At 39.1% G+C, this 278,860-nt stretch overlaps 4 protein-coding genes across 14 annotated transcripts; 2 read left to right on the forward strand and 2 right to left on the reverse strand.

Annotated features, from left to right (window-relative positions):
* Nucleotides 1–83,327: 83,327 nt before the first annotated feature.
* On the reverse strand, nucleotides 83,328–116,123 carry ARMC1 (armadillo repeat containing 1). Of its 2 annotated transcripts, none has more exons than XM_083870057.1 (7): nucleotides 115,619–116,123; nucleotides 113,015–113,218; nucleotides 108,897–108,988; nucleotides 89,686–89,875; nucleotides 86,296–86,412; nucleotides 86,138–86,212; nucleotides 83,328–85,608 (listed from the first exon to the last, which is right to left on the reverse strand). In XM_083870057.1, exons 1-7 carry the CDS (start codon nucleotides 115,958–115,960, stop codon nucleotides 85,417–85,419), a joined length of 1,212 nt encoding a protein of 403 aa, XP_083726183.1. In that variant the 5' UTR covers nucleotides 115,961–116,123; the 3' UTR covers nucleotides 83,328–85,416. The 2 variants fall into 2 exon arrangements, with proteins under 2 accessions (XP_083726183.1, XP_083726184.1); XM_083870058.1 differs by having other exon boundaries at nucleotides 113,015–113,215; nucleotides 115,619–116,122.
* A 978-nt stretch (nucleotides 116,124–117,101) lies between these two features.
* On the forward strand, nucleotides 117,102–142,911 carry MTFR1 (mitochondrial fission regulator 1). Of its 4 annotated transcripts, none has more exons than XM_083858664.1 (8): nucleotides 117,102–117,144; nucleotides 123,231–123,373; nucleotides 126,574–126,672; nucleotides 131,886–132,004; nucleotides 135,100–135,341; nucleotides 137,081–137,333; nucleotides 137,435–137,603; nucleotides 139,192–142,911. In XM_083858664.1, exons 2-8 carry the CDS (start codon nucleotides 123,308–123,310, stop codon nucleotides 139,249–139,251), a joined length of 1,008 nt encoding a protein of 335 aa, XP_083714790.1. In that variant the 5' UTR covers nucleotides 117,102–117,144; nucleotides 123,231–123,307; the 3' UTR covers nucleotides 139,252–142,911. The 4 variants fall into 4 exon arrangements, with proteins under 4 accessions (XP_083714790.1, XP_083714789.1, XP_083714791.1 ...); XM_083858663.1 differs by having other exon boundaries at nucleotides 117,133–117,176; XM_083858665.1 differs by lacking the exon at nucleotides 117,102–117,144 and adding an exon at nucleotides 117,266–117,479.
* A 59-nt stretch (nucleotides 142,912–142,970) lies between these two features.
* Nucleotides 142,971–214,732, reverse strand: PDE7A (phosphodiesterase 7A; the record flags this gene model as incomplete). 2 transcript variants are annotated; one of them, XM_083858640.1, is made up of 13 exons in its annotated part: nucleotides 142,971–144,341; nucleotides 145,467–145,547; nucleotides 146,519–146,615; nucleotides 147,460–147,604; nucleotides 148,229–148,320; nucleotides 148,645–148,776; nucleotides 150,934–151,034; nucleotides 154,022–154,117; nucleotides 154,904–154,967; nucleotides 156,570–156,721; nucleotides 169,287–169,370; nucleotides 176,509–176,569; nucleotides 214,595–214,732. In XM_083858640.1, 13 exons carry the CDS (start codon nucleotides 214,730–214,732, stop codon nucleotides 144,130–144,132), a joined length of 1,455 nt encoding a protein of 484 aa, XP_083714766.1. In that variant the 3' UTR covers nucleotides 142,971–144,129. The 2 variants fall into 2 exon arrangements, with proteins under 2 accessions (XP_083714766.1, XP_083714767.1); XM_083858641.1 differs by lacking the exon at nucleotides 169,287–169,370.
* Nucleotides 214,733–227,929: 13,197 nt separating this feature from the next.
* Nucleotides 227,930–272,877, forward strand: DNAJC5B (DnaJ heat shock protein family (Hsp40) member C5 beta). Of its 6 annotated transcripts, none has more exons than XM_083854712.1 (6): nucleotides 227,930–228,049; nucleotides 233,221–233,461; nucleotides 236,837–236,967; nucleotides 259,441–259,654; nucleotides 263,894–264,068; nucleotides 269,730–272,877. In XM_083854712.1, the coding sequence occupies exons 3-6, from the start codon at nucleotides 236,861–236,863 to the stop codon at nucleotides 269,822–269,824; spliced, it is 591 nt and encodes a 196-aa protein (XP_083710838.1). In that variant the 5' UTR covers nucleotides 227,930–228,049; nucleotides 233,221–233,461; nucleotides 236,837–236,860; the 3' UTR covers nucleotides 269,825–272,877. The 6 variants fall into 6 exon arrangements, with proteins under 6 accessions (XP_083710838.1, XP_083710839.1, XP_083710840.1 ...); XM_083854713.1 differs by having other exon boundaries at nucleotides 236,840–236,967; XM_083854714.1 differs by having other exon boundaries at nucleotides 233,221–233,264.
* The last annotated feature ends 5,983 nt before the right edge of the window (nucleotides 272,878–278,860 follow it).

A 278,860-nucleotide genomic window follows, 5' to 3' on the forward strand; every position in this document is an offset into this window, starting at 1 on the left:
AAGATCGAGCCCAGGAAATGGCAAGGACCCAGCCCCACCATTTGAGAACATTGCTTTGAGATTTAGCCCAGCAGCTCACATGGGGAGCTATGAAGCTGAACCTAATGTTTTAAAAATTAAAGTTTTGGGGAGAAACTGAGAGACCAAAAAAAACCTACAAAAAAAAATTACTTCATAGAGCATTGTAGCTCATGAAGTACCTGAAAAAGGAGAAAATTCTGCCAGTGCAGGATTGAAAAAAAAGAAATCCTGAAAACCCAAACCAAATGAGAAGCCTCAAACAATTAACAAAAATTAAAAGCAAAATACTTTTGTGGATTTCTTTTTTATAGCATATGTAGCATTTGTAAATGTTCTTGTTCAGCATGTGCAAACAATGCATTGCTGTGTGTTAGCTCATGTACTAAGCTGCAGTAAGGCTCTTCATCAGGTAGGAGCAGCCAGCTGAGTTACGAAAGAAGTTGTGTCATCTTCAGAGCTTCACCTTTCCAGCCATAGCCAGGGTCTGCTGCTGCCATGAACAGGTCAGACTCGCCAGTCGAAGCCAGGAAATCCTTTTTCCTTGGAAAGCAGAGGTGGTTTGCAGCAGGTAATCTCCAGGATGGGTGGAAGGCAGGCAGGGCTCCCCAGCACCGAGGCGGGGTGGCCGCTGGCACTCTGCCCGTGGCCAGCCGGGACCATCCGTCTGGCAGTTGCTAAGAGACAGCACATGCCAACGTGGCTTGAACGGGAGCCAGCTAAAACGACAGGGCTGCAGGATGGAATGGCTCACACACGGAATACCAACTCCTGGCATCCTTTTGCTGAGCTCCCCACTGGCTCCTTAGCGTGGTGGGAGCTGGTTTTGATCGGGGAGGCCTTTCTGTGAGCAGCAACAACTTTGCCAATTCTCCCCAGTCCTGCTTCATAGCATTTATTGATAATGGCAATGTGTTAATTATAGGAGACTCGTTCATGGACTGTGAATCCAGCAGGAAGGAACACATTGTGGTACAAAATGTTCCTCTCTCACCAACATGCATGCACCCACCCACCCACCTATTTTCCTTCCGTTTGAATTACTTTCCACTTTTCCCTCAGTGTTTCCACTTCTCCTTTATGTTTGCCAAGGAACCAGGGCAGTCGGATGGCAGGACAAGGCCTCCAGACGAAAACATCACATTCAGCTCCCCAAGAGCTCTCCAAGAGAGTGCTGGGAAACAATCAGGCAGCTCAGAAAGACTCCACAAAACTCAAGAGCTCCTCAGACTTCAGTCTCAAGGCTGGTCCTCAAAGATAAACCACAAACAGTTGATTTCAAAAATTTCAGGCATGCCTACAGGACGTCCACTTGTCCACTCTGCCCAGCAGACACATTGATATAAACCACCACAACTACTGGCAGAATAAGCATCAATATCATTCTCTTACAAAGATCTTTCCAACTGCTGCAGATTTTAGCCAAGAGCATTTCTGAGTTTTTAAAGTCATTCAAAAACCTGTGTTGGTGCCTGCTGCAAAATATCTGTTTGGAAGACAAATTGAAACAGTGGAAAAGGATGTCAATAAAGGGAAAAAAGTATTTTAAAATTTCTGTGTACTATTCAATACATAGTTTACTGCTGATCAAAGTAACATCTTTGGGATATTTCCCTACCATTAAATTTTATACAACTACTACTTTTTTCCAAGATGCTATGTGCCCTACTGCAGCAAAAACTTAAAATACATGACACCTAAATTACAGAGCCTTAAAACAGATATAATAGACATTCCATTAACAAACTTCTGTTAATGTATCTGTATAATCACACATAATTCACATGAGACTATGCAAAAATAAGGCTTCCTAGGAGCTAATCTCTCACTCACATACTCAATCACTTTTTAGACTGTTTAAAAGCCTACAAGATAGAAGTTTTAAGAGCTTTAATAGGCACTATTGCCAGTGTAATAAAACACCATTTCCGGATTGCACATCACCTTATAAAATCAAACTTTAAAAATACCAGCTAAATGTCCAGGCCTGCAATTCTTTATCACAGCAGACCCACTGAGATAAATTAAATGTTGCAGTGGCAATGAGATAGTGGAATGGATTGTTCAAATCTTATGAAGGCTTGCCCTGAAAACACATTATTTTCCAACATTATAGAGACACAATCTTTAATTCACCCTTGGTTTGGCAACTTCCCCCAGTGGGGAGAGTTATAGAAAAATGACAGTGCAATAAGGACACAGTGGCAGCTTTATTTCTGATTTCACTGGTTTTTGTCAGTTTTTGTTACAATATTAAAATTATTTAAATCTGGGCTTAGTTTTTTCGTGAAGCAGACAGGCTATTGACATTGTGTGACATGGGTGACTGGGGGAGATTTTGCATGTCACAATATATTTGTGCTTTGACTGTTCTACCTATAGATAGATCTGGTTTTAAAAGCTTCAGCTTATGCTATGTTCCTGCAGGCCATTTCTTTGAGTTGGTGAAGCAAATAACGGGGTTTTTTGGCTTTTTTAACACAGCTTTTAAGGAGTTGTCAGAGAAAGGCTGATGAGGGGTTAAGAATTTCTATTTGAAGTTGTACAGAATTACTAATGAGTTGATTTCTTTGATGGGCCTTTTATATTTGGCTGCAGCTGTACAAGAATCAACCACAAAGGGATCTTGATTTTGTTCATCGTTAATTCCAACTCAACAGATGAAGTCTGGCTATCATTGTCACCTTCTCAGTTTGCCTTTAAATTATGTGAAGCTCATGTACTCAATTAACAATCTGATTAGCAAGTTCTTACATTCTTCAAGTAGCTTTCTTTATTACTGCCAACATGCAGGATTTAAACTCACAATACCTTTTTTGGCTATGACATAATTTTTAATGCTACTTTTGAGACACTGAAGCACACAGGCCAGCAGGGGAACACAGCAATGAACTTACTAAAGATATTAAGAATCATGAAGATTTAGAGAGAGTTATTTTACTATAAGCTATAGTAAATCAATCTTTTTTTCCCTCCTTTGTACAGAGGCAATGCCTAATGAAGTTTTTAGTTTTACCACTTCTTAAAGAAGGGTCTTACAGAACCAAAACAGAAGAAGAAAGATGTGATTTTCTGGACTCTGGTGCAAGCTTAAAGCCTGCTCAGGACTGGAAACAGGTACTGATGAGTGCTTCACTACAAAAAGATGACACAATCTTTTTGGCCCCTCTTTTCCCACCTGAAGCCTGGAATCATTGTTTTAGGAAGTCAAACCAAATGGAAACAATGAGGCAATGGCTAAACTTCACATGGTGTAGAGCTTTACTTAAAATTTGCCTGTTCTAGAAATAAGAGTAAATATCAGAATATTGAATAAGTTTTGTTGATATTTAAAACTTATTCAGACTTGTACCTGAAGGAGGTACACTTGGCCAGAGAGAATATGCATGAAAATATTTGGATTCCTTTTATAATCCCATTTAGCCACGGAGAATCATAAGCAAATGCACAAAATATGCTTATGATTTTTTAAACCAAGTTATCTTATTGCAAACAAACAAACAAACAAACAAACAAAAAATAAAAACTAAAGCACGAGAGTGAAATTCATTGCATTTACAACTTAATTTACAATGATGTGTTAACATTTATGTTTTTCTATATTATATCTAGCAGGTACAAATAGAACCAATTCAATTTCTTTTCTCTGATTAGCTGAAATTTTTGGATCTGCTTAATTCCACAAATATTCAGAAGCTGCTGTTGGTTTGATCACTCCTGCAAAATAACACAGAATAAGTATGAAATTTCTCTCTATTCCCTTCGTAACATCACATCACGTTCCTATAGCACATGATGAAGCTCCCCTGCTACAGAAATGTCTACGAGTTTAAATTCACAAAATTTTAATTACAGGACAGTGAAAGCAGTCTCTTCCTTCATCCTGTCCTCTGGCATAGGCCATTGATGGTAGGCTGGACCCTGCATGCTTCAGAGGATGCTGTATTCCTCGGAGAAACATGAAATGACAAGTCTTTCTCGAAATATAAAGGTGAAAAGAAATCATAGTTTTTCAAGGAAACACTAGCACTTTTATTACTGCTTCTAAAGGTTTATGTAATACTTTGCACTTGAATAGCACTCTCTACTCAGTGATCCCAAAATCCTTTGTCGTAGTGTATTTCACTTTGTGACAGCCCAACGAGACAGGCAAATAACACCATCTCCTTTATATAAATTGGTCAGTGAGTCTGAGAAAGTTAAGCACCTAATTCAAAGCCCATTAAGGTAAATGAAAAGACTCCCAACAGGCTTTTGGTCAGTTGTTAACGAGACATCTCAGGTCATACAAAAAATTTGTGACAGAGAGCAGAACTCAAGTGTCCTTATTCCAATTCATGTGTCTTAGGTAGATATCATCCACCTTCCATATAAAAAAGATTTTTCAAAGGGCAGATTTGTGGCTGTCATAGCTGAGTGTCAAACCTGTAAGGTGATATTATACCTATTAAAAAAATAGCTACACAGCAGAAGGTCCCAGGTGGGAAAAGAGGGGTCTCTCAATGAACAGCTATCCAAATCACAGTTCCAGGAAATTAAGGCCATATTTCAGACCAAAGTGACCCAAGTGTGTGCTGACCATTTTTATAATACAGGAAATCTTCACCAACTGAAGCATGGAGAAATAAGAGGAGAATAATAATCTGATGGGAAGGGGTAAAGGCAGCATAGCCAGACACTTCTTAGAGATTTCCAGTGACAGAACAAGAGGCAATGAACACAGATTGAAATGCAATAAATTCTGCTTAAACACATGAATTTATTTTTTTTTTTACTGCCAGAGTAGTTGAACACTGGCTCAAGTTGCCCAGAGAGACTCTGGAGTCTCCATCCTTTGAGTTAATTAAAAAAAAACCTGCACAGAGTCCTGAACACAATTCAGTGGCCAGAGTCACTTGTTCAGATGTGTTGGACAAAATAACCTCCAGAACTAACATTATGATCAAAAAATTCAATGGTACCTAAGGCAGAAGAAATCATCCCAGGCTGTTCAAAGTTCAAGCATGGTGTGCAGTAGCAGAAATCCTTGCAGCCAGTTTACAACCACAATAAGTAGTTTCAAAGAAGATGCTTCCTCCTCTGCTGACCTCTGAGCTCTCCGTGCACCTTGCACTGGACCTGCAGGTCTCACACCAGTGGCCATGACACTGCTGGGGAGCAGGGGCCATCCAGGGGTACTGCAGTGCTGTAATTGAGAGATGCTGTAATTTAGAGATCCACCACACCTGGAGTGACAAATGTATTGCTCATATCCAGCTACAGTGAAATAACTCTCTACTCAACCCTTTTTCATTACGTTCAAAATGGAAAACACTTTTTCAAATAACCATTTAAGAGACAGGTGAAGAAATGGTGGGGGATTAGGAGTAGGAAATACCTTAAATTTAATCTGCCTTCATTTAACTGGAAAGGTTTGTCTTTCCCTTTACAAATGCTGAAAGACCTGCTTTTTGACAGCTTTTATCTTCCTGTATATCTTGCTTCTTAGGTTACATATTTCAGAAAAAAAAATCTTTCCTCCTAGCATGCGTTCCCTTTATTGAAACTTAACTGGGTACCAGGAACCTAGGCAAGTTTATACTTTATTTCTGAAACTTGTTTAGTTCTTTCCCTTTGGGAGACAGAATCAGTTCATTCCTTTGAGGTTTCAAATATATTTCGTGAAACTATGAAGCTCCTGTAGTGACAAAGCAGTTTGTAGTCACTGCAATGATTCTTAAGTCCTTTTCTTAGATGTATCCTAATCCTTTCCCTCCTGAATCAAACATATTTGTTCAGTAGAAGCAGAATCTTTCTTTTCCTGAAGTGCCTGGTCTATGTTTATTTTCATCAGCATACAGCTTGAAAAAAGTGGTCTTTACTCCTAAATGAGCATATCCTATATGATACTGCATAAACCCATCAATTTTGTATTTTTATTTTGAAGACTTTTGAAATATATAGTTATAAGGAACATATTCCTTAGAAAAGAACTCTGCTGACAGTGTATCTCTGCAGATATTAGGCATATTATTAAGTTAAGGAGAAAAACATAAGTGATTGATATGCTTGCATCTACTTAAAGCTAACTACAACTACACTACAAAACCCAGCTTTTTGAAAGTCATGCCCCCACCTCTCATGCATGTTTTAGTCACCACAATCCCCTACTGAGTGCTAAAGGTAGAGTTAAGCAACACATTTCCCTGAAATGGCAATGAAGTGCAGCCAAAATAGAGATAATTATTTTAATTAATGGTAATGATTTTAACGGTTGAACATTTTAACTAATTAATTATGATTGATTGCTTGTTACTAATCAGGAATGTGATTCAAAGTTCTAATTGAAAACCTGAGAGCAACATGCACTAAAATATGATATACTTCTGCAGAGAGAACAGACATTTATTTTTTATAGGAAACACTTCAAAGTAAAATTCATTTTGACATTTAAGATGGCCAGAAAATAACATACATCTCCTTCACAGGAGGCTTTTTACCCTTAGACACAGGAATTTGAAAATACCTTGATAACCAACTTGAAAAAAATGGGGTAATCTCTGATCTTGTTTGAAATCTGTTTAACCCTCCTGTGTTACATCCCATGTTGTTCCCTGTCAACATGGCATCACACTGTTGTACTTTAATACGCGGGGGAGAAGCTAACTGCATAATATTTATTCAGGATATGAACTCACTGAAGTGGCTTCATAGATCTGAAGCTGCTCTAAGGATCTCAGTGAGGCATTTATTGAATTAAGTAGCCCTGCAATCTATTCTCACAGACACATCTCTCACCAATGCCCTACTCCTGGTTTCCTCAAGCCTGCATTGAGGACCACACAAGTAGACCAGCATCTCTCCTGCCAAAAATCTTCCCATTGCATCTGTACACCTGGTGGCACAGGCAGCACTCTGCCATGTGAAGGGGTGCTATTCCCCAGAGCCATAGGGATGTGTGCCATGAACCAGGGGCTACAGTTCACCTTTCCACCAGTGGCTTGGACTCTGGGACAGTGGTAGAGTCTACGAGTGGCCACTGTCTGCCACACCACTGCTAACTAGAAGGCTGGGCTGTTCCCAGAGCAGCAGCTGGACCAGCACAAATGACAGCAGAGACAGTTTTCCAGAGATACCAGGGCTGGCACAGCTGAGCCATTAGTCCTGCAGGCTGGGCACCACCATGAGGATGGCTGCACAAGGACTGAAAGCCCTCGATCTAAATTCTTAGACTGCAAGGAGAGGTAATCTAGCCCCACTGGGAACAGTTTGACATTGTGTAAAGGCAGCCTACCTCTGAAAGGGGCAGCCCTGCTCACACAGTTGTCCTGGCCTCTTTTTCTCTTCACTTTTCATGGGATCTAAACATCCCATGGCAGCAGGCCTAGTGATTTCAGCAAGCTGATCTGGAAGATAATTTATCTTTCAGGGGAAAAAGAGGAAAAAGCCTCTGTCAGCAGCTGCCCATAGTCAATGGCTTAGGTTGAACAGCCAAAAGTCAGTGCAGAGAGGGATTCACAAGAGGCAACAGCCCCAGGAACAAACACCTCAAGCTGTGAGCAAGAAACATTGCAGATGGGGGAGGTCAAAATCAGCCCCCTTTCCAGAAGTGGGACATCAAGTGCTGGGCTGAAAGCTGATCCTCTCTCAAAAAAACAGTCAGAAAAGTTTCCCTGCTACCAATGATTCCCTGAAATGTAAATCTTAAGAAAGAAAGAAATGGTCTGGCCTGGGCAGAAGGGAGTTGTAGTGCCACCAAAATGTTTATAGAAGAACCATGAAGCTGTTTCACAGTTTTGAGAGAGGATTTGTTCCCTTGATAACTGATTTTTTCAAAGGAAATTTCCCAAAGTACTACTTGTCAGCTACAATAAATAAATGTTGCAGACATAATACTACTTTCTTTTTCCAAAAAAAAAAAAGTATTAATTCACTATACATGTATGGGTTAGAGATATGTGGATCTGGATTAAGAGAATGTGACATTTTAAACACAGGCTTGATACTGCTGGTACCAGTGAGATGGCCCGAGGTAGGCAGTGCCTGGTCTGAGCTGGTGGTGGTTGTAGCAAGGCAAGATCCAGTCTCACACCAAGTGGGCAATGCCACAGGAGTGCACAGCACTGCTTATGAGAATGCTGACAACTGCACCAAGCCTCACACAGAGAATGGAAACAGAAGAACTCTGGCCACCTCCATCCTGTAGCCCAGCTTTGAGTCTGTGTTGCCTGTTTGTCTGGTTCAGGGTTCTAGGGATGCCTACCTCCAAGGTCAGACAAACCACTGCAGTGATTTACCCTGGGAACATGATTTTAATACTGTTCTGACAATCTGAAGATTGTTTTAATCTAAACAGATATTTTCATCATAGACCTTTCATGTATGTTGTGATGATCAAGCTGGAGCAATATGCCCAAAACTCTAGATGTTTTAAGTCATCAGGCACTTCAATGCAGAGCCTGAGAATCCTTGGGCACTTAAATCTAATCCAACACACATGACCAAAACCCAGGTATCTCATAATGATCCAGGCTTAAGCTGTCATTCCACCTGAGCTCCACCTAAACCTTCCCAAAGTGGAAACACTGTCAGATTTATGCTTAATTATGACAGTAATTACTCTGTGCTTTAGAGGCTTGACTGCTCACATGTGCAGGTGCCCCATGCCCATCATGCTGTGCCACCTGGGAACACTGCACTTGAACCCCAAACCCAGCCAGGAGTGGCAGCTCAGGAACTGATTCATGGGTGTTCCAGACATCCTTGATTTAGCCATAGCAATTTCCATTAACAGAGCACAGGCAGGAACAAACTCATTCACCTCAATTTCCCATCAGAGACATACCAGTACCCCAAATTCAGCCCTTGAAGTTGAGAGGCTGAATTCAAATCCAGACACTACACATTTACCTGCTGTGTTAAACCATTAAGTTAATCTTCTAACAAAACAAACAAACAAACTAAAAAAAAAAAGCCCCACCAAAATAAAAGGTTTGCTGATCTAAAGAAGAAAAGAAGGGAGTCAGCATCAAAGATAAAACTTCCACCTATCTCTATTTACCTCACAGACAGAGCAACTTGACCATGCAAAAATCTTTAAAGATTTTAGCACATTTCTTCCTTAACTAATTGCATAGTAGAGGTAAGATTTTTTTTCCACACCGCTCCTATAGCATAAACTCATTGGCAGAGCTGACTAGCAGACACTAATACACAATCAAGCACTTACAATTTTATCTTCAGGAAGAGACAAACCAGAATGGATTCTTTCCTGACATTATCCCACTCCACCTCCAAGCAGCAAGCTGAGAGAACCAGAATTCCAAGGAGAATGGCTGCCAGCTTAAAAAGAGGGGAGAAATGGGAGTACAATGTAGAAAGGACTGTGCCCTTCAGTTTACTACTTGCATGTTGAGCTATTTAGCTGGGAGGGAAAAAAAAGTCGTATTTGCTGATTGCATAAATAAGCCCCAAAGCTGCAGCTCTATGCATTCTGCTCCTTTGAAGGACTGCCTTATCATATTAGCAGTCATCAGAGGAAACCATGCCTAGAAACTTCTCTGAAAGCTGCAGCACTTCAAGAAGGATCAGAAAGAAATGTCACGAGGCAATACTCTCTCTTGCCCCTTTAGCATAATGGCTCAGGAGAGGGAGATTACAACAGGTTTTCATCATGAATATTGTGTGTTTGAGCAAGGAGCAATTTCCTGACAGCTTTGATTCCAAATTTCAACATTATGTCACTTGCTGAAGTATCAGACACATCATTAACCAGCTCTAGCAGGTTTTGTTATGATATGATGAGTCAATATCTGCCTAGAAAATTTAACCCGTTTTTCTCTCACACACACATTTTGAACAAGCTCCTGGAAATGCCTTTCTGAACAGCATTTCATCTGAGTCATAAAATACTCTTTGATGCCTTATTATTTACACAGCACTTGCTCATGCTTGTGCCTTCACTCTCTATCCTTTCCATGAAGTAGCTCTACACAGGATTCAAGGTACTTTCTAGACTTAGCTTTAATTGTATTCTTTATTTTAGGCAACTAAGCATTATCCTCCCATGCCTGATTTCAGAAAAAGGGAGAGAGCTGTGATATCTCACTGACTTCTGCTGGATGGCTGTGAGTTGAGGCACTCTGAACAGACAGTGCTGGCACACACAGCCAGGCCAGATCCCTCTTTTCTATGCTCCTGTTCCTGGACCACCTTTTCTTTCTCATTCCACAGTTTCTATGCACTATCCCAAATTAAAGGAGTTGACTTGCTGGATGATTCAGTTAATCTAGCAACTGGTATGTATTGTTATGTGCAGTGCTTTGCAAGACTAGGACCTAGGGCAGGTGTTTTTTGAAACTCCTCTGTTTTAAGTATGAAAAGGGCTAGCTGAAGACAATGACTACTACTCATACCAGAAAAAGATACATAGCACTAAATCTCCCTAAACAATATTCAGTTTCAGCCAGGCTTGATTACAAACCTCTGCTGATCTAGGAGGAGGGAGGCTGTCTGAAACCAGGGGCTCTAAATTATATTTTCCTCACTACTGTGTTCATTTAGTGCATATTTCCTGTTTCTTTAAAGCTTCTACATGAAACATTTTCATCAAAATATGTTCATCTGCCTAAATGCTCTGTGCTTAAAGCAATACACTTGGGTTTGTGAAGCTGTCAGCTCAATTTTATTTTCAGCAGGTTGGGATTATTTAGAGAACTGCTTTCCCCTTTCAGGGAGGGTTTGGGGAAGGAAAGCCTGGGAGGATCTTCTCCTGGGAATCTCACACACCATCTTGTAAACCATCATAGCCTGGGTATATGTTGAGATAACATTGTAGGTTATACTCAGAGAGCAGGGTCAGTTCTAGACCATTAGTCATGAGCTCTAATGCTAAATACTTTGGTATAAGAACATACATATTTTTAAATTAAGCTGCCCAAAATCTGAATTGGATATGAATTTAGTTTCAACTTCTCCCTGCTCTTTCTTATGCTGTTTCTGAATAACATGGTTATTCACAAAACATACCCCAAAATATTTCTTAGCTAGTAGACTGAAATGTCAAGGCAAAAAAGCAGGTCTTGGGCAAATATTTTTCATGGCTTTCACATGTTTTCTGGCTCCAAATAAAGCTCATTTTCATCAACACTGTATCTGCTATATTTATGAACTTGTTTGACCTTTCTTCAAAATACAAATTGGAAAAATAGAGCCAGAGGTAGTAAAAACACAAAGCTAGTTGTAAGTTGAAACATCAACTTTACCAATATCAGCTGCTCTTCTAGAAGGTGTTCCAAGCATGTCACCCCTTAATTGACTAGTGAGTAGGAAGTTAGAGGTATAAGGAAAGCTCTAGTTCAAAATTTATTCCTGTTAGGTTACACCTACATCTGCTATGTCTGTTATTCATTAATTAATATCTTTAAAAGTAGTTACCTAAATTAGTTTTATTTGCAAAGAGAAATATAATTGCATAGACTTTTCTTTTTTTTTTTTTTTTTCAAAGTTGGCATTCAATATGTCAAGATGTTACCAAAGAATGAAAAATAGATTAAGATTCAACCTGGTGCCCTTTCTCTCTTACAAAGCTGCCTTGAAATGGGCTTGTTCAATGCAGCAGCAGCCTTGATCTCAAGTTTCTACTGAAAACTGCTTTGGAAATGAGGGTCATACTGCAAAACTCTTGGAGAAAAGGTGGAATAGAGATGAAAAGCCCTGCATTCCCTTAAGCAGCAAAGAGATACAAAGTCCTCAGGAAGAAGCATTATTATTTCACCAAATGACTGGCAAATGAAACAGAAAACAACAACAGCTTACTACTAGCCTCAGTAAAAACACTGATAATTCAGCATATTAAAGCTGCATTTCAGCCTTACTGGTGACTCATTGGTGGGGAAACTGAGGCACAAGGCAGTATTTGTAATCAGCACCCAGGCCAGGAGGAAAAAAACCCTTCCCAGGCTGCTGGCCTGACTCCTTCCAACACAACATTGAATATTCCCATCCTTTTTGTAGGTCCCTGCCCCCACAGGACTGGAAATTGTTCCAGCTGGTACCCAGAGTTTCACCAGCTAACTGAAACTGGGTCCCAAAGGTGCAGCAGCAGGAGTCCATGACTGTCAATAGAAAGTCATTTACATTTTGTTAAACCTAACTGTGAACTAATTCTGATTTATTTGGATTTTGTTTGGTTTTCCTCACAGAATAAAACAATAATGAGGGCCTTCAAAATTTCTGTATAATTTGGAATATCACCTATATTAGCCAATTTTCTGATAACTGTATTATTAAGTCACTAGGATGTCACCTGCTTAGATCATCTCCTCTAAAATATTCCAGTAAGAAAGAGAGGAAAGCAATGAAAAGAAGGTGAGTTGGAAGGAGAGAGAACTTACTGTGAAGAATGCAGAAGTCTCTTTGACTGTTTAATAGATAGGAATGAATGCTGCTGTTTAACTAGATCCAGCCACTGAAATATCTAATTAAAACTGATGTGCTTATTTAGTTTCCAATTCATCACAGGTGGGCCCACATTAATGTGAAAATGAAAGTAAATTACCAGCATTTGGCAATCTCATTGAATGTCATTCACATTATTAGCTCAAATCTCAGAATGCATTTTAAAATATGGTTCATAGGTAATAATGTGCCTGAGAACCAGTGAAACCCACAAGTGTGAATTCAAACTATACCGGGGGAGCTGGCGAATAATGCATGTGATGTTCTCTACATAAGTGCCTTTAGGCAGAATGTTCTGGGGGAGTTTCACCCACTTTCCTACCACTAATATCACTTGGGAATGGTTGTTTATATTGGCCCCACTCCTACCAGTCCCCCTCCAGCTAGAAGCTCATAATAATTTCAAGCCGTTTAATTGTAACCAGATTTCAGGCTCACACTCAGATCACAGAGACCCTGCATGCTTCGACTGCAGTGTATTCAACTTCATAAATGCAAAAAAAAAAAAAAAAGGAGAAGATAGGCTTGTAAATAACATGTATTTCTAAACTTTTGTTTTGTTTTGTTTTGTGTTTTTTTTTTTTTTTTTTTTTTTTTTGTTTTGTTTTGTTTTGTTTTGTTTTTTGTTTTTTTTGTTGTAAATACATTTATAAGTTTGACCTGTTATATGAGCTTCAGCTGGTTGGAAAAAAGGAAACTAAGATACATTTACGCCACAGGTCTTGATAAACCAAATGTTTACCCAGAGCTCAAAGGAGGACTATCCAGAAATATATATTTATCCCTTCAAATCCAGTTAGTAGGATTCTACTAAACTGAAACCATTATCTACTTTTGTTTTGGTTTGGGTCAATGTAAACAACATCTCTTAAAATGAAGTGCTGTAATCAGGGACTTACCTCAGGTGCTCAAAGTCAATGAAATACAGTGGTGCCAAGCTCTAGATCACATTTCTCAAGTTCAGAGAACTTTATTTTCTTTAACGTTTAATCTCAGCATTGTCTTGAGTATTATCAGCAGCTTAGAACTCTAACACATGGTTACTATAGTGAAAAGGGCAAATTCTATTTCAGGACTTCAAAATAGTTTTTCCTCTGCTGCTTTCAAAAACACCACTTTTCATTTTAGAAAATAATTGTAAAAATATTTTATGGAATTTGAAAAATACTTTTGCAATCTTTTCCTGTTTTAATAGTCTTCCCCACTACTCCTTTGCCACTAAAAAGAGGAACTTAAAGGAATTTATAAAAATGTGGAGGGAGACATACAGACAAATTTCTTCACTAACCAATTGTTAATTGCAGCTTGTGGTTTTTTTCTAGTAAAATTCTTTCCTTGGCCAAACTCCTATGTCAAGGCACTGCAGCCTATTGCAAGTGCCACTTTAAAAACTGTCTCCCATTATCAACCACAACAAAACATTCCCAAGACTTGTATTGCAAAGCCAACCAGGCTGCTAAATCTCTATTTTTTTTAGACAGAGAAAGTGATGAAAGGTGTAGGATGACCCAGAGCACACAAAAGAAGATAAAGGAATGGGAAGAGAGAGGAAAGGGCTAAGAAGATAAATAGTGTGCCAAGGACAAATCAGCAGAAACTTAGTTTAAGAAATGAAAGAAAAAATATACAAGTAGGGATGTTACATCACCTAAAAAGTCTGGCACAAAAACACTATTTGGTTTTAAAAGCAAAGAAATGAACGAAAGACATAAGATCAGCAGATTATCCAAGGGATGTGGTGGACCACCATTCTGTGTTTGACAATATAACACTCATTTCAAGCTGATGAGTTGCCAGCCAAACCTTTCAGAGTGTGCAGTGAGAACATCCTCCAGCCCCATCAGGAAGTGCAGTCACGGTGCTGTCAGTCTTCCCGCAGGGTGAGGAGAGGACCTAACATCCCTAGGAATGCTGACTAGACAGCAGCTGGGGATCAGGATTTCTGCCTCCACCCCACCACAGACCATGCTTTCAAAGATTCATTTGCAGTACACATAAGGAGAGGAGGGGTAAGGCCAAGAAACTGGTGGGAAATAATAGGAAAGAAGTGATGTAGTTTGATGAGGATAATAACCTTTTTAACTGGTGTCCTATCATATTAGTTTCCCCATGAAATTATTTAAAACAGCAGGGAATCAAACATCCCTACATTATTAACCTCTAGCTCATGCTTACTGAAGAAAATCAGGCAGATATTTTATGGGTGGCTTCCCAGATGATGCCACACAGCAGGTGAGGACCATGGGGTGAGGCGCTCACGCTGATGAGGACATCCCTCTGTGTCCCAGCTCTGGTGGGCTGGTTGCCACCCTATGCAAGCCCAGTGGCCACCATCACTGATTACTCCCTGTCCCTTTCTGACCAGCTGCTCAGGGCACAAGGTTTCCCCATCAGCTCTCGGAAGGTAAATACCCACAAGCAAGTGAAAGCCTCAAAGCAAAGTGTACACTCTGAATCACAACACAACACCAGGATGACACCACACCTGGCTGTCAGTCCCCACTGCTCAATTAACTCAGCTCTTAACAAGGCATTTGAATATGGCTCTTTAGATGAAAGCTAGTCTTGTGTTAAACATTTCAGGGGAAATATTTTTAAAAGCAAATGAAGACCGTTCATGAAAAAATGCAAAAGTTTAAATTCAGAAACTGATGAAGCTGGAAAACCAAAGCATTGCATCATTTTTCTTACATCACCTATGTATCTTCCAATGAATGACAAAAGAAATAAAGAAGCAGCCACCTTCAAAAGCAGCTATTAGATAAGTCTGTGAATTTATATCATCTAAAAACAGAGATGAATCATCTAAATGATAGGCTCTTCCTACTTATTCACAAATTGTGTTGGGAAAGTGGTACTTTTTTTTTGTAGTTGTCCCTCAGAGCAGTACTGGCTGGAAATCCGCTGCTGTTTTTTGTGTTTAAACATTCTATATTACTTAAATGCTTTGTAGGAAATAATTTTTTTTTCTGTTGCCAAAAATTCTTTTATTTATTCCCAGAAAAACTCATATGATGTCTATTTTTCAAATGCTTATGCTTATTGACTAAACCTGCACTTTTGTAAAATATTAAAGAATCTAGTACAACAGAAAGTCATTGAAATGCTACTTTGAAATATTTAAACCTTCAGAGGGCAGGTTCAGTTTTTAAAGGTTTATTTTTGACATTTGTGAAGATATACATACATAAATTATTGGTAGCACTGAATTCCACCACTGGAAATGCAGCAAAGGACCTTGGTGGCACCACCACGAACAGCTGCTTATGACGAGCCTGCCTTCCCAAACACCCAGAGGAAGGTGGGGAGCACTGAAGTGCTGGCTGAATATTCAAAAAAATTGCAAAGAATAAACTTCACCATAAAGAAAAATGTGAGGAACATACTTCTGTTCCTAACACCCCTTGGGCAACACTGCAGGAGGGACCTGGCTGTACATTTTACACCTCTGCTATGTGCTCATGCAAACACGCTCTTCTGAAAAACAAACAAAAAGAGCCTTATTACTATTTCAGTGTCTCTGAAATAGCACTGGTGCCCCATAGAAAATAAGTATTTTCCATGTACAGCATGGTATAATCACCTCACTGAGTGGCAGGAGGTATTTGCCATCTCCTGAAGTGTCACCTATTAGCCCTGGCAGGGCTACAACTGGGAAAACAACAGGATGGCTCCTGGATGATCAGCCGGGTGGTTCGAAGGTGCTGGGGCAAGATGAGTGAGCAACTTCTGAGAGCAAATGCAGTTTGGCATTTGAAGGAGAAGGGCAGGAGGGCTTTGTGGTGGTGTAGGGCAATTTCTGAGAGGTACTTCATTGATCACCTTGGAGCAAAGAGATACCTATCAAGAACAGGGACTGTCGCTACATCTGGGGCGGTGCGCACATGCCATAATAAAGAGATTCCTCCACAGAGATTTTACAAGCCAGGTTTATGACCAGACAACATACAGATGTAATACACAAACACAGAGGAAGAGAGGAAAGGAGATAGCAGTAAAACGAGCATGCATTTTTCATAATAGGCAGTAATTTCATGGCTTAATTTAATCAATGGTCTAACATAGTGCGGTACCTTGCTCTTCTCCTTTACTCATAAGTTTTAAGGCCTCATTAACATAGGATGTGTATGGAATATTTTATGGGATCTTATTCCATTTTAAGAAGTGGCCCCAACAGAAAGTATTTACCAACCATCATTTCAAGAGGTAGGTGAGGTGTTCTGCTATAATTTATATTTTCTGTAGTAAGAACAGTGTATGAGTGCTGAATTTTGGACTCTGGTATGTGGCAAGTGCAAGCCAAGGCTTTTAAGAATGGCCACAGCATTGTATTGTCTGACTTCCACTTACCCCTGTCTTAGATCTGGAAAGGGCTGTGGGAACTGCTGGCAAAAGAAGATGTTTCAGCACCATTAAGTACTGTTGTGATGAAACCTTTTCCACAGAGAGGAGGAAAGCGCTATGTCAGTTTAAAAGGTGAAGTTAAGCTCTAGTCCTGAGGATGCAATTTTTGTTAGGGAAGAGTGCTCACCATGTGCCATTGTTTCCTGTAGAACACCAGGCTGTGTGTGACTTGGCAATAAGTCATTAACAAGAACATATGTGTTAGGTGAGAGGCAATAGCCTTTTATGTTTATATGCTATTGTTATTCCTATTCTTCCTTCCATGCAAAAATGACCTCTCATTTTAGGCTTGCCTGCACAGGCCTGGCCAAGAGGCTGACTTTGGATATATATGACCACATATTTTAATTTCATTTCAGTAGATTACCTAACACATAAGTATTTTTTTAGTAACTATCTTGATAGGCCCACAAGGCTCTTAAATATCAGAGGAGCAACAATTATCCTCCTACCTGTGTTGAGATCAAAATATACATTTGTGCTACCATAATTAATATAATTGAAATTCATCATGCACATTCAAGATTTAAAGAAATTGGCGCAAACTTAAATCTGGTGCCAGCTGAATAGGGCAGCAGAGTTAAAGGAGACACTAATTTGGCCCAATTGATTTTAATGTGAATTTACTGCTCCTGAAAGACACTGCATTTATGATAGCTCTCTATTTATCCTAAGGAGTACAACATGAGTGACACAGAGGCTCCAGGGAAAGTGTTTACATCCCCTTCATCATGTCCACTGTGTCTTTGAGCTTCCAGGTCTCACCAAAAAGCCATCATCATTTTATCAGCATTTTTCACACAGTGAGGAGTTAGGCTCACAGAAAAAAAATGAGATAAACTGGTTTTTTCAAGGGCTACTGAAACACAGCTAGATGATAAAGTCTCATAAGATATCACAAAATCTCAGAGCTGAACTAAATCATGGGCACAGTAGAGGCACATTTCCCTACAGGTTACCATTTTCAACTGTATATATGGCTCTACTCAATTCATCTTGCCATTAGTGAGAGCAACAACGTAGCTGCAAGTTTCTGAAGAGTATCCCAAACTTCTAGAAACTTGGATGGAACCAGGTGTCCTCTTCAAGCAGAATGTACTGGCTGGTCCTTTAACAATATTAACAATTAGGTTTTAATTAATATCACATTATAGCAGAAATTTCATTTCCAATTACATTCATTCAGTCTTCAGTGCAACTTTTGGAAGAAACCTATTGAACTCTTTAGATTTATTTTTAAGATATATCTTTTTAAGGAAATATGGCTGAGCAATTGCCACACACTTTGTCACAGACAAGTCTATAGAGTTGACACTGAGTGTGTTTGGTGTCTACACCCATGATACAGTGCAGCAGAAAAATGTGCATCTGTTTGGCTTAGTGCTAATTCATCCAAGATCAGGCAGACAAATCAAAAGCTAGTAGCAGGAAGTCAAACACCCTGCCATGACATTTGGGTATGAAGTTCAGCAAACTTTTTTGCACTCAGAACAGAGGGAAAGAAACTCCCATGTGCCAGATAAGTCTTCCAGCCACTCATTTTTCTACCCTGGGGAAAAATTCTTCTTCACTCAAGGCCCAAAATTTCTGTTTCCATGGGAATTTCTGGTTTCTGTGTACTGTTTTGCTCAGTATTCAGGTCCAGGAGTAGTGAAATTCCTCCAGATAAGTGCTGAAAAGTACAAGCCATTTTTTCTTTGTGTTTTCAATTTTTCAGAAAGAACAAGAGCACTAAAGAGACACAGAAGTGTCAGTCATACACTAACTTTCATGATGTTTAGTAATATCCATCCAGAGGATAAAGTCCATTATGTAAATTTTAAGTTTTCCTACAGATTGAAAACATGAGCTAGGATATAATGCCTTAGGATCATTAGGAAAATTAAGTACTCAGTCTGACATTATTACAACATTGGCAGAGAATTCCAGACTTAGGATTTCTAGAGGATCCTATATATCCTTGGTCTATGCTCTCACTTCAGTTACAGAGAGAGCATTTGCAAGTATCTAAACTGGTATTTCAGCCCTATTCAGCATCTTTGATATCCATCACTGGTGAGCTGTAATAATTGGATGGCTGAGTACTCATATCCAGCACTCATAGTACTCACTGGATAGTGCAATTGGCTTCAGAGCACAGTTTATCTCTGGGATTTTAACCACTTTTAAACCAAACTTTGAATTTCATGCCCACCTTTTCAAACAGAAAGGTGTTACATACTTAGATTATGTGCTAGATGAGGTAGATGTAGCAGAATAATACACATGAAATGTTTGGCTTCCTTACTTCCACACATTTCCTCCTCATTTTAGTGTTAATCATTCAGCACCGTAGACTTTAGCCCAGAATAATATCTTTTCAATTAAAACAAACAAACAAAAGCATCATCAATAGCATCATCATTAGCAATCTGCAATTACTGTCTAGTTACAGCACTTGTTCTGGCTTTGGGGCGGCGTGCCTCCCCACGCTGATGACGGCGATGATTGCAGTAGCAAAGGTCAGGCTCGCAGACTCTCCGAAGCCAGTCATCCAGACGATTACCATCATTGACAGCTTTTGCCAGAAGCACACTTATTGAAAGCAATGTGAATGCCACAAGGACTGTGTATAAAAATAGAGGAAAATTGTCTGCAGTCTTCCCTCATCTCCTGGTTGCCAATTGTAATTAGATCTTCAGGCTGCTTTGTAATCAGCCATCAATTCTGCAGTATAAAGACCTCCGCAGCAGAATATGCATTCTATGTCTTTATCACCAGAGTCCTCCAGTCATCCAAATGGTTTACAGTATAAATATCTTTTCCATATAACTTAGGACATCCAGGGAAAAACAGGAAACTGAGTATACCAGAGCTGCTTCTAACAGAAACTACAAAAGAATATCAATTGCAATTACTGTGTAGCATTTCCTAATACAACCTTACACTTAGCAGAGGTACCAAAATAAGGTCAGAAAGAATCTTCATTTATACAGATAGTATTCCACTCCCTTTTGCCTTTTTCAATACATGGGATTCTGTCCCCTCATGCAACATATTTAATCTTTTGTTTATCACTAATTTAATATTCTTAATTTCAGTGTTTTGAGGGATCTAATTTGGTTCTACCGATACAAACAAAAAAAAAATATATAAGTGACCTCTAAGATTGTATTCACCTACACGTTACATGATGGTTCTGTATAATTTTCTCTCAGGCAATAAAGGTTTTTCTTACCTCTAGGCTGTTGTTTAAATAAGCTGAATTACAATTGTATTGATTTATAAACAGATATGTTCATAATAAATTTCCACTGTGTTTAGATGTTAGATGCACGCATAGAACAGTGTTCATCTTACTGACCTATAATCTATGCTCTTTGTATTTATTGCTCTTAAAGAAATCCATATGGACAAAGACTCAGATTCACACGTTTGCACCAGTGTCCTGATTTTCATCATAAAGAATATTGAATAAATACTTTTTTTACGTCCCTCTCAGCTAGTTATTTTTTTAAATGTATTTCATATGGCAAAAATCTCTCTCAGCAATGCATCTTCTACTAAGCAATATCAGAAATTACAATAGGACATCATTCTTTTGTCTCTGAAAATGGTGCTCCATGCTTCTTTTTGGAGAAACTCCATGTGAATGGTGCAAGAATAACTCCTGTTATATCTCATAAAGCCATAGACACTACCAGCATAATCCCCCAAGGTGAGTTTCAACCACTCTATTGCTGCAGAGGATTTTCACCAGCAGAAGACTTACGGGTATAAAAAAATTGTCTATATCTGCGGGGCCTGGTTGATGGAGCTGGCAAGTCCCATCTCCATCTTCTCAGATGCTCATCCATTGAGTAAAAGAGAGATTCCATAGCAAGAACAGTTCTGGTCAACCTAGACATAGGTGCCCACTGCAGTTTTGAATGCTGTTTCTTTACTAAATAGGAATAATAATGACTCTACAATGTAGAGTCAATATAATAATAATTATTTCTGCAATAAAAGTTCCTTGTCTCTCTAGATGAAGATGATATTTCAGTTGGAGAGATTGGGACAAAACTTAAGAGTAAGACATTTAAGTAATGTTTCATGAACTTTGGAAAACGTCATACTGAGCTTCTCAGGTGAAAATTCAGTTTCCATGCATTCCAATCTTCTTTCACTATGCCCATCTGACTCTCCAGATTCATTAACTGAGCAGCCACATTTTCTAGCAGGTTTCCTACAGTGATTGAAGTTTGCAACACATCTATTTCTGCATATAGCAATTCCAACACTTCTCAAAATGATCCCTTAAAGTCCAGACTTGTGGCAGATTGTCTTTCCAGCAGGACAGCACAAGATGGGCTCTGGTATGTGTCTTGAGATGTAGTGGTAATGCACGTTGAAATAAATTAACTATTTATACAGAGCATTTCATCTTAAGAATTGTATGAGCTATCTATTTCACAAACCATGCATAAAAGTAGCAGCCTCCAGAATGAGACAAGGGGATTTATGCAGATCAGGATCTTAGGTACTAGCCACCATTGCTGAGGAGACCTGATTAACTTGAGTGGTCCTGAATATAACAGTGATGTTATTTGGATCACTAAACGTTGTGCAAAAAAGTTTTGAGGATCAGGGATTAATGGTTCAATTTAGGCAATGAAAAGGAACTTTATACTTTATACCTTTATACCTTAGCAGAATGACCTTTGAGCATGACTGGAATGTTCTGCTTTGGTTTGTTAAGAACCAACATTTTTAGCCAACCTTTATATCAACAGTCATTTATAGAATTAATTAGAAAGAGAAAAGTTCTCAAAGTTCTCCTAAGTCATTTCTTTCCCTCCATCAGTCTTACTGTCTACTATGGCAAAGTTATGACAAACAGCTGGCTAGCCATTCTATAGAATCACATCAAGTGAAAATATTTTAATAGTTTTGTTATATTGTGACATTTACAACCTATGCTTAGTGGTTAATAGACATAATTTGGAGTTTTTTTTCACCTTCCTTCTATCACACTTAATAACTAACAGTAGGATAAAATCAGACTTGTTTCTTGTAAAACTCTAGCTAGCTGAACCCAAGTGACCTTTACAGAAATGCAAGTCAGGGAAATAACACAAGAAATTTCTTTTTAATTCCTGTGTTTCCAATATAAGAAAAACAAAACAAAACAAAAACAGGCTAAGATACAGACTTAGTGCTGAGCAGTCAGGATTTGTACTCTGAGAGAACATCCTAGACAATAAACATGTAGTTCCATGTCTTCCTTGGTTTTTTTGTTAGTATTAATCATAAAATTGTATACAAGGCTGGAGAAGACCTCATAGATCACTGAGTCCTGCTGCTAACCTTATACTGCCAACCGAATCTACCACTTAACCATGTCCCTGTGAGTCACACCTACACTTCTCTGAAATAGCTTCAGGGATGGTGACTTAACCACTTCCCTGGGCAGCCATGATGGACATCCTTTATATGAAAAAAATTTTCCTAATATCCAGTCTAAACCTCTCCTGGTATGACTTGAGGCCATTTCCTCTTGTTCTATCACTTGTTACCTGTGACAAGAGAATCCCACCTTACTACAACCTCTTTTCAGGCTGTTGTAAAGGGAAATAAGGTCCCCCCTGAGTTTTCTTTTCTCCAGGCTGAACAACCCCAATTCCCTCAGCTGCTCCTCATGAGAGTTGTGCTCCAGACGCTTCACCAGCTCTGTTGCCATTCTCTAGACTCCCTCCAGCCCCTCAGTGTTTTTCTTGCCATGAGGGACCCAGAACTGAACACAGGATGCAGGTGCAGCCTCACTGGTTCTGAGTACAGGGAGACAATCACTGCCCTGGTCCTGCTGACCACACTATTCTTCATACAAGCCAGGATACCATTGGCCTTCTTGGCCACCTGGGCACACTGGTGGCTCACATCTACCTAGTTGTCGACTAGCAAGCCCAAGTCCTTTCCACCAAGAAATTTTACAGCCAGTCTGCCCCAAGATCTCATGGGATTGTTGACACCACAGTGCAGGACCTAGCACTTGGCCCTGTTGAAGGTCATACTGTTGGCCTTGGCCAATGGATCCAGCTTGTCCAGATCCCTTTGTAGATCCTTCCTGCCCTCTAGCAGATCATCACTCTTGACCAGCTTTGTGTTGCCTCCAAAGTGAATATGCTCTTGGTCCCCTCATCCAGATTATAGATAGAGATACTAAACAGGACTGGCCCCATTGCTGAGCCTTGGAGAGCACCATTTGTGACTGGCCAGCAAATGACTATAACCCCACTTGTCACCACTCTCTGGCCTGGCCGTCCAGCAAGTTTCTTGCCCAGTGAACAGTGTACCCATCCAAGCCATGATCAGCCAGTTTCTCCCAGAGAATACTGTGGGAAATGATGTCAAAGGTTTTCCTGAAGTCTAGGTGGAAAATGTCTACAGCTCTTTCCCCATTCACAGAATGGGGCACCTTGTAATAGACAGAGATCAGGTTAGTCAACATCATGAATTAAGGCTATCATTGGTACTGCAGTCCATAAAACACAGTGCCAAACTTACCAGGGTTTTTTATGGGAAATGACATTAAAACACCAGCTTCTGTATCTCTGGTAAGCTCCACATATTGTACAGACAGCTCTGAAGTTGCCTTTAGATCTGTCATATGGTGCAAACAGCTGTCGATGAGCATGTGAACTGCTTTGACCTCCTGCATGCCATTTTCCTCTGGCTTCCCTTTGACTTTGAGCATGCGGCCTCTTTTACACAGCTCACAGGACTACAAGGCAAAAGATTTTTTTTCCCATGTGTAATACAAATACAAATCAATAGTTTCTCATTTTGACATAAGGGAAATGTGGTTTTTTTCAATGAACTCTGTTTTCACCCCTGAGACTAGTACAAAGCAACAAGAAGAGGCTCCATTAGAGATGCACAGGGGATTTTAAGACTCTGCTTCACTTGCCCCCACTTCACATTGTCAAAACATGTAAAAACAAAGGATTTCATTTCAATTGCAAAAGACATGTCAGTAAGTGTACAGCTTCAGAAGTTAAATTACATGGTGAATTCACCGGTGTCAAGGTGCTAGCATTTGTATATATAAAAACTGCCTGACTTTGTATATGTGGAACCACCAAGTTTTCAGAAGGGTTTTTCCTTCAACACAAGGAAATTAGGTCTACTATGTCTCACATTTATTTAAGGTCCAGAACTCCAGTCAGATGAGCACATAGGACCCTGGGTTGACTGAACCAGCAGCTGAATAAATCCAGAATGTGTCCCTTGAACTTTCTATGTTCCCTTTCTCCTTCTGGACACCACAATGCTGGGTTTTTGACATGTATCTTTCTTTTTTAGGTTCATTTTATCTATTTAATATCTGACTGATTTAGGTAGGAAGTAAAGTCATCTTTACACAAGTAAAGTAAAGTAAAGTAAAGTAAAGCTAGGAAATAAAGCCATCTTTACACATCTTTACACCTCAAACACCAAGTGGTACACTAGGCAGAAATTTAATCAGAAACTTCTGCCCTTTAAATTAAAAAGAAAGAGGCAGCATGAAGCCATAGGAATAGAGCAGAGAGCTGTTCTGGGAAACATTACCAAGCCATGACCCTGGGTACAGCTGGAATTAGGAGCAATGGATTTCCTTGTGGGCACTTGATGCCCGTTCAGAGAAAACACCGCACGTTCCTGCTCTACCTCGCCCTCTGCCATGGGGGAAAATGCCCCAGGAGGTTTCAGTGCCAAAGTGCTCAAGTGACATGTCCTATGCTTGGGGCATTACTGAACAGGATATGATATCAGATGCAGGTCTGGAACCCAAATTTTGCTCCAGTAACCTGTGTGGCTTGTTGAAATCCTGCAAGTCTTGCACAGGACTGAGCTGTTTAAGACCAAAGACAAAATTTGTTTTCCTTTGTTTAGACTTAACAGAGCTACATTTCATTTCACATTCCTTATTTGTACAGCAAAGAAGCAGATTGATATTTCAAAACCTTTTCCAAATGTTTATTTTAAGCAGTGATACAGGAACTCTGTATTTTTACATATGGTTAGTGGTGCTGTTTGCAAGTTATCAGTCATCAGTTTAACTTTTAATCAAAGGGTTTAAAACATTTGTGTATCTTTGAAAGTTTCACACATATTTAAGTGATGAGTAGCAAAGTTTTAATTGAGCAGGTGTTCAGGGATGGATGCACACTTCCTCATAGCCCTCCTTGGGGCTATCCCTGGGCAGCAAGACACTGGGTAGCTGATAGTACAGGAAACTGAGAGTAGGTGTGCTGACAATGCACCTTATTTAGCACAAAATCTCCAAAGCAAAAAAACCAAATAAGAAACATGACCAGGCTTTGATGATTATAAAAGTTACAAAGGTAATTCTACAGCTACTATTACATATTACACAAACTGCACAAATTATTTTCTATTCTATTATAGAAATCTTCATACATTCAAGTTTCCTTGTTTTTTTGTTTTGCTACTGCCACTTTCTGATGATTGTCTTTGATTGTATTATTTCATTTGAGTTGACTGTTTATTCCTCTTCTGCTAGAAACAACAGAGAAGGATATAAATAGTGCAGGGAAATAATGCAAGCCTAGGGGTCTAAGGACCAGCATTTCTGATTCCTGTTTCTTCTCTCCATTTTGGATCACATATATAATATACATGCCATACACAGCCTTAGAGACTTTATTCTTATTAGTTAAAGTGTTGTAGATTTCGATGCATGCACATTATACAGATAGGGAGACAAGAGCAGGTACCAAACATTCACAACCAGATATGAAAATTTAATTATACAAACAGTTTTGAAGGCTTTGAATCAATGTATACATGCATACAGAGACATATACACAAAATCGTATATACACTTAAGTGCAAATTGATATTAATACTGGATATTGTTTTCTAAGTGACAGTAAAAAAATAAGTATATGTCTGTCACATTCAAAAGACAGAATTCCATTCCTCTAATGAGTTAAAATGTAAATACATCAAAAAGTAAAGATGAACAACAGATTTAGCACAGGAAGAATTAAAAAAAAAAACAACTTCACAAAAATAAAATATATAAAAGTGGATCCAATTATTTGAAAGTTTCTTGATGCATATAAAATTCTAAACTATTAATAAATATGTCTGATAAATAATGGTGATAGTCTCCATATTTCTTTGTTTAATTCTCAGTTTTCTTGCAAGATCTTCTTGAAGTTTGGTGGTAATGGATCATTACGTCCATAATGTGCTCAATGTTGGAGTGAATTTTGAACAGTTTTTCGGCTGCATACTGTTTTCTTCCAGATAATTTACTGGATTAAAATTAGCAGTGTGAAAAGCTGTAGAGAAATCTAAATGCCTGCCAAATCAAAGAAATAATCACATTTTTATGAATATTTAATATCATAGTCATGGCAAATAAGGCAAGTAATTAGTACTTACCATAAATTTGCAAAGTATTATTTTATGTAAATGTTACATTCTACTAGTTTGATATGAATTATTCATTGTATTACCAGACAGTGACACAAACCAGCAAACACTAAAATCTATGTGTTATTAGTTTACTTACCTTTAATGATATTGTTTAGAGGGTATTTTTCTGAGATTACTGTTTTTTCCCAAATGGGATGGAAACAACAAGAAAGTCATTTAAAGTCACCTACTGCACATTCCAATATTGGAGAAACTCAAGATGCAAATCAACAGAATGCAAGTTCTTTCATGTGTACAGATGAAGAGCTCTCAGCTATGTCTCCAATTGCAAAGACTGCACAGGTGATTACTATTAATGAAGTATGGTAAAAGCTGTTTATAAAAATAATGGATGTGGGAGAAAACCACACATCTTTACAGATAACCTCCAAAGCCCCTCACAGTCAAAGGGCAGTCCTTGGCTCAGGTAACTAAACGATTAAAAATCAATCTAGCCCTGACTATAACATACAATATCCAAATAGCACTTCAGGATAAAAAGACCCCCCTTCCCACCCCAGCTTTTCTACAGGTGTGGGTTGTCACCTGTCTTTCGAGGCTTGACCACTAACTTTCCTTGATTCCTACAAAAATCAGTTCCTTTTCCAGCTTTGTTATTAACACCAAATGATCCCTGAAAACATCAATCCTCGTTGTGCTTCCAGCGTTACCATATATCAAATGGCCAAAGCCATTTAAAACCCTTGCTCCATCTTAAATATAATCTCCATCTCCTTCTGGTGTTAGTAAAACCTTTCATTTTATTGTAACTGGCAAATTTTCACTGATACTCCTTTAAAATCACCAATATAGAGAGCTACTCAACACTAATTTCTAAAACATGCATCCCATTGCAATTACCTTATGATGTGAAAAATAACCAATAACTTCCTCATCTATCTTTCACCTACCAAACTATTTGATTGAATCCTAATGGGCAGCATCTGACTATTTTTCTCATACAAAGTAAGTCTTCTACAAACAGTAAATCTTCCAGTCTAAGCAAATTACTTCCACTGCTTGTCAGCTTGCTCTGCAACAAACTTACTAAAATTAAAATCAGCTTACACCATACATCCTCTCCTTTGGTAAAACCATACACATTTTCTGCAGACAATTTTGATCTACTCTAGTATTCATCTCTCCTAGTAAAAACCAATTAATTGCTCATGAGACTTTTAGACTAATTGGTTCTAGAGCCAAATTCTCACACACACAAAAAAATAAATTGGTGTTTCCTGTACAATAAAAGACATATATTGATCTTTTGGATCACAATTCAACTTAGACCTACCACAATACACTTGGGATCTACCAAGATCGGATATTATAACTTTTGGTGTCTGCTTCACTCCTCACCTCTCTGGCAGTGCCTATGGGCAATAGGCTTCACAGTACACAGACAAAAAACAAATGTTCTATTTTTTTTCAAAATTCATCAGAGCATCAAAGAGTTTTCTTGTTCTAATAGAACTCTGAATAATGAAAATGTGAACTACCTACACACAATAAAAAGCAATATTACCATCTTTGGACAGAGGTTGGAGCAACTGGAATAGTTGTTTTACTCGTGGTAAGTAAAGGCTGGTAGAGGTAGCTCTTTCTGATCCTTTGGCACACCTGAATCAGGAATTTGCAATTATAAGCAACACTGGTCTACATTTTGTTTATCTTATTTATATACAGCTTTCCTTATGCAATCTTAACTCTGGGTTACTTGTGCCTTTCACTGATCGCTCTCTGGAATTTTGTTCAGCAAAGGCAAGATTTAGCCTTTCATGCCATCACTATAATTGTTGCTGTGGTTTTGAATAATGTCATGCTAAGGCGTGCACCAACCATAACACCTTTACAGCTTCTAGTGCATTTCACAAAATTAAAAACCTCCCATTTCCAGAGAACTGAAATACAAGGCTTTTAGCTAGGAGAGAAGATGAATATCAGATGTGGCTTCATAAAATGAACTATTTCAAAGTACAGAGGAAAAGGTGCTGTTACAATAGCTCCTCACTATGAGATCATGGTTTCACACTGTACTTGGAAAAGTGCATCAAGGAACTGGCAGCTAAGCTTCCAGTCTTAGAAGCAGTTTTAGAAACCACAGCTCTGTATCCCCCATTTTAAATAAAAGCTTGCCAGCTGGCAAGTGGGAGAGAAGGAAATTTCTTGTCCTTGTGGGTGGTTTGGACTGTGCACCAGTAAACCATCAGTCTTTACCCCAACAAAACTCTCATCAGTCTTTGGAAGTTGCATGTTTTCCCTTGAAATCATCCTTGTGAAACCTATTTTATTTAGGTTCAAATTTATTTCCACCTCCAAGTAAGCAAGTTAGCAGGGTCTGTAGAAAGCACAGAGAAACAGATGCAATGATCAAAAGCTCACACTGAAGAATCCTTCAATCCCTGACTCTTTTACCCTTTGGTATGGACTCCCTGTACCCCACTCTGGCATTGTCTCCCCCAGTCATAATGATGAGCAATATGTGCAAAACATCCAATTAAAAGCAAAATTTAAAGTGATGATAGAGAAGAACACAGCACAATGGACAGCAAAAATGTGGTTTGCATAAATGTTTGGTTTTAGCTTTAATATTTTAAACAAACATTTCCTTCCACTTAGACTCATCCTAATCTGCAATCTCCACCTGGTGTTTTTCAAACCAGATGGAAATGTAAATTATTTAAAATCATGAAATTCCATTAGCAGTTGGGCTTAAGTGCTTAAAAAAAAAAAAAAAAAAAAGGAAGAAAGATAACTTTTCAGGGTTCCAGAAGGCGACTGCGCCACCCATTGTGTGTGGCTGCGGCCACAGAGCAGGGTGCAGGAGTGCTCTGTATGGTGCTCTGCTCCATACATGCCCTGGCTGAGCTCTGAGGACTGGTGGAGAAACCCTAGATCCAAGTCGTGGCTGAGATTTGCACAGCAGCAACACCTGCAGCTCACTTGTTCCCACAGCAGAAAGAGTGTGACCCCTGGAGAGCCTGCAAAGCAGACATCCATTTCACCTCCCAAACTGCTTCAAGCAATTCTACCTACTTTGCTTCTGTTCCATGGGGAGAAAGAAATTTCCAAATATGTTGGTTTTGGTTTTTTTCCAAAGTGCAACCAATGCCCATGATGATGCCTGTTCATTCCTGTTTGTAGCATAAAAGCCTGTGAAGAAATCTTATATAAAGAACGTGCCTGCATGAACAAATACTACAGTGAAATGAGAAGGATCACAAGGAAGAGAATACAAACCAACTTCATCTTCCGATATGCATGATTTTTGTCCATGACAATTGATAACAAAAATTACATTTGGGGGCATGGTAATCTTTTATTTCTCCTCTTTGTTGAGGCCTTGTACAAAAGAAGACTAAAAAGAGGCAAATGCTGTTGTTGTTGAGGTGACTCACAGCTCTCAGGTGCATCACAACACAGGATGTTGTGTCCAGCCACTAACATCAAGAGGCTGAATCACAACATCTTCCCAGCTCTCCTCTCCCTTCCTTTAAGTTGATTGAGTTCTGTCAACCAACATCACCCTCTGCTGAGCTCCCTATTGCCCTGTACAGCAAGAAACCAAACTGAAACCTCTTCACCATTGGCTGAAGGACTTTCTTCTTACACTTTCAATGTCAGTGTTTGTAAGACAGGAGTTCTCTGTCTGATTATTGTTGGCTCGGATTTTCTAGTATTTGGCCACATCATACTGTAAAAAAAAATCTCTAAATCTCAATTATATTAATTAATGTACAAGAACTTCAAAGTATATACAAAATGTGTAAGAAAGTATGCATACAGGAGTATATCCAGTGGCATGGATATATTCTATTCACACTCAGTGGTATCCTATATACAAGTACCATTTACAAAATCCACATCAGAAAAACCAATTCTGGCCCTGTTATTGAACCCCAGTTATTAACAAGCATACTATTCTTAATAACCCCCCAACTTCAGCTAGATGGTAACCACCATCTAGACCTCTGTCTTTAATCCCACTTTCAATGACTACAGGAAAAATGGCTGGATTTATTAATTGATTATGGACCAAATTCACTGAAGGAGACTTAGGCACTGTAACATTATACTGTCTTATTATGAACCCAGAACTCTGTGAGAGAAGGTTACGGCCCCCTTGGAAGGCAGGAGAAGAATTTGATGCTTGTGAAGGGAGTCCACAAGAACCAGCACACTGAATGACTGTTAATGCACCTCTTACACCTCAGATCTCTCACAGTACTGACCTGGTGCAAGCATTACCCTGAGGTGGCACAGACCTCTCTGCTTGGTTTGGACCACAGATCTGAATCCAGGTCTAGTCTAACAGAAAATGACTACATAAGAAATCTTAATCCATACAATCAGAGGATACAGCAGATTGTAAAGGCTATTGGATATATGGGTGGCAAGTGAGCAAGGAGCTGGAGTCCCAGGTTTGATTTTAAGCTCTTTGTTTGAAGATTATGCCAACCCTGTGAGTTTGGCCTTCTGTTTTCACATTGCCTAGTCCAATATGAATCCTGTCTGCTGCAAGTTTATATGTTCTGTGAAACTCAGAGAAAATGTGTTTAATAATGATCCTATTTACTGTGCAAACAATCACTTTGGATTTTTTCTTGCTTTGTTCCTTCACACCAACACTTCTGCAAATCTGTTATGCCTTTGGTGCTTGGGCCAATATAATAGAAAATTACATTGTACCTAGAAGATCTTGTACCTTCCTCTTATCTCTAAAATACTGGCATACTGGCTAAGAAAATAACTCCTGAGTCACAGATATGACCCTCTACAGGGCACTATCTACCTACAATTCCTGGTATTTCATACCATTGGAAAAGAAAAATCTCTTTCATAGGGGAAAAACATATTAAATGTTGTAGCACTAAAAGCGCCCCGAAGTGGCAATGTAATCAACACTCCAGATTTCAGCATCTCCAAACAAATTTCAGATTACTTGTCTTATGGAACACAGGGCTGGTTGCTTCGTACAGCTCTGCTCTTCTCTGCTCCCCTCCTTTTTCTTATTACATCATTTAAATTCTGGAGACGTCCTTGTCATGGCTTTTTCTCTCTCTGATTTCAAGGAATGAACCCAGGGCTTCTGATCAGGATGGAGAAGCAAAGAGAAAAAAAACATTCTTATAACAAAGAGAATCTTGTTAAAACACATTTTAAAATAAGGAGTATTTTATAGGTATACCTACATTGTATTTGTTGCAGTTTGGGCAAAGATAACTATATTACTGTATGGATCCTTGGGGTGATAATTCTTGTTGCACAGAAATTGGTGGAACTAAATGTCTCCATGTTGAGTTCCTCAGAAGGGCTTTGCAGACTGCATGGAGCTCTCTTTTATGCCACCAGGAGCATCCAGGCAAGACAGTTCAAATATAGCCAGGATTTCTGTACTGCAGTCGGCTCAGCTGCAGAGTAACTGCAGTGTAGTGTCTCCTCCCACCCAAAAGAAATGACTCTATGTTTTTAATTTTCTATGAACTTGCATAGCCCACAGGTAGTACAAAATTATCCTACTTCATAGAAAGAAGTCATCAGGCATCTGCGCCAGAGTGAATGGCACTCCGCATGAGAAAGGTCCCAGCTGGGAGCAAGTCTTCCTCTCATTCTCATCTGAGACTTTCCCTCTTCCCTTAACAAAACCCAGAGAAGCCATCAAAAAGTACTCTGAAATTTCCATAGCTTTATATTAATATAAAGCTTCTTTTGTACTCTCTGTGTAGAACAGCTTGCAATATTTGGGAGTATTTCCCTTTTGGGGGTAGAGCCTCCAGAAATTCAGTCAGTTTGGCCACAGTCCCCAGGGACAAACTGTGCTGTGGTTCCTTCATCATCCTGCAGATGATGCCAAAAGTAGAAAGGCAAAAGATCCAACTGGAGTTATACTGTCTATCACCTTGGACTCAGAGCTGCAGAAAGAGAAAACTTTTCTCCACTGCTTTAGAGAGATCAGAATTAGGCAGGGATTCTCCTCCATCCCTTGTGAATCAGAGGGCAATACAGCTTGGACAGGTCATCCTTCTTAAAGCAACCACAGCTATGAGATCAGGTGATGTTCCTCATCACACACAAATTCTAACAAATTCTGTAAACATGGGAGTGAGCAGGTAGAGCACCTGCTTCCATGGCTTCACTGTTCCCAAGGTGAAAGAGTTTTTCCACCAGGATGCAATTTTCCTTGTTTCAGTTTCTCTCCTTCCAATGTCTCTTGTTCTTTCAGCACAGATTGCTGTAAATTCCTGTCTCCATCTTCTTGATAAGCTCTTCCTTGATTCTGGTGCTCTTTTGATAGGGCCCCCTGAAGCTGTGTCCTCTCAAGGCTGAACGAACCCAGTCTCCTCAGCCTCTCTTCACAGGACAGGTGCTCCAGCCCAACAACCTCAATGGCTGCCTGCAGAATTCACTGTAGTTTATTGGTGTCTTACTTATGTTGACATGCCCAAAACTGGATTCATTAATTAAGCCATTAGGAAGATTAGAAGGAGCCAAAGCAGGAGAACTTTCTACGGTTTTGACTGGGCATTTCCCCACCATGTTTGATATGTTTCAGTATGAAACTGTAAATGCTCACACACTCTGGATGCAACAAGTTATATCCTTCTGGCTAACAGGAAACCAGGAACCAATGGAATGTACACATCTTTTTCCAGTGTTGCCTAGTTGTGGCCTGCACACAGCAGGTCTGACCAGTTAGCTGATGGATAAAGCCCACTAACCTTCAAGTTTAGTTTATCTGCTCAGTCTGGTTTATCTGATCAATGAATGGGAATTAATTTCAATATTGTCTCCCTGTCTCCTTTCCTGCATTGCCTTTCAGTTCGTCATCTCTCTAAGATAGCCAAACCTTTTCTTCCTACTTCCTCTGCCATCTTACATTCTGAAACTCAGTGGCAATTCCTGCAGCAATTGTCAGTGTCTCTCTACCACCAAAATGCAGTTTAAATCTAATCCATTTCAGTGATAATCTTAGTGGGTCTGGGACCACTAGCCACTTCAGTTTGGACCAATGACTAGTGTTAGGAGGCTTCTTGGTTTTCTCCATAGGAAACACAGAAGAGATGTCACAAATTAAAGGTATGTATTATTGTGGTTGTATCTTTAAGATAGGTCCAGTACAAGGATGTTAAGTATGGGTTCCTATTCAGATGAGGGACCTGAAGTTGGGTGTTTACAGCTGCAGCACTGACCTAAGCTCTCATTACAAAAAGTGGATAGTTGAAATAGTTAAGGTTGTCAGCTTCCCACATACATCTGCAGGTTGGTTTTCCTACATACCCTGCAGGCTATTTTTATCTCAAATCAAATCCTACCTGAAGAATTAAAAATGGCTTTATATAACTTTAGAATTTTCTTTTCCTGCTACAGACACAGGAAAGAAGGGCCAGTGTTAAGTAATTACACTTTTTGTGCTAGTCAAGGTCTCCCAGTGGCTTGCTCCATATACCAAACCTTGCTCCCTTAAGATGTTGAGCAGCAGATCAGCTCCATTTAACAATATTTCTCAGAGCTTTTCATTTTGCCACAGGCCAACTGTGGCACAGGGATGCAAAACCTCCAGAGGCCTCCAGCACACCAGGTTCCCCAGTCCTGAGGACACACCAGTGAACACAAAGTGCACCTGAGGAGTCAGTCCCCACCTAGGGCAGAAAGTGAGGATCCCTTCCACCAGCAGGTCCCAAGGAGAACTTTACCAACAACTGGAGGCAGAAAAGAGCTCTCGGGTGAAGGGGTGTGGCTGAAGCAGTTGGCTGGGGCACAATATCGAGGGGGAAAGGATGCATCCTCTCCACTAGTCACTGTGCCTTTTTTTGCTTTGTTATTTGTTTAGATCCAGGGCAATTTGGGTCCAGATGAGACCACATTCAGAGCCAGGGGACTGAAGCAGTTTCCAGTTAAACAAAAACCATTCAAAGTTAATAAACAAGACTCTGCAAATGGGAAGAAATAGATTCATGCATTAAAGCTGCATTAAGAGAGCAAAGAGAAAACAAATAATTCTCTGTCTGCCACAACCTTCACTTTAACTGAACACTATTGGAAAAGAAATGCTGTTGATCCCCAGTGCAAAAGTGGAAGGGGTGGGAAGGTTACGTGGGGAGAAGAAGAAATCACTTTATTTCTATCACGATGCACTAAGATATAAATACAATCAAAAGGGGTTAATCTAATCCTTTTGTGAAGCACTGAGTCAGAGAACAAGACAAAAACAAATCTGTGATCTGGAACTTCCTGAGCACCCACTCAGGGTGGATTAATGAGGAGTACACGGCTGTGAAATTACGTGCCCTCTGAGTCAGGAAAATGGTCCTAGTGGTGCATGACCTTGAAATGAGGGGAAGCAAACTTCACCTGATCCACAATTATAAAGACCTAAAAGGAGGGGGACTAAGGAGGAGAGGGAACACATTAAGAGCCGAGAAAATGTTTCTGAATATGAAACCAACAAAATATTAAACAAATCCAAGGCTGAAAGATGAATTAAATGTAGCATAAAAAAATCCAGAGGCTTTAAAGGATACTGGCATTAGTGTTTGAGCATTATAAGGAAAGCTTGTCCTCTTTATTTACATGAAGTGGATATTTTGTTGCTGTTGTTATGGACTTAGCGATATTTGTCTGCCTTCAATTTTCTTTTTGCAATGAAAAATTGTTGTGAGATGATTTCTAGTCTTAGCTGCTTTACATGACAGTATTATCAAGGATTCATCAAGAGGCCATCTGTCGATTTTATGAAAAAAAATGCAAAAACAAAACAGATGAAAAGGAAAGAGCAAGACAGACTAGTCCAGGGGACGATAGATGTGGCAGCATGTGCCTCAGTGTGAAAATTACAACATTTAAATACTGTAGAATAAATTACTGTGCCGAAAAATTAGTGATGCTCTCCCACTTCAGTTTCTCTCCTTATGATGAGAACATAATGAAATAGATCACAGACCAAATCATTTTTTCCTGTGGCTATTATTATATTCTAATGAAAAATTAAAATGGAGTAAAGACATAAAACCTGTAAGGGAATCAAATAAGCTTAGCTACTGAGTCATTTCGTAGGTATCTCCAAAATGTACAGCTGATGTGGAAACAATAAATTCATAGCTTTTTATGTCTGTAATCAACTGATCTCCCCCTGTTTTTCATATCTTCTTGCATCTTTATTGTTGGTACGTGTAGACTCAAATACATGCCGGTGACATAGAAAAGATAATAGAAGGGCAAAAAAAATTATTTGTCTTCATTACAACTGGTTGAATTGCATAGTAAAGTAAGTAAAATATAAACATCTATTCCCAAACAATATATATTGCATATAAAATTCAATATCTAATGTTTTCTAACTACATTGATACCTATGTTTACATACTGTATAAGAAATACATTTGAATCAAATATGTGCATATTGAAATCAGGCTGTTTGGATTTAATCAGTATTTAAGAGTTTAAATCCAGCTTGTTGGCATTTAAAAAAATCCCACGTCTTTCCTGGTCTTACCTTTCACCTGTCTTCCATAAGGAATGCACCCAAACTTCTGTGAAAATTTGTGATAAGAGGAAAAATATCTCACTGATTATTGCACAAATTCAAAGATTTTCTCTAGATGCAATTTGTGTTTTACTGATTATGTTTAAAGTTATGGAAAGTCAGGCACCAGACTATATCCATAAAAATGTAAAAAATCAGAATTTGTCATACCATATATTTTAAACATAACTGTAATACATAATAAAAAATTTGAATTCTCCATGTCCATACAGGGAGAAAAACTAAGAGTACAAAAAGGCTGATACTCTGTTATACCACACTTAGAAAGACACTCAAAAGAGTTAACTCTGACTTTCTCTACCAAAACCTCCTCCAAAAGTAGATGGCCTACCAATGATCACCCATCCAATGATGATTTTCTACATGAGAGAAAAAGCAGATGAAATTGCCCTCAAGCTTTATTAAAGACCTTCCTCAACTATTCTAGTTTATGTGCCAGAAATCAACTTCTGCACTAATCTCCATGAGTTCCAATTTTTAACTAACAAGAAAGGCTACATCTGGAAGTCCATCCTCAAGCACACAATCATTCAATTTAGATGATGAACATTCTTGGTGCATGGAGAAGGCAACATCCCAAAATCTTTAGTTGACTTGAAAAAAAAACCCACCAAGATAATCATTAATTTTAGCATAATTGAATTCGGAAGATCATCTTGATGCATCAGTAATTAAATGACAGCAAACACCATAAAAGCAAACTGTGCATATATCTTAATGGCACAGAGCAAAGCAAAACTACTTACAAGGTCTAAACTCTGTGTCCTTTCAAAACTACAGTACAGTTTATGGCTAAAGAACATTGTATCATCCACTGTAGCCTGCATTGGGGAGAATCTGTAGGTTTGGCCCTGGAAATAAAAGCTTACTTATTTAACTTTACTCGTGAGGGTAAGCTCACAAATTTCAGTTGTACTTGACCTAACTGTAAGGGCAAGCATATACAAATCCCTCTGAAAGATGGGCTATAAAATTTACATTCTGGAAACTTTTTTTAATACAATTATGCAAATATTACTATCCCATTATTATGCTTTAAGGATCAATTCTTTAATTATATAAGCATCAATATTCACTTGACAAATGTGATGTAATTACAAGCAAAAGAAGAGATAGTTATGTTCGGTGGGAGCTAATTAAGTAAAAGTCTTATATAGAGTATTTTCTTTTTAATCTACTCAAATATATGAACATTTGAGTAGATGTTACAAAATATTGTCTGCAGGACTTGTCTTCTGATTTAAAAGAAGATTGGTGTTTGAATACTAGACTTGGTACCATTTTTGAGGAAGGACCTGTCATGCAAATGCAGTGAACCCAGAGTTACTTAGGGATCAGTAAATTTGCTTGTGAAAATTAACAGAGAAGGAACCCTAAACAATCAAGTATTTTCTATCACAAAATATATATTTTGTGAAATATATTTATATTATATATTTTGATAGATATATATTCTATCACATATACTCTATTAACGTTTATGATACAACCAAGCATTTAGATAAAGATTATTCCATAGTAAAAGGGAAATTAAAAAACTTGTTGACAATGATTTTTGATCCTCACTTCACTGCATCTCTGAGAACAGTTCAGAAGCAAAAAATGGCATCAACAAAGCATCAGTGTCCTTTGTGACTGATTTTTAAGAACCCAGCTGCCTTGTTTAGAACTGGCTGTTTCTTTTTCTCTGCATTCTCCAAGAAAAAAAAATAAATAAAACCTTTGCCTGCACCAATGTGAGGACCAGCTCATGCTGAAATAGCACCAGACTCCTTCAAGTTTCAAGGGAGTGGTGTTTTCCACAGAGATGAAGAATTCTGAAGAAGTCCAGCCCAATTCCTGCTATTGATGGATCATTTCAGCACTTCACCCATGCCAAACCATTATCTCTGTACTGTGCAACAAAACCCAATGGTCACATACAATTACAATCAGCAACAACAAAAAAAATTGTCATGCAAGCACTGGAGGTCCAGTTTCATCAGGAGCAGAGAATTCCTGGTAACTCTAATTAATTTTCTGGGCTCAGACACAGTTGTTTCACTGGCAGCAGATTTACCACAGAAGCTGTGGTCGCATTTTTGGGAAATCAAGAGCTTTTGTGCCACTCCTTACCTGTCCCGAATTGCTGGCACCCCCAAGAGGAGAATTGTGCTGGGGCAGAGCTGTGTGGGAGAACATGAAAACACATTCCATTAAATTAGTTACTCAAGTGTGTAACACTGCCATGCACAGGAGTCAATTACCCTGATAGCCCTGCTCTGCCCCACTCCCTATCACCATATGACTGAAGATCCATTGTATAATAATATCCTGCAATAAGGTGTCAAGAAAGGACATTAGGGGTCTCTGAAGCAATGAGCATTAACTGGGTACAATATTTTCCTGGGTCCATTTTATTGGGATAATCCCTGAACTATTCAAATACATGAACTCCCATATGAAACGGGTATCTCTCCATCTGCACAAGCCCTGTTACTGATGAACAGGCTGGAAATATATGGGAAGCTACTATATTTTAAATAACTGTTCCATAAAATAAATAGTAAGCACACAGCTCAGCATTTCAAGAGCCATAAAATAAACCATCATCAAAAAAGCGTATTTTATGAACCCATAAATCACCTGAGAATAAACGTTTTCTTCATCTTCCTGTGTTTTAATAAAAAATTCCTTTTTTTACTCACTCAATTACAATATCACTATCAGTTCAAATTACAGGTCAATGATATGGGGCTTAATGTATGTACAGCCAGTTCTCTTCTCCTAATAACCTGTCATTCCCAGGATTTGAATGTCAGAACAGAGCCTGCCGTGGTAATGCTACCCGGCAGCACGGTGATGAAAACTTTGGACAAATCATGAAGAACATTCCAGATCCAAATCATCAGAAGGTTACTGGGGAGAGCCTTTCATCCCGCTCTGACCCCTTGATCTGACAAGTGACACCTACAAAATGAACAGCTCTCCAGCTTAAATTGTTTAACTGTAGCCTGATCAGTTTTATTATCTTGCTAATCCGGATATCAGCCATTTCATCAGAATGGAAGATATGCATATCATGAATTATTTTGACACCAAGACCTTTTAATTTTTGCCAGCAATATTTCACTACACCAATCAGGGCCTGCAGTCAGTGATGCTGTTCGCCTCCTGGGATGTCAGAGGACAGTGCACTCCTGACAGCACCAAATCATCTGGGAGCTGTAACGAGCTATTGCTGCAATTATTATTATCTCTTGTAGTCATGCATTTCATTACAGTGCAGGCAGACAGAGGTTTCAGTTTCGGGCCGCTCTTATTTAGAAATCTCTGCCATTTTATGGGCTGTAGGGCTCTGTAGTGTAATTTCTTTTCTCCTCGGTAGACAAGGATAGGTGAATTTCTAATAAAAACAAAACACTAGCGAGGTACTGTAGAAAGAGGGAGCACAATACAGTACATTAACCAGCAGTGAAACAGCTTAAATGGCCCACTTGTAGTTTATGAAAGCAGTGGTTAATCAGCAATATGGTTTGCTGCAGAGAGAAATAAAGAACGGTTTCTCTTTAAATACATTTATATTATCCTTTTCCAAACTACCCACTGCTAAACTTTTTTGAAGGCAAACACTATATCTTGAAGGGACAGATCTATGGCTTTTAGTGACTTTTTTCTGCCGCTTCATAAAAAAAACACTAAAATAGTTTAGCGCATATGTCTGGCTTTTTTGTCTAAGCAGCTTAGTGGCCATTATTGCAAAGTACAGGTATGCAAACAAGCATGTTGGAGAGAACAGGGAGAGCAATAATCTCATCTAAAAATTTATTAAAATTATGAAAATTTTAAAATGGATATTCACAGGTAGAACACACTGTCCTATGAGGAACAGCTGAAGGATCTGGGTTTGTTTATTCTTGAGAAGAGGAGGCTCAGTGGGGACTTCATGACTCTCAACAACTCCCTGCTGGAGGTTGTGGTGAAGTGGGGGTCTCTCCCTTCCACCATGCCTGCACTGAGGGGACCAGAGGAAATGGCCTTAAACTGAGACACAAGAGGTCCAGATGAGATATAAGAAAAACTTTTTCATTGTTCAGGTCATCAGGCATTGGAATAGGTTACCCATGGAAGTGGTAGACCCGCCATCCCTGGAGATGTTCAAGAGCTGTGTGAATCTGGGTGATGGTTTAGTGGTGTAGGGGTTACAGTGGTAGTGCTGGGCTGATCATTGGACTTGATGATCTTAGAGGTCTCTTTCACCTTTGATGACTCTCTTATTCTACAACCAGGGGACCTTCCCAGAGAAGGCACCAACAATCACCATTTTACTTCTTTCTTACATCTAAGGATAAATGGTGGCCCAAAAGACCTTGTCCTGTTGACCACGTGTTGAATGTCCTTTGGAGGTTATCACCAGCTTCCATGAGCATTATACAACTAAAGAAGATGACAAAATGTGAGATGATTCTCTTTCTCTTCAGGAATTCCTTTTCCTCGGTTTCCTTTCTCCTTTTCAAACCCACTCCTTCTCAAAGTTTAAACAACAGATTACTTAATTTCATAATAGAAAAAGAAACACCAGCAAAAACAGGGATAGAATTCACCGAATTCCATGGTTTTTAGTAATGGTATGTAGTATAGTGAATAAAAAAACAAATAGGAAGCTTTCTATTAAATGTGAAGAGCACAGCCAAGCTCCTGGCTATGTACACATGATAAAACACTGGAAAGCCAACCATATATTCAGAGAATCTAAAACTAATTTACTACTGATACAGACAGAAATTGCTGCTACATTAAATAAAATAATAATTTGAAAAGACAAATTTAAGTGTAAACAATAAAAAAACTACTTCACTTTTCCCCATGAAAACTATGAAGTCTTCTTCTGTGCTGAGGTATTTAATTATGCACTTTCTGTATTCAGCCATCTCCTCCACATGTATAGTTTTTTTGACAGCAAGAGAGACAAAGTTCTGAATATTAAACTTAAAGTAACATATTCTGCCTCATCACTTGTGTAAAGACAGCTGATATTGCCTGAGAGTTTGGCACCAGGGGCCAGGCACCATATTTTCAGCCACCCACACATAAACCCTTTCAATACAATCACTAGCAACTTGACTGTGAAATTTCCAGACATTGATGGCTAGCAAAGACTAATAGCAATGCTCCTGTGATGGACTCCCGTCAGGAAAATGCAGCTCTTCAGCTTTTTGATCCCATCTGTGTGATGCGAAGAGAGCAGGGAATACTTTGCCTCAGCAAAGATAGGATGGTGTGTCCAAAAAGGAGCAGAGCAGCACACCAGGGTCTGTAGTGTTGTGTTTATTTACAGATGCCATGCAGTTCTACATAGCTCCCTTGTTAGTTAAGGGTTGCTGATCCTACAGACTCTTACACATGTGAGCAGTTCCATCACAGTCACTGGGATGTGACTTAAGATTCCTCCTTCAATAAAGGCTTAGCAGGATCAAGGCTGGTCCTCGTGGCTGTTGAAATCTTTTAGATTGACTAGAAGGAGAAGCTAAATCCACTCATCCCTAAACAAACTTTCTCATGACCCATCTAAGTCTCTCTTTGTCTAGTAAGACAGGCATTCACCCCTCTGAGTGTCTGGCTCTGCCAGTCAGTGCTCGTGGTGTGCAGCTATGGAGTGAGAGAGCTGGACCACACCCCCAGAACAGGTAACTGAGGTTAGCACTGAAGAGCATCAGCTCCAGGCACTGACATGGACAGCAAAGGCTGCCTTATTGCCTGAGGGCCATGATGCCCCCTGCTCTGCAATAGCTGGCCCACGGGTGACTTGGAGCTAGAGTTTTCAATTCACCCATGAGTGACTTGCTTAAAAAGGCAAGAATCATCCTCCTCTCTTTGCTGACAAGACTTCAGAAAACAGCTTTTTAAAGTCACTTCACTCTGCAGGTCCTTTAACACGAGCTTTACATTGGCTGTGGCTATCATAAGTCAATCACAAGTGAAAACATTTAGCATGAAACCAAAGCAAGACAGCTCAGTCACGAGGATCTAAAAGCATCTCAAACCCAGGCTGGAATTTTCTGGACATTTGCAGTTTTTTTCTCTACTTTGAATACAAACTCTATGCTTTGCTTCATCACAGCTAATAATGAGAGAGCAACTGAACCAAAGTCAGAAGTGTGCTGCCTGTGCCAGGTGGCTTCTTTTTGAGAACAGGTAGGAAGGCACAAAATTTCCTTCCAATTACTGCAAAATTTTAGTGTAAAGGAAATCTTTAAAAATTAGAAGAATTGCCAATTAATTAGAAAAGCTTAATAGGGAACCCAGGCAGAGGAGCTCTCCCACTCCCACTCTACAACCTGTCACTACCTTCAATGTCCCTTATTTTATAATCATTTTTATTCCCTTTAAGACAAATGTTTTCCTAAATGACTGTCAAATTTCTTCTTAAAATCAACTTAAAACTCCAGTCACCTCTTTATCATCAGTTTCTTTAGACAGACTTGATGAAAAATCTTTTTACCTCTTGAAAAGTTGTAAATCTTTCATGTGCACCAGTAAGAAATTAAAAATGCAATGCAACAAAAAAAGAAACATTAAAGTTGCCATTCTTCAGGTCAGTGAGAAGCTCTTCAAGCACATTCATGCAAACAAACAAGGGTACAGACTTCATAAGTTATCTTCTTTTAAGATAGTTTTGAATTCCACATTATTGTGAATGAAAATTCATAGGAAAATATGCTAATAATGCCAAAACCATGTCCATTTCAAGCATCTTTTGGTGTGTAAGTGTGTTTTTTGTTTAACAGAACACGAGTACCTGACTATGAGGAAGTTATACAACAAATATAATTACTTAATTGGATCCTCATAATATTTTCAGACAATCAGTTCCAGAATTTTCAGAATCATTGGGGGTCAAATTCCACAACATCCACTAAAGTGAAACAATGTTGTCAATTGATCTGATTCAAATGAGACTATATATTTTTCAGGGATTTCAGCATATCTTGGCACGTTGCTTAAATCTTGCAGTGATTATTACTTTTTGTTTACTATATATGATTTTGCCTCAGTAACATCTTAGCTTGTTTATTTACCTTTAGAGCCAGGTCCCTTGTATTACACTTCAAAGAGTGTTCTAGCTTATAACATCAGAATTTTAGTTATCTTTAAAGGCAACACTGCAGATATATACTCAAATAAATATTAAGTTCTTCATTAACTTTAGAATGTGTACAGACTCAGTCTTTTAGTTTTTACAAAACCAAGCATGACAGATTCTTCAGAACAATTCTTAAGACAGAACTTGACTTCCATCTGAATCCTGATAAGGAGCATTGCAGCAGCATTGCAGCCACCAAATACAGTGCATCAGCATTTACCATCTCAGCTTATAGATGCATTTAGTCATCTAAATGATCTGACAATAATTAAGCAAAAAAGCTGCATGAATTTTTAAAAATCTGCCTCTCAGCAACCTGCCAAAAGCTTTATCCTTAAATTCAAGGTAAGAGTTCAATACTTCATAGGTATCATGACTGAGCTTCAGCCATCAATGTGTTCCTCATTGTAACGCATGGAAAAATTTTCCTTCCCCCTTTGCCCTCCTGTAATGTCTTGTGTCTTTCATTCTTGCCATGCTAAAAGGTTAAGGATGCAGGGTGTACAGCAGTAAGAGCACTTATCACTTTTGCACTGGTAACCTCATATCCAAGTAGGGAATGTAACACAACCTGCTTAAATTCCAACCACTCCTACCGCTGGTGAATTTAATTCATTAAATCTCTTGCAGTTTATGCCATACTTCCAAGTAAAAAAACAATTTAGAGAAAACTTTCATGGTTTATGTATCACACAGACACAAATACTCATTTTAAAAGGAGAAACAGAAATCTGCAACCCAATAATGACTCGATAAAGGTTGGACCAAAGTTTCCAAACACAATTCCTGATGGCAGGCTTCCAAGTCCATGTTAGGCTCCCAAGCCCACATTAATCTTCCAGATTCCATCCAAAAAAAAGGGGGTTAAGCCCTGCATGAAGGAACCTTACAGCATATCAGAGGCACATGCTGCTTTCATGGAGAGGGAGCCAAACAGTGCCACAAACAAGTCTTGGTGGATTTGTGTTGTGCCAAGGTACGGGCTGGGAATGGAGCAGCTCTACTGGCTGTGCCAGGAGGGAGATCACTCTCAGCATCCAGGAAAGACCTGCAGGCTTTAGGGAGTCAGTAAACCCTAAAAGCTAAGTGCTCTGGAATAATATTCACAGCAGAGATCTTTAGCAGTATAATGTTGGACATTTAAAGCAAACCTCAGAAATAATTAAGTGATCAGACTCACATTTGGTTTGACTTAAAACCACTGAGTGCCCGTATGTCCCACTAATGACAAAAACTACTGTGGCTTTTTTATGGAAGAGACAAATCTGGAATGTAAAATTAAGCAAAATATTTGAAAACTTTGGCCTATAAACCTCATGCATATAGCCAGTTTAAACTAAACTCCTAAATATTTAAAATCTTGTTTGCTTTTTATTAGACATAATTTTGGTTTTAGGAAAAAGAAGAATGGAAATAAAACCTCTTATTTTTACTCACAGGATTCATTTAGATAACTCCATGAGATCACAGTCAGATACATAAATTAAATTAAACTACACAAATAAGTCTTCTTAGGCTTGGAAAGAAAGTTAGAGAAGAACAAATGACCATTTTCCCCTTCTGCCTGATTCACTTCTAACCATTCTTCCTTGTGCAGCCATCACTACCATTCATGGTGAAGTTTAAGAGAATTAAGAAAAAGAATGTATAGCACAATTGCTTACCTAATTTTAAATATTGCATGTAAAATATTACAATGCTAAATCTAAAAGACTACTGTTGAAAACTTCCTAGGAATCCTGACCAGTGGAGTGACTCCACCACTCTTATTTTCTAGTGGAACAAAGAGAATGGCCCCAAGCTGTAAGTCAGTGTAGGGTAATGGCATATGTGACTTTCCTCAGAAAACCCACTCTTGGCTGGAAGTTTGACAAGTTTAGAATCAACCACTCTGTTGATGTTTACATGCTGCAGAGAACCTGACATTTTCCAACAAAGCCTGTGTGAAACTTTCAGAATATTTGCTTCCGATATACTGGGTGTGTTCACACTTTTCTTTTAAACCTAAGGCAATAATAGTACACCTAACTGTGCTGTCAGCTTGTTCTTAAGCCACCACACTGGAGAGAGAAGCCACTGGCTTTTGGAAGGGGCTTGATCACTACAGCTGCTGTCTACTTTATGGAAAGTAGAACTTTAGGATTTCTTAAGACTTTCTTTAGGCTTTCTTAATTTCAAAAGAAAGCCTGAAGTAGTACTTTAGGCTTTCTTTTGCCTTTCTCATTCACACAAGGAAGTTTTCATTTCCAAATCATTCTGAATTAACACATATACTGCCACACAGACATATTTATAATTTTGTTTTACTTTGAACAATGTTTATTTTTAATAATCAAAAAACACTTGGGCTAGTATAAATCAGTAGTTCAGATTTGCTGTTATCATTCTATAAGTAATCTTCTGAATTACTTGTAAAAGGAATTGACTCTTAAAAAGGGGAGAAAATATCTTCAATTAAATCATAAACATTTTATAGCCTATATTGTCATCCTCAGATAAAAAAATTATCAATTTTTGTAAAACCATGCTATCAAAGTTGGGAAAAAAGGATAATGCAACTCAAATCTTATGAAAGCATTTTAAATAATGCATTTTACTTTGTAAGCAGTGGGCAAATAGAGATCTTGCACACTATCTATTACAATCTGCAGAAGATGGGCCATTTCTTGCAGAGGTGTTGAAACTCGATGGTGAGTTCAAATGCGTGTTCAAATGCGTGTTCAAATGCATGTTCATGTTGAAGTGTTTGTGACCAGTTTCGTTCAGGAACAGACAAAGCTACTTCTAATTACAGTCTTCATATTAAAAGCTGAGCACGTCCCTGTCTTTGCAGAACTGTGGCCAAAATGACTCTACAATTCAAAAGATGAGGCAGGTCACTCATTTCTCTGGTGAATACTTATGTGCTCCTGGGTTAGGTAGACAAAACAGTACTTCACTGTCAAGTTTACATCAATCATAGTTTGCTTTATTTGCAATCATTCTGCCACAGGAGCCTTGCAGTTCAGTCTTCATTATTTGTGGGTTTGGAAAGCAAAATTAAAATGTGAAACCCTATCAACATGTGAACTCTGCACCCTCTGACATATGGGGCATGCCCCTCATCCAACACAGTCTTTGGTTAACAGCTGTGAGGAGTTTTACCAGGCTAAACAGCTTTTTAGTCCAACCCAGAGGAACTGGCATGTGTTAGCACAGCTACAGAAGGTCTCTACAGTCCCTAAATGCAAAAACATATTGAGGATTGCAAAGAAAAAGTTACAAGGGGGACAGAGTTCACATAAAATTTGTTCTCTGCTTCATGGCAAGATCAATCTCTGCTCACAACCACATTCAAGACAGGCTCATTTGCCACAGGTTTGCATTTGTGAAGAGTTCTCATTGACACCCCCAGAAACATCCCTCCTCTGTGGAGTGCTGACAATTTGCACCACCTGAGGATTCAATTCAAAGTACTTACAAGATGAGATTAGAGGGCTGTGTTCCATTATAAGCAAAATAAGAGGCAGTATCACTTTTCTTTCATTTTGTGGAGGGGGGGGCGGGGGGGGGGAATATTCTTGCCAGTGGAATATCCTTAAAATTCATCCTGGTGTGCAACAATCCATGGGCACAGCAAGACCTGAATGTGGCAAAGCAAAAAGATTTACCTTGGCAATTTTTGGTGTGGCCACTGTCTGAAGGTAATACTAGGGGCAACACACATTGATGTTTTTCCATTTACAGTAGCAATGGAATATTAACTGCATGCAAACTGGTGTCTGTCTAGGGCTGCCATACTTCTGTGCCTGATTCTTCTGTAACTGAGATGATGCACACGGATCTTAACAAATCTGTGATGCAAATATAGGCAGACCAATATATCCTGGAACTTGAGGCTTACTGTACCTTTAGAACTCATCTGTCATGCCCAGCTGCCCCTCAGTGCATGCAGAGCCTGCTCAGACCCAGTAGCCTGAGCAGGCATCAGACAGCCTGAAACACTGAGCAAATGGCAAAATGTCCTTTTCTTGCCAAACAAAGAGGAAAAAAATAAATTATTTTCAAGGAAAAATGGATATATGGTAGTGAAGTCCACATAATAAAGAATTCAGATGAGTTTAAGTAAGTCTGACAGCAGGACAGTCTGTTCAGGCCAGTGTAGCCTGTAAATAGCCCATTGACCACTTCATATCCCCACCGTGCTACATGAGAGGGGACATGAACACTTATGTGCCACAGACACATGAGAGTCAGAGAGAGAGGGGGGTTTACTCCCTTGTCAGTGTGAAGAGTTTGTTTCATTATTCTGGCTTTGACTGAGTTCCTCTGCCTCTTGCCAAGTTAAACTTCCATTATCACAATAATTCTAGGTGCTGCTAAAGGCATTTGGCGAAGCATGAGGAAAGCTAATTGACATGGAAAAGGAAAATTTGCAGGCCATGTTTTCTCCTGTGGAAATTATGTTAAATTGTTGCTGCTGCATTACACAAATAATTTTGATACATTAACTTGTCTTTTGCTTGTCTTTACCTAAATCTCACCCAAATACTATGTTTTTTAATGTACCCTTTTTAGTTCTTAGTTGACTGGTTTCTGGAGAACTCACAAAGGCATCCTAGAGAGCAGCTTCCTTTGCATTGCTTCAAAAGCTGATATGGAACAGCAGATATTAGAAACAGAATAGAAATAATACAATTATTTCCTTAACAAGGAGCAATACTTAATCCATCCAGCCAGCATTTCCCTGAAGGATTGACAATACTGACTGCAGTCAGGCTCTGCTGTGCCTTGTGCCATGGCATGAGCTGGAGCTCTGCAGTGCAGCAGGGCTCTGCCAGGTGAAGGTTAAGTCCTTTGTGGCAGCTCTGCCATGCCCTGCTGAACTATTTTTGCCTGTCATTCTCGTCCTCATGCACCACCTCAGGTAAAACCTCAACCTAGCCCATGCTGCTTGAAAGTCATATTCACTGCTCCTGTGGTGACAACTTCGTCTGACAATGGGGTTGCCATCCTTCCCCATCAAAGGTACAAAAAGCAGTACTGCCAGAAAACAACATTTCTGAAATGTTTAGCTGTGTTTTATCTCTGTCTTTGTTCAGTGCTCACCCACACTGCTTCTGTCATTAGTTTCTAACAATTTAAGGCATTCCTGTTTTCAGCTTTTTCCAAAGCAGCATGTAAACCTCTGACAGTCATATCTCTGATACTTTTCTGTAATTTAGCAAATCTAAATATAGATCAGAATCTGACTCAAAAAAATTAAATTGACATATGCTTTATAAATTTTACACTATTTTCACCTACTTATTGCAATGACAAAAGCAAAGACTGATAGATTTTTATAGTGTTAAAACTATGCAACATTTATAATTCATATTTATTTTATAAATACATAAAAGCTTAAGCAAATTACTTCACTGCAAAATGCTGAAATACATGCCCACTAAACTGTGGTCAAATCTGAAGATGGCAATGAATGAATCCCTTAGAATTATTATTATTATTATTATTATTATTATTATTATTATTATTTTAAAATATTAATGTTAAAATATTTTTATTATTTACATCTCTGTTGTTTCATTGTGTCTTAGATGCCATTTTAAAAATGAAGTGATATTTTATTTTGATTAATAACAAATATGTTATCAATATTTTGCTATGGACATCACAATGCTATCTGTCTTGCTAATAAATATTTAGTGAAAATGAGAATAATTCTGTTTTATTTAGAGAACAATAATATTCCTGAATGTTCATCCTCACTGTTCTGGAAGAACAATGAAACAGCACTTACATGAAGGATTTACTGGTTTGCATGCCAGGACAAAAACAGATGGACAAAACAAGTTTAGACAACTGAATCTGAAAAATTGGATGACCTTTATTTCACAAACAAAGTTACAGAAATTCAGAAAAAGCCAAACACTATTTTATTGCCTTCAATGGAGAATTTCCAGTATTTGTCCTAGAGCCAACCACTTTAATTTAAACCTGATAATGTAAGTTAGTAGGTAGCCCTTATGGCCAATACAACATCATTCCTAAAGCACAAATATCTCAAATGCTTTTTAAAAGCCCCACTCCATTCCCCAAAATACTTATTATTATCTTAGCTAAGGGTAAGATTAGATCTAATGAAGGAGATATATGGATTTGTTTTTTTGGTTGTTTTTTTGTACTTGGTAGCATTGACTCACAGCCAAGATCAAGTGATTTGCAGTGACAATGTCAAGCTTAGATGAGAGATCCTGACTCTGGCAGCTCGGGGGTGAGGATAAGGCAGAAATACACCAGGCAGACAAAACAAAAGGTCTGGAAGGCTGCTAAAGAGTTAAGGAGGAAAGAGAAAAACACACCCTTGTTAACAACAAAGCACAAGGTTCAGATCACTGGTTTTAAGGCATGCAAAAGGAAATTACACAAAGGAGGACTTCCATTGATGTTTCTAAAATATCCAATATTGCTCTTTGCTGAAACCATAAGAATGAAGCAATCCAGGCAGAGAGCAAAGATATGGCAAACCCATTGCAACAAGTAAGTTTTGTAACTGTGCCCATATATATTATAGATTTGGAAGGGGTATTTAAACTCTGTAAAATCTATTGAATACAAATATTGAATTAAAAACATTAAAAATATTCCCACATGTATTCTTCACACCCAAATGGGTGCAAATTTGAGAGCACAAATGCAAACTGAAATTATCATGAAAAGCTGATCAGTATCCTTTCAGCTTTAAATACAATGTGTTCTAAGAATCTAAGAGATTCAAACTAAACCAAAGAAAAATTAAAACCTACACAGGAGAATTGCCTTATACAGAAGCAAATAGAAAACTTTCCAAAATATGGAATAGCAAATTTGGGAATGACAGTTCATTCAACAATCAAGCCCCAGAAACAGCTAGGTATTTGGTACATTTGCAGGTAGATATAGAAAATTGCTTCCTTTTCATTTACCCACTTTCAAGAGATCAATATATTATTGACACAACACACAACATATTATTGGCACAATCAGCTGGGAACTTATGTTCACAAACAGCAAGGGATGAGCACAGGCTCATATGAATGGGTAGGTCCTTCCTCCATACAGCTCTTATGCAAAAATCAACTTAATATATAATGGAAAGGGTAGCCCTCATGAGAATGCATCAGGCAATGTAGCAGAGGGACAGCCTTGCCCTGTGATTTTTAAATGAATACTTACAATCCTACTGTGGGAATACAGGTTTGTTACATTCTATGTGGTTTTGCATGAATTCCATATCTGGAAAATTCATTTAGTACCGTGGTTTTTCTAAAAACAAAACACTTACAAGAGCATAAGGATGTTTAGCCTTCATTTTGTTGCCTGTTCCAGCAGTGTCTCCTCTACAGTCATGTCACACACAGAACACAGACCTATGCACCTGCTTGACGTTGCTGGTATTCTAAACAGGACACTGCTGTGTCAGAATGTCATTTTTAAGAGACCCCTCTGCCTGAATTGCTGGAAGTTATGGCTCTGGTCTTTTCTTAATCCATGTACATCCTGATGCCCAAGTAATTCTCTATTAACTTTATTGAGACTCTGCTCTGGCTCAGAAGAGATGTGATCAGGCTCCAGGTACAATCTGTGAGTGCAATAGAATCGAGCACTTTTGCTTTTGAGTGAAAGAGCTTCTCTGCAATCATTCTCCTGACAGGAAAGAGGCTGAGGCAGACCACAAAATATTATGACTCTAAGGATTTTTATTTTCTTTTTGTGGCAGGGGTAAAGTGCTCCCTCTTCTGCATCTCTCAGCTCTATCAGCCTTTGTTTCTCAGAGCTGTTCAAAGATCCAAAAAGACAGAATCCTCCTGTTCTGCCTTTTGCAAAACAAGCTGCTGTATTGAGAACAAAAATGTTCTGCAAAGATACAGCTTTTTATTCTCAGTAATTCCGTTTTTCTTTTTTAGCAGAATATGGTTTAATTCTGTCTAACAAGCAATTAATATGTTCTTCCAAACAAATCAGAATTGGAGAACCAAATTAACACCCTTCAAGACTGATACATCAGCGCCGGATTTCACAGAATGCTTTATGACCCTTCCACCTAATCTAATGGATGGATTTGAAACATAAGAAAGCCTTAACATGGCTTGAATTTGAACACTTCGACTTCTTCCAAGTGTGTGTCACTAATTACAGTGAAACTTTATCAAACCAAGTAGACACCTATGTGTTTCAAAGACAAGAAAAGCTTTTTAAAAATCAGCAACAACTAAACACTACATTCACTGTTATTTTTATTGAGAAATACCCAGTGAAGGAATATTTACCATTTCAGTACTGCATACATATCAAGATTATTTGTAAATCTAAAATCAACTAAATATTAAACACATAGCAGTATCTAGTCAGAACCAGAGATATCAGCTGCTAATTTTTTCCACTTGTCTTTCACTTCCTTCAGCTCATAAACAGATTTAATAAAAAAAGAATCATGGAATCAAAACAACATATTCATGGGGAGGTATGTTCATTTAAGCAACAGGCTGTTCCAATGTAGCTCTTAATAAGATAGATGAAATTGAGTAAGTGATAATTTAACCAATGACAGAAATGGTTTTGCATACATTGCAATAATGCCAAGCTTTGAATTCTAATGAATCCTCTGTTTTTCTCATAAAACCTCAGCTCTCATAGTCAGTTAATTAGGCAGTAATTTCATTTTTTTATTTGGGGGAGTACACAAAAAGGTACAATTCAAGGAACTGTATTTAACAAAAAAAAATTGATGAGAAGGAAACACCTTAGAAAACAGACAGTAAATTAAAAAAGAAAACAATGTTCAAAATTATGCAGGTTTTGTGTTGTATGATAGGCAGACCTCCTGATTATACATATATTCAAAGTATCCATATCAGGATGTAGATGCTGGGAGTCCAGGTGGTACCATTGCTGCAACACCTGCAAAAAATATGAGGCAGACTGGGAATATCATTTGTGCTACTGAGCTCTCCATGGACTAACATCCAGGATAATATCCAGCATCAGGGTATATAGCCCCCATGAGAGTGCTCAAGTGTATACAGAGTTAAATAGCCTAAATAAATGGGCAACAACAGGGCAAGAGTCTAGTGATGCCTCACCCACACAGGGTAACTTTGAACTGAAGAAGTGCCTCTGAAAACAAGACTAAATCAGCCTGCATGCCTGTACAGCTTCTGCACTGCCAAATCTGGCAGCAGAGGTTTCTGCCAATTATTTTTTGTTAAGGGAATTGGACTGCAGCCTGTGATTCATTTTACATATAGTAGAGCAAGAGTTGGCCTACATATAAAAATTCACACTGGTAAAACTGTGTCAGTTTGGGGTGTGATATTTTGCTGACAGTTTTACCTTTTAAAGACCTAAAGTAGATGTGGTGAAATCTGTGCCCAAATACCTTATACTCAGTGAGGCTCTTTGTTGGGTTGGTATTTTATCCTGGTTCTCAGCTAGAAAAAACTATACAACTACAGCATCTTACAGCATATTCATCCATTCTTTTCAAAATTATACAGAAGACAAGTAAGTTCAGACATGTAGCAGAAGCTTCCCTCCAAAACAAGGGAGGATCATTAATAGGCCCTTTGCACCAGTCATCTCTTTACAGAAACACAGAACTGCTAAGGCTGGAAGGCATCTCCACAGGTCATCTGGTCCAATGGCCCTGCTCAAGCAGGACCACCCAAAGCTGGTTGAACAGGACCATGCCCAAACAGCTTTTGAATGTCGACAAAGATGGAAAATCCTGGGCAGCCAGTGCTCAGTCAACCTCATAATGAAAAAGTGTTTCCCAATATTCAGAATTTTTACAAGAAGAATAAACTTGTTGCATACAGGTATTTTTAAAAATCTACCAAATATACCAGAATTTTAGAGAGGCTATATAATATTTATAACACTCAATTTTACCAGAAATGAGTCTATGTCTTTGTTCTAAAAATGTTACCAATGCAATGGCCTCATTATTCACACTTTCCAGAAATCAGTGTTTATATTGAACAGGGCAATTCACCATATTTAATTGAAAGGTAAGGAGGTCTGAAACTAAATCCCCTCCTTGGATATCAGCAAACTGAGGCTTGTCAGAAAGGCACAATCAAAAATGAGCCTAATTTTTACCAGTTTATTTCTCACGTTAGTTGTAGATAGGAAGAGATCATAATGTAATACAAATGTTTTAAGAGTCAAGATTTACATGGGGAAAATTTAATTTGTTAACATCTTGTTTTATTAGAATCATTATTTCAAAGGAGATTGAGCAACCAAATAAGAATTGGCCTTAATTTTTAACATTTCCTTTCTGCATTAATACTCTTATTCAATTGCAGTAATCAATTTCAGTTTGACCCACAGAGATTGCAAATGGTAGGGTCTGGAGGGGGTAGATGGCTTTTGCATCTTTTCCATATACTATTTTCTCCGACAAAACAAGTTTGGCAGCAACATGTCAGGCTCTTGGCAAAGGATCTGACCTGACCATTTTAAGCACTGTTTTCTTAATATAATGTTGACATATGGCTATTGTGCTCTTAATGTAGTTATTTTGTGTCTGCTGTGTTGTTGCTATCTCATCTTCTGAATTTTCTTCAGGCAATTACTGTCAGAGGTATTTAATTTCTTCTGCTACATATTAACCAGTTGCCAACATTCCCCTCTTTTTGGTGTGAAGGGGGTATTTATGAAGCCAAAGCAATACTATTGCAAGGTGTCCTAGGTATATCTGTATACTGGCAAGGCCATCTAAAAATATCCTGACCACACACCAAAGAAAGGTAGAGGATTAAACTGTTCTTTTGGCCTTCACATGTCATGAAGCGAGAAAAAAAAAAACACACTATGTTGCTTTCATGTCTAATATGTTGAATAGTTGCCTGTGGTTAATTACACTGCATCGTGGAAGGTGCCACAATCAGGCAGTAGGTTTAAGCCAGTTGAAAGTGATGTGAGGAAACAGATGGAAAATAACTCAGGTAACCATAGAAAACAAGTACAAGAGCTTTAGTTGTAAGTAGGCAAAATACCACATTTAACCATTTTAGGCAGTGAAAAAAGGAAACCCCCCTGTAAGAAAAAAACCAGTACAAGCTAACACACATTGTTCACTACCACATGTTGAAAATATTTTAACCTTGAGCATGGAAGACCAAAGGTACATATGATAAACTGAGAAATTAAATGACTGCCAGGCACAGATTTAACCCAGCACAGGGGAGGGAACGTCCTTCACATTAGCTCCTGCTCGTTCACAACACACTCCACATCCTGTGATGGGGAGCAGCTGCCCTGCTGCAATACTGTCCAACACCCATCAGGGCTGCATCCTTCCTGACCACCCTGTAGTATTTATTAAAATGTATGGCTTCTGTCTTCTTCTAATGTCCTTTAACTCTAAACTATGAAAAAGCTGCCAACAGAGTACGAGATCAGGAAGGTTTTATTCTACCAGGCTTCACAGGGCTAAGTCTGAATGGTCCTCTGTGGAGCTTCTCTCTCTTTCCATTTAATTCACCTCACAGGCACCTAAACTGGGCAGTGTGAGGACCTGCCCATCATCATTGTGTTACAGGGCTTTGTTCACACTCCCGTGCATGGCACACCTTCATTTTCCTGTGTGTCTACCGACAGAATGGGGTGACAAGGCCTGCTTCACCAGCTGCAAGTATTCTAGCATGTTATCAGGTAATCAGCTTTGCCTTTACAGGGAGGACTTGTGGTCATAATGTTTGCTTTCATAGAACAAATTGCAGATCTCTAGAAAATCAGCATCTAAATTTGTTGTAGAAACTCATTTTGAATGCAAGCTAAGTCCTATGTTTTCAGATTGTACCCCACAAATACTAAAATAAGCACTTCCTGGGGGCTGGAAAATAAACCTTGAAAAAAATATACCCTTGATTTCTCAGAGAATCAAGAGTAGATGTTTGAAGAGAAAGAACTAAAGATATGTGATCTATTCCTATGCTTTGTAGTTCGCCAGATTCTGTACTGAAATTCAACCAACCATTAAGTCATAGGATAACATGTACTATTTACAACAAACTAAATATAACAGTTGGTTTTACTCACAAATGCTTGTACTTTTCTTTAGAGATTTCTAAAGAAATTTTATCATATGACCATAGGTTTCATAAATGCCAGTTAGACAGACATGACAAGGGTATTGATAACATCATAAAAGCAGCATTTACACTTTACTTGAGCACTTAGAATAAATTGTATCTGTAGCAGCTAATCAGACAACCGGTTAGCAATTTAGAAACCAGTTAATTCATAAAATTAAATGTAGCATCAAAAACAATGTGGCAATATGACTAAGCTGTGATCATATAGGTTGAAGCATATTGGACAAGAGACCTGTTTGCAAAGTTCATGAGAATTCGGCTGTACTGCAATATTCTATCAGCCATCATCATTATCTTATACAGGTACCTAGTGGACAAAATTACAACCTGAACTACAGAAAAACTGTTAAAATTCACAGTTGAGTGAAATGCTGATTACAGCGGCAATCCTCTTTTCTTCTCCCTGTCACTCCCACCCTTTTGTTCTCTTCCACTTTGCTTTTCTCCTCGGAACAGCAGACAGCAGCACAATGGCCTGGCTAACATGTGGTATATTGGTCTTATTAGCACTCATTTACACCGAGCCATATAGCCACACTCCTCCCAAACCCACACTGCCCAGCATCCCTGCTGCCAAGGCACACACTTGCCTGCACAAGGCATCAGGACACCTTCTTGACTCATGGGCTCTCTTCTTGTCTGCCCCAGCAAAGAAGAGCTGCTTTCTGCCCACTTTTTGCATTCAAATACCTCATTGTTTAAATCAAATTACAAGCTTACATTCTGGCCAAACTCTTTATCTCCTGAAAGAAACCAAGTTTGAATGTAAAAGATAATACAGTATTCACTATAAATGACTGTATTCACATAAATAACTCTGCTCCATGATTATAATTTTTATCTCCTAATTGAAATATTTCTTGCTTTCCTTTCCTCAGTGAACTATTTTAAGGACTAGCTGAATGAGATTGTGTCAGAAGACACACAGAGTATTGCTCAAAACAGAGATTTTTTTTTTCAGAGAGCAAAATATACTAGTTCCAAACCAAGTTTACCTGACATGAACTCAGATTGTTAAAAATTGGCCTCTCCACTAGCTTTCATAGCCAAGCCATTATGAAAGCAGAATTCATGAAGAGTTATCTTAAGAACACCTGTATGTCATGACTGGATATAATCCTTGTGTGAGGACCAACAGACTACAAAAATATTCACCCATCTAAAGCATGCTTTTGAGTGCCACGATGTTACTGTTGCTTACTGAAGGAGAGGTCTCATTTTTTAAGGGACATTGTAAGATGCCTTAAACCTCAGCAAACTGTACTTTGCTCAATATTTTTACTCCAAAATGTAAAGAATTACTTCATCTTTTTCACAGTTATCTTAAAATAGGAAGCTACAGAAAAAAAAAATCATTTCAGACAACAGCCCAGGAACTGAACGGATTGTTGGATGTCATCCCCAAAACCTGGTTCGCAAAATATCTGGTTCATTGGTCAGGGAAATGGGAAGTCTGTGCAGTACCTGATCTATTATTCTGAGCTGCTAAATTTCTCTTCTTACTTTTCCATCCCTGATGCATTTTAGCCAGCACAATCAGTGTGATTAAGAAGATGTTCTAAGGCAGTGCAAGTCACCTGTGAGACAACAGATACATAAAAGCAAGGGTCAGGAAAAGGAGCTGCTTTGGGGCTTGGATGGAGTTGCCCCTCCATCATGCAGGAGAGTGAAAAAACAGGTGTCTGCTTTAGGACAAGGGAAACTTAAAGAAAAAGAAAGGTGTAAAAAAGGAAAAAATACAACTGATGGGTTTCCATCTTCCTTTTGCTTTCCTGCCCCCCCCCGCTTCACCACCAACAGAGAGATAATAAATTGAAAGACTTGGTGTTATCAGTGAATCAGGGCCCAGCCTCCATCGGTGTCAAGAATCCAAATTGAAATCATCATGCCATTTTCCAGGTAATAGATATAAAAGTTTCTGTAGGAGACAAAGCACCTGAAGTTGGATCACATCATCAGTTTTGTACTGATGAGACATTGGATGGGTTTTCTATTACATATCCAAAGAGTGAACATCTGTCTTACTAGAAAGCTTATTCAGGCTCAGCCAAAAGCTTTCATATTCAGGGATACATGTCATAATTCGAGACTAGTGAACTGGAGATATTCTGGGGGAAGAAACATGCCAGAACAGAATATTTTAACACAGCTGAGATTGGTCTAACATGGAAAGGACACTCAGAAAAAAACCTAGAGTCTTGGAGTTTTCTCTTCCTATTTAATTCTGAATAATTTTTCCCCTGTAATTCTACTCTGCTATACACACACTGGGCACCTAATAGGAGATAAAGTCACTCTCAAAAAAAGAAATAAAAAAAGGAACATTAAACAAAAGAACAATAAATTTCAAAGGCATTGGCTCTAAAATAAATTTAAAACATGTGGGGTTTTTTATAATGACATAACAGAAAAATTCTCCCAGGATAGGGCAGAGCTCCCAAGACTCAGTAAGCCTCCAGAAAGCATTTCTTTCTGGCCATCGAGGAGATCAGGCTTCAGAGGAATCTTCGTTTAAAGTACGTGGGGAAAAGCAGGTTTGAATGTGCATGGTTTGCCTCCTGAAGGCAGCTGTCTATGCAGCGACCAACCTCCACACCACAAACCTTCCCAGAACACCTAAAGCCAGCTGGGGCAAATATTGCCCTATGTGACCATAAAATAGAATCTTCCTGGAGCCACGCCATGCCATAAATCAAGCAGCTGTTAGAAAATTCATGTTCCCAAGAGGTCCTTTAGAAGACAATCCATTTTGGATGCTTAGGTATCCAGGTACAAAACAAGAGGGTCCAACCTGGGAACAACTTCTTCACACAGGCAGCACCATCAATTTTAATCTAACTATTTGCATGGGTAAGTATTTTGCAGACTCGTGCCTTTATTTCTTAAATACCTTTTGTAGAAATAGCATCCTAAAGCCCCTTATGGAATTAAATAACTCTGTCCACTCTCTTGTATCTGATATAAATTTCAGAAAACAGCATCATAAAGATATTGCACGGTGAATAAATTAAACCATTCAGTCGTAAGGCCAATGACCGAAGGAAAGAAAAATTAAGAGACATAGGCAAAGGAGGAAAGATATGTTTCAAGATCAGGTTTGAAAAGAGATAGAGTTGATGAGGCAGAGAGACATATTCATGCAATGGGACTGAGTACTAAGAAAAACTTTCAGATGTTCTGATAGCCAGACAAACCAACCATGGACAGGCTTGACTAGACACATGGTACATGGAGGCTGTCACACCTCTTCCTACACAAACAGCAATTCTCACACCTCACAAATTAATTATAGGGAAAGCCTGGTGCTTGACTGGTCTATAACTTGTTATGTCTCTAGTTTTTCAGTTCACCGCCCTATAAAAGGCATTTATGCTAGCACAAATCCAGCAAGACACTAGGAGTATAGCTTCTACCCATAAACTGGAGACATGCAGAGTGTTTCCTGAGAGAAAGAACAACATTTGTGAAGGTACTCCAAATCCTTCTGCAGTTATGTGCAGCCATCTTGGGATGCCAGCAATCCAAGGTGCTAGACAGGTAGACAAGATTACTGCAGTCACAGCAGTATAGTCACAGCAGAAACTCCAGTCAGGTGGCATTGGGTTTGGTTTTCTCTTCTATCAAAACTCATGAGCCATACCCACATTCATGTTTAGGTGTCCTGTGTCACTAATTTCAATGGACCTTAGATGCCTAAATACCTCCATGAGCACAGGTTTTATGTCTGGTCTCCAGCAAGCCATTTAAATATTGTGTAACTCAAACCCTTCCCTACCAAGCTAGGATGTTAGCACTTGGTAACAATAAATTAGGCCAGTGAAAAGTCCCTGTGATGACACACAGCACTAGAGTCCTAATATCTGCATAACATTTTCTGTGTTACAACAACCAAGAGACAAACAACCCAATGCCACAATTAAAAGGCAGTTGCCAGGTAGGGCTTACAACCCCTACAGGCAGAGCAATACACTGTCAGACCCAGTAAGAGACTCTGAAATTCATTTAAACCTACCTGTATGCCAGTTTCAGCAGAGTTGATGGAATAAAGCTGGAGTCCACAGGAAGACAATGACAAATCATTCCTTCTGTCAGATCCAGAGATAAAAGGTGTATACCCTTTTCCTGCTGTCATACTGGCTCTTTTCTCATAAGGGAGGAGGATGAGTTATATGACTGTAAAAGACTCATTGCACTATGTACATCTTCACTCCAGGTCCTCTTGCCCCTGCCCACATGCACCTTCTCCCAGCCATTATGCTGATCAATGTCTCAGCTTTTCTATCCCTGCCACCTCCACCAAGAAGACTCCCAACCCCATCTGAATCATCTAAATTTTTCTTTTTCCCTAGAAAACTTATCATCTGAAGTTTCCACTCCTGATAAACAGCTTAGGTGTGACCTGAAGAGCAGTGCTGCAGAAACGGCCCTGGGGATCTTGGTCAGTGGCAAGTTGAATGTGAGTCAGCAGAGCCCTGCCAGCCAGGAGGGCCAGCCCTGTCCTGGGGGGTGTCAGGGACAGTATCACCAGTTGGGCAAGGCAGGGGATTGTCCTGCTCTGTGTCACTCTGGTGTGGCCTCACCTTGAGTGCCATGTGCAGTTTTGGGTCCCAGAATACAAAAAAGACATTAAGCTATAAGTGAGTGTCCAAAAGAAGGCAATGAAGATGGTGAAGGGCCTGGAGAGGAAACCTTATGAGGAACAGCTGATATCACTTTGTTTGTTCAGTGTGGAGGAGACTGAGGGGAGACCTCATTGTGGTTTTCAGCCTCCTGAGGGGAAGCAGAGGGGCAGGGAGAAGCTGGTCTAGTAGATTGCCATGTAGTAACCTCGCTGCCCATGGCAGTATGATTTGAACTAGATGATCATTAAAGTCTCTTCCAACTCAAGACATTCTATGATTCTATATCTTAAACTAGGAAACCTGCAAAATAGTCACATTGTTAAGCTGCTTCTAAAACATCATGCTAACTTTTAATGCTCTATGGAGATCACTGCTGATGAATAATGTGGTCAATCCTACTAAACAGAAAAAAAGAGAAAAAATATTTGCCTTGTTTTTGTCTGAAGACAAGAGGAAAATGTAATTTTACAGGTCTATCAGTAGAACAAGTAAGAAGTATTTAGGTTCTCAGCTTTGCAAAGACTTTTCATCTTCCCCAAGCCTAGTCACGCCAGCCTGTGTTTTCCATGATGATATCTTTTTTTCACACTATGAGACACCATAGGCTTTGACTCACTGGGCACTTCCAGATTCACAGAATCATAGAATTGTAGAATTATCAAGGTTGGAAGGGATCTCTAAGATCAGCAAGACAACCCAGCATTACCACTGTAATCATACTATTTTATTGGGAGGTACAGCCAAATCATTCTTCCACGAGCACTGGTTGTAAGGGGAGTCAGGTAGATCAAAGAATTCATGAAAATGCACCACTGCTTTTGAAAACTTGGATATCAAAACCACTTCCTCTCGATTTTCTCCCCTAGTGCAGACATGTTGTACCTGCTCAACATACCAGGGCATAATGAAGCTGAAATCAAGCTTAGAAATAATACAAGACTCTTGGAAGGAGTTGCTTCAGAGGAATGAATGCTTAGCAAATTCCTCCTAGGAAAGGGAAGGGACACATATTATGTCTTATTGAGCTTGATTGTTGAAGCAAGACCCCAAAGTTTGTATGGTACATGGCAGGGTTAGATGCTTGCAAAACAGACACATTCTTAATATGCTCTTTAAGTCACATGGACACTCACTAATTCTTCATTAGGCTGATAATCCCTCTGCATGGAAGGACAAAGACTACAGATTTTTCCATGTGGCCTGGAAGCCATGAGGTCATCTTTACTGAATGAATTTATCAATAGAGTTAAGAGTTTCAATTTATCTAATATGTTTTACCTAATAAGGCCATTCCTGTCGTAATTGCTGTTGTAGAGATAGGAGGTTAATCTTTTAAGTGATGGCACTGGATTCACCTGCTGAGGGATGATCTGGAGCTCTCCAATAAAACATTCATGGCTTCATGCCTCCTCTGCTCCATTTAAATCTACGTTAACAGTTTCAAAAAGCTAAAAAGTCAGGTCTATGCTCTGCAGTGATCAGTGGCACCACAGTAAGATATCATTGCATTCAGCTCAGTCAGATAAAAGTTCAGTCTTTGGTAGATTTAGTAGTGGGTGGAAATGACAGATGGAATTTTTGTCTTTTGTTCGAAAGCTTTGTTCTCCTCCTGCATTAATGCAAAGAAGTTTTCTGTGATGTTTTTCTTGCTATCCAAGAGACTGGAAGGACCAATCATTTTGCTTTGCTTCCCCTGGAAAATAAGATAAAAGAAAAATATCATATTTACTGAGTACAGTGTGAGGAGGGAGACAGAAAGGGCAAAAAGGATACATATCCACCCCTTCCCTACTGAGGTGACCCTGAGAAGATTACATAGGGTAATTCAAGGATTTAGAAAACAAAGAGCTAGAAGTAACTGATAAGAATGGCAGAACTTAACAGGAATGACTCTGCCATGTAATAAAAGTTACAGTGTGGTTGAATAGCACTTACAAATTGGTTACACTAAATCCAGAGGATAGAGATTGCTTGCATCTGTTAATGACAGAGTTAAGAAAGACTATGATTATCAGGTGAAAAATGGTATTCAAGTGTGAACCATCAAGCTCCCCAAACTACTATTTTCTTTCTGAAAAATAGGAAGCATCTCCTGCACTCTGGTCATGATACTACTGCAGGTCAAGCACAGAATATGACATATTGATATCCTATTTATTATCCTTAGATGGATGTTACACTTTCAAATTACTTTTTATAAAAGTGAGGTAGTTAACAAAGATACAATGGACGTAATTTTAAACTTGTGACCCAATTAAGGTTATAGATACCTGCAATCTCAGCAAATACCAGTCTGCAATGGGGAATCACTAAATTGCCACCAGCTCACCAAGGAATTCAGCTGAAGAAGACTCAGAAGAAGAAATGCAGCAAATATAACAGCTGAAGGTTAAAGTCTAGTTAGCAGTGGCAAGATCAAATACAATCCTGGGTGATAATTTCCTCAATAGTTGAAACAAATCTCTCTTACAAGGTCTTTTTCAAGCCACATTCAAAATAGTTTGTTTGATGAAAATAGTCAGGTACAGAGGAAGAACCTAGAGAACAAAGAATTCAGCAGTAAACTAAAACATAAGGATAAAGTTAAAATAAGCAATATTCCAATCCCTAAAAGGAATGCCTTTTGTTTCATTAATAAATTTTTCTATGAACAAAATGGAACTTGAAAAATCCTTGAAAAATCCTACTAAAAAAGGCACACAAGGGTTAGCATAATTTGGAAGATGCAGCATAAGTGGAGCCATACTGAATATGAAGATGAGACACATTTAGTTTAAACCTCAGAAAGGAATTTTCTCAAAGGAGGATGAAACATAATGTTTGCTATGTGCAAAACATAAAGATTGCATCACCATCCTTTTAGATACAGCATATGAACATATCTGCTGAAAGTCAAAAGTGAAAGACTCTAGGAAGCTGCCAGACCTAAGGAAAATGAATATTCTGCAAATATATTTATTTTACATGTAAAGCAAAGCAAAGAAAAATGTTGTTAAATATTTACTCATCACCCGGTAGCTTATTAATCTTTGTTGCAGCAAATACAGCTGACTATAGAGTGTGGGCAGAGATGGTCCTTACTAATAAATAAACAGAAGATGCACCACCACAGCCTGGGGCTCCTAGGTAAGCAGAAGCCCTAACAGGGGCAGAGACTCAGCTGCATGAAGAGCAAATGCACAGGCAGATCTGGCCGTTACTCTTACATCCTCTTGCTTGTGTTTTTGCTCTGATTTCCTTCATCTGGCCTCCAGAGCTGTCCTGCATCTCACAGCTATTACTGAAGTCCATGAAGACATTGACTATCCTCTGACAACCTACTCCAGGCACTTAATACTGAGGGTTGAAACACCTGAAAATCAAATGTCTTGTCCCAGCCTGATGACCTGGAAACAAAGGCTCCTCAACTGGTCTGTGAGGAATCTGAGTCAGGCCATCAAATGCCTTTTTTCTCCTCTTGGTTCTTTAGGTTTCTCAAACATGGAATTTCCTACCTCCACCTGGTAGGAAACACTGATTCCTAGCAGGCCTGCTTGGAGGAGCTTGGTGCAGGTTGACACCACTGCCTGCTGAGAGAGGAGTCAGGAGTTCAGGCATTCTTCTGATGGATTGAGCAGCCACCGGGATTTCCTGCCTTTGCACAACAACATAGTGGCAGATCCCCAAACCCAGGAAGAAGGGACTTGAAATCTGAACTCTACTTCAGACTGAGGGCTTCAACCCCATCAAAATCCCATTTTCCTGAGAGTATCTGGCTGTGCAGGTTACACACTAGGAGAGGATGTTCCCTTCCTTAAAACTGTGTCATTTTTGTTCCCTACACTTGTTTTGTACACTTCTGTGCAGGACTTATAGCACCAGAGATCAGACAGGGAACCAGCCTGCACCATCCAGAAGAAGTGAAAAAGGTCTGATTCATGGTTGCTGTCACTCAATGGCCCTCAACAATTCAAAAGAAAAATACCAAGCCTCCCCGAGCAGGAAACAGACAATGTTGAGAGACTCTCCTCCTCACGAATGGCATAGAGGCATAGAGGAAGTTACTTCATTAGCTCTTCATAAAAAAAAAAAAAAAAAAAAAATTAATTAATTAATAGAATAACACATCGCACATGGAAAATACCACAAAATAGTTTACAGCTTAATTGGAAAATGTGCTAAGAGCAGCAGTGGGCTTTGGCAATAAAATCATGACTAGCTGTTTTCCTTGCGGATACACTGGCCTTCAGGTGTGAGTTATTTAGTGAAAGTCCAAAGGTCTACATTATGCAAGAAGGCAGATTAGGTGGTCATAGCAGCCCCTTCTGGTCCTTTGCAATTAATCTATGACATGATGTCAGAAGGTTGGTTCATCACAGCCCAAAAAAAAGCAATTTCCTTGCTGATAAATGAAAAAGTAAATCAATTTTCAGTCCTAGATGAGGATGGGATTCCACTGTCCCTAGGGGCTGTTTCCCTGTTTGGGCCCTGAGCAAACTGAGCAAGGGACTGCTGGACACAAACAGCATGTGCTCTTGCCAGGACCTGGATTTATTCTCCCTGTTTCCAGCAAAATCACAGCCACAAAAGGTGAATTCTGGCTTCTGAAGATGCTGATGAGTTTAGATGGGGTCCTGGCTTCAAAGGAGTATAGAATGCTCAATGATGAGTAGCTAAACAAATTATGGAAATCGGGGAAGGAAAAAGTGGGTTGATATCTATGCTGCAGGATCACAGCCTCATTGGTCTAAATTTTCCCCACTAATTCAGATCTTCAAGTCAAGATTGAACACTGAAAGACAGTTTTCAGGAAATTTTGATACAAAATTATGCAGATATCGAGTAACTGATTCTCAATTACTTGCATGACGCCAGGGGCAATTCTCTTCTTACCTCCAGTTCCCCAGGGAGGGAAGTAAAACATGAGAGAACACAGCCAAAGGACAAAAATCAAATAAATGAAATAGAAGTGGTTGAAAGTGGAATAAGCAAACTCCCAGTCCTATGTTCCTACCAGCAAATTTCACAATCCCTCAAAGGATATTTCTCCCATTTCCAAGGCTCATACGACTTAAATGTCCATGTAAAATTTAGATAGCACTGCTTTCTCTTTCCTGTACTGGGATCTTACAAAGTGAGAAAACAACAGTGGTCAGAGCCTGTGTCTTTTTCAGCTGAGGAATGACTGTAATACAAAATGGCAGAAGGAAACCAAACCACAAAATTAGTTATACACATCATCCTCAAGCACTGAAATTGGGTGGATTACACCACCCCTACATTCTTAATGATACCACTGCCAAGAGGATTTCTCTACATGCAAATGTAAATTTTTCTTTAATGCAGTTGCAGAAATTATATAATTTATTACATTTTTTAAATTTCTCATTGGTTATGTTTAGGTATATAACAGAATAATTGATGAGCATGTTTGCAAAGGACAGATACAGAGAAACTGCTCAGAAATAATGTGAAGTGGAGCCACAGCATCTTTATTTCGTATTTGAAGCATCTTCCCAGTCAATGATCCTCTGTGGAAGATTTATGTCATTTGAACTTTTATTGTGGAATATCATTCGTGCACTGTCACACTTCGTACAAATGGTGCTTCAGTCACAGTTGGGTAACACTCCAGCATATTATTTCCCAGACATTTGAGAGTTTAGAGAATTATTGAAGGGCAAACTGTACTCATTTGGTAATAAGGCAGAGTGCAGTTGCAGTCGCCATATGAATTCAACAAATGGAATCAATGTTAATTTCATTGAACGTAGCAAAATAGTTGTGATAATAACCCCAGTGAAATATTCCACTAGAGAAAAGAGGTGGAGAATAGTGCCACAGTGTTTTATATCATCTACACAAAGGATTCTAGAAAAAATACTGAAATGGGTGTGGAAAAAAATACCTTAATAATTTCTGAAAAAATATATACTCATTTGAAAAATCAAAACTATTTGATTTTTCCCAGTCTCCATGCTTTGATTTTAAGAATGTGCTGCAGAATAAAAAATTAAAGAAACCAACTGAGATGTACTTCCTATTTTTACCAACCACATCTAGATGTTTCAGTTTGGCATTACTGTTTGTGCAAATACATGTTATACTGATCCTGAAAGTAAACATTTCCCAAAGCCATGATTTGTTAGCACTGCCTTCATATATTATAGTCAATTAGTCAATAATTAGTCAAATAATTAAAAATATAATTATGCAATGATGTTGCCTTATTTTTAAATTAAGGATTCATTCACAAGCTGATTCCTTTTTTCTGATTATATGTTTGTTTGCTGCTAAGCCCGGAAAGTTTAAGCCAATAAGCCTTGGTTGCTTTTTTTTCCCTTTTAGATTTAAAACAGGATTCTGTTAATAAACAGACAAGTGCTTATTAATATACTGTAACCAGCAAAGACACAAATGTGCAACTAAATACTCATGCATCTCCTGCAAATACAAATATAGAACCATCACTGTAAGAACCATCACTGATGTATTAGAGACCTCTAGAGCTGTAGCTCTTCTCATGAAACTACAGTTGCTGATATTACCATTTATTTTATTAGGGCTATGGTTCAGGTATATGATATCGAGCTTTAATTAAAAAATAAACAAACAAAAAACCCTATAACAAAACAAACAAACTCACTAATTAAAAATGAGAGGTTCCTTGCAGAATTATCAAAATATCTTCAATACACAATCATAAACTGCGCAACACCCCAGCAAGTATCTTTACATGCTTGAAACAGAGGAAGATGAGCCTTTAGAAGGGCCCTGATGTCACGCAGAGGATGTGGCACCACTGTTAGAGAAAGAGAGAAGTATCAGTGCTGTGTACTGGCACGCAGAAAAGTAACTTGTACATTAACATCACAGCCATAAGACAACCAAAATCAGGAAATCAGTATGTCTTTTACCATCCATTCATTTATCTGGTTCCCATCTATTTATACCAAAGCTAAAGGACTTTCAGCTTGCAAGATCTGCAAGGAGGGACTAGGATAGCTTGGAGTGAAGCAGACACACACTTCACCTCACCCTTCAAAGCTAAATCTATGTTTATAACTTAGGAATGGAAATGTATTAATCCAATTCTCTCCAGTGACTATATTCATCCTCCTATATACCTTTTGTTGTTGTGTTAATGACACACTAATATTCTGAGAATTTCATTCATCTAGGCACACAGTTACCAACAAGTTGCATGGTGCTATGCCATACTCCATTGCAGCCACCTCCTGCCTCTTCACCTTAGGGTTGTGAAGAGACCTTATCTCCCTGCAATCTCAAGAAGTTACAGTTTGTGACACAATCAAAACAAACACAGGACTCTTCATTAGTTCACCTGTAGATGCAAATGGAGACTTATACAGAAGAACAGTTACAATTTGAACAAAACACTTGCCAATCATCTCATGTCTTTAAAAATGCTATTATTTTGCCAGACGCAAAACATTGCTCTCAAAAACTCATAAAAGTTACCTTACATTATTCTTAAGGTCATTTAAAATCACCACTATAGGCCAAGCCATCCTGAATTAAATCTCATCAACAAACATATCCTAATGATTGGAGGGTTAAATACTGAGTCATAAACCACAGAATGGGTCATATTCTGTGGGTCAGAAGAGACCACAGTGGATCATCTGGTCCAACCTCTCTGCTCAAACAGGGTCATCCCAAAGCACATGACACAGGATTGTATCCAGATGGCCCTTAAATATCTGCAGCGAGGGAAACTCCACAAATTTCTAGGCAATCTGTTCCAGTGCACAGTCACCCACATGGTAAAGAGATTCCCAATATTCCAGTGGAATTTTCTGTGCATCCATTTCTGCCCATTGCATCTCGTCCTATTGCTTGGCACCACCAAGATCCCAGATCCTCCTGACATTCCCCATTCAGACAGCTGTACACACTGATGAGGACCTCTTTCTGTTGTCTCTTTCTCCCAAGGCTGAACAGGCCCAGCCTCTTCAGCTTTTCCTCATAAGAGAGATGCTCCAGACCTTTGATCATCTTTGTAGCCCATTTTTGTAGGACCTGCTCCAGAATTTCCATGTTTCTCTTGTACTGAGGAGCCCAGAACTGGGCACAGCACTCCAGATGTGCCTCACCAGGGCTGAGTAGGACAGTTACCAGCCACTTCAGACCACTTAGGTGAATGGGATTCTTGCCTGAATGAGGACTGAGTAAAGAGATCAAGATTTGACTACGGTTATGAAGGCAAGTGTGCAATTCCAGTCATGCATAATATAAACTTCTAAACTAAATGTATCCAGTACACTATCAAAAAGATTCATTTTTGTAATATGGATGTTTTTCCAAGAAAACTCTCAACCATAATTGGTACCAAGATGTGGGCTTGGCAGGTGTATAGAAAACTTCAATTTTTGTCTCTTAATGCGTGGTACTAGAGATGGGAAACATTTTTGCCTTCATACAGGACCCAGATGGCAAACTGTGAAAGCTTAATTTCAAGAGCATTCAGGCTGACAGCTCTACAAGCAGCTAGCTGAATTTAACTTATGTGATTATGACACATACACAGGACTCTTCAACCAAGTGGTCCAACACTCTACCTATTAGAGGCACAGCTATGAGATCTGTTTGTGCTGCATGAAAGCCTTTACTGTGCAGATCAGGTCTGGATTACTACATTAGGAGCCACACGTGCATGTGCATACAACTTCTTTCCATGGTCTAGCTTGTCAACCAAGATATTGGTTCTATTTCTGCTTTTGCAAAGGGTAATGAAGAGCCTAAACCTAAAGGGTTTCACTTGTGTTATGCCTTACTCAACTCCACGCTGGCACACCACCTGCTGACAGCCTAGCGTGGCTTTCCATGTTTATTAAAATCCTACCCCTATGTGAGCCCAAGACCTCTGACCCTGTGATGTATGGCTGTGCAAGCCAAAGCAGCAGCATTTGTCAGGACTCTAAAAAGAGAAGGTATTGAGTGAAAGGGTCTTCAGGCCACTGGTGGTATATTGATAAAAATTAATAAGCTCAACTGTTCAGCATTTCAAGCCAAGCAGTGGGAAACGAATTGTCTCCCAGCCGAATAAGAAGCAAGCAGTCAGACAGCTTATCAGCAAGCAGTTAATGAGACTCCAGTATTCTGAGAATCTCTTTCATCCAGGCACAAAGTTAGCAAAAGGAGCAGAAATTGTATGTTAATATCCCATCCTCCATTTCAGGCATCCCTTCGTCTCCCAGGTGCATAGGTCACTTTAAGTTTCTTCTGATTCCATGTTATTTTAAGGTGTTTGAATATTTTAATGGTTGCAGATATGCAGTCGGATTGTGGTGCACTGAACAGAAATGCATTAAAGCACCACCTTTTGTCTTTTCTGACATTTCTTTGTATACCACTAGTGCACAGCTCCATAGGGCTGAACTTCCTGTCCCTATTTTTGGCAATGTTTGTTCTTTTCCGAGTATTTACTTTGATACTCCATAAGTAGCACCCTTGAACCTCACAGGCTCTAAGTAAGAGGAAACTGTGACAAAATAGTTGATCCTGATAGTGAAATTAAGCATGTCTAGAGAGAATTGACAGCAACTAATGACTCTCCCTTTCTCCAAGTTGCAGCTGACTGTACATTAAGTTAACCAAGCATTCCTTAACTTCGTAATGCTGGGATTTGACAGATACTTCACATCATCCTGTTATCTTTTACACTGTTTGAGGTATCTTGATCCACTGACTTTACCTCCTTCAGCAACCAGTGGTAAGTATTCCTCTCCCTTTCACCCTGACTTCTCATGACACCTTGATTGGGTCTGGATCTCCAGATCTCAGCCCATCTGTTTTACTTTAACTCACAAGAATACCTGAAAAACACTATTTCTGGAACTTCTGGTGCAAGGAAGACATGAGTGATAAAAAAGGAGGGAGAGACTGAAAGAACTGTGTGATCATTCTCCTTTTCCTCTGCTCACAACACAAATGGTACACAGTCACACCAATGGATTTCATGTTCCTCAGTGTCAAGATCATAATTCGCTTGTCCCTGTTAGACACTAAACAGCCATTTAGGATAATAAGGGAGGGATATTTTCTATAGAGGTTGCTAGTGTTGCAGTCCCTTAAAAAGATTTGTCTCTAGAAGTAGCTAGTGTGTCTAATCATCTCAAGGGTCAATTGTAAAGAAGAAGATTAAGACTGGTCTGATCCAATTAGCAGGGATTTGAGGAAGAAACAAAAAAATAGATGCAGATTAGCCTCTAATAAATCCTCAGGCACAAGTCTGAGGAGTTGACACAGGTTCTGCATAGCTGTACATGTGTTCATTTTGGTATGTGTGGTGTTAATGGGATCACTGCTGCAAAGGGGCTTTGCCCTCCAACTGGTGAGTCCCTGTTTGGTGTGTGTACCTCAGCCGAGATGGCACAGAGCATCCAACTCCCTCTGCAGATACATCCAGTCTGGAACACTGTCATTAACCACCCGGGGGGGAAACCTGATGCCTTCATTTGCCCAGCTTAGAGCTAAAGGGTGAAACATTGGATGACTTTCCTAAATCACACAGGTACAACCGGGTACACAGCCCTGGGATTACCAGCCAAAAATTACTGTCCACAATGAAGAACTTTTCTACCTGGAGACAGAAGAAGCAACAAGAGTTAATCCTATAGTAGCACCACAAAGACCATCAGGAAATTGGCACAAGTTTCCATTGCACAAAGGTATTTGTAGAAAAAGCACCCTCTGTACTTCAGTTTTAAGTGTTGCCACTAAAGCTCTATGAAATCTAACTGAAACAATTAAACTAATGAAGATCCAGCAGATGTTGGATCTATGATATTTTATAGCATTATTTTAACTGGGGAAAAAAATCCAGTTTTGCTAAAATATTAATGAAAGGATGCTCATTTTGCTTCTGGATTCACAAAATGCCTCTCTTCAATAGCTTGTTCCTGTTTCCAGTTCCCACTGTTGCTTCTTCATCTTACTAGTAAGACAGCAAGAGGCAAAAACAAAGAACTAATAGTCTTTGTGCACTGAACTGTTGAATGTACGCTGTGAAGAGGACAACACAGAGGCTGACATGAACATATTTTTTCCTCTATGAGTGCACCTTGGAAACATGTCCAATTGAAGCCTAATGGAATTCAGACCTCCCAAATTTCCTTTTGATTATGTCCATACTGTATGAACAAAAATCACAGGAGATTTTCCAAGTCTTGAGCTTCAAACTGCAAACCTCATTTTGGACAAAATACCCTATAGTAAATTGGGAGGTTTTCATATAACAACTGTGTTTGATTTACTTTGAAAAGATAAAAAGCCCTCAAGTTTTGCACTCAGCCTTAGTCACAGGATCACAACCATCTAGGCTTGCCACGAGGCCTTGCCATTTGGAACATTTCTAAAGGCCTAGAGTGAATTCTCATTTCTGACTGTCAGGAGAAGTTCTCTTTTCTGTCCCCACAACAGAAACCACAAATTCTGTCATTTCCATAACAAGCAATCCTGTATCTTTTTTTTTTTTTCTGAATCACTCTGCTATACGTGCCTCTCTCCTGTTATACATCTGTTGTGGCACAAGCTCATTTCCCCACTGTCATTTTCTGAGTCAGTATTTGTACTTCTGTCTCATATTATGAAGAAAACATCTCTAGTGGCACTACATTTTAATTGGTATGAAAATATTTGGTAGCATAGTCAGTAACACCCACAACTTTCATTTATTGCTTCTCTCTCTATGGAATACTGGTATCATCATCCACTTTTAAATGACATTATTAAATCCCTATTTTTTATTTCACTGATGGGACTTCTAGTGTTAAGCAGTCCATTCTACTAATATGTCAGAATCTTTTCAAGGAAGTATCCTAGAGATGTGAGAAGGGAATTTAATTGTGGCACAAATATCAGTAGACTTTACACCAACAACTTCAGCTGCACTTACAGCCAGAGCCTGACACAAGATCAGACAGGACCACAGCACAAAGCTATTCCTGAAATGTCTTGATCATCAGGTGTGGCCACAGACCAAGTTGATTTCTGTTGAAAAGGTCCCATGAGGGAAATAGCCATGATTGTGTATCCTGTGTATTCCACACTGCTAGAATACCGTAGCCTTTAGACCTGCAGCAATTTTATGAAATTTTACTTATATATACTATAGATTATGTTAATGAATATGCACTGTGGGTGGCAGGAAGAAGTCTATAAACAGACTGTTGTCTATTCAGAAACATTCAGGTAACAAGAAGAGCCTTTTGAATGAATACACACAACATTTTTCTCCCCTACACATACATGTATCTATACCCACCAAGTCAACTGATCTTCCAATGATACATTTTAAATAGGGCCTACTTGTCTCTGCTTTCTGTCCTTTGGAATAAAGTGCATACAGGACATTGTGAAAAAGATATTCTAGGTTCTAAATTAAAATGTGTTTTGTACCCTTTCTGTATTGATTGTCTGTCTCCACAACAGAGGCACTAGTTTCCTCTAATTTCACTGTTAATTTCTCTATTTTTTAGAAGCTAAGCCAGACAGAGTAGAAGGGCATCACTTTCTAAAGAAGAAACTTGAAGCTCAAATTTTGGCTGCATTAACCTGGGCCTAACTTTACGTGTGTCAGCATAGCTAAAGGGTGAGGACCTCTCCCTTGCTTCACCCAACCTTCCACACACCCATGGACCAACCCCACAGCCACAGCAGCCAGGAGGCACCATCCTTGCAGGGGAATCAGCTCTCTCTAGGAAGGGAGGGGCCAGGCTGCCACCCCTGCTCCCAGTGCTGAATGAGGCATAACACAGTCCAAAAGAAAAATAAACACACCCAGACAAAACTTTAGCCACTTCCAGGAAACACTTTTTTGTACTTCTCACTAATTCCTCATTTAGATGGACATTCTTCCAGCATGTATCAGTGTGAGAAACACCAGAATAGACGAAGAAAAGAGGCACTGCTCACATTCCTACATTTCAAAGTCACCCAGAAGTGACAACATGGAGTGAAAACCTGTTAGAGCAGCCTTAGCTCTGTTCTGGGCAGGTCTGAGCCAGCCACCAGCCCCTGTGAGTGTTCATGCAAACCTACCCTACAAACCTACAAACTCCTTGGCAGCACCTGGGGCCTGGCTGAAACATGGGTCTGGAGGCTGAACCAAAAGGAACACCCCTTGCTCTGGAACCAAAGCGTGACCTAGAAGGGGGCATTTATTTGCAAAGAAGCTGTGCTGAATTCTGATCTGTGTTATACTGGGGATAAAACTAGGATTAAGTTATCCTGTGCTTGCACTGCTGTCAGGTAGATCAGCTCAGGACTTCTGTCACTCAAGCAGGTGGCACACAGAGCATAAATCAGCAAATATTTACACACAGACATGTAAAACCCACTATCCATTCCATTTCATGGGTCATTAAGATCGTCTGTAGCGCTTTATATGCAGTTATGAATAAATTAATGGTAAAAAAATAAACAGCAGTCTTTATTTAGAGACAAAACTTATCGGCGATTGAAGGAGAGATGGGGAGACTGACCATGATCAGAATCCAATTTTACTCAGGTTTTCCAAGAACTTATATACCATTTCAGTAAGGTTAATAATTTCTACTACAACAATTAGGTTAAAAGATCATACAAACAACTCATACATTTTTCAACATATCCATGTAGGGGGTTGATTGAATCTTCTTCTCTTAAGCAGGTTTCTAATCCTATCTTCTCATGAGCTCAGAGTTCTGTTTGTTCTTTCCAGGGCATCCTAGTCACCAGACTAGATGTGCTAATTAAGTCTGTCTTACTCTCGTGAATCCCCATACAAAACTGACTTCCAGGAGTTAAAAAAAAAAAAAAAAAAAAAAAAAAAAAAAAAAAAAAAAGTTGAACAAATGTAAGCATGAGATCCATATGAGAACAAAGAAAGTGTAATGCTCCATCTATTAAATCCACACAAAGTTGGGCAGAAAAGTGAAAGAATGCATTTAAAAGGAACAAACAAACAAGCAAACAATTCCAAATGAGTCAAAAGACGGGAAGACATGTACATCCTCTCACCCCAGCCAGGAAGGGGCAGGGGGTGCGGTGCCAGCATCCCCCGGGGGCCGCCCGCTCTCTCGCTCCCTGTCTCGTTCCCTCTCTCGCTCCCTCCCTGTGTCATTCCCCGTTCCCGTTCCCCGCCGCCTCCCGGCCATCGGCACGTCCATGCTGCCATCTAGTGCTGCCGCCCCGCCGCGCACCCACAACAACAGGTGCCCTGCGGGTCCAGGGAACAGGAACAGAGATGCTGCACCGCCTGGAGCACAAGCCCAGTGAGGAGGGGCTGAGAAAGCTGGGAGTATTCAGCCTGGAAAAAAGGATGCTCAAGGGTGATCTTGTTGCTTTCTGCAAGTCCCTGAAAGAAAGTTGTAGCCCGGGGTGTAGCAATTTTTTCCGTGGATGGCAGGGACAAGGAACTCTGCAGAGCTGAGATGTTCTTTATTATTGGCTTTAATATTACAAGGGTCGTGGGTAAAGCGGGCTCTGCCTTCAGCCACCAGCCTGGGCTGGAGCAAAGCCCTAAAGAGAGAATGGGGAGAGAGAGAGATAGAAGAGAGCTATGGGGTAAAAATGGGGCAGGAGCAGGGGAAAAACGTGGGGAGAAAACAGGAGCAAGGGAGGTGAGAGAGAGGAGAGGAGATGGGCCAAAAGAGGTAAGGGAAGAAGGGTGAGAGGGCCAGAGGAGAGAGGTAAGGGCAAAAGGTAGGAGAGCCAGGACAAGAGAGGAGAAGAGAGAAGAGCAGAGAAGAGTGGAGAAGAGAGGAGAAAAGAGCGATCACCTTGTTACAATGCATTATATCTCTTTTTGTGTTGAATATTCTAATTTACAGTGACCAACAGGCGTGAGATACAAAACCTACAAACTTTGCATGCAGCCTATAAGAACTACTACATTACCATGTCATTTTATATTCTAAACTCTATAGACTTCTTTCTTATGCACTTATTCCCGGATGTCTTTGCCAAGGTGGAAAGGCAACATTCTTGTCTCTTGTTTTCCTGTCTTCAGCTAATCATTGTCTTCCTGCCTGCCATGCACACATCTTGAAACTGGCTTTCATTCCTATTTCACTCAGGTTTTACATCTACAGTATTTCTTACTATGCAGTCATATTCATAAATCCTTCCTGTCCCTTCTTTCCCAACACAGAGGGATTTCAATCTCTTCTCGAAGGTGGGTAGAGAGCACCAGAGCTCAGGCTAAAGCTGCACTAGGGAAGCTTCTGGTTAGACATTAGGAAGAAATTGTAGAAGAAAGAATGGGCTGCCCAGGGAGGTGGTGCAGTCACCATCCATGGAGGTGTTTAAGGAAAGGTTGCTTATGGCACTTTGCCATGATGTAGTTGACAAGGTGGTGTTTGGTCACAGGTTGGACTCAATGATCTCAGTCTATTCCAACCTGTGGTTCTGTGACTTACTAGCTTTCCATCTTGCTTAATGTGCAGAAGTGGTCTCTGCCAACTCTGAAAAGATGACAGAACATCTTTTCAGAGTTGGCAGTACCAACTGCCAGCCAAGGGGAACAGCCCTCAGCCCTGCTGAGGCCCACGATACAATTCTGGTGTTTGACATGGCTCCACGAGTAATGGGAATGGGCACAGGCAGCAGCAGCTGAAAGATGTGCAAACACCTGGGACTCAATACAAGTGGAGTTTCTTCCTAAAGTTTCTCCCCGTGCAGCAGAAGACCAGTGTGGCCATGCAGTCCTTTTAGGACTTTAGGACTCTAAAGGCTCAGTTAATTTCAGGTGTTGCTGCAAGCATCTGTTTATGTGAGGAGTCAGTCAGTCCCTCCTTCCCATTGCCCTTTCATGCAAGAGGTTTAGTGTGATCAATGAGATGGAGATGGAGCATCAGCCAAGACAGTGCTACAGGTCCAGAGGCTGGAAGAGGAGGAGGTGGGGAGAGTTTTCCCTTTATATCAGAAGTGCTCTTTTAAAAGTGCCTCTTTAGAACTTTCATAACATTTACCCAGTCTTCAATCACTAAGTAGCAGCTTGGGAAATAAGGCCAGACCACCAACTACCAAGAATACCTGAACTGGTGGTAGTATTATCCAGAAGTCCAGGAGTCCCTCCTGCCTGCACTAGTGGGTTGCACAAGCAGCCACCCAGACCCCTGGCAGGAGGAGAGATCAATACTTTCAAACAGACAAAAAGGAGTTTCCTGATATCCTACATGTTCATTTATACAAGAATCATCCAGGAGGGGAGGTGATACAGCTTTTCTTCATAATCTTCACATCCCAGAGAAAATGTCTGTGATTTCATAATATGTGTGGGGTGAGATTTACTGACAGCCCCCTCATATCTTGGCCCTGTGCTGCTCAGTCAAGTCTCTCCAATTTGATTCAAATACTTCACTTTACCAAATCCCAACAGAGCAGAAACTCTCTGCCCCGTTATTCTGCTTTGCCTGGTTGAAAAGTGAGATGCAGAGTTATGGCAAGCAAAGCAGGCAAAAGAAAACAAAGCAAAACATAAACAATCCAGAAGACTCTGAATGCTTCAAAACCACCAAGCCAGGGAAACAGGAATAGGTTGCATGAAACAGCAGAATGAAACCGAGGCCAGTGAGGAATTAGCAAAGAAGGAGGGTGGAAAACTCTTTCAACTTTTTGGTTTATTTTGTTTTTCTGATGCAAAGCTCTAATTTGTTAGGAAAGCAATTCTACAAAGTCTCAATTTTCATTAAAAAACAAGCATCTCTAATCCTCACAGCTGCAGAAATGATGGGAACAAAGCATGGAACTGCACTCTAGCATACTCAAACAGCAGGATAAAACAAGCAAGAAACAATATTATTGGGTTTGAATCCTCAGGGAATTTAAGTCCAGTTTCTTGTGGGAACTACATTTCCATGTTTAGTGTTATAAGGACTGAATGGACGAAAGACTACAATGATGATCACAACAAGAGTATTGTAACAAGAACTAAAACAAGGAACAAAGTGTGCACTAAAAGAAGCGGGTTTGTACAAAAAAAAAAAAAAAAAAAAAAAAAAAAAAAAAAAAAAAAAACCAAAAACAACTTGCTTAAGAATCTCACACTCTGTGCTGATAGATGCTGCACCAAGACTGGAACTCCCAACATCCTTGGATGTAATTTTTTCTGTGAAGGAAATTATTAATTTTAAGTGTCTGGAGTTAAGGTCCTGAAGAGCCAAGAAGCTCAGGTCACAGAACCCAAACCAATGTCACTGTTTCAGGCTGATCAAGCCAGTATTTTGCAAGATGGCCCAGCAAAAAGCATTGCAGAGTTTTGGTGAGTGTCCAGTTTGTTGAACAGCTCTCCCCTCGGCAGGGGACAAATTTGGTTCTTAGCTTTGCCTTTTGATGTCTCAAACACCAACTTTCTTTGTGTAAACAGATACCCTCATCCACTTGATACTATTTCATAATTCTTGGGTTTAGAGAGTCAAGGCCCTTGGTTATGCTGGAATTCAGTTAAATAAAAACTTGTAGGACAGTCCTAGTAGTACTGCACTCTGCTATAGAAAAAAGGAAAAGCTCCTTTATGGAAGCCAGTACTGGTCATTTCTTAAAAGCTGGTGCAAGGAGTAATCAATCACCAGTAACTTTCTTCAGATTTGTAACTTTTGCCTGCCAGATTTAAGGGCCATCCTCAGAAAAGTATGAAGGAAACATGTTCCTGCCAAGACACTATTATTAGAATAAACTATTAATGGAACAGCCATTGCTTTGGGGTGTTACTGTGGCACTTCAAGCTGCTACTGATAATTAATAAGTGGCTTATAATATTTTTGTCTTAGGAAAGTGAGTTCACATCTCCCATGGAGGAAATAAAAACATTTTTACATTATTTATTCCTATCAAAGAAAGTTTCCCACTAATAGCAGTGGAAGATGTTGATCAGCTCACAGACTTCTTTAAAATCAGCTTAAGGACAACATTGCAATCACAACAGCATTATGTGGGGGCATTTTTGTCAGCATTGACAATTTTTATCCTGTACAAATGGTGGTGTTTAACAAAGACATATGTTTACACAGATGGAGGAGGGAGGTTGTAGTAATGGTGTGATTGAAAGTAAATTGGATTGGTTGAGTAGCTGATGCCAGCTGCCATTTCAGTCTAGGAGTAGGTGGGTACTCGAGATGGGCTGTAGTCACTGGGACCAGATATTGGAAGTTTGCTGGGTACCTCCTGTCATCCATTTAGATGATCCTAAACCCATCACCCAGCAGCTGAGAGCTGGCTCAGGGTTCAGAATTCAGTGAGGCATTTTGGGTTTGGGTGTTCCTATCCTGAAGGAATGAATGGCATTTAAGTACACATCTCTTTAGAGGCAGGCACACAGCACATAGATGAAAGCTAAACTTAAGCCTCCTTACATCTCTCCAAAAGGAAAATTTATTTAAAGACCACCCTTTCTCTCTTCCCTGATGGTGGCTGCCTGTCCAACAAGCCAGACACACAGATAACTGTACTGTTGTTTAGCCAAAATAGCATGACATTGTCCTTGCATAAGAAACACTGGTCCTAGAGGGCTAATGTTTTGGCTGGTCAAAAAGCTCATTTTCAGAATTTAGGTCTTTATGAGCTATAACTACTGGTAGATTGAAGTACCTCAGAGCTAATGGGAATGACAACTTCTACTTAGTGCCAGTCTCACATGAGCAAAGGGTCTGTTCCTCCCCACATCTCTGTTTACAGACCCCACTGCAGTCTAGTGGTGTTGGGAGGAGGGACAGAAATGGACCGGGAAGGGCTGGGCTACATTCAAGCTTTCACTTCATTTTGTGGCATTAGTTTTTTTCCTTCTCTTCTTCCTACTCAGTTAATTTAAATTATGCAGGAAACTCTTAAACATTCAAGGTCTTCACAAATAATAGTCAGGTGTAGCTCTCATGGTAGTTAACCAGATATCCATCCATTCTACAGACAGGTCTGCATCATGCTTCCCTATGTATATTATGAACAGTGCCTCAAAACAGCATTTTTTAAAAAATTTAGACACATTACAATTTTTTAAATTTCTAAAGCTATTTTTGGTGCTTTACCATAATAACTACCGTTTCCTTTTCATAATTTCATAATCAAAATTTCAAAATCATAGACCCTTTATTCATTGAATTGCAACTATTTAGTTTACCTGCATCAGGTTTGTTATACTGGGGGTGGTGTGTGTGGAAGGCTGAAGAAAAAGGACAACAGCACAATATGACATTCTTAACTTCTTTAGCCAGTCACACATATATGAACTACAAACATTAGAGAGGGCACGACTTGTGAGACATCTCAGGTGAAGAACTAGCCATTGCCAGCTTTCTTTTATACGTTCCTAGCTTTGAAGAGGATAACAGACACCGATTTGATAATAATCACTGTGAAATTATGTTTCAAGAAGCTGTTTTCACAGTGAAGGTTTATATACAAAAAATCCATTTACTTTTTTTTTTCTTAGAACAAAATTTTGCACACTGGCAGAGAATTTTCATTGTGGAAGCTATAACAGTGAAAAAGGTTTCAAAACCCAGTCATTTATTTTACATTTGCTTAGCCTGCTGAAAGGTTTGGATATAACTTCAATTAAACAGCAGGAGTATCCTTCGAGCAGGTGTAATTTACTGTTACAAACAGCAATGCATTTTATACACCAGAACATCTACACATATGGAGAAACAAAAGCAGCTACATTGACTATAACAATAAGATTGCTTCAGGAGCCTAAATGACAGAGTTAATGCTTGCCTATGTTAAATGGCTGCTATTTCCCTATTATAGGGGGTGATATATCTTCATTGTTTCAGTAATGTAGCCAACAATTGAGAGCTAAGTAGTAGCCACTCTTCACCTTCAGTAAGCTTTACAGGTATTTTATATGCAAAGAAATAGACTCCTTAAAATACGCCATATACTACATCCCACTGAATTACAGTGTATAAACAATAATGGTTATTTGCTAAAACATTACAGCACATATTTGTTGTAGCAAAGGAGGTAAAGCCATGAAACCCAAGGACAATGTATAAGCTTCTAGTTTTATACCGAGATTATGAACCTGAATGGCATTGTCAATATTGAATTTGGGACTTCCATATGAATAATACAGGGATTTACAATCAAAAATCCATTATGGCAGTTTAAGTTTTCGTTCAGAAAAAAAAGTTAATCTCGCAGTAATGCAAATTAAATCCTTGCTTTTAGACAGTCTCTGTAAAGCTATATTAGTGCTGTTCCTCTGGCCAGGAGGAGTAGCCTTTTGCAGATGAAAAGTTTCTTTGCCTGTCAATTGCCTTCAAGCTTCCTTCCACTCCCTCCCAGTCTTCCCAAAACCAGGACTGTGCTGGATCATCTACCTACCCTTTAAAATTAAATACCAAACAATACATCATGGATACCTGCCCAGTAAAGGAAGCGTGGCCAGAAGGTCACACCACAAAAGGGACACTTAGGTGTGCTATCACTTTGCACCTGTGCTACATGCAGGGGCAGGAAGGGAGTTTAACCAAAACATGCTCTTGACAAGTAAGTAAAAAGAAACACATTTATATAAAATATATAATACTGTGTATATGGGTAGACTAGAAAGAAGACTTAGAGAAAATTTCTCCTTAGAGAAATTTTAAAGATTTAAACCCACTAATAACATTAATTGCTGGAAAGAGCACAAATGCCACAGTCAGGGTGGTGTTTAACTCCGGTGAAAGCAGCAGATGCCTTGGGCACTTTATGCAGGCAGGACTGCTGAAATAGATCATGTTGTGCAAAGCTTTTGAAATACACCATATGCAAGATAGCTGATTTTTTTCTTCTTTTTTTTTTTTTTTTTTTTTTTTTAATTTTTTTTTTTTAATTCAAATGGGTATTTGTTACCAAAAGTTCTTTGCTACCGAGAACTTCAACTAATCACTATCTTGAGATAAAAAATTGGCTTTTCACCATGCCTTTCAACATCTTGGTGCAGCAAATGTATGTATAACTCAATAAGGAAAGTTTGGAACCTTTTAAAGAAGGTTTGACTCTCCTACTCCAGCCCAAAGAAGTTGATAGTGCAAAGGTCCCTCTTAAAATGGAAGGTGTTTCAGTTTATTTATAAAGTGAAGCATGGACTAAGAATCAGAGACAGCTCACAAAATTTTGCATTCCCCAGGATTCCTGAACAATTTGGGTAAACAGATTCTGTTGTGCAGTCTGTAAAATCATGCCAGTAGAAAAAACCTTTTTTAAAGACCTTGCGATACGTATGTTCACATGTCTGTGGGATCTTAGGTGTGAACAGTGCGCCAGCTGCTCCCTGCTAGCTCACCATGGGCTCACGAGGGATCTCACCCTTCCTTTTCACCAGCAAACATCCAGAGGGGCAGTTAACAAAAAAGCTGACACAGCAATTCCCTGCACCGGTGGGTTAGCATGCCATGACCCTGAAGGACTTCAAAGAGAAGAGGTTTAAAACAGCAAAGTATTACCTCAAACAGTACCCTCAGCTTAACTCGGTGCTCTGATAGGAAATGAACCACTCCTGTCATATGGAGGGTTTGTGGCATTCAGATTTCTGTAACTGATACTTAGAAGACCTTTGTTATGCCAGTCAGACATATTGCCATGCACTGCTGGCACAAAAGTGCCTTTGACATAAGTTTGGTTTCGCTTGTGATTTTATTCAGCTCCTTAGAAACAACAGTCACAGCAGCACAAGCAGCACTGGCTGATCATCCTGAACTGCAGCCACTGTGCAAGTCTTAAATACTACAGAAATTATTTAGCTACCAAGTTCTATATCTTGGTAGCCATGAAGAGAGAGGGCTGCTGGGAACTCGATCCAGATAGCAGCCTTCAGATCCTAACATAATAAACAACTTCTACCATGACAACTGGCACAAAAAATCTGTTAACAGTGTGCATCTCCTCTGAGATGTGTTTGTATCTTGAGAATTTAACTGCTTTAAGGGATCTTAATTTATTCCACAGAGGAAGCTCTAACTCTTGCAGTCACTTGCATAGTGCAACGTGCACATAAATGAACAGTAACTTGAAGAAACTTTAAAAGAATGTAATTCTGATGTGGCACATGTGACATCTTACCTTGCTCTCCATGTGTTATCTATATATGTGCAAAGTATTGCAAATTTACATCAGCTTTTTTTAACCCTATTCAAAACCTGTAATGCAGACTAAACAAAGACTATTGCCTGCCCTCTGTAAACTACAAATAGGACAATTTCTTTTTCTAATACCTTTATACTAAGCTTTAGAGCAGGAATCTCAACAGGCAGTTACCCCTGGGGCTAATTAGATGCTGTACCTCACTGAACAAGTCTCCAGTGACTCCCTCCACTCACTCCCTTTTGCCAAATCATGTGCTTTCAACTTTTCCTGAAGAATTACAATCAGCATCAGAGATGGTTTGAGACGTTATTCTCATCTCTTATCTGTTTTCAACCCTTAATTTTAACAGACAGGGGTTGTTAACATTTTAGGAACTCGGAATAATTAGGTACAGACAAAGAAACAGGAAAGACTATGTGATCCAGCCTTCTGCCAGAGGAATATGGGAAGGAGTGGTGCTGCTAATTTTTATTAGGTTTTTTTAAAACTCTGCTAGTTGACAGCTCAAACGTTGTCAGAGGCAAAAAAGGCGCACCCACATTTTATTTTACATTGCAGGCAGTTACAGGAGTACTTCACACCTGCCAGTTTGCATCTGCCTAGGTAGTCAGTGTTTTCTTCCAAATTAGCCCCACATTACCCCCCTCACCAGCTTACACGGCCTGTGGCAAAACTCAGCCACATCAGCTATTTTTGTACAGAATAAGCCATAGGTGATTTGGAGTGGGAAAGCCAGAGTATAATGCATTTCACTGTACTACAGAATGCTTACAGTGCTTTGACAGCTGCTCACAGAGGCACAGCTATGAGCCTCAGTTTTGCCTCTACCTATCCCATCAGCATTTACTCTTCTTATGAGGAAACATAGTAGTGATTATTCCATTATGCTATACACAGTGATAACCCTAGGACAATTCAGAAGCTTGCACCATGATCTAAGCAGCGACTTCCTTGGCAACTGAGTACTTTGCAACACTGCAAAACAATGCCAGTGCCATGTCTCCCAGTTCAGCTTCTTTTTAGAAGCCTCTAATTTTGCAGTAACTTTTTTTTAATCATATCCTTAGGTCAGAGCAAAAGGGTTTTCTTATTCTTCATGTCACCTCTGAAAAAGTACAAGCATAAAATTAATGAGTCTGTGCTGTTGCTGTGACTTGCCCCCACAGTTTTATCAAAGAAATTTCTCCAGAAGTGTTGATTTTTCTTAATTTCCCTAATGAAATATGACCTACATAGCATCAGTTATTAAAGAAAAGGCTAATATCAAAAAAAAAAAAAACCCTAAGAATGAATTTGAGATAATAGCCTCAAGAATCACCTGCTTACCTACTTTTTATAAAAAACTTTGTTTGAAATGTAAGCATGTTCTACACATATACAAAAGCCCTGCTGTGACATACAGCAAAGGACTCACTGTGACTGGACATCTGCATTCCTCTCTGCCAAGTTAAAGATGAATATACTTCTAAAACCACAAGTAGCTTAAAAGAATGCCAGAACATTTAAGAAGGCACCAGATTTTCTTTAGACACATAAAAAGGCACCAGTCACGCTTTCTTTAGTTATATTATCCTTTATTATTTTACAATGTATTTCAAAAACTTTTACAGATGCTTTAAACTGTTCTACAAGAGCTGCAATACTGTCATAAAAGCACACCTACAGACCGAATGCACAAACGAACTGTAATACCTACTGGTATTGAACCATTAATATCCAAAGGGTGTAGTCTTTTAGTAAATAGATGTGCAGTAATGCAAATGCAAACAGATGTTAATGCAGAAAAACAAAACTCTGCATTCATGGCTATAGAACAGAGGACTTTTCAAACACATTTGGTACTGTAACATTCTAGACAGCAATATGAATAGCATTACATATTTAAAGCAATACATGCCCTGAAAAGCCTGTATTTTCAATCTGTGCGTGTAAACCTGAATCAAAAATAAACTAAATATATTAAAAAACATGAGACATCTAGTCTGCCAACAAGATTGTGTTGTATTTTTTTTTTCCTTAGAATGACATTTAACCCAGGTGGGTGAACTCTGACCTGCATTATTATTATTATTATTTTACATTATCATATCCTCAGCATTTCTATAGCACTATGACAGCCTGTGGGGTTTTTTTTATTTATTCCTTGTGCATAAGCACAGGAGAATAGCTTTGATGCATAAAATTCCTTTTCTGAGTCTCCAAGTGGTAAATATGATTCATATTATAGTGAATACGTTACCACAAAAAAGCACTGTATAATGATGTTTATAACATGTTCCAAAGTTCTCAGCTGTATTTCTCTGGTGCAACAAAGCAGGGGCACTGCAGCTTTCAAGCACTGTGTATTGAATCCTCTCACGCACAGTGTTTACTAACAGCTCAGATATATGTTATTCTCTACCTACAGAAGTTTTGCTTTTATTATCACTTCTGATCACAGGAATTACTAAGACATCTTTAAACTTATACTGTCTGTAAGTTACAGGGCAAAGCCAATTGTTTGCATCTGTTTTTAAGCCAAGCTGATGTATTTTCACGGGAGTCTCATGAAAGACATTAGGAGGAAACAGTAATTGCATATTGGGATTGTTAAGGGAAAACAAACAAAATAAAGAGTCAAAATTTACGAGCGTGGCACTGTGGCAAAAGAGGCATTCTGTCCTGCTTTATAGTTCAAGTTTAAAGTTTTAGTTACCATTAAATATTTCCTAACAGTAAACACCATTTCTTAATCAAACATAGTCTACATTCCTCTATTCTCTGCAGGCAGAGCTGCAATGGGTCATCACTACATTAGACCACAGCTTTTTCTGCTAGTCTTCCCAGTTAGCCTAAACAGCAGTCAGTGGTATTTATTAGTTATATATATGTATATATATATTTATATCAGTCAGTCACACCCATCATTACAAATATGTTCTAGTTTATTTACTGTACAATGTATGTATACATATTTGTGTTTTTTCAGTCCCTTTTTTCTTATCTTAAGCACTCCAATGGTTCAGGGCAGGCTGGGAAAAAAAATCAATATATATAAAAGGGTTACACATTTCAAGTCTGTAGTGATTCTAGTTTAACAGCAAAAGGGGATCCTCGTGCTCATGCTGTGAACACGGCTGGCAAAAACAAAGGCAAAAAAAAAAGAGGCAGACTGTATTTCTCTCTGGAGTCAAAATCTAGAAAATTGAACAAAACAATGTTAGTCCAGAGGGATGTACAAATGAAAAGGGCATTTCATTCAATGTACAACTGGAGCTATTAAGAATTTTCTTTCACAGAGGCCCTGAGACGAGTTGAATGGATTCTCTCTACCATGTGTTTCATGTGAAGTCAAACTTAACTTAAAGCTCTATAGGTATAGCATTAACATTTGGTATACAACAGTGGACCCATTTTTAAAAAGTGAAGCAATAAAACCTACATGAAAAACTAATGAAGAACAATTTGATTGGAGGCCTCTGTCCTTTGAGCCCTGTCCTATCAGGCTAAACGTCCAATAAAATGTAAAATGCAGCATACATTTGCTTAATCTAAAATTTCCGTGATGATTTATTGCAAATTGCACTTGGCAGTTCACCACACCAATGGAAAACTGGCCCCCTTGTTGGTTCATTCACACAGTCTTTCAACACCAAATACAAGTCACCAGTAGAAAGATCTCGATAGAAAGTTTGCTGCTGTGCTGAGCCAGCTTGCTGCACCTTCTGGGTGTGACCCAACACGAGACACTGCCTTGTCCTGTTCCTTAGTAGGGCTCTCGTCCTCTGGCAAATACTCGGGTAGATCTGTGTTCTGCTCTACTTCCACTGGAGTATCTTGGAAGGGAACTAGCATCTGGTAAAACACAACAGATTAAAATTATGTCAAACGTAACTTAAAAGAATTAACCCAAATTATAATATATACATGTTCAGGGTGACAGGCATGCGCATTGTGGGACTCCCCCCATTGCCCCATAGAGCAAGAACATAAATGGAACCTTCTTTGCTTAGGAGATACACAAGAAAAGCTTTGGCTTAATAGGGAAGAGAAAGGAGCAAGACTACATTTTAGAGTAGCTGTGAAACAAAAGCACATCAGCAACTCCAACCAAGAAAATCCACCACGTTCATTGTGACCCTTTTCATATCATTATGGAGATAATTACAGTACTTTTGTCCTTCTTCTGAACATTAATTTCTGTTTAACTGTTTTATGGATTCATATCCTGACATAGGATATCCTTGATTCCCCTTATACTGGATGTGTAGCACTCAAGCTTAAAAACTTTTGCCTACTATCAGATGTTATGGGCACAGAGGTGCTGATATTTAAGATACAGCTGAGCTGTAACAATTGGTATTTAGAAAGATACAGATCCTACCTCCTCACCACTTTCACTTTTCACAACTTGCTGTGCCTTCATAACTTTGGTTGATGCTATTGCTGTTGCCAGCGCCTACAAATACAGGGGAAAAAAGCAAGAGCTCAGTGCAACAGAAGGCAAGAATGTGAGGGTCTGGAGGGTTACAAAGCACTTACCTCTGCTTTTAAATCTGAGCGAATTCGGACCACGCACCTTTGAACAGCCATTTGAAAGGTAAAACTAATAACACCTTTAATTTTCAACAAGGCTTCTTCACAAAGATTCCTTCGAGACTGAAAAACAAACAGAATCCCACAACTAAAAAACATACCATGTGAAAATGCTCACAATTAATTGTTAAGGTGTCCCTGTATGTCTCAAAGCACATGGTTACAAAAGTGTGGTTGAGTAAAAGAAAAACTAAGACTTACATTTTAGTGCACAAATATTCGACTCTTGCCACAAAAGAAAAATTTGCTTACACTTTAGAAGTCAAAGAAGGATGGAATCAACTGTAAATAATTAGAGAAGTGCTGAAAAGCAAAGAATGTTTTTCTCCGTGTGATCAGCTAAACAGTCCCCTCTGGTTAAGTTCTGACTGACTGAAGTGCTCATTGATGAGCAGTTAGTGTTTAAGTTGCTATTTATCAGACACCTTGGCTCCATACTGACTGAATGCATCAAAGCAGCTGTTGTATCTTTCTGCTGCTTCATCTGTGGCAGCTCACAGACACCATGGCACAGCATACATTTAATTCTTATTTTAAAGGGAAAATATTTGGTTGATAACCCACAGAGTGTTATGTTAAAGCAAGTGACATCACCTACTGTGCTGTAACATTACATTGACCCATACTATTGCATCTGCTACATTACCTTAGAATGTTCTATTTTTTTCCCCTTTCTAATACTTGCACAAGATGGTTGCACCAAAATAATTAAAGTCTACTTGAAGAGATTGCTGGCACAAAGGAGATAAAAAAAGATGGACTGTATCGGAAATTAACTAACAGCCTTTACACAGGTTTAAAATAATGATATACTTAATTTTTTGTTTCATGCAAGGTTTAAAATAATTAGGTATTTCAAAGTATATTTGCATTAGTTACCAAATAATCACTAGTCAGTATTCGCTGTATGCACAACAAGCAAATTAAATTCTTTTAATCTCTATAAGAATAAACTGAAGCAGTTTGGGTGGTTTTTTCAGCAGTTTATCACATACACTGAAAGAATTAATTTGTGTAAGTTTATGTATTGAAATAGCTAACATTTTTGCATTTTCAAAAAAAAAAAATATTGTCAGACAGGCTACCTTTACTATCCAAAGGAAATATTTGATGCAAAGATGATAGGCTGCCTTACACAAGTGAAAGTTGAAACCTACTTCTGAACACAAGAAGTAACTTTCATAGCTTCTTAGCCTAAAAAAATAAATTCATACATAGGTGTGGAGCAATTCTGTGACAGAATTCAGCTTTTTACTCTTAAGATCCCAGGTAAATCACAGGCACTTCAGTTTAATTCCAAATGAGGCTTTCAGTAATCAGATAACTGGTGAATCATTTCTTAAAAGACAAAACTTATTAAGGTTCACACAAACTCCTTAAAAAGCTGGCAGCTTGGCAGCCACAAGCTTTGCTGCACAGATACACTTTGCAAATGACATTTGACTGGCAGGTAGCCACAAACCCCAGCAATACACAACTAAACATGGTACTCCTGAAGCATAAACACAGGCCAAATTTAGGTTATTTCCTTACACACCAAACCCTGATTACCATGCCCCTCAAAACTACTACTAAAATGTACAGACTAGAAAACTGACTGAGGGACATGCCACAAACTCCTGAGTTACTGCCTTGTTTTTCACCTTTATCACCAAATTTGATTATTAGATCTTAAATTAAAACACCTGACACCACATTAAACAACAAATGACCTTTCCCCTCTCTTCCTAAAATGATCAATATCTACTATTTGAAGTTTTGAAATCCACAAGCATTTGCAGGATTTGCAAGCATTCCTAACAGCAGCTTCCATTTACAAATGTCAGGGACTGAGAACACGATGTCTAAAGCTCTGTGTTTACTCATTATGCCTCTTCAAACTCATAATGCAACCTAATATTCTCTGCTACTTAAGTCAGGAATAAACTACTGAATGAAACTAAATGTTTTTTGTTGCTCACAAGCTTTATCACCTTCCCATTCCCAACTTACCATAACATTTAAAACAGCATTACGGGGATGTTTCACTTCTGGTGAGCACCTCTTAACATTTCTTTAATGATCTGATGAAATACAGAACTATGTATGCCAGCTATCTCAGCCTCTGCCCAGCCAGATTTTCCCTTAACAACAAGCTAAGAAAATATGCTGGTATGAACTACCTGCGGTTTTCCTCTCTGAGATGAATATCTAAATACTCTACGCTTTTTCACAATACCTTTACTTCAGCATTGCAGAGAGAAAACTCCACAAATATTGCTATGTTCCATTTGTTGAAGAAAACAAAGACATGCTTTTAAGATAGAATTGGACTACAGGCAAAATATCTAAACTCACAAAGTAGTTGTGGATGAAATTTCTTGCTTGGAGATACCTGTGAACAAACAAATCAACTACAAGCTTAAAAACAACAACCCTATGGGACTGAATTTAAAAAATTTCACAGAGTAGAAAAGCCAATGGTGTTGACAAAGCACTGCCTTTCTGGTTAGAGCAAGTGCTGGAAGGCCAAAACTGTAAAAAATATTTGTATAAAGTGAGCTAGAGCAGCATGTTATTTCTAAAGGAATTAACTATGGTCTTAGGAAAACAGAACAGTGGGTATGCTGTTGGTAAACTGGGCCCGTGGACATGCTTACTTGGCAGAATGTAAAGCAACAAAGCAAAGGATCAGGTTTGATCATTTAAAATGGGTACAAAACTGAAAGATACAGAGTCCGGAGGGCACTTGTGGATAACATGCTTAAACAGCCTACATGCTGTTTGGCAGCCGTAAAAAGGCAAACATGGCCCTGGGGTGTTATCTACAGGGGTATGGGAGATAAATCTGTAGAAGTTATTCTGACATTACATAAAGACTCAGTGAGACCTCATTAATTCAAATGCCATTCTGGTCACTACAGTAGGAAAGATCTCACAGACAATGAAAAGATGCAGCACAACCAGTTCAAAGCAAATACACCCTTTCTAAATTAAGACTAATAATAAAAAACCCTTAGTGTCTGAAGTCTCTCAGCACTAAAAGGAAACCTTTTTTAGATAAACACACTCATACAACCACAAGAGATCCTTAAGTGAAAAATGCTGAAGGCACCTTGTTTATTCTATTCTATCTTGAAAAACCATCAAGAAAACTGCCTTAAAACATCTACTTTAGGTGTTCTGAGTAAGCTCAATTTATGCAAGATTTCATACGTATCTCATGCTTCAAAATACAGTTCACAGAAACTGCTGCCAATTGATGATGTCAGAGAAGGAACCTGACTGGGTTTCTGGGGTTAAAATAAATCTCAGTACAGCATGCCTTATTTACACAAACTCTGAAGGTTTCCTTACCGAATCATCAAGGCCATCTATATGCAAAACCACTGTCTTGGCACGTTTATTTGTGCTGCCGAGGAAAAACTGTGCTTTCCGCCGACGATAATTCATCTCATTCACATTGTCCATGTCTGACATGTTGGAAGACTGAAGGATATCATAGACTTCAGAAGCCAGAAGTTTAGTCTCTCCTGGTGTAGTGGTCCTTAAAGAAAAAAAAAGGGACTAAGATTTCCAAGTATTTGTTTTCACATTAGTACTGCAAAAAGCTATTGATTACATCCTTGCAACTGGAATATTCCATGTGGTACAGTCAAGACATAAGAAAAATGTTAAGTGGGAGAGCAGAAATTAGGTAAAACTATTTCCTTTTCCTGATTCCAATCTTCATGTCACTTTGTTGATTCCATGCTCATTATAAACAGGTCTGTTCTCAAACAACATGAACACAGTTTACATCAGTTTGACAACTTCAAGCCAAACATGGTAGTACATGGTCAGTGCTCCAGGGTTACTTTGTGTTGAGCTCTATTTTTTTAATAACAAAACTTCTCCAACTGCCTTGTGACATGTTTTGTTTCCCACTTTCCTTGCTACAAAATAAAAGTGATTTCTCTGTAGAACAATGTTTTCTTCTCCAAAGTTATTGGGCATCAGCAACACAGCAGAAACACAAATTTTCTTGAAGAATCCAAACTTATTCCTGATGAGACTAAAATTAATGGTATGAATTATATGATAGCATTTTTTTAGATTGGAAAAAAAAGTAGATAATAGACTCAAAATATATTGAATTCTTTTGATTAATTAATTTTAGTAAGGTACTAATATAAATCTGTTGTCCAAATTCAGCCCTGTTTTAATTATGCCAGTGATTTAAAGCTGTGTGTAGAAACAAAATTATTACTGCATCAACTTGCAATTAATCTTAAAATGATGAATGACAGCTTTGCGGCTTTGTTTAGCAAACACTAAGTAAGTAACAAGTACCTTTAGATTTATTTTTTTTTCCATTTGACTTTTTTAATTACCAGACATTAAACACGTTTTCCATCCTACCATATGGACAAGAGAGAACACTAAAGAAAGCATGTTAGGAGTTCTTTGCTTGTGGGGGTCTCAGCTAGCCTTTTTCTTTTTACTTCTCTGCACCTTGCTTTGAACAGCACCCATTTGGAAAGGAAAATGTCAGCTCTTGTGAGAATTCAGTGGATTAAAAACATTCAAAAGGGAAAAAAAAGAAAAAAAAAGATTGTAATAAGCAAATAATCAAGACCTAGAAAGAGAAAGTATTCCAACATATGCTCAATTTAAATACATGCTTATGTTCTGCTTTCCTATACTGAAAAAATCCTTAATTAATTCACAGAAACAAGTGCTGGGAACTCACAAAGATTTCAACTTCATCCTTCCATAATTTATTAGATAAAGTAATAGAACTGAGGATAAAGCCATGTCCCTGGATGTCTTGACAAAGTAATAAATCAGGTTTTGCTGAAGTGATAGCTTATCAAGACATTGAGGAATTAACCAACCTATTAGTTTTGCCAATTTCTTTCAACAACAATCCTGTCTGTATCAAGTGATTTACAATAGAGGAGTTTCATTTTTTAGTAAGTTTAAGTACAGTTCACTAAGCAAACTACTGAAAATGTCACAATTCCACCTACAGCACTCACTATGCAGTTGGTAAGGGGTTTTGCTTCAAAACAGTTGTACTATAGCATCACAGAGTTAAAAAAAAAGTCAGCAAGACAAATGAGAAATAAAGCATTGCTAATATTTGCCTAAATATATATGTATGTATATATATGCATATATATACACATACTTACACAAAAGAAAGAATTTAAAGCTGTTACCACGTCAGCAAATATAAAATATTCAAGTGCCAAAAAGCAAAAAAGGAACATGATTTTCATATACGTTTTATTCTCCCAACATTATAGCTGGCACAGTTCTTGAAAACTAATGACTTGCTATTAACTGCACTAGTAAAACAACCTTAAACTTTAAAACACAAAACTAAATCGAGTCTTATTTGACACAGTTTTTCCAAGATCTTTCTAAACCAAGTCTATACTGATAACATATATACATACACACTCAAACAAGATCAGAACACACACACACTCAAAATATTCTGATAATTTCCCGTATTTTTCCAAACGGAGGATTACCACTATCTACCACTAAGTTACCCCTATTACCTTTTAAAAACCCCCAAATGCACTACTTTAATCATTTTTAAAGAGAATCAGTAATAAGCAACTGACTGTGTAATAAAAAGCAGCAAGAAACTCAGACACAGCACTACAGGGGCAAGGACAATGGCTGCCACTTAGAAATATCAGATTGCAAAACAATCCCACGTGAAGGTATACACCAGTTTTACCCTGCAGAAACAATACTACACTTTCAGTAACTCATTTAAACAAAGATGCCCAAAATTCCTGACAAAACCTTCTACAATTTTAAATATGTTGGCAAAATGAGTGAATACAGGTTTTCAGCAACCTGTTATTTTTTGATCAAAGCAATTTCTGCAGCAGTTGTAAAAAAAATAGAAATCTTTGTATCTTAATATCAGATTAAAGGAATTTTTTTATGATTAAAGTGGTGAAACACTGGCACAGATTGCCTATAGAAACAGTAGATGCCCTAACCCTGGAACCATTCAACATCAAATTGGATGATTCAGTTACAGATATCCCTGCTCATTGCAGGGGGTTTGGACTAGCAGACTTTTAAAGGTCCCTTTCAATCCAAACTATTTTATAATTCTATGATCTTTAAGGAAAAAAAATACCTATCTGGAAGCAAGTATAATAAACCCTCTTGGTTGCAAAACCAAGGTGATGTTCAGTGGTGAGTCTGTTTCCTTACAATTGCTACTAAAAAAATACAGTGAAACTGCACATAAAATTAAACGACAGAAGAGTGGATTAAAAAAAAAAAAATCCAAAAAAACAAAAAAAAAACCCCTACTGTAACTCACAGGCTGTGGTTTTGTTGCCTAAAATGAGAAAAGTTTAGGAGAAGAGTTTTGAGGGCACTGACACCAGCCCTCCCAGCACCTGTGTCAGTAGTTTCAGGTAACACTGCCCACAGCTGCTGACCCAGCCTCCTGCCACCATCAGAGCAGCATAAGGGAACTCTTGCTGTGTCTCTCTCACTCCAGTACAGCACTTTGTCACCACTGAAGGTGCAGGTGCATACTATGAAGTCACTGCAGCTAGAGCTTGTTTGAGAACAATCAATAATTGGAACAATCTCACCAAGGGACATGGCACAGCCCCCATTGCTGGAGGTTTTCAAGATGCAGTTGGACAGAGCACGAGACAGTCTCATCTAGGTGCTCTTTCCCAGGAAAAGTTGGACCAGATCATCTTTCGAGGTCCCTTCCAAACTGGGTTGTTCTGTGATTCTATGACTAGTGTTCTGCTACCCTGCTAGGAAAATGGTAGCATCCACTTAGAGCAGAGTAACAGTTGGCAAGAGCTGGTTACCATCTCTTTCAGAGGCAGTAACATCTTACATTACTTCAGCAAGATTCAGAAGATGCCTGTCAGAAACCAAACCCTTCAGTTTTCACTGTCTTCCTGAATTCCTGTCATCCTAGATTGCTGCCTGTCCTTCCATCATGTTCACCCAAGGCTGGCTATATAAGAAATATGAACACAAAATCCAAGTGGCACATGCTGTATCTGTCAGAAGAGGATACAAGAAATAGTTCTCATTTTCTACACTATTAAAAATAACTTTTTCAAAACGGTCTAAGTGCTGCAGAGGTTTTATTAGCGTAGCAAGACTTCTTTTAAGTTTTAGCTAACCTTAAGGGACACGAAAACTAATGGCTACAACTCCAAAGGTGTATGTGATGTGGGCAGAGTATGGATGCTTGGGAAGAATGCGTAAGCAGTGTACAGCGTTGCGTTTGTACAACTAGCACGTGAGTGAAGTGCACGCAGCATCAGAAATTATAATAGAAGGGCATGACAACCTTCATAGCATAGCTTCATCTGATGCAAAGGTAACTTAAAGAGACTTAGTTTCTTCCTGTAGAAGAAGCACAAAGACTGAGAAAGACTAATATAGTGATTTTCCCCTTTTAAAGAAGGGCAAGACATAAATAAGTTTATAAATACATACATGGGGGCGTGAGTGTGTAAAAGATAAGTCTTATCCTTTTTTAAGCTCCAATATTTTATGCATCCTTTTAAAAATAAGTGTGTGTACATACTTGTAAATTACATACAAACTCCTGCATCAGAGGAAACATGCAACTGTAATCCTGCTCAAAGTAGAGCAGATCCTGTACACAAGCACAGGAACTATTACCTGCCTTTCCTTAGTAGTACTTATTGTGCTCCAAAGACATAATAGCCAAACGTGTAACAAACACACTACATCACTTCATTACCATGTTTCTATTGAGTTTATAACCTTGACACAGCAGGTTTCCAAACAAAAGAGGGGATTTTTCTTTACCTAAGAAACAATTATGTCCCAGACTCTATCAAAAGGAGGTTTATGTCATTTAATTCCCAAAGTTTCAGTTCTGTAGAAACTCTGCTTTTGTGGATGTCCTTGCTCAGTTCGCCCACTACCCATAGTAAGATGATAAAGTTAATTGTCCATTCACGAAATTTCAAGGCTCTGATAATCTCTGAACCCCTGGGAAGGCGATGGAACAAATCTGAAGGTGCCCAGGAAGAGTGAACCCAGATTCACAATAAGGAAGTCATGCCTGAGCACCCCAGAAGCCTTCTACAATGAAATGACTGGCCCCACAGGGGTAAAAAAGAAAATGGGTACTGTCTGTTGACACTGGCCCTTACACAATCCCCACAGAGAAGCTGGTGAAGGATGGATGGCTGACAAGATTGTGATGTGAACCAAAAACTGTCTGGATGGCAAGGCCCAGAAGGCGGTGATTGAGCCCATGAAACCCAGCTGGAGGTCAGTATCTAGCAGGGTACATCAGGGGTCAACACCAGGTCCCATTCTCTTCAGTATCTTCATTAACCATCTGGGACACAACGGCCCCTTAACAATTCTGCAGATGACACAAAACAGGAAGGAGTGACAGTACATCAGACAGTTGTGCCAGAAAGACCTCAGCAGCCTGGAGAAATGGGCTGACAGGCATCTCATCAAGTTCAACAAGGGCAAGTGCAAAGACCTGCATCTGGGGAAGAACAGCCCCAGGCACCACTCAGGTCAGGCACAATCCCAGAATGAGCAGCTGGAAAGCAGCTTTGCACAGAACCTGTTGGACATGAAGATCAGCAGATCTTGATGTCCAACAGGTGCCACATGCCCTTGCAGCAAAGGTTACTGGTTATCCTGGACTGCATTGGCAGGAGGGCTGCCAGCAGGTAGAGGGAACTGATCCTGCCCCCTTCACCAGCAGCGGTGAGGCCTCACCTGGAATGCTGTGTCCTGGTCTGGGCTCCCCAGTACACATAATGTATGAACATGCTGCAGAGTCCAGAAAAGGGTCAGGAAGATGATTACAGGGCTGATTAGAGAAGGGAGAGAGATCTGGGATGGTTGAGTACAGAGAAGGCTGGGAGAAGCTTATCAGTGCACGTAAATACTTGAATGGGGTGCAAGGGGGACAAAGCCAGGCTCTTAGTGCCAGGTGCAGAGGCAATGGGCACAAACTGAAAAATCAGAAAATGCTTTTCCACTGCAAAGGTGACTGAGCACTGGCAGAAGCTGTCCAGACAGGTTGTAGAGTCTTCATCCTTGGAGATACTCAAAAGCTGCCTGGACATGGTTCTGGGCAATGTGGTTTAGGTGTCTATGCCTGAGTAGACAGACATGGACCCAGACAGCTGGACCCATGACCTGCAGAGGTCCTTTCCATCCTCAGTCACCCTGTGACTCTGTGAACACTTATCAAGAAGTCATTAAGTAAATTCAAACAGCAATATACATGGAGCAGATCCATTTTTACCTACTTGTAGATCTCTAATCTTTCAGGTTAAGAATATTTTAGAAGACAGGCTTTTATGTAAGTAAAGCAAAAATTTATTTAATTTTCCTGCCAACTATTTTCCTTACACATTGTCCTTCCAAAGAGTTCTGCATGACAGGTTACATAATTCTAATGTATCTGATAATTAGAAAGACTGATTTTAGAAATTTCCTGCTCTCCTATTTAGACTTACAGTTCACTGCTCAGTCCTAAATTGTTTTGTATTAAGGCATCATGAACTAAAGGCAAGAAGAAATATTTTAATCTCAAGTAACTTAACAACACAGATCAAAAAGTCAGTGTATATAAGCTCCCTCAGTAGTTTACACTGGTACTCTCTTACCTGAGTCTGATGTAGTTCAAGAGTATTCAATTTGTCCAATATTTGGCAAGACCTTGGTGAATACCATCCTAAATGACCTACTCACAAATTAAAAGTAAAAACAACTCTCTGACTTAACCTGTAGTCACAGAAGAATCCTAAATCATTGAACGTAGGACTGAATGCGTAATCTAAACACTAGCTTGACAGACCACATTTACAGAGTGACACAAGCACCTTTCCAAAAAGTTAGAGAAAACCTATCATCACACAGAAGTAGATATTTTCATTTGATCCCAATCCTCTTTGTACATGCAGGTACTTCCCCTGTATTTTCCCCTAATATCCTAAGTAGTGATATTTTCAACCATCACTTTATTTCCATAATAAACTTCATCCACTGTAATGCATCTAGCAGTCCATATGACACAAAAAGCACAAGTAAGAATTTCATGGATTGACAGAAATTCCATCATTCTGTTTTATCCCTGTTGGGAAAGCACATATATATCAGAACGTTTAAGTATATACATGATAGAGATTTATCATTTAGTCACGGGTAAAAAAAGGCTAATCAACATATACTCAGATCACTATGCATTAAGACCACTGATGTATTTGTTTCCAGCTGGACGATTTCTTTTGGAATACACTCTTCCTGTACTTAAAGACAGAAATTGTTTCCAGCAGCTAAAGGGAGCAGTAAGCTGCAAAGAGTTGCTACATTCTCTAAGAGGGGGTGGGAAATCACTAATCCTTGATTTTAGAAGCAAAACACAGTGATTGACATGGTTTTGATGAAAACTTTGAGCATGAATGACAAGTCTAAAGAAAGAGCATGGTATTAGAGAAAAAGCAATCTGTTTCAAGACAGTTATCTGATCTAGATGGTTTTCTGCCTGTTCTGCTTCAGTGCCAGGGCAAGATTCTTTCTTATCTCCAAAAATGCTGCTCTTTCTTGTAAGCTTTTAGTGGATCCCATGACACAGTGGGCTCACTCATAAGCACAGGAGTGCTGTCCTGACTTGCTCCAGGCAGCAGGCACATTATTTGAAAACAACTTGAAGAGCAGCATTACTTCAGCACACACCTTCTCAGAGACGCAGTATGGTGCTACTACCGTGCTACACCTCAGTTCCCTCTAGCCCCAGAACACAGCAAAGATCAGATAATATTACAGAGCAGCTGACAAAAGGATTACCACCTGCCTTCTGAAAAGAAAAAAGTCTGAAGAATACCAACAGTAGGATCCTTATGTTGGTCAATAACATTAGAGTAAGCATAGCAATGGGCTAACAGGAGAAACAATTTATAGGTGTAGAACAGGAAAAACAAGAGAGCCTTTAGGCCTAGGCAAGCCTTAAGCAACAGAATAAGCAGGAGCACTATGGATCTTCAAACCCCAAAACCAAGCAGGTGGACTGCCCAATGAACCAATGCACAGCCTGAGTGTTGTGTGCCTACACTCCAGTGGGATCAACCACGCGCTCCAAGGTGGCTGCACCATGGAAACAAGGCAAGGTCACACAGATTTTCCTAGAATGCTCCCTAGAACTGCAAGATGCCTGTCACAAGCATTCCAGATGCTACTTATGCTGATAGCTGTGACAATTTGACCAGGAGACACTAAACTAGAAAGCTTGTAATGAACAAGGAAATCTCATGTCTTAAGGTTGATTTTGTACTTAAGAAGACACATCCCACTGAAATTAGGAGTGAGGATTGGATTTCCCAATGCCACTTCCAGCTCAGTTTACATCATATACCTAGTGACCCTGAAGATGCACAGAAACCCTATCTAAATGCTGGGATGTTCTGAAGACTGTTGAAAACAAACAATTCTAAATATTAAATGAGCTGTAAATAAGAGTAAAATCACAGTACAATCCCATTAATTGCTGTAAAATCAGCAACTGTGATATAATTTAAACATTTAGGAAATTGATTAATTATCCATACTTAGAACACTTTCCTGATTCATTCTATTGTCCTCTGATCATAAGAAGAGAATGAACTTTCAAGAACTGAATAACAGATTTGAACATATGCCATATGCTTAACCCAGCTATTCATCCAATTTTGTTTAACTCTTGCTATTTATACACTAAATGGAAAATCAACTTTTGATCTCCCACAGCTTGGTATCTACCATATGGACATACTCAACATTAAAAAAAAAAAAAAAAAGAAAAAAGAAAAAAAAAGAAAAAACAACACAGGGCCTGCTAACTCAACTAAACTCAAAAGGCTCCATAGCAGCATTTGTTAGACAAGAGTCCACATAACACACAAACTCCATGTTGAATTTCACAGTAGCTAATTCCAACATCTTGCCTGCTAATGAACAGTAATCATTTCATGGATGGCAAAAATCGTGTTTATTCTAGGGTTTCAACAAATTGCATCAGGGCTAAAAAAAATAAAGTAAAAAAAAAAAAAAAATCTTATGGGCAACAACTGTCTTTGGTCCTTTACAATGAAAGATATAAAATGTTGGCATTAAAAAGCCAATTCTTCCTGGGAATGATGTTGTGGTAACCAGGTAAAAGTACTGGTAGTGCTGAAATCAGGCTCAGCACAGAAGTATTTTAGAAACATCTTGAAGGAGGTCAAACACCACTTTCGTGCACTATCAGCATGCTAACAGCACTAACTATATATTATAATATTGATTATAGTCTATAATTATCTGGAAAATCCATTTATATCTTTAAATCCCCACAATTTATTTTAGTTTTTAAAGTAAGGTTCATCTGTATTTCCCTGAAATTTACTATATAGTTAAAAAAAAAAAAAAAAAGGGGGTTGAAAGCTCTAAGATACAAGCTTCCCTAAACAAAGCCTGTATGAATAATAAGAATTAAACTACAGCAGCAACCTGTCCCAGAGAAGAAAAAATGCAGGTTTAATCTATGTAGGCTTATCTATGTTTAAGCTTTGTATTCGATTACTTTGCTAATATAGTTAATATTAATTCAGTAGAGACTCAAAGTAGGTAACTATTGAAACATCTTGTCTTCCTACTCTTAAACTAGTTATTTATTAGTAAGGAACTGACATTTTTATTTCTAAGCAAGTCAATATTAGCAGATTCACTTCTAGTCAAAGGGACTGCAGTCTCCATGCAAAATAGGTTGAAGCATACAACAAAACTTTAAAAAAAGTGTTGTGGGAACACGATGATGTACTGTATAAATACAGCATGTGCTAACAATTTTAACTTGTTTCAAATTATTAGATAGGACTTTCTACTGCAGAATTCAATGGAAATCCTGCTGATGTAGCAGGTACTGCAAAACAACAAAGTATCAAAACACATTCCTGGATAGAAATACATCCAGTTGATAATCACATACTTCAACATTAATTGTTCCAGAATAAAATTCACCCTTTTCTGACATAACAGCTCCATCCAGAAACTACTAATGAAGGCTGTATTATCATTAGTATCTTCTCAGGTATTTCCCTCTGTAGCATTTATTGCCTGTAATATCCATCTGAAACTATATAGGTTCTAAGCACACACCAGCACCTTACTATGTTTATTGATTAAACAGTACTCAGGAAAAAATAAAAGGGTAATCCACTTAAGGTTTCTAAGAAAAAAAGATCTGCAATTCTTTTTGGATGCTTACTGTGAAGGTCAAAGACCAGGGACAAATACCACCTGTGGACAAGGTCACTAAACCAAATGCAGACATTTGACACCGGCAGGGGAAGATGAGAAACCTCACTGTGTTAAGCATGCATCAATTCCCTTTTCCTAAGTAAATTACTCCAGCCTACAAAACCATCAATCCATACCTGCAGTGGTATTAAACACTTCACCACGCAATTTGTTACTTTGATTTTGAAGCATCTTAAACCTTCTTAGTTCTTAATTTTAGTAAGCATCAGTATAGCCAGAATCTAGCTCAGCACTTTTTCTTGTAAGCTCAATAGCAACCAGAGAAGGTCACTGTATTCCTGAAATGCTTTCACCACCAGCTGATGACAAGGTTTATTGAGCATTAAAGGCATCCTGTGTTGCCATTACTAATCCTGACTCTTCTGCCAATCCACTTAAATCACTACCCTTCCACATAGGTACAGAACTGCACCACACAAAGAAAAGAAGCTGCCTTTTGGCACGTCATGTCAGGCAGATCTTGAGGCACTAAGTTCAGCATTATAGTATTTGTTTCATATCCTACAGTCAGCAGTTTTTTAAATACCAACTAGGATTCCTATTATTTTTTAATATATCATAATTTTGTGTCTCACTCTGTAAAGCACTTCATTTTTTTATAATCCACATTCCTGAGTTCCGTATTTGCTTTAATACAAAGTCTGCAAAAAGATAGGACATAAAAACATCTTAAGCTTACATGACTTCCTAAAATATTTAACTCCCTGTTTCAGCCAATTTCTAGATAAAGAAGAAACTGGCTAAGACATTGAGCACAAAAGGTTTTTAAACAGATGTGTTTTTATTGAAGTTATTTTATACTTAATAACCTTTTCTCAGTGTTTCGAAGTTCTCTATTTTTAAAATTCTGCAATACTCATCACAATATTTCTTGCCTACAGTGAAAAGCAACTAGCTCATTTTTAACTTCTCAATTGATATTTTCCCAATTTAAACAGAAAGCGTTTTAAGCAATTATGATTGTGGCCCGTCCTCTGCCAGAAAAGCCACAGTAATGTCTATTTACTCTGTAACAGGCACTGAAAATTCTTTTCCAGGTTTAGGAACCTATGATTTGGTAATTGTACATAAATCACCAGCACAAAACTTAGGCACCTCAATGGATAGGTAACTACTTTCATTGCTTGTTATCATATTCTTAAGTCAGTCACTGTAGACCAGCCAAGACCATGATTTTGAAGAACTTGCAGGTACTCTTTCTAAAACCACCACATTAACAACTACTTACTTAGTTACCTCGCTATTTGTCAAATAGTTAATGTGAAATATTCAAAATGCTAAGAAAATGGAACATTTCTATCAAAGAAAAGAGGCAAAAGAAGCTGTTGAAATGCAAGCACTGTCGTGTCAGAGAAAGTTTTGCATCAACTGCCAGTGCTGCACAGAGACCAGTAACAAAAGTGCTGCTGTTTCATGGAGAGTGCAAATGCTTTGACGTAGCACAGTAAAAGCTGCTCTACTAAACCAGTATGTCCCAAACTGGTTCTCTGAACAGTCCATGGAAGCACAGGACCTGGATCACACTGAGACAGACATCAGGCACTGCAGAGCTGCACAACCAACAGTCCTGACAGAAATGCCAGGCACCAAGTGAAGCAATTGTGAGGTAAAAGCAGTAGCAAAACAAAAACTGTATTTCTGACTGCAGCCAAAAATATTGTAATAGGAATTACACACATGACAGAATGAAAAAAATAGAAAACATAAGATACAAAACTAGAGGTTAGCAGACACCTAAATCATTGAGTACAGAAACAGTAGTGATCATACAGAACTCACTAAGCAAGTAGAAATTCTGATTGTGTAACATCTCTGACTGCAGAGAGGTCCTGAGATAAACAAAAAAATCCAAAAAAACCCTCCTAACATCAAAAGTACATCTTATAAGAGCACAAAGGAGACCTTTCCATTGGGTCATGCTTTTGTATTTTTTTTTGTGATCAACTCTACACAAACAGTAAGCTTATCCTAAGTTGTACCTCTCAAAACAAACCTTTAACCCATGCAAAATATAAACTCACAGTATCTCAACACATAAATTGCTAGTTACATTTGAATTGCTGATGACCCAGTCTTTGACTAGGCTTACAAATGACATCCATCTTTCCAAGACTTTAAACCTTATTTCTTTACCTCACAGCAGCCATAAGATTCTCCAGAAAGCCTATTACATTATGACTAAAGTCTAGGTTAACACCACTACTGCAATAGTAGCATTTTAAGTAAAGTTTTTTGTGTTTTATTTATCATTTGTCCCTGTGCCTGCACCTCTGTGTTGAGATCACAACCTCCTATGTGGTTACTAACACTGAAATACACTAGAGGAACCAAAGACTGCTGAACCAAAGTCTGAAGTTTTGTTAGTTTGCCATGATCCACAAACAAGAAGAGCAGGAACCTGCACTGAGAACACACCTAACTAACCGAGTTAACCACATTAAACCCTCTCCCTAGATACAACCCCCTTCAAGCATCAGAAAGCCTTTGATAGACAAAAGGAGCTTTCAGTTATTCAGAACAAGTAACATGGTATTTTTAGAGAGGATATACTAATGTCTCCTACATTTTGTAATATTTCAGTGCTCTGTTTTGGGGGGAGGGGGGCAGAGGATGCTTCCTCAAAAAAAAAAAATTCAAGAAACAATCTATTTCCAAAACTTGTAACATTTAGAAAATATACGATAAAAACATTCTTTAAAGAAACTCGGGGTATCTAGGAGATGGGGATATTAAGCTACTTTGCTTAACAATGCTGAACAGAACAGCCTGCAGGCGTCCTCCTGCTGTGACCTTCTATTATTAACAAACACATTGTTCCAGCAATAAATACATTGGAGCCCCACAGCCCAGAGATGCACCAGCAATCAAGGGTGTCATTTTATTGGGAAAAATAACAGGAAAGGAAAGGCCAGGAAAGTTAACATGAAACAGACAGATGTGCATATTATTCCTCCTCCAGGTGATACACTCCAATTTGGAAATAGTGACTAAAAGCAACGTTTTTGGAACCTACTGCTCACACAAAATCCAAGACCTAGGATAATTGTATTTTTCTCCAAAAACTTCTCAGTGCAGAATCACAAGTACTGTAGAGTTCAAAAACAATCATGCAACAGAATCATGCTTCTCATTACCCAATCTCAACTGTTTCTCAATTTTGATGTGTTAAAGAAACCTCACATGCCAAGGATTACAAAAACAGCATTACTAAGCAATTCAGGTAGAGAAAAATAAAATCTCTACAGTCTATAAAACGATGTTTCCTTCTCCTTTGCAGATCAGAATTTTAGTATTCCAATTAACAACATAAATGCATTAAATATAAGAAGTTCACAGTTTTTAAACTGTAATTTCTCACAAAGTATTATCTTGAAGCTAGCTATATGGCAACTTCCCTTTAATCATCAGATATCCCTTTAAATACATAGTTTGCCTACTTCCTAATTAATATATGGCCTTTACTCTGTCTCTCCCCAACCATTCATCCTCTCACAAAGCAAAGAAGAAAATATGTATGCCACACAACAAAAAATGATAAAACTATTGTGATGCTACATCCCTACTATTTTTAATTTCAACAAATACTATGCGAAATACTTGGCTTTTGCCTTCTTTTTTTTTTGTCAGACATCATAAATTTAAACTTTGCTAGTTTCAATGAATAATTAAATTTTCAAAAAGTGCAGGTAATTAAGACTACCAAAAATTAAAATTGAGTAAGAAGTCAGCAATTATAGACTGCATGTATTTTACCAGATCTGCAAGGGACTCTAATTAAACACATATTAATTGCCCTAATCTTCTTAGGCAAGTAATAAATTGGAAGAGCTGATTAATGCACTGGATTTAGTTCAGCTTGTTAAATCTGACAACCTGGCAAAGGAAGACTATCTTGAAAAGCTCTTTTAGCTAAGTAATTGGAATTTTACTCTCAGTAATTTGCCATTCCATAATAAGAGCTATTTAGTATATTGACTCTTCATCAGTGAGGTTTTTTTTTAAATGCATACTAGTTACACTGAAACAGTAGCATTATGCTGCTCATAAAGATTATGAAAAACTATGAACTTTGACCTTTATTGTCCATCAAAAGACACTTTCACTCTGAACACAAATTAATGTATTTGCTTTTAGGCAATAAATCCTAATTAATTCTAATTCTAGAAGCTGCTAATAACATTATAGAAAGTCCATATGGACACATTAAGTCCTCTACACAATTCATAAAGCCAGCAACTAAACCAGTTTTCAATATTAAATAACTGCTGATGACTGCTGGAATACAATGAAACATCAGTATTCAAAGAGCTTCAATCTCTTCTCTCTTTTTTATCTATTTATGCAAACACTTCTGCACATACACATGACAAGGGAGGGTAACATTTTTGTAATATAATCCATAAAAAAAAAAAAATAGAGAAGGTTGGAAACCTCCAGGTCAAGATTTTAAAGGTCTGATATCTCTACAACACAGTTGCTTACTCCTAGCTTGTAATACGGAAAAATGCATCAAATTTCACTTAAAAATAAGCAGATGTAGGTGAACAAAAGAAGAAAAAAAACCCTCCCTTGCTAAGGAAAAAAGAAGCAAGTAAAGAACAGGGAATCAGAAATTTTTATATTTGAAAAATGTTTTGAAGTATTCCATGAAAGCTGCAACAGCTCTTCATCTGTCCTAGAAAGTGAGGAAGTTTATAAAGTCTTTCACATGAAGAAGCTTACAAAGTCTTGTGTTCCAAATCAAGTTCAGTCAGAAAACAAATCCTAGACATAAAAATATCTAGCTGCCATCATATTTTCATTCTGTAGTTCTCAGAGCTGACATTCCATACTTCTCTTGTAAAACCTGTAACTTCCAGGATGTACATTTGAAATTTGTTACTGTTCTGTTAGCAAAATCTAGTGTTCATACACCTTGAAAATTAGTCACAGTGAACCTGGAACTTACCCTTTGTTCCTTAAGTGCAGTATCAACTAAGGAGTCAGCCAGACATCAGTTTTGAGCAGCAATATGATTCACAATTGAGTTTTAACTTAGAATAAGCAAAACACCCAAAATTTGATCAGGTAATACTAGAGGACTGATAAGCCATGGAAGGAGACGCGAAGGTACCGCAAAGAACTGTCAAACTCGGATGCCTCAAATATTTCCTACCCAATTTTCATGATGCAGTGCAATTTACTGCTTGTCACTGAGGTCCCTAGCACAGGAGAAATTCTTTACTGTGAGGGTGGTGAGGCATTGGAACAGGCTGCCCAGAGATGCCGTGGACACCCCAACCCGAGAAGCGTCCAAGGCCAGCTGGGATGGAGCTCTGAGCAACCTGAGTGGAAGGTGTCCCTGCCCAAGGCAGGGGGTTGGAACATATTGATCTTTAAGGTCCCTTCCAACCCAGGCCATCCTACAATTCCATGACTGGATACACAGGTGGCACTCAATTTCAACCCTCATCCTCAGGAGTCTTAGTGAAAGAAATAGTACTTTGCCATCATCCCACTGAGTGTAAGCAGGTGGTATAGACTTTTTCCACTGGTTGTGTATTACTTGCAATGAAAGGGTTGGGGCTTGTGCCTGAGGCTCCCATGTACTACTACAAGAAGCTATTGGGAGCAACCCAATTCCAACTACTTTCCAGTTGATGGCATTGATCATTTAAAGACCTGTTAGACTTGTTAGCTGCACTCAGGTTATGAGAAGAAATTCCACATCTGAACTTGAGGTCTCTAACACAGAAACCTTCAAGGCTTATAAAAAGACACATGATGAGAAAACCCCTCAAACTTCAGGATTTGTGTAACTGAAAGCAAAAGAGAACTGGAATGTTAAAAAACCTCAACTTTCCAGCACAGTGTCAGTTCAGCACTGCCGAACGTAAAACTTAAGTTTGAAATATGGCAAATATTCAGTTTGTGATTTGCCTGCACTTCATTTCATTGCTTGAGAAGACATACCACAGCTTTATCAGTGGCAGAATAGCTTGTCATAAATCAGAACTGAACAGGGAAAGCCACTGAATATTTAGTTAAGTGAGAAAATGGACAATGAGAGCTGAAAAATCCTTGGTGAAAAGGAACTATTCAAATGACAGGGTGTGCTCTGCCTGTCATGAGCAAAAAGCCAGTGACTACAACTTCTGGTCCAGAAGATGCTGGGTTCTGTCTTGCTTGAATAAAATAAACAAAAACTAGAAAAGCAGAAATCTGACAGAACTTATATTTTTTGTATAATTTGTTTGTATTTTTGTAACACACTACAAAAAAAAATACACATCCCAAAATTTTGGGAAAAAAAATTAGATAGAACAATGAGTTAAATATGCAGATTCCGGAAAGTACACAGGAACAGAGAGCATGAAGTCATTTAGACCAAAGAATCTATTAAGGTCTAGTTTCATTTCAACAGACTACAATATCATTTGGTGAACGGAAATCAATTAAAAGCTAGAACCTGCATTTTGTAAAGCAAATCAAAGACAGTAGAGACCTTTTCTGCCCTACAGACTCCCTAACAAAAAACCCCAAAACCTAATTGTGACAAAAATAAGTGTACGTTTATCTTCTCAGCACTTTTCTACCATCTTTCCCCATATTTATGCAGATAGTGCAAAACTTAACTTCAGCATTTTCTGTCAACATTAAAACCTAAAATCCTGTCAAGCACATGACAAAGTCTTGCGGTTGAAGATGCTATGTATTTAAATTTTCATGATATCACACTTTCCAAATGTTACAAGCATACAAATCAAACGTATGTTCTTACTGTTGCCAAAGAACTTTCTACAAAAAAAAAAAAACACCCAAAAAAAACCCCACCACACCTACGAGATTTCCAGTTTTCATTGACTTATCTCTCATTTTCTGCACATATCTGAACTTCGCTCTTTTGGCCCTTGAAATCAAAACGCAGAAAAAAATGTTGTTGAGGAGATTTCCATAAAATTCTCTAATGTTTCCCAAGTAATATTTGCAAGCTACAGAGACTGATAATGAACTACCATTCCCCTTTCAACAACTTTTTCAGTATGTCTCTGCACTCTAATTAGACATGTAATCTATACTAAAAGTTCTCTTGAAACACATGTTTCTATTATTACCTAAATGTTTCAGGTCTTAATGTTTTTATAAAATTTGCAAAGACTTCTGTATATTTCACTTAATTATGCTTGTCTTTAGAAAAGGTAAATATTGTAAGACTTAAATCCATTTTTTCTCTCCACATAACATATTAGAAGACCAGTCACTTCAAAAGTTACAATTATTACATTATTTTTTAAAAAATGACACATCTCTTCTAAATTTTAATAACTTTGTTCATTTTTCTTTTTAAGACATATGTTTTAAATCGCAGTGTTTTGCATAACTGGTGAATCACAAGATGATATTCAGGCATAATGCTGAATTCTGTGCCAATACACACACACTTTAGCTTTAGCACAATTAATGAAGTACTTGAAGGTGAACAGTAGTAATATTTCCTAGATCACAGAACTTGAGTACAGACCATCATTTCCCCTCCTTCAAGTTCACACATATAGATAAAGAGTGTCAGACAGAGGAAAACACAACAATAATCCTGTAATATCCAAGAATAATCCTGAATCCCGGGCTGCACTGAAAGCAGTGTGGCCAGCAAACTGAAGGAGGTGATTCTCCCCCTCTGCTCTTGTGAGAGCCCACCTGAATGGCTGAGCACAGTTCCAGTGCCCCCAACATAAGGACATATAGAACTGTTGGTGCAAGTCCAGAGGAGAGCCACAAAGTTGATCAGAAGACTGCGGCACCTCCCTTACAAAGACAGGCTGAGGAAGCTGGGGCTGTTGGGCTTGGAGAAGAGAAGGTTGGGTGGAAACCTCATTGTAACCTTTTGGTTTTTAAAGGGGCCTACTGGGCCAGAGAGGGACTCTTCATCAGGAACTGTCCTATCAGCAATAGGACAAGGTACAATGGATACAAATTGAAAGAGGTTAGATATTAGGGAGAAATTCTTTACTGTTGAGGGTGGTTAGGCACAGGAACAGGTTGCCCAGGGAGGTTGTTGGTGCCCCAACCCCTGGCACTGTTCAAATCCAGGTTGAACAAGGCCCTGAGCAACCTGCTCTAGTGGGTAGGGACTAGATGATCCTTAAGGTCCATTCCAACTCCTTAACATTCTGTGATAACAGGACAAGAACTGGCGGGGCTGTGGGATGGAGGAATTAGCAGAGTCTAGCCTTGTGTTTTTTCTAAAAGAAACTTGTACATCTACAGCACAAGTGACAGAGGTTCAACTAACACATTAAAAGACTCAAAACCTTTCTACTTGAATATTTAATATAGAGTTTCACTTGTGTTTTACCCTATTCTAAATAATTGTATAAACATTCACCTGAGACATCTCGATGCAGCAACATGACTTTTCTCCTTCCCCATGAAACACCTCATCATATGTCCAAAGTCCAGAGGTCCAACAGAACACTACCAAATTGTGTGTAAAATAATCACCTTCTGACAGTTTGATGGCAAGTTCATTTTTCCTATGACAGTCTAATCTTTGAAGGAGGCTGTTGGGGTTTCTTTTGAATAGTGATTCACCTTAGTTCATCACATAAATTTCTGTTGATTAGGTGCACATGTGCATCTTCTCCAGTGTGCATATACACAGAAATCTTCCAGTATTCAAGACTCAGCAGTTAAAAATCTTGAGAAAATCCAACAATCACAAATTTTAAGAGACATAACCTGTCTGATACCTTGTACAAAGATACCAGAGACCACTACAAACCTCATTAATTTCTACTCCACCTGCAAGATATTTTCTCAACACAGAACTGCAGATACTTACTTCCAAAAATACACATTGAAACAAATTCCCTACCCAAAGATGGGGTCCAAAGAATAAATGCGGCAGATGCCAAGCAATTTCTTTAAATGCGCTACTGCAAGGCAACCTTATTATAACCATGAGAATGATTATAAGAGAAGATGAAGGAAAGGGACAAAAGTTGTTATCTTGTAACAAGGCAAAGAAAACTTGTTGTTTGGCAAATGACCTGCAACTTAACATTTCTTGTAGGCCATGGTCTGACTATTTCAAAATACCATAAAATGACAATCATTAATTACTTGCAGTCACCTGATTTCAACAAGGAAATATTAGAAACTCAGTATACAAATTCAGACCATGTTCTACTTTGTATCACAATTATACATTTACACTGTTTGGATCCAACCTCATCCTATTGCAAACTTACTTTTGTATTACATTCTGTAAGCTGAGCATCATACCCAATTCACTTTTCATCTTTTCTCTGTTGACACGGCACTCAGCCAAATAGCGGAGAGCCTGAAAGAAAAAGGAACACAGCAGATCAGCAACACATCCAGCACATTATCTGTCATTTCTGTTAGTGCACATCTGCAAAACAGTCACAGAGGCAGTTCTAGTAGGAAGAGAAAGAATTATCACCTAGTATGAACATTAAAAAATTATTTTATTTTTATAAATACACAGAAAGCAAAGAGTATCTAATCTAGGAGAACAGGCTGAGAGACTGGGTTTGCTTATACCAGCTGAGAGCCTAAGGGACGATTTAACAGCTGTCTACAGCTATGCTAAAAGCCTTTACAAACATGGTCAAGCCCAACCTTCCTCTACAGCAGCAGACAAGGGGGAACAGCCACAAACTGTAGCTTGCGAAGTTCAAACTGGGTACTATAAAAAGCTTTTTTCCTCTGAAGGTAGTACAACACTGGAACAGATGACCTAGTGGAACTGTAGAATGAACGAGACAAAGCTACAACTGACCTGATTGAGTGCTGGTGACAGTCCCAATTCAAACAGGAAACTGAAGTGAATGACTTCCAGAAGTCCCTTCCAATAAACATTTATGTGACCTGAGATCTAAAGTAATTTCTATACATGATGCTTCCAGTGTAATTTCCATCAATTCTGTGGGTTCCCTCAGCACTAGAAACTTCACCATTACCAAGTTCCTACTGTCCACAAAAAGAGGTCTAACACATGTATAAGCTTTTGAAGACTAATTGCATTTTCATCATTCCATGCAGGAATAAGAAGTAAGCAGCAAGCTTCTTAGCTTACTGTGACCTAAACTGGGAAATTACACTTATTTGTTGCCCAAGGTTTTGTTTACTTGACTTTCAAGGTAGATTCTTTGCATAATTTTACACTGTTGACCCCAGTTGGTAACTGCATATTCATATGATCCTCCTAAAATAACACTCTTCCAATTAAAATGTCAGTCCTTCTTTTCATGAGACATCTCTATTGTTTGTGCTGAGAAAGTTTTCTTAGAAGGAGCCTCCAAAGGTGTTTTACTGATGTAGGTACAAGAACTGCACTTGAAAAATCCTGCAATACACAAATACAATGATTTATAAAATGGGGTTTGTGACACAAGGTTTAGAAGAGCACCAACTCTTTATATATAGTCATGTAGTAGCTACACTGCATAGTAACTGCTTTAAAAATAACATGCTCCTTAATCCCTTCAGAAATAGAGGACTCATCGTGGGGTTTGTTTTTTCCAAGCCATCTTCAGCATGTATCAGGTAAAATTCACAAGACTGTTTTACTGCCTATTAAGAAACTCTGACTACTGTCTGGCATGATAAGAACTTCAGATGTGGTTTTTGTTATCTCCTGATGTGCACCAGTATCAATAGTTGCAGCTTATAAATGTTGTATATCCATTTACAACCTTAATTTTCAACTTTTCAAATAACTAAATGATAGCTCTCGACTAACTTGCAAGTTAGGAAATGTATCCTTGCTGCTGTAACAAGTTTCTCACTTTTATTCTGGCAATTTAGTAAGGGTGCAACTCAGCTTGGAGAAAGAAAAACCTATTCTCTCAACAGGTAATTTTTTGAGTCACAGCTCAAGTAAGACCAAAGCCATGAGATCAACTTAACTGACCCAACTTCTTAACACCTGGAAGTTCCCATTCCTCCTGCCTCCTATGGGAGATACAAAGGTCTAAACCTTCAAAAAAGTGAAATAATTAACACTTAGTTAATTCAGTATACTGAAAGCATAGGGAAAGTTATTGTTATGGAGTTTGGCTCAGCTTCTGTTCAGCTAAACACTTACCTGTGTTAGCTTTGAGGCTCACATAGGTGAGTTCATCATAATGAACAGGACTAACTGCATACTTTAATATAAAATACACCACTGCCGGTCTTAATAAAAAGACATCTTTGATGGTTTTTATGTGAAGTTTTAAAGCAGTTCCTTAACTTCAGGGTCTTATTTTATAAAATTGTAGTCCAAATTTGAGAGGAAAAAAAGTAGTATTGCCTGTGTTACTGTTGATTTTTTAAATCATTCTAAACTCCTAACATTTGAAGTATATCAAAGAACTTCTGAAATCAAGACTAGAGAAAAACAGAAACAGAAATATATAGAAAATATATAGCACTTCCTCATCAGATACAAAGAAACTACTGAGCTGTACATGGGGAGAAAAACATCCTCCCTGAAAAGTTCTACAACACATCCAAGAAGTTAAATATGAGCCTACTATAATTTATATAGAACATTACAATTTCAGGTAGAGGAATTGCTGAGTAGTACAAGAAGAAATTTAAAGTCAGTGCTACACATCCCTTTATTAGGTGCACATTTAATGGAAGATCATTACATTTAATGATTCCCATTTAAATTGAAGCACTTTTTAACCAACTGGAAGACTACAAAAACAAAAGGCTTTACAGGACAGAAAAATATAAAACACGAAGTCTAAAAAGTTGCCAGCTGAGACATTAAACCTTCAGAACCTAAGCAGTTCAAGAACCCATGAACACAAGGAATCTGAGCAGCAGACCAGAACGTGTTTTCACAGTAAACTGATCCATTTCTCATTGCAGCCACATCCTGGACTCCTCTAAATCTAAATCTTAATTCGCTCTAACAGTAGGTTATCACTACATGGAACAAGCCATGTGCCTCCCATCCTCACCAAGGGGATTTCCTCCCAACACAACCTGAGAACCATCAGCAGCTGTGCAACCACACTGCAGACTGGATTAGTCCTCATCACTCTTGACAAAGCCAGTCCTTTTATGTAGGAGTCATTTTTATAACATGATCAGAGACTGATTTGTGAATCTCACACATGCAGTGAGAATACACAGCCAACACAACAAAGGAAGGAAAAAAACATCCAAACAAGAACTTCTTTTAAAATCACAGCCTAAGGAAACTACACTGGAAAGAAAACCACTGCAACACATTCCTAAGAACAGTAAACTCAATTCCAAATGCCATGGGCAAGGCTAGCCTAAAAAATAATTAGCAGGACACAGGTTCCCTGGCTCACAGGACATCCCTCCCCACACCCAACAGAAATTAAGAGTCATTAAAGTAATTTCATTAAGTCCATTAATATCCACTATGAAAGCAACACAAATGAAAAACAAAGAGTTATGGTACAGACAGGTCTCAGTGATATAAACAATAATGTACACTTGCATGTAAAAGCCAGAGCTCTTTGTTCTTTTGCGTTCTTCACAATTCATTAATTACATAAATAAAAACCAAGAGCATCACCAAGAGTATCAGTAACTTAAAATCTTAGAAGTCTAACTCAACTCTTGAAATGACTAAATTCTATCTTTCACTTCTCCCACTTCTAAGCAAGAAACACATTTTTCTTATGAATATTACAATTCAGGATAAGAAATCAGGACTTCTGCATTTATGATTTAGAACAAGAAGAAAGGGGCAAAAGCTGAAACAAGCTGTATTAGATATTGATAGATTTGGGGTTGGTTGGTTGTTTCAGTTTTGAGAGGGTTTTGTTTGTTTTTAACACCATGAGGCTGGTCAAATGCCAGAGAGGTCATGGAATCTTCATCCCTCAAAGTGCTCAAGATCAAACAGACACAACCACGAGCTGTGATCTGAGTGCACCTGATTTGGGTATGGGATTGGACTACATCACCTGGGGAGGTTCTTTCTAACCTTAAGATATCCTAGGATTGCATTTTGAGTTTTATAACATGAATATCAAATCACTGTCCCTATTTACCAAGCTCCATGACTTCATCTTAAGCAAGAAATTTAAGGGTCCTTAACCCCTCCACACAAAAAGTCAAATTAGGGAAAAAATGCAAAGTGAATTAATATCTTTTAAAAAATCCCCTGGAACAATGTGTCATTTTTGAAATACGTGGTTTCTAAAAAATAACATGTAATGAATATCAACCTAACCAGGCATCATTTTTCACATTTTTACTTGTTTAAACAAATTGTTGAAACAGCTTTGTCAACTGCCTGTTTAAACAAACTTGTTTAACAAAGTTTAAAAATGCTTTACCAACATAGAAATATTTCCAGAATACTTACTAGTAAAGCTGAATGAACAACCTGAGGGTTGGGATGGTCCAAAAACAGAATAAGACCTGGCAGGCATCCTTGATCCTGAACAATGGCCCGTCTGTTCAATGGATCAGCTGCAAGATCTCGGAGTTGGTTCACCACAGACAGTGCATCGGGCTCCTCACTCATAGCAGAATTCATCTTTTCTGCACCATTCACACAAAATACCTGCTGAAAAAAGATTTATTACTACCATCACAACATTTATCATCAACTAAAACACAGACAAAAAAAAAAAAAAAAAGCACAAAGGCAATGATTTGTTCTAAACAAAAAGGACTAGAGTTCATGGAAGGTGGATGAAATTGATAAGGAAATCTAAACTTCCTATGCAGAGAGCAGAAATATTTGGTTAGTAAGGTTTTTATTTGTTTCCTATATGTTATTTCAGGCCAGTCAATCTTTATGGGAGTATTGTATGTTGTTCTTTTTTTTCTCCTTACATTAGTGATAAATGCTTTCAATAAATCCAGTTTTCTCACAAGGCACCCTATAAGTCTATAAGCATCCTTGTGTGTAAGGGTGCAAAATCAAAGTATTTTCAGAGTAGCTTTAGCAATCAAAAAAAATTTACAGTAAATTTTACCACAAAAATCAACAAACTATTACCAATGCATCAAGAACAGTGAACATTAAGCCTTATTCTTCACCTATACATCAAACACTTAGTGCAATGCCATATATTCAAAGGCAAAAAGGGCTTTAGAGGCTGGGCCTGAGCTGTTTTTTCTCCTTTTCAGAAGTGTCCCTCGATAAAAAGAGAGCAAGCAGGTCACGCCTTGCTCCACTCGAAGTCCAAGGCACCAGATCGATTTCCAAGGAGACACGTGCTGGCTTGAGTGTATCACATTGCAGAGTTGTTTAATAATAACTGCTGAACAGGCAACAAAAGCACAGCTTTGCTCAGAGAAAATGCTAAAATCTTGCTGTAAAAAAACCCAAAGTTTCTCCGTGCCTTTGAAACCACTAAATGGTAACTGTAGTCCTGGTTGCTGCCAGCACCAACTCAGCCAAGTAACTTAAGGCACAAAAGTGGGAATGAATAAACATTGTTAATTTGCTAAATCATTCATTTTCTCCAAAATAAAGAACAAATACATTTTTAAGTGATCACATTCTTTTAACATCATTTGTCAACATGACATAAGTTTTTCCTCACTGAAGGTTGGCCTCTGAGCAGCATAAATTTATCACACTCATCAAAAACAATGAACTATAAATACACATTTGAAATATGATAATTTCTGACATTTTCACATAGAAAAAATGCTAACCTCTCAGTCAATGCTTCTTACTTCAGGAAAAAGAGTGCCAGAGTGGAAAGTACAGGCCAATAACTAGTCTTGACTATCAGAAATCAAATATCAACTAGGAGATACAGCAGCTCAACCAATACAAGTTTGTGTTTCCACATGAAGAAACTTTAAATTAAAAACAAAATAAAACCTCAGCAAACAAAAAAACACCAAACAAACAAAGTCAAAGCAACTCCGTTGAGCATTATTAACTATCTTCCATAGTACACAAAAGAACTTAATATTCAAGACTTAAAAACCAAGTCAGGTGTGGGTGGAGCTGGTGCTAATCAAAGCCTCTGACTTCCAGGTCATTCCTATAACTCTTTCCATCCTGACCATCTTTTGCCTTTTTCCTTCTGATCCTCTGAAAAAACCCAGCCACAAAAACAAGTTTTAACCCTCCTATTCCATTAGGCAACACTCATCTAAAGGGAGCTAAAAGAAAGATGGAGAGGAGCATTTTATAAAGGCACATAGTGATAGGACAAGGGGTAATGTCTTTAACCTGAGAGGGGGTAGGTTTGGATTAGATATTGGAAGAAATGCTGCTGTAAGGATGGTTATGCATTAGAACAGAGATGCTGGAGATGCCCCATCCCTAGGAGCGTTCAAGGCCAGCTTGGATGAGCAACCTGGTCTATTGGAAGATGTCCCTGCTCAGAGTACGGGGGTAGAACCAGATGCTCCTCAAGGTCCCTTCCAGCACAAACCAGTAAGTGATTCCGTCATTCCCAGACCCTTCTCCCTCTCTCCTAAGCCTCGACTCCGGAGACAACTCTGAAATCCTCACCCACGATCTGCATAGATCAATTCCATCAAAACTCGCGCCCTCGCCCACTTCCCGGAGTTCTTTAATTAAAAATATTAGGTAGTGTTAAAAGTTATAATAAGATATCTAGAATTCGGGAGTCTGGCAGAGCAGCGAGCCAGGTGCCTGCTCCTGTTTCCTTTTCGTAGCTTTGAGATCAAAGCCGCAGCCCTGTGTCTCCACCGCTCTCCCCTCCGCTTTGTGCTCTTGCCGGGGCGGCCCTGCAGAGGAACCTCCACCACGCCGCTGCCAGCGCTCCCCCGGCGGCCGAGGCCTCAGCCCGACCGGGACCAGGCCCCGAGACACAGCTCCCAGGCCCCGCCCTGGGCAGAGACTTAGTCTGGCAGCCCCCGGGCAACAGGAGCTCCGGGATGTGTTTGGGAAGCGGGGGGATCCCGGCCGCACACGCCGCCCCCTCACGGCCCTTCCCGGCGCGGCCTGTTCCCCTCCCCGGCAGGGCCGTACCGTCGCAGCAGCCGTCTCTGGGCGGACTAGCAGCTCAGCCCCGCGCCGCCATGTCCCGCGGGGCGGCGCGGCCTGCGGAGAGCGGCGGGAGGAGCACCGGAGGAGGCTCGGCAAGAGGCTCGGGAAGAACGGCGGGATGAGCACCGGGACGAGAGCGCCGGCACCACCCACCGGAGCCCGCTCTGACCCGGCACCGCCCAACACCGCGCAGCGCGATTGGCGCGTTCCGAGCACGGCTCTCCGCCAATCGTGGCGTTCTTTGTTCCTGGGAGGGCGCGGTGCATGCCGGGAGGTGTAGTCCGAGGGCGGTAGTCCAGAAACACGCCCCTCCCGCAGCTCCATTTGGTTTGGATTTTTCTTTTTTTTTTCCCCCAAAGACGGTTAACGCCAGAAGTTGAATTGACTGCTCAAATAAAGCGTAGCGTGTACTGTAAAACAATCTAGTGTGGACAGAGAGTGCCCGTCTCCTGGTTCGGAACGCCAAGTGGGCATTCCCCACCCCACGAGACACCGAAATTAAGTTCGGTTTAATATGGTATCAAGGCATCGTTGAGGCTGAAAAAAACCTCTAACAGCACCAGGTTCAACGATGGTTTGGGTCCCCATCTCTTCCAAATCGCAAAGGTTTGCCTTTTCCTCGTTCCTCCACGTCAACTTCGCACCTTACTTTAAAAGTAAAGTTTTCAGTAGTTGCTAAAACTGCAAACACCCACTAAGTAACCCTTGAATCAATTCAGCACGAGGAAACTCTCCCTGAGTTCCCTCCTACCCCGCAGCCCCCTCAGCCCCACAGCGGATCCCGCCTTCCCGCCCGTTTCCCACAGCGCTCCCGGCCCTCCTTCCCACAGGGTTTAATGAGACACGGCCATTCCCAGCCCGGGAGCCGCCGCTGTGGCTGCGGAGGGGCCCAGAGCAGCCCCGGGGAGCTCAGCAGCGCCGCTGCCCTTCCCCGCCGCCTCAGAACCACGGAATTAGCCAGGCTTTTCAGATCTCTGGGCTCATCGTGTCCAACCTGTGACCGAACACCGCCTTGTCATCCAGACCGGGGCACTGAGGGCCACATCCGGCCTTTCCTAAACACCTCTGGGGACGGGGACTGCAGGGCAGCCCATTGCAACGTTTAATCGCCCCTTTTGTGAACGAATTCCTGCTGACGTCCAAACTGAACCTCCCCTGGCATAGCCTGAAGCTGCGTCCTTTATCCCGTTCAGTAGTTGCCAAGGAGATGGGGCCGCCCCCCGCCCTCATGGCGGTGACACCGGGCCCAACCCCCCCCCGGCCGCGCTCTCGGGTCCGGCTCCTATTGGCAGGTCCCGCCCCCATTGGCAGGTCCCGCTCCTATTGGCGGGTCCCGCTCACGTGACCGCTGCCGGCCCGGCGCCTGCCGGGGAGCGCCCCACCCCCGCCGCCCGCGCCTCGTCCCGCCTCCCGCCCCGCCGCCGGGCTTTGCGATTGGTCGGGGCGACGCCGAGCCGGCCGCGGATTGGCTGGCGGGGCAGGGTCGCGAGCGGCCGCGCGAGCAGCGGGTGAGGCAGCGCGGCGGGCGCGGCGGCGGCGGGTGAGGCCGGGCGGGGGTGGGGGCGGCGGCGGCCGGTTCTCCCCTTCCTTCCCCCTGGGCAGCCCTTTCCCCCTGGGCAGCCCCTCTTGACGCGGCCGACCCTGGGCGAGGCGCGGTGCAGGAGGGAAAGCTTTCCTGAAACCACGTCTAGGCCGCTCGGGGCGGCCCCGGTGTCTCCGGGCAGGACCGTCCCCTTTCTCGGGCCTGTCCCGGCCGGGGCAGGTGCCGGGCAGGAGCGTGGAGGTGCCTCCCAGTGCTGGGCCGAAGCTTCTGATCCTGCAGGAGAACTGCTGTGATGAGAAGGTGACAGATCACGGGAAATAATGTAAATACAAGATCGTGTGGGGATAATATTGAGGAATTTGAGGGAAGTTTTTTTAAGGAGGCTTTAAAATAGAGTTAGAGGAAAAATGACCCCTAAAGGGCGTGGTGGTTTTATTTCTCTTTTCTGTAAACTTAGCTGCTTGCTTTGTGCATCTTTAGCGATACTGCTGCCCTGCTCAGGTTCTTCTGTTGTGATCGTAAATAAATAACTTGCTGGGTGTGCGTTTTCGTTTTGTTTAACAAGCTGTTGAAATTCCAAATGTTGAGGGTGAGTAGAGTTTGAATGCTGAAATCAATCGTAGTGCATTGATCTCTGCCTGGCGGCGTCAGCAGCACTTCATTAATATTTACATGCTGTCCTCTGAGTGCTCTGCAGCTCTTGGGAAAGCAAGAATTACAAAGATCTAATGAATAGGAATTATGTCTTCTGATGCCCACTGGGTTATAAAAATGAGGCAGCTGAATTATCTGCACATCAGGTCTAAAAGTTCTGGTTACTTGTTGCTGAACACAAATAATGTGCCTTGCAGGGTCACTAGATAAAATATGATTGCTGTGTGTAGGAGCTTGAGATTGTTACACAGAGAGATATCTGGACATTTTAAATGCTTTTTCAGACGAACACACCCTTTTGTTCATAGGACTGACCTGCTGTTGTCTCTCAAAGCTGTAGCAGAAAGACTGACATTGGCAGCAGCTGGTGGGGAGCTCTGTCTGTCTGTCTGTCTGTCTGGCAGGGACGTGGAGGTGTTTGCTTGTCCCTATCATATAATACCTTGTGGTCTAGAGGTGTTGAAGAGTTTCACTTGCTTCTCAGTGGTATCATAGTGCAGGTATAATCCTTGCTGAGCAAAGACTTTCGATTAAACTAGTGCTGAAACGTTGTTTTTGGTTTTTTTTCTCTGTCCTTGGTTGTCAAGGTGGGATACTGTGAGTGAAATCTGGTTAATAGAGTTTTGCATGTTCAGGTAAATATGGTGGGGCTGTATTTTTAAAAAAGCTTTAGCAACTTCTGTTGCAAGTATGTATGATTTTCAATTCCTGCTTTAAATTTCATATCAGTAATAGTTTAGATTGTCCCTGTAGTATTCACTGACTTTTATTTCTCTATTCAGATCTTCCCAACAGGTGTTTCTGTTAGTACTAAAGTGCTTCATTATTTGTGGCTTCCACACCAAAAAACAAGACTTCTGTTTCTGGCTGTGTGACCTGTGCCAAATGCATATTTACTTCACTTCTTGCTGGTCTGTGTCAGTTTGGCACAGAGTCTGGTCCTTTATCCAAAGATTCTTCGATTCTTCCTGCCTATTTGGCTGTTGTGATAATGCTCTTTTTTCTTCTTCTTCTTTTTTTTTTTTTTTTTTTTTTTTTCCTTCCCTTATTACTTTTTTCATAACGTTTCCTTGTGGATGTAATTTTATTAGATGAACTTGGGTCATGTGGGAGTCTGAAAGACTGAGGAGACACAATTGCCCTAGTTCTTGCTGAAATAAGGAGGAGCCTGGTCTTTTTGCTTTGTTTGATTTTTTAATGTGGTTGATATTCCTTTGAACCCGTGCTTCTTTGAAAATCTTATACTTCTTAATGTTACACCATTTCACTTTAGAGACTACACCTTTCATTTTTTCAGATTTCCTGCCTTTGTTTATTCTTTGTTCAGGTTAATCTGCTCCATCAATCCCATTAAGTCATTCTCTTATGTTTGTATCGATCTTAATTGAATGAGAGAAACCTTCAGTAAAAAAATAAGCATCATATTTCTTTTGAAGAGCAAGAACTCGTGCTCTGAAAGGGACTTGGATAAATACAGCATTGCTAAAAACTCATAGAAAAAATTCATTTTGAAAGCAGTTGCATCTGATTTCTTTTAATCTTTTGTGTGTAGGACTCACTAGAAAGCTTGGCAAAGGGCTTCTGTTCATATTTAGTGGATATTACGCCTTATGTGTACAGACTCCAGAGCTTTTATATTTATTTAATGAACTTTTGGTAATTTATAAGTGGCATTACCTCTCAGCTTTGTAGACTTGATATTTGATATGAGAGTGTTGAACCGAGCCTGCAAAAGTGGTTGGGGAAAGTAGGGGCAAACAAGCTCCAAGAGGCTTGGAAAAGTTGATCTCCTAATTTCTAAACCAAGGGATTCCTCCATATTTCCATATCAGTAAGAAAGTTTGTCAGCTTTGTTAATTTCTGGGTTTCATTGAAATGAACCCATGAAATTCCAACCCCTTCATGCTTTATGCAGTGAAATGTAATTCTTTATGTCACTGCTCTTTGGATGTCCTGTAATCTTGTCTGTGACTGCTGCTCATCCTTGTAACAGCTTTGCTGAGGCGGGGCAGAGGGACCTTTTTTATAGCAATATTACTGTCACTCAGGGCTCTCATTGTACTATTAAACTATTTTTAGGTAGCACCAAAAAGACAGAGGATAAATACCACAAAGATCAATATTTTTAAACTGGTATTATTCTGTTTACTAAAAGCAATAAACGTTTAACTCCTGCTTCTGAAAATGGCATGTATACAGAGCACGAGAGGAGAATTTGTTAATGCTTTCATTCTTGCTGTCCAGCAGTTTCTTTTGGAATGAACCCTGTCTGTTCTTGGCACATAAACCAATTGTGTAATAGCTGAGGTTTGTGAAGAAAGGTATAGTCTGAAAGAAATAAGTATGAATTTTGCCTGCAGATAATTCTGTAAACTCACATAAAAATATCAATCTGATATACTTAGAAGCATTTTCCTTTGAGATAACAGATTAGCTGGAGGTTGTTCAAACATGGTGGTTTTCCTTAATGCCACAAAGTAAGGAAGCTATTCCAGGAACTGGGTGGTGCTCTGCACACTGACAGACTGATTTCAGTTACTGTCTTTGGCAAAACCAGACAGGTCATTGACCAGAGCAAGGCATTGATAACCCCAGTCTCAGGTACTGGTAAGTATTTAGGCTACAGAGGAAACAATGACTTACAAAGTGAACTATAAATACTCATTTTACTAAAGTAGTTGTTTTCTTGAATGAATACTCTTTTTTGTTCAGTCATCAAGGTCTTGGAACCTGGAATTATAAAGGGTCACCTTAATATTTTAGGTCAGGATAAGTGTTTTGGACTGTTTCCAATGCTTTGTGTCATCATGCTCCTTGTTTTATTCCTGGGTTTTTTGAATCCCATTGAACGAGTTTCTGAAATCAATTAGCAATATGTCAAGAGTTGATTTGACAAGTTTCTGCACTTTGCAAGGTGAAATTCATTAGGTACTGTTGTCCTGGGTGCTTATAACTCCTCAGCACTGTCTGTAATCCGTGCTAACACCTGTCTTACCTGCCACTGTCAGGTGAAAACTGAATACAGACTGACTGTCCATATCACTCCCTGCTTTCTTTCCTGTTACATCATGGTTGTTTCTCTTGTCTCTTACTGCTAATACATGTAGGATTTTTTTTAAGCCTCTAAGATGGAACCCTTGTCTTTTTTAGCTTACTACTTCATATTTATACTATTCTGTCATCTTCATGTTGTGCTACTTTTTTTCTACACCTGATTTTGTGTTTTAATTGGTTGTCTTGTCAATTTTTGTGTTGTTCTTTTACCTGTTTGCCATTAAGTTTTTTAAATTCAAATTGGAAACTTTTTAGACATGCTCTGATTTCTTTGGAGGAAGTAGATGAGCTGGCTGTAAGACCAATATATACAGTCATTCCTTTTAGTCCTATCACTTGCCTTTCTCAGCCAGCCCTGTCTTTGCAGTTGCTCAGCAATACTCCACCTTTTTGTCTTCTGTTGGAATTTGTCTTGATGCAGCTTTCGTTTTTCTCCCTTTGATTTCCACACTGCTTGTTGAACAAGTCTGGACTTTGGAATGAGGTGGAGTATATCACACCTTTGGAGCAGGTTTCCCCTTCCAAAGGAGCATTCCTCTCTCTTTTATGTCACTGCCTGCTGCAGTGCCAGATACAATGCCAGATCCAATGTCAAGCATTGTGTTCTTCCTGTTGTAAGAACACAGCGGGTACAGTGCGATCCAAGATCCATACAGTAGGTTGTGTAAGGGAAAAATAACAGATGCCTAAAGGAATGATAGATAAGTAGATGGTATTGCTTCTCTAATAGACTTCTGCATTCCATGAAGAAGTCCATGACTTATTTATTTATTATGAGTGACTGTAGCTTGTATTCATGGCTGTTTGGTAGCTAGCCCATTGTTCTTCCCTCTTGTTTTTCTTTTAACAGTTGCAGTTTTCATTCTAATCTCCTGGTGGAGATTAATAGTTTTTTCTTCCGAGCTGAGTCACAAACAAAAGAAAATCCTGTGATGATGAGAAATGAGTATCAACTGTTTTTTAAGCTTGTCCCAAAAAAGATCACTGTAAGATTGTACTGTTTCTGCCAAGTTTCCACAAGTAGTTCGTTATTACTAAGGAGCTGTAAACCGTTGAAAAAAAAATTGTAATGGAAACAATGATGGTTCAACTGTAGGGCTTGTGGGCACTTCCAAACAGCAGAGCTTTTCCATCTCCTGACTTTCAAACTTCCCAAATACCAGGTCCTTGCTGCTGCCCTGCTTTAGTCATCCCTCATCTGTCTATAGACTGGCTTCAGCAGTGCTGTTATTCCTACTACAAATATGTTGCTCAGGGAGGATCGACAGAGTGTTGTTTCCAGCCTGCTACACAAAACAAATGTAAACCTAAATCTGGGACTTCCTTTTCTGGTTTTGGTGGCATACACTTCTCAGTGGTGTCCAGGTTATGACTGGTGTAGCACACAGTTAAAGAAAAAAGCTCTATTTTCTCTATTTTCACTAGAGGAGCAATAAAACCATCTTGAGTCAAGAGAATGGAAGTGGATATAAATAGACAGAATTTGAAATCTGTCGAATTTTATAAACTGCTTGAATATTTTCACGTCCTACATCTCCAGTGTTTCGTGTCATTTTCCTGCATTAGTCATTTTTCTGTTTCCTTGCTCTCCTTAGTTGTAGGAAAAAGGAAGGAACAACAAAGCTGTCAGAGAATGCGAATCAAGAGAGGTGATCAGCTTTCTGCAGTCTGTTCCTGCATAGAAATGAGTTTTAGATACGAGTATGGCACTTCAGTCTTAGTGCTGATCCCCATCTGCAGGTGTTCCATAGCGCTTGATGCTCACTTAGAGTTGTTGAACACCATCATCTGTCGGAGCTCAAGTGAGCAGGCATTTCCCCAACTTTTTATTTGTTAACTTTACAACAGCTTGGATTTCTTTCCAGTACCTGAAGGGACTACAGGAGAGCTGGAGAGCGACTTTTTGCAAGGGCGTGCAGTGATAGGACAAGGGGCAGTGGCTTTAAACTGAGAGAGGGTAGGTTTGGATTAGATACGTGTCACCATGAGGGCGCTGAGGCACTGGAGCAGGTTGCCCAAAAAAGTTGTGGTTGCCCCATTCCTGGAAGTTTTCTGGCCAGGCTGGATAGGGCCCTGTGCAACCTGATCTAGTGCAAGGTGTTTCTGCACATAGCAGGAGGGTTGGAATTGGAGGACTTTTAAGCTCCCTTCCAACTCGTGACACTACCAAAAGGTCTTTGTTGCCTGTTTTAAACAGATGCTTTTTGAGCGCCTTTGCTTTGCAGTACAAGGATTTGGTGTCACCTGTCTTGTATCTAAAGCTTGTTTTTTTAGGAATGTAGCAGTTTATTTCTATACCTGTTCCACAACATGCATCTAAAATTCTTCTATGTCTCATTTCAGAACTACTATGGAACCTTGGCAGCCTTGTAGGTTTGGAAGGCTTAAATCCAAGTTCGGAAAGGCCTTTTCCAGTCCAGATGATTTGCTGGCTGAAGCGCTTAATTAGAATGGCTTTTGAACAAATTGGACTGAACATGGAATCAGTAAGTGTTTCAACCTTCTTTTATGTTTTCAGAAAATAAGGTGTAGAAAGCACTTCATGTTTTTTAGTTTGTGCTTATCTATAAGAACACTTGAAGTATACTCAATACTGGAATGATTCTGCATTGCTGGAAAGTCATCAAGTTTATGACTTGGACGCTGGAATATTGAGTAATAAATGTGTTAAAAGTACTACGCAGTTCCTTCTGGTTCTAATAAACTGTTTACTTTGTAAATACTGCTTCTCATGCTGGACTTCCGTGTGTATTTGGTAGCTGAAGGAGAATTTAATCTTGTTTTTAATAGTGACAAAAAAATAATCTTATTTCTTCTTCTCACCTTGGAGATACAAAAAGCCCCATGAAACTGAGATGATTATGATTTACCTCTTCTGTGCTATAGTTACCTCTTCTGGAGGTGTAACAGTACATGAGAGAGTGCAGCTGTGTTCTTTACTGAGTAAACAGAGGAATAGGCATGCATAGCTCTCCTCTTGGAGGAGACTATATAGAGAGTTTTCTTTGAATGCTTAGCAGAGAGAGACAGAGAGCTGCTAAACATCAACTGCTCCGTCACTGGGACCTTTAGGAAGCTATTGGAATACAAATGTTGACCTCAGTGCAGCAATCCCTGTAAGATTTTGAAATATTTTAATGTTTTAAGGGGAAATCCTTAACAGCTATGTGCAATATTTAGTCAGTATTACGGTGGTAGAGCCTTTTATCAGTCTTGGGAATCTATGGAGAGCAAATTGTTTATACAATATAAATTAAAATTGACAACAAGAATCTGTACTTCAGGATTTTATTTGAATTTTGATCTGAGATTCCATGTAACATTGAAAATTCAAAGATTATGTTGCATTGTGACACTGGTAATTCAGCAATTTCAGCCTAAATAGGGAGAGGAACAAGTTTTTAATCTGTTTCTCCCCATTCTCTACTTGTATCAAGCTTGTGATCACACAGTCACATTTCCAAATGTCAGCTGTTCTGAACAGCAGCAGAGCACTGATGCAATAGGAGTGAGTGACTAAGTAGCATTTTGCAGACTTGCTCAGCCAGTGCTTCAAGTCAACAAGGAGTTGTGTGAACTTGAGCAGGGCTGAGACCTCAGCTCAGCTGAGCAGGGAACTGACTTTACTTGCATCCCTTGTGGCACAGTTTACATGCAGTTTTCTGAAAATAATGTCCTGGCATATCTTGTATAACCAAAACTGAATCATTCTGCATTTTGGGGCACCAAGCCACTGGTGTTGAAGAGCCCAAGGGCATTTGGAAACCAAGTAATTTTGAGTGCTAGTCAACAACTTGCCTGTGGTCTGAGCAACATCTAAACAAGTTTTGCTGCTTGTTTAAAATGCATTGCACTTGTGTTGGTAATAGAGCATGTAGTCTAGACTCTTGCTGTTGTGGAAGTATTTCTGCTTGAAGACTAATTAAGTCTGCCTTTGATTGGCACCATTTGTTCCAATGCCCCATCACTTGTGTCTCTTGCCAACAGTTGTGCTGTAATCAGGATCAGTTGTGAATAATGAGACTGAATTACTGTTTGTCAGTGACTTGTTCTTGAAGGCCACTCATCTACCTGCTGTTTGCTCAGCCATGTAAACTAACAGTAAGGTGATAGGAGCAATTGTGAGGTCTTTGTTGAAATGCAGCATCAATAGACTACTCTGCAGTGAAAGATTTGTGTTCAGCTTAGCAGTGTATTAAGCAAGAGAATGTATTTTTTATAGAATGGGAAAAAATAGATCTGAGTGGATTCATGGCAGAGTGGCAGCTGTGTCGTGAGGATGTAGCAAAGCATATGTGCAGTGCACGTTTATTTTGTCAAAATTTTACATTTCAGTAATGCCAGAGGAAGGAAGGATAGAAATTAGAAATAGTCAAAATGTTTGTGTGAAATTTATGAAATAATCCAGGAGTCAATACCATGGAACATAAACTTTTCTTTTTTAATAGAACCTTCGACGTCTATGAGTCTTTGCTTAGTATATCAAATATTCAGTTGTGTGTTATGCAACTCCCACGGCACCAGTACAGTCATCACACAGGCAATATTGCCGTTGCCAATCCAGAATAGCCTGGATTTCTCCTGTTTTCTTTGTTGGGCAACCTTCTACCAGGATGTCAAGTTTGCTTGGAGCTATGATCTTTTAAAAACTAAGATCTGACTGGTAAATTCATATTTACAGCCATAATTAAACACTGGCCAGGTTTTTAAAATTTCTATACAATGTTCTTATTGTTTACTAACAATACACCCTGTGTTAGAGTCTTCTCATTATTCTTTTTCTGTTTGTACTGTTTTTGTTGCTTTTGCTTGTGCTGAACTCTTTCCTACTTCACTCCAGGGTGTTTGCTTCTCTTCTGGCTCATTTTGTACTATTCTCCTAGGATTAAACTCACATTTTATTTCCTTTCATAAGGATTTTATAAATCCCAAAGACAACAAAAAGAAGCAAATTTAATCCCTGTTGAAACAACATAGAGGAAATATAAATTGCAGTAGAAAGAGTTTGTGTTGAGCCTGGTGTGTAATGGGCAGTTTTCTCTAGGTGGGTCTAATATTTTGGGGCAGAGGACAAAGTGGGAAAAAATCATCTTATTTTCTCATTTTTTACTTTCTTCTTGAATTTCACAGTTACATTTTCATATTTATTGTAGCTGATACGTATTTAAATTAAGAATGGTAGATACTATTCCTGTTTTAGAGGAGCTCTTAATTCAGAAAGAAAAAAGATGTTTTGAGAAATTAAGAATTATGTGACTTTATGGATTTTCAATGATTGAGTGGCTTTTCTTGAAACCCTATAAAAAGAGGTGTCTGACTGAATGTAGGTTCTTTACTGTCTTGAAAATTCAAATACTGTGTTCTTGAAGATACTTTCAGCTCCTGAAGTCTTCTGCATTACCTGATTTATTGTTTTGGCTTTAGACTAAATACAAAGGCTGCCTTGACCTTGACTAGATCTGTTGTAGTGATAATGTTTAATGTATTTGTACCAGTTTGGAGATAGAATGTAAGGAGTTCACTGGGGCAGAATTCAGTGTATAGACATTATATCCTACTCTAGCATGAAAGGAATTGCTAAATGCATTTAGTAAAAGCATGGTATGGAAGAGTAAGGGAGAACTATTACAGTGTGGTACAAAAATCAGTTCCCTTAACAGCTGCCTTCTTTATTTTTCCCATGCAGGTGCTTTGGTCAAGCAAGCCTTATGGTTCATCTCGAAGTATTGTAAGAAAAATTGGTAGTAACCTCTCTCTTATACAGTGTCCAAGAGTTCACTTTCAGGTAGGTGTTCTCAACAGTTTAGAATCTGTGTTTCACTGTACTGATAAAGGGATTTGCTCCTGGCTAGAAGGTTTGTAAAAGTAGAATATGATAAACTAGACATAGGAGAATTAGCCTACTGAAGTTCTCTCTGCTTCCAGTTCAGATTTTTTCCGAATAAGAAAGTAGGAAAAAAATATTGATAAAAGAGAAAAATGAAGCCTATTTATATAAACAGTACTTATAAACTAAGCTTAAGAGACATGTAAAGATGAACAGTATTAAAAATACTTGGGAAAATAAACAACTTTATCAGAAATAAAAAAATTAGTAACAAGATAGCATGAGTACCCTGTTTGCTTTTGTTTAAAATACAAGGCTAGCACTGTGTAGGTGAAAGGGTAGGGTAAAGAGCAAGTGTAAAAGCTTAATGAAGAGAAAACCCAGGCTTTCTATAATGAGTCTTTCAGGAACAGATGGGAAAGTGGAAGCTGTTACACATAATCTCTTCAACTCTGGTATTAGGGGTAGGGAGTGGGTATAGAATTGGAGAAATGTAATGTTTGAAATTCAGGCTGAGAGGGAAATGTTTTGTGGGCTGAGCAAGGGCGGGGAGTGTAAAGATTATGAATAGAGGGAATCAGCTGCCACACTAAGATTTCCACACTGCTAAATTTTTCAATGTTTAAATTAATTTCTTTCTCATAAATGAAATGTATGAAGAATGTTTAGACTTGAAATTGCAGTAGCAAAACCAGATAGTTCAGATTATGACAGAAGCCTTATTGGTGTGATAGTATAAGCCATGCTAAAATTTTGCCTCTCTTAAAAAATTATATGGAGAAAGCTGGGGACAGCCATCTCATATTTCTAGTGGCTTGCTGAAAAAAAAAAATAAAGGATGAAAAAATAAATGTGGGGTTTTCTGCAGGTGAGGACAACAAATGGCATGCTGGGTTCAACTTTTGAATATATAATTAGTAGGTGTTTTGCCAGCAAGAAGGCTCCACGTGCCTCAGATTTAAAAGGTAGTGAAGACCTCCCATGTGTCTGGTTTTTTCTACTGTAAAGGCCATACAAGGGAAGATGATGCTCATTTGCAGTTAGCCTAATCCTGACCTCTCTTAATATGATACATAAAAGAAGACGTTGCTGGTTTGTGTTCTTGGAAGGAATGGCAAGATATATCTGGGGAATCTGTTCCTGATTATTTTTAGTGTTTAAGTAAATAAATAAATACATAAATATGTTTTCGTCTGGATTCTGTTAAAATAAATATAATATTTGCCTTTTAGCCCTCTTAAAGAGACATTCATTCAGCTTTGTGTGTATGTGAAGTATAAGCATTCACCTTCTATGAGGTGAAAGGAAAGGATCCTAAAAACAGAAGTACAGTTGTGAGAGTTTATTTAATTAGAAATAGGAATTTCAAAATTTGAGCCTTGAAACACATGAAAATTTATATGGTTTGTGCAGACTCTAAAGTATTTTAATATATAAACTGCTGAACATGTTAATTGTGATGCTAACATCTGTTTTTTGTGTCTTTATCTCAGCATTAAGATTCTGTAGTGAAGTTCAATACTGATCTCAATGGTTTTCATGCTGTTGCAACTGATACTTTCCTATAGCTGTCTCTTCCTCTTTCTTTCTTGCCAGCTTTAGCTCTATTATGAAAGGACCATGAACTGGACCTTGCTGTAAGTCACTCTATTTAAAAAAAAAATGGATCAAATCTTACTTGCATCGTCTGAGGGTGCATGGATGTAATCAGTGTTTGTAACCCCAGAGCAGCAGGCTTTCCACAGGTCTGCATTTTCCTTATCATAAGTGGATGAGACTCATTGAGAGAATCTCTGTAATGCTCATACTTCCCTTCTAGCATGCTTTTGTTCAGATAGTCTGAAAAATAGTAGCCAAACATTTTGATGTTTGAGGTCTACTGACTCTGTTGATCTTGCAACAGTCAACATTTAAATTCACTGCTAAATAGTAAAATGCTGCTTACATATTCAGTAATGTAGAGCAGAGCTTACATACCTTATGTACTCTATATGGCACGAGCAAATGAAAAAAGTTCATATAGATCTTTTGTATGTCATAGTTTTTAGATTCATATGTAGTCTTTAGGAGAAAATAAAATTAAACTTACCACTACAGCCTAGGTAGACTGAACCAAACCTAGAGCAGTGTCTCTCAAGATAGCATCCTTCAGCTACAGTGTCTCTGTTTTAGTCCCATGCTTCTCTTGTCTGTCTGATGGATACCTGATAACTCAGTAGAAGTCTCCTAATAAATTGGTATGCACGTATCAAACATCTGAATTTACTGGGCTAATTTGAAAAATCACCACGAGTTTGTCTTACTTGAAGTGTTTCCAAATGTTTAATCCATAACTGTATTAGTAATTTGGAACAAGAGTTTTTTAATTCTAGCCTGTAGTGTATAGAAATCTCTGTTGTGCCTCACAGATTGTTTGGCAAACAAAAGAGCAGGGCAGCTGCCCTGCTTCTCGCGGAGCAGCGTTTCCGTAGTGTAGTGGTTATCACGTTCGCCTAACACGCGAAAGGTCCCCGGTTCGAAACCGGGCGGAAACACTGGCGGGGCCAACTCTTTCTTTGGGAGCTGGGCTCGATGATTCTTTATGGGTCCCTTCCTTCTCGAGGTGCCAGAGCACCTCAGTGTGTGGAGTCTGGAGAAATCCGTGATGGGTCTGCAGCCCTCGGGCGTGTCTGTGTGTGCAGTGCACATGCACAGTAATGTAGGCAAAAAGCCTGGGTAGGAAGAAGTGGAGGAAGCAACTACACAGTTTCCAGAGGAAGCAAATCAGGCTATGGCACTGATTCATTTAGTTTCTGCCATCCAGTGGAACTGGCCCCCTGGTTTTCAGTACTCTGCTTGCCATTTTAGCTGCTGGCAGAGCAGTTGTTCAGGTGTTTTTTCTGCTGGGATTGACTGGAGGAATAGGGTAGTCACAGACGTGTTCACAGGCAGGTGAAGGCTTTGAGAGATGGGTATTGGCTTTTCACCTTTAAATTAAAGTAAAAATCTTGCATTAACTTGAAATTCAAATTCCACTGCTGAGGAAGGCTTTGTTGTTTTTTAGGGATAGAAAAAAGAAACATCTGTATATGGGGTAACAAGCAGATTCTGTTTATATATAAATACGAATTAAAATTAAGAAGAAACTTGTATCACAATATAACAGAAGGCTTACTACTAAATCTTGGATTAGAAGTTATTTATCTCATGGTGCAGGAATTCTGGCAGTGGTAAATATATTCCTTACCATTGATTTAGAAAATTATTTTTGATTCAAGTATGTGTAGCGCCTTTATTTGAAAGTGGCTTCAATCTTTTAATGGTAATATTACTGCCAGAAAAATCTGTACCACCTGCAAGAAATGGCTAATGTATTACAAATTTTTTAAGTTGCCATTAATACAAATGCTGTGGTCCTGGAAATTTCTATTCATTTTTAAAAAGGAAAATGCCAAGGAAACCTCAAACAGCAAAAATCCTAACATGCAATATAGTATTCTCTAGACTGCTTTAAAGAGAGGCAGACTGTAATGGTATTAGGCACAACTGTTAATGTGATAAACATATTACCATCTGTGCTGATGCTACCTGGAAAAAACCCTGTTGTTTCCAAATGATCTGATGGTGCCAATACACACTCCTGGGAGCTGTGATAAAGACTCTCATACAAGTGAGAGTGTGAGGTGAAGGCAACTAATCTCAATTTCTAAGGCTGTTTGCAATAACTCCCAGGGAAAAAACCAGCCCCAAGCCCACAACTTCTCTCTTCCTGAGACTTCTGTATCAGAGGCTACTACTAAAATATGTAAATGGTTTCACCTCGTCCAGGCTGCAGTCCTACTGTGATAGGTCTGCTACTATTTCAGATTAATGCTAACAGTTCATAGTAGTTTGCTCTTAGAGAGTGGGGTTGCCCTGAAAACTGACCTAAGTGCCAATGGGCTGGGTGCAGACTGTCCTTGCAGACTGGCACCCACTGCCACCATCTTTGTCAGTATTCCCAGCTTCTGGGCCACTGCTGGCCACAGGCAGCGCTTGAACAGCTGCGACAACTCGTGCAGATCTGGCCGTGGGTTTGTTTGTAGAGCTGGACTCAATGAACTTAGAGGGCTTTTCCCACCTTAACCATTCTGTGATTCTTTGGAATACAAGGAAAAGCTGGGGCATATATGCATTGGAGATCTGGAACTCAAGGGGAAGACTGAGCAGAGCAAATTACTGGAAGTTGTTTCAGTAGCTTTTATCTGCTGAGATACTGAGCCCAGGCTGCTCAGGAGTCCAGTGACTCTGAACACATGCCCTCTTCTGACCTGAGGAAAGCAGCCAGTATTTCAAAATAGATTTGAAACCATTTTGTTGAGCTGTGACTATGGAGCAGGTATTGATGGTCCAAACAATTTTTCGAATCACCATTCAGGTCACTTAACTAGAAATTGAAGAAAAGTTCCAGTCTCTGAAGCTTTGCTCACCTTTGGCTTCAAACAGCTGTAAAGCTAATGGCCAGAACCATGCTGGAAAATGGTCCATTTGTTTGGCATGTTGTAAATAAGATTGTTAACACATAATGTATAATGTTATGATTGCATCCTACCTCTCACTCAAAGTCTTTGTGATTACTGAGCTGGTAGAATTGGCTTTTTGCCTGGTTTGGGGGTTGCTTTGCTTGTTTGCTTTCCCCCCTGTGCAATGTACATACTTCTTGTGCAGAAATTCAGAAGTTGTAGGGAAAGGGAAACTGGCAGAATTTCACTTCAAAAATGATACTATATCAGAGCAAAATACTTACGAAGTATTGGCAGCCTTAGTGTCTTTTTTAAACTGCTGATCATAAATATAATTCTAAAACAAACTATTTGAGTTAATATAGAAAACTGTGTGAGAATGTTGATGTTTGTTTGCCTTAAAGGTAACAATTTGCATTGGATTTTTAGTGTTGAGTAGCATCATGTGATGGTGTATGTAGTTAGCCATGAATTTCTGCAAAGTGTTCAGCAGAATGAATTGAATAGTTTGAAGTCAGTGAAATGGTTCTGGACTGAGCACAGGACAGAAATAAGTGTTTCAAGTCTACAGATGTGTTTTGTGCATGTATGTGTTAATAGTTACATGTAGCCTCAGTAGAAGTATTGGGTAACATGAATTGGGCTGAGAGTATTGACTCTAAAATCTTCAATCTTGCCTTTAAAATTTAGCTTATTTCTCATGTCACGGAAGGAAACAGTCCTGCTCACTTCAGAGAAGATGCAGTGGCCTCCTTTGCTGATGTGGGATGGATTGCTGAAGAAGAAGGTGAAGCCTCTACAAGGCTCAGGTATGTTCCTGAAATCTTCTTTCTGAACTTCTGAACTGAGAGTAGGAAACCTCAGTTCTCTCCAGTGAGAATCTACTCTGCATTACAATTAACAGAGAGCACTTGAATGCTGGGAGAAGAGACAGAGATAGGCTCTGGAAAAGGAGTGATAGAGGTTAGACTAATAGGATTACAAAACAAAGACCTGTTGGAAAATATACAGGAGATTGATATTATGCAAGGAAGACTCTGGATTTTATTTATTCATTTATGTATTGCAAAGAGGTGCAAACAATAGCTTCAAGCAATGAAAACGTCTGCTGTGCTATGGCACAATTGCTAACAGTGATTCTCCAGTTCTCCTGAGATTGTCATTACCATGGGGCAGCGAACTGTACAGCTTCCTCATTAGCAGCAGTGGTCATTCTGGCATTCCAGTAATTGGCACATTGTTTTTCACCTTCGTGGTTAAGGCTCTGCTGTCTGCTAAGTACAATGAAAAAATTGTGATTTGTGTTTCATATTGTTAATCTTCATAACAAAAACTGGCAGGGAAGCATGTGAGCACCTGTGTCCAGAATGATGGGATAGGTGCTGTTGTGTTGGACCAGTGTCACTACATGAAACAGTTTGGCTGAAGGGATGGAGTTCTCTCTTCCATCCTACTCAGGTTGCTGCTCAGACTGTCCAGAAACAAACATACAGTTCTGTAGTGCACAGGAGGTTTTTCTTCTAAACAAACTGGCCTGTCAGAGAAGGGCACAGATTGTTGGCTTCAGAGATTACAGGAGGACGCTGTTCTGAATTTGAAAGCATAAAATAGGTTAGTTACGACCTAGGTGCCCTCCAACATGACTTGCTGCAGTGAAGCTTTGCATAAGAAACATTCTGGCGCTGCCACGTTAATTGCACAAATTCAGAGGGGAGTCACAGAAATCAGCACTTGCTTGGAAAACGCTATTCCTGAAGTCTGTCTGATCCAAAAGAAATGAACTGTCCCATACTACTTTTGTTTGCACAGAAGTATTTTGTTTAAGGGTTGAACTGTAAAGCTATTCCATTTAATGGAGACAACAGGGAGGATGGCTCTTTGGTGCTTCAAAGAACCTATTATGAAAGATGTAGGACTGCATATTTGCTGAAATGTCTGCATGGGAAGCGGGGAGCAGGGACAGATGGATGTGGGATGGGACTAAAATAATCCTGCCGATACATAGTGACCTTAAGGCAAACAGCTTATGATGGAGCACGGGAAGTGAATTACTTAGCAAATATGAGTATTTCAGTGTGCACTGTTTATTACGTCTGTGCACAGTATTAGTAGTGGAGCTGGTATGCATTAGGTGTTTTCCAGGCATTTGAAATTCTCTGTTTCGACAGGATCACATAGGTGTTACTGTTAAATATTTATCCACTGTAAAATGTCTTGCAGACATAGATTTTTTTTTCTGTGAATACAGTTTTATAGAGGAAGCAACTAAATGACAAATCATTTTTCCTCTACCCCTAGTCAGAGCAGTAGTGACAACTCAGGCATAATATTTTCCTATAGTGTTAGATTCTAATCAAGACATCTCCTTAAAACTCTTATTACTGCTCTGAGCAGAAAATACCCTTTGTCATTTAGCTCTTCTGCTCCTTTAAAAAGTTTCTGGACAGCAGGTTTTAAGGAGTGAAGTGACCACTGGCTCCTTCTCCCTTACGTAGGGAGAGCAGGGAGGTGGCTGCCATAGGATGTATCCTGTTCTCAGCATTGCTCTCTATTCCTGTCTAGATAACAACACCTAAATTTCCTCTTCCATGATAATAATCAATTCTCCTTCATCAAATTTCTGCAAATTATACTGATGGTTTTTGTCAGTGTCATAGAAGACTTAAATGCGTATCTAATCCTGGTTTGGTGTAGTCAGAGCACAGGGCTTGTTCTGGCCTTAGATCTTGGCTCTTGCTTTAGCTCTAGCACAACTGCAGATCTAACATGCATCCATCGTGATGGGGCACTTGGGCTGAGTTAGCCTGGAGCCATTCTACCCACTTCAAAAAGTCCTTTTACCAGTCCCTATTCTCTCTCTCCTGTTTAAATAAACAATGGCATGCCTGACAAGTTTGGGGATTGACATTAAGGAGGATTGAGGAGTTAAGGATATGGCCACATTTTGTGTTTTAAAGTTTATGATAATTTGTTGTCATCCTTATCAATCGTACTTACAGAATCATAGCATGCATTGGAAGGGACCTTGAAAAGCCATCTAGGCCAAGCCCCCTGCAATGAGCAGGGACATCTTTAAGTCAATCAGATTCTTCAGATTCTTGAGATAAACGGTTTTAAAATGCTGGTGTTTTTGTAGGGGCTTACTGGACTTGTTTGGGCAGATGCTCAATAATGCCTCAGTGTTTAACATGGCTTGAACTTTGGTGGGTGTTAAGGGAAGGCAACAGAGTTACATTTTCTTGTGAAAACCAGAGGGAAGGTCACAGGCTCTTTCAAACTGTATGAAATTTTCTTCTCTATAGTTTGAATTACTGTGTTAGAAAACTAGATATAAGACCCTTTCCCATCAACTGAAAAGCAGTCTCTGCACACTAAGCTGTTTCATGTATTCCATATTTCCCAGTGCTGCTAAAATTGGAAAATTAAAAAAAAAAAAATTTGAAAATTCCGAAATCCAAACAGTACAAAAAATATTCTATGGAACTAAGAGATTCTTCCTTCTTCAGAGGAATCAACTGCAAATGGCTGTTTGCTGCCCATGGGGAAAAATGGTAGCATTTCAGGGAAGAAAAATCTTAATTCAAATAAAATATACAATAGGTTTGAGGCAGAGAAATAGGTTGGGATAAGGGGAAATGTATTCCTTTTTTTTTTTAACTGAAACGAAGGATTCTACAAAACACTGTCTGGGGGAAGAGAAAATACACAGCTCACAATGTAAATAAAAAGGATGTGAAACTCTAATTTTCCTTTAACTAATAAAGGTCTTAATTAAAGTGATTTGTATAAAAACAGTTCTAAAGTCAGGTCTTCAACTTGTACTCTTGGTTTGTAAGTCACATTGGTTTAGTTCTTGTCTATTTCAAAGCCTTTAAAATATGTTGTGATATTTTTTTTGTTACAGGTCAGAAGTTTGGTCAAAACCAACCCAGGCTGTTCCAGGCAAAGCCCGTCATTCCAGGAAGTCCCCACACAGACAAACGTCCTTGGAAAGCCCGTCGGGAGAGGAGCCAGTGCCCAGGAGTGCAGTGATGGCAAATGAAGAAGCACTGCAGAAAATCAATGCCCTGGAAAATGAACTGGCCTCTCTAAGAGCACAGATAGCCAAAATTGTAACCTTGCAAGAACAGCAGAACTCGACAACAGGTACTAAATTTGCTGAACTCTTAGCAAAAATTACTTCATGGATGTGTCCCTTTTATAATTCATACTGTGCTAATTCTTTTTTGTGAGATACTTCAACACCAAGCACTTCTCCATATTGTTTTGGTTAGTTTGGCACAATAACCAAAGGGTACAGAATAGGTCTTGAAGACAAGTGACTTGGCAGATTTTCTGTATTTTACAGTATTCCTAAAGTCTTCATGTTTGTCTGTAAATCTGCCAGAGTTCTGAATCTGTGAACGGGTAAAGAAGTATTAAACAGCTTTCAGAGCAAAGCTCATGATAAACATGATGGCTTAAACCAAACTAAAAAGAATGTAACTTAATTACTGACACTGAAGTCTTTCCCTTCAGTAAGGAAATAGGCTCTCTGATATCATTAAGTATTCATACAAGATGCTAATTATGCTTTTGGAATATGTAACATACATCTCAAGTAACAGAAAAGGCAATTAATTGTTTACTGCAATCATCTCTGGGACCAGACACATTGTCCATATGGAACCAAAAGTGGTGCACTGTTTCTGGTAGTAAACAGAATAATTCTTTTCCTGAATTTCTTTTTTCCTCTTTCCATCACCTCTGACTCCTTTCAGTTTTAAGTCTTCAAAGATTAGCAAGAGACGGCCCTTGTCGGCTGCAGATGACAGGCATTTGGTTGTCACTCTTTCCTAAGGTCACTTAACAAGTACAGCTTTGCCTGTGTTTGTGTATAAAATCATATTCTGATTTTTCAGATGCTCCTTTAGCTGTTAACTGATAGCAGCTACTTGATTTTTCCTGAACTGCTCCTATTCAAAATTGTGAAATAATTTTAAGGATCACCTGGTTGCACTCTTGAATTTTAATTATGGTAGGGAGGGTGGGCACATGTGAAGTAACTATAAACTTATTTCTAATTTTTTCCCTTTACCTCTGTTTATTAGGGAAATTAAATTTTATTTTATCATCTTTACCTCCCTCTTCTGGTAAAATGTGGTAATGACACTGTGTGTTTCCCTACAGGGACACGGAGTAGACTCACTCCTCTGTTCTATTTTTATAAATATCTTTACAGACTTTATACTCCAAGCCTCAAAACTCTGGATTGGGTTTGATTTTTCTAATTTTTTTAAAGGTGAATTAAACAGGGCTTTCTTCACTTATTTCTCAGGTTATTACTGATACTATATTTATAACACCTATTTTTACCTAAAGTATCCAAGGAGCTCAAAATCAAGATTATTGTGAGAATGTCGATGAGTAGCTGGCCTAAAAACCCTCAGCCTCAGACAACTGGAATAAGCTTCAGTTTAAGCACTGCTTAAACTCTGAAATTCCCATTTAAAAATCTTGCAAATTTCATATTTATGATGATAAGTAGGAAGAATCACTGCTACTGTGGCAGATTGTGCCTTCCAGCTCAGTAGCTGCCTGTAAGAAGAGGTAACATTAGGGCAGAACATAACTAAAATATGTTGTGGTGTCCATCCCGCTCCAGTAAAGACGCCTGGAATTAGGACTGGAATTTCAAAGGGTGCTTCTGACTTTTCAAAGAAGGATTTTCATGTGGCTTTTTAGCTGAGTCTGCTTAGGTGGTTTAGGAATGAAGAAGTTAGGTGACAATCTAAAGGTGGCAGATGCAATTGACGTTTATTGGAGTGATTTTCTTACCTGGGTATTTGTGAGAGGTGGAGGGCGGTTACAAGTGAACTGACTTGTAATGTGTGTTTGATTTGTAGTTGGGTCAAGTCCACTTGCTCCAGCTGCTGTCCCTGTTCCACCACCGCCGCCACCTCCTCCTCCTCTGCCTCCACCCCCTCCCTCAGGTCTGGGTCAGAGTAAATCTGCGGTTGATCTCATTAAAGAGAGGAAAAACAAAAAAATGAACACTGGCGAGAATGTGGTGGAAAACGGGCCAAAGAAACCTGAAGTACCAAACATGCTGGAAATCCTCAAAGACATGAGCAGCGTGAAACTGCGCTCAGTGAAAAGGTAAGAAATGTCAGTGTACCAAGACTGGCTTTAATGATTTGTTTTTATGACTCAAAACTATTTCAGGGTGAGACAGATGCTGATGCCATTTTCTTTTCTAGATCCTCAGAAGATACAAAATCCAAAGTGTCTCAGCCTGCAGATCCTGCAACATTAATAGCAGAAGCTCTCAAAAAGAAATTTGCTTATCGATACCGAAATGATAGCCAAGGTGAAACAGAGAAAGTGATTCCAAAGTCTGAAACAAAGACACAGACTGAGGTAGTGCTGGTGAGTATTGTGATTCTGACCTCATCCTTGCACTAAATTACAGTTGTGCAAACCAACCTCTGTCTTTCTGCTAACATAGGTAGATCTTACACAAGTTAGCTCTCTGTCCACAAAACCCTGTGAAGTACTGCTGCTATGCCAGGACTTTTGGCAATCTTACGTTTTTAGTTGTAAGTCTTAGGATTGTGTACTGTCTTGGCCCTAGCTTTAAAAAGTCCTGTTACAGTTTTGTTATTTTTTAAAACAAAAATGTTTTCTGTTGCCACAAGCATCTGGTACTCAGAAAACTATTGCTGAGGGCTCACATCGAATCCAATCTGAACTCAGTTTGCCTGTTACTACCAACCTTAACCATTCAGCTGCTGCAGCTGAAACTTTGAAGCAAGATCCTGAAACATTTCAGACATTCCTAGGAATTTGAAAAATAAATTGTTCAGAATGCTTGAAGGATCTTGGTTCTTTGGTATAGAGAGTTTCTTCTAATAATTGGAAATGCTGAGTATATGAAAGCAGTTTCTTTATAGTGTGAGACTGTTAAAATGAAATTGTATTTAAAGTCCACCTCCTGGCACAAGTTATTAATGGCTTCTAATTTATTTCAGATAGATTTGGTTTTTAAGCAGTGAACATTCAAAGTACGAGTGTCTATCAATGTACACTAAAAACCAGCCTGGTGTAGATCAGTTTTGTTTGTCAGCAATCCTTGAAGCCTTGTGCTATGGAACCAGAGAGGAAGAGTAAAGAGAGGGGTTTTTTTTGTTTGTGTGATTGAAAAAATGCACATAGAAGTCCAAAAGCTGTCTCTGCTCTCAGTTAAGTTTTAAGAAAAATAACATTTCCATGCCACAAATATCAGGACTTTTGACTGCTTCAACTAATTAATGTTGACTTACTTGCCTTTTGCCCTCTACTGGTTTATTTCTGTAACGTTCAGGCTCAACTAAAAAGCTAGATGTTTCCTAAGAATCACATTTCCTCAGCCTCTCTGGTGCATTGAGAAGAACAGGAGTTGGCAATGTTTATTCACACAGGGTTTTTTCCATGATTTTCTAGTTTTGAAATTTACAGTTCACCTTTTGAGGTAAAGATCATCAAATCCTCAAGAGCTAAGAAAATAGAAGGTTTTCATTAAATGATAGAATGTTGATCCATAATGAGCTAATAAAATCTGTCCATCAGTTACTTACCAGTATGTAACTTTGTTAGATCAGACTTGTGTGGTGTCTCTGTGACAGTTTTGAAAAGGACTTGCACAGGAGTGTAGGATGGAGTACGAGCAGCAGCAGCGCTGTTCAACTGCTGCTGGAGCAGTTGGTTGTGGGGTGCACTGATAACTGTGTCTCCTCTTACTGTGACAGACCCAACTGCCTCCAGCCCTGCTCCAGCAAGTCCTCGGCTCCCTCCTCTGACCAATTTCAGCTGGTGCAAACACAGCTTTCCCTTTCCTTTGTGACATCCACATGTAGAGAAGGAGGGTGATAAAGGAAATTATTTCTGCCCAAGTTCTGCTCTTACTACTTGGATAGATAGGAGTTCAACAAGGGTTCTGTTGAAAGCAATCTGAACATGTTTCTGGTTTTCTTTCCAGTTTGGACCACACATGCTGAAGTCTACAGGAAAAATGAAGACTTTAATTGAAAAATCTTAGTGTTCAAGATTATTCTGCAAAAGACTGTTGAGCTGCTTTGTATAAAATATTTTATGCTGCAAATAGCACTAGTATTGAGAGGTCTCTTTCTTACAGCACAGAAAGACCTAATGTGAAATGTAGAAATGAGGCACTAAACATGTTTGTGTGTGATTTATCAAGGGGAATAAATTGGACCATTATACTCAGGTATTAATTTTATATTCAAGCCTGGCTTTCCACTCAGATTTATGTGATGGGTTTAGTTTATTAACACTAAGTTATATATACAACATTTTTGTGCATAACTGACAAACTTAAAAATTTGTGTACATGTTATTAATGATGGTGTTACACCCTTAAGTTAATACCAGTTTTATGTGAGCTCTACCTGTAATTTGCACTACATTGTGTAATTTGATACTGAAATCTTCATGTTGAAGTCTCTCTTTTAAACCTAACTGTAGCAAATTTTTAGCCCAAAGAAAACCTAGAGGCACTCTGCTTCTTACTGAAACAAAGTGAAAACTTGAACCTGCTGCAGAGGTCACCTAAATTTTACATAGTAGTACATTTTTGTGCAGGTTTTTTTTTTGTTTGTTTCACCTGAGCTTGCAAGGGTAAGAGAGTAAAACCTGCTTGCATCATCATCCTGTGGCCATTATAGAGTAAAATCATGCTGTGGGAGCCTCTGTCAGTAGGTAGTCAGGAGAATTTGAAATGGTCAGTAGGTAGCAGCAGATTAAAATAACAAAGAGTTAATTAGCATAAAGTAGGGTAGATAAGAAAACCGAGGTACAAAGTACCATGAGGTACAAGTTGCCAAAAGCCGCTCAGCCCTGCTGCTCTAGGAGATGCTCATGGACACCTCCCTAGCTTGGCTCCCTGGGAATGTTTGTGGCAGATGGGGCCTGCACAAGCCCTCACGGCCCCGTTTGCAGGGAAGAGATGGGATAAGCTGTTGCCCATGACCCGTTTTCCAGGGGAAGCCCTTCTGGGGCCTTGATGCAGCAGCTACTTCCTGCCACACCTGTACCTACCACCTGAGCTCCCGGCTCCAGCCACAGATGTAGAAAGGCTCAAGCTGAAAGTACAAGAAGTCAGGGTGAAAAAAGCTGCTCTGGAACCAAGAGGTGCAGACTGAAACAAAGCCATGGTTTGCTCTGACCGTGGATGAGCACTGAAAAAGCTGAGCCTGGGTAGTTTTGGTGCTCTAAAGTGATCCAGGCTACTGGGACAAGTACAGCTGCCTCTGGGAGCTTCTGTTTCGTAGGAAAAGACAAAAGCAGCACCTTTTAAATAAAGAAAGAGAGCTGAATGGCTCTGACAAGGTTACTTAAGAGGGGGAAGCTTTGCTGCTTATAACTGGAATGTAGATGGTACATGGAGGAGCTTTGTTTTCTGGTGTGGAACTTGAGATGGTGTTAATACGTACACAATGTAACTTCCTTCCAAAGCGCTCTGCCATCGGTCCTACTGATTGGTCATTCAATCCTTCAGTTCTTCTAAGTGCCTTTAAAACACCTTTGTGAAAGTTAACTTTGGTTTTAAGTTTTGTATTTTATGCTCTATTGCCACTATATAAAATTAAAAGCAGATAAAATAAACATGGCATATTTGATTTGTGGTACTCTACAAATGATAGCAGCCACAAAAATGTAAGTTTCCATTGTGTTACAGTGATTATAAATCAGTGTAGTGACAACCTCTTTGCATCTCCTCCAGGGCTGGTTTGCTTACCTTGCTGTGCAGCAGGAATAACGGTAGGGTTGGCTGTTAATTCAGGTGCACGCTAGTTAAACAAACAAACAAACAAACAAAAAGAAAGGGTTCTCAGGAACCAGTGAGGAGTTTATGCCTCACCACAGCAATAGCAGGAAAGGAACTTGTTCAATAGCTTCTCCATCCCCTGGTACACTCAGTTCCTCTGGCAGACCAATTAAATCATTAACTTGTAAAATTCAGGATGTCACTTGACCTATAAAACCAGGCTAAAGCAAGAGAATCGCCCACACCAGACACTGCCCATCTGAACTGGGATAATCCAGCACCAGAAATGAGGTGAGCTTTAGCAGTGATGTAAAATTACTGCAAAAGAAATGTCATCTGTGCAAGAAAATAAAATCACAAAGTTGCCATCAAATATCTTATACTGTACCTTAATTCATATCTTTTTACTTGAAATTACACACAGTGCCACAGAAAAACACCCCAAGTGCTCAAACTTGAAGAGTTGTAGAAGGCACTTCCAGCCAGCATGGTTTTTTTTAATTCAAGTCCAATGACGGCCGCTTCCACATGCATGAGGAGGTGGGATTAGAACCAGTCTTTCTAAATCCAGTCTGGTAGGAAGGACAGAGAACCCTTTCCAGGAAGGGTGGCTTAGAACAAAACTACTCCTGTTTTACACTTTGAGAAACTCTTCTGGGTCCTGTCAGAACAAAGGACAGCAAGTTTACACAATGTTAAAAAACAGAGACTCTTTATAAATACTATATTGAAATAATCTATATACTTGTAAAATTATTAATCTTAATTTTCATTACAATTACATATTAACATATGCCTGTAACAAGTAGCAAAACCTATAATGCAGTTGATGCTCTTTAAACCAAGTTCATTTTTTACAAAAGTGTCACAGAAGGCATCATCAGATACTGATTTTTGTGGTCATTTTGAAAATACCTGCAAGGCTTGGCTTATGTTTCATTCAAAAAGGCCCAAGAGGAATCAGAACTTTTCCACACTGTTGCTCTGTAGTAAGTTTCTCTCAGTGTCTCTGCAATAAGTTTACACAGTTGATACCTCGGTGTTCTCCCAGCTTTAAACACCCTTTCAAAGGGCAACCTGTAAAAAATGGCTCTTCTCTCCTGACAGTTACAACCAGAGCTCTTTGTCCCATCTGATCCTTCTCTGTTGGAGTCAACATCAAGAACTTGCACTGACAGCAAAGCAAGGAAGTTCACACAGGCTCATAAGAATGCTTTCATTAGAAATTTATTTCTTTAAACATGGCCACTTTGAGATTAATGATACTACTTCAGGGAACATGAAAGAATAATAAACAGTTTTAGAAGGGAAACAATCAGGTAAGTCAGGATTTGCTTTTCAAACAGTAAAAGGCCAAGCTCCAAGAGGCAATAAATTTTGGCATACGAGGACTAGTATTTCCAAATCCAAAAGTTGGCTTAGTTTTACAGTGGAAGCTGACTGCAACCTTAGCTACCTTTCCACAACGCTGGACTCAGTCATAACTTAAATATACAGGAGCATAATGTGAAAAGATTTTGTTTTATTAATTAAAAGTTAACAGCAACAGGCACATATTAAAATGAATATGGCAAAGCCTTTACAAATGGCTTTACGCTGAAGCTCTCTTCCAAAAATGGCTGTTGCAACAAACTGTAAACAGAATTAATAAACAGTCTTTTACAATAAAACGGGAAATACAAATGAACTAAAAGAAAGCACCAGTTTCTCAAACTAGATTACAGTTGTGCTTACTGTACTTAAAACAATGTAAAACAAATTACAAAAATGGAATGTTTTAAGTTTAAAATTAGTCCTTTAATTTTGTCCTAAAAAACATTTTCTCCTTTTCCCATCAAAAACCCATCAGTGGGTAATGTTTCAGTAGAGGGAGGAATACGTAAACAATGCACTTTTTTTTTTTTTTTTTTTTTCAAATCAAAAACAAATTTGGTCACTTAGCTTTGTGCATAGTTTAAGGCATCTGTAGCAATTTGTTACAGTTTCCTCCCCAGTGTGGCTGTTCATGAAATTGTCACATTCTAAAAGAATAAATTAAAAAAAAAAAAAACAAAACCAAAACAAACCAACAAAAAGAAAAAATGTTGCCGTTCAAACCCTTCCCCAGCCCTCCCGCCCTCCCCCGTCCCAAACGTACTCACACACCCACACATACACACACGCTGCAGCGAAAGGGGCATTTGTACCCTTGTTCTGAAGGACACGCTTCCCATCCCACTTTATTTCAGATTGGCAAATACCCTGAGCTGATTATGGTGTTTAGACATTCCACCTTTTTCTTGCATGTGCAGTTCAAGTGTACAATAGTGAGAACAACATGCGATGTTCCCACTGCAGAATCGCAATGCAGTTCGGACGCTTCCCCCCCACCCCTGCCCTTCCCAGATTCAGAAGTGTTTTTTCGCCGTTAAAAAATTGCATTCCCATATAGCACTGGAGTAAAGCTTGGCTGTGCTCTATGATGAATGCTCAGTTCCCAGTGCACAAACAAAATTATGGCAAATGGGAGGCTTTTCTGGCATCCAAAGAAACAAGAGCTGCAGTCTCAGATTTGATCTTTTTCTTTTAAAAAAGCAAAAAACCCAAGTTAGTGGTTCCTTCACAGCCATGCGCAAAGGTTAAGTCTAGAACCGATAGTTTCAGAGTACATTTGTAAACATCAAGTCTTGCCAGAGGCAGCAGAGGATGGGCACTTCACATTTCCGTATTAAAACAGGGACTGAGTGGAAGGTATGCTTTGAACACATTTATGCAAGTCTTGCTAAATTCCAAGGGAGTGGAACAATCCATATCGAGTCTTAGATTTGAAGAGCGTATTCCAAATATCATGAGAAAACCCAAGCCACGGGGCACAAAGAAGCTTCCGTCCCGTTGCTCCAAGGCTCAGTCACTGCTGTGCTTTGCATATTCGAGGTTCCGAACGACAACCAACTGAGGCGGGTGCATATTGCTCTATGTTCAGATCTGGCGGCTTAAAAAAATTCTGGGTCAAATGGTCTGTGTCAAAGGAAAACTTGGAAATAAATAATGCTGGCATCATTTTACCAAAACCTTGGGCTGGCATGTGTCTCCTTTAATCCAACTGTGCAGATACCGAGGGAAGAGGCAGTTTTGTCATGGAGATTGAGGTCAGGACAATCGAGGTTCCTGAGGTAAAATGTCTGAGTCCATTTCCTCAAAAGTGGGGTCAACATCGTCACCGCTGCCCAGCTGTTCCCTCTGCACTCCCTTCCAGCTCGCCTTGTTCAGTCCCAGGTGGCCAAGCATTGTCTGTGACAGCCTCGTGTTGGAAAACCGGGCCCATTCCCCAAACAGTGGTTCCACTAAGTAAGTCATAAAACCTTCAAAAACAAGCAAACAGAGGCAGATGAAATTAAAAAAAAAAGATACAGAGAAAAACTAAAATACTCAAACCAAATATTTTAAATAGCATTTAGTAATAAATAATAAATGTGTCAAATTACTATTCTCCAATGTGCATTTAAATATTAATTTAGATATTTTGGGCATCTTAAAAAAAATCTCAAAATTCAAAAGATTTTACTAATCAGTCAGAAGAACTGACTGCAGCAATACACTGCATTACAGACTAACTTTCTTTCTTTCATAGCAATTGCCAAATGAAGACAAATACTGGACAATGTGGAGGGGGGGAGAAATCTAAACATCAGCAATTAAATCACACAATTTAGAGAAGCTAAATTTCTAAGAGATTTTATAATTAATTACCCCACAGAGTGTTTGAATTACACTATACAGGGGAAAAAAGAATATACTGTTTTCACAATATTAGGGTGACTAAAAATACTTTAAAATACAAATTTTTAGAATTTTTTTAAACGAGGCCACAAAACACATTGATATACTTGGTGTGCATGCACATGTTCATTTATTTGAAATGTCTATTTCCATGAAACAAAAATTCAAAGTTAAGATAGCCAAAACTGAGTCTTCTAATTAAAAATATGATTTCCTAGCATTCTAAATTATAACATTGCAGCTCATTGAACACATCAGCTTTTATGTCAATCTAAAGCGTTAATTCATACTGTGATTGTTGTTCAGTTTCTTCTTTTCTTTTTCTGTGTTTTTAACTGAGTCTCACTTCACCTCCATAATCAACTTTTATTAAAATTAACTATAAAAAGACATTTTACTATTTAAATCCAAGTCAGGTTAGCAAAAACTACTAATATAATGGCTATCCACCATTCTCCATCACATCTCTGCATTTAACTGTACCTGCCCTGTGAGGAAACGGGGGCACCAGGACTGTCTGGTAGCACCATTCATAAACAATTCAAGAGATGTTATATAGCAAATAAAAATAAAACTGCTCTTTATAATAAAATGCTGCCACACACACACAGAGTATGTTCAGCCTCCAGCAAATGTATCCAAAAGGTGTCTTTTTTTCAAATTGCATGCGGAAAGAAATCTACTAAAATGAACTGAATTGCAGTTACCAATCTGGATGTTGGCAATAGTTTCTGTCTGTCGGTCACAAAGTGGACTCACACCCAAGTGATATTTTTTTTCGATATCACCTAAAGAAATGAAAGTATAATGCAGCCATTAAATCAAGTCCCAGCCAAGTCAAACACTAACAGAAGTGACTGTGAGTGTTGGTTAACAAGGATACTACCCTGCAGCTGGTGGAATGCATTTACTTCTCTTCCCATCTCCCCAGAAACCAAGCAGATCTCTCAGACTAACAGTACTTACAACTACTGTATTTACATACTTAGTATTTTTTATCAAACAGTAATTACAGAAACCCCATACAACCACAGGTTTCCTGAAGGATTACCATCCTCTTTCTTGTAAAACCTTCTGCACTGTCATGGAAATGACAAATTAATCCCCCCTCAGCAATATGGAAGAGGATAGCTTAGCCTTCAGAAATTTCTCCCTAAAGGCAATTTGCGTTTCTGCTTCCCCATCACCTTTATCTAAGATTAAGTCTCACATGATTAGCACCAAATAAAGCAGTCTGTTCCCCATTTACCATATTCACATGCAAATTAGCAGGTCTCAAGTCCACCAAGCTTTAATTTTATTACAAAACAATTTAATAATAATGGAGCAAATTCACTCCATTTGTCAATTAACGGGTTTATTAACTGCTTCCACAAGTAGACTAAACTGCACAGTAACTAAAAATCTCCCTGGTCTTACCTGCTTACCAACAGGCCTCACAGCTGAAGTTTAAATATTGAAGATATTCCATAATTTGCTGAAACGACCAGGGCAATTTTAAAGTGGCCATAATTATTAATCTGAAGCCCCTTTCAGCTGAAGGATGTATTGTATCAGCCACTTTAGGTTCAGATTCTAAGCAGATTCTCTGTTGAATTTTAGTAACTCTGACCTTTTGCAGGAAACACAACCCATGAAAGTAAAAAAATCCCATACTGTACATCTCTGTTAGTGCCAAATATAAATGGACAAGGGCTCATGGATGCTCCCTCCACACTAAATACATTATACACTAAAAGATACTTCTACTCTTACTTGCCTTGATGGAAGAACTCCTCCGTTACTTTTTCACTCCACTGCTTGCTCAGCTCCCATGTCCGACAGGGGTTACAGATATCTGCACACTTCAAAGCCATCTAACAAGTTAACACAGAGTGTTAGATCACCTTTCCTTCAACAGAAGTGCCTGTAATTATTTAATTCCTGATAACAGATTATTTTGGGGTTTGTGAATAACAAACCTACCTACCATTTGGGCTCCAAAGTTATGTTCTGCAATATTTAAAAAACACTCAGGGAGATCTCATGATCATTCCTGAGTAATATGGAAATTCAGTCAACTCAAAGTATTTCAGAGCCACTATATTTAGTATACTCACTGATACAGGAGCCAAAAATAACTTCAGAAAAAAAAGCATCAAAGCAGGCAAGCAGTATTTTCCATTTCTGGCTCTCAAGGTTGTATTTTTAGCAATGGTTTGCACAAGACAGAACTTCTCATCTGTTTGTCCACTGTCTCTTATAGACCAAAATACGAACCTAATAAGAAAATGCCTACAAACCTAAGAAAATTCTCAAGGCTTTTGTTTTTAAAGTTTGCTAAAGCTTACTAACACAACTGCAAACTGACTGACAACAGCAGTGCTTTCCTTCCCCAAAATACATTCTGACAAAGCATTTCACCATTCTGAGGCTGCAATGGAGCTGTTAGAAGAGCTCAACTTTGTCTTGGAAACACCTTGGTTCAGCAGCTCTAAGTTATCAGACCTACTAACACACACCATCACCTGGGGGAAGTGCTGGCTGTGGGAATTGAAGTGGAGGGAACAACCTTTTTGTAATGGAACAGAACGACTAAAAGATAGTTGTGCTCCAGTTTGAAAGGAGGAGAAGGCCTAGCAGAAGTAATGTTTAGTATTTTAAAGTAGATTAGTTTTTACACTAAAATACTGTTTTTAAAAATATGACCAACAAGATCACCTGTAAGATGAAGTGACGATGGTTTGCATTCTCTAAACATAGATCTCCTCTATCCAAATGGGATCGGAACATGGACAGGTACTCGTTTTGTTGACTGATGTCTGTGGCAAGAATGAGATCACCTATCTGGCTCTCCATCAGCTGCCTGAAATAAGTGACACCAAACACTGAAAAGTATATCAATTAAGAACAACAATCATCACTAGATCTACATGGCTTTTTATCATATTTATTATTATACAAGTACAAGCTTTCGAATAAGCATTTTCACTGAACTGTTTGTTTTCTTTTCCTGAAAAATTCTTGCAACATTCACAGAAATATCAGAATATTTCATTGGCAGCTTTCAGGAAGACTAAATCAGTTTTTAGCTTTTTTCCCTCCCCCTTCCTTTTTTTTTTCCCCTTAGAAATGCACGAACTGATTGTCTCAAGATTATTTCTAGTCAAGAGTAGGTGAAGATGATCTATTTTAAACTACAGTTGTGGTGGCAGAACGAGAAAAGACTGCCAAGTTTAGTCTGAACAGGTGCTTGACTACATGCATACACCCCTTCAATGTGCTTGCAATAAATGTTATTTTTCAAATATCACGTTGCACCATGAACTGCTCTACTCTACCAGCACAGTATCCAGGAATTCTTAAAATAGATCTCTACATTTTGTACTCAAAACTACCATGCAATAACTTGATCTTGTTTTGCAGGGCTGTCTTAGCTGACAGATTGTTTGTATCTCAAACTAATACATACTATGTGGTATAAACATACCTGTTTTCTAATGACATATGTGCAAATAAACCAGATTCTCTCAGCAACCCCACTGCCGATCTCCAGTGATGGTTCTCTAATACTGAGGTATTCTGTGAATTAAAAGGGAGTAACACATATCAGTCAATGCCATTTTCTTAAACTGAAGAGCAAGATATGAAGAGCAGCAACAGACAATTTGGCTGTGTTTTGGGGTTGGTGTTTTGTTTTCTTATCTTCTTTTTTGTTTTTCCTAAGGAGGTTAAAACTTACAAATCCTGAATATTTAGTTAATTTGCACCATTTTTTATCCCAGTGACATGGAAACAAATGTCTGCATTCAATCCTACCACTAGCTAAACACATCACAATTTATACTCCTTTTCTATACTCCTCTCCAAATCTGGCTTTAACAAAACAACTGATTTTATCCTTACCTTATATAAAGTCGCTAGATAATGATTTGTTTTAATTAGGAAAGGTTGGTTAACGCCTGGGTGATCCAAATCGTGTGTGGCAGCTGCTATTAAACTGAGCAGGACATCCCATGGAGTTAAAGATTTGGAAAGCTGCAAGGCAAAACCAACAATTGTTAGTAATGCAATATGGCCTTAGAGAAAGTGCACGAGTGTTGCATTTTTGGTTTTCAGTAATTAACAGCCAATAGAAACTTGGAGAAAACCTTGAAGATTTAAAACCAACATTCCACTGACTTTTCAGTATTGCCCCCCCTAAAGCTACAAAATTTCAACAATGGTTTAATCATTATTCTTTGAGAATGGCAAGGTTCATTCTTAAAAAATGCCAGCACACAAAATCCTTTGTGTCTAGCAATGAAGCACTTCTAAGCAGACCCATAAAACCAACAAATTCTTAAAATTAGCTCTCCCTCTCATTTACCAAATCCATTTGTATCTATTTGTGTCTATTCTTCTTTAAATTCATACTATTTTTTTAAAAGCATGAAAACCTTTCCTCCTAAGAGGAAGAAACTAATGCTCTGGAAGACTCAGAACTATTTTGGATGTATTTCTACTCTTGTGCAAATTTGTATTTCAAGGTCTACCAGGAACAGAACCAAAGGAGGAAAATCTGCAACAAATAAATATTTTCAAAGTGCATGTCAATGAACTCAGCATGCATCTACATGGACTTATTTTCACTGTTCAAAACTCTTCCTGCTTATGGTTGAGAGGTTTCAAAGTTTAAACTCAGTAATAAAGTCTAGTTTGCACTAAAACAGAGAAGACAGTTCTGTCCATATAAAGGTGAACTGCAGCAAACACCCTGCAAGGACAGAAGTTTATGTTCCCTGTTGCATTTGCCATCTATCACACCTCACATGTTTATAATGTACTTCAGTGCAGCAGAGCTGTAGTTCAGTGTACTGAACTACAGCTGTATATGTTACTAAAAATACAAAGTCTATACTTGTATCTGAAGCTTTACAAAACTTTCATCACGAGTATTAAATTAAAAAATGCTCAGAGCTTCCAAACTGAATGCCATAAAAAAACTCATCATGTATCAGCTCTGATCAGGCTCACTGCACCAATTGGTCTGAGAGCAGTACTGAGAAACTGAGTGGGAGGAGTGGGCAAAGAGCCTTTGAAAAAGACTTTATGAAGCCAAAACGTACTTGTTTCTACCTCAGAAGCAGAATAAGGAGCTATGCTACTCAAGGGAATACCAGATTGGTGAAAATCTGCATCAAGGTAGGTAACTTCTCATCTAGCTCCCCAGCACTACAGCTTTCAATTTAATATTAGTAGGACAGGACTTGGTCCTGAAATTGTCCAAGACATCAATTACAGCAGCCTGACAGCAGTCCAAGTAGTGAGGAACAAACACTGAATTAGTTTAGCTCCTTAAGGTCCATCACTCTACCCTTTCTTAAAAAGAAAGCCAAAGAGAACTCCTAATGTATTGCTATGATGTATTTGCTTCTCGTAGAAGCAAACTGTTCAGCAACAGCAAAGATGAGCAAAGCAAGGGTAATGGTAATTTATGGAAGAAAAAACCACCCCAGATGACAAATACACAGGTTTATTGTTGCCAGCTCTGACTCAGGCTGCAATTCTATATAAATGTGTTGGGGTACAGCACTATGTTAAACAGCTGCAACTTTAATTCCCCTCTGTAGTTCAACAGGAAGTCACACAAAAGACAATGTCAGTTCAGAAGGGGGGAAAAAAGAAAAGCATACTAAGTGTGAATCTACAACCTCAGCAACAGGGAGGGCAAGAGAGAGTTCAAAAGTGAGAGACTTTTGATAAAACCTGTATGTGCATATAACATACATGTAGGTTTATATATAGATCTATAACCTTACTGCTCTCTACGACAGCCTGAAAAGAGGTTGTATCCAGGTGGGGTTTGGATGCTTCTCCCAGGAACCAGTGACAGCATAGAGGACACAGTCTAAAGCTGTGCCAGGGGAGGTTTAGGTTGGATATTTGGAAGAATTTCTTCTGAAAGGTGATTAGACATTGGTATGTGCTGTCCTGGGTGGTGGTGGAGTCACCATCCCTGGAGGTGTTTAAGTGGATGTGCCATGGTCTAGTAGACAAGATGGTGTTTGGACACAGGTTGGACTCAATCTCAGAGGTCTTTTCCAAACTAAATGATTCTGTGATACGTGCACACAATCCATTCATATGCATTTACACACAAACACACATATTTCTGTGTGTATGAGTGATCTAAAAGTCAGAATGCTGCCTTACCTTGGGCTCTTTTAAGTAACAGTGCATGGCCTGAGTCACATCAGCAGCATGAACTGCGTTATGATAAGGATTTTGACTGTGATAATCTTCTTGAACCATAACTGCAGAAAAATAACAAATATCCAAATTTAAATAAAATTGCAATTTTTCAAGGAAAAATTTATATGCCATTTTATATGCCCCTATTAGGCACAGAAATATGCAACATCACAAGTTCCATACACGTAAAAGCATGAGAGTCAATAAATCGTCAGCTGAACCAGAATGCAACTGTAAGATTTTTATGCAAAGAAACAGTATTTGCTAAAGGAAATCAAATCATCAAAATGTAAAGTCACCTCAGAGCAAAAATTAAATTACTTGAAATCAATATATAATCTGAGATACTCTGGCTTTGACAACTTCCCAGGGAAGGCTGTCTTTGACAATCTGTCTGAATGGTGAGGCAACATTGAATACCAAATTAAAATTATGCTATTTACCAAACCACATTATGATGACTTCATATCATGACCTGAAAACAGACAGGCTTTTAGAGGAATTAAGCACTGCTTTCTTGTCATATGAAGTGCTTTGTTTTCCAATTCAAGAAAGTGGTCATGGAAAAACAACTCTGTAATATTTTTAGGTGTTTTCTCATACATGTACTCAGGCAAACTTAAGCCCATATGCAATTTAGAAAATAATCTGACTAACTATACCTAGATTCAATATACTCTATTTAACTTCTTTGCTTTCTTCCTCTTTCCTTCATCTTCCTGGCTGCCTTTGAACATTATAGGTAGACTTCTCTAAAGGGCATCAACATTAGCTCAAGTAAAGAGAATGAAAAAACTATGTTAAAAAGGATGGAGGGGAAGAAGATCGAAAACACAGCAATCAAATTATATTCTAAAGTTTTGCCTGACACGACACATTAGTTCTTCCAAGCAAACCTGAAAAGAACGTTTTCCTGTCTGACTGCCGTCTGTCAGTCCCACCAAACAAATATGCCCACAAAGCTTCTTTTGTATTCAGATTACAAGCCCAAGGATCCATAGATTGTGAGTGTGATGTTACAGCATTACTGACGTTGTATTTGTGAAGAGCTTGTTCATGAAAAGTCAAAATACTGTCACCACTATGCAATCTCAATAGTACTCAATGGAGAGCTGACACCTCATATGAAAAATAATGAAAATCAATATTAATGTCTTTGGGCTTTACTAACCTGAAGTAGAACCCTCTCTCACCTATTCCTCACATCAAGTGCATGAACCCATCTATCCCCGGCTTTCTTAATTTTTTTGTGGCTTCAAAGGCTGATCCAGCTACTTGAACTCTACAATTCTCCTGACTTATTTTATTAAAGCAGACCTAGGTCAACATTTTGATCACAGTTTGCCAGAACTAGAATAGCACAACATTGCATTTTCTGTATAAGAACCTGTAAAGACACAGTAAGAAAATGCAGATCTCCAAGCAGAAGATGGAAATCACTGAAAGACCTTGCATGTGTATGTATGTGTGTATATATATACACATAAAAAAATTTTTTTGAAGATCCTACAGGGGACTAAAATCAGATTTCTCTACTTAAGAAGATTCCAGTAGATTCTCATATAATGTAAATTTTGTGTGGCTCTGGACCATTTGAGCTGGCCTAGTCTTCTGGAATTTGATCTTTAAATTGCTAAGGATTAGAGAATAAAAGGTAGCAAAAGAAAAGAATGAACTGTGTTCATGCTAAGAAGGTGTATTTGGATCTTTGATTTTACAATGGACTAAGAGCTTTTTACTGATATTAAATAGAAGCCATTAACAAAAACAGAAAGGTGCTGATTTTCAAATTTAGAATAAATTTTGCCTTCTTCAAAGTCTAATCTCATTTTAGTGGATTATGACTTTGAAGAGTCATATATAGTTAAAACTCTCATCTTTTAATAACTAGTTAGCTAAGCCAGTCATTTCTAAGTGGTCTTTCAAGTATTATAATTTGTATAATGTCAACTAACCAGACGAGAAAGACAAACCACATTCAGTTAGAACCTGAGTAGCCTAAAATCAGATTCCTATAATCATTTTCCTCCATTCCAACATATCAGTCATTAAGGTCAGCTGATTAACATTCACGAAACTTGAGAAAATTTAGTCCACTTTAAAACAAAATGAAATGGAAGACAGAACTGATTTTTTTTAACTGAAAGAGAAGTAAATTATGCAAACAAAAACATTCTCTTCTTTGAAAGGGGAGAAAAGAGTTCCAAATGTGATTTATCTCCTGTCAAGTGACAAGCTTTGTAACCACAGAATCATTTTCTCTGAAACTGTGAAAAACTGCTGAAAGGGACCAAAAACTTGTTTCTCCTGCTCAGTTAAAAAAAAAGTCAACCCACTTCACAAAATTAAAGATAGTGTCACAGAGGAACCAAAGGGAAGGACATCTCATACCAGTACCAGTCTATGTACTGGGATGCAGACAGCTCTGTCGAGCAAATGTACCAACTGGTTTGAATATTCTACATTGTATTTACAGTTCTTTCCAAAGAAGCATTACAGTGACACAAGCCCAGACCTTCAATTAAAATTGTCCTGTACACTGTCTAGGGAGAAACTATGTCCACAGTACAATGCCTACTTGTAGGAGAATTTGAGCAAGCCAGAGATAACACCAAATTGGCACCAGAAAGGATTTTTGACATATTTCATACAGTTAGGAAACTATAATATTGCTAAAAGTAAAGATCAATACAGAACTGAAAATGAGAATGAAGAAAGGAGCTGTCCAGCCTTTCCCAATACAAATGTTACACAATGTCAAAATATTCCCAATTGTTTAATAGATACTAAGTAAATCTAATAAATAAAATAAAGCATTTGCTATGAAACTATTAAACTTGTTAACACTCTTTTGGATTTAACACAGGATATTCTATACTCATAAAAACTTTGAGAGATCATCTCAATTAATATAATTTAAATCACTGCACAATGTAGACTGCACCAGTACTCTTCACATCTTATTACAAAACTACAACCAGGACTTTAACTAAAAGCATAAAAATGCAGATAAACAACAATATTCATCAAAATAAAAAGCTGTATTTACCCAAAAATCTACGAAGTTTCATCGTATCTAACTGGAAGTGTTCAATTAGTCCATGTAGATTAAACAGATGAAAGGTTAAGCTGACTAGACTGTTTCCTAAAAATAAGATGAAAATACTAATTCATTAAAAGCCATGATATCAGTGACTCTTCTGTAAGAAAAGTATTATTTCAAACAAATTGGTCACAAAAATTATACAAGCAAACAAATGAACAATACTTAGGGCTTTTTTTTAAACCAGCTACTCCTGTGGTTCCTACTGCTATTTGTAACGGGCTCACAAAAGTCACCAAAATGTTCTCTTCCTTTTTCTGTATTGTGCAAGATACGTGTACAGCAGCTTCCCTCTGCTCAGTTCCCAATCCTCCAGGTATTCTATGTCATAATTATAATGGATTAACACCAACACGCCTCTTATGGCACTATAAAGTGATAGAACTATTCTATCTAACACTACATTTATCAGAAATGTAGTTTCTCGTTCAGTATAAATGACCTTTTGGGCACAACCATAAAAATTACCAGCACCCCATAACTGGAGAAAAAAAAACAAACCAAAAAACAGTCCAAGAACATAAAATTATTTGTTAATTTGTATCAAATTACCACTACAATTTACTAAGAGAGAACAGCAACCTATAAAGTACATCAAGGGCCTCTTCTAAAAATCAGTGATTAGTATCAGTACTGACAGTGTCATTATTTTAATGGAGTAACTAGCCAAACTAGGACTCAGATTAAAGACAATTAAATCAAAAAGTACAAACTGATGGAATTTGTGCTTTTTAGTGAACAATCACATACAACACTGCAACATAGTAAGTGCAACAGTTCATTTATACTAGAAGATAAAACACAAATGAAATACCAAAATAAACTCACCATTTGTCAGTCTATCAAAAAGAAAAATATCGAAATTCCAATTTCCAACCTTCTCCAGCATACACTGAAAAGAAACACAAAAGCTGTAATTTTTTAATCACTGTATGCCTATCTTCCTGTAGCTCAGAGGAGTATCTAAGATTTCAGAGACAGATCAAGTCTTTAGAATATCTACATGCTAAAAAATTGGTAGTAAAAGAATAATTAAATTCATCTGATAACTGAAAAACATCACACATTTACAAATAAAAAGACTAGAGGAAAAAAAAAAAAAAAAAAAAAAAAAAAAAAAAAAAAAAAGTGCCTTGACAGAACTGGTTGGAGTTCCTTCTTTCAACCTTTAGTAAATTTCTCAAAAGACAATTTAAAACAATTAGGTTCAAATCAGAACTAGTATGGCAGAATGACTGTGCAGTCAGACTAGCAAATTAATCTCTGTGTAGTCTTTTACCTTTTCTTTTTTTCCCCCCTGCTTATAGAACAGTATCTAGATGATTCCCTAGATATTTGAGCCATTGTATGAGCATTTTAATTTAGGAACCTGGCTTTTGACTTTTCACCTCACTGAACTAGCACGTTGTTATCACAGCTGCTGGACATGAACTGTTCTTCCCACAACAGGGATGTGCAAGAGCAGCAAACAGCACAAGAGGTCTCACCACAGCTGAGCAGTTCCAATCTTCGCCTCCCCTACCTGTATCAGAAATACCTGTCCAGCACATTTTAAAACAGATTCCTGCCTTCTCCTATTCTTATTAGATTGGTAGAGCTGTTTTGTGATCCAATTATAGGTTCTAGCTTTTCTCTACCAGCTGCTAAAACTCTGCTATCAGCAGAAGCATTAACAATATCTTTTTATGATAAAACTACATGTACATTTTTAAGATCCATTCTCCAGGTTATCAGATTTCTTCCTACACTACAGCCTGATCATATTCAGCATGGATACATCCATTGCATTATAAGTATATTCTTTTTCTGTGTCAGATGACAAAAAAGCACTACATGCAATGACACAGCTTTGGGATCCTGAATAACCTAAATAATCTTTGCTGCTCAGTCCCCTTCAGTACTGTCCATCCTCTCTTGCAAACACAGAAGCCTTTCATGCAGGTAGCTGCTCCCCTTAGCACTGACTCTCTCTTCCCAGCATCTGCTTTCCCTGCTCCTGAAAAATCCATTTACTGCACTTTATTGAATTTAGGCAGTCACTCTTCCAGTTGTTCACTAGTGAGGTTAGCCTAAAAATTAAAGGGAATAGTTGTCTAAATTGCTGTATTCATTTCTTAACTCCAGATACATTTTCCTCTCTTCATATTTTTCTTCAATTATTCAAGGGCATCCATAATTAACCAGCTATTAAAAAAATAAAAACAATGAAACAAAAAAACAACAGCAACCAAAAAAGAAAAAAAAACACTAACCACATAAAAATCATTCAAGTAAACTTCTGGGCAGTAGAGGAGTTCACTACAAACAATGGAATTTTGTCTGGATTTCCATTACAATATATACATATATACACACACGCACAGAGAAATACATAAATGCATTAAAAAATGCTTAAAACTGGTATTTGTTGCACTTTTAGTATGTGATGTAGTTATAGGTACTAGCAAGTATTTAGAAAAACATAGATTAAAAAAATAAAAATCAAGAAACCAACCTTTGCTTGTCCATTATAATCATCATCTAAAATGTTTGAAGAATTTGGAACAGTGATACCACGGAAAAAACGGGAAGATCTCAGGTATCGCTGGAAACTAAGCAACCTTCTCACATTTCTTGCAGACACAGAGACTTCAATCTCAGAATTTGCTACAAAAAACAAGAAAATAAACACTCTCTCTAAAAAACCTTTATCAAAAAGAGAAGTGCTCAGGGAAGTTTGGTGTAATGATAATGAAGTTTTGAGTACCAAATGTTTCAGCACAAATACAGATATTTTTATTAATACTAAATACAGAACCACGGATTAGAAAATGAAATATTCTCTGTGAGCATCCTGTGAAGAAAAACAAATACTTAAATCATAGCTGCAACTTATCTTTTTAAGGAACTCTGTTATTGAAAGAACAAAAATATTACAGATATTGTTTAAAAACACACACAGTACTGTAAACAAACTATTTTTGGAAAATTGCTGTCATGTATACACATCCAATCCATGTCCCTAACAAGTCACCTAAGATATGTATACCAGCAAGAGAGTATCAGAAACTGAGTGCTGATACAGGAGATACAAGTAGACTTTGAGCAAGTAGAAATTACTTTTACACAGTTTATAGCTCAGAAAATCTCTTAGCTTTACTATGCTGAAGTTTTAAACACACTCAAGTAATTTTGATGCTTTTGCAAATAACTACACTCTTCTGACAAACAATTATGATATTTATATTCACAGCATATCTAATTCTGTTTCCCAGTATGGTGAAAATACAACAGAAAATTTTTTCAGCGTCTTTTCAAAGATTAATCCAAATATTTTGCTTTACTTTTATTAGGTTAGCTGATTTACACAAATGACTGATACTAGTTTATGTCCAATTCCATTTGATATGCCTGAAGTGGTTTAGAAACCCCAGCATCAAACTACACAGAGCAACAGTTCCTTTGTAGTTTCTTTGGACTTTACTTTCTTTCAACAGTGTCCTCCAAAAGCAGTTTTATACAACCAACAGGAAGCCACTAATCTTATCTTGATATTCACTCAATCTGCCTGAAATGACTCATGCTAAATAATAAAATTTTAAAAAGAGGTATTAAGTAAGGAAGTCAATGTCAACATGCTCTTTTTTCAAAAATGCAGATCGTCAAAAACAACATGATCACAACTCTGTAGCACAGATCTCTTGTCCTTCCAAAAACAAGGCATATTAGAAGTTGGTGAAGTATGGAGTTACAACTTTTGTTCCTAAAGTCAGTCTAAAATGTTGTACATGGGAAGGTGTGGCCTTACTGACGACCTGAACTAAAAGCCTTAGTGATTCTTAGTGACAGCAGCTTAATTCTACATAAGATAAATCTTTACCCATTTAAAATCTCTCTGAATTTACTTTCTGTTCCATGCTAGGCTCATTAATATATTACTATTAAATCAATATATTAATTCCCAAATCATACTAATAAAACACCTCTAAATAGAGCTGACAGTGGCATGATCACAGCGTATCTAATCAAAAGTAGCACATTCCCTATCAATTGTCTGTGTTAGCAGAGACTAAACTGACACCACTGAATGCTCTTTCGGACATGCCTGGAACATTTCACCAAGACACTGAAGTTCTGGGCTGACACAGACATCTCCACATGAAGTATCCTTCTTCAAGCAATCATTCTCAACACCAAGGACTCTTCCTCTGAAGACACTGACACCTATGACATATCCCAGTTTATATATTAAGTAAACAGATGTACTACATACAATAAAGGTTGCTTATAAAGCAACATTCATGTGTACAGCAGGAAAATAAATAGATTCTGTCATGCTGTATTACTCTACCAATATTTCTAAGCACATTTGTTACTATAAGGTTACAATGTGAGCACTGCCAGCCTGTAGAACAGAGAAGCAGGGAGCAATACAGCTGCTGATGCTAATGCAGTGTATGCTACAGGTAAAAAGTTTCTCTTCCTCAATCTTGATCCAATTCCTTAAGAGCCAAATTTCAAAACAGAAATTAGTGAGTTGAAAATAAAATAATATAAATTGGTTATACTTAGGTCATAAAATGATGTAAAATATCCACAAATTCACACAGAAAAGCCAGAAACTTCACTAAATCTCAATAAAACAAAATAGTTAATGTAGGAAAAATGAGCACTTTTCTGGAAGCATAGATAATTTTCTTGTTCTCAAGTACTCTTCTACAGATCTACAGTTAACAAAAACTTGATTTTGTTGTCATGCTACAAATTACGTTTCACCATCACAAGTATCCCCCATTAATCTTGGACAGAATGGTATTGATGTAGGCACTACAAGTAAAACAGCAGCTTCTGGCAGCAAAGTACACAACAGAAAATGCAATAATTTGGCAGTACAGGCCTATGTTCTGCCTATACTTGTATTTGTAAGTCATTTAGGAGGGGCTGCAAATCTTCTTGCTTCAGGATTTTTCTGATAATAAATGTACAGAGGCAAATGAGTTACTTGGTTTTCTGTGAAGCTGAACCATCACTCTCGTCACAATATGCTATTGACATTTATTCATCTTACAGATGTGTTTAAACTCTCTAAATAATCACCACTTTGCGTAGCTCGTAAACCACTACTATTACACATTAGTAGTCCTACTTTTTCTACCCCTTGTTAAAAGAAAAAAAGCAAAGCCTACATTATTGCAGCCTTCCTAGCAGCAATGCTGCTTATTACAGAATCACAGAACAGGTAAAGTAAGGAAGTACCAGATGAGGTTCTTCTGGTCAAACTCCTCTGCTCAAGCAGAGTCACCCAGACCACACTGCCCAGAAGCATCTCCCAGAGGCTTTTGTGCCTTTCCAAGGATGCAGACTCCACAACCTCTCTGGGCACCCTGTGCCAGCACTTGGTCACCACCCTCACAGTGAAAAAGTGTTTCCTGATGTGCATCAGTTTGTGCCTATTGCCTCTGGTCCTCACACAGGGCACCACTGAAAAGAGCCTAGCTCTGTCCCTTTTGCACTTTCCCTTTAGGTATTTGTATACATTGAGAGGTTTCCCCTTGAGCCTTCTTGTAGGCTGAGCAGTCCAAGCTTTCTCATCAGCTCTTTAATCTTCCTCATCTTTTGCTGGACTCTCTCTGGTATGTCCATGCCTCTCCTTTACTGGGGAGCCCAGACTGGGACTCCAGGTGAGGCCTCTCCAGTGCTGCACATAGAAGAGGGTTCACCTCCCCCAACCTGCTGGCAACATTCCTCCTGATGCATTTGCTTTCTTTGCAGAAAGGAGATATGGCTGGCTCATGTTTAACCAGCAGCTCCATTCCTTCTCTGCCAAGTCACTTCCCAGATGGTTGGCCCCTGCTTGTGCTGGGGCCTGGGGCTGTTCTTCCCCATGGGCTAGGCTTTGCACTTCCCCTTGAGCTATTAGTTATTGCACATGGATAGCCCAAATTAGGTAATAACACCTTGACTAAATAAATGTCTTTATCCTTTAGATTTGAAATTATCAGAGTAACTTCCAAATGAGAAAAGAGATCTTGAGCCTTGCCATTCCCTCTGCAGCTCCAGAGCACCTGATTAGTGGGACTACACTAACCCAAAAACTAAATTTCTCTCTTTAACAGTTAAACATCTACCCCAAAACAAGTCAGAATAAGCAAGTCAGATGCAGAGGTGTGACAGGTTATTAATTTAAAGGGAAGGCTGAAACAGCAAATAGTGGGCTTTCAAGGAAGGGGCTGAGGGGAAGACACGTTCTTCAGCTCCAGGAACACTGATACCTACTGTGCCTGCCTTTTCCTCACACTTAAATTATTATTAAGGATTCAAAAACCAAGTGCTTTGTGGTTTTGGCAGACAAGCTAAGGCCAGTTAATGGAAGAGACCGGTAAAATGAATGATATAGCTGTGCAATGGAAACTTGGCATTTCCCTCTAGGCACATTCATTCTCTTTAGATGCATGATTAATATGAGAATGACAACCTCCCCTCTTCAACCAAGAGTCATGAAAAGAGATGCTGATTTCAGAGACCATTCCAAACCAAGGTTCAGTAATGTATAGATCATGGAAAGAACACAGTGAAGAATGAAGAGTGTGCTCATGAATAAGCATGCTGCAAAAACATCTCTCCCACCAGCCCAAACATCCTTCAGTGTACTAAATGTCCCTCTAATATTCAACATTGACCATTTGCTCTCAAGGATAGTTTAAGGACGAATTAGAATGATAAAATAAATATGGCACTTACAGCCTTGTAAGAGAATGAAAACAAAGTTGGGATAATGGGCACATAAAGAAGGACACTACAGCATTGGGAAGTGCTTTTGATGCAAGGAATCAGAAGGCAAACTCTAAGCCTTAGTGCCTACACAAAAGCAGCTGTCCTACAACATTCTTCTTGCCATTCCTTTGTAAATTAGATTTATCATCCAAAGTACCAATCCAAGGTTTTGGGGCTTTTTATTTGTTTGATTAAAACAGTTATATTCTTGTTTCTAAGCATCTTAAGTGAGATGCTGGTGTAATAAAAAATTCCTTCCTCTAAAGTAAAGAAAAAGAAGTCATTCTGGTTATTAATATCAGTTATTTTGCTAATATGATGCATATATAGCAATAAAATTACACACATCGCCTTCATGCAACAGATTTCATCTGTATTCTGAGACACTAATTTTAATCTCTTCCCACTCCCAATCTTTCAACTTCATGAAAACCTAAAAAAAAATGTTTTAGCACATTTCACAGGGATATTAAATATTTATTTTTCTCATGCCAATATAAAAATACAAAGTAAGTAAAGACAAGCGATAATCACTTAAAAGACCATAATACACTGATGAATTTACTCTCAAAATTTTTGTATCTTTTGTATAGTAAGGACAGTCCACAAAAGGAAGAATGACAATTATGATTTGGTTTAAATATTAACGGAACCTTAAATCCTAACAATATACTTCAATTTTCTTACGATGCAAAGGTAGACCCTCTGATGGGAATCTGTTCAAAAGAAAGCTCTCCAGAGATAAGAACTTTACCTCCATTTCTTCCTTGCTACAGCTCAAAAGGCAGATGAAAAATTACCCATGACAAAAAACACTGTGTTTTGCTACATACCAATAGAAAGAGCATAACTGAGGATCTTTGGTATCAATGCCACTTAAAAAAATTTTTTTAAAAAAAGTATTTGATCCATTTGAGACAATGAATCTTTCTTATAATTGAATGTAAAACCTGGACTTTGAGGTGCACAGACCCCCCGAGGTTTTTCCCCAATCATATGAATTATCTTCTTTTAATGGAAGAGAACTCTCATGATTTTTCCATAATAACCCAACTGCACATTCATCATTATCACACAGCAGATACTATCATTAAACCTGACATATCATCTGAAATTTTCCACTACCTCTAAATATTTGTTGGAAAGAAAATTTTATTTCACATACCAATTAAAACCATCTAAGGATGCACCTTTCTAAAGATGATTCTTTCCAATTACAAATAATTTCCAATTTATGAATAATTTCAAAGCATTATTTAGCATGTCATACCACTAGAGGGACCCATAAGCATTCTAATTTCACATCTATTCCAATCAAACCATTAAGAAATGCACTATATTAGATCCATGAACATTTTTTTTAAATTATGTCTTGCTATTTAACTCTCCTGTATGTTTACCACTCAAGGTTCAAATTTTAAAATATTTTTATGATACTCAGTACTCAAGTAATACGTAAAACTAGAACTTCATTTGGAAGATATTTCAGTAAGCATTTTAAAGTTACATAAAAAGACTAATCTAGGCTATTGGGGTCTAAATTACCTCATTAAACTTCCTGTCTTCCTTAGAACCACTTAGAAGCCTCGTTTAGCATCACTGTAAGGCACTAAACTCCTTCTGCTTAAAAAAATATTAAGCCATACTGTTTTGGTTTAAATGCATAATATATAACTATATACACATTCATAAATATTTTTTTTTATTTTCCAAATATTTTCCATTATTCTTTCCATTATCATTATTTTCAAAATAATAATGACTGCTGGAAAATATGTTGTGGGTTAAGGATTAATGAAATAAACATGGCTTTGCAAGTGTCTTCTGACTGATTGGAATGAGAAAAAAAAATTAGGTTTCAAGAAACTCTAGTAGTACCACAGCTCTATTAAAAACTCCAGTAGTTTTCATCAGATGCTCCCTGATGGAAGGGAAGTGCTAGGCATTACCACCACCACAGACAACTTTTCCTGAAGGACCTTACAGAGCAAGAGGATCTCACTGCCTTAGCAAAGCACAGAGCCACAGAACCATAGAATAATTTAGGTGGGAAGGGACAGAAGAGACTTCTGAAAGTTCTTCAGTCCAATCCTATGCTCAAAGCAGAGCTAATTTGAGAGAAGTTACTCAAAGTGAAGAGATTAGACTACTTCAGTATGAAATAAGTTCCAACACTTCAATGGCACTGTAAGACATTGCACAACAGTAGAAGTGTAAAAAAGACATCACGAAAAACTATCTACAGGACTTTACTAATTTATTTCTTTTGAATTTTGGCTCATCTTAGTATTTCTGTAAAGACCTTAGGAAAGATACAAAATTAAGTGAGTTAAACAATGCCATTCCTCTGCTGGAATGAGTAACATTTTGCAATAATCTCAGGACTAGGAAACTACATACAATTATGTATGTAGTTTCCATACCAAATTATTGAATCCTAAGCCCAGAAATCCTGAAGTTTGTTTCTGGGTTTTTTAACCTGAATCCATTAATTGGGCATGGCAATTTTGCAATTCACAAAAGCACACTGTGAAGTAAGAAACCTCACTGAAACTAAATATTATAAGGAATATCATCAGAACACAAATATACAAAATATATACAAACATAGCATTTTCAAAATGCATTATGCCATGTTAATCAAGATAATGATCCTCCTGAAGAACACAACACATAATGGTTCAACTCTTTTCCCAAAAGGATAATGTATTCCATATTGTCACCAAATTATTTTCCTGCTGTCTTCCCAGAAAAACCCACCTCTCTTCAGTGTCCTAGAAATCTTCAGTTCTACAGTAAAGGAGTGACAGCAACCTCAACTCATCTTTTTTGTCTATTTTTCATCACCAGAAATAAAAGAAGAATTAAAAAGTAACCCATCATGGTTAATAGAGTAAGAATTTCTTTTACCAGTCTATATGACAACCAATACAGAAAGTCAAACTGGGTGCAGAGATGAAAACAAAAGAATTCCCACACATTTTCTACCAAATTGTCAACAATACAAAAGAAAAAGCCTTTCCAAGTAAGGTACTTGGAGAAAAAACACATTGGAGAGGTACAAAAGAAATGGGAAAAGAATAGAATGTATCTCTGTCTTCTTCAATGGTCAAACTTAAGCCAGCACTGAAACACAGAGAGGCCTGTACCTGTGCAAGACTCCAGAATACACAGGCTGCTTTACAGGAGCTTGGAAAGAAGGAACTGTAGGTAAAACAAACATTTATAATAACAAAACAAAACAAAAAAACAAACAAAAACAAAAAACAAACAAACAAACAAACAAACAAACAAACAAAAAAAAAAAAAAAAAAAAAAAAAAACTGATCTGTATTCTCAATTGGCACATTTTATCACCAAATCTTCCTTAACCAAGCTCACTTTAAGCTCACTCTTTTCATTTGGCCAATACAGCCCTATCTGGAGCATTTTCTGTGATTTCCCCTTGTGTGACTGCATTCTCCTACTAAATCAAAGTCAAAATTTCTCTCACATTGTGGAACACAATTTATTTGAATAATTTGCACTCTGAAAAATTAGAAGACAATTTCAGAATTGCATCATTCACAGAAAGGCAGCTTTTGAAGAAATCTCTCAAGTACAAGCTTTTTACTCTTCAGTGATGGTATTTTCAAAAGGAAACAAATTCTTCAAGCTATGATCACAAAAAATCTTTCATTACTTTATTCATTGAGAAACTCACCCTTCTTCACAGCAGACTGCTGAATAAGACAGTCAGTTACTGGTAAACAGAACCAAATAGGTAATTTCTCCATTTTCTGGTAACACAAAAGGTCATTGAAATTCATCTGGACTCTGCTTAGTTTATCTCAATCTCTAGATGGTATCATCAAAAGCATCATTAGCTGCTGCTACACAAGGATTTTTCAAATTGTTTCAGGCAATCAATTTGGATTTGCACTCTTGTCTCTCCTTTGAATTCTGGCCTCTCAGCCAAGAGAAGTCTAAATTCACTGTTCAAGGTAAACATTTTCTAATGGTTCATGAGCTAAGAGCCAGAAAGTTGAAAACATCATTGAAACAGCACATGTTGACATTTTTTGCCAGATCTCAGAATAGCTTATAATATGTTCCACAAGCTGTAATTTCCAAGTAAACAGTCTGAAGGTTGTATACTAAAGGTTAATAATAAACATAAATAAACTCTGAAATTTCATCACATATTTGCACTCTCAAGAAAGAGAATTCGATTTATCCATCACCTATAAAAATATCTCTTCCTTTCTTTCCATTCCCCTGTAAAAAGGCTCCATACACAGCCAAGGAGAAAAACACCTAAGTCTCAATGAAGTCCTATACTGTACCATCATACTGTGTGCAAGTAACTATTTTCTTCAATATTGAGCATTCCTGAATGTTACCAAACACATACTGATTAACTCAAAATCCCATCTTCTTTCTAAGATATTTTAACTCACAGATGTGACAGATTCAGTTATCTACAAAACACAAACAGAGCCCCATGTGTTGGCAACATCATCAGCTCCCCACAGAGGCATGCTCAGATGAAACTAGCACAAGAGACCTCTAAAAACCTTTTGACAAGATCTTACTTATTCTGGGCCAGGCACAACAGGAAAAGCAAGAAGAAAAACTTGTTTCTTCTCTGCAAAACCAAAGTAGTCATTTTTCTACCTAGAAAAATAGAATTCCTCCAGACTATATCCAACAACCCTTTCCAAAACAGAAGCTTAAAAGCATTAATTTCAGCTGTATCTGCATATGACACTTCTCAATATTTTTTTCTGTTATCTTAAATTATTCATTTGATCTTTATTCATTTTGGCTTCATTTCCTCATTATAACATACTGTACATATCACTGTGAACACTCACTGTTTGGGATTTTTTTCAGGAGAAACAGATTAGGGCACATTATATATGCCTTTTGTGCATGCTAGAAACACCTCCAACTATCAAAATTTCCCAAGTGTAGTGTTGTGTGTGTGTGTGTATACACACACACACACATTTAAAAATAGACATTACTGACGACTTCTCAATAGCAAGAAAACAAAGCCTAAAACTTTATTGCTGGTTTACTATTTTTGAAAAAGGGAATATTTTTTATCTTGTCACTTATCTATTCTTCCACCAAATAATTTGTTTCATATTAGCTTTTATCAACATATTCTGACAACATTAAACACTGAATTGCTGTCTATGATGTCTCAAGTAGCGTAAAAAAAATTTTGAAGTATTCATGTAAACCAGAAGGCAGTAAGAGTGATTAAAACCACTGCAATCACTTTTTCAATAACTTCCCTGAAAACCAAACAATTGCATGTTGCATTCTCACAGCAAACTGCAAAACTCTTTTTTTGTTTCTCATGGAGTGAAGCATGTCAGTGTTCTACAGTCAATTCAATAAAACAATACAGCGTATCCATCTTACTGTGCAACAGTGAATTCAGAGGAAGAATTCACTGCTGCTCTGTCCTTTCCAGAAATGGGGAATTTAAGATGCTATCTTGACATTATGCCCATGATCCCAAACAGGCATCACCAACAGAATGCAGTAACAGAAAACCTACTAAGTGATGACTTAACATTACCCAACTGCCAACCAAGAAGAATAGGATAATCCTAAATTTCCCCATTCAGCAGGGAGCAGTCTTGGTAAAACAAAAATTTGTTTATTAAGCTATTCCTCTTGGTAGTTCCTACAATTACCTATAAAAAGGTGACTTCTCGAATAACAGAATGTAGAAGGAAAACTACCATCCAACAAAGTTAGTTTGATCATCAGTCAAATCCTGCATTTAATAATCCCCTCAGTGGATATGACTCCCATTTCACCGTGTCTAACAACAAAAATAATTTTCCAACTATCTTCCTAAAATCAAATTTCCTGAAAGTTACTGTTCAGAATACTTCCAGACAGGTAAGAAACTTGAATATTCATGTATCAATTACAGAATTCTGGGATAAAGATATAGATGCTGAGCTTATAATGTCTTAAGAAGATACAGAAGTGATCTTTAGAAATAAGTACTGACAAATTTTACTTCAGCAACACTGGTTGAAGTTGCAAGTTTAACTAGTGTTAGGAAGCAAAGGAATGCATTTAAAATTCAGTACTCTTACAACCTATCAGTAAAATACTGGATTAAGAGCCTATCAATAAAATATTAGAAAAGAGACTGGTCAGTGTATTATTAGCTAAACCTCCTGAAAGACATTTAACTTCTTCTCAAAACATCATTGACAGAAAAAGAAAAAAAATGCTGAACGACCAAAGTTAGCTAAGCAAAACACAAAACAGCATTAACACTTCAGCACTGTGACTGACAGCCACTATACAAGTCCTCGGCAAAACACATAAGCAATGATCATTGCAAAGTATTTAGAACCACAGAATAAAACTAGTGGATAGTACAAGAACGTTACAGTGAAACTATACAAACACAATGGAGGAAGCATGTCCATGCATTACTGATGTTCAGGATACAGCTGTGGTGGGGAGAAAAAAAAAAGGCAACATTCAGATGGTTTTGTCTGCTCCAGCTGAAGTGACCCTTTCCAATGCAGTATTTGCCCCAAGGAAAGAAGAGCTCACTGACTACTCCTACATGTTATTGCTCAAATGGGTGAATATTTTTCAGTCATTTACCTCTATGTGGCAAAATCAACTCCTTCTGAAGTAACTGGGAGAGGGCAGGGAGAATATGCTAAAACTTAGGTCAAGCCTGATTCCTGCAATTTCTCTCTACTGGCAGTCTCATAGTGCATTACTAAATCTCTCTGGCTTACAACAATTAGGAAACACTGATCAGGAGTAAATTAGCATTGCAGAGGGAAAGAAAACATTTTATTGATAAAAAAGAATTCCACATTCATGTAAATTACTAGATAACCTACTGATATGGTGAGAGATGGTGCTGAATTCCTGACTTTGAAAGAAACTCCACAATGTGCCAGCAGCCCAAAGTCAAAGAGCAACTCTTCATCAAGCTATAACCCTGAAGTACAAAAAATCTGACTATAACATGACAACTCTGAAAACTAACACAGCAGCTGACTTGAGAAGGAAGTTAAAGCCAAATAATTTTTTGGGCCTCCTAGCAATATCTTTTGCTGTCATCAGACACCACAGGTGAGTCTGAACAAGTAGGGGCAAGGAGAAAAAGGGTGTGCAAGTCCTTTTCCTGACTAGTCATGATCTGCCTGATGCAGGAAAAGTGTGATGAGGACCACAGAAAATAGTTAATTTGACAACAGCAATAATATGTTGACTGCCTTTTAACAGGTAGTTCTTTTAATTCTTCTGTTACTATTTCCCTATATTAGCATGAAATGCCACATACATATATACACAAAAAGACAGCTACGTAATTTATAAATTGCATGCTCTTTCTACAGATAATTTATTATACTCAATCAGGACTTGAGATGAAACTCTTATCCTCTTTATTGAAAAAAATCTACATAGCACACTCTTCAAACTTTGTTTTCTCACCTATTTTTATGAAACTCTGGAACGAAACTAAGAGTTTAAGAGTTTTAGAAATTATCTACTTTTAAAAAGAATAACTTCAGTTAAGATCAGAGCATAAGATCAGTTTCTGCCACTCATTTTTATTCATAAGATAATTACAACAACCACACTTACTACCGTGAAATCGGCTTTACTAAATCTTCCACAGCATTCAGAATACTTGGAATTGGGCTGATACAATGCTGGCATAGATCCTTTATGACACTTAATACATTCATTATCGGTATAATTTAATTAAGACTCATCCCCTGCATTTTTGCTGTATATTGGCTTGGTGGTGTTGAAACTTAGTATTACCACAACTACTGACAAATTTAGTTGTAGCAATATAGATGGATAATTTTACTTTTTTCTCTACAAAAATACTTTTCTTGTAACAGTTCTTAAAAAAAAAAAAAAAAAGATTCCTCAAACACAATCAAAAAAAATTTAGGCTGCCACTTTCTCTTAACACTTTAATTTTTAAGATTTTTCTCTGTCCAAATATTTAAGTCCTAGCTACGCATTTGAGTAGATGTAAATGTTAATTCATTATGATGAGGTGAAGAATACTGATATTATTGTAATTCTGTTCAAGCATCATCCTGGACAGGGCCTTTTTAGTGCTTTATAAAAACAGAAAAATATTCTACTCAACTGATTGTGTCTGCCAAGGAAGCACAGAGCACACACATCAGTAGCTGTTTAGAAGTCTTCATTTCCATACGGATTCAGGTCTAAATTCAATGAGTTTAAAATTATAATTTTTTAAAAAAAATATTTAACAGTGAAGATTTTCCTCTTCTATTTTTGGTAATGAGCTAGAATGAAAGATTTTCCTGAGAAGTACTAAAAAAAATAGTCTTGCTATAAGAGATGCTAACTTTATTTTAGAGGCTCAGTAGTTAAAATTGATGGATGCCTTTGTTTATTTGTCATTTATCTGCTTTTAAATACTTACAGTGAAAAATACGGAAATCAATGTATGGATGAGAACCTCTTCTCTCTGTTTCAAATCCTGCCCGACTTCTTACTCGCACATCTCCTAGAAACAGGGTCAAGAGTGAAATAAAAGTGTGGAAGAGTGGCAGAGATAAAATGCAAATGAACATAGCCTGGAGGGGTAAAGATTCATGTACTTAATGGAGGAGAGTAATTCAAACAATAGGCCTACTTCAATGCTTTTTGTTTTAAAGGTGAAATTCAAAACAAAGTTTGAAGACTTGTTACACATGCAATCACATGCTTTCTTGCCAAAATCTCTCCTGCCTGAGCGTACGTTGCCAGAAGCATGTGATAAGCATTCAGATGAAATTAGGAAGAGCTTGCTACACCAGTATGGTAAAAATGCACCTTAATATGACAGAAAACAAGAACATTTAAAGTCGATTTGTTCCTCAGTAACACACATACAACGATAACATTTTGTAGAATACAAAAAAGATTCAACTTCTAGAAATGGTAGCTTTTAGCAAATAAGCTAGTTACAATATGGTTTTATATTATATAATATTTTCCCACTAGCATTTACTTACTTGTGCTCAGCTGTTTGAATATTACACAAGAGCCTATTAAAATACCAAAACTCAGTATTAAAATTTGATCAAACTATTTTGCACTGTAATTAGCTTCAACCTGAATCTTTTAGCATGCTAGTTGACTGCTACTTATGCATTTTACCAACTGAAAGCTGATCAGTATTCTTTTGTTAGATATTTGTATGTATTAATATAAGCAGTTCACCTGGATTAAAAGCTTTCACTAAAAATCCTTTTTCAATTACAAATTTGGAGAAATCTTCAAGGATCAAATGCAATCGTGTTTCCCTCCTCAAGCCCTAACAAAGATAAATTTAAGATGTGCAAATGTTGTGGTTTCTAATTACAAAAATCCTTCCAGTGTCGTATTCTCCTTACTTCAAACACAGCACTTTCCATATGAAACCAAAATAAGTGATTAACAAAAAGCATTATGACTGAGTCTATAAGAACTAAATAAAAATCTAGCTACTTATTTTTCATCAAGTCACAGACATCTTGAGAGCATTTTTATCCTTATTTTCTTTTCTAACCTGCTAATGTGTAATGCTGAAGTAGGCAACTTATTAGAAAATAGCTAAAGGTACTGACTCACACTTCAGTAATACGCTTTTAATACTTAACAGGTATCTTTCTAGAGATACATATCTATAAACACTGACACATCTACAGTGACGCACTTGACATGAATGTTATCTTGTGAGGCATGCTGGAAGGACCACAAAAGGGTTAAATAGGCCCAGGGCTCCCCTAGAGCTTACATACCAGTAAAAACAGTAAATATATGTGCCTTTCAGTTATTCCTTTTTTTTTTTTTTTTTTTTTTTTTTTTTTTTTTTTTTTTTTTAACTGAAAATCTTAACTGAGCTGCAAGGGAAAGCAACCCAATTACCATCTGCAAGTATTATTTTTCAGACCACTTACAATATATTACTTATAAAAGCTTCAAGCATCCATTTGAGCAGAGTGCAAGAGACTTGTCTCCTTCCAGGCAATACAGAGGCAGCAAATTGTAGAACTCTTCTGTTAGGCACAAGCAACTGGTGAACTTTATTTACAAAATAAATTAATAAAAATGAAATAGAGAGAAAACTTTGGAAGAGAGGGGGGAATGCATTAATAGCTGTATGTGAAAATAACAATGTACACAGAGGAAAATTCAACTTCCATTACCTTTCACTCATATTTATCTGGGTAATCAGCATAGCTACAGCTGTGTGAATGAGTTCACCAGCTAAATTAAAAGAAAATAAAAGAGGTTTTTTTAGTGGAGCTAATTTTTTACAGAAAACGTGATAAAGCTTTTGTCATTTATTTTTAGTTTTAAATGCAGTTTTTTACTTTTAGATTTTCCAAACCACAGTACAAATTAGCAAATAGTTTCAGCCTGTGTATAACTAGGTTTTGGCAAACAATTTAAGTGTCAAAATTAGGAAAAGTTCACAAAAAAATACCTGAAGCCTAATATGGAACTCTGCAAATAACAAAATGAGCAGGTTCATCTGATATGTGATAAACAGAAAATTTCTCTCTGTTCTTTTTCATTTACTACTATCCTTGACTAACAACATGGACAGAATAATAGGATCCCTGGTACCCTTGAAATGTCTGCAATGTTGAAAATCTTAAGGAGGAAAACGAGAAAAACTGTCTGTAAGTAAAATGAAGAAGTGCAACTGACTACATTACTTTGAAAAAGTAAATATTAGAATATCTATTTACAGGAATATTTAGCCAAAGAAGGAATTGTACACTAAAAATGCACATGGCAAACTACGGAAAAGGCAACTGTAGTAAGATAGAGCTAAAATGAGTGTATTTACTTGTACACATATATGAGACATTCCCAGCAAAGAAAGGTAAATATTTTCATTACATAGTTATTAAACAAAATTCTCTTTCTGTAATCATGGTAAAAGAAGCTATTTTTTAAAAAACTCAGTATCTCAACAATAGAATAATTTTTTTTAGACTACAACTGGATTTATTCTGGAAAAATATACCCCTTCTACAGGACTGGAATTCATTACAGCAAACAAAGCAGAAAATTCTCTTGTGCCAGATCAAAGGGAAAAGAGATGTCTCCATTATCATGATACAGAACTGCTGCATTTTTCAAGATTTCAGACAAAAAATGTACTTGAAAAATATTGGCACAAGTGGAATTTGATGGTACCACACATCCATCTGAAGTTTCTAAATACACAGAAGGAGAATAAGGAATAACTAGCTGCACATTATGAAACAATGTGCCATTAGCACAGTGAAACTAATCTCTAGTGCATATGTATAGTTAGTTCCAAAACATCCAGAAATACTGGATCATGGTTATGCATTCACTCTTTGGGTAATGTAACCTGCAGAAGATTAATGGATCCCAAATGCACCCACTTCATTGTACCTTCTCACAACATAACATGTTCACATCAACTTGCTTGGGAAATCCTGCACAAGTGTTTTGCAACTCTGTGACTTTGAAGCTATGCAGAATTTAATTTTAAGGAAGAGACATGTTTATCTTCACAGGGAACTTGACAAAAAGCACAAGATATCTCAGATTTAAGATTACTTTTATCAAGCAAAAGGACACTGTTACATAATTCCTTCAAACAGCAACAGAAGTCCAACCTCAGAGCCAATCATTATTGTGGTAGCTGAAAGACAATTAAAATTCAACACCTAAAACAAAAGAACTTATCTATAGTTTTCGTTTATTTAGACTTTTACAAACATACCGAAATGCTTACACAATCTTTTTAAGCCACCAGATCCCACAGTCTGCTTATAAGCAAATTTCTTTGGGAAAGGGCAGAGAAGTGGCAGCAAGCTGACTGCCAGCTTTTACCTGAAGTGTCTCTTCTTGAGCCACTTTCAGCCACACTGGAAAGACTCTTGTGTTACCTTTACGGAACACATTCAAATCCAGCATCTTAATGATACTGGACTTCCAAGAACAAATATTTCCCTCTGACAGCTTTGCTGATTTCAAAAATTCAATAGAAAGATTTAAAAGATGTGAAGCCTTCCTTTCCAAACTTTATTTTGAGCACAAAAATGATACAGTATCTGATGGCTGAGCATTTAGGTACACTTTTTTCCAGAATAGTCCTGCGTGATTGGGATCACTTGCATTTTTAAGACAAAAATGATACTGGCAGAAATTTAACTAAGGACTAAATAAATCATGGAAGAAGGAACGTAAGAGGGAGGTTTGCAGGTATAACTGAAAATTGAGAAGAAATTAGGGCTGTAATAAAACTTACCTTGGAACAGATTGTTTAGTTCCTGCCCCTCTCTCAGATTCCTGCTCACAGCTCTGATACTTACGAGGCAGCTGAAATGCCACAGCTGACATCCCTGGGCATTAGGGTTCCCCAGCACACACTTGGTGCTACCCTAACACTGCAGTGTGGCACAGTAACAATGCAGCAGCTGCTTGGGGAGCTGAGGCCATCCAGAGCAGGGGCAGAAACCCCAGAGACCACGGAGGACAGCTGGAATCAGAAATTACGACAGCCACCTCAAGGTAAAGGACTGAAGTCAAAGCCATGAGATTGTGAAGAGCAGGATTTTCAAAATTACTAACTTCACAGATTAAAATTCCTATTAAATTTGTTGGAGAAACAGATGACAGGTCAGCTGAATGTGCCAGAATTAAAGCAAACAGAATACAACATAGAAACCACTATCAGAGAAGAGTGTGCACTGTACACAGTAGTTATTCTCCAGTGTTTCCTATTTGAAGTGATCAAGACCTCTAAAGGAAGACAAATGCTCCAATTGTAGCTGAGAGGTGCATGCTCACCAATACAAGCAGCCCCACACTTTCTACCCCATGCACAGTAGAAAAACTTTCAGTCAGTATAAAGTGACAAGAAAAAGAAACAAGAAAAGCAATAGAAAAATCAAGGAACTATCAAGATTACACAGAAGCACTTACAAGATACTTTGAGAATTCCTCATAGTTGCTGAGAAAAGCGGTTGAGGTGATGCAGATGTATTGGCCTTTCCAAGGTCTTAAAAGAAAAATTCTACAATGCTGCATCTGTATCTATATTTTAAAATAGTAAATAAGCCACTTGGGAGTGGCTTAGTGTATATTTTGGGAATGGGGTATGACAGATGAGTCATTACAGTCAACGCTGCTTGTTTATATCGACACACTGATGAAAGCAGTGAGGAGTTAGCTTTTCATTCTGCATACCCCTAAGAGAAGGATCTTTTAAATTGAACCTGGACATACTGCTATATCACAGGAATGCCTACTAGTGTAAATGAATTTCCATTGGATTACCATTGGAACAGCCAGAAAAAACATTGAATGAAGCAACTTCATGGCCAGTACAACTAAACGAAGGCAGAGAGAGTTATTGTAGATACTCTTAGCCTGGTATTTTTGGTCTGCTTATCAAGGTACATTTTATTAGTAGATACAGTCTGTATGGAATAAAACCAACAAAGTAAAAGGCAAATCTCCTCACGACTGTGCCTAACTTTCCATTAAGTTACAGCTGAGGATTCCTTATAGCATATTCTGCTCAAGTGTACTAAGATATATAGAACAATTTCAAAACTCTCACAATACTGTAGGAAATGCAATGCTTCACATTTCTTGCAAAAAATTGTAATGGAGTATATCAACCCTTGAATCTACTCTGGTATGAATGTTTCTACATTCTGACGAGTCCAACTGTTCAGCTTTCAGGCTGGTCTTTTTTTACAGTCCATTTACAAGTACAAAAATAATCAATATGTAAATAGTTGCTAACTTGTACAGTATAGTGCACATAACATTTGGGAAAACCAAGTGATCTCTATTAAGTGAGAAAATAATACAGATTTATCACATAATGATTCAAAACATGCCATGAGCAATTTGTTGGTACCCTCCTCCCCCACCTAAGTTGGAAGACAATCCTTTAAAAGATTTACTGCTCTGAATAGCAGAACAGCATGAATGAATTATGCCAGCAAGAGTTATACTATTCATAACAAGCACAAATCTCATTATGTAATAATTAATTTCAATGAGAGTACAAGTGAAAAATTAATTTACTTAACATCATGTTCTGAATATTTTCCAGTTCTACCTATGAGAATAGTGGAAGATTTCCAAGACAAATTAGATTTTTCTCTTCATTCAGATGTATATACCAAAAACCAGAGGAAGCCATGCTTTACTTCTCTCTAGAATTACTTGAGCATTATCACAAATCCTTCTGCAGAAATGATGGGCCTAACTATTTCATTTTAACTTTTGAAAATAAACCTATTTACAACAACAACAAAAAACCCCAATAGATTTTTCAATAAACATTTAGAACCCAGCATCTTCTGTTCCCATCTTAACAAATCCCCAAAGTAATTAAATTCTCTGATCAAAAACCCTTCAGCAGACAGTCAGTGCTATAGTATTAACAACTTCACAAATGTAAAAAAAATCAAAATAACTGGAAAAAAAATGTGAAGCTGCTAAGTCAAAATTGGATTTATATGTATATATGACCATATATTGCTACATATGTAGGTTAGGACTAAATTCATATACACACACGCATATAGCTTACAACTTTAAATTCATAGACGATGCAGTTATGAATTTCTGGGGACCTTAACATCTACAATAAACCACTAAACTGAAAAGACTCAGGGCATAAAAAGACATGTTCTGGCTGATTTAGTTGGAGATGGTTAAGAATCTGTAATGAGTAGCTGTTGTTCATTGAGCTGTGTGAGACATCATGCAAGCATTTATAGTCCAGAATTTCAACACAAATTCATAGCTCAAGGTGGCTTAAATTAAGTGGCATCATTTAACAGTGAAACAGAGCACACACACAGTCCCCGTGCCATCTGCACCACCAGCAGCCTCCAGAAGAGGTGTGGGAAATACTGAATCTGGCAGCCAGATCTGCAAGAGCTTTGCATCTTTCTCCTCTCAACAAGTGACCTCAACTCCTTCTCTGCACTCACTATCACAGAGGGTCTCCACTGGATGCTTTCCCCTCCCAATACCATTCTTTCTTCTGAATTCAGCTTTATCCTTTGTCTGTCTCCTTGCTACTCTGGAAGCACTCCTCAGAAAGCTTACTGAACTACTCAGCCCTCTCAAGCACCCTTTCCCTTCTCAAGTCACCGTCTAGGATTAATGCGAAAAATACTATTTAAAATCATATCGTTATTTCAAGAACACCTTGCACATTTCATAGCCTCAGTACTGAAGTTTTTAAGAGTGTGTGGTAACTAATTCTCCAGCAAGTGTTCTCTAAGCTACAGTTTTAACTAGAAAGATAGCATGCAGAGGTGGCAAATTCCACTGCAGACAGATCAATCATGAGCCACCTAGAAAACTTTACTTCTTACCAAACACATTGGGTTAATTACAAGAACTTCCTTTTTTCTTTAATATAGGAATAAAACATCCTACACAATGTTTAACTCAGGAAAAAAGAATAGAAAAAAGGCAAACAACCGAAAAACCCAAGTCAACACAAATGAACCCAAACTCTTGTAGTGATTCTAACCAAAATATTATCCATGAGAAAGAGAATGGCAAGTTTATTAATTCAACAGAGATATTAAAAAGTTATTATTTAAATCAATCATAAATGTTGGAACTTGCAATATAGAAAATGGTATGCTTACCTAGCATACGAATGTACAACGCCGTCTGATCGGAGCTGTCATAGGAAATTGCTCCACGTCTCTGAAAAAAAAAAGTGTATTTTAAGCAAGTTAGAAGCAAATAGTTTTTAAATTGAAATGAAAATAAAATATTAATTGACCATTTTCATTTTAACTCAACACTAAATTTAAAAATTGCGTGACTTTCATGCAATATGCATCTTTCAAGTATTTATAAGTACTGATTTTGCTTTAAGAGAGGACAAAGGAAGGATAGGAATTGGTAGTGAAAAGATTATGAAGAGCAAGATCAGAATGTAGTAAAAAACATCCCCATCTATTTCTTTCCAATGTTCCTCAACTGCTCCTCACAATAGAAAAGACGTAGATTACACAGACACAAGAAAGTGCTTCTCAGGGCCTTCTAGAACACCATCCTTGAAACAAATTCTTGCAGTTCCTGGTTTATGTATCTACTTTTACCTACAGGGTATTCCCATCTTCCAAAGGTAAAAGACGTAAAAGAACTGAAATTACACCATGACTGCAGCCCTAGGATGCCACATGCTTCTTTCATTCTACCCTGTACTTTCTGTAGGCAAAGCAGGGTATCACTGAGGTAAGATGTTACACATAAAGGCATTTCAGGGAAAGCCAACAAGTAATATTTCAAATTTGATGACAAAAGTTCAGGAGAGTCAGCAAGTTATCCATGTACAACATTGAGATACTCCCACATAAGCTGTACTTCTTACCTACACGGGACACAAATGTTTCATACATCCTCAGCTGCTGCGGTAGTTACAAGCCAGGAAGTCTCCCAGGAGGTATGAACTGGTCCTCTAACAGCTAAAACCCAGAGGAATGTTCTCACTGGCATCACAGCCTGCAAAGCCTGACTCCACCTAGCACCCAGCCTCACATCTTGCCTTGACTGTTTTTTGAGCAGCTTCTGCCCCTTCCTAAGGCCTTCATTAACGTTACTTGTTAATCCCAGGATTAGAGGGTCACCTTCACAATCAGACCACCATTTCGACAGTTCAGAACATTTGTTCTTCACAGAAATAAGATTTTTTTTGTGGAAGGTGCACGTTAGAAACTCCTGTCACCTTTCTATGTACACCACACTTCTTTTTTACACTGAGGACAGTGAAGTCCTTGATGCCACCAAGAGTCACCACATGCCTTTGAGAATTTCAGATAAATGTCAGCCTGGTGGCAAACACAATAATTCGTTTTTCATTTGTGCATCAGGAACAACACTCCTTCATGGACACACAACAGCCTGAAAAATGTGCAACTTCAAAAGAGAAGAAATCAAACCATGTTAGGAAACGGTAGAAAAAATAATGTTGGCTATTGAGAAGAATTTTGAAGGAAAGAAAATGAAGAAAAATTATGTGGAAAGGCAAAAAGGCAGAACTCCTGATAGGCACCTATCCACAGAAGAACCTGAATGAACTCAAAGACAGACCAGAGATTAATAACCTCAATCACCATGATCTGTACAAGTGATGCGCTAAGACTCCAAACTCCTAAGTTACACTTTTTAAAAAAATATTTTTCATGCCAAAACAAAAAATAAAACATTACACTTGAAGTTGTAGTAGTTTTTTTCAAAAGTAACCTTAATATGCAATTACAGAAGTGACCAAAAGCCCTAGATCCAAATGGGGTCCAATAATAACAGCTGTTGTAAAGACTACAGGGAAGAACTCCCTGTACAGAACTTTTATGTTATTTTAGCTTTTGTTCTGTATTTCCTTGGAAGATCATAAGCCATGCAAATAATTCCTCAATATATGTTTGTACAGCATTTCTCACAGCACATGCCTGTCCTGATGGAGAAGGCAGAAATACAACTCATCAGCTAGAAAATGATGCTGATTTCTCACTAACATTTTCAATGCTTTTCATTAAATTTGTCTTTGAGTTTCAGAAAATCTCAGTTGAATATATTTTCTGTAGCCTGGAACATTTCATATCATTGACTAGGCACAATCAGTGATGTAATTTAGTGCTAACTTGCAATTTGCACCTGTCTATCACAGATTTCTGGACATGTCCAGTACAGTTCTGTAATCTAATACAGGAGAAACCTAAGCACACATGCAGCTACAAGACCCACGTACAGCTGGAGCATTAGTCTCCAAGAAAGAAAACAATATACAAAAATTTACTGAAAAATAAATCTTTTTGATATATCATTTCTAAAATACTACTTTCTCCCTAAAATAAAATATTGTTAGATAAAGCAGTATATATAAAGTAGTGCATCCATGTATGATATCAAATACAAAGCACATTTTTAAAAACACACACAGTAGTTGCTTATACAGACAAGAGATTTTGCTCTGCAATGATATACTTGAAACCATCAAATCTAGTAAAATTACCTTAGAAAGTTTGATTCTCTAAGGAAAAATAGAGACAATTTATTGTATAAATTTCACTAGCAATACTACACAAATAGTAGGACAATGTCAGCTAATTCTAAAAGGACTGAAGTCGCAAAGATTAATTGAAATTCATTAAATAAAATAGATAAGAGGAAAACATGTATTATCAAGTTCCACCAACAGATGTTGGGTGGGTGATGAGTGGTCAGATTTTTTATCTTTAGCCCAGGCAAATAAGTGAGGTACAGAGAGTTGAGCACTGTGGTGGGCAGTCAGAGACAAAGGACAAAGCTAATGGTACAGAGGTTTTTTAACAACTTGTGGTAAGTAAACTAATAATATTGAACTCATCCAGACACAGATTGCTTTGTGTCAGCTTACCCTGCAAATACATAACAGACCATCTACTGCAGGCCGTGGTGCATCACCTATTTTCCCTCCTCAAATAACACTGTCAGTGCATTTGTTATTCTATCCCCTGCAGTACTCCAGAAAAATGCAAGGAAAAAGGCAGAAAGACAGAAGTAATTTAACATATTTTGTGTGTGGTTCTTTAAGATATACTGCCCAGATTCCACAACTCTAACCCAGCAAACAGAAAAACCAGATTTAATTCTTCAGCTTTTACTGCAATATGATCTGACAGACAGCAAATTCATAAGGAGGAAGGCAAACATGTCTTGAAGAACTAAAGTTACTGCGAAGCACTCAACCATTCAAACGATTTAATCAGCAGAATTTTACCCTTGTTGATGACCAAAAATGCCACCCTCCTCATTGCTAATCAAAGGCCCACTGTCTGTAGCCTACACCAAGACACCAAGACTATACTTACCCTAAGAATATATCTCACTTACACAGTTGAGACAACCATAGCATACACTGAATCACTCTACAGACACCTTGGATCACAAATCTTTGTGGATTAAGACTGGCTTCTGGCACCTCAAGATATTACTTGTTGTCATGTTATTGTCAGTATTTTAAACTCATTTAGCATAAAATTTTATTTCTAAACCTCTGCGCCACCTCTTCGGTCTACCTGAAGATTTGTACCTGTTAATACCAATACTGACCCTCTGTGCAAACATCAAATAAATAAGCACCATTCCAGCAAGCAGGCAGAATTACTAGTGCTCAAAGACAAGACAACCCTAATGTGTTTGTGTTCAGGCAAGTTCTGTTTTCAAGCACAAGGAGAACTTGATTGGTGGGAATGTGCTGGACCCTAAGTGATTCAACAAATTCCTAAAGAGATTAGGTGAAGTTCTCAACTGCTCTGCTCCTCTCCAGGCCCAAACACAGCCACCTGAGCTGGGTGAGCTGTTTTGCTTCAGCAGTGAAGATGGATGTCAGAAATATGACTGGGAAGGATTGTTTATACTGGACTTCCACTTTCAAAGCCTCACCTTAAACTTCAGTTTCACACTAGAGTATCGTTTATTCTTCCAAAGGGCAATACAGTAAAAAAGCTTCCTTTTTTCCTCTCTTTTGAGTCATATTTGTGGAAAGTGAATGGAAGAAGTTCAAACTAAATTGGAAGATGCATTAATCCTCTAAGAACCACACTGATACAAAGACTCTGCAAAAAAATGCAAAGGGAGTCTCTACCAGAACTTAGATTTAAGTCAGATCTCTCTGAACATCTTTTCAGAAAGTATAGGAAGTTATTAAAGGCCACGCAATGGGAACAACGTGCCAAAATAGCACACAGATACATCTTCAAAGGGAAACCGCTGCAGTGATGCTTGGGAGTACAAGCATTTGCATGTACCACTTGGAAACGGAGCACCTGCTGCTGTTTGTGTCAAACAGAAATGTTTCCATTGATGTATCAGTTTTATCACACGGACTTCCCAATCTCGTTGAGAGCAGAGCACCAGCATTACTGCCGGGCACTTCATTTAGGCAAGGCCCAGCTTGTGGACTGTCTAGCGAAACAACTCCTGGTCTCATTCTCTAACAAAACCTGCTAGAGTTGTTGGCTCTAGAAAAATTCATCCCATCAGAAAAAAAAACACACACAGTTTTTGATACATGACCCTCATTTTGTTACTCAGTTGTTTATTAGAAGCTGGGAAAGAAAAGACAGAGGACAGAGAGCAACACAGCCAGGCAGGTGTTTCTATGTACCTGACTGTCCAGCCCAACCTCTTTGCTGAACTATCAGAGCATTAGACTCAACTGCTCTGAAAACAAGTGTGGGGAAGTTGTTACACCATGGCAACTGCAATGTACTGGTTATGCTGCCTCAAATATACACACTTGGAAAGTGTGTATATTTAAGATCATAAGATGGTTTATGAACTAGAAGTCTTGAGAATGACAAACTAGTGAAGACCATATTTCTCCAATTATTATTAGATTTCAAAAGCAAGACTCGTGTATCTTAGATTTATTTCAAATATTTAAAAGTTCCATGCTAAGATACAGTTTTCCAAAAGAGACCATCAATTTTTTAACTCATTAAAGCATAGAAAAATGCTCTTTACAAGCACTTAAACTGACACTGAATTCAGGTAAGCCACTGCCAAATGATCCTACTACTATTTAAAAATTTCACTGCAGTTCAAAGCGTTACTCTGAAAGTTTACCAAACCAGCAGTAAGAAAATGTCATTAACACTGTCTTCCTGAAATTTAATCAGTAATAAGAATCACACCCTTTCCTTCAAATATTCAAATGTGATAATTTTAATGTTTTCTTCCATATAAAGCTATTTTACACAATCACCTCACAAGACAGATGGCAACCATTTTTAAACTCAGCTATCATTTGAATGATAGTTATCAATGCTAGTGATACATATAACTCACAAGCATCTGTAAGCTATTTTTTCTTATATACCTCAGATGTATATCATGTGGCATAAGAGTTATCCAAAGCTTTATCAATATTAAAAAATCAAGACTTAAAAATATAAAAAACAAAGCTTGACAATTGATCAGAAAGAACGTATAGTAAAAAAAAACCCCACAAGTAATTGGTTTAAGTGAGGACAGTAATGCAAAGGGTATTGCCTAAGGAAACTAAATCAGAATAGCAGAAAGACTGAAGGGCAATGGCAAAATAGGTAACTGGATTAACAAAAAAAATACTAATTCTTTAAAAAAAAACACATGTAAAAACACAATCATAAACAGCAGTGAATTTTATCCTATCTGTATTATGTCAGCTACCTGGAATTCCTGTTTTTCCCCACCTTAAAACAATCTCTGACCAAACAGGATTAGGCATAATCCTTGAACAGGTTTTTAATGTCAAGTTCCAAAAAGCCAGCAGTTCAGCAATATAACAGTAAAATGCAGATGATGTACTGGTCTAGCACACAGTCTGTAGAATCTGTAGAATCTGCCTTCAGTCACAAGCAAACATCCATTGGGTTTCCTGGTCTTTCTCTTGATGTGACAAAAGTTGTCACAAGTGCTAGCAACTAAGCCTGACCATTTTTACTTTAATAAATTTAGAAACATGTTTTTGGCAATGACTGAAGAGTACAGGCATGGATGCCTAGCAAAGCTTGTTTTCACAACAAACTCAAATTCACGCTTGTTCAGATTCTCCTCTTAATTGTACAAAAATTTTAGAAGCACGTATCAGTAACAATTACAAAAAAAAATCTATAAATGCAGGAATTTTTTTTTTTTTCAATTTCTTTCATTCTCTCCAATGATTCTGGCTCTCCTTCATAATCCTACACTTAAATTTGTTCCTTTTTCTAGAACTAATTCCAGATTATGCAGCGAGCTATGCTGAGAAGAGCCTGGTCTCATCTCCAGACACCAATCTCACCTATATTTACTAGGACAAATATCCATTATGGAGATACTTAAATTCTTTGAAATTAGAGAGTAAAAACTGAATTCTAATATTAGCATGCATTTTTCAAAACACAGGGATCTCAAATGGAAAGGCTACAAAGTAAGTAAGGTAGATATTTCACATAAGCAAACAAAACTGGTATTTCCACTCCTGCAACTCTGAAATCAACAATACAAAAAGGATATCCTGTCCAGGAAGCAAAATACACTAATTTGTATTATTCTCACTATGTTTAAAATTGGTTTTCCTTATTTTCACAAAGGCTTTAAAGAGCTATAAAACTGAAAATCTGCTAGTAACAGAGACAAGCCAACTCCTGCCATTCAGAAGCCATTTCAGATCCCTTTTTTATCCCGTCTCCTGACTGGCACTGCTACAAACATACTCTTTCCCACTTCAAGGCAAGCAAAAATCAAGAGCTACAAAATCACGTATGAAACACAGTCTTAAATGGCAAATGATGTTTCCAAAACAGATTAGACTTTAAAAGGAAAAACAAGCACTCATTAAGCTCTTAATGACTTATTTTCTCTCTGACTACTTACAAACCCATTTAGTCAAAACAGACTTTAAAAAGGCCTACCTTAGAAGTAATCCATTTGATCAGGATCAGAGCTAAACACCAGATCAATGCAATTCCCATTGGATCACCCGAAATACTTGAAGCATAATCTCGCCCCGATGGGCAGCAGCGCTGGAAGCAGCAGGGCAGAGCAGTGAGGCGCAGGGCAGGCGGCAGCTGTCACCTGACAGCCCCTGCAGTGGCTCTGCCCCGCACCTCTCGCTGCCAGCGCCGGACTCAACAACAGAGTTTTACAACCAGAGGACACGGCAATCAGTAAAACTTTACTGAACAACACAGAAGCGCTAAAGGAAATGTAAAACCATGATTACATCCTTTCGTCATCTTTAAATATTGCAAAGTGTGCCAGACAATAGGTTCAAACTCCAGTAGTCAAAACACCCGAGCTAAGTCAGGATATTGCCTTGCCTTCAAATGCCATGAAGAGCCTGTTTCCAGCACATTCCACCACTTGTGACATTCACAAGTTCCTTTCATCACTGCCACCTGGAGAACTGCTAAGAACTGAAATTCAAAACATATTTCAAATTCGATTTTATAGCAATGTACTATAAATAATGTTAATGAAAGTTAATGCACCGGAATATGTGCAATTGTTCAAACCAATTGTCATTGTTTAATTTCTTCTTTTGTCCACTAAATACTGGGCCATCCTTCACACTCTTTCCAGCCATTCATACTCATGCCTGAACTGACATTCAGGGGCTTTCATTTATTGCTTCAAGGGTTGAACCTGGCCACAGCCAGGGTTGGAAAGCAGTCTGACTTCCTCCAAGAACACTGATGATGCAGCAAAGTGGTCCTGCGTGCTTGGGGCAGCCTTGAGATTCATTCTAATTTCTGTCATTTTAAGCTGACAAAAGTGTTTCATTTCAGAAATACAAAGAAATATTTTGGAAACACTTTGGAAAAAAAGGAGCTACAGTGGGGGAGAAAAAGGAGTGGTGTAGGATTAATGAGGAGTTTAAAAGGATGAAGCCAAATAACTGAAAGCAAAACTATATGAAGAGTCTGCTCTTCCTATAATTTTTCTTGTTTGTTTTTTTTTAAAAAAATTCATTCCAAATTTCAATATGTGCAGAGGACACAGAAGTTAGCACAGATCACCAAAGGAGTAGTTTTAACATTAAGAAACTAATTTCCTCCCCTCCACAGGAAAAGGGGACATATCACAGTGGATGTTTACCAAATTAAGGAGAAGATTTGTTAAGTGGGATACAGCTCTTTGTTATTTTATATCATGATTCCAAATATTTATGATGTCTTTTAAGCTATTATCATGGTCTCAGCACAACCTGTGAATCCCTACAGAACCATTACATTCCAAACATTTAATCTTCTTCCCTGTCCCCATGCCCTGGAAAACCAGTCAGATCAAAACCAAAGGGAAGAACATTCAGAATAGACCTTTTGGTATCTCAGTTAATGAATGCAGCACTTATCTAAAGGTCTGTCAAGTTCCACATAAAATACAAACTGTCACAGATACCGACTGAAAAACATTACCACCTCTGAACAGTTGACAAGGTTAAAACACCCTGACAATCACCACCAGTCTGATGTTTCTGCAAAAAACTCAAATCCACAATAAATGGCATCAGGCTATATTTACATTACAATTTGGCACAACTGGGGCAGATCAAAACACAGCTGCTGTTCATATATTCACACCTACACTATATGAAGCCCAGGAGTTCTATTTTTTTTTTTTTTTTTGGCCATATTTACTCCAACTACCCAGTAACTGATCAAACCTCTACAACCCTATCGGAGGTTAGGGCACGTTTGGTGCACACAACGAGTGAAATGATTTCGTTTCTTTTGGAAGAAGCCTGGTTTGCACACACCAAAACCATTCCAGAAAATAACCAAACAGGCACAGCAAACAGGAACAATGAGGCAAAATTTGCTTCTCTCCTCTGAATAAAACTCCAGCATAAATAGCCTTATACTCTGAAATGTCAAGCATTCCTCTCCATCATCACTATTATCAATCCCTGACAAGTCTTCTGTTTTCCCATCTCAAAACACACGAAGATGTTCTTGCAGTGTGTGCATGGTCTTGCCCCACGTGCATGGAGCAAGACTTTCTTCCACTAACTTCAGAAATACAACATTATCTTAGACAACAGAGCTATACAAAGTGATCACCCCTTCCTCTTTTGTCTTCCACCATTAAGTGATTTAATTAAGAAGCCTCCTTTTACTGAAAGTTTTAAGAAAACTGTCTCATGCATAAGTTTAATATGAGAACACAGAAATAAAAATATTTGACCACCTGTTAAGCACCACTACATCATTATTTGTTCTAATTATGGCTTGGAAATGGAAAGATTGTTTTGGCAATACTGTTCTGGATTTGGAGACAGAGTAGGATCAGAAAATGCACTGGTTTGCATGGAAATCAACACAGAAGCTAAAGTGCTTTTTTTGGGACAAGTGCTGCTTTGAATAATCTCACTAACAATTCCAAGGTGAAAGTAAATCACATCTTACAAATATGTGGAAGAAATTATTCAAGGTTTCAAATACAGTAAACTCGCAAGTAGAAGGCTACATAAAATGATGTAACACTAAATTCTCCCTTTGTTAGCATATTCCCTGTTACACTGCCTTAGTTCTGGGATTGCAGGGACCCTTGAGCTGTGGACATCATCATCAGTCTCAGCCTCATCTTGAAACTAAGCAGCACACCAAAAGGAAGAGCTATCATACAGTGCGTTGTATTTTTAAAAATTGGGGAAGTTGCTAATGCTGTTTCATTTTCTTTCTTCTCTCTTTCTTTACTGCTTTCTAACAGATTCTTTTTCAGTTTTTCTAAAACCCATTTTCCTGGTGCCTGCAGAGATGCCATGGCAAGATTTACAGTATCTAACACGCACATACAAGTTGTTACCTATTCCTCTCTCCTTACCATCAGCTCACATGCACAAGTGCAATTGCTGTGTCTTACCATTTCTAAAGAAACAGAAATATCCCAATGGATTTAATGTAGACTTGATGATAAGCAGCACTGTAGATGCATTTAAGCAGTCAAAGGCACGTTTGCTACAATTTTTGCATTTACTGAACAAACCTCTCTGTGCTATTGCTGATAAGACAAGCATGCATTATCAATACTGTAGAAAGCAGTTGGGGTCTTGCAACAGTTGTTACAAAGATTCCATTAAGGAATTTGCTCAAGATAACAGTTTGTTCTCATTGGGAAGCAGGCATCACATGGGACCAGCTCCTACCCATTCAAAGCAGCTCCCTCATTAATACACCATGATGATTTGTAAGGCTCCAATTATTTCCATACACACTCCTGGAGACCTGCAAGGCTCCATGCAGAAACCCATTATTTCCTATTATGTACTCTGTTATTTGGAGCACCAAGTACAGCATCCAAATTTTACTTGTAAATTTCCAAATATCCACCTGTTTCAATCCTTTTCTATTTTTATTTATTTTCCTGAAGTTCATCAGCCCTGAGAAATGACTCAGGGTTGCCTTACAAAGCTTAGTAATTACTGTTACTGCAGAAGTGTCTTTAAATGCTCCAACCCCACAAAAAAAAATCAGTAACACCCACAAGAAATCCAGAGCTGAAGCAAGAGCACCAGATTTCAGAGATACTACCGCGTCTCAAATGATGCTCTGTTTTAAATACAGCAGGGCTTCATAAACCTCCATCACCACCTGAGTTTTTATGCTAAAGTTGGAGGCCTGTTGCTTATCAGTCCTACTTGCCAGAATGACCTGATTTCATATGTGTGCACTTGTACACCTGGCCCAGAAAAGGAATCTCCATGGAGTCTCCTTCGCCCTTCAACCACCCCCCCCACTCCAGAAGGGGATGTAGCACACTGATTTCTAGGATATACTCCTGACTGACCTATTACTTGCTGTGAACTATATTAACAGCATGTAATGACAGTAGAGGAATAAGCCTATCATTTACAAATTCATCAGCACACAGTGGAAAATATTTCCATCACACTCATTTCCATCTTTTCTTTGCTTTTCTCCCTGTCTCATTAGATATCATGTGTGATCTTTCTCTCCAGCAGACTTCACTAAAAAAGAATAATTAAATGGTAATCTATGAGTATTCTTGTAACAAGTGTGGGTAGCTACTGCTGCAGCCCAACCCAACCACTAAACACTGCACTCAAAGGAAAAAAAAAGAAGAAAATACACTTTTATAGATACTGAGTGCAGAACTCCTAGAATTTCACAATGTATATACAATGACCAACTTTTACCAATGCTACTTCTATTTACATTTTAATTTAAAATGTTACCTAAGCATTTTACTTCCAATTCAGCTTATTTAAAAGATTTGCTGTGTTAGCCTAAGTTGCAACTAAGTACAAGATTCCAACTACTCTAGCTGTTTATTAACAAAATCATAGAATCCTTTAGGTTGGAAAAGACCTTTAAGATCATCAAGTCCAACTGCTAACCCAGCACTGCCAAGTCCACTACTAAACCTTACCATGTCCTTAAATGCCACATCTACACATCTTTTGAGTAATTCCAGGGACAGTGACTCATCAACAAAGCTACATATCAGCTATAAGCAAACATGAAAATCTAAGAAAGTTAGCAAAATTTACATTCACGACCACAACTACATATAAATCACCACTGCAACTGCCTAATTCAGTGCAACTAAACTCAAGAGGCTGGTTGATCTTAAACCAAGGGCTGAGAACTCCAAAACATGAACTTTGAGAATCAAGGACAGTTACGGATCCAGAGGGCAGAACTTATACCCTTAAAAACCACTTTTCAGTTTTAGAAATCTTCCATTTCATCCCTCAGTAAGACAGAAAAGGAAAGAAACCCTCCTTAGTAAAGATACAATCCCAACAAATTAATGAAGTCAATAACTTGCATTTCTGCACCATCACCCATTCTGTGAATTTTCTATTGCTACTGCAACACAGCAATAGAAAACTATCAGGATCATGCTATGTGTATCCTTTATTTCTCAAAGGGATAAGAGGTAGTCTATATTTTATTTAAAAATCATATAAATCTGTGCCAAAAAAAGCACATTATTAAACATTGTATTTTTCTGATGGCTGTTTTAAACCTTTCCTCTTACTTGCTCAACATCATGATTTTGCAGGTTAACAGAAATGGACACATAACACTGAAAAAGGCAAAACCATACATATGGTAGTTGAGGGGTGTATAAGAACATTTTTTAACTTCCTTGCATAGATTAAATACTTTGAAACAGTTTACTTCTTTTTAAAATTATTCTTTTGCAATACAAATTGGAACATTCTCAGTGCCTCTGTCATATCATGAACTTCAGTTTAGCTAGATGTGTTTCCATAAGAAAAAGTGTTATAGATATAAACTGGCTTAGTGACAGGCAATCCAATTTAGATAATTTAAATGTAGAAACTCTGAAATTCACTGTTTCAGGTAAAACAAATCACCAGAAGATTAACTGAAGTTCTACAATACAGTACTCTTTCCCTGATTTATTCAGACAAATGTTTTCAAAGGATGTTTAATTACCATGGCATTTTAGGCCTTTGTTTAAATTCACAGAACTAAGGTTTCTGCTTCTCTCCAGAGAAGAGATTTTGGAAAGAAGTTATATAGCACTTTTTTCAAAGCCTCTCTAAAGAAACAAACAAACAAAAAAGTATGAAAGAGTTAGGACAAAGTTGATGCACTTTTTAGGAAATAATTTTTTAACCCTTGGATGTAATGACTCTTATCACCTTGGACAGAGAACCATCTCAGCAGTTGTACAGAGGCTCAATCAGGACTGTCTACAGCAGCCTCTGTCTGCCCACACTGTTGGGCAGGTACTGCCACCTGCTCATTCGCAGCAAGAAACTAGGCCAATTTTAAAGTCAATATAAATACCTTTATGTGTGATTTCCAAGAGTTAAAGAACTGTACCGTTGTTACAAGACAAAGTTCCACCAGGGTCTCAAGGCTGCAATCCACTCAGTAAAGGTACACTGTTCTGAAGGTGAGATGCAAGAAGTTGAGTTTTAGCAGTTTTAGCTGCTCTGAGTTACTGTGTTTCACTATTAAATGCACCTTCAGCCAAGACTGAATGGTAAACTGGAAGCAAATAAACAGGCATTTCAATTCCCACGTACTTCACATACTGCAAGTAACCCGTCTATGAGGGTGAGAACAGTTGAACAGTAACGTGTGACAAGAAAAGCTACCCATGTTTTAGACTTTGGTATAAAAAAATTTACGTTCTATTTCTAAAGCATATCCTTTGAACAGTGAAAGATCAACTTACTGTGCTATGTTTAAATGAGAATCTAAATAAAAAACATTCAGTTTACAATCTCACAGAAAAACACAACAAAACTGTCAACACATCACAACAACCAGAAAAGAGAATTACAGAACTTAAAGTCACAGAAGTTGTATCTTATTCTTCACAAATTATCAATAGAAGATGCAAAGGACAAAACAAGTCTGTCTTCTAAATTCAAGGTTTAAGCTTTTGGCCTTGGAGAGAAGCTTTCCCACTAACTCTTATGCTTATATGAACACTGCTAGCTCACCTGTGATCCTGCAGAGCCTCCACAAGTGTGTGTGGAAAGGGGGAGCACAGGAAGCACTCAGGGCCTCCCCACACAGCAGCTCATGTACCAATTTCTACACATGTGTCTGTCCAGCTCATGAACCCAGAGAAGAGAGCAATGCAGTGCAATAAATGAAGACTAAAAGGCACAGACAGGGGCAGGGTACAATGGGAGATGCTCCTTTTCCCTTGTTCCCCAGGCTTCTCTCTCACTCACACGTGAAAATGAAAAGGAAATCAATAAAATTTATGGTAACAACTAAGAGCCTCTATTTGACTAACTGATGGGTACTCCCATAGCTATGAGGGCTCAACTCTCCCTAGAGTAATATCTTCCTGCCTGGCTCTTTTCTAGCAAGTTTTTCCTAATCCAGCACTGCTAAAAGCTACCTTTAACCCCTTCACACACACTTCTATTCACTTTGTAGGAAGCATTTAAAGAACAGTTTACACAAAATGAAAATACTCTTATTGAGACTCCTCAAGCAACACAGCTTCCATTTAGTTTAAGCAAGGATTTTCAATTTCCAAATCTCATTTTAAAAAAATTAACAATTCCCACAGGGAAAAAAAGAAACAAAACAAAACCTAACACATCTCAGCAGTTCCCTAGGCACACTGGCATATGCTAAAGCTCCAACAGTATGTTAACTATTAGAAAGGCAGTAATAAAATCATCTTTGTTTCTGCTTCCTTGCTAGCCATCACACAAAAATATTAGGTTGTCAAAAAAGATTAAATTTCAAGGGGAAAGCTGGAAGATTCACTTTCACAAATTAAGCAGAGACCACAACAGAACATCTGAAATAAATGAAGTCTGGCTTTCATTCTCTTATTTTGTGATTATTTCCATTAAAGAAACTAAAGAATTACAGAGGACAAACACTGAAACTAGTTACACCATGTGCTGTCAAACTCACAAATCAATATTGCATTTAATTTATATTATGATAGTAAATGCAAACAATAATTAACTTAAAGTCATCACAGAGTTTATGAAGAATAAAGGGTATCAATGAAAGATCACAAAAAGGCAAAGCACAAAACTAAGAACTCGCACAAAGTATCATAGTATATGAAATACAGAAAAAATTGACCAACCACAATCAACTTCTTTCACCTCAAAAAAAAAGCCCCTAACATTTCAAGCTAAAAGAAAACCCAAATAAATGAATCTAACAAAAAACCCGCACACACACCATATACAAACCCAAATCATAGCGGTTTCAGTTTCTGCTACAATGTTCTTCCTAGAAGAAATTCATCTAGAGATGTATTTGCACTCAACACTTACTTCAGAATTTGCTTGCCCACCATACCCAAAAATGCTTTCAGTCTTCCAGTTAAGGATAAACTGACCAATTTCAACTGAATTTGATAGGCAGACCAATTTCAGCTGAATCCCTTAAACTTGAAGAAGCTCTAATGAGACAGTAACCTGAAAACTCCAGTCCTCCCCATGCCACACACCTGCCATTTCAACACCTTCCCTCACTTTCCAGGCCATAATGTATCATTGCCAGCTTCCCACCTTTCATTTTATTGAGCTACCAATACAACCCTTTTTTACTTCTAAATTCTTATTCTCTGACTTGTAGCAGATGAAGGTTCCTTACAGCAAATGCTTTAAAAACTTGCTAATGAAGTTCAATAAAGGTATTTTCATGTAAACCTTGTTTTACAGACATTTACACAGCTTTAAGCATGTAGTTATTGCCTTGCATTAATATTCTGTTAGCATGTGGGTGCCAGCAATCCATGCATCCAAGCACTTTCCATCAAAACATGAATCTACTTATTTCAGCTTCTCACCCACTACAGATAAAGCTGACCCTGAAACAGAGAGAGCTTTTCAGTAGTGTTGTGCCTCATGTCTGCAGGTGTTGAACTGAAAAAGACTACTGTGTTGGAGACTGAAATACACTGAAAAGACTCAGCTTTCTATTACAGAGATGTCAGTGTAAGAAATATTTTCCTGGGTATAAAGAAAGAGGATTTGTTTTTGTTTGGTTTGGCTTTTTTTCTAATTGGTCAGTACTAAGAAAGAAGTGGCTGATAAAGGAAGAATCATAAGCTCAAAATTAATATAAAAAAATTCCAAGGCAAAAAATAATGTATGATTGCAATCCTGTTAGGGGAGGCATGGAAGGAGGTATGGAAACAGGCATACAAAGGAAGTGCTCTAATAATAAATTAATAATTTTTATACACTTCACTGCTGACACATTGACATAGGAAAAAAAAGGTGGAAAAGCTAAAGGAGAAAAGCTAGGGACTTCTCCAACCACAACAAATATCCTCCTACAGCCTTCTCTCAAGTACTTCCTTGTACACACTCATTATTCAGCCTGAGTGTGCACTATCATATTTACAACATTCCTAGACCTCCTACAATTAAAAACCACTTTCAAGTAATTTTTCTTACAGGAATTTCACAGTAGTACATCTCTGAATTTAATATGCCATTTTTGAAGGTAACAAGATGCTACTTTCATTGTCAAGATTTTAACACTATACAGAAATTGAATTAAGCATAGAAAATAAGTTATTTCAATAGGATTTTAAAGATTTACATTTGTAAAATTACGTTCCATTTCTATTTGCTTAGTTATCCTGCAGGGATTCTGCGAACAGCCACATAATTATGACATTGTTTCTTAAAGAAGCAAGAATTGTAGCAGTACCAACAAGAATGTTTATCTCTGAAGCTCCTTGCCACCCACCGGACACCTGTCAGCCTTGGCACTGGCCTTTATGTGCCCATGTAAAGGAGATTTTGCATGGCATAGCCCCCTCTTGACCAAATTAGGCTAACCTCATCTGCATTGACATCAGTGCCTACAATTTTGGAATCTCATGGACAGAAATAGCTTTATCACAGGGCCCAGCATACAAATTAAGCATCTGTATAGGGCATGCTGAACTTGTGGAAGCGATAAAAAGCTGTAGTGGAAAAATCTTAGCATATACTTTGAAGCTGTATCTAATTAAGGCAACAGTTAGCTACTCTGGGTGAACTTGTTATTTGAAGTCTGGGGTTTAGTCCGCTCGCTGCCTCCTCTGTTTGCACACAAGCTAATGATAAAACCTCACATTTTAATCAGGAATCATAACCAGTAGCTCAGTATGTATTTCAGGTATGTGGAAATCGCACATATTTTTGATACCAGATCTCAGTTTTGTCTTCAAATTTAGCATCACTAATCATCCTGTTATTCTGCAAGAAGCCATTTCAGCTTGCTACAGGATTATCTGCAGGACTAAACCTGTGCTGTCTGCACAACAAACTAAAAATATCAAGACACAATTAATTTCATTAATGTTACATGATTTAGGCAGTAAAGGGGAAATCTGGTCTATTGGATCATAATTATCCTATTAATGTAGTGAACTAATTTTACAGAGGAACTTTTGGAAAGGAGTAGAAGAACAAAACAATTAAGCTAGATAAGCAACCTCTGAAACACATTTGGAAAATGAGGTGAGAGAAAGAGAGGAGTAGCTTGTATAGACTGCAGCAAAATCCCAGGCTTCTCATCATTATGTTCCAGGCCTCCCATCATTATGTCAGAGCTGGGAGTTCACAGATCAAAAGGTGCACAGCACCACACACTCTGTTCTCCAGGGGAAAGCAGGATCTGCTGTCAGTTACTTCTCCAAATATGATGGAAGACAGACACAAGACCTCAATATAATTAAAGCCTTTCTCATTTTGACAGAATTTTAAGACTCATGGAAATATAGATGATCATGCAGAACAAAAGAATAGCAGAAAAATTAAAACATAGTTTTGCTTTAGAATAAGTTACTGAATATGGATGTTATTGTTCCTAAAGGTACCAGCACTGAAAGTGCAAAGACTACTCCCAAACACATAATTAAGAAATATAGAAAGAAATGCAACCCGGCCTGTAGTTCAAGATCCCTGGGTTTTTGGAGGTGCCATGGGGAGCCAACTGGTGACACACAACAGAACCTTGCTTCCCATGCTGTAAATCAGCCTTCCTCCACCAAAACTGCCCCAATGTCTTCCTTATTGCCTCCTACACAGAATTACAAATTGTTCTCATGCCTCTAATCAAAATTTTCCAACAACCCACTCTCATTCTACTGTCCCCTCTTTTGCATCATATTCCACCAAACAGTGTAGGAGAACAGGAAAAGAAAGCACATACTGTGGCTAACCCATTAGCCTGGGTGAACTCCTATCACATAACACACCAGAGAACTTCTTAAAATCACCAGTGAAAAGCTCAACTCTCAGTCTTTCATTTACTTTCCAAACTGTGAAGAGTAAAAACTTCTCAAATCCTAAAAATAATCAATTCTTTTTCAACACTGAAATTTTTATTCTGCTTTGAAATATACAAGTATTTCTATTAAGTAGTGTTCATGTCTCTCAACGAAGTTTCAGACATGTCCTTCTAAACAAGCAATACAAACATTTTGGAAAATATCCTGCATTAAAGGTTTGGCAACAAATCCTTAGCCAAAACAGTCAGTTTATTATAATCCATACTTATGATGCCCTTAATTTTAAACTCACCTCACAAAATATAATTAAAAAAAAAAGATTACTAGCAATTCTCCTACAGTATATACTCACTGTTGTTTAACAGACCAAGAGTAAGACTCCATTCTGGTTTTTTTAGAGTTCCAACATAGGTTGTTGCTCAAGTAAGTCATAATCCTTTACTTAAAAAGCAGAAGGTCTGAAATGGCAATGGGCTTCATATACTGCAATGGGCTCAAACTCCAAAGGAAGAATTAATTTTTTCAGTGGCTTTTCTAAAGCATTCATCAAAACTATCAGAGCACTTCCCAAGTTGCTGCCTAGAGAAGTTGTGGATGCCCCATTCCAGGAATTGTGCAAGGCCGGGCTGGATGGGGCTCTGAGCAACCTGGTCTAGTGCAAAGTGTCCCTGCCCCGGCAGAGGGGACGGAACTGGGTGATCTTTAAGGTCCCTTCCACCCCTAACCATGCTATGATTCTATGATAAGTATCCATCCTCAAACTCCAGCCCAGCCTGAAGATCAGAGCTCAAACATCAGTTCTTCTGGGCACGCAATTTAAGACTGCTACAATTGTATTCTTTAATTTTTTTTTAATCACATACGGTCTACACATAAGCATGGCTCCCTAAGCATCTCCCTCTTTTGAGAGGGGGTGGAGGAGAGGAAGAGAGCAGAAAGGCAAATCAGGCTGCAAGAGCTCACATCAAGCTTTCAACAAATGACAAGCAGACAATCATGATGTACATGTCCATAATAATAAAGTACATGATGGAAGCATGAGAAGCATCTTTTTTTCCAGAGTGGCATTTTACTGCCTTTTAAATACATCCAATCCTTCCTTCTTCTCAGACAAAAAAAACCACAAGGTATGGTTAAAATGCTTTTCACGACAAAAGCAAATACATTTTAGCAATAAAGGAGGCAGAGATTTTCTGTAAAACATTAAAAAAATTAAAATCTCACAATGCATTCATGTAAGGATGCTAACATGGACTGCAGAGGCAATTGAAATGCATATTTCCTAAATGCTCTGCTTGTCTTTAGAGTTACATCCATAAGGGAAGAAAACTTATTTCACAGCTCTTCTGTTTTACTTCAATTGAAAAAACAAACAAACAAACAAACCAAAAAGAAAACCACCACAAAACCAGAAAGACCCACAAAAAAGAAAAACACCAAACTATGAAACTATTGGTCAGAACATACTTTTACCTACGTAACTTAAGAGAGAAATTAAAAACTCTACATTCATCTCAGAGATCACCTCTGCTGTTTTTAAGATATAAACTACATACATAACTCAATTTCTAATTACAGAAAACAAAAATCTGTTTCAAAAATTAGAAATTTAAAATTTACCTTGTGCAATACAGAAATAAATCTTCATATAGAGATACACAAATACACTCAGCATGTAAGCTGGAAACAAATGCACAAATTTAAAGCAATCATTCTTAACCAGTGAGTACAAACTTCTTACAGAAAATAGTACAATGCGAAAAAATTAAGGTAGTTCTGTAACTGATATATTTTTATCCTTCTAGACCTGAGAGACACTTTTCCAGGAACAACTGAATTTTCAGCACTGGATTGGCTGTTTCTATTATCTACAAATACAAAAGTTCAATAAAAATCCTTCAAACTGTGGGTTTAGAAGTATTCTGAAGCTGTTTCCTCTAGGCACACAATGCCTACTAGGGTTGTAAGTAGTGTAGTAATCAGGGAGGGCTAAGTGTGGACAGGGCATTAGCCATTAAGCAATCTATCCTTAATGATGAGAATAAGTTTTCAAGTGCACAGTTTATGCCAAAATGCCTTTGATCCTGAAAATTCAACACTGTACAAAGCTTTGAACAGGTTAACCACAAGAGCGCTGTGAGGTGCTTGAGAGCCTCCTCTTTTATAATAATTGAAATGAGACTAAACACTGTTTAAGTTTCCTTTTTTAATAAAAGTAATTGTTTGATGCCTTAAAAATCCCAGGTATGGGGCAGTTTATCCAAAAAACTGATGCCTCTCATCCTCAGATGATGGCTTGTTTTTAGTGGTACAAGACCACTTCAAGCAAGTACTTCTAGCCCACCTCAAACTGAGAGATTGCAGCGCTGCACGGGGTACAACAGCCAGGGCTGGCACTGACTGGCACCTCAGTGCATGGACATTGTTCTGTCTTCATTTCCGAATTTTGCAGCACAGGTTTCCATGTAACACTCCACAGGGGAGAAGCAGAAGTATGACTGACAAGCTGAATTCCTTTCCTGGATCCAGCCTCCCCCATTCCACGGGCATGTGGTGCAGGAGGTTTGCTGCCCTTCAGCTCTACACCTTTCAGCCTTTCACTGAAATATGGCTTTGTCCTAAGGCAAGATATATTATTCCACCTCTTCTTGAATCCAGATATGTTGTGGAGGAGCGAGACAAGCTCATACAAATGCAAAGCTCCTGAAATGAAGAAATGGAGGGGAAAAAAGTACTTTTTGCAAGTAATGTTGGAAGACCATAAAAACAAAGCTTTGAAATCAGAATTGTAACTTCTACAAGGGTTAGAAAGGCAAGTCTATTATTGTATTACAGAAAAATACTCTTTGAAAAGCACCATACATCTGTGAAATGCACAGGATAAATTTTAGTTTGCATCAAGCAGTACTTTTTTTGTTAATATTTTTCCCTTTTTTTTTTGTAGGGGAAAAAAAAAGACAACTAGAATCTAAAAAATGTCTTTGAATGCAAAGTTATAAAAGTCACAACAATATCCCCCACAAAACCACACGAAGGGACAATAAGCTACCTTCCACTGGCAGATGAGATTATTGACAATTCTCACAATATTTTCATGGTAATCACTCCATATAAAATGGAATTCTATAGGTGGAATTAAGCAAGTAGCTTAGCAACACCCAAACCCTTTCTCTATAAATTACTTACAATCACAAACCCCTTGAAAGAGGAATTTAACTTTTATTCTCTAAATAAATTCCACAGCATACTTATTTTGCTTTAATTTTTCCTAGACATTTTGTACATAAAATATATTCTGACAAACTCCCCTGATGGATTACTTTGCTATTTTTTTCTCCTAACAGCTATGTATAAATCATGTCCCACAATTTGACAATCTCCCTTTAAAATTGAAAGGGTGGTGATTTCTATTACTGCCAGTATATTTATTACTTAAAACATAAAGGGTGAAACACAAGAAACCCAATGAACAACTGAACAGAAAGTCAACTTGCTATACTTTGGATAAGACTAAAAGTAGGAGAAAAAGCTTAACACCAACATTACTTATTTTTGTTTGCTTTTAAGACAGAAAAAATGGGAGTTGATGGAGGTCTGAACAAATCTTTGAGTCAGAAATATAACTTTCAAGGAACCACATTTAGATTTGCACCATTGTCAAAGCTGAGGAAGCCCATCTCTGGGCTTGTAGTGAGGCACAAGAGCTTCTCCTGAAATATGAGGAGCAAGCATTCTGCAAAGCCAGAAGAGTAACTCGCCTCTTTACAATAGCTGGAAGAAGTGACTGAACTCCTAAATCTATAAATGCCAACAGCATCTGTATTCTAAGAAAGGGGAAGACAGCATTCACAGTCTTTTCTTTGGCTCATGACAATTAACTACCTGCAGATCGGAGCTAAGCATCACCAGCACCTATTTAACGCAGAAAAAACCTGGGCTCCACTTCATAGTTCACACAAACAGGGAAGCAGAACTGAAGTCAGGCATCCTCTTGCCTCCCTCAACAAGGAGACTCTTTTTTCACCTCTGACTGAGTTTCCATTTAGGCATGCATATGCAACAGCACACCAGTTTGGGCAGTTTTTTAAAAGTAACTATCCAATGTTCCTATATTTATCAATCTGAAGTGCAGATACACGAAAATCCTTCAGAGAGCAACGTGGTGTCACGCTGATCACATCAGCAAGTTCTGGGAACTGAGATAATTTGATACTACAAAGCCTAGAACAGGTTGTGAATATGGGAACTGTCTCCATGTATGTGCTGAATCCATGCATGTCAAAGCCTGCTACGTGTGAGCAGGAGGCTGCTCTGACTCCAAACCCCTCTCTCTGACAGAGAATACCAGTGACTCATTCCCTTGATATGCACATGCATGATTTCAGTGTAGGTAAGAGACTTTGTCTTTCCAAAGTGCAGGTGGTGTCAAACTCCATCAGACCAAATCAACAGGTCTGACATCCCTTAAAGTGAAAACAGTTCTGCTAATAATAACTTGGCATATTTGATGTCAATACACATTTCTGAAAAAATTACGGGGTGGGTTGGAGGACACATGGGCAAACAGCTGGGAGGGAGGTAATTCTGCTTTTTAGAACATATTTTTGTATCTATGGTCAAAATTGACAGGCAAGCTACCAAAATGTATTCAATCCTAAAATATAAAAAAAAAAAATCACCAAATCAAGAGGGATAAAAGGCTAAAAAAAAAGCATAACGCCAAGCATTACAAAGATTTTTATCTTCAGCTTTGCAAATAATCAAGAACTGTAATACCTCTAAAAAGGCATATCAATTCCGTAATTATTACCAGGGAAGTAACATGGTCATTACATGTGTTGATATAAAAGGATAATTCAGTACCTATAAAGACAGTTTAATCTTTAAAAAAACCTAATAAAACTATCTTCAGTATCTTGACATATAGCTACCATTTTAATCTACAAAATCTTACTCAAGTAGGACATCAATTTTTTTCCCCCCTCACACTCCTGTCTAGATTTCTGCAACAATCAACAGCCCACAGCTGAACTCATATGACACAATGAAGGCCTCCAAGACGTGAAGGCTGCCAGATTCTGAAGGTGTGTGATGACTTTACATTAGATTCTTCATTGTGCTGGCAAAAGAACACTCTGTGTGCTGATGGAACTGACATCATTAATACCCACAAAAAGTTCTTCATTACAATACAGAAGAAATGTAGTCAGGCATTAACTAGGGAGGCTCTTTCCATCCCCCAGCCACCCCCGAAAGTGAAGATCCTCAAAGTCTCTTAGAAATCTCCCATCAAGGGACTGCTTTCAGGAATAGCACCAACCCATGCCAAAACATTATCAGAATAATATACTTGGTCATAATGGAATGGCTAAGACAAAAATCTATTTTAAAAAGCACAAAACATTTGAAAACACAATAATCACCCATTAATTTTATGACATCTATCAATGCTTGTAATTAAAGGCATTAGACTTACTTTTTTTTTTTTCACCAACAAAAAACCACTAACTAAAGTTAATTGTTACAGAAATACTGAGAATTTTATCTGAAGTATTAAGTTACTGAAAACATGCAAGCTTGAAATGAAAGCTAAAAAATGTGGGACTGGATAAAAATTATGACCTCCATTACTACGAATAAAAGCCTAGGAACAAAAAGAAGTACATTCTAATGGCTGCAATTATGATGCTTCATCTATTGTATTTGAATGAAAGCAACAGAAACAAAAATAATTTTTATTTTTCACAATGCACAAAGCATTTTTTAAAACAAATTATTTAAATCATTATCATCTCTAAATGTAATGAATTCATCATATTATATAACAGGCATAAGGGTTAATTTCTAAGGAAAGCATTTAACTAGTTTATGCGACCTTGGAAACTCTTAGTAAAAAATAAATTCAAGTCAACTGGAGTTGTTACATTTGTCAGCCCAGATACAATTTCTGGAATGCTGCTCTGTAAACTTTCACTGCACAGCCATACTTATATTCCAGACAACACCAACACACATTGTACTACCCATAAAATCAGTAACTTCACTTCTCCAAAGAAGTAACAGACACCACCAAAAAAAAAACCCGGCCTAGAAGTTCACTTCAAAAAAAAAAACCTTTTCCTTTTTTTTTTTTTTGTTTTCACTTACCTGCATACCCTGAAAAGAGTCTTCAGAAAGAGACACAATGCTGAAAACATCGTGTAGGTCTCATCTGCCAGAAAAGACCTTAACCACCAGCTTATTCAGCTTTCATTCTTCCTGCTCAGTTTCTTACAACCGCACTTTCCTTGCCTATACATGAGGTACCACAAATTCTTAAGTAACTGACATCATTTCCAAAGACAAATCACCTAGATGGCTGGACAAAGCTGATTAAAAAGATACAGTACATCCATAGCGGCTTCATTTGAATGCGTGGGAGGAACTGACAGCAGTGCCAGCACTTTTATGTAATGTGGTCACTGCAGATGTTCAGACGCTTTGAGTTGTCAGCTGGATTTGGAGATACACATCACAAAGCAGACTGGCAATTTAAAGAAGAACCCTCCAGGTGGTGTTGTGTGGATTTTAACGTGGTGAAACATCTCGAAAAACATGCTGGGATATCTACCATATAGAACAGGTTTTAAAAACCTCAATGACACATTTCACCATGGGCTAATTAGAATTAATTTGTGCCCCATAGCCTCAAGAGCTGCTCTTGGAATACTTAAAACTCCTTAATTATCTTTAAGAAGGCACTTTTTTTGCCATAATCTGATTCATGATTTTAGGACAATTTAAAGTAGCAAACGTGGAAATTCTAAATTCCAAAATTTTTTAATTCCGAAATTTGTCCATCCACATATATCACGTTTTAATGCCTTTATTTCTTGTTGAAGTGTGACAGAGAGAATAAATAAATAATCTCATCTGTCCCTTTACCACTGCCAACAGAAGCCAGAGGGCTGCGCTTGGACCACCTTTGTACCCTCTACAATGAATCAAAGGACAAGAGCAAAGAATGCAGAGTTCTTCAACACCACTATACAGGCACGCCAATCTCAAAGACATGAAAGATCTACCCATGAAAATCCTCTTCCCCACCTATTTTTTTCCTTTTAAATTACACACTCAGCTATGCCTTTTGCCTATCCTTCCTACTAGTTTTACACATTCAGGTTTTTTTCTTCTTCGCACTGCTGTTGAAATATTTTACCTCTGTGTTTTTAATATCAAAAAGTACAGCTCACACTTCTAAATACCACATTTGCTTGATGAATTCTAGTTGAAGTTGTGAAGTTAAAAAAAAGACAAACCAGCATTCTTAGTCAAGAAAGTAGGAGATGCTAAAATTATGTGCTTCATCTTGTGAGTAAGAAGGGCAAATTATTGGAATTTTCACACACATGATGAAGACTCAGCACTACCAAGCACAGACCTTACACATCTGTCCACTGGCTGGTTTCACTCAAACACTGCTTGAGAACCTTAAAAACAAGCAGCTTGGCAGTCCTTTCCTCAAAATGATTACTAGTAAGTCAAATAATAAGTTGATACTTAAATAGTTGAAATATAATCAGGAAGGTGAACACTCATGAAAGATAAATGCAGTTGCTTATTATGCCAACAGTACTTAATTGTCTATGGAATACTAAGAAAACATTGTGTTTCCTTAGTAAACCAGAGATGCTTTCTAGTCTAAAACAGAAGAAGACATCATGCTGCTCTCCATAGCAAAAAACATTCCCAGTAATCAGAATAGCCCATTATGAACGAGGAGAGATTCCAAAAACATCTAAGTGGAAGGATTCCCTTCTGTGTGTCTGCAGAGCTGAGGCTGGAACAGAGATGCGGAAGGAGACAGACACTTCAGCAGTGCCTTTCAGCCAAATCACACAGGACATGAGAGGTCACTGCTTTTAGGGCAGAGAAAACTAAATCCCTTATCTCACCTACAATCCTTGTACAATTTCTCAGCTGTAGAGCAGACGTTTAACAGTAGTTTGACTTATAATTTTGTTCTAGCATTATTTTTCAGAACAGTACTGAGAAAGATTTAAGATGCAGACAACTCATGCACATTTCAGCCAAGCGTAACTAGCTAGTTCAGAAATGCAAACTGAAAAAAAAAGTATTTAGATACATAAAGTTTAGACCTGCACAGTAGAAAACTAAAGAACATAATCACTAATTATCTATTTTAACTACGTCCTAGAGGCTACTATACGGTTTCAACAAAGATGAGAAAATTAATACAGAGGCACAGAAGAAGCAATTGAGAAACAAGCTCAGTGTTGGAAACTGTAACTCAGCAACTACTGCCTCAGTGGGGGCCTCTATTGTGTAGGCGCTGCCACACTCTGCACACAATCTCTTTGTCATTCCCTGCAGAGAATCAGCGGCACAGCCCAGACCCACCTGCAAAGAATATCGGGTCATGAGAGCTGGGGTGAGAGCAGACACCACCACTGCATGACAACACACACACCTGGGTGTCCATGGAAGACTTAAAAGCTCACAGCTTTCTCCTCCTGACAAGGGCCACTTCCTCCTGTTTCCCAAAGCATTGATCAGTGGAAGCCCTAAAGAGCAGAGACCCACTTAAAACCTTTTTACATATTACTCTAACAAATAATCTATACTTTCACAATAGATCCATCCTCTTTATTTACCAAACATTTTCATTGTCACTTTTAGAGTGAAGCGAAGCACTGGGCCTCATAAAGACACCTCTAACTTTAATGGAAGGTTTTTGAGAGGCTGTATCTGGCTTAAGCCACCGTGTAGGAACACAAAGAAAACAATGCTACAAAGCAGGCAGCAGAGGGGAACAGATACAATGGATGAAACAAATGAGGATCAACACACACATTCAACAAAACCATATTGTTCTCACAACAATCTCATGCAGGGCTAATATTCTGCTACCACGCACGTCACACAATTATCTGATTGTCACCTTCTCATAAGGAGAACAAACCCCAAAAGGCACTAGTGGCACATCTCTCATACTGCCTTTCCTCAGTCTCTGCTCTCACAAGTACTACAAAGGAGATTTCAGGCATGACCTTCATGAGGTGTCTTCTACAGCAAAGATGAAGAGCTGCTAAGAGAAGACAGCCATGCACACCATCTTTTCCATTCCATTTACTTCAACTGTGGAGCCATCACCTGCACTGATGTGTTCTCTTCTCAAATCCCAGCATGCACGAAATGGAAGCAAATACATTTACTGCTGCAGCTTCTTCTCTTCTATCACGATCCAGCAAACGTATCAGCAGTTTGGCCTATTTAATCTCCTGTGTGTTGACAGTTCCCAGGAATGCTCTCCTGGTGCTACTCTGGGCAGATGGCACACAGCGAATCCCAACTCACTCAAGGCACGACTCCCAGGCCTGGGGTTGAGTTCCCCCAGGCCCCTAATGAACCCACACACAAATATCTCCACAGGACTGAATGCACTTCAGGACACGATTCAAAATAATTCTGCCAATCACTGTGTGCTCTACTAAATTCAGCAGAAATGGATGGCTGAACAACTGTGCACACATGTACACAGTCAATCCAGATTTGTTTTACTTGGCAACTCAGTAACATAAAGAACAGCTATTATGGTACGACTGCCCTTGGTCTAAGACATGCTTCAGGGCAAGCTCTGCAGAGTTTGAAGGAGATATCTATCAACATGTAACCTGGAAACAGGAAAACAAAAAGACTACGAAGGAGAATCCCCCAACAGTTACCTGACATCATCCTGAAGCACTTCCAACTGTAAAACTAATGTGCCATTCTGACCAAAAGTTTCTGAAACCTCACTATAAATTATAAAGGCGAGGAAACTCATAAGTTTGTTTTGGGTTGTTTTTTGTTTGGGTTTTTTTTGTTTGTTTGTTTGTTTTTAAACTTAGAAAGATCAAGAGAAAACAACAAATATTCCCAAAATTGTTATCTTAAGGGTATTATTTTGGCTTGATGGACACAGGATAACAATGGTAGCAAATGATACAATGAATACTGTTTTTTTCACTTTTCTGAATCTATGCAGCACCCACCATAGCCTTATTCAGTTACCACATCTTCATCTATATCTATATATTTATTTTCATATGTATACATTTATATATACACACACTCACTCCTACATACAAACACACACTAGCAAGCCTTTTAAGTAAGCTAAACAATTCTCCAAAGAAAAATGACAGGACTGAGCCTCATTGTTCTCACACACTTCATTTATAACCTGTAGCAACCATAGCTATGTTTCATTAAAAATATGCAGAGAGGAAAGACACTTCCAGTTTTACATGAAAATAACCTTTCATTTTTACCTTATTTCTAAATCACTGCTCATACAGACAAGAAAACCAAAAATTTTCGTACTTTGAAGTCCAATAATCCAAATTATGAAATTGGATGTTTTATAGGTAAAAAAAAGAATATAGATCCTTTTGACTTAATGTACTTAATCATTTGTTCAAAGGTTATCAAGGTTAGTCTTTTTAAAATGTTCTATCAAGTCAAGTCTAATATCTGAAACACATTCACCTAATAAAATGAAACATGGAGTCACCTAATAAAAAAGAAATTACAGATTTTGAAGCTCTGTGAGTAACAACAATTTATAAAAGACACAGAGTGCACAATGCTTCTTCAGAAACACTAAATTATTACATTAATACAGTGCGTTACTTAATTTGAATAACACCACGGCATTAATCAGCCCACTCTTGTTTGCCCAGAAAGTGAAACAATTCCACACAGTTCAGCTGTTCTGGACATTCTTTCAGCTGCAAGAGAAACAACTTGAGTCAGTGTTGCCACACACTGGGTGGCCTCTGCCTGCATATCCTGCTCCTTCCTTCCCTTGCACCAACACTCCCCAGATCCTGCAAGAAAACCAGGGAGAGACAAATGAGGAGAAAATTACTGCTACAAAAATAAGAGTCCTTTCTGCTGCTGCAGCTCAGCAAACCAGCTTTCCACAGGGTCAGAGGAGTGCAACTGTCAGCACTGGAGCAGGAGTAAAATAGGCAGCTAAAAGTAATTACTGTGCAAGAATACTGCTTACATTTAACATGAAAAGCATCTTGGAACTATGACTGCAGACACTAAATACAACTCTTACCTGAAAAAGAATTTCCATTTAAAATAATATTAGTAATAAAAACTATGGCTCCTGTCAACAATAATCATCAACCACAAAGCCTCTCCAAGCACCAAGCACAGCATTACAACGTGTCAAGGCAGAATTTAAAAAAACTGCCCTCCTGTTTTTCATGACACATTAAACACAAAAATCATTGTACTTAACTTTAACAATCTTAATTTCAGGAGTGTCAGAAACAAAAACCTTCTGTAACATGTATTATTACACCAAGAAATGAGCTTAAGATGTATTTTTCAGCCTTATCAACTTTTCTCCCACCTTAACCAGACCCTTTGTCACTCACACTCAGCATAAAAGAAAAATTTGATCTCCTAACTCACAAATTGCTTCCAACACCATATTTTTCAGCATGTAGCTTCTTTCCCACGTTCTCATATAAATATAACAATATTAGGAATTAAGAAAAATGTCTTAAACTTCATTAGTGTTAATTTTCTTCCCTATTCAGTCAATATATGAATAATAGCTTCTTGTCTAATCCTCTCAAATCATCTTTCCTAAAAAGCTCATGAAAATGGATTAGCCTTGTAGTGAACAGCTGATTATTTCACTTACAGTCTCCTGTATCAAAATGTGATAGGTGGAGAATTTTAACCAAAGGCCTTTTATTAAAACAAACAAACAAAAAAAAATCCTTTCAGGCCTCAACTTAAGATGGAAAGGCATGGCAAAAAAAAAAAAATCATAATATCACAAGAAAAAGAAAAAACACAAGGTAACCACAGCTTCAAGCATTCAACACTCTTATGGAGGTGAAGCCTTTCTCCTCTTTAAAAGAGCTGAAAGTCACCACAGATCACAAAGTACAAGCCCAACACAAAACTTCAGGAATTTAGTACCTGCAATTTACTAGGTTTGACTTCTAGTCTTCATTTATGGTAGGTTGCAAAACTCCTGCCATAATCCAAAGTGACAAAGATATAAGCAGAAAGACTAGATGCAGTGGACAACCACTATCCTTTTTGAAAGGAGAAGGAAAAAACATTGAGGGGACAATAATATATTTTTTTAAAATATTTGGGACATTATGAGCTTCTCAAGGTTAAAAACTCAAGGTTACTTTTTGGTTTTAATTCAGGCAATAAAGCTTTACCATCTCATCTGTCAATTTGTGAGCTAAATACTAATTGTTTTATCTGGACAAAAATGTAATCAGTTTATTTTGTCGAAATGAAAACAAGTTAGAAAAAGCTTATTAAATATAAATTCAGTGGAAAGTGTACAAATTTCTATTATCACCATGCTAAAAGAAATGTAGCTCAGACTTCACAACAGAAGAAACAGAACAATGGCAGAACTCCATAACAAATGTACAGTCTAGATCTCATCATAAACAAGAGCATCAAAAAAAAAAACCTGACCTTTGCTATCCATATATAGACATTTATTATTTAGCAGTTTCACACTATGTTTGCAGCTATAAAAAGCTACCGATTTTTCTTTGCCCAACACCAGAAAAAGCTCAATTATTGCAGCTGAAGCCTAAAATTCCACAGGTAACAATCAAGGAAATATAAGTGTTACAGGCTTTCTGAAAACTGGTTAGAGGAATTTACCATTGCAAAAGAGAAGACAAGGAACTACTGATAAGACACACACCCCTGCCACACATACACATTTCAGGAGATTACTGTGGCACCTGAACTTTACTGGAAAGTTTAAGAAAATGGAAGTGCAAGTTCATGCCTGACTAAACATGAAACCTCCTCCTCAACACGCCATCAACTGCAGCACCAATATATGGGGTGTATCAGCTACAAACACAAAGCAAGAGATAACACAGGGCAGTGCCAGTCCTGCCATGACAGCTACGATTCCTCCACCACCAGACTATCCTATTGGAAGTGTTTCTCGTGAGTGTTAACTTTGTCTGATCTAGACATAACTGAGTCCCTCAGGAAATTTTATTGCCATCATCCCAACACCGTATTCTCCATTCTTAAGACAACTAAGAACCATCACATCAGACAGAAACTTCACACAAAGTTTCTAAATCCCTTCTGTTCCAAGGCTGATCCACCTACTGAAGTCTCATTTTAACTTTTTCCCTCACAGCCTTGGAATAGGTTTCTGTGTATTTTCTTTTGGTTTTCTTTACCCTGCGGGACAGAATTGACCCCTTGCCCTAAAGTGGGCACCAGGCTGTATTTCACATGTATTAAATTCAGTTTTATTAGTCAGAGTAGCCTCCAGTTACGTCTGTCAAGGGAGGAGAAACATGAAAAAAAATCCCTATGACTGGTAAAGGAAACAGTGTCCTTTCTTTCCATGTATCTCATCTGGCACAAAGAGGAAGAAATAGTAAAATATTATACTAATATAGACCTTCCTTTATTATTGTCACTGCTGCATACTCTTTCTTATCCTCACACAGGCAGAGGAAGAAGGCCTGCTGCAAATCTTGGCTCCTTCACAACTTCAGCTATGAGCTGAGAAAAGAATTCACCCTCTACCTTGCGATAAAAGAGCAGACTCCAGGAATCTCTAATTATAATTATTGTGGGAGTGTGGTCAGGAAGATAATAAATCAGATTGCCATATCAAAGGTGTACAACGAGGGGGAAAGTGGGAAGGAAACGGGAGTCAGACTGCTGTAACAGAAGTAAAAAATTCTCAGGGTATGGAAGGGAGGAGGGCAGGGAAGGCAAGATAACAGCCACAAATTTATTGTCAACCAGAAAGAAAACAAAATGTTTGGCTACGAACTCTGTACAATACAGCCAGGATGCAAACATACAAATAAACAACTCTCCAACTAACCCCTAAATCTAGTTTCCCAGAACTGCATTTTTATAATAAGATATTTTGCCTTTGGCAGGCTGCCTTGTTGGATTACACAGGGTGCTTATTTACACTGCAGTTACTTGTTAATGACATAATCAGAACAAACTGAAGAAAACTTCAAATCTGATGCAACTCAAACTCTTTCAAGGTTTCTTGTGAGGATTCTGTGCATAACTCTGAACTAGAACTTGAGAGGTCTGTGTTCAATTCCTGGTCCCCAACACACGCTTCCTGTGAGACCTACAAGCATGTGCATGCTCACACCATGTGTACTTGTGTTTGCTTATATAAAAGACATTTTTCAAGCAGAACTGAACACCTCATTCAGCTGTGAATGCACACAAAAGATTATTTGCACTAAATGCTTTATGTAGTAGGATCACAGAGACGAGGATAGAAATTTTTAGCACATCCATCTTCATGCTTTCACTTACAAAGAAAAGATATTCTAATAGAAGACACATTTCTTCAATCATGAGATACATGAATTTGCATCTTAGACACATAACTGTATAAATTCACATGTGGAAATACTGACACGTGTTTAGAAAAAAATTACACAGTAAAGACAACCAAGCTACTCTGGTTTCACATTTCTGAGAGAAACAAAACAAAAAAAGGCAACCCACAAAACTAATTTGAGCTGTCAAATTACTCATTATTCCCATGCAGGTGCAGCAAACAAAAGCAAATACAACAGGTTTAGCCCAATCCAAAAGGTGTTTCATATATATGAGCCACAACCTGGCATGACTTGGAAATGCAGTTATGAATCTGAGATCTTCAGTGCAAGAAAATTGAGTAGATGTAGAAATCTACAATTTTAGCAGAAAAACAATGAAAAGTTGCAGATACCGAGTGATGAGGGAAACACAAGAAAACAAGAAGCCAATGGTCACTGACATGACAGAGAACTGTTCTAACAAATCACCATTCCACTACCAGCAATTTTCTCCACTGCAGGCTTTTCAGAAAACAGAACTGAAGAAGTAAAGATTCACAATGCAGATGTCCCCAGCATTGCTTTCCACATGCCAAAACTGTAGAACAGATGTGTCAGAAAAATTACATTATTTTTACGATATGTTATTAATTCAAAAATGAGCTTATTGACTTGGAATTAACTGAGTTTGGATACTGTTGCTTTTCTCAGGCAACCTGGAAAAACAGACTTACCTAGGAAATAAGGGGTTTTTTTCAGGAAAGCTGCTGAAACAGACATCCCACAGAAAACACTCCAAATTCCAACAACCTGTATCTATGTGCTATTACTACATAATTAGTTCACACAGAATATTGAATATTCATATACTAATGCTGACTTCTTGTAAAATTGTTTTCTGGTTAAAATTCAATATTCCCAACTTGGGCACATAGCTATAACCTCCTTTTTCATATCAATTTCTCTTTAAAGATAGCATCTAAAACTTGAGGTTAATCCAAAGCACAATACATACTATTACAAAAGCTGGACAAAGAAGAATTGACTTTTGGTGACTTAAGACAATCTAATTAATGGGGACTTCAAGCTATTATTCTGTTTAGATCTTACATAGACAATTATAGGCCATGAAATAAGCTGCTATGACCTTTTGGCTGAATGAAGTACCAATGTTGCTTTACACTAGAACATATGACAAAGTTAATTGGTCATAAAACTCAGGGCATTTTAAAAATGAACTGCCACATAAAATTACTGTAGTGTATGAAAGCCTCAATCAGAACTTGTCTGTGCTGTGCGTAGAGTCAGCGTCAGTCTCTCCCTCTCATATGAATAGATGCAATCTCAGCAACCAGACACAATAAATACAAGATGAAGGGAATGGCAAGCATAGCAGCAACACAGAATTAATTCCAGAGGCTAGGAATCACAATGTGAAAATTATTTCATTATTTTAACTCATTAATTATTCATGCAGTAGAGATACGGGAAATGGCAGAAGAAATCTAATGAAAGAGCCAGCAACTGAGAAGCACTGATGAAGAGGATTAGAAAGGTACAGAAGAAAAGTTATGAAAAAGAGTGGATGAGAAAAGAAAGGGGTTTAGGGCGAGGTTTAGCATTCAGTAGTAGGGCCAATGTAAGGCTTTCCTTCTGCTCCTGCACGGCTCGTTACTCCTGGTTTAGCATTGCGGTGTGCTGTTTTCTCCTTGCTAACAGTCACAGTCATTTATGAAACTGTACTATGAGTCAGCCAAGGCTGAAAAATAACCTGATCAAAAAAAAAAAAAAGAAAAAAAAAAAAAGAAGTTGACACAATGAAGAGGAAGATGCAGGAGCAGAAATGAGCAGCTGCAAGGAAAAAATAGGTCATGCCAACACTTCTCTCAGCAAAAAGGTGCAACCACGGGATTAAAGATCAATGTCCAGACCATATAAATGCACCTCTCGACTGTATCTTTTAACTTACCATGCCACGTGCAGAGCAAAACATGTTTGGCTCACACCAGGTGACAGTGACAAGAAGAAATACAATCCAAGGCAATGTTGGGAAATGCTAATGTTAGGAAAGAGGAAGTATACACCTTTCACTGAAGAATCAACCAGTGCAGTATATTTCCAGTTGCTCTTAGTGACTTTTTCCCTCACTTCATCCCCCAAGTCAAATCTGGGATTCCATATGTGGGTTCAAGTCTGACACTACATTGCTTAAATGCATGAAGTGGAGATGCAATGAAGCAGGATCATGAACCAGGCTATCAAACACCAGGCAGCAGGACATGGAACTGCCTGGCACACAGCAGTACTTGATACTTCAGGTGGAGACTGTGCCTATGGTTTGGAGATTCAAATGGACTCTTCTATTATTTGCTCCATTCCCTCTTCATGCAATTTCCTCATTACAAGACATCTTTCTTTATCATCGTCAGTTTCAACCATTTAAAGACAGAAAGGCTAAAGCTAGATCTCTACTTCTATTCAGACACTGCTGCTAGATACCATTGTTGCCATTTATGGAGGAACTGAAGAGACTGCAGAACCAGTTACAAACTAGAGAGATGGAAATGACTGAAAAATAGCAGGTTAGGCCAAAGTTTTCTTACTCATTTCTGATAGATACGTTTATGTCAATTCAGCATGGGGTGAGGGGGAGCACAATGCAGGACAATCTAAATGTAGCTCGTAGCTATGTTTGTGAAGTGGTTTTCATTATAAACCCCTATTCATAAAAACACAGACTAAGAATTTTCACATTAAGTAAGTACAGTTCCAGAAACTTTTTTACTGCTATTAACAACCCAAGTTAAAAGCCAGATGAGGCAATAAATTAGAAGTTGTTCTCTGAAAGCTCAGCTTTAATTTGAAAAACGTAATTTTGTAATATATGGAATGAACACCCTGAATGTATGATCCAAGGTATTAGTTAACATCCACCTGATCTCACAGTGAACCTAAATTCAAATCAATTTCTCAGTGTGAAATGTCCTGGTAATTTCAACACTTACACATTCAAATACCCTTAAAAAGAGCTTTTAACACTAGCACTTCAAACTATTTCATATTTGAAGATGATTATTAACTGAAACATTTGTTTCAGTTAACAACAGCAGCTTTTCACCTGACTGGACTTGAACAATAAATATTACAAATAACCTCTAGATGTTACCTTTATTATTTTTGTTGTAAAAACTTCGAAATTAATGAAAATTAAGACTAGAGGGAAATAATTCATACTTAAAAGAAAACTACGAGGAAAAAAGAATACACCTTTCTCTGCATTTACTGGGTATAGTAAAAGGTGCAAATCACCACACAGAAGACTTAATTTCAGCATTAAAAAAAGAATTCTTTTAATACAAGAACAGTTAAGCACTATTAAGAACAGCTGACTAGTGAGATTGAATAATTTCTATTATTTAAAGCTTTTATGACTTTCAAAAGCCTAGTGGTACCCTCTTTTCCTCTAAATCAGTTATGACAAACGTCAATAAGCCTGTTTTATTCAAAGTGATAGCAGGAAGCTACCAAGTTTCCTGCTTGTGTTAGTTTTCTGCTGTTTTAGTGAACGGAATGAGCAAACACCTGACAAGCAGCAGAGATGGCACAGAGGAAGTAGTAATAACAGGGGCCCAATGTCAGGGCTTTCAACCTTCAGCAGTGATGAGTTATGTCAACTCACTTCAGCTCATAAGACTATATCTTAAAAAATAGATTAAGCAAAGAGTAGACAAACATCTGCCAATAATGCTGTAAGTACAACTTATTCTTTCTGGGGCTGAGAGGAGCAGACCAGAATCCTTGAGGTCATTTCCAGCACCACTTTATCTAAGCTTTAAAAAAGCAACATACAGCCCGTTTTCAACCCATGTAGAGAAACTTCAACAAAACTGAAATTCTACTTAATAAATTAAAAGATAAATATCTGCCTGCTTAGGACTGTCCAATTAAATGGTATGTCTAATGTAGTGTGCATTTATCTCATGTACTTTTTCGATGTAAAATACCTTCTTGCTGGAAGGATAAGATAAAACATCTTATGATTCAATTACATCACTTTTAATTTCTAAGTGGGAATGTAATTTTCAAGACCTCACATTTCTCAAGAAAATCTGCTAAATGCATATTAGTTGTAAAATGCTGGCTGCACATACCAGCTCCTTGGGTACAAATCTCCAGCGTTACTCCTATTGCTCAAAGCCAGCTGGAGCAGAAGACTGAAAACGACAAACTGCTCAGGGTTCAGCTCTCTTCGGACAAGAATGAAACTGGAATGTCTTACAAGAGACTTGTAAGGTGAAGTTAAGTTCAGGAGTTACACAGAATCATTAATCTCACTGGTAAATGGTTCTTAGTCCATCATTTACACCAATCTGTGATTGCAGGTCTGGTAGACCTGTTCACATCCTACTGTTTGCAGGAGATTCAGAGAAAGGGGAAAAAAGGTAAAGCTCTACTCTAATCAGAGGTCTGGTAACAGCAAAGGCTTCCTCACTTAAATATCCTAATTTCTTTTTATTAATGCATAAACTTAGTTACTTGCTGGTTAATGAGACAAAATACTACTTGGTCAAACACAAATACTTTCCCTTTTCACAAGTTGTTCCAGCACCTCTTCTTGGAACTCAATAATATACCTGCAGCACATTGGTCAGAAAACAAGGAATCCATTGAGAAGCTTGAAAGTTGGAGAAAAAACACTTTAAATATCAATACCAGACCGAATTTGGTAAACATGTATACACTTCACAAATCACCTGTTCTGGAGACCATACAGGAAGGAATACAATGTATCACCTTGACCATTTTGCCTATTCCTTTTCAGAAAACCAGGAATGCTTTAAACAAGGGAGACTCTTATCTGCACAGAACAAAGCGTGCTGTATTAGGTTGGACTTTCAAGACAACTTATACATATGGAAAAGTCACCATCACCAAGTACAGCTCAGAACAAGCAGTACAAATGGAAAAGATCCTAACCCGGTTGCTACATGGAAAATTAACTTGCCATAAAACCAAAGTTTTTGTAAATTATTACATTTATACTCAGAAAAGGAAGCACTGTCAACATATGTCCATCTTCATTGGCTTGTTAATAATTATTTCCACATGCGCTCAAGATCCTGGTCATTAACGCAGTATTTTGTTGATTTTTCCTGTCCCAACATACATGTGCCTAATGCTCACCCACACACACAAAGCTCCACTGCTACCAAACAGGGGACAAAGCCAAAAGCGACTGGCAGCTCTCTACTTTCTACATGGACGAATGTGTAGCACAGCAAGTCATGGGAAAAAGAAAATTAGAATAACTTAATAAGATACATCAAAAATGTGCAGATCAAAAAAATACCATTACACATGCAAAGACAACATCTTCTGTAAGGACAACACAGTTCACAGCACTTAAATAGACCTTTCAATCTCGACATAGGAAATCCCTCGAAGCCAAAACGCTGACTCCCCACCAAAACATATGCTTTCCACCATAATTCCAGATTTTCTCCAGAGACTTCCGCCAGAACATAATTTTATCACTGGGTGCTGGGAAACCATACTAACGCACAACCAGAAATTTAGGGCAGTGTTCACAAGAAAAACCTGCCTTTTGTCCTGATAGTCATAATGACCTTTTTCACAGTATTTCCAACGTGATCAGATGAAACAAAACACAATACCATTCACATTGTGACTGATGTAATATGGGCTGGGAACAATACCGTGGAAACGAAAAAGCCAAGGATCTTTGTCTCCTTCTAGACAAATTGCCAAGCCTCAATAGTTGGAGGGAGAAAAAGCAGAGCATCCCAAATAAAACACTGCAGTGCATATTCACCATTTCGGTAAAGTCGCTGCAGCTTTTGGCAACCCCATAGGAAATTTGAACCCTTCAAAAGAAAGCTCAAGCCAATAAAAGAACTAAGAAACAGCCCTACCTTAAAAATTACAGGAAAAACAAATAGCCCACTGGCTGTGGAAATAACCCCCACGGAGTTCACCGCTCGCATCGCGAGCGATGCTAAACAGATAACCTCGGCAATAAGCAGTCAGGAAAACACTGAACGCTGCATTTTCTCGCCGCCGGTGTCGGGGGCCCGGCGGCGGTGCCTACCTGCGAGAGCTGCCGGGGGTTGGGGCAGCCGAAGAGCGCGGAGCTGGAGCTGAAGCTGATGGCCCCTCTGCGGCTGAGGACGTGCTGCGGCACCGGCCTGTCCAGCGGCAGCACGGGCAGCTGGTAACATACTTCCATTGACGAAGCCTCCGTGCGCCGGCCCGCCGCGGGGCAGCGGCCTCGCCCGCCGCACCTGCCCGCGCAGGGCTCTCCGCAGCGGGGAAGGACGGGCGGCGAAGCCCCGCGGGGGCCCGGCGCCTCCTCGCCGCCCCCGCGCCCCCCGGGGGGCCGGGCCGGGCCGCGCCGGGCCCCGCGCCTTTGTGCCGAGCCGCCGCCAAAGCCCGGCGGGAGCCGCCGGCGGCAGCGAGGGGGAGGCGGCGGAGCGGGACGGCTCTGTCAGCGCCCGGGGCGGCGAGTCCCGGCCCGCAGCCCGCGGCCGCTCCCTCCCTCCCTCCCTCCTTCAGGCGCGCTGCCGCCGGCGGGAGCCGCTGTCAGCCCCGCTGCCGGCGCCGCGCATGGAGGGCCGGGGCCGCGCCGGGCTCCGGGACACGCGCCGCGCTCGCCCCTATTGTCCGGCACGGCCGGGAGCGGGAGGAGGAGGCGCCGCTGTGCCGAGGGGAAGGGGCCGGGCCGGCAGAGAGGGGACCCGGGGAGGAGGAGGGGGAGGAGGAGGAGAGCGGAGAGAAGCAGCAGCAGCAGCAGCAGCAGGAGGAGGAGGAGGAGGAGGAGGAGGAGGGATGGCGCCTCCGCCCCGCCCGCGCGCGGCGGCCCGGCTGGAGGAGCAGGCACGAGCCCGGCGGACCGTGCGTGGGTCGCGCGGCTGGCGACACGCGCAGAGCGGCGTCATAACGTCACCGCTGCCCACACTCTCCCCGGCCGCGCGCACCAGGCAGGGGCGGCTCGGCGGGCCCCGCGCGCCGCGCGCATGCGCCCTGCCCCCTCCCCCTCGCGCCTCGGCAGGGGCGGGGGGGGCACCGCCCTCCTTCCCTCCCTGGGCGCCTCCGGAGCGGCGGAACCGCCGAGCGGGTCGGGCTGGAAAAGGCCTGAGGGGGCAGCGGGTCCAGCCTGCGACCGAACACCACCGTGTCAGTTAGACCATGGCACGGAGTGCCACGTCCAGGCTTTCCTCACACACTTCCAAGGACAGCGACTTCACCGCCTCCCTGGTCAGCCCATTCCAGAATCTAGTCACCCTTTGTGTGAAGAAATTCTTCCTGAAGTCCAACCTGAACCTCTTAGGATGCAGCTTAAGGCTATGTCCTCTCATCCTGTTGTCGGTTGTCTGGGACAAGAGACCAAGCCCCACCTGGCTACAGCCTCATCTGAGGAGCTGTTGGGAGCTGTAATGTCACCCCGAGCCTCCTTCTCCCCCAGGGGACGGAACACCCCCAGCTGTGTCAGCTGCTCCTAAGATTTGTGCTCCCCACTCCATTGCCCCTCTCTAGACTTGCTCCAGTACCCCGATATCCTTCCTGAATTGCGAGGCCCAAAACTGGGCACAGTACCCGGGTGCAGCATTGCTGGGGTGAGACCCAAGGGGCCCTGGAGCCCCTGGGCCAGAAAGGGGTGGGTGGGGGTTTGGCTCGGTGTGATAACACTTCATCCACAAAGGAATGGCGTGAGGCTGTGTCAGGAGAGGTTTACACCAGATACTGGGGAAAGGTTCTTCACCCAAAGGGTGGCTGGGCACTGGAACAGGCTCCCCAGGGAAGTGCTCACAGCACCAGCCTGACAGTTCAAGTGTTTCAACATTGCCCTCAGCCAGCCGTGACTCTTGGGGATGGTCCTGCTGTTCAGGGACAGGAGCTGGACTATGATGATCCCTTCCAGCTCAGAGTATCGTGCGTCCGTCAGCCCCCAGTTCCCCATCCCTGTCCCCACAGGCTGAGGGGACAGCACTGAGGGGCTGTGGTGTCACCAGGGCCACATCTGGCTGCTCCTGCAGGACGCTGGGCACCAGTCAGGACAGCCTGGCCTCCAACACCCAGCTTGGGCAGCTGCCTGAAAATCAAACATGGAAAGATAGTTTTGTTTCAAAATGCATCATCCGTCAAATGCAATACACTGGGGAAGTTTGTATTTACATTTGAACGTTGTGGTTCGTTTTTAGAGTGGGGAGAAGTGGGATTTTTTTTTGCAAGACAAAGAGGTAAAACCATGTAATTTTTGTTAACGTAAAAAATTAGGTTCCTGCAAACCACACAATTCCAGGAATTGCACTTCAAGGGAGAAAAGGAATAGTTCATGATGTGATCTACTGGTCCATAACTATGTACATCGCCTTAGCTGGGACACCTCAAAATAAACTTTGTGTCTTTTTTTTTTTTTTTTTTTTTTTTTTAATAGGACTAAGCCTCCCTTTGTTTCTCTGCAACTGCTTTTTTTTTTTCTTCCATCCTTTCATCTCTTTTATTTCTCCATCATTAAAAAAAATCCTAAATATAGCATGATAGGTAAGGGAACGTTTCTGCTCTTTGAATAATATATGAAGTGCCTGGACCCACTTAAAAATCAGATTTTGCAAAATTATTCATATGATTTAATTTTGCATAATACATTGTTCTTCTCAGTGCTTGCTTACTGGCAGAAAGGTTTAGATTTCACATGATAGTGGTTATTTATAGGCAATGACACAGCTTTGGAGGAACCCATTTGGAAAGAATAGGTGTTTTGTATGGAGAATTTTCATCTGTATGAACTCGTTCTAGAAGCAGGTAGTTTTATAGATGTGGACTGATGGCCATTTCACTTTGAGCAGTGAAGTTAAGAAATGCACCTCATTCATTTGCAGAACTGTAATCCCACCTTGTCTCATGGATCGCCAAAATAATATATGGACACATGAAGAGGACACTGGATCAACTGCTGTTTCTTAAGAGTTTTTTCAGCTGTTTTCCCTCTTTTTTAAAAAATAAAAATCTCGCAAGCATTCTCAGTATGATTTTATAATACATGCATGCAAGAATTCAAGATACAATAAGCACATTGTAGTTCAAAGTAAAATAATGTACTCAGGTTTTTTTTCCCCAGTATTTAAGACATGTCAGGTTTTCTTCTGCATGCTTTGACAGTTTACTCATATTTGGCCTGCTTACTTTAAATCAGCAGTGCATTTGAGTTACTGATAGAACTCCATCAGCTCCACTAGTGTCAAGATTTCCCTGTCCCAATAATTTTTCAAAATTACTTTTTGTTCTTTTCTACTAATAATGGATTTGTTTTCTGTACTCAGGTAGGATGGATTTTTATTCTAGTCAGTCTGAAATTCAATTCATCAAAAATATGTCATTTTTGTAGTGGAGAAAATAGTGTATTTTTATTTTCACAATATAAGTAGTGTATATTTCAATCCTGTATGGTCAAACTATAAGTGAAGGTTATTGATTGTGATGGTTCCTACCAGCTCTGCATACTTTCCATCTGATTATTTGAAATTAGTTCTTTAAGAACACTTTAATTTTCAGTCTGAGACAGTATAGTCTTAAATAACATAACCAGTATCGTCCCTCAGATTATCTTCAATCTCTAATGTTATATATACACCTTTAAGAAAACTGAAATACATTATTATGAAGTAAGCATGGATTTTCCAGGCAGTGAGTGACTGTTGACATATAAATGTGATGTTCTCAGGACAAAAATTGCTATTTTTTAATAAATACAGAAGTTATTAATATTAGCCCAATGTTGATTTCTTGAGTGAACTTACAAGGGAGACTCTTAGAGAATCATAGAATGCTTTGGGTTGGAAGGGACCCTAAATATCATCTAGTTCCGTCCCTGAATCTTACCTCAGAATGACAGACAAAGCCTTAAAATTATGGGGTAAGTCACATATTTTCCGCCTATATACATTTTTTGCAAAAAGAATGCATATTCTGTGACTTACATCCTTCCAATTCTCTCTGTTGTCTTCACTCACCACAGGCTAAGAGCTTGTAGAAAAGGAAAGAGGATTTTATTGATTTTTGTCATAGAGGTATAATAACACCAAAGTGTTTATTCAGAGCATTCTGTTTGAATTAAATTTCAGCCATAGAGTTCTTTGAGTACCATGGTGGTGCATGCTTTAAATGCATTGTAGGATATCATGAGGTGCCATAGTTCAGCCGTGTAAGCCCTGTGTCTTGTGAATTCTTTATCATGGCAGATACAGCTATTAATTAGAGTATTCAAATTTAGGGAGCATTAATAATGTTTCGGTGTTTCTTTTCACATTTGCAGTTAATGTCTTTTAAACATCATTATTATTTCCAGAGTGCTGTCTAGCAACGAAGAAGCATTACTGATGGCTGGATTTGTCACAAAGAACAGCACTTGTGAAACTGGAGAGGTGGAAGATCACAAAATCAGAGTTAGTTTAGTTTCCTGGTTACTGTAAAAAGAAGATAAAATCACACAGGTACTCCAGCACGACATTCTGCAGGGTTAACTGCATGGCACGGGGTGCTTCTCTGGGGCACACCCAGCTAACACTAGCAGAACTGAACAGTCTGAACAGAAGAGGATGCTTTTCCCATGTTCTCTGTACAAAATGGAAAATAAGGATCCTCAAAGGCATAATGTGCTTGTACTTTGAAAACATTGTGAGAACAGAGGAAATGTTTATTTTTACAGGTACATGATTAAAACAAGCACAAGATGCTTTAGCTTTTCTTCTTACCTGAAGAAGTTTATGTGGTCTGAAAATCAGATTTATTCTGTAGACAAGTAAAAAGTCTCTTCATTTGTTACATCCCCAGTAACTGCATTTTTTGACATTGTTTTTGGCATTTCTTTTGCACATGACCAGAAAGTCTTTTTTTCTACCCAGAGATATTGTTTGAGTGAATACTGTATATTTCCATAGGAATTTCAGACATCTGGAAGCTCAGCTGAAATGTACTTCTCTCCCTGTTTGGTCTGTCCCTTCCCTCTGCCTTGCCCTGGATCTGCACTGGACTTCTTTGAATTGTTGAGCAATACAACATTCTTGTCTCCTCCTTGATTTGACATCCCCTGCACCCTGGATATTTTCTGCAGAACTTTTCATCATCCCATCAGTGTGTTCGTCCTTCCTGAGTGCAATGACTTGCACTTGCCTTCACCCATTTTTTTGATTGGTCAAGATTGAATACTAGTCCTGTCCTTCAATATTCTTCCAGACTTTCCTGGCTCTCTGTCATCTGCAATTTTAATAAGCATGCTCTCAAAACAGCTCAGCAGTAAAAATTCCATGAATGAGTTAGTCTAAGACCTGGAAGGGATCTGAAGAATGGTATTTAGTATATCCTGTCGACTCATGCTAACTCCTCTGGGAATGTTTTACAGTCATTTTTTGCACCCACATTGCAGTAGCTTTATCTTTTCTATGGCCCAGGTTCATCATTCCTGACGTTAGAGGCTTAACCTGGAGAGTAGTTGCCTAAGGCTAATTTCATAGTCAATAATTAAGGGAAAGACAGCAGGCCCTTCAAGTTGTTCTTTGAAGTTGCCTTTCTCTTTACTGAAAGGAAGGAATATGGCGTAACCTTTGTCCTAATTTAAGTGTGCTTCAGTTAGTGTCTGTGAAGTCAATCAGATGAAGGGGGATATGTGATGGTGTTTATGGCAGTGTTGGGGTGGCCATGGAGAAGGAGGGTGTTAGTGAAGACAAGCTAAGTCATGTGTGCTGTGTTCCCATTAGCTACAGGTTTTGTCACTCTGCTGGAGAGGCAGATAAAGTCAGTTTGACTTGTCTGGGCAGACTTCTTGTTTGCTTTTGCTTCAGTTTCTGGTATTTTAAATATTATATTGAAACCTGTTCAGAATATTTTCAATGTTTGTAATAACTTCAGTTTCACTAAAGTGACAGTGGCTAATAGATATGTACCAATTCTACACCAAAACCAGCAAGCTGGAGCAGAAATTTAAAGAATTATCCCAGAGCATTTCAAGTTTTAATTTGCTTCCAGCCCTAAGAATCATCCTCTATGCTTAATTTAAGACTGGAGTTTTACTGTCAAGTTATAGCCTCCAGGAACAGGACTGACTGTGGAAACAGGCTAACAAATTCATTTCTAAACACAGCTACAGACTGTCACAAGTTTAATATGGGTTCAAAGCCAGCTTTTTCTAACTCCGCTGAAGATATTATTGGGAATCATTCTTCCTAAATGCACTTCTAAAAAGCTTTAACTAGAATGCACCCAGCTTAACTGGTCTCAGCCACTGGACTTCTGGTTTTTCAATGATTACAGTTACCTGTACAAAAATCCTCACACTACAGTTTAAATGAGTAAGGGCGTTGGTGTCAGCATATGCCTGTGGAGAAAACTTCTCTTTGTGTCATTTTTACATGAATAATAACAGCTGATGTGCGGAATATTTTTAATATCAGAGTGGGAGGATATGAGAACCCCAGGTGCAGTTTCTGAGGTGCAGCTTACAAGTTTAATGGTGTTATTAGAATCTGAAAATTCACAGCTTTTTATGTTGGTAGTGGAGGGGGGTTTCGACCCCTATGAGCAGATGTAACAAATTCATTGTACATTCACCAGCTGAATAATTTCTTGGCATGCCACTTAGTGTACTGTACCTGGCAGCCTCCATGATAAACTGTAGAGCAACAATCTCCCATTCTGTCTTTAGAAAATCTAGTGATTAATTCTGATTTGGTTTGGTACCTTTTTTCATGCCTTGTATGCTGTCCCAGTACCTCATTAAAATTGCACATCCTTTCTAAATTTCTTTACATGAAGGTGTAATTTTTAGCATAGTCTTTGCAAGGATTTTCTAAAGCAATTTTGACTTTTATTTTTTAAATATTTCTCCAAAATTAGGGATTTGGGGTTAGGTTAGGTTAGGTTTGGATTTGGAAGTCGTGTTTAAGTTCAAAAGATTCCTGATGTTGTAGCTGATCCTTTACTGGCCTATTGATATGTACTAAAGACATTGTGTAATATTAAAACTGAGACTATCAAATACTGACAGAAGAGAAATTATGAGCTTAAGTTGCTGCTTACCAACTAGGCTGAAGCAACAGTGTTTTATCAATCTCATTGTGTTGTGTTGTTAAAAATCAAAGGAAAGCACTTTCCTGTTTATAGGTTAAAAATAAGGCCTTTCTTGGGGTCCTGCCTTCTTCCAGGGCAGAAGGGGCTTTCCACTGAATTAATTCTGCAGAAGGTTTGTAGTGAAATGAGCCCACAGGAGAAGCAGCTAATGCAATTCCTGTTTAAAAAATAAATAAATCAAGCATGAGCTTTAACTAGTCTTGGGTTTTATAGCACCAGTGCTGGCAATAACACTAGAATTTCTTCAGACAAAGAACATTTTAATTTATGTCTGGTTGTATTAAAGATGAGCACACTCCTTGCTGAAGCTTATTTGTATGAAAATGTAGACTAGTTGCTTTTTTATATTTGCTAAAATTAATGAAAAGTTTCTAGCAACAAAAGGACACTTTAGCAACAGTCTCCCTTTGGTGTATGAAGCAAATCAGAAATGGGAATTGGAGTAACTTGCAGCATTTGCACTTCTGATGATTTGGATGACTACATACAGGAACCTACAGTCTTTCTCTTACACCTACATTCCTCTTGAATTTTGGCTTTTTCACTATTCAAATTTATTTTTATTGAAGGGCTATTGTGTGCAATTATTCCCTCACAAAAAAGTTAAATTGAAATTAATATTAACTACTATTAGAATTAACAATCTCATTCAGAGAATCACATTATTAGTAAAACTGCATACTAATTAGTATTCAAATAAAATTACTTCATTATATTCCAAGTGGTTGTTTTTCTGCCTTTTCAAAAAATGCTTAAGCATAGTACCTCAGTTTCTCCATTAAATTTGGGCTTGCTTACGAAAATAATGAGGATTTTCATATTTTTTCTTCTTTTTCAGCTCATTGGTGGAACTGCTCTTCTATCAAAACCTACAGCAGTAGAAGGTAATCCCATTCAGGAATAAAAGTGTGAGGTTTAAATATTTGAAGCTACTCTTGTTTTTCCACCATGTACTATCCTGACATTTCTTTGTGAAGGAAAGAATGTGTCAGGGTTAGCATTAGCATGACTTCTCTGCAAGTTTGGAAAAAAATCTGTCATTCTGCCAGTCTTCCCATTAACTACCTGAGCAAATGCAGCAAGAAGATTTCATTACTTTCAAGAGACTAGCTCTGCTTTTATTTAGGTTTATTCTTTGCTAGACCTTTTGTTTTTAACAATTGCAAAAATGCAACTGGCACTCTGTCACATTTACAACTCAGTAAATTTCTATGTGCTTAATGCAATTAAAACTGGAAGGAATATTGCCAATATGTCAACAAAAATGCAACAAAGTGGTGGGAGGGTTAGTTACAGAAATTCCTGAACTCCATTGTTTTGACCAAATGAAAGAAAATTGTTCTTTTAAGACAAGGGCATACTAAAAGGATTAGCTCTGTTAAACTTTAATGTTCAGATAAAAGACAGTCTGAGTATTAGGAGAACATTTTTGATCAATTTCTTAAAAGCAGCTTGGCAGTTAATTAGAGGCAAGTCTTGTGTTTTAAAAGCTGAATGGAAGAGGGAATGGGGAAGCACAGAGTAGTGCAGTAGAACACAGAGGATGAGCCCTATAATGGTGTGGAGTGCACTGGAAATGTGGTTTTAAAATACAGATTTTGCTAACACACGTTGTGCTAAACTAGATCCTGCTGTGCAGAGAGGCCATGCCCCTCCATCTCACTTCTCCTGGCTGTTTGTTCCTACCAGTACTGATGTTCTAGAGTAAGCCAAGAGTTTTAGAGAGTTAAACCGGCAAAAAATTACTCTTAGCCTCACCCTTCTTTCTCTCCCCCCAGAAAAGGTGGGACCGGCCAAACAGCAGAGTTGGTTCAAGGCACAGGTATGTAACTTGCAATGGGAGTGCCCCTTTTGGAGTCAGCCCACATTAGACCACATCATCTGTATCATAAAAACTCACCTACAGGGTGTAAATCAGCATTATGTAAGGAATTACTCAGATACTATAATTCAAAAAGTGGTTCGTTTTAGAAAATCTAGTCTTAAAATCTCACAGAAATATATTCATTGGAATAGATGAGTAACATACTGAAATATATAACAGATAAGAGTAATATGTTGTGTATGTATGGAATATATGACATATGTTTAATATTTATGTAATATATTTATGATACAAGATAGACATAGCAAAAATTGTGGTGAAAATATGGGTTAATTGGCATAAAGTGTTAGTGGTACAAAGCATATACTTAATTTTATTCATGTTCTTACATGCTTTGCTGAGCTGGGATTATGGAGAGCACCCTCTAGTCATGTCAGAACATCAGTTAAATCTACATAAATCAATACCATGTCAGCAGTTTTCTAGATTAACTTACATGACTAGGAATTTGTAGACTACTTTTATACAAGCATAGGCCTAAGAAAATAAGCAGTTTTTATAATGTTTCATCTTACCTTGGACTCAGAATGTTTGTTAATATAATATTTTAGAAAGAAATTTCATACTAAAATGTATAAAATCTGAACAAATGTACTAGCCTGCAAATTGTTCAAAACCTGCAAGGCAGCATGTTTTGTAGAATGCCTAAAACCAGGAAAAACCATGACGTCTGCTTAGTTCTATGCAGGTGGTTTTACTTACACACCCGACTTCTGACAACACAAAATAAGTAGAAAGCCCCGTCTTAAAAGACAGAATGAGTGTAAAACCCAAATGCTGACATTTCTGCAGACTACAAAGGATTGAGAACAGGCCCAAAAAGCTTAATTTGGCAGAAGATTCCTTATCTTGCTGCTACCTTGAAAAAGATGATCTGCAGGCAAATGACATATCATTGCATCTGTAGCCAGAACAATCAATTCCCAGATAATGTGAGAATTTAGTTTGTTGAAAGTCAGAATTAATACTAATACACTGCAAGTCAATACCATTTGCATTACAAGTGCCAGTTTATTGCAAGATGCGGGAAAAATGTGCAGTGTAAAGCTATGCTCCCAAACAGCAAATAAATTAAAAGCTTAAATTGCATTATAATTCCATTTTCAGTTATATTTTTTTTTCTTATCACTTTATCATCTCTGTATGCATGAATGTCCATTTGGGGAAACAATTGATGAAATAGATCTTTCTAAACACTACTTGGAAAAAAATAAACAAATGCTCATCATGCAAACTTATTAATAATTGCTACTTATTAAATGCAGGGAAAAAATTGTGTGCAATTTGCAACAATACATTAATTTAAATTTCATGTGACTTTCAAATAAAATAGGAAAAGAAAAATCTGTGAAATCTGCTATTGCCTGGCACCAGCAAAGAAGATTGTGATGTGAACCAACAGTAGCAGCATATACTGTTACCAATACATAATACATAACATGGATCCTGTTCTGCTCGGATTGGACATGCATTCTGCAGCAACCCATTTCCCCTTTCTATGGCACAGACTATAAGTCTTTATAATTACTGCTGCATTCCAACCAGAGGGTTCTGGTGGCCAATTTCTGCTTGCGCTAAGAAGGGCCTTTGCCCTGCTTCCCAGGAAAAAGCTTCACATCTTTAGATTTGTGATTTTGGAATAAAACTAACAGTGGAAATCTGGAGAGTTAACTGTTACTTGATAGTCTAATTTCCAGTTGTTAGAATTGTACAGATCTTTATGCAGAAGCTGATGCAGGTTTAACCTTGGCTGGGGACTGATGGTGCAGCAGGGCAGCAGTAGTTCCCATGCCTTCTTAAGTAGCTTAGGTAGTCTGCTGCTAGGATACCAGAGTTTGGGAATCCCTGGCTAATATTTGCAATTTGTTTTGAAATAATATTTTGAAATAACATGTAAGAGTTTGAAGAGTTGTTTTTTAAGAAAAGCAAGAAAATGAAGTAACTCACTTCCTCTGAAGTGAATCATCCTCCCCCCACCACTTTTGGAAAAAAAAAAAAAAACCACACTTTAAAGTTTATTGTGAGTAAAACCCATAAGGTTCCCCAGTCATGTACAGTAATTTATGGAAAATTTTATAAATAAGAGTTGCAAATTATTGGGTGCTCATTTTCTCTCAATCTCAATTGCGAGTTCTGTCACTGATTTATAGAGGGTTAGGATCTCACCTTCAGAATCAAAAGGACATTAAAAATTATTTTGTAGACTTTATAGCAATCATAAAAATCTTTATTGAATTCTGGATAATTTCCACAAAGTCCATAGGACTCCCTGATATAATAAATGCCTTGTAGTCCACTTGTCTGAACTAAGAAATATGAGTTATGTTAAGGCCTGTGAATATTTCCCTCTGAAAATTGTTTTCAGGTAGAGTGTAGTTTCTCATTTATTGATAGCAATTACCACTGCATTTTGTGCCCTGAATTTTCTATTGCAATCAATGGATAAATCATAAAGTTGAAAAGTTCAAGATGTTCTTTAGCAGAGAATAAATGCCAGCAGTCTCTACCTTTATGGTTATGTTGACCTTATTATGGGCAAATCAGCCAACTTGAAAATAAGCAAGTACTAAGCAGTGGCCATAATTTTAATACTGTTTTCTTGCTTGGAAGGACAGCCTGTGCTCTGTTGTCACAGCTGCCTAATGGAAATTTGATCACACAGCTGGATCACTGGTCAGGCACCAGTGACCACTCCGCGGCTTTGGCAGCTCTTTGCTGTTACACTAACTTTTTGTTTCCCAATCATAACCAAATTAAAGCAGGCAGCTGCAAAATCATCAATAGGTTAAATTCATTAGCTGTTCTCTCTATGAAATAAACAGGAAAATGAAGCTCTTCTTGGTCTTAATTAGTTCTTATAAAAGTTGGCAGGGAAACAAAGACATTTGTACACTCCTTTATTTTTATAAGAGACTTGCCCGAAAGAAAAACCTCAGACATGTAATTTCCTTTTTTTTTTTTTTTTTCCCTCCCGTGCTTAATGCGCTCAGTCAGAAGCTAACCCAGCACCCTGCCTCTGAGGGTAGAAAGAAAGGTGGTTTGGCAAGGGGTTATGCTATGTCTCTTTTGTGCGGATCGGGGCATGTTCGGGGGAGCCTGCACAAGCTGTTTCCACAGCGATAGGCCACACTCCGTGTTTGCAGCCTCCTGTACGGGTAATTCTTCTGCAGGAGAAGCCTTAGCCGAGTGCTGTGGTTCCACAATCATTACCGCTGGCTCTGGGCCATGCCACATCACCCAGCACTACAAATTTGATCTGGATCAGGTGTGGGCACATGATTACATTTCTGTCAAATTAGCAGAGCGCTTGGTGAGGATTTTCTGCCGCCTGTCTGCTTTTATCCTGGTTGCAGAGGAAATGCACTGTGCCGGAACCACAGAAGGGTTAGTGCCATGCGGGCAATCGGTACTTGTTGCAGCACTAATCCTGCTGGGGCAAAGGTAACCTGCCAAAGTTTTGTTGGAACAAATTGAATTGGCAGAGAGCATCTCAACTGGAACAGCACCTTGTGGCACATACCCATGGCAGTGTTAAGCTGGCAGCAGAGGCCCTTAATGTGTTTAAAATATAGTTAAACATTGGCCTATTCTTTAGCCACAAGCTAGTCCAGAGGAGTCTTGATTCTCCTTATTTGCACTGTCTTCCACAGAATTTACTTGTGCTTCCTGCTTGTATGGTGTTCTGGCCCCTATGTCCTTCTTAAGGTGCAGTTCTGTGGTGAGCTGAAAACAATATAAGGCTTTAACTGCTGCTGAAAAGGTGTGATATCACCACTTCCATTGCATCAGCTCTAGTAATGATGCCAGTTGTGGAGTGAGTCAGACTAGAAAGCTGATTTTGCTGAAAACTAAGGAAAAATAATAGTAAGAAAGAAAATCAGTGAAAATTTGGACTGCTTCTTTGCTGGCAGCCCTAAGATTAACTTGAGCCAATTGTGAGCCTATGAGTTCAGATTTTGAGTTGCAGCTCTGACTATTTTCCAGCTGAAAGGTCTTGTCATAACAAGGTGAAGAAAAAAAACTTAAGAACAGCTGTGATAAATGGTTAACAATGAAGCTACTAATTTACTGAAATGTTAGTCTTCTGATCATTGCGAAATATTTCCAGTGGCTATGTGCGTAATAGCATTCGTGTTTATGGTTTTGCTTATTTACTTTATTGGTGAAATATTTATTCTAATGAAATAATTTTTTTTAATTTTTACTTTCTGATAGTAAGTAACATTCATAAAGGACAAATTTCTTAGACTTCTGTCTTCTCATCCATTAGTCTGTAATTCCTCTACTGGGATTGCATTTTGCTTTAATTCTTTGACTTGTAACTCAACCACTGAACAGGCATTCCTTTCTGGTTCTAGATAAGATAGTTACTCATCAGCACTTCAGAAAGAATTTACCTTTCTCAGCCATCAATTAAGTGAGCATTTCTAAGACAGGGCAATAAATCCGATGTGGGGATTAATGAAGCTTTAGAGAGAAATGGCTGCTGCCTGCTATCTCCCCTGCTGCCTCCCCTCCCTCCTGGGAACTATGTAGGTAAGAAGCCAGCTTGCAGGAATTTTGGAGAGAATAGTTGAGTGGTAGGTGTGGGGTAGAACTGAGGACTATGTAGGGATTTCAAGAAAGACCTTCCATAGACAAAGAGTGCAGGAGATGTCAGAGGGTGAATTATGAAAACGATGTGAGGGAGGAACAAGTGAGAGAACTGTTGGGTGCTGAAGAAACGTTATATTTGGTGGGGAGGACAAAAAGCAAGTCTTAATTCCCAAAGAGCAGTTACTGAGAAGATGTGGTACTGCCGTTTCCTAATCTGTTTCTGGTAAAATAGCCCAAGAAATAGGTCAAAGCACTTATTTATACTGTTCAAGCTAATCTTCATGATTCTTAGCTGTAGCTGATTAGGCCATGCTAAAATGAATAACCTTGCTACCAGAACTGTGGATTTGGATTTACTATAAAAAGTAGTAGAAGTAGTAGAATACTGCCTTAAAGCACTACAGCTGCTTGCAACATAAATTACCAAGACACTGCCAAAATAAAGAATTAGACAACTCTCTTACTTAATTTTTACTCAAAGACCTAGAAAACTCACCTCTGAGTTATCAAAGCTAAATAAACTTCCTAGCCTGTGCTTTTCAGAAAGTAATTAAAGATAGGCAGATTGTTGTGATTTACATCTTAGTTAAGGCTACCTCCATAACCCTCTTTAAATTAGGGAGGATAGACAGAACTTTCATATAAACCACAGATGAAAATAGAATCCCTGGTGTTTCCTGAGTAACTTGTTGAAAAAGATAAGTCTATTAATAATACTTAAAACATCATGTTAGGTTCCTCTAGTTTAAATTGCCAGGAAAAAATATCATGTCACTTTGGGATAGTCTGCCAAGGCTTTGAATTGAATTTACTGGAATGAACTAGAAAGTTATAGGTCTGGATTGCTTTTTTGTGTCAAACTGACCACGTTAAGGCATGAGAAATTTAAATATGTAGCTGACTGTTCATTTAAGGCTTCTGCTTCTTGGGTTTGCTACTTTTATCCAGCACTTCAGTTAAAGATATTAAAAGCCCAAGATATATTTAAATTGAGATATTCTATGTGAATAGTAACAGAAGGTCACAATATGTTCAGAAAATTCAAATATATGAATGTTCTCTTATGAATACTTACTTCTTGTGTAGATGGAGTTGCAGATGGGTTACCAGATGGAACACCTTCTTTCAAATATAGTTCCATGTATTTAAAAACAGATGCAGTGCAATCATATTATTTAAATCAATTCTGTTATTGCTTTTGAAGCCAAAATGACAGTAACTATTCTGTAACAGAGAAATGTGGCAAGAGGGATGCTGTAGAATGCTTCTTGCTGTAGACTTGTTGGGCTTGACTGACATCTAAAAAGTCTCTCTCCGAAGAAGTGACCTTAATACAGTGCTCTTTTCTTTGGAAGATTTTTTGACTATCTAACAGCATGCAGTAAAGTTCAGACAGGGCACTAGATGTCCAGGAGCACGTGAAACAGAACTGGATAAAAAGAAACTACAGGAAGAGCATTTGGGATCATAGCAATTCAGAAGTACTCTTCCTTCTTAACAAAAATCAATCCCCATGCCTTAGCCAGAGGCCCAGCACATCTTGGCAGAAGCATTCTTTTTTTTTCACTGTCTCAGTCTTTTGCCCTTTGACTATCTTTGCTTAGCTAGATGTTGCAAATATTGACATCACCACAGCATAATATTAAAATATAAAACAAAAGAAAAGTCCTGCCCAGAGAGTCATGAAAAACTAGAACACACTAGCCCTGTATACACCCTTTCTGAATTCACATATTATCTCATCAGCCTACCATACCTTACTTATATCCTCATGCTTTACTTGTGTTGAGTCTTCTTTTTTCCAGACTGCCATTCACTCAGCAGTGAAAAGTCAGCAGCTAGCAAGAGCTGCTTGTTCCTCACCTGCCTTCTTTCTCTTGACATGTCTGGTCGGTCACCAATATAAATTCCAACATCCTTGTGGACCACCTTTCTGTAGAACAAAGCACAGAAACTAGCAATAATAGTAATCACAGCAGGGAGGTTTCAGGGAAAGCAATCAGGGATAGAGCCAGTTGCCCAGAGCCATGTCCAGATGGCTTTTGAGTAACTCCCAGGATGGAGACTCCAAACCTCTCTCGGCAACTTGTGGCAGTGCTTGGTCATCTTGACCAAGTGAAGAAGTGTGTCCTGATGTTCAGAGGGAACTTTCTCTGAGAGTTTGGAGTCTGGACCCATTGCCTCTGGTCGTGGCAGTGGGCACCACTGGAAAGAGCCTGGCTCTGTCCCCATTGCACTCTCACTTCAGACATTTGTGCAGATTGATGATGTGACATTCAGACATGATGTACACATGGCTCCCCCCATGAAGCCTTCTCCGTTCTGGACAGTCCCAGCTCTCTCAGCCTTTTCTCGCAGGACAGATGCTCCAGTCTCTTCATTCATCCTTGTGGTCCTTCTTTTGGACTCTCTTCAGTATGTCCATGTCTCTTTTGTACTTGGAGGCCCTTATCTGGACCCAGCACTCCAGATGTGACCTTACCAGTGTTAAGTAGACACTAAGGATTATCTTCCTTAACCAGCTGCCTTTACTGAAGCATGTCAGCAAGACAATTTATTGCAATAAGCAAGTTCCTCAAAGTAAAATCTGAGATTTTCTTTCCCTGCCACAAATGAAAGAAAGAGTCAAAAGCCATAGGTTTTCCATAAAGGCCAGGAGTGCTTTATCTGATCACTTGTATCTCCTACATGCTTTGATGTTGTCAGTATTGACCTGAGCAGATTCAACAAACTAGGAATACAATTCAGCTTAAAACTGTCTTTGCTTGCCTTGGAAGTTAAAATTCACATGGCTGTTAAGCAATGACGCCAGTACTTTTATGCATGTATATCTCTCAGCTCCAGGCTTTAAGTTCTTGAACTCACTATGAGCCCAGAAAAGGAGGGAGTGGTAGGAGGAAGGACTGGTGTGACTCACAGTTCCTCAGTCCTTAGCTCTGGTTATGTGTAACTGGAGGCTTCTGAAGCAACCCCAGACCTCCTGTTCTGTCTGCACCATGTTTCAAATTTTTTATGTCTGATATTCAGCTTTGAATTTCCAGGCATGTTCTGATTTGCCTCTTTTGAAATACATGCAATATATATATGAAATGTAAAGTATAAGCCAGAGGTTTTAGATAGAAGAGCCTTTGGGACTAGAACTTTCTAGTCCCAAAACTAAAACTATGTTTTAGTTTTGTATTGCCTGCCACAGTGGTCTTGTGGTGCGCTATCAGGTCTTACAATACAGAAAAAAAAAATAATGAGACAAGTGAACAGGCATTGAATTGTCTGCCTATTCTTTTAAATTGTATAGCTGATCTGACAAAAGACTTATGACAATTCAGCAATTTTGAGTCTTTTAAAGATTCTTTAGAATGTGTTCTCCAAAAGGGAAGACAGTCCCTGGATTTGCTGGGATTGTGTTCGTTTCCTTCAAAGGAATGAGGAGTGCTTGTGGGAAAGGCCAGGCCGGTTGCAGAGCGGTGCCAGCTCTGCGCGCCAGAGGGAGCTGTATCCACACAGAACTGCAAGTCCCGGTGCGTGCCAGGAATGCAGAGCAGGGATCTTCAAATAGGATGGATATAAACACAAGAGATTTGGATAACCTGGAAGTGATTTTATTTTCTGTCTCTATTTTTCCCCCTAGCTTTCTTCTTACCAATACAAAGAGTACATTTTGTTTTAGTTTGTATTGCAAGAATGATAAAATCATTTCAAAGATAGAGATCAAGCATGCTGATTGAATAATCTGATTTATTGTGTTCATGCAATGTAATAGAATTAGCTATACCTACTCTATTGTTTTTGTCCTGGGAAAGATCCTTTGAGTATACCGTTTTGACTTCTCATAACTATGAAAAACACACACATTTTAGATTGAAATGTGCCTTGCCTTGTCCCCATACAAAGCTGAAATTTGAGGGAATGTTTGAAATTAAGAATATACCTAAGAAGAAAAGAAATGTTCAAATCACATGCTTCACATTAAAAAGCATCCACTTAACAATTTTTTTTATCAGCCCTCATGTTGTTGTTTTGTTTTTATATGGTCATAATTATATCATCATAAATATACTTTATATACACATGATAATAACATACTTTATTATATATTTGACCATAACTGTACCATATATGCGATCATAAACTGTACCATATATGTGATCATAATATCATGTATATATGATCATAAATATATTTTTGTATATGCTTCATATGATCATAACTTCATATATACTTCATATGAAATATATATACTTCATATGATCAACCCATGATTCCCGTCCTCCTGGTTCTGCTCATGGATGGTGGGGGATAGATGTGAATGAAGGAGCAAATCTGAGCCTGGAAACAGGGTAGTGAGGGGAAGGTGTTTCAATTTTTGTCTTGGTTTCTTACTATCCAAATATCTTTTAGTTAGTTATAAATTAAATTAATTTTCCCCAAGTTACACAGTAATGGGTAAGGGATCACCTTATCTTTGCCTTGATCTATGAGCTTTTCAGTTTATCCTCTCTTCCCATTCTGTTGAAGGGGGGATAGTGGATGGTGTGAGGTGGGTAAAGGTCTGGCAGCCAGTACATAGTACAAAGGATATGATTTGGAATTGGGTGATCTAGGAAATTTTTGAGTAGAAAGGATGAATTATTTGGTTCCAAGGATGATATTCAAAGAAAAATTTCATTTTTTAAGTCTCTAGCATTTATAATCTTCTCTATTTCAAATGGAAAGGAATTGCTGTGTTAGAGTTTTATGGTGTAAGAGGAGAAACTCTACCAGAATAAAAGGCATCCTACATGTTCTGTTTTAATATAAAAATTTACAAGATCTCGGGACTAAGTCCTAAAGGGACTTCAATTAATCCTATTTTGGAAGAGATTATGTAGTAAACCTAAGACATGGCTGGTCTTAAAGAACTGAAATTTAGAGCAAGAGATTGTTTTCTGTTTTTTAAAGAATTTAATATATTTGCATGGGGGAAAAAAAGAAGATAAACTCAATATCCCATCAAGAGTAAAGCACAGAAAAACAATTAACTAAATACACAGTTGTCCCAATTTTTTTGGTGTCACTAACTCTTGGATATATCAGCTTTTAGACTCATGAATATTTTATTTGCTCTTCCATAGATCTTCCTGAGAGATAACCAATTGGATACTGGACAACAAAAGAGGTAATCAGACTCCTCTGACCTGTTTTACCCTGATGGTGAAGGATGAAAAGCAGCAGCTGCTTGCTGTGGAACAGGGCTTCTGGTGGCACTTGCTTCTTTCCTTTGGGATGATATTGGTGTAAAAACATCAAGGCGTTAAACTCATGATGTTGTGAGCTTATACATGCCAGACTGTGTTCCATCACGTATTGAAGCAGGTATGTTCTTTGAATAACTTTGCCTTATTTTTCAGCACTAATCCAAATGAACTATGGGTATTGTAAGAAAAAAAAGCATATTTTTACATTCTCTGTAAAAGATACTTAATGCTTGCTAGTATAAAATTGGCACAGAAAGAACTGAAGTTAACTAGGGTCCTATCTTCTTAGGAGATGTGGAATTGTTACCAGAATTTGGATTGTGTTTTAATAATTTTATTGTCATTCAAGGGAAAAAACAACATCTTCTTTTCTTTGTTCTACTGGAACAAAAATACATAGCTCAAAAATAGGATTCTAATGTAATTTCAGCAATCAGGAATGTATCTAGTACTAAAATTGTGAATGTTACATCTTCCTTAATAAGGAGAGTTTAACTTTTCTAGAAAAGCATTGTCTCACTGCACTTTTAGTATTTTATGGGACTGCTTTAATAGTTAAGAAATAATTTTGAGTAGCTAAAGTTAAAGCTTCAGGTTGATATAATCACTAAAAAACTGAACAGGCTGTTGAGTCTAAATTTCCGTAGCTGACTAGGTTATTAAAATTATTTTATGAGAAAGTACAAATTACATGAGTTTGTAGTTCTTCAAAATTAAATCTATCAAAACTTTAATTTTGGTTTATGCTTCTGGGCTGCCATGTAGCTGATCAGCATTATGTCACAGATTTTTTAACTAATGCTGCATATCTGTAACTTCACATGGTTACTACCATTATCTTGTGCATTAACAGGATTCATGTGCCTTGCATGATTCCAGTGCCAGGATAGATCCCAGAATTATGCTAAATATGCTCTAGGCATGCCATCATGAACAAGAAGCATGGTAACTGCTGCAGGTGGTAAAGTAGTATCTAAATGCTTGCATGCAATTTAATTTTCTAATTGATAGCTTAAAACCAAAACTTCAGTACGTTTAATTGAGAGACTGTTTACAACACTTAAGAGCAGAAAGGGATTTTTTTTCAGCAGGTCAAAGGACCCTTAATTGTGAGTTGGTTGATCAGAAAAAGAAAAGATCAAAGTAAATACTATGTGCCAGAATTACTACATGGATTATGTTTCTCTTTGTACTTACATGGTATTTGATTTTCTTTTTCATCCTGAATAATGCTAAAGCACTTAAAAGTGTTACATTCTTGGTTCTGAACCAAAATGTGGCTTAGTAAATAATATATGAATAATGTCATGATAGTGTTTCTAGCTCAGCAATGAGAAGGGTTTAATAAAAGAGAGGGTAGTCTTACCTAACAAAGCAGGTTTACAGAAATTTTTCTTATGACTAGGGTTACAGCTCACTTTTAGGATTTTTCTGTGATCACTTTTCAACATTTGTAGAGGGGTCCAAAATTCAGAGAAAGTAAGTTGTGGTGAGAGTTTTGTTGTAGCAAGTCTGACATCAATGAGCTGTAACTTTCTCTTATGAATCATAGATACCTATATCTTGTGGTTTAAATTATAGTTTATGTAGAATCCTAGAATGGTTTGAGTTGGAAGGGACCTTAAAGGTCATCTAGTTCCAACCCCTTACCCTGGGCAGGGGCACCTTCCACTAGATCAGGTTGCTCAGAGCCTCATCCAGCCTGGCCTTGAAAACGTCCAAGGATGGGGCAGCCACAGCTTCTCTGGGCAACCTGTTCCATTGCTTCACCACCCTCACAGTGAAGATTTCTTCCTAATATATAATCTAAATTTAGCCTCTTTCATCTTAAAGTCATTCCCACTTGTCCTATTGCTACATGTACTTGTAAAAAGTTCCTCTCCAGGTCTCTTATATATGCCCTCTCTAAGTACTGGAAAGTTGCTAGAAGGAGTTTTTGCTGTTTGAGTTTTTTGTGTCATTGCCTAGCATAAGCTAGGTCTTGTTTAAAAATGTTTCATTCTTAAAATACAAAAAGATGTACTGGACACTGTAAGGAGGTAGTCAAGCCACTCAATGAAGAATCACTGATTTGTCTACTTCTCTTTTGTTGTAAAGGAAGGAACAAATCTTAGATCTGAAGTGGACTAAATATGACAGTCTGTGCTTGCACTATACTATAAGGGTACCATGTTAAATTTATCATTAATTCAGTCCTAAGTCTCAAATAAGATAGGACCCTGATAGATGTCAGTATTTCCCATGAAGAATTTTTTTATGAAGTCATTTTTATAACACCAGGGTCAATTCTTGGTATCTACTCTCATCACGTAGGTCCAGATTCCCTCCACCAGTTCTTAGGGTCATGGGTTGGGAGCCACAGAATCAATCAGGTTGGAAAAGATCTCTGAGACCATCAAGTCTAATCTGTGACTGAACACCACCATGTCAATTAAACCATGACACACAGTGCCATATACAATCTTTCTTAAAAAACCTCCAGGAATGGTGACTCCATCACTTCCCTGGCAGCCCATTCCAATATCTAATCACTCTTTCTGTGAATAAATTCTTCTTATGTCTGACTTAGACCTCCCCTAGTGCACCTTAAGGCTGTGTCCTCTTGTCCTGTCACTGATTGCCCAGGAGAAGACACCAACCCCCACCTGGCTACAATCACCCTTCAGGGAGTTATAGGGAGTGGTAAGGTCACCCTTGAGCTTCTTTTTCTCCAGGCTAAACACCCCCAGATCCCTCAACTGCTGTTCATCAGACTTGTGCTCCAGACCCTTCAGCAGCTCTGTTGCTCTCTTTTGAACATGCTTCAGCACCTCAATGTTCTTCCTGAATTGAGGAGCCCAGAACTGAACACAATACTCAAGTCATCCTGAGCACACTGTAGAGATAATAGAAAGTGCTTGACCAGTTGTTCCTGGAGTCTGTATGCCTGTTGACAATATAAGGAGTCTGATTCAGAGTCAAATTCAATCACAATTTAAGTGCCTACAATTGGTTAGGCTGAACTTGTACCGTTGTATTGAGAAAACAAAAATTCTCCACTTTGCTGCATTAGGTGATACTCAAAGGTGCAAAGCTCTTACCCTACTGTAAGAAGTCAATAACCTCAACAAATAGTGGAATAATTCTCCTATGACTTAGAAAAGACAAATGTAAACAAACACAAATAGGTGGAAATATAACATTTGCATATTAATGCTATAGCAAATTTGCCTATTCATTTCAGTGACAGCAACATCAAGCCTTTAATATGAACAGTGCTACCCAACACAATACCTTCTGTTCTTTGGTTTTTGCTTTTTCATTTTCTCATTTTTTCCTAATTGTAAAATATATTAAAGGTCAGAGGATAATATAGAGGAGATTTTATCCTAGATTCACTTTCATATATTTTTAACCTTTTGCTGCCTGATAAAAATCTATTAAAATGAACGATAAGAAATACTATCTATATATACTTGCAGTCCCTGGTATTTTAAATTATGTTCTACATTAGCAGCTTTGGTTATGCACTGCTATCATGGCTGAACAAAGGCAACGTGCTTTGTCAACATCAGGTGAAGCATTATATGAAATCCTGGCACTAGAAAAGGGAGCAACACATGATGAGATTAAGAAGTCCTACAGGTATGTAAAATGTGCTTTACAACAGGTGTAAAAATGCTTATTTGTCTGGCATGATTATGAAGGTAAAACTTTTTGAGTTACCTGCGCAGTAGACACAGTAGACAGATTGTCACGATCCTTTCTTTTTCTTTAATTTGTGAGCCTGAAAAGAATCAGAGATGATGCAATGTGAATCTACTGATTTTGTCCCTCAAGCAGTCTGAAATGTTTTAATCTAAATTAATTTAATTTCATCTGAAATGTTTTAATCTAAGGGAATGAGAGGCCAGACTGTTGGCATAAACTAACCTGGGCTATTTGAATACTGCACCCAGTTCTTGTGGTAGGATCATTCCTGAAGTATCGTGAAAAGTAAAGCCAATGCAAGTGCTGTAATGACAATCTGAGAACTAGAGTAAGAGACATAAGGAATTCAATCAGTGTATCTTGTCAGAAAAGAAAAAGAAGATTATTTAGAAGAAAAGAAAAAGGTAGATTATTTGACTATGGTGTGTAATGTCCTTGAAGGGGGAAATTTCTAGGTGTGAGGTATGAAGGTAGGCATAACCAAAAGCAGTGCTTGGGATCTGAAAATGATTTGAGCTGAAAAAGAGGTACATGGTTTTAACTGTGAGTGTAAACAGCTACTGAAAAATACTGGCACAGGAATGGTGGTTTCTCTATTGAAAAAGAAGAGAAGACATTAAGAATAGTTTGAGTCAAACACAAGTTATCAAAAATATTTTATTGTTGAAATGTAACAAGACCTAGAAGTAAATCCAGAAGATTTTATGTGTAATTTTGCCCTTAAATTTTCTCAGCTGCTATTGAAAGAGAAAAAAATTTCTCTGTCATGTGTGAAGTAGATGTTCTTGATGATGAAATAGGTCAGATGTGTACTCGCAGGTTTAGTAAATATTGTAAAACTTTCATTACAGCATCATTCTAGGTATTGTTGATTGCACTGTATTACCAGGCAAAATTAACACAGGTTACTTTTCCTATCAAATGTAAAAATATGAACTCAAAAAGGTTTATAGGATAGATCTGCTTGCATCATTCTTTAGCTTGAATTTTGGCATGACCCTGTCCTCCATGTTTTTGAACAAATTGCATTTCTCCTGCTTTCTGTTCCTAGAGGCACACATTCAGGAGGCAAAAGTAGTGAATGTCCAAACTCTTCATACAATGGAAGGAGAACTGTTGATGTCCCATGGTTCTGTAGTCTTGTGTAATTATATCACTGGGAAAAAAGCATACTATGGTATCAAATTCACTTTTGACTTACACTTTCTTTGTCCCTGTAGTACTGTCTGGCTGTAGATATCATCTTCTCAAACTTCATGTTTTCCTGTTGCTTTTACATTTAATTTTCTGTCAATCCCCAAAGGAGAAAGTTGTCATGGAAGAATGCAGAAGGCAATTATCTTTATTTAATGCTGAGCATGAATATTGATGATTTACACAGTGATCTATGGCAAAACTGACAGTGGTGCTTCCTCCATCTTTATTAGTAATTACAGAAAAAAAAGGCTGCTTCTGACTAAAGTGGAAATGTCAAAGGGATTCACTTTTAATGGAGTAGCTGTAAATATTTGCAAGATAAAATGATGAGTCAGTCTCATAGATTTTCTTTAATTATAATTTAATTTATGCTAATCCAAAAATCTGCTGCTGAAAGAGTATGCTTTAGTACAAGGTATAAAACCAGCCATACCTGATTCTGAGTTTCTTGCCATTATTAATTAAGTCACTGTTAATTATACTACCACAGCCCAGGGCAAAATTTGCTTTTTCATAAACATGACAGACATGACTCTGTGATTTTATTTGGAGTTTGGCACAATCTAATCTATCAGGGAGTAAAGCTAATGGGCTTTTAATCAGCAGAATTTCAAAGGAGATCTGTTTATCTTCAATATAATACAAAAATAATTTTAGAACTTTTTTTTGGCATAAAAAAATTAAACTGTACTTTGACTTATGTTTTCTTCTCTGACAGTGAAGTAATATGCAGAGATAGATACTGAATTTCTTTTCTTCAGAAGTTTCAAAAGATCCTGTTTGATATGCTACTTACAAGAAAATTATAGAATCACAGAGTGGTTTGTGTTGGAAGGAACTTTAAAGATCATCTAGTTCCAACCCTCTGCCAGGGGTTGCTCAGACTAGACCAAGTTGCTCAAACACTCATCCAATCTGGCCTTGAACACTTCCAGGGACAGATCATCCACAGGTTCTCTGAGCAACCAATTCCAGTGCATCACCAACCTCACAGTGAAGAATTTCTTTGTAATATCTAATCTAAAGTTTGCCTCTTTCAATTTGTAGCCATTGCCCCTTGTCCTATCACCACACACCCATCTCAAAAGCCCTGCTCCAGCTTTGTTGTAGACCCTCCCTAAGCACTGGAAGGTTCCAATTATGTCATACTACAGATTTCTCTTCAGCATTATGAAAAATCCAAATTCTTCTGGCCTTTTCTCCTAGGAAAGGAGCTCCATCCTGCTAATGTCACGGTGTGTCTCCTCTGGACTTGCTCCAAAAGGTCAACACCTTTGTGACAGAACACTGATGATTATGAATTTCATTAGAAAATGTGTACAGCATTCTTAATGCTATTTAATTACTACCAAACAAGGAAGGATAATGGCTTACTACTCATGCCTATTCCAATGCCCTGTCCTACTTCTGATACAGCCTCTGGGTCCACCCAAGGCTCCCCACAGCCACGAGAGGACACAGCACCTATGGTCCAGGAAAGAGAATGAAAAGCACTGGAGAATGCAGGCATCGATCCCGCTACCTCTCACATGCTAAGCGAGCGCTCTACCACTTGAGCTAATTCCCCACCCTGCAGCCTCTCCCCGAGGACCTCTCCCTCCCAGGCACCCAGCCTGACCCAGGATGACCTGAAACCAAATGAGCTTCTCATTCATATCACTCTCCTACCACCAACTCATCCACTCACAGTCCTGTTAGAGATGACTGTGGGCAACTTCAGTGCTCAGAACCACCATGCCCTGACCAAAGGTTCCCTCAATACTGCTGGGGCGGTAGTATTCCCAAACTCAGGAAAGAGCTCATGACTGGAGAGCTTATTCTGGGCAACCCCTGGGCAGGACCAGCAAAAGGCAGCAGTGGCAGTGCAGGATGTGTGCTAGAGGCAAAAGTTGACTCCTTCGAGCCGGAGTTGAACCAGCGACCTAAGGATGGCCATGCAAGGGAGCCTACAGTCCTCCGCTCTACCAGCTGAGCTATCGAAGGAAACATGGGAATATGCCCAGGGGACCTCACCCAGCACTTTGCCCAGCCACACTGCCCCATTATGCCTCTATTACCACATCCTCCTTCAAACAGCCTCAGATGAGACGTCACAGAACCTTGCTCAACCCATCAGTCATGCAAACCACAAACAGAAATGCTCCATAACCTCCTTGGACATCATTTTCTTCAAGAGAAGATGGACTCTTCTTATGGCCATACAGATCTTACCTATATCCTGCTCCATTTTCCCTTCATTCCCTTTCACTGTGCTGTATTTTGCTCTCTGCTCAAGCACAGGAAAAAACAAAATGAAAGCCATTCCTCTGTTCTGTAACATATGCCTAAGCACTGCAACATCATCCAAACATCTCTCTCCAAACTGAACATGCCCACTCCCCTCAACCAATCCTTCAAGAGAAATCCAACAATTCCTTGAGATTGTTAGCAGCCCTTCACTGAGGTTGTTTCATTTCATTGGTGTCTTTTTCTGTTCTTGACTTGATGTTTGAGAACTGTCAAGCAAAGAAGGGGGACATAATTTCTTCTATTAAACTGCCCACAGTACTAGTCCAATTATCCCTTTTTCTGACTCAGAGATGGGGCTCCTGAGAGGCATTTTAAAGACTTTTATTCTATTTTTATCTCATGTGAAGGGTGAGATGGTAGAGATCTTATAATTCACACCATCAATATCAGAAGCTAATTTCCTAATTACAACACATTATAAGTGTTTTTTGGCCTATTAGCTTTTGCCACACAATGCTGCTAATGCTTTTAAGCCAATCATCTAAAAATACGACGCCTGGATCCTCCTACACTACATCTTTCACAGTTCTAATTCTCAAAAATACTTAGTCTATTTGCAAAGTCATCATTTAAAATTTGTGTTTAATTCATTTTCTCTCTCAATAATGTCCATCTTATTCCATGGTCTTTCTAAGTCAGCATATTTTATCTCAGAGTTTGCATGCAGATACTACGTATTATGTGAGCCGTCTGTCCAGCTTTGAGAAGTCTACAAATCCATTTCCCACAGTACTCTTGATACAACCCTAGAAGTCTTCCTCCTTTGTAAATTCAGGGCATACCATAAATCTCCACATGTGCCAGATGGATGCCCACTAAAGGGCCCAGTGTCCAGACAATGGGAATGAAAAGCACTGGAGAATGCGGGCATCGATCCCGCTACCTCTCACATGCTAAGCGAGCGCTCTACCACTTGAGCTAATTCCCCACCCTGCAGCCTCTCACCAAGGTCCTCTCCCTTCCAGGCACCCAGCCCTGAATCAGGATGACCTGAAACCAAATGAGCTTCCCATTCATATCACTCTCATACCACCAAATCATCCACTCATAGTTCTGTTAGAGGTGACTGTGGGCAACTTCAGTGCTCAGAATGGCCATGCCCTGACCAAAGGTTCCCTCAAAACTGCTGGGGCAGTAGTATTTCCAAACTCAGACAAGAGCTCATGACTGGGAAGCTCATTCTGGGGAACCCCCTGGGCAGGACCAGCAAAAGGCAGCAGTGGCAGTGCAGGATGTGTGCCAGAGGCAAAAGTTGACTCCTTCGAGCCGGAGTTGAACCAGCGACCTAAGGATGGCCATGCAAGGGAGCCTACAGTCCTCCGCTCTACCAGCTGAGCTATCGAAGGAAACATGGAAATGTGCCCAGGGGGACCTCACCCAGCACTTTGCCCAGCCACACTGCCCCATTAGGCGTCTATTACCACATCCTCCTTCAAACAGCCTCAGATGAGACGTCACAGAACCTTGCTCAATACTTTAAGCCTATCTGTCATGCAAACCACAAACAGAAATGCTCCATAACCTCCTTGGACATCATTTTCTTCAAGAGAAGATGGACTCTTCTTACAGCATACAGATCTTACCTATATCCTGCTCCATTTTCCCTTCATTCCCTTTCACTGTGCTGTATTTTGCTCTCTGCTCAAGCACAAGAGAAAACAAAATTACAGCCATTTCTTAATTCTGTGACCTATATTTAAGTACGACAAGGTCATCCACAAGTCCTCAGAACCTCTTTCTGTAAACTGAACATGCCCATTCTCATCAGCCCATCCTTTAAGAGAAATCCAGTGATTCCTTGAGATTCTTGGTGGCCCACCACTGAGGTTGTTCCATTTCATTGACATCCTTTTCTATACTAGGCTTGATATTTGAGAACTGCCAAGCTGTCTTGGTGTAAGTCAAGCTGAGGGAGTAGACACTTTAAAATGAGCTATCTCCCATTTACTTTTAGCCAGTCCCCTTCCACCAATAAGTAGAGATGAACATGACTAGATATAAATGAAAAAGTAACAGTTTACCAAAAATTCAAAATAGCATCAGGCAAGAAAATTAACAATAATAACAATAATACTTACTAGTTACAAAGTTTCTAAATCTCACAGGCTCCCTGGGAACAAGGAGAAATTAAAAGTGGCAGAGAAAACCCTCTGCCCAAGATGTCACCCTCCATGAAGGATTGCATGTGGAGAGACAAAGATGGTGGCAGCCCTCCCCCTCTTTCAACTGCACGTGGACAGAGATAACAAAAAGAGAGAAAAAAAACCCAAAACAACACAGATACCAAACCTCCATGATTACAAAAACTCCCCCTAAACAACAAGCAACAGAGAACAAGGACAAAACAAGAAGAAAACCTAGAGTCCAAAACCAGACAAATGCCCTTCCTATCTCTCTGGTGGCAGCAGCTCTGTCAAAAAAGGCACTCTGGCAGCTGGACCTCGATCTGGCTGGATCTCATAGAGGGACTTCACCTTTTCAGGAGGAGAAACAGCAGGCAGCTGGCAGGGGCAACTCAGACTCCATGCCTTCCCACTTCCACTGGGCACTGCTGGCAGGTTGGGGTGACCATGTAGGATGGGCTCTTGCGCTTTTCTTGGTGTAATGCTGTGACTGTAGACAGGTCAAATTTGCTTTGAGGCAGTCCAGGACCACAAAATGTGCCTCCTTGTAAACCTGAAGCAACCCTCTTAGAAAAGAAAACAAAAGAAAACAAAGGAGAGCCTCTACCACACTGTCTCAACTCTCTCCCTGCAAGAACGAAATGGAAAAAGCAAAACCCAAGAGGCAAGAGAGCTATGCCTGAGAGATCCTGGCCTTTAAAAGACCTGGTAATGCCCCAGGTCTGAAGTTCAATTTCTGGCTGCAAAGTTTTCAAAGGAGAGTAACAATTCTGGGCACAGATGGATAAGGAATAAGATAACATTTTGGGTTACTCAGGACACAAGCAAAGACAGAGAAAATCAACTAATCTATTAAAATGCCCCTGGTGCTCTTGATGTCATCCTCTTCTGCAAATCCATGGCACACCATAAATCTCCCCACAGCCTCCCCAGGCGTCAAATGGATCCCTGGTAAAGTGCCCTGTGTCCAGGCTAAGGGAATGAAAAGCACTGGAGAATGCGGGCATCGATCCCGCTACCTCTCACATGCTAAGCGAGCGCTCTACCACTTGAGCTAATTCCCCACCCTGCAGCCTCTCCCCGAGGACCTCTCCCTCCCAGGCACCCAGCCCTGAATCAGGATACACTAAAACCAAAGCCTGGGCTTCCCAATAGCCTCACTCTCCTATCACCAACTCACCCACTCACATTCCTGTTGGAGGTGACCACAGACAACGCCCATGGTCAGAATCAACTTCCAATGGCCTGGGTTCACCTAAAAGTGCCTTGGCCAGTTATCTTCCACAACTTAGGCAAGAGCTCATGGCTGAGCAGTTCATTCTGGGGAACCCCCTGGGCAGGACCAGCAAAAGGCAGCAGTGGCAGTGCAGGATGTGTGCCAGAGGCAAAAGATGACTCCTTCGAGCCGGAGTTGAACCAGCGACCTAAGGATGGCCATGCAAGGGAGCCTACAGTCCTCCGCTCTACCAGCTGAGCTATCGAAGGAAGCATGGAAATGTGCCCAGGGGGACCTCACCCAGCACTTTGCCCAGCCACACTGCCCCATTATGCCTCTATTACCACATCCTCCTTCAAATAGCCTCAGATGAGACATCACAGCTCCTTGCTCAATACTTTAAGCCCATCAGTCATGCAAACCTCAAACAGAAATGCTCCATAACCCCCTTGGACATCATTTTCTTCAAGAGAAGATGGACCCTCCTTAGGGCCATATAGATCTTACCTATATCCTGCTCCATTTTCCCTTCATTCCCTTTCACTGTGCTGTCTTCAGCCCGCTCCTCAAGTATGAGATAAAGGATAGCATTTCCTCTACTCTATAAACTCCTACAAGCATGAAGAGCATGCTTAAGCCGTTTGATTCTCTCCTTCGACACTCTGAACATTCTCATTGTTCTCTCTCATCCATGTAGAGAAGTTCCTCCACTCCATGAGTTTCTTGGTGGCCCTCCACTGAGATTCCTCCATGTCACTGATGTCCTTTATTGTTTATGGCATCACGTACTCCCAAGCATCCTAATGGCCTTTTTTAGGAGGTCACTACACATAGTCCACGTGTGTCTTCTACACAGAGGCACAAAATTGGGCACTGTCACAGCTTTATTTTGCAGGCAGTTAAACATCACACGGCTGATCACTCACGCCCTTCCTCACAGTAGGAGTAAAATTCACAGGGTGAGAAAAAGATGGTTTAATAGGGCAGAAAAGAAATGGAAACTGAAATAACAACAACATTAATAATACCAACAATAATATTAATAACTCTAATATTAATAGAACTAAAATATACAAATCATGTGATGCACAGTACAGTTCCTCTACAGTCAATGAATGATCACAGTGAGTTCTTGAGGAGCAGCTCCCAGACGTCTTTTCCCCTAATTTATATACTGAGTGTGACACCATATGGTATGGAATATTCCTTTGGCCAGTTGAGGTCAACTGTCCTGGCTGTCTCCTCCAAACTCCTTTTGTCCATCAGCCTCCTTGATGATGGAGTGGTGTAAGAAGCTGAAAAGTCCTTGACTTAGGTGAGCACTGCTCAACAAGAACTAAACCATCAAAATATTATCAATATTATTCTCCTCCTTGGTCTAAAACACAGCATTGTACCAGCTGCTAGTAAGAAAATTAACTCAATCCCATCTGAAACCAGGTCAATATTTATGCCTTATTCTATACCATTTATGACATGCCAAGTTCCTACACACTCCAATGTGTCTTTTCTGGTCTTTTTATATACATATGCAGATATCATTCCCTTAGCCTATGGACTATTCCTCTAAAATGTCAGTTGAGTTTATTTAGTCCATGACTTTGGGCTCCTCTTTAATAGTAGCCCTTTGGAGCAGGAGAGATGATGTGTGATGTTAGACTGTTGCATTCTAAAGATAGTTCTGGTTCTATCATTGCTACACTTAGGCTGGTATAATCAAAATTATTTTTTCATAAATAATTAAAACTAAATATTTATTGTAATAATTTTGATATGGCATATAGCAACCATAGCAAACATAGTAAATATTATTATATAGCAATTAATATAATAAAATTTAAATCATTGCCTGTTCTCACATAGAATCAAATCCCCTTGAGGTTTACATCATACTTTTCCATCCTTCTTCATTACTCACCAAGTACACTTAAGTTCTTGATCAAAAGCATCATTGATGGGTTTGCCTTTGCCTGAAGCAGGAATAAACCAACATGTCTTTCACAGCATAATTTCTATGTGCACTACAGGGACTTTTCCCTTTTTTAAAAGTACATCAATGCTTTAATTGTGCAGGGCCAGTTTGACTAGAAGATCTTCTAGTGTTGGCTAACCATTTGACTTTTGCTAAATGTGCATTCCAATGTTAAAATGTCCCAGTGCCCATTGCTCTCAGTGTAGTCTTTAACAGTTAATTTGTCCAATTTTCTGAAGGCTGGTGCATGGTAGGAGGTGTGATGTACCCATTCAATGCCACATTGTTTGAGCCAAATGTCTAAGAGGTTGCTCCTGAAATAAATACCATTGTCTGATTCAGTTCTTTCTGGGTTCATTTTTACCTTATTTCTCAAGGCCCAGGATAGTATTTCAGCCAGCGGCATGAACATGTTTTCAGCCATCTGGTTGTGGGTTCCACCATAGATATTAGTAAAAATTTCTTTAAGCAAAGAGCAGTCAAGCACTGGGACAGGCTGCTCAGGGAAGTGGTTGAGTCACCATCTCTGGAGGTATTTAAAAGATGTGTAAATGTGCATTTAAGGACATGGTTTAGTGGTGGACTTGACAGTGCTGGGTTAATGCTTAGATCTGATGATCTTCAAGGCCTAAATAATTCTACAGTTCTATGAGTGTAAGCACCTGACACTTGCATTGGCACATTTATGGAAATCTGATATCATCAATCTGCCAGACTTCCCTGTGTTTATATTTCAGCCACTGTTGTCCATTAGAGAGAGGCTTTAACTGTCTGGCTTGCTTTATTTCAGGCCATGTTTCACATTCATGGATAATCATGGATAGTGTCCGTGGTTAAGTCCACCCCGCAATCAGGAGGTGATGTATATGTTGTATTTCATCCTTGATGGCCTGAGATATCATGGGCCCATTAAGTTATAATAGTTCACGCCTATGTTACCAGCCCAGATCCACCTTATCCACTTCAATCTTACCATCCTGACTCATCAGCTGGGATTTTTTATGTTACTTGGTGACCTTAGTCTTGGGTACATACTACCTGATGTATTTTTACAACAAAATTCTCTACCTAAGCAGAAATAACCTGCCATAATCCAGCAGTCCAGGTGGGTTTGCCTCTGCTCTGCCAGTTGACCTACTTCCATTTCAATCCCTGCCCCCCCCCCAAGCATTTGCCATCATCTGAGTCTGTATAGCGATGATGTAATGGCCATTTCCCCTTTCAGCAATATCTAAAGCCAGCTGGATAGCTTTCACCAGCAGCTTTCACCTCTGAAAACTGACTAGATTCACCTTGTCATTCAGCAGTTTCTGTGATGTGTATGGGACCCCACACAGAGCAGCTTTCCCACTTTGATATTTTCCCAAAATATGACAGGACTCCCCAGGGCATATTTTCCTTTTCTGGTATTTCATTTACAATGGGGCTTCTTCAGCCCACATCACCTCCTTTTCAGGCAATATTCCAAAATCTTTGCCTTCTGGCCAGTCAACGATCATTTCCAAAATTCCTGGGATTTCCTATTCAAGCGCATTGTATTATCTGTGCGCCTCACTTATTCCACGTAGCATCAGTTGCATGATGTGTGAATGGACACAGAATATCCTGCTGAGCACTGGCAGTCAGGGTGCCAAGAGGAGCTGTGCTTCAATATTAATCATGGCTGAAGCAGCTCAAATTCCTTTATATGATGCCAATATTTCTTTTTCTGTTGGAGTATAGCTGGCCTTGAATCTTCAGTGTACCTGATGCCAAAACCGTAAGAGTCAACTTTGAGCCTTCCCTAGATGCTTTTTGCCAATGGCTTCAAGAAGGACCATTCTCCCTAGCCGCAGCACATTTTCAACATCTTGTCCTGCCCAGAGCAGCATGAGGGCTATTGAATGTGCTATTTCCTTTTCAATTTGTTCAAAGATTTGTCATTGTTCAGGGCCCAAATAAAATAATTCTTCTTCCAAGTTAGTTGATGGAATGGGCTTTGTATCAGACAATACGTTGGAATAAATATTCTCCAAAAACCTCAAATGTCTAATAAAGCTTGTGTTTCTTTTTTGGCAATTGGTGGAGACCTAGATGTTATTTTGTTCATCACCTTCATTGGGATACAATGACATCCATCTTGCTACTTTATTCCTAATAACTGGATCTCCTGTGTAAGCCACTTGACCTTACTTTGATTTATGCCAAAACTGACTTTCAGAAGATTTGATCAATTTTCTTCCCCTTCTCAAAAACTTTATTTGCTGTGTTTCCCCATATGATAATGTCACTAATGTATTGCAGGTGTTCCTGTTCTAGTGCAGTCTGGTTAAGTCCACAGAAAATAGTAGGACTGGATTTCCATCTCTAGGGCAGGTGTACTGGACATTCCTCCAAGTGAAAGCAAATTGTGACCTGCACTCTGCTGCCAAAGGGATTGAGAAAAACATGTTAGTGATATTGATTGTGGCAGGCCACAAACTGCCTTCAGTTCAAATTGAAATTCTAGCTTGTCTGGCATGGCAGCACTTAGCAGCAGCTTGGCTTCATTCAAGGCACTATAATCTACTGTTGGTTTTCACTCTTGATCAGATTTTCCCAGTGGCCATATGAAACTGTTACAAGGTCAGTGAGTGCTGCTGATCCCTGCAGGGCTTTCCAGCTGACGAATCAGCTAATGCATGGAAATCAGGGGGTCTTGGTTGGTGTGATATAGGGATCAGGTGGTTACACCTCATTTACGAGTTCTTCCTCTTCTTCCTCCTCAGCCTGCAGCCACCTCTCTTCCTCCTCTTGTTCTTATAATGGCCCTGCTTTGGAGCAGTCTGCTTTGTCCACTTCTTGCTGCTGACTCTTAGAAGAGGCTCCTTCATCCCTAACTAAAGGAGCTGACTTCTACTTCCACTGTTTCTTCTTGTGAAGATGGTATCGGTACAGGTGGGTTCTTTGGTTCAGATGCAGTGTCTGTCACTGGGACTGGGGTGGCCAAAGTGCCTGACATTTTTTCATCAGATCCAAAGACCTTCCTCTCCCCTTGAGGGTACTGAGCAGTGCTGAAGATGACTTGCCAGGCATGGGCCAGGCCCAGCATGTTGCAGTGATTTGTTTCTCTCTGGAATTACCAGGTTGACAGCATGCTTCTTCCTAATATTTTACTAGTTTTTCAGGATTCTGAACTTGTTTGGGGGTGAAATTCCAAAATATTTGAGATGCCCATTGTCATACATACTTGCCTGTACTATCCCACACATCCTGCCACTATGCATGCTCAGGATCAGGGCAGTTATCTGGGTGGTATCCTTAAATAGTTGTTTAAGCCTAAACAAGGCCTGAAACATAATCAGGAGACATAGCAATAAGAACATTCTGGTTTGAACATCCTGACTATATTCAGAATTCTCAAGAGCTATTGTAATTATCCTAGAGGGGAAGGGGAAGATATGGGAAGTGTATTGCCTTCCTCCTAGAGCCCACAGATTGGCTCTAGGAGGAAAGATAAAGGATGTAATTAGGAATGGTTTCCAATAGATGGCTCTAGAAGTATGGAGAAGATAACAATACTCGATTACAAATAGATTAGCCTCGTGGCAATCAGTTTTATCATGTCGTAAGCCAGTGTTACAAAGTACGACAACATGATAACCTTAGCCCAGCCCCCAGAGGTGATAAACAGCACAATAGGAAACATACAGAGCAAGTAAGATGTTACGTAACACAACCCCAAGAACAGAAAACAACTCTGAGAGTAAATAAATCAACATCAGGATTAGCTACTATTAAACTAATACAATGAATGCTTACAAGAAATTTGTTATAACATACTCTAGTCAAATTTGTCATTATTTCAACCCTTCAAGCCCCATGCTGGGCACCAAAAAGGGTTCTTGTGGTTTAACCCAGCAGGCAGTTAAACTCTACACAACTGCTCACACACCCTACCCCCAAGAGGGTTTTTTGGAGAGAACTGGGAGAAAAAAAGCAAAATTTGTCGATTGAGAAAAAGACAGGTTGAAAGGACAGAAAAGGAAGGGGGAAATATCAACAATAATAACAATTACAATAGCAATAACAGACTTAGATTATATAAAATAAGTGATGTACAACACAATTGCTCAATACCTGCAGAACAATACCCAGATAGCCAATTTATAAGCAGTGGCCCCCAGCCATCTTTCTCCCTAGTATATACTGAGCCTGATGTCATGTGGTGTGGAATATTCCTTTTGCCAGCTGGGGTCACCTGTCCCAGCTGCCTTTCCTCTCAGTTTCTTGTGCCCTCCAGTCTCCTTGCTCATGGGAATGGTTCAAGAAGCTGAAAAATCCTTGGCTTTGCATAAACTCTGCTTACCAAGAATTATAACAGCAGTGTATAACCAACAGTATTCACACTCTGAATCCAAAACACAGATACTAGGAAGAAAGTTAACTCAATTGTAGCCAAAACCTATATAAACCTATATATAACAAGTACACTATTGTAAATGGCCTCTATTCAGTGAAGAGGAAAGTTAGCTAATACCTTCCCTCAATCCGAAGACCTTGCTACTCTTACAGAAGTCCTGGATGTTGTCCTCTACTGTGCTTCACAGGCTTGCTTCCCAGGTTTCCTTATCCTTCAAAGGACAGGGGAACCCCACCAAAGTGCCCTGTGCCCCAGCAAAGGGGATGAAAAGCACTGGAGAATGCGGGCATCGATCCCGCTACCTCTCACATGCTAAGCGAGCGCTCTACCACTTGAGCTAATTCCCCACCCTGCAGCCTCTCCCCGAGGTCCTCTCCCTCGCAGGCACCCAGCCCTGAACCAGGATGCCCTACACCCAAAGCCTGGGCCTCTCACTGGCCTCACTCTCCTACCACCAATTCATCCACTCACATTCCTGCTGCTGGAGGTGACTGCAGAAAACCCCCATGGCCAGAATCACCATGCCCTGACCAAGGGTTCACCAAAATTGCCTTGGCCAGTTATCTTCCACAACTTAGGCAAGAGCTCATGGCTGGACAGCTCATTCTGGGGAACCCCCTGGGCAGGACCAGCAAAAGGCAGCAGTGGCAGTGCAGGATGTGTGGCAGAGGCAAAAGATAACTCCTTCGAGCTGGAGTTGAACCAGTGACCCAAGGATGGCCATGCAAGGAGAGCCTACAGTCCTCCGCTCTACCAGCTGAGCTATCGAAAGAAGCATGGGAACATGCCCAGGGGAAGGTTCTCCAGCACACACTCAGACAGCATTTTTTGCCCAGCCACACTGCCCCATTAGGGCTCTATTACCACATCCTCCTTCAAACAGCCTCAGCTGAGACATCACAGAACCTTGCTCAACATTTTAGCCCATCAGCCATGCAAGCCACAAACAGAAATGCTCCTTGGACATCATTTTCTTCATGAGAAAATGGACTCTTCTCATGGTCATGAAGAGCTCACCCATGTCCTGCTACATCTTCCCTTGTTCCCTTTCACTGGGCTGTCTTTTGCCCTCTGCCCAAGTAGATGAGCATTCTACTCTGAAACTTCCTCTAAGTCAAAAGGTCATGTGTAAGTCCTCTGAACCTCTCTTTCTCTAGGCTAAACATATCCACTCTCTTCAGCCCATCCACACACAACCTTTCCACTCCTTGATATTGCTGATCACCCTTCAGAGGTTCCTGTCTTTGACTATTTTTCTGCACAGAAGATCTCAAAACAAGACCAAATAATTTAGATGACATTTGATGTCTATCAAGCAAAGACAGAGAAACCTCTCTTATGCCTACTGTACTCTCACGCCTACTGTTATAAATAAGAGTAGTTATGTCATAACTACTCTTATGCAGACCTGGATGTCATCCTACTCTTTGCAATCTGGGTGTACTACAAGCACCCACAGTCCCTGTCAAAGGCCCCTGTGTCACGGCAAATGGAATGAAAAGCACTGGAGAATGCGGGCATCGATCCCACTACCTCTCACATGCTAAGCGAGCGCTCTACCATTTGAGCTAATTCCCCACCCTGCAGCCTCTGACTGGGTCCTCTCCCCTCCCAGACACCCAGCCCTGAACCAGGATACAATAAAACCAAAGCCTGGGCTTCCCATTCAATCACTCTCATACCACCAACTCACTCACTCACTTTCCTGCTGGAGGTGACCACAGACAACCCCCATGGTCAGAATCAATTTCCAATGGCCTGGGTTCACCTAAAAGTGCCTTGGCCAGTTATCTTCCACAACTTAGGCAAGAGCTCATGGCTGGACAGTTCATTCTGGAGAACCCCCTGGGCAGGACCAGCAAAAGGCAGCAGTGGCAGTGCAGGATGTGTGCCAGAGGCAAAAGATGACTCCTTCGAGCCGGAGTTGAACCAGCGACCTAAGGATGGCCATGCAAGGGAGCCTACAGTCCTCCGCTCTACCAGCTGAGCTATCGAAGGAAGCATATCATTTTGATACCTCAGACATTAATTTTACACTCATCCAATCATTCCAGTCTCACACCACTCCCTTGTATTTACAGTCTCACACCACTTCCTTGTATTTATATGACCCTCCTCTGCAGGAAATAAGAAAGACTTGACTTATTTCACATTACTTCTCAAGCCTACAACCCCTGGCCAGGACAGACACAGCCATGGTGGCTCACTTGAAGCAGTCATCCAGAACAGAAAGCACTACCACCATGACAAGGGAGGGATAGCTGCGAACAAGGAAGTCACTGCAGAGATCAGAGTGATAATCATGTCCAGTGACTGACAGGCAGGTCCAGACTGTGAAGCCAGGGCTTAAGTCAATGCAGGACATTCATCTGCACATCAGGTTTGAATCCAAGGTCTGTGTGCCTTGATAGTGCTATGGCTGTGGCCATTACTGAGCTAGGGACCAGAACTCCTGCTTTTTAACATAGGAAAAATTGAAGGTGGGACGTGAACATAAAGGAACTCCTGTGCTGATGGTTGGAGGTGGAAACCCCACATGAGGCCAGTGAGGGCCATTCAGGCCTATTCAAGCACTTAATGCCCACAGAAGATATAATGGTCACCATGTGAAAGAACCAGCAGCCCTCCACTATACCAGCAGATACCAATAGACTATCAGGGTCGTCTTTCTGCTCTGCCTCCATGATTGTGTTCTCAAAGCCATTCGTTTCAATGAGTCCTGAGGGCATCTCTATGTCTACCTTCTCCTCCAAGCAGCCCTTGAGGACGGATCTCATAATCTTGCTCAAGACTTCAGCCAGGCAGATCATGCCAACTTCCAAGCATGGAGACTGCACAGCACTCCAGGACAACATTCTTCTCCCACCTGGCTGACCTGAAGAGTTGTCAGCTCCTGAGAAGTTGGTCCTGGACCATTTGTTCTGAGATAGCCATAAAAAGTCAAATCCCTAGAGGGCAGTCCTGGAGACAAGTAACAATCAGGACACCTTTGGGATAAATTAAGGCAAAACAATGCCAAATGATTGATTATAAAATTTCATTTATGGCAGCAGCAATTTAAACTTTATTATAAGTTCAATAAGCTTAAATCTTACAATAAGTTGAATGGCCCATGGCAGCAATGACCTAAACCTTTCTGAACAGCCCAAGGGAGCAGCAATTTAAACTTTTAAGAAGAGAAAGAAAGAAAGAAAGAAAGAAAGAAAGAAAGAAAGAAAAGAAAAAGAAAAAGAAAAAGAAAAAGAAAAAGAAAAAGAAAAAGAAAAAGAAAAAGAAAAAGAAAAAGAAAAAGAAAAAGAAAAAGAAAAAGAAAAAGAAAAAGAAAAAGAAAAAGAAAAAGAAAAAGAAAAAGAAAAAGAAAAAGAAAAAGAAGAAGATAAACATAGAGGAAAAGATCTGGATCACCCACTAGAGTTCCAGTGCTGTCCCTGGTCTTGTTCCTTTGGATGGTGATTGCACACCCCACCCATCTCAGTTGTGCTATTTATAACCTAGCCTTCATGCATGCACATTTTGTAATTTTCAGACTTTTCAGAAGGAGATTGGAGGGAGACTCATGGTTTTGATTGCATTCACAGATGTCAGAGAGACAAGTGCAATGCTGTCTCATACCTGGTTTTGGAGATAGTTACCCAAAGTAAGGAAGCTGATCCAAGGAAAGTGTTATCCTGCATCGAAAGATGCTCTTTTCTAACTGCACCTTATCTGGTCGGCATGGAAACAGTCCTTTCCTCTGCTACCAAGTGTTTCAGATATTACCTCTTTTTAGGTTTTCGTTCTCTCATTAAAAAGAAAAAAATGGAACCTCTGCTGCTACAATTGTGGCCTGTTGTTTTTCTTTCCTCCTTTGATCACCACTGTAAAAGGCCTAACTGCTGAATTAATTACCTCCTGATAGGCATTTTGATAAGTGCTTGCTTATCTCCCACACAGCCCTTTCTTCTTCAGGAACTGCATGAGGCCACATTCAACAGCCTCTCTTCAAAGGGCAAGTGCACCGTTTTCAAGTGTTTTGGAGGCATTACTCTGAGCTCTTTGCACTTGGTCGATGTCTGTCTTATACATGGAGGCCCGCGGATGGGCTCAGTATTCTGGATCCTTTCCGTCATACTCGGAACAAAGTGAGAGAATCCGTTAGTTCAATTTGCAGCCCATGTTGCCATAGTCATAGTCCTAGATGCTGTTCTCTTTGCAGCACAGGTCCAGGCAAAGAGAATGAAAAGCACTGGAGAATGCGGGCATCGATCCCGCTACCTCTCACATGCTAAGCGAGCGCTCTACCACTTGAGCTAATTCCCCACCCCGGGGCTTCTGACCGAGATCTCCTCCCCTCCCAGGCACCCAGCCCTGACCCAGCCCTGCCCTGCACCCAAAGCCTGAGCTCCCCTAAACAACTTCACTTTCACACTACCAGCCACCTGCCCACTTACCTGCTGGAGGTGACTGCAGTCAAATCCAGGGCTCAGAAGGACTGTCTCACAAAGTGTTCACCCAAAAATGGCATTTTTGGATAGATGGATGGATGGCTCATCCAAGGTCAGACAATGGCTCATGGCTGGGAAGCTCATTCTGGGGAACCAGGAAAAGGCATCAGTGGCAGTGCAGGATGTGTGGCAGAGGCAACAGATGACTCCTTCAAGCCAGAGTTGAACCAGTGACCTAAGGATGGCCATGCAAGGGAGCCTACAGTCCTCCGCTCTACCAGCTGAGCTATCGAAGGAAACATGGGAATATGCCCAGGGGACCTCACCCAGCACTTTGCCCAGCCACACTGCCCCATTATGCCTCTATTACCACATCCTCCTTCAAACAGCCTCAGATGAGACGTCACAGAACCTTGTTCAACCCATCAGTCATGCAAACCACAGAAATGCTCCATAAGCTCCTTGGACATCATCTTCTACAGATGGACTCTTCTTACGGCCATACAGATCTTACCTATATCCTGCTCCATTTTCCCTTCATTCCCTTTCACTGTGCTGTCTTAAGTCCTCTGCTCAAGCTTAAAATAACCCCAAAATGACAGCCATTCCTCAGTTCAGTAACAGAGTACTGGAACATCACATGTAAGTCCTCTGAACATCTCTTTCTGCAAACTGAAAGCACCTAATCTCCTCAGCCTATCTTTTAAGAGAATTCCTTGAGATTCTTAGTAGCCCTCCAGAGGTTGCTCTATACCATTAATGTTCTTTTCTTTGCTTAATACTTGAGAACTGTCAAGCAAAGAGGTAGAAGATCAAGTTTTCTGCCAAGCCGCCCATAGTTCTCTTGATACAACTTTGGATGTCATCCTTCTCTGTAAATCTAGGGCACACCATATATCTCCCCACAGCCCTTAGAGAATAGATGGATCCCTGGCAAAGTGCCCTGTGTCCAGACAATGGGGATGAAAAGCACTGGAGAATGCGGGCATCGATCCCACTACCTCTCACATGCTAAGCGAGCGCTCTACCACTTGAGCTAATTCCCCACCCTGCAGCCTCTCCCCGAGGTCCTCTCCCCTCCCAGGCACCCAGCCCTGAACCAGGATACAATAAAACCAAAGCCTGGGCTTCCCAATAGCCTCACTCTCATACCATCAACTCACCCACTCCCTTTCCTGCTGGAGATGACTGCATGCCCCATAGTCAGAATCAACTTCCCATGGCCTGGGTTCACCTAAAAGTGCCTTGGCCAGTTATCTTCCACAACTTGGGCAAGAGCTCATGGCTGGGCAGCTCATTCTGGGGAACCCCCTGGGCAGGACCAGCAAAAGGCAGCAGTGGCAGTGCAGGATGTGTGGCAGAGGCAAAAGACGACTCCTTCAAGCCAGAGTTGAACCAGTGACCTAAGGATAGCCATGCAAGGGAGCCTACCGTCCTCCGCTCTACCAGCTGAGCTATCGAAGGAAGCATTGCAACCTTTTGCTCACATTTTCTCATGTTTCATAGTGTTGTCATATGTGACCCTATAGAACATATTTTCCTGCCTTCAAAATATTGCTATCTTCATTCAAAAGCACCTCCATCAGACCCACCCCGGTGTCAGTGTCTGGCCTGATCTCACTTTTCAGCCTAAGCCTCCCACTGACAGAGGTCTTGAGTTTATTTCACTGACTTCATTTCCACAAGTGTGCCTTATCCATCTAAGGCACACTTATCCATCTTGTGGGATAGCTGTTACTCTGTTGTCAGTTTTCTCTCCCAAACTTGCTTGCTGCTGTGCAGGGCTGCAGTGGGCAGTGATCCTAAGATGGTAAAGGAGAAGGCCATTCACAATGAGAAAAATATGGATGGACATAAACCCATGGGTTTGGCATAGGAAGGAGCCTACAAACTCCTTTTTCATTTCACTCTACCTTTTTGTCGTCTTCTTTTTTAGTCATAATGAGTCCTGTTTATTACATAACTGGGAATATCACTTTTCCAGGGACCCACAGGTACCCACAGTAATCATGTAGCTAGTACTTTGTGTTATGTCACATAGTTTTTCTCCTCACTTTTATTGTTTCTTGGGTTGGACCTAACAGAGTCCATTGTCTCACTTGTATGAATTGCATGGATAATATCTAGATCTTTTTCCCATTGTTAAATCATGTCTAATCAATATATTTATTTCAGTGTGCAGAGAATTGCTTTGGTAATGTACTCTTTTTAGTGAGAACATTTGTTCCAAAATCAAAATAAAAACATAGATTATCTTTTGTTAGTTGCTGAAAGTAATCCTAATTAGTAGTCTAAAACAATACTAGGCAAAGTGACAGTGCAACTAATGTGTTTCATCTTTTTAAAAATGCATTCTGTTCAAATTCTTATTTTTTATAAGGTTGTTTGGGATGTAGGTCAGACCAAAGATGTCTTTGAGTCTCTGGGAAAAGAAAGAAAGGCTGGAAATTGATTGTCCAATGCCTGCAAACATACATGGGTTTTCAAAAGTAATACTTCTTTTTCTTTTCCTTTTTTTTCTCTTTTTTTTTTTTTTTTTTGTCCTTTTTTTTTTCTTCCCTTTTTCCTTATTGTTCAGGCTTGTTTTCAGGTAAGAAAAGGGATAGATTGCATAATTTACTTAAATGCTTGGATGACACATAATGTCATTAGTCATGCAAGACTTAGCTTGTCTTTTCAGTTCTCATATTTAATTTTTTATTGTGTTTAGGCCACATGTTAAACATGATCAAAACTCTGTTTCAGGTGCAATATGCACAGTATATTAAATATGACTGAACATGAACCCATTCATGCTAGAAACATGTTTAAGGAGTTGTTTATGACCTATGATTCTGTGACTTGAATTCTACAGAATTGAAGAGATAGTTGGCAGAAGCTGTTCCCAGGTTCATATCAGTCTTGATATTGGCAGAATGTCTTCCCGGCAGGAACTGTCATCAGGAACAAAGCAGTTACTTTTTACTGGAGGAGTAACCTGTACTGGGACTCCAGAAGGAAATCAAGTAGGATTCCACTCTGAGATTGAATTTGCTAGAGGAAGTGTAGGCACACTGCCTTCACACCACAAATACTATTTTTGGTCATAGAAGTTATGGCTAGCTCTCAAAATATTTGGAGAGAATATTTACAAAATGAAATATATCTTGGCTGTGATTGAATCAACTCAAAGCACTACTAAATCACTTTTGAGCCACTAGAGGTCAGCACTAGTCATTAAATAAATGTCCTGGAGACTGCAAGTTCTTTATAGGGAGCAGTGATTTTTGAAAATACGTACTTCTGTCTGTGCTTGTTTTGCAAGTGTATGTGAGTTCATACTACCAGTGCCTCAAGATGGTCGGAAGCAAACCCCTTCTTCTCGATGCTGTGCTTCCCCAGTGCTGTGAGCCAGGAGTTACACACCGTACTTTTCAAGCTGTACATGTCCTCAAATGCCATAGTGCTGAGTACAGTCAGGGGGGAAAAAGCACTGTCAAACCCTGTTCTAGTTTTGGCTTCCAATGACATAAGCAGCCCAAACTAGTTGAGACTGCTCCACTCTCACGCCACGCAGAGATTACTGTATTTATCTCTGGGCACCCCAAGATAAGAAGAAGGGCATGGGCCTGCTGGAGCAAGTCCAGAGAAGGGACACGAGGATGATCAGAGAGATGGAGACAGGCTGAGAGAGTTGGTATTGTTTGGCCTGGACAAGAGAAGGCTCCAGGGAGACCTTAGAGCACCTTCCAATACCTAAAGTGGTCCTGCAAGAGAGCTGGAAAGGAACTTTTTACCAGGGCATGAAGTGATAGGACAAGGGGCAATGGATTTAAACTAAAAAGGAGTATATTTAGAATAAATATTAGGAAGAAATTCTTTACTGTCAGGGTCATGAGGCATTGAAACAGCTTGCTCAGGAAAGCTGTAGATGCCCCATCCCTGGAAGTCTTCAAGGCCAAGCTGGATGGGGCTTTGAACAACCTGGTCTAGTGGAAGTTGTCCACGCCCATGGTGGGAGGGCATACCTAGATGATCTTTAAGATTCCTTCCAACCCTAACCACTCCACGATCCTATGAAAATAACCATTTTATGATGGTTCTTATGATGATCCTATGATAATCCCCTTTTAATACATTAAGGATTGTCTCAGAAGTGCAGCAATGGGGAATTAGGCCAAAAGACAGGCCCTAGAAACCGGGATTAAGTCATTATGCTTTTCTGCCTTGTGCTTCAAAAAGATGCTTCCCTTCTATTGCAACTCCTAACTGTGTTCTCCACCATCACTGTCTGAGCTTCTGCAAACACAGACACTGTTTACAACATTTTAATGTAGCTACTATTGATAGGCAATTGAAGACAGAATTTCCTTTGCTATAAAGAAAATAATGTTGCCTGGATAAGCAGTGTGATCATCATGTTTTTAAACAACCTTTAAAAAATCTTTATCTCTGCTAAAACCTGCTAAATGATGTAAATGAGTTGGCAGTCATAATGCAACAAATGCCTGTGATTTATTATCATGTTGCAATCTGTGCTTTCATCATATATCACTGTCTACTTTAACACAGTAGCTGACTAGGTATCAATACACAAAGTTCATTCTCAGTGTGATAGGCACATCTCTTTCATCAAAACTCATGTTTGGTTCCTTTGTGTCACTTTTCTTCCACTGAGTACATCAGAGCTGGAAAAAAGAAGGCTGAATGCACAGTTCAGAATTATTATAACTCTCTGAAAAAGTTTTTGTAATTTTTTCTATCTGTATGCATGCACACATACAGATGACTTATTTTCCCTCATTTTTTTGTGTCTCATATTTAAGAAAATTGGCTCTGAAATACCATCCTGACAAGAATCCAGACAATCCAGAGGCTGCAGAAAAATTTAAAGAGATCAACAATGCTCATGCAACCCTGACTGATCTGTCCAAGAGAAATATATATGACAAGTATGGATCATTAGGGCTCTATGTGGCGGAACAGTTTGGTGAGGAAAATGTTAACACCTACTTCATGCTCTCAAGCTGGTGGGCTAAGGTAAGCTGTTGTTTTCTTTTGGAAATCAAATGTTACAATGCACACTGACAATTACAGACACAAGGAACTCGCTGAAAAGCATGATCTCTCTACAGGCCTAAGAAATATTATGATCTGACTCTAAACTAAAAACTTAATAAAACAATATTATCTGGAAAATTGACAGTGGCAGAATGTAACATAAGCTCAGACCAGCACTAATATAGAAAATTTTGTCTTTTTTTAAACCTGATATATAATTATAGTACATGTTTTGTAACACTTTCAGACATTAATTAGATTTGAATCTAGTGCTCCAGGTTAATTTTGACTTTCTTTTCTATAATGACTAAATAAATGTGACTCATTATTCAAACACAAGTAGTCCCATTTATGTGACAACCAATTAATAAATTACTACAGTACAAATTTAGCTGTCTTTATTGCTATATATAGCACACATCATAAGTAAGCAATAATAATACATAACACTGTGATTATGGCATTGTATATGTGCCCTGGTGACAAAGCAAGAGAAAGGAACTCAAAGAAAAGGTTAGAAGAGTGGAATGGAGGAAGAGAGTAGGACAGGAAGAGAATGATACATCAAAACCCTGCAAATTGCTCAAGAAGAATCACATAATGGGCTGTTCTAGTCATGAAGGAGTTGGGTTCATTTGTTCCCTTATCACAGTAGTGTCTTATGATGTTTGCATATATCAAATTCAAGTGTTTCTGCAAATACTGAAATGTTACAGATATGCAACAAAATCCATGCAGCCCCCACCTGTTTCCAGCCACAGAAGGACAGGAAAGCACTCTGCTGGACTGAGCTGGAATACATAGGAAGGTGATCTGTACTGTTTAAAGCAAGCACACTATGACAGTTTTTATCTGAGAACTGTGGAACACAGATTTCTTTGTTCAACAAGGAACAGGCCAGTGCTGCATTGCTACACATTCCCCTTTTAAGCTGGGAAGTCACTTAAGCTGGGCACTTTGGGGGTCTGAGAAGCCATAATCTGACTTCTGAATCAGGATGCGGCAGAAGCTGCTCAAATGCAGAACACTGCATGAAACCAATTAATAAAGTACTGATGTTTGAATTAAACTTGCAGAGGTGCTGCCCTTCAGAGGCTGGTTGGAGGCTGCCTGCTTGCAGCTACTTTAGCTGCCTCCTGCTGCAGGCCAGACACCCCACCATAGCTGCTGTCATCTCCTGATGGATCATTCCCCTTTGTCTTTCCTGTCCACCTTCTCCTTCTGCCTCTGTCACAGTTAGGTGGACTAAGCACTGAGAGGGCAACAGTGTTGACTCCTTTAACAGATTTTGGCAAAAAATATTTTCTTCACTTTTTCTTTTTTTTAGCTTTTATTTTTCTATCATTTGGTGATTTCTAATGGAGATTTTATGGAGTATAAAATCCACCGGGGTCATAAAATCAGGTACAGAAATAACCACTGTGACTTTGACTCCTAAAGAGAGCAGTGGGGAGTACAGAGAGAAGCTAATAAGTCCCTAACAACTAAAGGAGAAATGTGGGGATTGCTTCAAGCAAGCTGTATCCCAGAGGTGAGACAAGAAATGCTGAAGAGCAAAGTAATCACTGCTTCCTGGTTTTCAAGAATTTTATTTTAAAAAATCAAAAATATGTATATAGAGTCATTTGAGGATTATCACAGGTGGTCTCTCTATGTCTCCCCAAGCCCCAAATCCTACCACCCTCAAAGTATAAAGAGGCCACCAAGTGTTTTTTTGTTTGGTTTTCTTTTTTTTTCTTTTTTTTTCCCTTTTTTTTTTTTTTTTTTTTTTTTTTTATGCAAGACTAGCTTACTATTTCTCATTTATTTTTAACTCATGCGCAAATGCTGGATCAATTTGAAATTTTTATATTGGTCATCATAATACTATTTGAGTCTGAGGCATCATCTGCAGATGACCTCTGTATTCTTGACTTCCTCTGTTCTGGTGGAGGACAGTAGGGACCACAGCCTTGGCTTGTTACCTTCCTCATTGACTGCAAACATTCCTCTTCCCAGCACACTCATACTGGGAAAATCTGACAGTTGTGAGGAGTTTTATCATTCGCAGTAAGGAAACTCAAGTGAAAGGAGAAATGAAAAAAGAAAATTACTGTTCTTTTTCAGAGTGCTAGACTTTTTAGCAGGCATATTAAACTGGGAACATGCAGACATGGGTAATGGGAACTCAAATTTCTTCTCCACTGGCAGGCACAGGGGTTGTTTGTTTAACTGTTTTAGCAAAAAACAATTCACCCTCTACTACGAAGACTGTTTATTGATGACATCAATAAACTGATTTTTGATTTAATAACTATGACAATATAAACACAAGAAATGTTGAAACATTAAAGGTATCATGAATAAACTCAATGTGTTTTCTCCTCTATACACTTTCATTCTGTCTTTTTCTCATGCTATACATTGTGGTCATATATTTTCCATTATGGCATAAATGATAAACAGTCAGATAACTTATTTCAGGGATTATGGCACCATTTCGGGTGTCCTTTAGAAGGAAAGTATTTCAAAACAAAAAGTTAGTGTCCTTCTTTTCATTTAAAACTACCTCACTCACTCTAGATACATGCTTATATTAATATTAGGCATATAAATAGTCTTATTACCTTCAAAGATGCTCCAGTCAGCCCCCACTGATGTTAGCTCAGACATGCATACATAATATTATTTGCATAGCTCTGTTGTCAATAGTTTGACAATATCCTGACATTTGTGCTTACTTTCTTCCTCAGCAGCATGTTGTCTTAGGAATATAACAAATAGTTAGCAAAGGGCAGACTGGATAACTATAATGCTAAAGCCTAGCTGTACCTCCAATCCACATATACCTGGTGGCCACAAAGCTGTGCTGCTTTTACCTACACATTCAGAGAACCATAGAATGGTTTGGTTTGGAAGGGACCTTAAAGATCATCCAGTTCCAACCCCCATGCCACATGCAGAGGCACCTCAGAGATCGATTCAATCTGGTCTTGAACACCTCCAGGGGTGGGGCACTCATAACTTCTCAGGAAAACCTGTTCCAGGGCCTCACCACCTTCACAATGAGGAATTTCTTCCTAATATCTAATCTAAATCTACCCTCTTTCGATTTATTTCTACACATCAGCTTTGATTTGCTTTCCAGGAATGTCACTGGTTTTCCTTTGCTCTCATACCACTGAGTCCATGAAGAGATGTCCATTGAGATTTCTTCTGTGTCACAAACATCTCCATGTAGTCCTGGATCTACCTGGTCAGGTCTCTGTGGAGCACAGACTGGCAATGCCACCCTAAAGGCTCCCCTCCTACAGGTCCCATTGCTGTGATGCAGCACACACTTGAACATCTGGGGAGCTATGCTGTGAACCCAGGCACTGACTTCATCTGAAGGAAGAAAGCACTGCAAATTTAAATTTTCTGGCGCTTGACTCTTACTAGATCTCTGGTCTTGACCCCAGGCAATTGTATTGGCTCTCCTGAAGCCTCTATCCTTTGTGCCATGGGGACAAGAGTGAGCAAAGGTAGGAACTTCAGGTTACCTGAGTCTCCAGATCAAGAAACCATAGTTTGAGGACTATAATTTAGGAGATGTCACCTGTGTGGCCCTGCACAAGCTAATGGGGAGAGAGAGAGACATCCACAATGGGCAATTCAAATACTCTTATGGCTGAATCTCCCTCTGGAAGGACTTTTAACTTCTCTTTGACTGTGTGGGGAGTCCATAGCAGTTACAGTCCTAAACTGGATACCTTACTTCAGTGCCCAAAATTATGTGAGATGCTTTTGGGTCTTTGCTTCTTTTTCTCCCATCTTTGTTATTGACAAGAGCTTGCCAGTAAATAAGTGTTTGCAAAAATGATCTTGGGCAAATGAGTCATTTTAAAGATGGAAATGAGTCATTTTAAGGTGAGTGGGGTTTTGCATGCTGCCTGGAGGGTTTTTCTGAGGGCCATCAGCAGAATAACTGACTTTCAGTTGTTGAGCATGTGGGAGCCTGTTGGTTGGTGTCTTCTTTGTGGATGTGGTCCTTAGTGACAAGTAGGAGCTTGTGGGTGAGGAGGCCTTTGGAGGATCTGGCCCTTGTTCAGGCACTGGGACAGCAGGTGGACTCCTCTGAGTGCCAAGCACTTCGGAACCAGAGTTCCTCTGACATTCTGCCTTCAGCTGTAAGAGACAGCCACAAGTTTGAGGAAGGTCACTGCTGACAGGATTTTCATCCCGCTGTGTTTGACCCAGGGCCTGTTTGCAGTCTGTGGTTTGCTGACGGGCTGCTACCTCTGCTGCTGCCTCTGCTGCTGCTTCAACTGCTGCTGTGGAAAGTGTAAACCCAAGGCATCTGGAGGGGAACAGCAGGAGTTTTGTGTGTCTCCAGAAGATTTGGAAGAGCAAATTAAGAACGACATGGAAAGAGGTGTGTATTGTAGGGGCTTACCGTGTGGCAAAGCTGTTCAAAACAATCTTTAAAGCCTGTAGTCCAGATGTTCTGCTCACAGTGCTGAGGCTGCTTCCAAACTTCAGTGGAGACATGCCAATTCACTCTACCTTAGACCACAAACTAATGAACTTCCCAAATTACGTATTAATGCAAAACCAAACTTATGGCACTTACAACTAAATATATCATACATCTCTTGAGACACTTACACAAAAAAAAAGTCTTAGGGCTTATTTTAAGAGACAATATTCACCCTATAGCCCCCTACCCACATTCCCTCATATCCTGGATCCTATACTCATACATTAGGCTCTGCTGGACTGGTGCCTGCCATGTCTGATTGGCCTGAATAAGCTGCCTTTCAGACTTTAGTTCTGCAAAATTTATCCCTGCTTGTGGTGGATATTCTACCCATTCAAGAGAAGGCTTCAAGAAAAGACAAAGGCAAAGTTTCCAACAGTAAGGTTGTGCAGTAACCAAGGAGAGTATGCATGGGAGCTACCATGGTCCTGTCCCTCTCCCATCCAGCCCTCAAGCTGCTCATTCTCTTCTGCACTGGCAGTAGCAATTCTACCTTACCCATCCCTTGGATAAAATCCAGGTGTAAATTAATCCTCTTAAAAATGTGTAGTTCCTGGCCAATTTAATTCTCTGGTGTGCTGCATGGTGGATTGGGCAAGTCCTAACTTAGGGGCAAGAGGAACAGGGAACTTAGAAGCCAGGAACATGGGCGTGTGGCAGCAGAATGACTTTCACAGCAGGTCAACCTTTTTTTTTTTTTTGCTTTGCTGCATTCCCCCAACTGCACGGCCAGGTTTTGGCTATGCCAAGGGACAGTGGAGGTGATTTCCTAATTTGGCATTAGTGTTGGATACATGCTTTGAACAAAGAGTTCTGTCCTAGTGTGCTGAAGAGGGGCAGTTTTGCTTTCATATTCAGGGCAAGTAGAGACATCTCAGACTGGATAGATATGTACAGGGTGAGAAATGCAGTGACCTTTGCTCCAGCAGTAAGAGCCCAAGGTACCAGGGAAAGACTGAGGACACTTTTCAGTTGCAAATTTATGTAAACTATGATTAAGATTATGGGGTTTTTTATGAGGAAGGACCTAAGAAGTCAGCTCACTCTTTTTCACTTCCATTGTTATGGAAGATCTTATACTGTTATATTCTTACGTTGATTTTGCTTAAAATAGCACTGCCAGATTGCAAATGTCATGTTCCCTTAGCAGTAAGAAACTTTTCCCCCCCCAACTTTTCACACAAATTTACCCTTCCATAAATATGCAACAAAACACTTGTAGTAGTTGAAACAAATGCTATTTTTATAACTGTAACGCCAACATGTGGTGGTGGTTTTAAATTGATTTTGCCTAGAGGCATATCAAGGTAAACACAGCTTAAAAATTGGTCATACTTGATGAGTCTCTGCAAAGGCAATAAAAACTACTAGTAAAAACTTTATAACCACAATACCTTATTTGAGACAAATCTAATAAACTCTATCACATTAGGCACCTGTAAAGTGCTAATCTAAAATGGGTCTTGCTCTTCATGAGTCCATGATACCAAAGCCAAGTCTGAAGTAGAAGGATGGAACTTTGAAGAATCAAAGTGTTTAATTTCTGCCCATTTTGTGTGTTTATTTTAAATTTGGTTTATTTTTAATTTTAATTCTCCCTCAAAATCCAGCACAAAATTCCTCAGTGGCAGAAAAATAATTGTTCTCTCCTTCTGGCACAACTACCAGAAGGTTTTGGTATTCTTTAATTTTAGGCCCCCTTGACATGCCTTTACTCCCACTGAGTCCCACTGAGACCAATTTTATAATATTGATTTTAAATGCTTAGCGAAGTACCAGTCTGAAAAATTAATAATGTGGATTTTCATGTTTTAAGTATTTGAAAGACAATATTGAACATATAGGTAGGGTCTGGAGAAAATTAGATTTTTATACCTTTCTTACTCTCCTCTTCAGTTTTGCTACATTTTCCTCCTAATCAAAACCAGCAAGTCTCAGTAAAGTAGAAATCTATTTTAAAAGAGAGCAAGGAATAAAATTAAATATATTTAAATATATATATTTAAATATATAAATATATATATAATATATATAAATATATATCCTATATATCCTTTATGACAAAGAATAACATGAGCATCTTTTCTGCAGCTGAAAGGAAAACAGACAATGCATTTAGAAAAAGAAAAAAAAAAAAGAATGACAACCAGATCAAAGCGTGCTTCCTGCCTTCCTTCTTCCCTTGTCACCCCAGCTTCAGGCATGCTGGCCAGAAAGACACATCTGACTTTTAGAATAGCAAAGACTATGCATTTTTGAATGTTGAGCCATAGAAATTAACACTCATGCCTTCCTTTAGGTAAATAATAGAAATGTTCCTGTATGTACTTCAGAAACAACCTGTAATCACTTGTGCAGCAGATTTAATTTTGGAAGAGGAGATTCTATTAGGATCCAAGTTCTTCGCATGCCCTCTGAGCACAAAATGAGCATTCTAGCCAATAATTAATTTCTTTGCTTCCTGCTGTCCTCAGCATCTACAGTATTGCTAACCAGAACTTCTTGCTGAGGTCAAAATGTAGATTTTCAAGCTAAGGCCACACTAAAAACTATCCCAATATCCTTTAATCAGTCATTGATTTTCTGAGGAACACATCACTGATAAAGCATCACAATTCCTGATGCTAAAAACCTCAGAGACTGAGCCCTTAGCCGTTGTGCTCAGTGGGAGCTGCCTGGTGTTGTCTGTACTGCTCAAAAGAGTTGATTTCAACTTCAACTATCAAACTGATATGACTATAATCATTTTCCAATTCCTCACATTTTTCATTTACAATATTAAGGTTTTACACAGCTGATTTTATTCCTCAAACTAACATATGATAAAACATAATTATTAGTGAAAAAGAAAGAGGTGTGAGGCCAAAGATTCAGTGATCCATTCCCTAAAATGTAGGGAAAAAGCAAAATGAGTTGCCACTGAAATCAACACAATCATGCCAAAGGCTTCAATTCTGCTGAAATGCTATTTTTCTAGAAAAAGAGAATTTCCAGGGGAATTTATATTCCTCTAGAAGATTTTAGTCAAATAAATTTGACTAGTTCTAATGGTCACCTAGTTCAATGTCTCCCTTAAGAGCTTCATTTTACAGCATGTACTTCCAGGGGTAACATGACCACGAAAACCAAAGGAAATTAGGGGCTTGCAAGCCCTGGCACATACTTAGCTTACAAGGATTTCTCCTCACAACTATTGATTTGTAGTGGAAGGCTCTGACCTAATATAGAGCAGAAGACCAAAAATTAAATGTTACATTTGGGTTATTACACTTTAAACATGACATTTTTTAGTGTTTCAGATCAAACATGACATTAGAAAGATGCAAAATAAGGTAATCTGTGGTATCATGCCATGATGTTACAGGTAACCTGTCAAAATGCACTGGCAGAGGGAAGTACCACTCGCTTGTCTGCAGCACAGACATGTGCAACACTTCATCACTTTCCCACACACATGGGGCAGGTTGACAGATTTTGCTTTCACTGAAGTTGATGGCAAAATTTTTGTTAACTTTTGTGTTCCCGGAGGAGGTGGCATTGGAATTTGGACTGCCTTTGTACTTCAGGCTGTAAGGATGCACTCAAAGCAGTTTGGCAGTGCAGTCTGTTCTCTCCTGTTCAGTTATTGTAAGAACAAAGCAAGGCATTTCTAGACCAACTTTCATTTTACAGAAAATGAATTCTGGGAGAGAAAAAAAAAATAAAAAGAATAAAAGAGCCTGAGTAGAAAAATACTTTCCCAACTCAAAAGGAATAAGTTTTTATCACTTCATTGTCTCCTCCACACTCCATATGATACAAATGTAGGCGAACAGTGAGCAGGAACTATCTATAGAAATCAGTTTAAACTGTGAATTCTGCCTCACCTCCATTCTGCAGCTTGCCATTAGCAGACTATATTTGTGCAGTTTATTATTCCATGGGTCCCTGTTCTGCTAAAAAAATCTGTCATAAATCTTAGAAGGGTGCAAGCAGCAAAATGGTTGGTGAGAGGGTCAGCTAAGAGCTGTCTGCAGATCAGTTGGAGGCAACGCGACAGATTTGCAGTGGGTCCTGTTCTCCCATCGCACACCTGGGTGTCACAGCAAAATGAACTGCTTATCTCTGCCCTCCATCAACAATCTTCCAGAAAATGAACAACTTGAAGGCAGAAGTGGGTGGGAGGGAATGCTGCTCAAAACTCTAGAAAACACACAGCAACTTAAAAATGGATTGGAACTGCCAAACTAATATGAGTCTGAGTGGAGCTTGAAGCATTAATTACTCATATACTTTTAGAAGTTATGAAACATGTCTGTCTTTGACCTTGTGTCTAAATATGGAATTGCCCATACAGAGAAGCTGCTTGGCATTTAATCATTCTTGCCTTTCACCTTGACAGAGTCAAAGTTGTTCTACCCCCACTGAGTGGAAGCCGTATGGCATGCAATTAGATTCCTGCTCTGGGTTAAGTTACTCCTGTACATTACATCTTTTGCCCATGATTCATCCCATCAACTGTCATGTAAACAGAAGGAAATGTCAGATGAGATTTTTTTCCTGAACATTTGGTCATTTGGCAAAAAAAAAAAAAGTCATAATTTTTATTCAATTACTGTGAAGGCTGTGTTAGTATCAAGATATAGATAGTCCAAAGTTTTTCATATGAAACACTCCACTAAGATGGCTGAACTTGTAAAAGTCAGTCTCTGAGACCTGAGTACTTCCCTGCCTCCAAAAAACGTGGGTTTGAAACAGGCCCAGGAGAAGGGCAACCAAACCTTGTTCTTTAGCAGGTAGAACACAGTAGCCATCAAGGAACTCTGTAAAGACTTCACTTCTACTTTCCTCCACTCTACAAATGCATTTTTAATAGATATATTGGAAAAGCAAACACAAAATTGCACGGAGTGAGAAAGTACACAGCAGTAAGAATTTATATAGTGATAATAGGAAGTTTTGATAGTTCCAAATTCATTAAAATAGTAATTCCCAGTCCTAGTGCATATACATTACATAAGACTTCAAATTCAATTTAACATTTTTATTTAACTAGCTGGCTTTCAGGATATATATGATTTCTCTCCTCTCAAGTGTATTACTATTACTGCTCACACATTTTTTCCTTTTAACTCTCCTCTTTCTTTACTGTTAACTCTGCCTTTCTCAAGACTCATTTCTGTCCCATTCTCATAACCACTGTCAAGGTTAGTGCTTGCTGACTCACAACAGCACTGATTATATTCAGTCATTTGTGGGAACAAGCACTTGCTATTACAACAGGCAGGAACGTTTAGCCTGCAAGCTCTGCAAAGCACCAGGCACAGCAAATGTCCAGTCTAACAGCAGCAGCAACACCCAGAAATTTGCCATTGTAAGAAAAATAGGAGTATTTGTAGGCATTTGTAGGCTTGGTGTGGGCAGTGCCACCTTGTTGGCACCCACACAGCTGTCTGTGAAACCAAATTAAGCTGTAACCAGATCAGTGAATTAAATGTTGTGGTGCTAACAAGAAATCTGACTTTGTTAGCAAGTGAAGGGTTCTTAAAGTAACTTTTGTTGTCCTCTCCAATTTAGATGGAGAAACTCCTATCACGCTTCAGCCGACTAACGTAACTGAGAAGACACAACTGATCGGGGACAGCCACCGGAGCTATCGCACCGAGTCCTAGAGCAGGCCAGCAGCCTGCTGGGGCTTCTCACTGACCCTCACAGTGAGAAAAACATGTGATAAGTTCTGAAGCCCGTGTTCATAGCTGCCTTTAAGCTAATCAAGAGTAACCTGAGAGTCATTTCCTACCAAGGCAGAATCTCCCTCTATGCTACTTCCAATAGGTTGTTGATACCGGCTCGCACTGTGTGTATGGAGATACCTACAGCCCGCACAGAGCATGCTGGTCTCTCACAGCTTCAAATTGTCTTTCTCTCCAATAATATTCCCTTTGGTATAGCTGGTCTTCTCCCCGCCCTCATCTGTAGTTTCACCTCCCAGACACAGCCTTGAGTCCCTTTATGGACATGCTGGCTGTCTCTCCCTGCCCCAGCAACTTTCCTTGCATGCAGCAGTTTTGCTGATGTGAAACATTCCTGTGATGGAGCCCCAGAAGTGCTCTTTAGCAGGTCTCAGGGAGAAAGTTGGTGGCAAGACAGATGGGGCTCTCCTTCCCAGAGAAGAGGTGCTCTTTGGAGGGCAGCAAGTGGCTTGCTGGGACCCCACTCTGGCAAATATAAATTATAAATCCTGAGCCAAGAGAAAGTGCTAGGAGATTTTTCTGATGGTTGTTAAAGTGCAGGTCACTTCAAATCCAGAAGCCTCATTCAGAAGCACACATAGGCTCTGTGTTTTCCCCTGCGAAAGCTGCAAACCCATGAGACAAAGGCAAAGGGCAAAGACCACTGGGAGTGGAAGGCTAGCCCTGGGCTGTCCCAGAGCCTCTCTCCTCCTCCCACACAGGCCTGTGGTAAAGCTCCACCTTTTGGTCCCCAGCCAAGAGCTTTCTGCCAGCTGGCTTATTCCACCATGCCCTTGGCATGTGGCCCTACTGCCCTGCTGGCACTGGGCTGGGAGCCATCACACCAGCACAGGCACTGGGGCTGTGGGAGCAGCAAGGACTTGGCAGGGAAAGCAAGCAGCAAAGGAGTGACCGTCCTCCTCACCACCTCATTGGGGTAAGGCTGAAACCTCCTTTCTGTGCCAAGCACAGGGGCTTTAAGAGCACATGGCATGCTTTTAAATAAAGAGGCAGGAATGAGGTGTATGTTCAGGTGTACCTCTGCACAAATCAGTGGAGATACATATAGGTATGGCTAAAGGAAGCATGAAGAACTTAGGCCACTAATTTGTAAGAACTAAAAGAATACCTTAGATCTTAAGCTTAGCACTTCACTGATTTGACAGAGTAGTTTAAGACTGAGGCAGCTGAATTTCTCCTTATTGATAATTTTACACCAATCATTGTCAGTTCTGTGTATTTGCTATTTTTGAATGCTGTGGTCTAAAAGGGGTCACAATATTCCACTAAATTATACAGACTGGTGAATATATAGCTATCTAAAAGTGTTCTTCCCTTGCTTAAACTTGGATCCTGCAGTCGTGAAACAGGATTTTCTTTCTATTCTCACCTTTGACATCAAATCTCATTCAGCTAAATATATGGGGGGAAAAATGTGTTTTATAGAACCAGCTGTAGCTCTAAAGTCAAGACATACTACTTTCAATGTTTCTTTAAAAGTCCCATAACACAAGAATATTTTCAAGACCATTATTTCCTGTTCAGGTTATGTATCTCTTCTCTGAATGCAGGCACTGGGGACAGCCAACACACACATTGCCCTCAGAAATGGCCCTGGTTTTCTGCTTCAGAAAAGAGGGAAGGCCCTGGCATGGCCAGAGTTGTGCACAGGCACTTGCTTCCCCCCTACCCACAGGCTCCTTTTTGTCCTCAGTTGCAATGATTTTGGAAACCACTCATATGTACACAACTCCAGACTGCCATCCTGCCACTGACGAGACACAACCCCAGAGAAATGTCTTTCCAGTGGGAGCCAAGTGCTGCACATCTTCCTGTCAGGGGGATGGATCAGACAGCACTGGGGTGCTGTGAGATGGGCAGAACCCAGAGAATAGATATGTGCTGTGGACAGCAGCACACACATTCCTCTTTTGGCCTTCTTCACTATTCCCCTTTTCAGGGTGTTTGTTCTGGAATAGGATGTTATCCCCAATGAAGGAGTAGGGAGACCACACAGTACATAACAAATCTGCAGGTGAAGTAATTTCCTAAATTTCATTGTCTGGTAGAGAAATCTAGTGTGAAAATGTCCAAATGTTACCTAGTGACTATTTCCAGCAAAGACCTGAAAGAGGCACTGGGAGAAAAGTCTGATGTAAAGCTATGTTTTATGCATGGAATCCTTTCCCATGTGAAATCCATCCTCTTTCCTTGGAAGTCACTGGGAATTGCACCCTTGATTTCAACAACAGCTACAGAGCAGGCCTAAAGCCAGGGAGGAAGAAGTAAATCCCATAATAGCAAAAGCAATCAGGGAATTTTTTCACATGCAACACTTCTGATGGGTCTCAAGGGCCAAAGTTCACCGAAATCAAGGAAATTTTCTCCATGGGCTTGAGATGTACCGCAAGTCATGTGGTTCTTATTTAAACTTTCTAAATGAGAACTTTTTCTTGGGAAAGGTTTATGACTTGATCTCACAGTGTGAAGTAAAGATGGACAAGCTGCTACATGTTTGTAAATCCCTTTTACAGACACAGGGTTCTGTGTCTGTAAAAGAAGAGCCATAACGCATTATCTCAGTTAGCAAAACACCGCAAAACAAACCAGTGACCAAACCTCTGAGAGGCACGTCCAGGACTTGCAGCTTAAAGATCTGAGTGTTTGAACTCCTGGTTTAATTTCAAATGGGAAACTTAGTTTCAGTACCGGAGCATTTGTGTCTCTTCTTGATGTGAAGATCAGCTATTCTGAGGACATGTGGAAAAAGGATGAATAAGGATTTCAGGACTTAGCTCTTTGATGTGATTTTACTCCTTTGTTTGCTTTCTGGAAAAGTTGCTAACATGAACACATAATAATGCTAACATTATCTGGTTTTGTGTACAGTTCAGTTGCACACCCAAAAATCTCAAAATGTACAGATTCTCATTTTTTTTCTCTGTTTTGCTACATTTATTTACATGTAAACTTCCATGTATTCAAACCTACCTTGGCTGTCAATCACTCTGACTAATAAAGGTTGTATGCCTGAATTTATCAACTTCATTCTCGTAACAGCTAGAGAAGCTGTTGAGACAGCTGTCTAAAGTTATGGCTTTGCACTCTGGCAAGTGTCAAATGGCAACTCAGGGTTTTCCCGAAGAGGAACTATGTCTTGGATTGCAGCAGATGTTCCTGCTCATGCAAAGCAGCCAGAGCTCTGGCCACATATTGTAAGTCCTTTACTTAATAATGCAGAATGCTTGTAAAAAAAAATCATCAGTGCCACAAAGTGATGTAACAGTAGTTTACTGGAATCAGTGCAGAGTGCCAGATAATCTGGGTGTGCTACAAGACAGGAATATTCCTCACTAGGTTGGTATTCAGTCTCTGTGACCACAAAAGCCCAAGCATTTGAAAATGGACAAGGGGCAACTGTTTTGGCTAGATTTATGTACTCTCAAAGGGGGCACTTTTACGCCCCACAACAAGTTTGTGGGATAAGCCACAATGCTTAATACAAAAAACTTCAAACATAATTGTATGTCACTTAATTTGATTGCCTACCTTGTATAAGAATGAATACCAATGAATACCAATATGATTTCAGCCAAAAAGAATTACATCTCTGCCTCTGCGTAGAATAAAATCATTAAAAAGAATTGAAGAAGCGTGCTAAACTGAGCACAGTTAAAATTACTGATTTATTTTTCTAGGTTATCATTTCCTGTAGAAAAGAGTGTGCTATTACGAACCAGGGAGAAAGACCAGAGATAACCATAATCCCCTTCCTTCTCTCCACAAACCGAAGTCAGCTCAGTCATCACATCCAGCTTCTCCTTTCACTTTGAGAGGTGAATGGGTACTGTGTTTCTTACAAGAGGACTCAGTCCTTCAGGCCAGTTTCACCCATCCCAGGGTTGGGAAGGCAATAAGACAGGACAACCGTGTGATAGGGGGCACCTGTAATAGATAGATGCTGGTAAAGACACGCGATTCTTGACTAAGGGAGAGAGTCAATACGTGCTAATCTTAGAATGAGTTGGGTAGGAAAGGACCTCAAATGTCATTCAGTTCCAAGCCTCGGCCGTGGGCAGGAATGTCCATGTCCTGTCCAGCCTGGACTTGAACACTTCAGTTGGCTGGATAAGGAAATGTATTCCCTTTGTGGCAGAATGTACAGATACAGCATTATGCTGTAAAAACAATGTCTAGACAGGAAGAGAGGAGGGGAGACTTGGAAAAATGACCCTCAGAATGTCAACATCATAATTAACTGCGATGAGACAAAGGGAACTCAGCCGATATCCTCCTGCACTGACTTGCTCTGTGGCACGTTGGAGTATGAACAAATGTCTTGTTTTCCTTTAGAAATTCAGGAGGTGTTGCCAGTCCTGCATTAGGCCCAGCATTCCCCGGAGGAACAGCCGCTCCTGAGAGAGAGACACAGCGCACAGGCTAGGTTTGCCATGAGGGCGGAACTCTTCGAGAAAAGCAACCGCATCTGCAAAAGGTTAAAAAGAAATTGTTTAAAAGCACTTCCCATAGAAAGAGGGGGAAAAAAAAAATTAAGCGTCTCCTTCGAGCCGGAATCGAACCAGCGACCTAAGGATTCCCGTGGGGCGCTACCGCTACAGTCCTCCGCTCTACCAGCTGAGCTATCGAAGGGACCTGCCACTCACCCCGCGGTGGCGCAGCAAGACCGTAGCCGGCCGGCCTTGCGCATGCGCAACACGCACAGCCGTCGGGCGGGCCTTAAGGCCAGTGGCGGGGGTGAATGCCGGGAGCGCCCCCTGCCGGAGGGGCGGGGCGGGGCCCGGGCCGGGGGGGCGCCCGAGGCTGTGCGGGGCACGCGGCGCCCGCGCTCTCAGTATAGAGTACGGCCGGTAAGACTAGCGCCTGTGCGGGGCCAGTGGCGCAATGGATAACGCGTCTGACTACGGATCAGAAGATTGTAGGTTCGACTCCTGCCTGGCTCGCATCTGTTTTTTTTTTCCGTTCTCGGCCCTGGTCGCACCGTGAAGGGATCATGGCTTTCCGTCTGATCTCACCGTCCTGTCTTCTTACATTCGTCTTCTTTTCTTCTCTTCTTTTTCCCCATCCCCATCTGATCTTATCATCCTGACTTCATGAGGAACTGGAGAGACAGGACATGGAGTAACAGGTACAAAGTGAGAGGGGAAATTTAGATCAGAGATTAAGAAGAAATTCTTTGCTGAGAGGGTGGTGAGACACTGGAACAGGTTTCCCAGGGAAGTTGTGGGATCCCAGCTGTGGTAGTGTTCAGGATCAGGCAGGATAAAGCCTGAACAAGGCAGGCATGGCCTAGTGGGAGTGTCCCTGTCCCTGACACGCAGCTTAGGATTGAATGATCTGTAAGGTCCCTTCCAACCCCTAAAATTCTATTATTCAACCCAATTTGTCTGCCTGGTAGTGCTGTGTTTCCCAAAGAAAAACACCACTGTAGGCTTACTTTTCTTTTTTTTTTTTTTTTTTTTTCTCTCAAATTAACCCAGGTAAGACCATTACGTTACATGGGGGAGGAACTTTGGGGCCCTGGAGAGGAGCACTGTACTCCACCCTGGCCCCACACTCTTTGGTTACCCCACAGACAACATCAAAGAAAACAACCAGGAGCTCTCTGAAAGCTCTCTAAAAGCTATGCTCCTCTGATTAGGATTGTTTATGTTCTAACTATCTCTTAATCTTCAGAAGTGCAAGAACATCCTTGTTCTGTAGTTGCATGAAAAGTGTGTGATTTTGCAACAAAACCCGAATATTTTTCATTTACATAAAGGCTATGCAGTGTATAAAGAAGAGCTGGCAAGCAGGAGAGTGGAGGAAGGCATTCCCAATGATTAGATTTGCCAGCATGCAGTAGCTTCAGAGTTGCTCCAGAGTTATAAAATCACAGAATGGTTTGGGTTGAAAGGGACCTTTAAAGGTCACCGACTTCCAACCTTCCTGCACTGAGGTGGGTGGGTATCTCCAGCTCAGTCAGCTTGCTCAGGGGGCCAGACTTTGGATGTTTTCAGGGACGGGGCATTCACCACCTCTCCGGGCAACTTCTTTCAGTTCAAAGCCATTAGCCCTTGTCCCGTTACTACTGTCTATGGAAAAAGTCCCTCTCCCGCTCTGTTGGAACTCCTTTAGGTACTGGAAGGTGCTCTGAGGTCTCCCAGGATGTCTCTAGGCTGAACAACCCCAATTCACTCAGTCTGCCTTCACAGGAGAGCTGTTTCTGTCCTCTCATTACTTTGTGCCCCTCCTCTGGACCCGCTTCATCAGCTCCATGTCTTTCCTGTGTTGAGGCCCTGGACGGAACTGGACGCAGCAGTGTGTAGATACAGATTTCCCAAAAGAAGCGTTTCAGGGTGGAATGAATAACCGGGGTAACCCATGAGTGCTGCCAACACTTGTAAGCGATGTGTGCGCGTTGCTGTGAAGGGCCCCGCTTTTGCTTCACGACACACGGCTGCGCTAAAGAGTATGCGGCTCAGGCAAGGAGTCCAAGCTCCATACTCCCTGTACCGAGTGAGAGGAGCTGGCCATTACCGCCTTTGCCGCCTCACGGTGCCCCAGCCCGCCCACCGAGCCCCTTCCCGCCTCTCGCCCCCTCAGCGCCGGCGCCGCCCGGAGCATGCGCAGAGCCGCGCGCGGGGCGGGGCGGCGGCTTGTGCGGCCGCTGGGGGGCGGCGAACGTGTCCCTTCGATAGCTCAGCTGGTAGAGCGGAGGACTGTAGCGGTAGCGCCCCACGGGAATCCTTAGGTCGCTGGTTCGATTCCGGCTCGAAGGAGACGCTTCACTTTTTTTCTGGGATCAGGGCGGCCTCGCTCCCGCTCAGGAAGATTCTCCTAGAGCCATTTACAAGCACGTGTGATACGCAAACAATTCAGTTTTGTTTTGTTTTGGTTTTTTCTCCTGAGGGGAAACAAAAAAAACCAACCAACCGAACAAAAAAAACCCACCACCAAACCAAAACAAATCAAACCAAAAAACCCCAAAACAAAACAAACAAACAAAAAAAACAAAAACAAACAAACAGAAAAAAATAAAACCACACAAAGAGGTGGCAGCCCTGCAGTAAATACTGAAATATGTGTTGCACTGATGCTTTTGGAAGTGCTTTGTTGTTTTTCATAATAATATTAGTTATTATGCTTAATAAAGCTAGAATTAGCTTTATTATTATTATTATTACTATTTAGTGAGTTTTAATAAATAATATATTTTCATAATCAGTGAATTGTTAGGATTGGACAGGACCTCTTGGAGACCCGCCTGCTGAGGTAGAGTCACCTAGAGCAGGTCACACAGGAAGAGGTCCAGGTGGATTTTGAATGTCTCCAGAGAGGGAGATGAATGTCCATTACCTCCCTAGACAGCCTGTTCCAGTGCTCTGGCACCCTCAATGAAGGGAAGCTCTTCCTCATGTTAAGCTGGAATTTCTGGTGCTTTAGTTTATGGCCATTGCTCCTTTTCCTATCACTGGGCACTGCTGAAAGGAATCTGGCACCATCCTCATGTTATCCACCTTTGAGATACTTACATGACTGAATGAAATCCCTTCTCAATTTAACAATATATGTTTGGCATTCTACTAGGTGAAGCCAAAAACAATTAAGCATTTTTAGTTCAGTTTTAGCTAGTTTTGTTAGGTCTTCTTTCCCATGGTGATCCTTAGTGTTCCGCTCTGGACAGTCTCTCCTTATTTTGCATGTTGCTTTATGTGATGCCAACAATCTGCACTAACTGGGCATTCTGTGAGGGCAGATAATCCTTATAAATGAGGGCTGTGAGCACCCTGCCTGATAGGAGTGGATAAAAGTCCTCCACCATCTCTTAAGGTGCCAGATGTGATGTTTGGCCCTTTGGATGTGCCAAAAAGAGTGGCATGGGATGTTCTAGCAGAATGTGGAGCAGAGGGAGAGGGGTCATAGAGGTCCTTACACAGACATGGGCTTGCTTAGGACATAGTTAATATGAAAGCCAGCACTCATACTCAGCTTTTTTCTCTCCTGTGTTCTATTGTTTCCTTTTCAAGTCTTCTTTTCCATTACAGGTGCTATGTGGGGTGCAGAAAAGCATGCTTGGCAACAGCTCCTGGCTTGGAGAGAGTAAACGTGTCTGAAAGTGTCCAAATCTGTCTGCATAGCAGGGGGAGAATGGAAGTGAAGTTTTCTCCTTCAACAGAACCCCGAGTGAGTCTTCTCTCTGTGTGGGAGTGTTTCTCTGGGATAGATTTCAGATATGAGAGCAAGGAAGACCCACTCTCTGTGGGAATATAGTACAAGCAAGATTATCAGCATGGAAACAGATTTATGAAGCTGAGCAGGACTCAGACCTGCACATTGCTTCTCTTTGTGCATTACATCCCTGGCCCCAGATACCTCTTTATTAATTAGTATGGTTTTGTGCATCTGTATGGACACACATAGGGACACAAACAACCTTTTTTCCCTTTTCTTCCAGCAAGATGCAGTGTATCCCTCTCAGGAGCTGTCCCATGAGGAACCCAGGCATAAAAACCTACCTTTTGGGGAACAGAGGTATCTCAGTGCACACAAATTGAGGAAAGACATCCATTTCCTTAGCTGTCTGTTATCTACACAACTTCATGCTCACTAGCAGTCAAATCTGAATCCGCAATCCAAAGGCACATTCCTGTGCCATTCCGTGGGACGGAGAACAGACTCTATCTAGGGCCAAAGATTTTATTCCCAAGATTCACCCCTTCCTATATAAAGTTCTTTAAACTCCTTTGTTCCTTTTCACTGATTCAGTGTCAATTCTTTTCTCCTAAAGGATAACTCACAAAATAAAAGCACACAGAGACTTTCTTCAAGAGAAGGGATCATCTCCTTTATCCCTCTGTCCCCATCTCTAAGATATGTTTTCTCTCCCACCCACTCAGAAAGAATTGACATGCATGCATTTCTGTGTAAGAGTGTAATACACCTGAGGGAGAATGAAAGCCAGGAAAGAAAAAAAAA

This window comes from Zosterops lateralis (genome assembly GCF_965231275.1).
Source record: "Zosterops lateralis genome assembly, chromosome: 1".
Taxonomy (NCBI): Eukaryota; Metazoa; Chordata; class Aves; order Passeriformes; family Zosteropidae; genus Zosterops; species Zosterops lateralis.

Coding starts and splice junctions, on each gene's coding strand:
- DNAJC5B (XM_083854712.1), top strand. CDS start 236,861: ATGGCTGAACAAAGGCAACGTGCTTTGTCAACATCAGGTGAAGCATTA. Junction 259,655..263,893: donor TCTCAAGCTGGTGGGCTAAG/GTAAGCTGTTGT, acceptor TGTTTGACCCAG/GGCCTGTTTGCAGTCTGTGG. Junction 264,069..269,729: donor TAAGAACGACATGGAAAGAG/GTGTGTATTGTA, acceptor TCTCCAATTTAG/ATGGAGAAACTCCTATCACG.
- ARMC1 (XM_083870057.1), bottom strand. CDS start 115,960: ATGGAGCTGCGGGAGGGGCGTGTTTCTGGACTACCGCCCTCGGACTAC. Junction 113,219..115,618: donor CAGAGACGGCTGCTGCGACG/GTACGGCCCTGC, acceptor ATCTTTTTTCAG/CAGGTATTTTGTGTGAATGG. Junction 85,609..86,137: donor AAAGTGAAAGTGGTGAGGAG/GTAGGATCTGTA, acceptor GTGTTTTACCAG/ATGCTAGTTCCCTTCCAAGA.
- MTFR1 (XM_083858664.1), top strand. CDS start 123,308: ATGATTTGCTGGCTGAAGCGCTTAATTAGAATGGCTTTTGAACAAATT. Junction 132,005..135,099: donor GAAGCCTCTACAAGGCTCAG/GTATGTTCCTGA, acceptor TTTTTGTTACAG/GTCAGAAGTTTGGTCAAAAC. Junction 137,604..139,191: donor CACAGACTGAGGTAGTGCTG/GTGAGTATTGTG, acceptor TTTTCTTTCCAG/TTTGGACCACACATGCTGAA.